The 243,154-nt window shown below is 48.8% G+C and overlaps 3 protein-coding genes, 3 long non-coding RNA genes and 1 other non-coding gene across 13 annotated transcripts in view; 3 read left to right on the top strand and 4 right to left on the bottom strand.

Annotated features, from left to right (window-relative positions):
* Positions 1 to 16,883, bottom strand: part of LOC120247187 (mitochondrial intermediate peptidase) — a 157,401-nt gene extending 140,518 nt beyond the window's left edge. The window contains exons 1-4 of one of the 3 annotated variants that reach the window (XM_039255011.1): positions 16,585 to 16,883; positions 13,429 to 13,602; positions 9,683 to 9,771; positions 7,344 to 7,430 (exon numbers count right to left, since the gene is read on the bottom strand). In XM_039255011.1, coding sequence (XP_039110942.1) covers positions 7,344 to 7,430; positions 9,683 to 9,771; positions 13,429 to 13,602; positions 16,585 to 16,773 — 539 coding nt within the window. In that variant the 5' untranslated portion in view covers positions 16,774 to 16,883. The remainder of the gene's footprint in view (positions 1 to 7,343; positions 7,431 to 9,682; positions 9,772 to 13,428; positions 13,603 to 16,584) is intronic. The other 2 variants (XM_039255006.1, XM_039254997.1) reach the window with 2 other exon arrangements.
* Positions 16,884 to 17,062: 179 nt separating this feature from the next.
* LOC120246854 lies at positions 17,063 to 17,899 on the top strand. The gene is made up of 2 exons (XR_005532170.1): positions 17,063 to 17,181; positions 17,617 to 17,899. It is a non-coding gene; the product is annotated as an uncharacterized LOC120246854 (long non-coding RNA).
* A 3,492-nt stretch (positions 17,900 to 21,391) lies between these two features.
* On the bottom strand, positions 21,392 to 37,112 carry LOC120247445 (complement C1q and tumor necrosis factor-related protein 9A). Of its 4 annotated transcripts, none has more exons than XM_039255359.1 (4): positions 36,892 to 37,109; positions 27,257 to 27,443; positions 23,857 to 23,919; positions 21,392 to 22,333 (listed from the first exon to the last, which is right to left on the bottom strand). In XM_039255359.1, the coding sequence occupies exons 2-4, from the start codon at positions 27,420 to 27,422 to the stop codon at positions 21,564 to 21,566; spliced, it is 999 nt and encodes a 332-aa protein (XP_039111290.1). In that variant the 5' UTR covers positions 27,423 to 27,443; positions 36,892 to 37,109; the 3' UTR covers positions 21,392 to 21,563. The 4 variants fall into 4 exon arrangements, with proteins under 4 accessions (XP_039111290.1, XP_039111302.1, XP_039111296.1 ...); XM_039255371.1 differs by lacking the exon at positions 36,892 to 37,109 and adding an exon at positions 36,204 to 36,223; XM_039255365.1 differs by lacking the exon at positions 36,892 to 37,109 and adding an exon at positions 27,548 to 27,757.
* Positions 37,113 to 46,052: 8,940 nt separating this feature from the next.
* Positions 46,053 to 191,282, bottom strand: SPATA13 (spermatogenesis associated 13). Of its 2 annotated transcripts, XM_039255458.1 has the most exons (13): positions 191,180 to 191,282; positions 124,550 to 126,169; positions 100,807 to 101,172; positions 98,983 to 99,127; positions 64,499 to 64,635; positions 62,951 to 63,130; positions 61,952 to 62,134; positions 59,909 to 60,088; positions 57,564 to 57,796; positions 54,017 to 54,146; positions 51,701 to 52,073; positions 48,883 to 48,957; positions 46,053 to 47,197 (listed from the first exon to the last, which is right to left on the bottom strand). In XM_039255458.1, the coding sequence occupies exons 2-13, from the start codon at positions 126,005 to 126,007 to the stop codon at positions 47,022 to 47,024; spliced, it is 3,636 nt and encodes a 1,211-aa protein (XP_039111389.1). In that variant the 5' UTR covers positions 126,008 to 126,169; positions 191,180 to 191,282; the 3' UTR covers positions 46,053 to 47,021. The 2 variants fall into 2 exon arrangements, with proteins under 2 accessions (XP_039111389.1, XP_039111397.1); XM_039255466.1 differs by lacking the exons at positions 98,983 to 99,127; positions 100,807 to 101,172; positions 124,550 to 126,169; positions 191,180 to 191,282 and adding an exon at positions 77,082 to 77,326.
* LOC120247521 lies at positions 87,299 to 93,919 on the top strand. The gene is made up of 2 exons (XR_005532340.1): positions 87,299 to 87,587; positions 93,552 to 93,919. It is a non-coding gene; the product is annotated as an uncharacterized LOC120247521 (long non-coding RNA).
* On the top strand, positions 108,147 to 110,855 carry LOC120247514. The gene is made up of 3 exons (XR_005532337.1): positions 108,147 to 108,332; positions 109,498 to 109,607; positions 110,409 to 110,855. It is a non-coding gene; the product is annotated as an uncharacterized LOC120247514 (long non-coding RNA).
* Positions 151,197 to 151,281, bottom strand: TRNAR-UCG. The gene has a single exon. It is a non-coding gene; the product is annotated as a tRNA-Arg (tRNA).
* Positions 191,283 to 243,154: the final 51,872 nt, after the last annotated feature.

Here is a 243,154-nt window from a genome sequence, read left to right as displayed (position 1 = left end):
TAAGTCAGGCAGAGAAGGACACATATCATATGTTTGCACGTATAGGAGGATTCGGAGGAACTTAACTGAGGAACAAGGGGGAGAAGAAGGGGGGAAATGGTGGGGGAGGGGGAGGGAGGCAAACCATGAGAGAGTCTTGAATACTGAGAACAAACTGAGGGCTGATGAGGGTGGGGGAGAGGGGAAGGGGGTGATGGGCATGGAAGAGGGCACTTCTTGGGATGAGCACTGGGTGTTATATGGAAACCAACTTGACAAACTATTTAAGGGAAAAAATAAATAAATAAATAAATAAATAAATAAATAAATAAATAAAACCAGGAGCTTCAGGAGCAACTGGGTGGCTCAGTTGGTTACACATCTGACTTCGGCTCAGGTCATGAGTGCACAGTTCGTGGGTTCGAGCTTCACATCAGGCTCTGTGCTGACAGCTCGGAGCTGGAGCCTGCTTCGGATTCTGTGTCTACCTCTCTCTCTGACCCGCCTCCACTCTTTCTCATTCATTCTCTGTCTCTGTCTCTCTCAAAAATAAACATTAAAAAGTTTTTGTTTTAACCAGGAACTTAACATCTTTGAAGTCAGTCCAAACGTCTAGCAGACTGACTGGGCTTTTAAGCTCTCCCACAGGTGATTTAGTATCATACACGTCATGCTAACTGTACAATAAGTCTTAAACTGAACCAAAGGAATGACGATTATCCAATGAGGCCAATTTATTTGCTGCTTTTTTCTAGAAAAGATGGACATCTTTTTGACTGTCCACTGTCTTTTGTTCAAAAAATTGCTTGCTGCATACTTTGTGCAACAACCCACCAAATAAATACATATGTTACCTAACTGCAACTAGGTAAACCTGTATAATATACCTATAATATCCCTAGCATGTATATTTAACAGAACTATATAAACTCCTTGTGGGTAAAGATATGTATGTTCCACAGGGTGCGGTCCCAGAAGGAAACAAATACTTTTTGAATGAATGAATACAAGGTTAAAGACATAATAAGTGTCCTAACAAGGATACAAATGAAGAGCTTAGTGAGTTCAAAGAGAGACCATCAGAAAGATCCATGGACTTGTCAGCAGTATGTGAAACCTCACCTTTCATTCCCGTATCGCTACTAAAAGACAGGTTTCTTACTTATCAGTTCCCATCCACCATGCTCCTCCCTTTGCACTACATTTGCTTCAGACTTGTGACGGAAGGTTCCCTCACAATTTCCAGAATCCATACTAGCATGCACCGCAAAAAGCAAAATTTTTACTATTTTTTTTTTGCATTTTTTAAAATATAACTTATTGTCAAGTTGGCTATATACAGCGCATACGGTGTGCTCTTGGCTTGGGGGGTAGATTCCCATGATTCACTGCTTACATAACAACACCCAGTGAAAGCAACATGTTTAATCATCATCAAATGCATCTTTACTTACAAACAAGCCCTAATTTTCCCAACCTTTCCTTGATGTAATGATTTCATCAGAACACTAAGAAACTGAAACAATGGAACACAAAGTATCTCAAGTAACATCTAAAGTAAAAGGTACCTTTTCATTAATTTTCTCCTGTAATGTTTTCTACTTAGAAGTACATCTTTTCCTTTTTAGCTCTAAGCTAATTTGTTATCATTTACTTCCCCATGAGATACCAAAGTAACCCAAATACTGAATTCATGCATGTACTAAGTGAGAGAAAATGATGCGTGCTATGGAAACAGGACTGGTACACAGAGCTCTTCAAATACACGACAGCGGAAAACATGGTCCCTGATGTCTGGGAGATGATGCTCTAACACCACTCCTTCCTAAGTAAGTATGACTGGTAAATATGTACCAGGGGATCAGGAGACAAGAGTGTATCTCATATGCTAGTACTGCTGACGTGTAAGCAACTAACTGCACATCACTTATTAGCATATGCTAATAAGCATTTTCCTTGAGTGGTAGCTGCTTATTTGGCTGGTGACGGGGAAGAGGATGAGAGACAGGGCAATCACCGAAACCAGCCCCGTCCCTACTACCACTATCCTAAGGCAGCCTGCTCGAACCCCTGCCTGCCACGCTGTCCTTACCCTGCCTCCAGCCCTCCAGGATGACTTTCCTCAAGGTCAGAAGCCCTTAGATGATGTACCCAGCACCTCATCAATCACCCTGTTCTCCGCTGTGACATCTCTGAAGGCTGCCCTCCACTACCAACCAAGTTAGGCTCCTCTGCTAACATCTGGGATTTCTACTTAAACTTGATCTAAAAAACTGCTGGGAGAACACAGGATTTTTGGAAAGGGGTGGGTCGCCATGTGAGGGAAAGTCATGCATTGGGTTGTAAACGCTTTCTATGGATGTTTAAGTATAATAAGCAAAGAGAGAACAAAAAATAGCCGCAACCAAGGTTTTAAAAAGTCAGCAGAGGTGCTGCCAAACATGAAAAAGAGCTATGATTAGCTTTACATGTACAAGCTTATTCCATGAGTCATAGAGCCTGTGAACGGCACCACAATACTTATTTCAACTCCATCCAAACCCCAATAATTAAAAGCATAAAACAGTGTACGCTTGGACAATTTTTCAAAAGCCTCCTGCTTGAGGTTTTCAGTTTTTCTTCCAAAGGGTAGCGGCAGCCACTTAGAACATTAAATTCTTTGATGCTGGGCCGGAAGCAGAGTTTCTTGGCTAATGAGAATTGTTTTCTTTCCTCTTTAACCCTGCTGCACGCTTGGAACCAACCTCACGTGTAACACCTCTTTCTGTCAATAGTAATTCCTCCAGCTCTTTTTTTTCCTGGAATTAAGTTATCCAAATATTTGATCTACGCTCCTGGCCTTTCCCCGACTCTGTAGAAAGCGTGTATTTATCTTCCTGATTATTGCCCACTATACCTTGAAAGGACAGAATTAAAGTTCTTCCAGAATTCTGAAAATTCAATAGACCACATTAATAATTTAGTCCCTTAGCTTCTTTCTTAAATAATGTAAAGGGCTTCACTCAAGCCCCTAAAAGATCCCCATTATCTCTACTTCCTGGTGATCTTCCTTCCTGAACAGTCAACCTAAAATACAGTCCACTTGATCTTTTCTAGCAAGGTATTTTCTGTTTCTCTTAATAAGACAAAAAAAAAAAGTTAACAGGGGTTGATAAACAGGGATAGAAATGTAATGTATAATGTAAGCTTATTATACAATGTAGGTTCATTGTATAACAGCTTTACTATAGAAATGTAGGAAAAAATCACAATCACCAATCTCAACAAAGATAACCACTAGTAAAGTTCTTAGATTTCCCTCCACTCATTTTTTTTAAGATGACGTGAAATTAAGATAAGGTTGGAGAAACTAGCACAGCGCCCAGCTCACAGTAGGTCCTTGACAAATGTTTGCTGAGCTTCTGAACGGACATAAAGGGCCCTTCCTTCCTCGCACGGAAACATCACCCGCCCTGCCTGCTGCGCCGGGGGAGCTGAGCGGGACACCCCACGGGGTGCCCGTCCTGAGCAGCACAGGCAGAGGCAGTGTCCTCGGTCCCATGAAGACGCTGTCTAGGCGGCAAAGGACGTGTGCAGGACACCAACAGCGCAAGACCCTCCCTCGGCTTCTATCCAATCACCTTCAGCATTTAATCTCCTTGTTTACAGGAGGTGGGAGCCAACTAACATAGATGTTTGTATCTTGCTTCTTGTAAAACTGTACAACACTGAATGTGTCTTTAAATGCCACCAAAACCGTGGCTTTTGATGTCTGTAACGTTTGGTCACGTGGACTAAGAATATTTTCATTTTTCCGGCTTCTGTAATCCATGCTACTATGCAATTCCTTGCCACATAAATCTCTTTATGCTGGTTTGTTTCCTCATGATACATTCCAAGAAACTGATCGAAAAGTTGTCCTCCATAAATATTAATTTGGCACTTAGCTAGAGAAGGCCCATTATCCCAAACCATTAAAACGCTATTCTTCCTCTGTTTCAACTCTGTTAAGTGATGGCCGCCCTGTTCTGTCTTCCTTGAAGGATGGAAGGGTCTCATTCTTTGGATAATTACTATGCCCAAGACACTGCCAACGCATTTTACTTTCATTATGTCACTGAAACTTCATAATCATCCTATGAAGTTCTATTTTATTCTTTTCTTCCCGAGGAGAAAACAAGACCTGGAGAGCCAAGGAGCCGACATCCCACCAAAGCTGTCTAATTGCACGGCCACACATGCAGCCGCTAATCGATACAATGTTACACATATCACACTGTTTCAAGTTCAATGGCCGTCTGTCTCTAGTCCTTGTTTTGTGAAAGGAAAGCTTCACAAAAAGAATCTTCTACCCAATTTTCTATAAGGAGATTCACTTTTTTTTGTCTTTTTAGTAAGGCCTCTGAACATAGCAAAGATACTAACCTGTTACATGGAAGTAACATCTGGCCTATTGTGTACTGTGACTTTGAATGTAGAAAAGTCATGTCATACCTAAGTGTGCAGTTTTTATATCATCAAATCAATCTTTTGTGGTCGGACTTTGGTATCATGAGGAGACAGACCTCTCGAATTGCAAGAGTGTCTGTACTTTTACAATTTCTTTTCTTTTTGAAACTTTAGGTCTTTAAGTGATCTATTTGTTTCCCAACATAGTCATCCACTGGCCAAACATCATTTACTGAAACCTTTCCGTGCTGATACAAAATGACACTTCTATCATACACTAAATACAGTCACATATATTCACGACTGTCCGAAGTTCTCTCTTCTTTCATTGATCTAACTGATTATGCTGGTGTAAGTATAATACTCTTTTAAATAAAGAATTTTTATAATATGTCTTCCTATCTGGTACAAATCTCTCTTTAGTAGTTTTCTCACCAGATTTTTCCTGCCTGTTCTGGAACATTTATTGTCTGCGACTTCAAAACTATTTTAAGTAACAACAGAAAACTCTTCTTTACAGACTGGATAGCATTAAGCTTACAGACCAATATAGAACCCTGTTGAGCTTTCTTCTTATCTACGACTACAGTATGTTTCTCCATCTAAGTATAGTTTCATGCTTCCGGTGTGGTGTGGTGTGGTGTGGTGTGGTGTGGTGTGGTGTGGTGTGGTGTGGTGAGGTGTGTGTGTGGTGTGGTGTGTGTGTGTGTGTGTGTGTTTGAGAGAGAGAGAGAGAGAGAGCGAGCGAGCGAGAGAGAGCGAGCGTGCGCGTTTCTGCAGGCTATGAATTGCTGAGTTTATTTCAAGATGTGTTATAACTTCTGTTGCTCCTAAGCCTGGGATTTTCCCTCCATTATATATTCTGAAGACTGTGTTTGTTACATCCTTTGCATACAAGAAAGTTCTTGATGGTTTTGGGAAAACCCAAGTAAAACAGGTTTCTTCATGGCTGGGCTTCTCACAGACTCCAGTAAACTAAAACCCTCCAAGAGGGGACACAACATTAATGTGCCAGATTTCCAGACTCACCGACCAGCAGGACTGGGAACACTCTGGAACAGCTCATACAACTAGTATTTCAAGGAATGCACTAAGAATAAACGATGATCTACTCAATTTAAGTCATTTCTTTTATACGTTAACTTGTTACGATAACATAATTTATTAAATCTGTAATTCTCTGTCTTATGCCCATACTTTATAATCACGGTCTTACACTTTACGATAGGCAGGTGTTCTATGGGTGCCCGCCAACACTCTGGTGATGTACAAAGCCATGATGTTTCAATAATTATAATTTCCAATCCTTGCTTCTTCCCACTTCTAAGTTACCTTTCCTTTCTAGAATATTGATATTCTACCCGGCTCATTTTCCCCAATGCAGTTATCATTTTGTTACTTTAAAAGTCCTGTTGGTGTGGCACCTTGGTGGCTCAGTCGGTTAAGTATCCAACTTCAGCCCAGGTCATGATTTCGCAGTTTGTGAGTTTGAGCCTTGCGTCGACTCTGTGCTGACAGCCCGGAGCCTGTTTCAGATTCTGTGTCTCCCTCTCTCTCTGACCCTCCCGCTCTTGCATTCTCTCTCTCTCTCTCTCTCTAAAATAAAGCATTAAAAAAATTAAAAGGAAAAATATAAAAAATAAAATAAAAATCCTGTTGGCATTTTTAGTAACATCTAGAATTGTGATTACGTATCCTGTTAGAACAAGTCCTCGTCTCTGACGTGGTCTGCTCTTCCACTACAATTTTTATACATTAGATACAGAAAAGTCAATCTTCAGGAAAATCAGATCATGAATAACTTGTTGTCGCTACTCAAAGTCAAGAGCAGCGGCGTATAAATCGGACAACGGCAGGCATTCAGCCTTCACTTGCTTTGCTAATGAAGACAACGTCATGCTCAAGCCTAAGATTACAGACAACCATTCTGATGGTGTCGCCAGCTTTCCTAGCGTCCTCAGCGTGAGGACCGAGGAAGTGAACTATGGACAAACCAGTATCTGCATGCCAGGAAGTCAGGTGGACGTAACCCCCCAAAGACGGCCACACTGTGCAATCCATATGGCAATGGGTACAACACACGATCCCATGATCAACAGATCCGCGCAGAACAGGGCTCCACGCGGGGCTCAGATGCCACGTACGGAGACAGGAAGGAGAGGAGGAAGTGGAGGGCGAGAATCCAGGAGTGCAAAGAAGTCAACAAGCACAAGCAGATAAGAAAAAAATATACCCTCTCTACGAGACAAGGAATATGTAGATGGGTTAATGGCAAACTTACAATTAGAAATACATACATTTAGGCAAAGATATGGGGTATCCAAAATGGTGTATCAAATATTTTCGTGGACTGACTTACAAACTCAGCTTTTTCAGTTCGGAATAAGAAAGGTCATCTAATGAACCGAAGGAAATCATTTCAAGGGTCTGGACATCACGCCAGTAGACAAAATCAATTTGTTTCTATCTTCCAGTGCTATTGATTATGGATGGAACTCCCCACATGAAGCCAAGTGTCGTCACCAGCTGGTTATGGGAATTCCTTCCTCGGCTAAGCACCTGCTACAGGCCAGGAGCTGCTCTAGGAGCCGGACGCAGCCCTCAACAAGAGAGGCCAGGTCCCTGCCCTCCGCGAGTTTCCTGTCTAGGGCAGCAGAGAGCTGTAAACAAACTAGCAAACAGAAGATGCTGGAAATGACTAGGACCAAGAAGAATACACAGCCAGGGTGCGTGGATGCGGCCTGACCTGGTAGAGAGGAGGAGGAGGCCTCATGTGGGTGAAGTCCCTTTGAAGAAAGTGCAGGAGTCATGCAGACACCAGGAAGAAACGTTCCAGACAGAGGGGGCTCTGAGTGCAGAGTCATTGGGCGGGGGGGAGGCGTCATCTGCTCTCACCTCCGTGGTCACAACCATAACGAGTGCAAAGCAACAGGTACCTGGTCTCCGGATCGAGGGAATCCACGAGTGTCTGGTCGGCTAGCAATTTTTGCAAACTTTGATATAATTCCACATTCGTGTTCAACCTAGAAAAATGACAGATGAAAAAAAATTAAATGCCTTTCTAAGAGCTTGTTGTTAAGGTTGCACGAAGACAACGCTGGGACCTCCTAGCATACACGTGCCCAGGGACCAAGGTTTTGGGGACTGGCTTTCTTTCTCCATTTGGGAAAGAAATAGCATAACCACAGATCGTCCGGAAACAGGGAGACTGTTAGGCAGAGGCGTCAGGATATGAGGTGCTCTCAAAGGTAAAAGGATAAATTTAGAGCCGCAGTCAGTAGCTGGGACTAGAAGAGCAGTCGGGGGGGGCAGGGGGAGGGGAGGGGAGAGCATGGTAGCCGGCGGTCTGAGGGACTCGAGTCCGCGGCCACTGAGAACTCATCCCGTTAGCCATATGCCAGTGGCCATTTGTCTTCTGTGTGTTTTATTTTTTGTTTTTTTTTTTTAAAGGAAGGAGTGAGGATGGGAGGTAGGATGGACAAAAAAGATCTTGCAGTTCCGAAGGGAAGACCCTAGAACCTGGGTCCCCGTGCCCGCCCGGGCCAGGGAGGCAGGCCCACACCGCCAGGAGAGTTGGGGGACACGGGCTTCAGGGACACGCGCTCGAGCTCCAACACCAGCCCTACTACAGCTGTGAGCTCGGGCGAGGCATCTGAACCAGCCCTGGCTTGCCTGACGTCGGGTCACCCCGAGGGTTACAGGGCGTGCGTTCTGTGCAGCATGCGCTCCCCACCCCAGTGAACAAATAGTAGCCTGGCCAGCCTGCCCTTGACCCAAGCCGCTGTCCCACGGTCAGGTCCCGAGTCCTTCTTTCCCGGAGGCCCAAAGGTGCTGGCACTCTCGGGGCTAAATCGTGAAGTGGCTCTGGATGCAATCAGCTCCCTGCCCGCCAGGGCCGGTGGGGAGGGCGAGGCTCCGAGAACCAGCTGCCAATTCGGGCACAGGGTCTCCCGGACAGCGGGCTCCCCGGTCAGCGCACTGCTGTGGTTCTCGGGGCCCCCACCCCCCGGGACCGAGGGAGCGGAGGCAGTCACCGCTGGGGGAAAGTTCACTGCCTTCAAGCAAGAATGGCAGGGACATCACGGGGTCAGTCTCAGGAAGCCAGTCCTCCAGGCCGGCCCACCCCTCGGGCCGCCACGGGCCAAAGGGACAGGAATTTAGAGGCAGCCCACGGGGTCCTCTTCAGAAGCCGGAGCGACTTCCCCACGTCACGTTTATGTGCTGAGGTCCGGAGATAAAGCTCCAGCGCGTCAGCTCGGAGCACACACCGCATTTGGGGCTTTTATTTCCAGACTGGAAACAGTAGTGAAACACACTAGGCACCAAAGACCAAGTGAAGCAGTGAAGACAGGGTTCGGTGAAGGGAGCCCGGGGGGCTCAGTGGGCGAAGCGTCTGACTCTGGATGTGGGCTCCAGTCATGATCTCGCGGTTGGGGTGTTTGAGCCCCCACGTCAGGGGAGTTGGGGGGGCGCTGAGAGCACAGAGCCAGCCTGGGATTCTCTTTTTCTCTCTCTGTCCCTCTTTTTCTTTCTCTCCCCCTCAAAATAAATACATGTTTTAAGAAAGAGAAAGCTACAGGGCAGCCAGACTAAAGGCGAAGAGAAGTCACGGTGCTCAGTGAGAACCCAAGCAACGCACAGGGGAAGGCGGGGAGCCCTGTCCCGACCCCCCTTCCAGGCCCTGGGCCTCGGGGCCGCAGCCAGAGTGTGGCTAAGACGGAGGGGCGCACATGCCTCCCCAGGAGGTAGGGAAGACCTTGCCCAGACGCTCGGGACGACCCCGGGCTATCAGTTGTGGCTGCCTTCTGTCCCCCCGCAAGACTCAGACCCCCTCCCCCCCACCTCCCACCCCCCACCCCCATTACAGCAGAACAGTATCTGAATTCTGGCCCGTCCGGCGGTCGGATGAGAGCACAGGACAAGGGCCGCCACCGAGACGTGAAAGACTCCGACCTAACTCAAGAGTAAAGGGACTGAGGTAATAATGCCAGTGCCGGGCGCCTCTCGCCGCGGCAGGGCCACCTCCCTTTCCGCACAGTCAACCCGAGGCCAAGCGCCTACAGGGCAACTAAGTGACCGAGCACGTCAACAAGCGGAGGGACAGGGAGCCACCCTGCGGTGCCGGCTCGCTGCGGGCCCTCCCCCTTCCCCCCTGCCCGGACACTCGCCGGGGGGCAGCACACACTGCCCCTCCCCTGTGGGCCGGGGACACGCCCCGCGGACAGCCGCACAGGGCCCGTCACCCCAGACTGTCACGAAGGGGGACAGAACATACTTCTCCACCGCGGTGCCAATACTTCTACAGGCTTCTTCCGCCGCCTCTCGGAACGCGGGCTTGGGGTGGGCGATTTTCACAAAATCGGCCTAATAAAGAAGAAAGAAAACCGAGAGGGGATGTGATGGAAAGCTGTCTCCCGAGACCAGAGGGGAGAAGGGACACCCTGAGCTGGCGAGGAAGCCACCTGGCCTCACCTCCGCGTTTCCAGGACTGAGCTGGAGGCGAAGCAGCCTCCTTCTCGTCGGGCCTTAACTGCGAGCACTGGGGAGCCCGTGGGGACCGTTCCAAAGGAAACGCTGTCACTCACCTCACTTCAGAAAAGCCGCTCTCCAGTCAAAGAGAAATGCCAAGGAAATCCTTCCTCGTTGCACAGTTCAAAAAAAGCACAATTTCGTCTCAAACCTTCTACAACTTTCTAACTAACATTGTTTACACTACAACTCTCACATGTTAACCTGGCCCCGGAGAGCAGCTCTGACAGGCTTTTCTTTCCTTTTTTAATGTTTTATTTATTTCTGAGAGAGACAGAATCTGAAGCAGGCTCCAGGCTCTGAGCTGTCAGCACAGAGCCCGATGTGGGGCTCGAACCCACGAACTGGGAGATCATGACCTGAGCCGAAGTCGGATGCTCAATCGACTGAGCCACCCAAGGGCCCCTCTTTTTTTCCTTCATAAATTGACGCACAGCATAGTTTCAGGACTGATGTAGCTGCATGCTGGCTTTTGTGCAGAAAACAAAGGCACATTCTCTCTTTTGGGGCCTTTTCATAGCATAGAATCGCTACCCTCAGCGCCCACGGCTCACAGCCCCCAGGGCGGCCGCGGCTGCTGCACCCACCCTGGCAGGACACGGAGTTACGATTCTCTTTACGTTTTTAATGGAATCATGTAAAATTAGACTCAAGTTTTTGTGTTAACTGCAGTTTATTTCAAAAGAAAAACGCCAGCGAACTACAAAAATATCAAGTATGCTCTTCGTTCTCCAAGAACACGGATACTATAATATGAAATAAAATCACAAGGTAAAATTTCCTAATTTTATCATTAGTTTTCAGTGTAAAAACACGTAAGTCCGTAGTTTTACACGTCTTATGTAATATTAGTACCTGAAACATTATCTACGTCGAATTTACAATTTTTATAAATTACTTAACTACAGATTACAGAATTTACAATCAATATTAATTTCAGAACACTGGCACACGTTTTAAAATTCATTTGTAATGGTGATGAAGAGAAAAAAACTGTTACATAGGAAATGTATTAAAAAAGAAAAAGAAAGCAAAACCAAATGACCATTTGGTAGGAAATAATAGTTTATAAAATCCTTGCCCTGTTACAGTATTGGACTTACCGGCAGGTAAAGTCTTAAAACTCACAAGGAAGGAGGTTTCAGGCGCCTGGGGGGCTCAGCCCGTTAAGCGTAAGACGCTTGCTTTCGGCTCAGGTCATGATCTCACGGTTCCTAACTTCGAACCCCACTTCGGGCTCTGGCTGACAGCGTGGAGCCTGCTTGGGATTCTCTCTCTGCCCCTTCCTCCCTCCACCCTCCCTCTCTCTCAAAAATAAACATTCAAAAAAGAAAATGCAGAATGTTCTTTGACTTTTTTTACTCAAAGGTTCCCACCAATAAGTCACATTTAAAACTTTTTTAATGACATACTACTATACCTCATAAATTAAAAAAAAAAAAACTTCAAAAATACGACAAGCTATGGGGCAGAGTTAGAATCTCTTAGCGAGGAGCAAAGGCAAAACCGTGGGGGAAAAAAAATCCCAGGCCAGCACTTGATTAACATGAGGCCAAGACAACAAGTAAACCAAGAGACAGACAAGGCCGGTACTTGACTGCATGGAAGTGAAACTCGCTGACACCGATTTCCCTGCTCAGAGTCCCTGGACACGATGAAGTGGAGAAGGGGGGGGGGGGTGTCCTCAGGCGGCGCTTCTCCCGTCCCCCCACCATCCACAGCGTCTATGCTATGCACACAACGCGGGACAAACCCAAGGCCCTAGGACACCGAGAAGCCACCGCCAGGGCCTGCAAAGCCCTTTGGGACACGCTCTCACTTTCCATACAATGGGGATGCTCACGGTGACTGTGTGACAATCTGAAAGGTATCACTACTCAATGCAGGTGTGTGGACTCGGAAAAGGTTCCAAACAGGACAAAGAGAAAGACGGGGAGGCTATGCCGGTGAGAGAGGTCATTCTCGGAGGGCTAGTGATTCCACTCAGCTGACAGTTTAGACGAGACAAACTGGGGGATGGAGAACAGGTGGCTGGTTGCCAGAGGTACGGGGGGGGGGGGGGGGGGGGTGGGCGTGGCGACACGGCGGCTCCCTGGGGGTGACGAAACAGTCCTGGGTCCGAGCTGTGGCGGTGGCTACGTGAATACGGGAGTTAAACCTCACAGAACTACACCAGCCCCAAAAGAAGGCCATTTTGCCAAAGGATAACTGTAAACATAAATGCTTTTTCAAACGCTAACTGCCTCTCCCACTTCTCCAGGTAAGAGACACCTGTTCGTCTGAGCGAAGCAGCCAGCCAGCCTGGGGAAGGTTCGAGACAGCAGGACGGGAGTCCCACGGCCAGAACGCCCGGCCCCCGAGCCTGGCCCCTCCACTCACTGGGCAGGGACCTGGGGCACATCGCTTGACCCGTGACGGCCTTTCTCTCCTCATCTGAAAATGCTAAGAGGGTCCGGCCTGTCAATCCAGGTCAGCCTCTTACCAGGGCCTGTGCCTCAGGAGAACTACGAGGTCACATCAGAATATAAACGCCTTGAGGCCAGAGACTGCCTCCGTCCTGACCTGCAGCCCCAGTGCCTGGCCCACAGACGTGAAGAGAAAGCACCAGAGGCTCCAGAACCAAGGACACAGCCTCGTGGGGGTCACGGTTTTGGATCACGTGCCCCACGACCATCGCCTTCACTGACATGACCGATGAGGGGGTGGCTCCCTCGGGCAGATAAAAACGTGTGCCTTGAGGGGCGCCTGGGTGGCTTAGTCAGTTGGGCGTCCGACTTTCGCTTAGGTCACGACCTCGCGGTTCGTGGGTTCGATCCCCGCGTTGGGCTCTGTGCTGACTGCCAGTTCAGGGCCTGGGGCCTATTTCAGAGTCTGTGTCTCCCTCTCTCTCTGACCCTCCCCTGCTCGCGCTGTCTCTCTCTCTCTCTCCTAGAAATAAATAAAAGTATTTAAAAAAAAAAGTGTGCCTTCTATCTCAGCAGCGGCTTCTCAGCAAAGGGACCTTGGTGTAGGTCTACTTCAGCTTGGAAACGTGAAAAAAGGAAGCCATTAGTGCAATCAGTTTCGTACCCATATCCTAGCTTTCCCTGGAAAAGGCATTCCTGAAAAGGTGGATAAAAACGGGCTTTGCATTAATTTTATTGTAAACGTACAATGAAATGTCCCATTAAAGTCCTGGGAGCAGCTTGTATGAAGAATCTTTGCATACGCATAATCACGCTCATATTACTCATCAGGGTGTTATTTTGGTAACTACACGTATTAACGCACAGGCCCTACCTATCACCCCCTCTCCGCTTTCCCGTCCTGACGACTTACTGCCACGACCACAGGTCGGCTCTCAGGACGTTCAGAGGTCGTGAGTGTAGCAGCTGCCAGAGCGAGTGTCAGGTGCTTTCAACTTCGTAGTCTAGTATTAAACCCGCTCAGCGTAGCTTAAACTTGCACAGCCTGGCACAGAGGTGGCGTCGAGGCTTACAGCGAGCATCTTACCAAGTCGGCCACCCTGCACAAGGAGTCAGAGAGCTCGTCGAAAATGAGCACGGTCCGGGGCCCGGGGGGCAGGGCACACGCACGTTCCACCAGCAGGTCCGCCGTCCTCAAGGCGCTTTCTTGGGCGATCCGAAACCCTTCCGGGGCACTGAGCTCGGGCACTCCAAAAAGACCCTGCAATCCAGACAATATTTCTGATTGGTAACGAAAGATAAGAATTTTTTTTTCATACTAAGGAGGAGTCCTTTTCTTATAAAAGAAACCCTGGTTTTCATTGGTGGATCACATACCAACTGTGATCTCAGACACCGGGTTCACATTCTCCACGTCGTTCCCACGAATTGAACTACAACTACTCTAAGAATGTTTTTCATTTTCAGTTATTCCATACAACACGAAAAGAGAACGATACAGATTCAACACCCAGCTCAGACCCTACCTCGTCAAGTGGTTACAAGGATTAACTGATGTGTTTTTAAAGCATTCTACCACTGCCTGGCACACAGAAAGCCATTTAACAGATATTAGCTACAATCACCACTAGCTGTGTGAGCGAGCGTGGCCAAGCTCTCCCCATCCTGGGTCTCGGCTCATTAGGCACAATGGGGATGACGAGCCATCCCTGACAGCATGGATACGCGAGCTACTAGATTAGAAAGTCTATGTAAAGTCTCCAGGGACATTGCTGGCCACTGGGTCCAGTCCACAGAACCACGCAGTCCACAACTCTGAGACAGGGAGGAGGGGCTGACTGCTGAGCACACAGATATTTTGATAGATTTAATAAGGTGTTAAAACCAACTCATTGGCTGAAAGCAGAAAATTTTATAGTCTCCTAAAGCATTTCAGATCTTGATAAGGACAGAAATCACTCTTATAATGGGAACGACCACCCTTTTGTACCTGGTCACTCACACGTGTTACAACACTCAGGAAGCCAGGAGGGAAACACAAAGCATTTACTATACGCCAAAAAGAGAATTATGTACTTTATATAGGTTCTGTCATTTATTTTTATTTTTTAATGTTTACTTTTTAAATATTTTTATTTATTTCTAGGAGAGAGAGACAGCGTGAGCAGGGGAGGGTCAGAGAGAGAGGGAGTCACAGACTGAAACAGGCTCCAGGCTCTGAGCTGGCTGTCAGCACAGAGCCCGACGCGGGGCTCGAACCCATGAATGGTGTGATCATGACCTGAGCCGAAGTTGGCTGCTCAACAAACTGAGCCCCCCAGGTGCCCCTAGGTTCCCTCGTCTAAATCACATAATCCTAGTGCAGGCATCATCCTTCTTCTACAAATAAGGGAACACACTTTAAGAAGCTAAAAGAAAAAAAAAAGGGCTGAGGTCATTAACTGTGGGAAAGACCGAACTTGAGCCTGCTCTGTACATCCCTAAAGCGCACACTATTTCTGTACTTCTGTACTGCAATTTATCTGTTTCAAAGTCTCTCCTGAGAAGGCAAAACCCCAGAGGCAGGAGCCGTTTTCATCATGTTAACCAGCTGCCCTGCTCGGCCCCACCAGCTGGGCAAACTCACGAATGAGACAGCAATGGACCAGCGCTTAGCTCTGTAGCTCAACTCTGCAGGTGACTAATAGGTTGATTTTGGAAAACAGCAAGAGACAAAACTTTCAGACCATTTCTGCAAGAAGGGATGCATGAAATTAACCTCCCTCCAAAATGACTAAGAAGTTGAAAAAAATAAAGACAGTTGCAGGCAGACTCCATTGGGACCAAAACCAACTTAGATTTTTTACACTGATTTAATTTGATGCAAGTACAGACTATGTTTCATTTCCCAGCACACCTCTCCGTACTGCTCTTGGGAATTCTAAACCTCGGACTACATAACCCTTTGGGGTTTTGTCTTGTTCTTGTTTCCTCGAAAACCAATTCAGGTATCTGAAAACCTAGAAAACCATGACCTACGAAAGAAAAAAACCAAGCTAAAATTAGTTCTATTTCAGCCACCCAACACCAAACTTACTTTTCCCATCGTTCTACTCAGTGCCTACAGGTGGCTGTTCTCACACCAATTACGCTAATACCTTATTCCGTTACTCACCCATACGGAAGGTGGGGTAGCCAATTTCTTACAAAAACAGGTTTAAAACAAAGGCAATGACAGAGATCGAATAAGAAAACACATCATTAGGCTCACTGTGAACTGCATCCTAAATAAGAAAGGAGTGGTAGAAACGATGAGGACATTACAAAGGCAAAAATAAAAGTAACCACCTGGGGCGGATAAAATCCACAAATGCAAGGGCAACATCCAGCCTGCCTTCCTTTCACCTTTAACCATAATGCCAGACCCCAGGCTGCGCGCGGGGAGACAGAAATAAACAGGAACCCAAGGATGCGGTCAGTGGCTCCCCGGGGGGAGGAAATCAACGGGATCAACGCCATCGCATTACAACAAATTAAGACTGTTCTCAACAGTTTCGTGTTTTATCACAAGAGCCCGAAGCCGGGGCGCCTGGGTGGCTCACTCGGTTAAGCGTCCGACTTTCGCTTAGGTCATGATCTCGCGGTTCGTGGGTTCGTGCCCCGCGTCGGGCTCTGTGCTGACTGCCAGCTCAGAGCCTGGAGCCTGTTTCAGTCTGTGACTCCCTCTCTCTCTGACCCTCCCCTGCTCACGCTGTCCCTCTCTCTCTCTCTCTCCTAGAAATAAATAAAACATTAAAAAACAACAACACCAACAAAAACAAGAGCCCAAAGCCTCGGGAAAAGCTCCCAACGGCGCCTGGAGCGTCGGTGTAATTAGTAACCCCACGACGACGAGACGCCGCCTGCGAGCCGGCAGTGCGAGGGCTGGGCCGCAGCGCACGTGAACTTGAGCGGCGTCGGTCCGCGCGCGCGGCGAGGGCGGGGCCGGCGGGCGGAGCCCACCGCCGGGACGGCCTAGTTTCCCGCGGGGCCAGGGCTCACGCAGCGGCAGGTCCTGGGACCCACTTTCTGGGGGCAGGACCCCTCAAGGCCGCCCCGCCCCCCACACCAGCCCCTCACAGAGGAGGTGACGGGCAAGGTCACCGAGAGCGCACGCTGAGCGAGGCGGGTTCGCCGCCCGGCTGCTCCCTGACCCAGACGCCCCGGCCCGGGTCCCCGCCGGTCACGCGGGGGGGACCCGGGGAGCCCGTCCCGCGCCGCTCACCCGGCGCTCGCCGAACACGTCCAGGCGGCGGCCCTGGGGCTTGACATTGAAGGCGGCGCCCACCGGGGACCAGCTGGTGCTGACCCTCCGGGCCCGGATCCGAGTTCCGAGGCCGCCCAAGCCCGCTCGCCCGGGCCACGTCGTCGCCGCGCGGGCTCCGAGCCCGCCGAGCCTCGGCGCGCACAGCATCCTGACGCGCGAGCGGCCCCTTCCCTCGCCGCGAGACCCCGCCCCTGCACCGCGACCCCCGCCCGGAGCACGCGCGGCGTTTCCAAGGCAGCGGGCCACGCCGCCCCACGTGACGCCAGCGCTTCCGGGTCGGGGCTCCAGACCTGGGGCGGCGAGCACGCCGCAGTCCCGAGAGCAAGAGCGTCCCTCCGCCGCCTGCGTGGCTAACGCCGCGCTCTTGCGCCCCCGTGTGCCTGGAGTGGAGAACGGCCAGGCTTCCTCTTCCCTCCCGCGTGATTAGAGCGAGGCGGGCAAAGTCGCTGCAGGGTTAAGGCCCTCCGGGAGGAGCCCTGAACGCCGCCGCGCCCCCCCCCGGGCGGCAGGACCCGTGATGCTCCTGGACTCCATGGGTCTCCACTCTAAACGCTGGTAGAAATCAAATAGACGGTGCGCCTGCACCGCATGGCTGGGTGGAACGTAGTGGATTTACCGTCGGTGAATCTGCACCTACGTGTTGACTCTAAACTTGTTACAATGATCCGCAATCTGCAGAGGGAGGGTTTAGCTCAGCTTCGCTCAGCCATAGGGCAGTGAGAAGGTTCCAGCGCAGGAGGGGCTGGGAAATGGCCATCTGGGGCTCAGGATGGGGAGTGTGGAAAGGGCGGGGGCCCTGGCCACCTTCGCCCCCTGCGTGGACGGAGGTCACGCGACGGGTGCGGCCGGGCCGGGTTCTTGTGCAGGGTGGGAAGCCTGCCCTCGTGTCGACACCCGCGGCGGCAGAGGGGGAATCGGGCGGGGCGCCTGGCTCCCCTGCCTTCCGGAAGTGCGCGCGGGTTGGGGACAGTGAAGTGTCTTTCTTTCCAGAGGCTTCTCTGAAGTTGGAGAGAGAAACCTGTCCCGAGCGGGAGAAGGGGCCGAGCGGAAGGGAGGCGGCCAAGGCAGCTCACCGTTTGCCCTGCCGCCTCCCTGCGGGCAGCCGCCCCCCGCTGCCTGGTGCTCGTCGGAGCACCCTCTCCGCCTCGGTTTATGCAGGCGCTGGATACCTACCGGCTGGTTCCGGGACGTCCAAACTGCCTTATTTGAAGTCATGCCAGAGCTTTATCTCCCCTGAATGTTTGGGCTCGGAATAAAACTCTGTTCGTTTGAACCTTGCCTGTTGGGTTTGATCAGTCCTGAGAACCTTCTGGAAAGTTCCAGCAAGCCAGAAGATGAGGCCAGGAGCTGTACATGCTTCTAGAACTAGCTGTTAATCCCCCTCCTTCCCTCCTTCACCCCGGGGGGGGAGGGGGCTGGGATGATGGGAAATTTAGTTTCAAATGGAGTTTGTTTTCACTTTAGCTTGGCAGGGAGAAAGGGCCAGTTAATCATGGTAAATAGCAATTAAAATTTAATTATGACGAGCACTGACACGTGCCTGTGCAACTCCCTACAATGTAACTGTACGCTGCGTTTCATTATGTACCGTACGTTGTGATTTCATTTTCTCCTGAGTTTAATCGGGGATTTAAAATGATTTTTTTTTTTGTTTATTCATTTTTGAGACAGAGAGACAGAGCATGAGCAGGGGAGCAGCAGAGAGAGAGAGAAGGACACACAGAATCGGAAGCAGGCTCCAGGCTCTTAGCTGTCAGCACAGAGTCAGACCCGGGGCTCGAACCCATGTACAGTGAGATCATGACCTGAGCCCAAGTTGGACACTCAACCGTCTGAGCCACCGAGGCGCCCCAGAGAAATCCTGTTTTTCCCAGGAAATGAAGACGTCGTCCCAAGTGTGTCGACTTGCTTGGAGTATGGATAGAATGGCCGTACATCCCAATTTCTTGTGGCACACCCTGTCAGATAAACTGGTCCCAGGCTGTGATTCGGGACAGAGTGTACCTTGAACATGCACTGAGCTTGCAGCTTTTGCTTCTTTATTAGTTGCTCTCAAACTCAGGAAAGTATATTGAGGGGCACCTGGGTGGCTCAGTCGGTTAAGCATCCGACTTCGGCTCAGGTTGTGGTCTCAGGGTTTGTGAGTTGGAGCCCTGCCTCAGGCTCTGTGCTGACAGCATACACTGCGCTTCAGATACTGTCTCTCCCTCTCTCTGCCCCTCCCCTGCTCACCCTTTTTCTCCCTCTCAAATAAAAAAACTTAAAAAATCAACCTAGGGATACGTACTCCTTCCAGAATTTTAGAGGCTTGGGCCCGTGTAAAATCATGTAACCCAAGCACGACTGCACAGTGGGAGGCGGGAGCACAGAAGGGCTGAATCGTGCACACACGGCAGGTCCCTTGGTCAGGGCTGAACAGCCACCTGTGCATCTCTGCTCAGTCCTGGGCTGGTCCCGCTGTCATCACGCTGCCCTCCCCTTGGGTCATTGACGACTCAATATTCTTTCAGACAAAAGCCATGGTAACGATGACAATAACACCAAAAAACCTGCCCCGGACTGGTGTAAACAAACGGAGAACCTGGTGTCACACAACGGAACTGTCCAGGGGTATCTCCGCCTTCAGGGGTCTGAACAGTGTCTCCAGAACTGGGTCGTCTCCAGCTCTGTTTGGCTTGGTTCTCAGGCTCTACAGATGAGCTAAATGGCTGCCAAATAAGGCTCTGACGTCACCTGAGGATCCTGCTCTTTTTTTTCCCCAACTGGCCTTCCAAAGTTGCATGTTGCACGTCACTGGGTCCAATGGGTTCAGGCGCCATTTTGGAAAGAGTCACCATGGCCAGAAGGTGCTATTCTTGTTAGCCAGGCCTGAGTCCCATGTCCACCCAGAGTGTAGAGTCTACACCCTTGGAAAGATGTGTGTGAGGACGCACATGAGGACCAGACGAGGGGGAAGTGGATGGTGCCCATCTGAACAAGAAATCGCTGCTATGGCCTAAGACTCAATTTTCCCTTTACCCCATTTCCTTAGTAAACTCACCCCCATCCTCCGCTTTCCACTGTAACTGTTTGGTGTCTCTTCCCAGGAACCTTTTCCTTTTGAGGAGCTCCTTTCAAATTTTTATAAGGTTACGGGGCGCCTGGGTGCCTTGGTTAGTTAAGCATCTGGCTTCAGTTCAGGTCATGATCTCATGGTTCTAAATGCTGAAAACAAATTTTTTTAAATAAAATATTTATAAGGTAAGCAGTGAAAAAAATCACATGGAATTCACCCTGCTGTGTGTTAAACTTGTTTGGGGCACCTGGGTGGCTCAGTCGGTTGAGTGTCGGGCTTCGGCTTAGGTCATGATCTCACGGTTCGTGGGTTCGAACCCCGCATCGGGCTCTGTGCTGACAGCTCAGAGCCTGGAGCCTGCTTCGGATTCTGTGTCTCCCTCTCTCTCTGACCCTCCCCTGTTCATGCTGTCTCTCTCTCTCTCTCTCTCTCTGTCTGTCAAAAAGAAATTAAACTTTTTAAAAAAATTTTTAAAAATAACTGCTTTAAAAATAAATAAAATAAACTTGTTAGAGATCTGCGATCCTTTTTTCCTCCCCTTTGGAACGGGACTGTCCATCCTGTGTCTTTCCCACCACTGTATCCTGGAAGAAAAGGATGCGTCTGGGCTCCCAGGTTCCCAGAGGGAGAGGGATTTTGCCCCAGGATAATCCACGCCTTAGATCTTGCTTCTAAATTATAACTGACTTAAAGGGTTCAGATGATGAAATTGGGGGCTTTGAGCTGGCGATTCTTAGATGAGACTTAGAGTTAGCATTGATGCTGACATTGTTAAGACTTTGGGGGATGTTGGGAGAGGGTGAGCGTACTTGGCATCGGGGAAGGTCATGGCTTTGGGAGGATCAGAACAGCCTATTATACAGTGAATTGTGTCTCCCAAACAGAAACGTTCAAGTTCTGTCCCTAGTATCTGTGAACGTGACCTTATTTGGAAACAGGGTCTGTATGGCTGTAATCAGGTTAAGATAAGGGCATATTAGATTAGGGTGGCCCCTAATCCAAAGGACTGGTGTCCTTATCAGAAAAGGGAGGTGTGCACACAGGCAGACATAGAGGAAAGATGGCCAGGTGAGTTCGGGGGTAGAGCCTGGAGGCTTCCTCAAGCCGGGAAATGCCCGGTCCACCAGAAGCTGGAAGGAGCCAAGTAGAACCTTCCTCAGGGGCTTCAGAGGGATGCTGGCCTGGCTGACACCTTGATTTTAGACTCCTAGCCTCCAGCGTCCTGAGACAGGTACTTTCTGTGGTTTTCAACACCCTCGTTCGTGGTGCCTTGTTACAATAATCGCAGGAAAGATTCAAGTTGAGGAAATGGTTTCCTCAACAACTATTTCTTGACCGGAATGGCGATTAAACCTAAGTTAAATGAGCAATGTTTTCTGCAGCTTTCTGGAATGTCCCGTCAGCAACTTCCAACTTGTGCTCGTTACGAAATGGAATGAACACTTGAACACTTGCCTTTCTCCCGGCTGTTCCCCAGCAATTCAGATGCAGGGTAAGACCTTATGTGGCTCCTTCAAGAACCAAAATGACATCAGGACCCTATTCCCATAAGACACTCAACGTGCAAAGGACTCTTCGGATAGGGGGAACGATGAAAAATCATAAATAAATTATAATAAATGCTGCAGGTATTTTTTTTTTTTTAAGATTGTATCTTTAAGTAATCTCTACGCCCAACACGGGGCTTGAACTCACAACCGCGAGGTCGAGAGCTGTGAGGCGTCCCCGGCTGAGCCAGCCAGGCGCCCTAGGGCGAGCGTTTGGTTGCCCCCCTGCCCCCCACGGTTATTACAATGACGAGAGTAATTCGTAGAGTCGAGTCACCAGGAGGTCTTAACCGAGCCTCCCTGACGGTGGTGAGGCGGAGTCGCAAACGCCTCCGTCACTGGCTGAACAGAAGGAAGCCTGTGAAGGTTGTGTCGTCGTCCTCGTCTGCAAACAAGCCGTTGAACCTGTCCCCACCTGCCACCTGCAGCCACACCTCGTCCCCCAGCTTCAGCGGCAGCACGATGCCGCCGGACGCCTGGTCCTCCGAGCTCGTGTAGCCGTCCTTGGTGTGCAGCATTTTCACCCCGTTTCTGACCAGAGACACCTGGACGTTCCGGGAGAACACGGTGATGTGGTAGGTGAAGTAGTAGACCCCGGCCACGTGGCACGTGAACTTCCCCGTGGCCACGTCGTAATGACTGAATTCGTTGTACAGGATCTTGTCAAACTTGACGGGCGCGTCCGGAGCAGGAAACTTGCTCAGGACCGTGAGCCCCACCGTGAAAGCGCTTTTGGGCAAGACCGGAGTCTCGCCGATTTTCCCTTTTTCGCCTCGGTCCCCTTTCCAGCCTCTCAGTCCCCGGACCCCTGGCTCCCCCTGGGGCCCGAGGGGGCCAGCGTCTCCCTTGGGGCCAGGCCTTCCGATGGGGCCCGCAGGGCCAGGCAAACCCGGGGGGCCTGAAGGCCCGCTGTCGCCCCGTAGCCCGTCTGGACCGGTGGGCCCCACGTCACCTTTCTCCCCCTTTTGTCCTCGAGGGCCAGTCTCCCCCCGGAGACCTTTCTCTCCCATGGGACCCACAAAGCCCTTCGGCCCGTGTTTTCCCGGGGGTCCCTGCGAGCCTTGATCCCCTTTGATGCCTTTGGCTTCAACTCTTCCATCTGCTCCTAGGCGGAAAAAGAGAGAACACAGGAAGCGATGGGTGAGACATCCCCTTGCGCCACCAGCTTTGGCTTCTCCGATACTGAGCATATGAGTGGGATACAGGAGTGCAAGTTCGGCACATGCTCAGGGCGGAACGTTAATTTACTTCCTAAATTGCGTGCGCGGCGTACACACCCGCTCACACTCACAATCACACGCGCGCTTGGGTGCCAAACGCCTTCTTACTCCCGTCCGCTGTGTTAGTGTCGGGGTTCACGTTAGAAATCCCAGCCCCGGACTGTCGCGGTCGACTCGGACCGCCAAACCCTGCCGGTCCTCGAGCCCATGGCGTTGGAATAGAGAAACCAACAAAGGCAGATGGACTCCAACTACTTTCAGCGAACCGCCCCTCAGCTCTAGCTCTGTGACTTCCTGTCAAACACCCCTCCCCGGAGTGAACACCGTACGATGTCTTCCTGAAGCGTGGCAGCCACGGGTCTCGGCTGTCCGGTCCGGCCTGCCCAGGCACCGCTGCGTCCCTCTGTTCATCACCGGGCCCTGTCGCCTCCAGCCCCACCCGGGGGAGTGGTGATGAGCACAGGTCCATCCCTCCCTCCTGCACGCACGCGCAAGGGGACACGCTGCTTGGCCACCTCCACCTGTCTCCTCATCTGTAAGACTGGGATCATCATACTACCTCATGTACAGGCTGCGTAGGGAGTCAATATGTGAACAACCGGGCGCCTGGGTGGCTCAGTCGGTTGGACACTCGTTTTGGGCTCAGGTCATGATTGCACGGTTCAGGAGTTGGAGCCCCACATTGGGTTCTGTGCTGACAGTGCAGGGCCTGCGTAGGATTCTCTCTCTCTCCCTCTCTTTGCCCCTCCTGCACACGTGCGCTCTCTCGCTCTCGCTCCCTCTCAAAATAAATAAATAAGCTAACAAAAAATATGTGAAAAGCACATAGCGTGACCTAGCACAAAGTGTCTGCCACTGAGGCCATTCTCCCTGCCCATCAGTCACAAGTGCCAGCGCCCTCCTCACCCTGCCGGGCCCAACTCCAGTGCCACTTCTCGAGGAAGTGTCGCCGAAGCACAGAGTCAGCGTCCCTCCTCAGGGCTCACCCGCTACAACAGGCCTGTGAGCAAAGCCCGCCTCCCGCCTCCCACCTGCCTGTATCTGGCCCACAGGCTGAGCATGGGTTGCACTTTTAAGTGTCACCAGTAATATTCTGCGATACGTGAACCTTATATGGAATCCGGCTTCGGGTTTTCACGGCGCGTCACAGGAACACAGCCCACGTACTTCCACGGCTGCTTCACCCTGCGGTTGTGGCCGCGTGGCCTGGGAACCTGAGATTGTTTACTATCTGGCCCTTGACAGAAGAAGAATCATGAGCTTCTAGAAAGCAAGAGCTGTGTTGCCCTTATTGCTGGATCATCATCGTCAGAGGCTACGAAGGCTACTTGCCCTTGAGCGCCAAATGCTTAAGCCACCACCGATGGCTCAGAAGTAGAGCGCCGTGAAATGGAACACAATTTCTGACCTCGCTCGCCTTTCTCTCCGTTCACTCCATCCTTCCCTGGACCACCAGGATGTCCTGGTTCTCCTAGGTGGGAGAGAAGAGAATGGACAGGACTTAAAATTCTGATTCCGCATTTCCCGACCACCGGTCTCAACGGGGGGTGTAGACTGAAGAGTCCTGGGAGTGTGCCCCGCCCCCCACGCACACACTGTCTTTTGCAGAAGTGCGGGTGGAGAGAGGCAGATGTGAGTTGTGTAATAGAAGTGAATTATGCTGGGGCGCCTGGGTGGCTTAGTCGGTGAAGCGTCCGACTTTCGCTTAGGTCATGATCTCGCGGTTCGTGGGTTCGAGCCCCGCGTCAGGCTCTGTGCTGACTGCCGGCTCAGAGCCTGGAGCCGGTTTCAGTCTGTGACTCCCTCTCTCTCTGACCCTCCCCTGCTCATGCTGTCTCTCTCTCTCTCCTAGAAATAAATAAAACATTAAAAAATTAAAAAAAAAAAAAGAAGTGAATTATGCACTGAATTGAGTGGACATCCCAAGCCCCCAGCTCCAGGAAATGGGACAGGATGGTCACATGTGCCCAGATGATCACAATTACGTTTTTCTCTTGTGAGGGGCGCTTGGGGAGGGACTGACCGTTGGAGGCACTGGGTGGCTTTCTCACTTCTGCCCTTTTCCTATCACGCTCGTGTAGAGTGGAGTGGAAGGTTCACTAGCCTCCTATGAAAGCACAGATGACTCTGGTTACCTGGCACTATCTGGGATGGAAGGGAGGGTTCTGGAAGGGTCTCTCCGGCACCTTAGAGTGGTGGTAAATGTCACTGATTAAGCCAGCCTGGCCAACCCCAATGAGAACATCAGGTAAGTGAAGTTTAGCTGCCCACACACAAGTTTGGAGCCCAGAACAGGCTATCCTGAGCCCCAGCTTCCCAAGTTAAAAGTCAACATCTCTGGAATCAAAGGGAGTCCTTGCTGTAAGGAAGGAGAGTAGAAGCAAAAGATGAGGGAATCACGAAGACACAAGTGTATCCTGTGTACGTATGCACACACACGCATACACCCATGTACACCCACCTGCATGCACATACATGCATACACACTGTGGTCCCAGTGGGAGGGGGAAGCGAGAAGAATGGATTTCAATAAGATTGAGGTTTTGCCATCTACTTGGACTGGGCTTCTTACTACCCAGAAACGAGACTGGTCTAATGCCAAAGAGTGACATGGATTCTACCAGAGATGTTACCCATTGGAGACCCCACGGAGCCGATTTGCAGGGCGGTGGTAAGAGAGATGGCTGGTGACTCTCTGCTTCTGCCAGCCCACCCAACAAATCCCCTGGATTCCCAAATGCCATGAGCAGAGAAACACCTGAAAACACCTGGGTTTTCATTTCAGCTGTGCAGCCGACTCCCATAGTAAGTAATTCGTTCTAATATTCATTTCTCCAAAACTTAACAAAGTCTTTTTAGAGCCCATATTCTGGGGGTCCTGGGGGGCTCAGTCAGTTAAGCGACCAACTCTTGATTACAGCTCGGGTCACAATCTCACAGTTCGTGAAATCGAGCCTTCCCCCATAAGCGTGGAGCCTGCTTGGGATTCTCTCCCCTCTCTGCCCCTCCCCCCCCACCCTCTAAAATAAAATAAACTTTAAAAAAATCCATATTCCAACAGCATCTGCTGGCAAAGCATTCATTTTAGCCTATCCTGAAGTTGCTTTCTGTGTATCGTTTCAACCATTTTTAATATAGTCAGAGGAATATCTAATCTTCTGACAGGATTCTGAAATAGCAAAAGGGTTCTACATATTCGTCCTTAAATTTGATGAAGTTCGCACTATAATGCATTGCTGCGGAAGGTGATGGTGGTTTGCTTTCAGATTCCACAGAGTCCTGAAGTGTCTCCTTCAATTGGGGTGTTTCTATGATAACTGATATCTCATGGTACAGTTTACAGTTGGGATGAGATTCATTCTAATGAATTTCAATGTATTTCCATAGGTCCCATGTCTTAAAAATTTCTAGGTGTTTGTCAGACATCTTGTCAGACCTGACTAGTTCATCCTCATTTTCTCCTGCTCACGCGCAATTGAAAAGTTCACACTGAGAAGAGAAATGAAAACTCTGCTATTTTTGTGTGATTCTTCAACGTTTGCATTATCAAGTCGACCTTCGATCTTTGAGTTTCTGCGGAAGTATCTGCGGGCACCCTTCTGTTTGTGTGAGTTCGATAGTACAATTTGAAAATCCTGTGGGCTGGGCACACGTAACCTCAATTGGCCACAGTACCCTGATGGACAATGAACGGGTGAGGGCCCCTACTCCTCCCATGGGACATGCTTTAGGCCTCAAATGACATGTCCATCTGCAAAGGGACCAAATAAAGCCACCCAAGTCAATTTATATATTAAATATTTTCAAAGCTCAATTTTTTTCTTCCTCTAAAATTATCTTTTATTTTTTTCAATTTTGCCTAATGTCTTATTTTATATTTGAGAAAGAGAGAGATAGAGACAGAGCGCGAGCGGGGGAGGGGCAGAGAGACGGAGACAGAATCCGAAGCAGGCTCCGGGCTCTGAGCTGTCAGCACAGAGCCTGTCACGGGGCTCGAACCCATGAACTGTGAGATTGTGACCTGAGCTGAAGTCAGATGCTTAACTGACTGAGCCCCCCAGGCGCCCTCTAAACTTATCTTTTAAAATGTTTTGATGTCTTTCCCCTGGACCCAGATAGATCATTCTGCTTACGGTGCAGGTATGTGACCCTGTGGTCAGACCCAGGCTCAAGAACCCGGTTCAAGAACCAAGTCTATCAGTCATTGTTATGGAAACCACTCACATACCCTGCCTTTTGCAAATCTCCTTCCCAGAGGCTGTATCCTGTCCCCAGATCCCCAGACCCTGGGGCGGGACCCAACACCTGAGTACAGCTGTGCGGCTTCACTTACCACCTACTTTCGTGTTCCCTGTCCCTCCAGGTCACCTGCCCTGCTGTGTGGCGAGGCACTAACTCTCTCTGCATGGCAGCAAGGAGCTCTCGGCTAAATATTCAGCGATCAGATTTCCCTGTGTGCTCCACGCGCCGAAGCCCCACCACACCTGCACCTGAGGCAGGAAGATCTATGACATCCTCACCAGATCTACAACATCAGACGGCCTGCAGTAGCAGACATGATGGCCAAAGAGCAGGTGTCCCCCAGGTGAGAACGCCCATGCAGGGGGAAGCCGTGTTGGTCTCATCCTGCGCCGCACCTGGAATCCAGCCTGGAGCAGGCGCTCAGTCACCACTTTCCGAGCAATGGGTACACAAATGAAGGAGGGGGGCGGGCGGGTGGTGACGGCACTGGTGATGAACGAGTGGGGGAGGTAAGAGGAACAGAGGGTAAACGGAAGGGTAGCCGAAGGCTACCACGTGCTGAGTACCTGCGTCTCCCTTGTCGCCCTTTGCTCCGTCGCGTCCGTCTCTCCCAGGCAAGCCATTGTGACCCGGATTCCCGGGGACGCCGGGGTGCCCTTGCCTGCACGTGTCCTGTGGGTTCACGCTTCCCAGGCAGATTCCACTCACAAGCAGAAGCAGCCAGATCCTCATGTTTCAGATGACGGAGCTGAACTGAAAGAGGGGAACACAGACCAAAGACGAAAAGCCTTGGTTCCTGGGGCCACAGACGCAGCCTCTCTTCCTCAGTGTGGGACGTGGACCCGCTCCCGATCAACCTTGGTACGAACGGCCAACACAGGTAAGGGGAGAAGCCACTAGCAGACAAAGCTTCCCACAACCAGAAGGCCACTGTTCTTGAAGAGAACACGTTGACTAGGACCACTCTTCACGGCGAACGGTCAAGGAGAAGGCCGAGTTCCAGGTCGGGTACTTCCATTTACCACTCCGCTCCACTTTGGCCAAACCACGTTTTGGAGCCAGAGAAGAGAATAATACTTACTTCTCGGGGCTGCTGTAAAAAACAAACTTGATTACAAAGTGCATGAAAAGTGCATTTTCAATAGTAAAGCAGAGCCAACATTAGCATTGGACTCAGCAACCCCACTTCTGGGTAGACACGCAAAAGAATTCAAAGTGGAGATACTCAACAGATGCTTGTACACCCACATTCACGGCAGCTTCATTCAAAGCTGCCCCAGGGTGGAGACGACCCACACGCCCACTGACACGCGAATGGACGGCAGAATGTGTTACACATACAACAGGATGCCACTCGGTCTTAAAAAGGAAGGACGTTCCGGCATAGGTTCCACAACACGGCTGAACCTTAATGACATTACGCTAAGTGAAATAAACCAGACAGGACAAATACTATGTGATTCCACTCATATGAGGTCCCTAGGGTAGTCACATTCACAGAGACACAAAGCGGAATGGTGGGTGCCAGCAGCTTGGGGAAGGGGAATGGAGGGCTTATGGGGACACAGTTTCAGTTTGGGAAGATGAAAGAGTACTGGAAGCGGATGGTGGGGACCGTTGAAAAATGTGGATGTACTTAATGCCACTGAACTTGATGCTTGAAAGTGGCTAGAATGGTACCTTCTATATAATGTTTGTTTTACCACGATAAAAATAATAAAACAGAATGAAAAAGAGTAAAGCATTCCAAGCTGTCCTACGATGAATAGAAGTATCCTTTGGTTTAAATTTTTAAAATTTTTTTGTTTTATTTTTTATATTTGAGAGAGATAGAGAGACAGCGCGTGAGCAGGGGAGGGGCAGAGACACAGAGACAGAATCTGAAGCAGGCTCCAGGCTCTGAGCTATCAGCACAGAGCCCAATGTGGGGCTCAAACCCACAAGCAGTGAGATCATGACCTGAGCCGAAGTTGGATGCTCAACCAATTGGACCACCCAGGCACCCCTAGAAACCACCGTGGAGAGCACGCGCACACACCGCAAGAGACAAGCAGTTTGCGAAGTACACTTTCAGGCCCCATGACAAGTTTTGGATTTGCTTTCCAGCCCCATCAGGAGTGAGGCCAACTCTGGGTGGTGAGCTTTGCAATGAGATCGAAAGGAGCAGAGAGGCTAGTTAGGCCAAGTGTTGTGGACAAAGAGAACACACAGGCAAGACCCTAAGGCAACGCGCACCCAGAATTCATGGGACCCTCTCGACTACAGCAAATCTCCCCAGGAAGGGGCCCCACATCGATGCCACTCTTTCACGGCACCATGGTAGGGGGCTGCCCTTATTTCTGTCATTGTATGACTAAAACTCTGACTGTATTTTTCTCCTTCCCGTACTCCTGGTACTCAGCATTAAGCCCACAACAGTGTGTTGGATAAATACGTGTTGAATGAAATGAATGTGTTGTGACAAATAGCTTAGGACATAAAACAAGAAATAACATGAGACTCGTGCCACACAGAGGACGGGTTGTGATGGCAGAGAATAGGGGAAGCCCAAGCTTGCTTGCTTGCTTCCTTGCTTCCTTCTCCTTCCTTTCTCTAGCTTCTTTTAACAAGCAGACCAAAATACACCTAGGTTCTAGCTTCCTTTATTATTTTTTTCAGTTTTTAAATTTTTACGTTCTTATTATTTGTTCTTTCCCCACCCCCCCAAATTGACAAGATGAGAAATTCACCCCAAAAGAAAGAACAGGAAGAAATGACAGCCAGGGACTTAATCAATACGGATATAAGTAAGATGTCTAAACTAGAATTTAAAACAATGATAAGGATACTAGCTAGGCTTGAGAAAAGCATAGAGGACACTAGAGAATCCCTTATTGCGGAAATAAAAGGATTAAAAACTAGTCAGGCTGAAATTAAAATTGCTACAACTGAGATGCAAACCTGATTGGATGCCATGGCAATGAGGATGGACAAATCAGAGGAACAAATCAGTGATAGAGAAGAGAAAATTATGGAAAATCATGTAGCTGGAAAAAAGGGGGAAATAAAGGTATTAGACTTAGAGAACTCAGTAACTCCTTACAGCATAATAACACTTGTTTCATAAGAGTCCTAGAAGAAGAGGACAAAGACAAAGGAAGAGAGGTTTATTTGATCAAATTATAGCTGAAAACCTTCCTGATCTGGGGAAGAAAATAGATATTGAAATCCAAGAAGCACAGAGAAATCCCATTTTAAAAAGTTTATTTATTTTGAGAGAAAGTGCACAGGACCAGGGGAGGCGTAGAGAGAGAGAGAGAGAGGAGAGAGACACAGGGCTTGATCTCACAAACCACAAGATCATGACATGAGCCAAAATCAAGAGTTGGGCACTCAACCAACTGAGCCACCCAGGCGCCCCCCAAGAACTCCCATTACATTCATCAAAACCCAGCCATCATCAAGGTACTTAATAGTCAAATTCAGAAAATACATAGACAAAAAAATAGTCAAATTCCCTTCCTGAAAGCAGCAAGGGAAAAGGGAAGACAGATCAGACTGGCAGCAGATCTGTCCACAAAAACGTGGCAGGCCAGAGGAGTGGCAGGAGATATTCAATGTACTGAATGAACAACATATGCAGCCTAGAACACTGTATCCAGCAAGGTTGTCATTCAGAATAGAAGGAGAGATAAAGAGCTTCCCATACAAACAAAAACTAAAGGAGTTCATGACCCCCAACTAGCCCTGCAGTAAATATTCAAGGGGACACTTTGAGTGGGGAAAAGAAGACCAAAAGCAACAAAGGCTAGAAAGGAACAGAAAACATCAGCAGACACACCAACGTTACAGGTAACATGATGGCACTAAATTCATATCTGTCAATAAATACTCTGAATGTAAATGGCCTAAATGCTCCAATCAAAAGACACAGGGTATCAGAATGGAAAAAAAAAGTAAGACCCATCTATATGCTGCCTATAAGAGACTCATTTTAGACCTAAGGGGACATCTGCACATTCAAAGTGAGGGGATGGAAAAAAACCAAAGCGAGAGGATGGAGAATCATCTATCATGCTAACGGACACCAAAAGAAAGCCATATTTATATCAGACAAAGTAGATTTTAATTTTTTTAATGTCAAGGAAGAGGTCAAACTTTCACTACTTGCAGACGACATGATCCTCTATGTAGGAAACCCAAAAGACTCCGCCAAAAAATTGGTAGAACGAAGACATGAGCTCAGCAAGTCACAGGATATAAAATCAACGTAGAGAAATCTATTGCATTTCTATGCATCAATAAAGAAGCAGCAGAAAATGAAATCAAGGAATCGATTGTGTTTACGATTGCACCAACAACCATAAGATAGCTAGGAATGAACCTAACCAAAGAGGTAAAAGATCTGTACTCTGCACACTATAGAACACTTATGGAAGATACTGAAGAGGACACAAAGAAATGGAAAAATATTCCAGGCACATGCATTGGAAAAGCAAACATTGTTAAAATGTCTATACTACCCAAAGCAATCTACACATTGAATGCAATTCCTATCAAAATACCACCAGCAGTTTTCACAGAGCTAGAACAAACAATCCTAAAGTTTGTATGGAAGCACAAAAGACCCCGAATTGCCAAAGCAATCCTGAAAAAGCAAAGCTAGGGGCATCACTCCAGACTTCTGGCGATATTACAAAGCTGTAGTGATCAGGACAGTACGACACAATCATGAAAACAGACACATAGATCAATGGGGCAGAATAAAAAGCCCAGAAAGGGACACACAACTCTATGGTTAGCTCATCTTTGACAAAGCAGGAAGGAATATCCATTGGAAAAAAGATAGTCTTTTCAACAAATGGTGTTGGGAAAACTGGACAGTGACACAGAGAAGAATGAACCTGGACCACTTTCTTACACCATACACAAACATAAATTCACAGTGTATGCAAGACCTAAATGTGAGACAGGAAACCAACCAACAAACTCTTTGACCTCGGTCGCAGCAACTTCTTACGAGACACATCTCCAGAGGCAAGGGAAACAAAAGCAAACATGAACTATTGGGACTTTATCAAGACAAAAGCTTCTGCACAGGGAAGGAAACAACCAACAATACTGAAAAACAGTGTACGAAATGGGAGAAGATATTTGCAAATGACACATCTGATAAACAGTTAGTATCCAAAATCTATAAAGAAATTATCAAACTCAACACCCAAAAAACAACTAATCTAGTGAAGAAATATGCAGAAGACATGAATCGACATTTTTCCAAAGAAGATATTCGGATGGTAAGAGACACATGAAAAGATGCTCAACATCACTCACCGTCACATAAATATACGTCAAAATCCTGATGAGATATCACCTCACACCTGTCAGAATGGCTGAAGTTAACAGCACAGGAAACAACACATGTTGGCAAGGATGTGGAGAAAGGGTGTAACCCTTTTACACCATTGGTGGGAATGCAAACTGATGCAGCCGCTCTGGAAAACAGTATGGAGGTTCCTCAAAAGGTTACAAATAGAACTACTCTATGATCCAATAACTGCACTACTAGGCATTTACTCAAAGGATACAAAAATACAGATTCAAAGGGACACATGCACCCTGATGTTTTTAGCATTACTATCAACAATAGTCAAATTAATGGAAAGAACCCAAGTGTCCATCGTCTGATGAATGGATAAAGAAGATGTGATACAGGGGTGCCGATGTTGGCTCAGGTCACGATCTCATGGTTCGTGGGTCCAAGCCCCGTATTGGGCTCTGTGCTGACAGCTCGGAGCCTGGAGCCTGCTTCAGATTCTGTAATTCCCTCTCTCTCTCTCTCTCTGCCCCTCCCTTGCTCACATTCTGTGTCTCTCAAAGTAAACAGAAAAAACTTTTTTTAATTAAAAAAAGAAAGAAGTGGTATAGATATACAACGGAATATTACTCAGCCATCAAAAAAGAAATGAAGGGGCGCCTGGGTGGCTTAGTCGGTTAAGCATCTGACTTTTGCTTGGGTCATGATCTCACGATTCGTGGGTTCGAGCCCCGCGTCGGGCTCTGTGCTGACAGCCAGCTCCGAGCCTGGAGGCTATTTCAGAGTCTGTGACTCCCTCTCTCTCTGACCCTCCCCTGCTCACGCTCTTTCTCCTAGAAATAAAAAAAAAAAAAAAAAAAAGAAATGAAATCTTGCCATCTGCAATGACATGAATGGAGTCAGAGGATATTATGCTAAGCCAAGTAAGTCAGAGAAAGACAAATGCCACATGACTTCACTCATATGTGGGAATAGGAAACAAAACAGATGGACATATAGGAGGGGAAAAAGAGAGAGGGACACAAATCATAGAAACACTTAACGACAGAGAACAAACTGAGGAAGGAGGGAGATGGGCTGGTGGGCGGCGGCTACTGGGGACACTTGTTATGACGAGCACTGGGTGTTGTACGTAAGGGATGAATCACCAATATTACGCTATGTGTTAACTCACATAATTTAGATTAAAATTTGGAGGAAAAAAAATAACAACATGAGGCTAGTGAAGCAGGTCACAACCCAGATCCTCATACGGGGCTGAGGGCGACGTCCATTTGCACAACCTTTCAGATAAAGAGAAAAGACATTTGTATCTTAAACCCAGTGATCTCATGCCGGAAATTCTTCTTAGTAACCCAAAACGTGTTTGCCAAAGATATTAACCACAGCATTACCTGTAAAAGGGAGAAAGCGTGTGCTGCGTAATGTGCTACCATCGGTGGTTCTTAAGTAGTTATGTAACTCCTGAAATAATTATGAAGGTCATGTAGAAATATGTGAAAGATATATGTTGTGTTTAATTTAACATTATTTTTAAATGTTTCTTTTTGAGAGAGAGAGAGACAGAGACAGAGCATGAGCAAGGGAGGGGCAGAGAGAGCGAGGAGGACATCAAATCTGAAGCAGCTCCAGGCCCAGAGCTGTCAGCACAGAGCCCAATGCAAGGCTCGAACTCCCAAACTGTGAGATCATGACCTGAGCCAGAGTCAGATGCTTAACCAACTGAGCCCCCCAGGTGCCCTGATGTTGTGTTGAATTTTTAAAAAGCAGACTTAAATGGCGTGCACATCATGAATCACATAGGTACCTATGTAATTATACATGCATATCGACAAAAACCAGGTCCAAATATATCCAAATGAATATGGTTGCTTTAGAAAAGCAGGGCTATGGGAGTTTTTCCTTTTTAAAATAATGCTTTTTTACAGGGTCTATTAAAGTATTTCTAGATAAATATTTTTAAAACCAGCAAGACTTGCCATCCAAAGGATGATATCGCCATCTTATGGAAGCTTCTAAATATCACAGGGTCCGGTTTGATGGCAAAGGAAGTACTTTTAGAAAAGGAAATACAGATGTTTCCCTTTGAAGTCACAAACTTACGCCATTTCAGGAAGTTGAGTTGTTTTCTTAGAGCCAAATTCCATAAACCATGTACACCATCCTCTTCGGTTTAACTCAGAAGCGACTGGTCGTAGTTGAATCTACATGGCGCAAACCAACCTCTGTGAAGGGATCTACATTGTTCCTTTTTAATTTTTTCAAATGTGTTACAGTTATTCCAATAATAAAAGGATCATAAAGTCATAAAGCGGTCACAGTGGGGATAAACTCCATTTTGTCCTCCAGCTAGGGAGGAGGTAACATCTATCTTTCCGTAATTTCTCTTTTAAAAATTATTTTAATGTTTATTTGAGAGAGAGAGAGAGAGAGAAGCAGGGAGGAGGAGACACAGAATTTGAAGCAGGCTCCAGGCTCGGAGCTGTCAGCACAGAGCCTGATGTGGGGCTTGAACCCACGAGCCATGAGATCATGACCTGAGCCGGAGTTGGATGCTTAACAGACCCGGCCACCCAGGCGCCTCTGTCATTTCTTCCTCTAGTTTTGAGCACTTGCTTAGACCTCATGTCGAGCACATAGACAACCTTCAACAAATGATTTTGAATAAGCAAATAAGCTTTGCTCCCAAAGAGCAGTAAAAAAAAGTTATGGCACCATCTCGAATAAGAAAATTCAGAAGGGGGACGCCTGGGTGGCTTAGTCGGTTCAGCGTCCGACTTTCGCTTAGGCCATGATCTCGCGGTTCGTGGGTTCGAGCCCCGTGTCGGGCTCTGTGCTGACTGCCAGGTCAGAGCCTGGAGCCTGTTTCAGAGTCTGTGACTCCCTCTCTCTGTGACCCTCCCCTGCTCACGCTGTCTCTCTCTCCTAGAAATAAATAAAAATATTTAAAAAAAAAAAAAAAAAGAAAATTCAGAAGGAAGTGAGGCCTTGCACAAGGAATGCAGTAGACATTAAGATGTTATCTGTCAAAATAAAAACTTACATTTGTGCTTCTTACAAAGCCATAAACTGGATCCTCAGTTTCATTAGTTCAGCCCACAATTGGTGCACTCAGCTTTTAATTTCTGTTTCTCCAGAATGCACAGAGCTAGGACCCCTCATCTCCGTCTTGCCCTCCCTGTCCCCCTTCCCTTCTCCTAACTGGATCACTGCCACCCCCACCCCAGCTCCACCCTGCTCCTAGGCTAGGGAGCACTTATTAGGCGCCACCCTAGGGTATAAGCGTTCTGAGGACTGCATCTTTCCACTTGCTTATTTTCAGTATGTCACAGGCAATTCTTTGTTGAATGATTAACTTTAGAAACGTACATCCTGGCTCCACATGTGTGGAAAGCATCACTCAGGGACGTGGCTGGGTATTAACTCTAATTCAGGTCGATGCCTTCGGTGCAGATCGCTAGTTTCTCCAACCCCCCTCCCCTCCTCGCTCCTTGTGATAGAGATTTGAGGTGGCTGAGGCTGCCCGCAGCGGACATTTCCCAGCCTCCCTTGCAGCAGCCTGGGAAGCACAAGGAACCTAGATTCCGGCCAGTGGGACGTGGACATAAAGGACCTGTGCAGGGACCTCAGGCCCGAAGCGGGGGGCTGTAGCCGCCTGGGCCCCTCGCCCCTTCCCGCGGCCGGACTGTGTCCCGCAGGGAGGGAGACGTCTCGGACGCCTTGGAAGAGGGCAGCAGTCCAGGGACAGGAAAGCTCTGGTCTCTGAGGCCACACGGACCAGCCCCGCCCTCCAGCCCATCTTTGACACGAGAGAGAAGTGCTCTGCAAACCTGCTGCAGCCACTGTTATTTGGGGGTCTCTTTCCCGACTGCTAAGCCAGGCGTCTGCTGGCAAAGGTGAGAGCCCATCCACGTGAGGGAGGTGTGTGGGCGTGTGGAGTCACCCAGTCGTCAGAGTCGCTGGCACTTGGGTATACAGCCCTTTGGGTCCCGATCTGACCACAGTCGCTGCCTGAGACAGATCGTACAGGCATGTGACCGCGGAGGGAGTGGACGCAATCCTCCTGGAACGCAGAGTTCACGGGGTGAAGGACCCTGGGACTCCGCTGTGGCCCCACAAACCTGATCACCGCCCCGGGGGTGGGGGTGGGGCGCAAAGGAGTTCGGAGTTACTGTCTTTTAGACCCCCCGCCCCCCCACCGCAGGTCCCAACTGAACTTATTTCTGCGTTGTTTCTCCTTTGCTCCACCTGTAGGTCTTCACTGCTGAATTTCTGGAAACCCGGTCGCTCCGTTTAACAACAGACCCGCCCAGAACCCAGCTGAGCACTCGGTACTGGGTCCCCCGCCCCCGAGCTGCTTCGCTGCTTGTCACATGCGAGACATGAAATGACCCCCAAACCCCTCCCGGATTTGACACTTTCAGAATCTCCAGACCAAAAGATTTTTTGCTCATCAAATACGTTTTCTTCCATGTGCCCTGAACATTGTACACGTTACGTATTTCTTCTTTAACATACATCGAGGGGCTTGTCTCCAAGCTGCGCCATGTAGATTAGTAAGGACACCCACACACATAAACATGGGCATGCTGAAATGTGTGCCAAGTAACCCACGAGCTTCTCTAGAAAGCTCTCTAGGAAGGTCTGCTCTCCTTACGCTTCCTCCTCTAGTTTCCCAGCCAGTCCTCAGCGTTCTGGAAGGGGAACATCAAAATCTGCTTTAGTCTCCGGCTCACCGTCGTCCTCGAGAATCAAGTGTGGAGCCAGCCTGCTCCTTTCCCGCCCAAGGCGCGGCAGACAGCTGCCTACTTCGCAAATAACGAAGCCCACGGATTAGGTAAGACGTGTTTTAGGACTCCGATGCCTCAACCTGAACTTAAAGCAATTGTTTCCTACCGCACTTACCTGAAGCCCAGGGCCGCAGGCTGCACCCAGCTGCTGCTTAAAGCAGGAATCGAGGGCTAACTAAATACAATCCCGCCTTCCTGCCATAGAATTCCCTAGTGGGTGTATCTGCAAAACAGCAGGAAGGGGGAGGGAACCGAGTAAGGCACAAGATGTTTTGGAAGAACTTCAAAAATTGCAGCCAGGCTGGAGTCAGGTAGCATCTTCTACGGGTATCAGTTCAGAAAACGTGGCTTCCCTCTATCCCCACCCCCATCCTTTTTAATAAAGGGAGAGCGAGCGAGGCACCCGTCCCAGTCTGGGAGAAGGAATCCCCGCAGCAGGTGTCTTTGCATAAAGTGATATTTGTGTCCTTGCTTGAGCGGCCTCCCCGCTGACCTTGGGCCAGTCACGGGCCAGCAGGACCCAACTGCAGACGAACAGATTATTGGGATCCCAGATCACTGGAATGGGCTTCATTTAATGAGAGCTCTCAAACTTCTGTGTTGGTCTTTGATTTTAGGCACCGTGTGTCCATTGGTATTTAATGGACATTCTCTTCACACGCGCGCACACACACACACACACACGCACATACAATTTCTTTTGCCATGTAATTGTTGGGCCGGCTGAGAGGTGGGGCAGAGACACCACAGAATGGCAGACCTTCTTAAGATGGCTGACCTTCCCGCCACTACATCAGTGGCCGTTACTACATCAGTGGGAAACAGAAATTTAAACCTTCCAACCCTGGGCTTGCCAGTCAAGAGACTGCCCCTGTTATCTGAACCCCCACTAACAGGCTATAAAACCCCACCACCACCCAACCAGGCCGCGACTTCCCCGACTCCCCTCGCTCTGGAGTCGCGGAACCTCGCCCGGGGACACAGGCAATAAAACTGTCCCCGTAAATTCTCTCGCCTTGGCTGAGGGTGCAGGCAATAAAACTCCTTCTGCGGAACCTTTTGCCTTGGAGTCTTTTTTCACTCAAAAACCTTACAGTAATCATTAGCTTTTCATTTCTCCCCATCAGTTTATGAACATGGATTCTAACTTAGAATTAGCATCAGGAGGGGGCACCTGGGTGGCTCAGTCAGTTGAGCGTCTGACTTCGGCTCAGGTCATGATCTCTCAGTTCGTGGGTTCAGGCCCCGCGTCGGGCTCTGTGCTGACAGCTCAGAGCCTGGAGCCTGTTTCAGATTCTGTATCTCCCTCTCTTTCTGACCCTCCCCTGCTCACACTGTCTCTCTCTCTCTCTCTCTCAGAAATAAATAAAACATTAAAAAAAATAAAGTTTAAAGAATTAGCATCAGGAGGACACACGTACACAGCTGCTTTTCAGAGGTGTTGGGAACCCACTGGGAGAACCTAGGTGCACCGCAGAGGCCACCCGGAGAATGGGGAACGCGGGTCGGGCAAGTCCGTTGCACAGAGGTCACACGCTCTCTACTTGCCTCCACTGCCTCATCGGTGCCGCAGGCAAAGCCATACCAGCATCACAGGACAGCGGCACCACTTAATTTGGCAACGTAACTCAGCCCCGCTTCCCTTCCATCACCCATAGCCTGACCTCTGGAGCCCTAAATGCACCCCGACACCTCCCGTCATTCCCTAGTGGCGGCGGGTGGGGGGGGCTCAGCATTTGCCCCGCTGACAGCTCCCCCTCCTTGCGCTGTGGCTGCCCCCAGCCTGCCCCACCCTCTCTCATCAGTACCAGTTCATGCACTGGTCTCTCTAGGTCCACTCTCCACCCTTTCCTTGCTGCTTCCTGCCCAGGGGTCTGAGCNCCCCCCCCCCCCCCCCCCCCCCCCGCCTCCACCCAGGCTTCTCCCGTCCTCTTCCTCTGCCCGTTCGTTCTCTGGGGGTGCTCCCAGGTCGCGCCCCCCCCTTCAGGGCTCTTCTCTCTGCTGCCTCTCACCTCTGGAGCTGCACACGGCACTGCCCTATCCGCCGGGTAGCCCGGAAAGTCACACGGGCCCCGCCAACCCGGCCGTTTTCCGGGTCCGTCGATGGCAGCAGCGCCCAGCCGTCGCCCCAGGGCAGGACTGGGGAACCACATCTCCTCTCGGGGGCTGTGTGACGGTCACGGCTGAACACCCTTCACGTCCAGCCGCCCTCCTTCCCCGCTCTCTCTGCTGGACGCGGTCTCCCCAGTCACCTCCTGCTCTGGCGCGAAATCCGCCCTTTGCCGACACTGGGATGAGCTGAGCAAATTTTTTTTTGTTTGCCTGTTTGCCTACGAAATGAACTCCCAGAACCTCAGGCTGGTTGGCAGGCCCTCCGGGATCCAGCTTCTACCACTTCGGTTTCTCACACGACTCATCAGTTTGATTCACGTGACACGCGCAGGGCCCTCCGCGCTGGGTTGGCCTCCAGGATTCCGCCTGGGCCTTGCCTCCTGGGCCACCTCCCCAACCGGACACTTGCCAGAGGAAAGGACTCCACTCCCTGAAGGCTGTGACCTGAACACCGCCCCCCCCCCCCCACCGGGTGGTCGCATAGTTCATGACCGATGTCAATTACACCTTTAGGAACGGTCTTCCCTCTCGGGCTACACGCTCCTTGGGAGGATTACCGGCCTCAGCTCGCCTCCCCGATGCACGAGGCAGGCTGCACTCCTGCTAGATCATCTGCCCCTCAGCTCTTCTGGAAAGTTCCCTCCGGCTGCCCCCTTCTCACCTCCTCCTACATAGGGCACCAGCCTGCTCCCTGGGAGCCACCCTGGAGACGCCTTTCCGATTCCCGTGTTCACCCTCCCCCATGCTCTGCCCCTAAGCGGTCTCCCCTTCCAGTGCAGCCCCCGGAAAGGGATCAGGTCAGTTTGGGAAGTAGGTGGACGTTAAGGGTAAACAAACAGTGGGGACTGGGCTGCTGGGCAACCCTCATAGGAATACTTTTCTGATTACAGTCGCCCCAGACAATGGGCTATTTACTTAACTCCTCGGAGCTGTTAATCAGAGAAGGAAATTCGCGCAGTTTCCCCGCCCCCAGAGGGCAAGCAAGCAGCGGATCTCCTGGTGCCGCGGCTGATCTCCACCCGGAGTGAAAGGTGTGCAAAGGCACGTGCGGCTCGTCTACCGTCCAGCCGCGAGCTGCTCCTACAAAGGAGAGCTTTTCACTCCGGGTGGAGCTTTCCCGGTCTCATGTCGTGTGGGGCCTTTTTTCAGTCAGGTGGCTCCTCCCTGTTCCCCCGGGGGCCCTTCCTCTCCTACGTGTCCAGTGGTTTAAGCCCGATCACTCGGGGTGAATTCTTACTGAGAGGACATCTATCACTGTCCAGTCAGGAAAGGGCTGTACATCCAGAAACGCTCCTAATGCTCAATTTCCATTAAAAAAAAAAATTACAGGGGCGCCTGGGTGGCTTAGTCGGTTGAGCGTCCGACTTTCGCTTAGGTCATGATCTCGCGGTTCGTGGGTTCGAGCCCCGCGTCAGGCTCTGTGCTGACTGCCAGCTCGGAGCCTGGAGCCTGTTTCAGAGTCTGTGTCTTCCTCTCTCTCTGACCCTCCCCTGCTCACGCTGTCTCTCTCTCTCCTAGAAATAAATTTAAAAAATTTAAGAAAAAAGACAGGTAGATGATAGATGGATGGATAGATACAAATATAGATAGACAGATAGGTAATTTGAGTTTTAATTACTAAAGGCTAACCAGAGAAATCAGGACAGATACAGGGTAGGGATTGGAATCACAACTAAACATTATCCCCACACAAGAGGAATTACCCTCATTGTCATTACTGGATTACTTAATTCCTGCATTCTCATCCCCTGGGCATGCTCTGTGAGCCATTCACTGTGAACACGATCACCACGTTGCGGTGTGCAAGCATCTTGTCACCACTTAAAGGAGGAAGGATCACAGTTTGCTTCTAGAGTCATAACAGAAGCAAGTTTAAAATAAATGCAAAGACCTAAAGGAATCAAAATGCACACAAAGTCAGAGCTTAACAAGCACTTTGTAAAAAGCAAGTTGCTTTGCGCAGAACGTTTGGAACTTGTGAGGGCTTTGAAGGACCCTGTACTCGCACAGTCTTCCTGGACGCTTTTCATCCCGTTCTTCACACTTGGCATAAACCTCGTACTTCTTGATTTAATTTAGGTTTTTAACTTCTGACACTTCCCTTGCAACTGTGAAGGAACTTTTGAGAAAGAAACCAAAACAGCTGTGCAAACATAAGATGTTGGAAAATCAAATGTTTTCTGATAAATATTGATTTAAGTGAGGGGAAAGGTGGTGCAGACTGGCAAAGCAGAAGCTGATGTATTTATAGTAATTAAGTCCACCCTTATCATTACCAGCACTTCCTTCCACATCCAGTAAACAGCCACATGGGGCAATCACACCGTGAAAGTCACGCTTCGTCACACATTCCCGTGTGGGCTTTGTGAGTTTTTAATTCTCTTTCTCTCAAGCCCTTTAGAAGTATACCTCTGAACACCTAACAGTGTTTGATGCTTAATGTTCAACTCCGTTAAGCAGCTGGAAGCTTCCTAAATGAAACACAGGAGGCTTTCTACTTCTGGAACTCTGAGATCTGGTGACAAGTCCTCAAAAGTATAGGACTCCAGTTGGTATGCCTTCCTGCTGAGAACTGAAAGATACACCACGTCAAAAAGCCTCTGAGGGGTGGTCTGTATCTATTGAGAACAGGTCCCCCTCGCCGTGGCCAGGCACAACCTTGCCATCGGGGTAGGTGATAGAATTCAGGCAGAAGCCAAGGCAGGGCATGATCCTGTCTGCGCAGACATGGTGAACACTCAATGACATCACACGCAGCCAGCTGAAAAGTGACACTTTCTACCCCACATTACTGTTCTCCTAAAGAAGTTTTCTTCATGACGGTCTCTGTGCATTCTTCTCAGAGGAAAAGATCTGAAACAGGTCCAGATCAAAGCCTTCGACAAAAATGCATAGGAAGAAAGACATCAAAGCCTCTAGTGGGGCACCGGGGTGGCTCAGCTGGTTAACCATCTGACTCTTCCTGACGTAGGCTCAGGTCATGATCTCATGGTTTGTGAATTCGAGCCCCACGTCAGACTCTGTGCTGACAATGTGGAGCCTACTTGGGATTCTCTCTCTCCCTCTCTCACCGCCCCTCCCCTGCTCGTGCTTGCTTTCTTTCTCTCTCTCTCTCTCTTCTTCTCTTTCAAAATAAGTAAATAAAGTTTGAAAAAAAAAAGAAGAAGTTCTGAGGAAATATATATTACTATAATGAGAAGGAGATCAGAAGACAAAAAAAATTAAAATTCTCTACCAAAGTACACACATTTCTCTCTACACCCACTGGAGTGTGTCCTTCCAAATATATTCAACTAATTGTTAGCTCTTTTATCACTTTTACAGTTTCTGCATCATGAGTATTATTCATTATATCCTATCTAAGTGCTAATTCAATCTGCATGTCCATCCTGGGTCCTGAAGAGTAGTCTAGACCACATTCAAAAGACCCTCCTCTGATAAGGAGCAACTTGGAAACGCTCATGCAATTTCTGTCAGCCTCATGCAATGACAAGAGTCACAATCCCTTTGCTCTCTTATTGGGACTCAGGAATGTTCACTGAAGAGTATACTTATCACAGAAGATCTTATCTCTCCTCCCCTAATTCCCATTCAAGATTCTGCTTTTGTTTCCCTTAAAACAATCTTCCCATTGTACCTGCGCTTAACAACACTCTAAGGTACACTAAAACATTTTTAAGAAAGTAGATCTCATGTTAAGTGTTCTTATGATAATAATAACAATAAATGTCCAGTGCTTTTAGATTAAATTATTTTCTCCATCTGTCCTCCCAACCAACTTCCTTTTGCACATAGTTGGAACTTTAATTTCTTGCTGAGTCCTCAGTTTTTCCCACCTAAGGAATGACATTATTTTTATGGTCTTCCTCCCTGCTTCTGTCCACTTTTTAAACTGTCAAAAAACTATCTATCCTATCTCGAAGTTTTCAACACCAGTAATAAAAAATTAGATAAAGAATATCATCTCTCGATGGTACAATATGCATCGTCATCTAACAAGTTTTTAAAAACGGATTTCTCTTCCTGACTGTCCATTAAATATTCTTCCTGAAAAGCGACCCTAGGCCCCTCCATGGCATCCTCCCCTGAGACCGGCCCTGTGCCCATCACACACACACTGAAATGCTGTAGAAAAGATAACCACCCACCCCTATCACCCAGAAAGAATTTATAGGATATCCAAAAGAAAAAGAAATTCTCAAGATCTAGAATCAAAGACAGAAATTAAAGCAACAGTGGTTAAGTGCTAGCTGAAATCCCAGGAACCCATAGAAATCTGGGTCATACGCGCCGGGCTCTGTGCTGACTGCCGGCTCAGAGCCTGGAGCCTGTTTCAGTCTGTGACTCCCTCTCTCTCTGACCCTCCCCTGCTCACGCTGTCTCTCTCTCTCTCCTAGAAATAAATAAATAAATAAATAAAAAATAAAAAAATAAAAAAAAAAATTACACACACACACACACACACAAGGTCTTATTTACTACTCAAATGCATTACTGGAATCAGTTTGGCAAATGAACTTTAATATACAGATACAAAAAAACAAATACAGATTCATAACATTTACAAGAAATCATTCAAAGAACATTGTCAATATTTTTTTTTACAAAAACTTCATTCAACAGAAATACATATCAAGTTATAGCAGTCTTGTACAACGTCCTTCAGCTGACAACAGCTCATTCATCGGTGTGAAAGCTGTCACTTAACATTGTCTTGATGTTGAATTAAAATTCAAGGAAAACTTGACTCTAAAAGCCTGCAAAATAGGTAAACACAACTGAGGCTAATATTTACAAAAGAGACCAATTATTAAATTACAGGATCAGTTAAAGGAAAGTATTTTCTAAATATGAAGGTTGATGCCTGTGACCTAATCGAGGACAGTGAAGTTAAGTGTGTTGTAGGTAAGTATATTTGCGTCGACTGTTTAAGCTTCAGGGGTTTTTCTTTTCGAGATCAGATAGTCGGACTACGATATTCTTTTCAAAACCGTTGGAACTCTGCTCTCATGGTATGCATCCTGAGAATAACAGCATTAGCCAAGTGGAATCTTAACAAGGACATTTGTAGGTTAAGTTTCTTACAGTGACAACGGTTTTTGAGCCGTCTGACCTAGCTGACTGGTGGCCCGTCCGCATCCCTGGCCCGTCAGTCATCGAAAGGACATCTGTAAACAGGTGTTATCGCTGTCCTGTGAGGGGCACTTCAGCTTTTCCATAAATTAACCATACAGCAAGTTGCTTCTTAACTCCAGGTAATCGGGCTGTTCTCTTCGGGAGAGGGAACTGGGTAGACTTGTACTGAGAACCATCAGCGATCGGGGGCACGTAGAGATTCCCAGCTGATAAACATTGGATCCTGGCTTTTACAAAAAGATTGCTTTTGTGCAACCAAGTTGGAATTAAGTGCACTTTTGCTTTGTGTCTAGACAACAGCCCTGTAGGACTGAGGGGCTTTCTGAACAGGCACAGAGCTGGTCTTCATCTGGATTAGGTATAAAAAGGCACAACAAAGTGCAGAAAGAGCGTGGAGACTGGGGTGAAATGCTTTTGACAACAAAATCGGATGCACCAGGGAAAAGAGGAGCTCTACTGAAATGAAACTACGAAGGAGGGACCCCAGGGAGGCCCTAGCGCATTGCTGCCGGTCTTATTCTCATTTGCTGGCCAAAGGCAAAGAATGGTATTTCTCTAGGATTTGACAAATGTCTGAATTTAGGATGGTTTGCGATTTACAGCAAGCTGGTTGTGCGTTTCAGGGAGGATCAAAATTGAGAAGGTAGCTTTTGACTCAAGGTCATTTGAATGGTCTTCCTAAAGAGTTGGCAAATTCTGACACACAAATAATAGAATAAGTGAAATTCGTCGAAGTGTTTTGCCTCTTTGTGACTGTGTGTGTGTGTGTGTGTGTGTGTGTGTGTGTGTACGGTGTGTATTATGCACTGGGGGGGGGGGGGGGGGGGGGTTAAAATGAGACCAAGAGGGAAAAACAAGACTCCCAACAAAATCCACATAGGAAACTCTTGGTTTCTTTCTCCTTCTTTCCAGGTGGAACATGTAACTTAAATGAAGAAAGTTTGGCAAACCTATGATTAGAATACTTGAGCCACGTATTCTTTATAGAACTCGGACGTTTGGTAAAACAACAACAACAACAACCAAACAAGTGAAGCTAGACAAATAGATTTAAAGTCAAAGGCATTCTACCTTAAAAATAAAAGTCTCTGGTTTTCACAACCACCTGAAGAATTCAAGCGGTATCCACTCAGTGTGGCTATTTGATGGTGGGATTCTTCACACTGTCCCGAGTTCACGGGCACAGCCTCCTACAGGCCCTGGGGTGCGAGCTTCCTTCTGTTAGAGCCCGCGGCCCGACAGGGGCGACCAGAAGTGATCGCTCCGCCGGGAAGTCAACGCCGGGCACGGAACTGAAGCCGTTCCTCGCTGCGCATTAGTGAGTATTAGTCAATGGAAGCCTTTGAGTCGGTTCTTTACTTGGATCCTCATACAAAATGTAACATAAGCAGATGTTTCTCTTCCCCAATTCTCTTAGATTACAAAGAAAAAAAAAAAGCCGTTCAAAACTGTCGTGTACACAGACAACTCCTACGGCTGTTCCTGAGGGGCCCACGCAAAGTTCACAAGTCGATTTCAAAACGGATCATGACGTTTTGTGAGCAGAAAGGTCAGCGAGAGAAACGCAACTAAAATGGAGAGTCCCCTCCCTCAGGGAAGCGGCGCCCGCACGGGCTGCACACGCGGCCCCAGCGGAGCAGCAGCCCCCGGGCACCCGCACAGAGGTCCTGAAGCGGCCCCGGGCGCCGGCCACCACCGCCTGACAGCGGCACCCGGACGCGGCCGGGCGGGTCACGTCGGGTCCGGTTTCCGGGTGAGGCCCCACGGCCCCTCAGACGTTCGGGACTCCGTCTTCTTGCCGCACGACGTCACCTGTTCTGGGACCAGCCCTGAGTGCGGGGGGAGGGGAGAAAGGAGGCACAGGCCACCCTCTGGCTGTGACGTCCCAGGTCCGCTGACCGTCAAGCACGCGCCTGCTGGAACACAGGGCTTCCCGGGAGGAGCGTACAAAAGGGGCTTCTCAAACAGAAACCCACAGGTGTGCTCCGCGGTACCCCTTGCAGCGCGCCCGGCGCACGACGGCGGCGTCTCCGGACCCGCGTGCGACTTACTTTCATCAGCATTTACGACGCAGACAAGACCAGGAGGTTCCGGCCCGCGGGGCTCTGGCCACGCGGCCCCCGCTGGGAAGGGCCGCGGCGGCGGGGTCGAGGGGCCCGCACGGACGGGCGCGGGGCGCGGCGGGTCATCACGGTCGCCGTCGCCTGACTGGCGGGCACGCCGCCAACGACTGACGGGAGGCCCTCACGGCGGTTCCCAGAATGCCTTGCAGCTGGGGGCACGTGCGCGTGTAAGTCACCATAAAATCAAGGCAAACGGGCTTTTATCTTGCGAACAGCCGTGTCTGGTCGGTCTGTGGGGCCACGGGGCGGGGGCCCGTGTGGTCGCCGCGACCCCGCGGGCGGAGGGCCCCGGACTGCGGAAGGGCAGGGAAGGACGGGGCCTCCCCGGGGCGCCCCGGGCGAGGAGCCCTGCGTCACGGAGCTTCTGAGGCCCGGACGCCCGCCCCCTCCCCGTGGGGCAGTCCCCGCGCTCCCCCGCAGCCTGTGGGGGGCGCACCCGGCAGGAGGAAGCCCGCACGACTATTTGGCGACAACTCAGGGGACCCCAGGGGCCGCCGCGGCCACGTGCGCTGCGGAGGGACGTCCCGAATACTGTGGGAGGGAGCGAGGGCTGGCCGGAGCCCCCGTCGCCAGCGTCCCCTCGGAATCCACGTGCAAAAGGGACAGCGTGACCGGCCCGCCCTCAGGACCCGCGGCACCGCGCGGCCGTCACGGCCATGCCCGCGGGGCACACGGGCTCCCGCGGCCCGGCCACCCCCGCACGGTCACCCGGGTCCCCGCGGGCGTCAGGGCCGTGCCTCACGACCTTCGCCGGCCGTCCCGCCCCCGCTTCTGTCGCTCACGGACCCCCGAAGGGGGCCTTCCGCGCGGGGTCGCACGCGAGGGGCGCCGGCTCGGCTCTCCTTCCAGCCGCCGGGCGCAGGGGCGCCGCCGCTCACTTCTTGAAAGGGGTGAGTTTGTTGAACGTGTGCCAGAAGAGCGAGGGCTTCCGCTTGGGCTCCGCCAGCGCGAACACCTGCTGCTGGGGGACGCTGGGGGGCACGGTCACGTGGCGCTGGTGGAGGGGGTGCAGGGCCTGGTGCGGCAGGGCCACCGGGCACGCGCTGCAGCCTGCGCGAGAGGGGCGGGGGCGGGACGGGGACCCCGCGTCACTGGCCAGCCGAAGAGGGAAGCCAGCGCCGTGACTCGAATTCTTAGCCGCCCCTTCACTCACACACCCGAGAGCCACCACCACACTTCCTACGTGCAGACACAAAAACCCGCCAGGGAGGGAAACGGAGACCCAGAGAGGTTGGGACAGCCACCCACGGGCCCAGCGAGAGTAGCAGGGTCAGGGCTGGACGGGCTGCGGCTCGGGAGGAGGGGCGGTGAACCGCTCAGAGCCCGGGGCCCCCCCTGCCCTGGCCCAAATCCCAACCCTGCGGCTTCCTGCCTGAGTATTTGGGACAGTTATTTGGGACCTCGCTTGATTTCTCTGTGTCTCCATCCCCTAAATCTAGAGTACGGATGACAGCACTTCCTGGTCGCTACACAACGGAGCGAGGTGGTATAAAGACTGTGCTTACAACAGGGACCCCGGATCGGAACTGCTTAGTCGAACCCTTTCACCGGGATATAGGGGTTTTCAGTCTGCGCAGAGGTGGTGAAAAAGGCTTCTTGAAATGAGCTACGGGGACACGGGTGACTGTGAAAGTCAGCGTGGCCAGAGGAAGGAGCCGGGCCTCAGGTCCGAAGGTATTGGTGCCCTGATGTGGATCTGGTAGGAGGCTCTCCTGGCCTTCCCAGGTCACGGATCCCCCACGGGTGCTGGTGCCTAGTTACTGAGCTAGTACTTTTGACAGAGGCCCCACCGCCTAACAAATGCTAACAACCAATATTAACAGGTCACCAGCCACAGAAATGGACAGATCTTTCTGTGTCAATGTATTTACAACTCTGTGGGAGGGGGGGTCGATCTGCATTTGAGCTCAGGGAGCAGGGCAATGGGAACCTTAAGTGCTGTTTTGGCGATGGATTCTTCTAGGCCCCAAGCCCATAGCATATGACCACCGGCCCCCGGGCTCAACTGGGGCTTGTTTTTGCAGTTTCAGTTACAAAAATACTGAACAGGACACAATTCACAGGACACATCGTTCTTAGAAAGTCATTCTGAATATGATAAGTATTTTTTGAATAAAAACCCTTATTATTTTATTCCTGTTGGGCAAGATCGTGTGTATTACACACACTGTAAAAATAAATCTTTCAGGGTCAGGACCCCAGGGTGTGACCTGAGCATTGGTCATTTTCCGTGGCTGCTCAGAGTACGTGGAGGGTGGAGGGGCCCTGCTCTAAAGAACCTATTTCTTCCTGTGCCAGACTTTGAGGCCTTTCCTTCTTACCTACACTGGACCGTGGCCTGCACTGCTCAGCAGCTCGGGGCCGGACTCCCTCCGTGCCTGCCCAGAGCACGCAGGGGCTGTAGGCTGGCCTCAGACCCGCCCGCTGGCCTGGAGGAAAACCAGTGCTTCCTCGGGACAGGGGTCTAGAAGCTCTTTGTCACCAATTCAAAACACATCTTACAGGCTCATATTCAAATGGAGGCAAATAGTGAAACACACTCACACTCCAAAGCCAACGCAGATGGTCTCACAGCACCCATTTTGGGTGGGTGGAGGTGGGGGGTCTACCACTTTGACAGACCTATACTACCACGGGCTTGTCAGCGGGCTAACTGCGGGCATTTCCCTTGATCTTCATTCGGATACTGATACACACGGAGGCGATCAGGAGACGGAGCCTTCTTCAAAACTTACCTTTGGACTTTCCGTGTCCTGCCTTCTGAGCATTCAGCATGGCGAGCTTCTTTTGATTTTCTGAAATTTCCATTCCTAGATTTAGGAACAGACATGATACACATTCAAGATGAGTGAAACCCTCGCAGAATAAAGCAAGACCCAAGACCTGTATTAACCCTGAGGTGTTCTCTGTGACCCGGAGCAGAAAACCTCATTCCGTGAGGAACCAACGGACGCCGAGAAGCTGACAAATGGAGAAGAGGCCAGGACTGTCCCATGGATGGACCCCAGGATGACCTTCTCCCTACAAGGACATGTGCAAGGGGGAAATGGGGTGCTCTTAATAACGACACGCAGGGGGCACCTGGGTGGCTCAGTTGGTTAAGTGTCCGACTTCGGCTCAGGTCATGATCTCATGGTTCGTGGGTTCGAGCCCCGCGTTGGGCTCTGTGCTGACAGCTCAGAGCCTGGAGCCTGTTTCAGATTCTGTATCTCCCTCTCTCTCTGACCCTTCCCTGTTCATGCTCTCTCTCTCTCTCTCTCAGAAATAAAACATAAAAAAAAAAAAAATAATAACGACACGCAGGCTACCTGTGTAGACCCAGACGCACGTCCAGGTAGGGTCACCCACGTCACAACCACAAGGGGCGAGGCCCTAGGAGGAGGGCACAAATCCAAGGAGTCCCAGGGCCTGCTCGCCTCCGTGCCGTGAAAGCTGAGCGAGCGATTCCACCGCGAGCAAAGGCAACACCTCGTGATGGGAAGTGGGTTTTGGGGCCTGCTGTAGACAGCATGTGCCTCGACCTCCCCCCGTAAAGTTCCCTAGCAGAGCGATGCTGTGTGAGTGGAGTGGCTGAGGTGGGTAGGCATGGACAGGGAGTAAGGGACAGGGACGGAGGGGGGCCACAGCCGTCACGCTGGCTCTGTGTCCACAAGAAAGCACCTCCGGAGGGGAGGCTCTCCACAAAGCAGAAGAAATCAAGGCTCAGCCTCCCCCTCTGCACTCTGCTCCTGGCCACTCCCTGCACCTCGGCTCCCGACTGGCCTGACATCTGTTGGGCTGGTCCTGACACCCTCCTCAGGTGCCACACGCTGGCTTCCGCTGCTCCCAGGCCCACACGGGCCCTCGGCGCCATTCCCGCCCTCCGGGCCTAGCCTGTTTGTGGCGGGGGCTCCAGGACCACCCCATACGTGATGCAGCAGACGCCCAGACGGACGAGATCCTGGGGCCACCCTAGTTCATTCAACATTCACCCAGTCCAGCGGCTCCCAGAGAGCACCCTCCCTCCCTCCCTCCATTCCCGTCTTCCGAGGGCCAGCTACAAGGGAAGCACTGTACTATAAAGAGGTATAAAATCAAGGCTCTCCTTTCTTTTTCTGTCAAGGGGCAGCATCGACGACGTGTGAGGATGGCCCTAGTAATACTTGGTTCTATCTGAGGGGAAACTGCAACATTCCCACGGCCACTGACGTCAGGGCCGACGCCAGGTGACGCCAGGTGCCGGGTGCTACTGGCATCTATGAACATCTGAAGAATCCTCGGCAGGACAGAGCGAGGGGCCTTATTCCAGCGAGACCCCCAGGCAAGAGGGGCTGCCGGGAAGCCGCTTTCCTCCTGGGAAAGGGCACGTCCACGCAGCAGAAGGAAGGGGTGCCCTGTGAGTACTGAGTGCTGCGGGATCACTGCAGGTTGGGGTTCAGGGTTGCAGACGGGCTTCCTGCTGGAGAATGAGAGCCACACTGACTTCTAACCCCCCTGCTGCCCTAACGGAGGATCCCAGGGCCCTCCTGCGGGTGAGGCCTCGTCTGTGGCCAAGCCCGGGGAGGGTTCTGCCCCACACAGGCGGCCAGAGGAAGGCCCAGGCATCCATCCTAGCTTTCGTCACAGCGGCGGGCGGCTTCTCTGTCCCGCACTACGTAACCTCTGCAGTCCGGGCTCACGTGGGCTGCGGAGATGCGTACCCTCGGCCCACCTCATCTTTAGGGGCCCCTGGTGCCTGCGGCATCCTGATCTCCATTCAACAGCTGGGGCAAAGCCCTAATGTGCCCGGAAGGCCGTGTGCCTTGAGCTGACGGACCGGGCCGGACAGTTCCAGGCTGTTAGGGCCAGTCAAGAGGTGCGCAGACCCTGGGCAGATGCGAGCAAGACGGGGAAGCACTGCCTGAGCCGCAGGGCAGGAGGCACAGTCCTCAGCTTCGTGCTGCGAGCGACAGGGAGATTCGCAGGCCGAGGTGCTGGGTGCCAATCGACCACGGGGGCGAGGTAAACTGAAAGTGCTTTAAAGGCACACCTGCAGAGGCCGCCTCAAGGCCTCTCACGGCCTTGGGTGACAGTCACCAGACTGTGGCCCAGTCTCGGGGAGACACCGAACCGGTTTTAAATACTATGTGGTCAATACTGTATGAGTGGACAAGTGCCTCGGGCCTCAGTTTCCTCACTTGTAGTAATGGGTATAGCAACAGTACCCGCACCTTGGGATGAAAGGGCCCAGTTTCTCCATGTGCGTTAGGCTATGTTATGGGTAAGGCTCCGCAGTGTGGAACAGACTATTGGTAGCTAAGTTTTGGGGAGGTCGAGAGTCGACACGTGGGTTTCTGACCATGTGTGGGGTCAGCGGGCCCAACCCCGTGCTGTCCAGGGGTCAACTGGATTGGGGATTTGCAGATCCCGCTTCTTTTTTTTCAAGGGGGCGCTATGTGACTGGGGGGCGGGGCTGGGGGGCGTGCCCAGGCATGGCTGGGGCCTGGCCGGGCTGGGGGCGGGGCCGGGGCAGGGCGGGGCCGGGGGCGGGCCCGGGTCAGGGGCGGGGCCTGCGGCTTGACCCGCGCGGCTCACCCATCTCACGGTCTTCCTGCACGCGCTGCCGCTCGTCCCTGCAGGCCTGCAGCCACCTGGCCTTGTCCTCCGGCTTCTTGGCGCAGAACAGGTGCGCCTCGTCGGTGCTCGTGCTGACGAGCTTGAACGCGTTCCTGACGCTGACGTTCCAGTCCCTGTCGCGCCCGTCCTCCAGGTCCACGAGCTGCACGTCGTCCATGTCCGTGCGGCCTCGGTAGTAGAGCACGTCGCGGCGCAGCAGGTCCTTCTTGCAGGCCACCAGCTGGTGGTCGAACAGGAAGAAGGTCCGCTGCTGGCTCCGGCCGTGCCTGCTGAGCTGGGTCAGCTCCCCGGAGTGGATCAGCTCCGAGCTGCGCGCCAGCACGTCCGGCCCCTGGAGGGAGGGAAGCAGCGCTCACCGTCCCCCCGCCGGGCCCCGCGCGGCAGGACACGGGAAGACGTCCTGACACGGTGTCTTCTCGGACCTACCGGCTACGGGGGCCCGTGCCCGGGAGCGCTGGGCTCAGGGGGCCACGTGAAATGGCTTTGCTTCCCACTCGGCGGGAAAATGTTACGGCGCGATGGGAAGTGTGTTCCTTAGTGGAAAACGTGCTCCCTCAATAGACTCCAATCGGTCTGAAAGGGCTGCTCCTGGAGAAGAGGGGCCCCACGGAGGCTTTCTACGGGTGGGGACTCCAGACCCTGGGGCTCGGGCTTTCCCGGCGGGTACATAGAGCGGCCCCCAGAATAAAAACTAGCAGAGGATCTGGGAAAACGAAAGGCCACGCGGCTACCTGCCGACAAGAGATGGGTAAACTTCCGACAGTGAATCATGCCCTAAGTGTCACAGTCCAAGAACACAAGGGAAAACACCTTCACAGTATTGGGGTGGGTCGAACCCAACGCAACTTTCTGATACTGGGTACGAACGACCCTGGCCTTTGATCCGTAAGATTTTATCCTCCTTCAGTCCCAGTCACACGCAATGTTTTGTGGAGGCAAAACATCTGGACTCCAAAATAGTTCTTCCACTTACTTGCCTCCAGCAATCTGTGCCCCAGATTCCTCACTTACAAAGGAAGAGTGTTAAATGCAGTGATGTCTGAGGGCCCCTCCACGCTCCGGAAGTTTCTATGGCCCCTGAAACAGAAACCTTTCTTTCCAATATTCATGGCTATAATCTACTTTTATTAAAAACCTAACCCTGCTATCCAAACTGTCTTAATCCTTCTGGACAGTGAGTTCTGACCCATTAACTTGATGGAGGATGAATTCTGTTTGGTCTCAAAATAATCTGGGGGCACCTGGGTGGCTCAGTGTTGAGGGTCTGGCTTCGGCTCAGGTCACGATCTCACGGTTTGGGGGTTTGAGCCCCGCATCAGGCTCTGTGCTGACAGCTAGCTCAGAGCCTGGAGCCTGTTTCGGATTCTGTGTCTCCCTCTCTCTTTGACCCTCCCCTGTTCACACTGTCTCTCTGTCTCTCTCTCAGAAATAAATGACACCGACCAAGAGATCATGACCTGAACCAAAGTCGGATGTTCAACCAACTGAGCCACCCAGGCGCCCCCAACTAGCTAATCATCCTTAATGACAGCCACAGGGTCTAGTGGTCACCAGCACACACTCCGAAGCCAGGCTGTCTGACTAGATCTGAATCCAGCAATGCTGCTCTCTAGCTCTGCGGCCTGGAGCAAGCTACTTAACCTGTATGTTTCCATTTCCTTATCATCTGTTAAGCAACAGTACTTCCTACCTCTTGGGATTATTGAGAAGATTAAATGAGTTCGCATATAAAAATGGCTTAGGCCAGTGCTAGGCACCGTTCATGGTGGTTGTTTTTATAAATAAACAGGTGCGCTGGTCCAATATTACAGGGCGTGCTGAGGACTGCCTTTGCCACTGTCTCAGACGGTTCTCACGACAGCCCTCTGAAGCAGGTAGTACTTCCGACCCCACCTTATGGATGAAAACCTCCATCTTGCTCAGATGATAGCGATTCGAACACAAGCAGTGGGCAGTGAGAGTCCAGAGCCCGCACGCCTACCACACTATAGCGTGTGTTTCACATGTTTCTCCATCTGCCTCATGGAGGGTACTTCCTAGCAGGAGACACAGCGTAAACAGTAGGTGAATGACACGCTCCTCAGAGTTGATGGCTTGGTGCCGGTGAGGAGGACAGTAGCCAACTGTGAAGGTCAAACTCCCGCTTCAAAATACATATACCATTAAAGCCAAGGATGTGTCAAGTGTCAATCACAGGACGTGCAAGGGCGTCATCAAACGAGACCAGAGCGAGGGCACACGTGTGCGGTGCGGCGGGAAGGGGCTGTCACTTACCTCCCAGCCTACAATGGACACCTGCCACCGTGCTATCTTGTCTATGCTTTCCAGCCTGCGCTTGCGCTCATTGATCAAACAGGCGACATTCTTCATGGCTTCATAGGCCGCCTTTATGTTGTTGTAATCGCTGTAAAGCAGGAGGTTCGTTTTAACCGTATAACCTGAAACTTGCCAAGGGGGACTGACAAAGCAATGCCCCCCATCCCTGGTTTTGGGGACCAGAGAGTCTAGACAACATGGCATTTAAGTCACGGCCATTGTTCCCTTTTCATTTTTCCTCTATGAATAGACTACAGTCTCCATAGGTTAAGGGAGCAGACCGAACGCGATCCCGAATTCTTTGGAATAAGAATGTTTTCATTCATTTCCCAGAAATCGCAATGAATGAAAGCGAATGCCACAAGAGTAAGTTTTAGTCACAGTGACAATGGGCTATTTTCGTTAAGAAAGAAAGGCCAGTCTTTATCAGGACTTTGGTCCTCTTACAGCCAGTGCTGCTATACGAAGGACTCTAATAGGCACTGACCGTTCTTAAGACTAATAATTCGCGCTGAGCCTCACCTTCGAGGATATTCAGGCAAGGACACAAAGGGGACATGAGCCACACTGGAGCTTGACGTGGTGAGTTCTGTAAACACTGACACTGTAGTCACCTCACCGACCCACCTTCGTTCCTGGTGCCTCCGTCTGCTGAGCGCAGATCCCACTAAAATGCTCCCCGGAGTGGGTCCCCATCCCGCAGGCCTCTCCCGCTGGAGGCACCGGGAAACTAAAGCACAGCGACCCTGTCCACACAGACTAGGGCAGGGCGTATGTGGCACTGGGAAGTCTTACACGCAGGGTTTGCTCAGCGTTAATAATCTGGGGACATGTAACCCATTCATCCAGCTACTGAGCTGAATTCTTTAATCTCTGGCACGTTCCCGTGTCTTATGGGAGAGACGGGGCTTTCGGACCTCAGCTGCACCGAATTCGGATCCTCCTGCGCCGTCAGGGCAAAAGAGCCTTGGGAGCAGAGTCTACTGTTTAGTTACCAAACGCAGTTCAACTCCATCCGGCGCGGCCCCGGGCACACCCCCCCGCCCCCCACAAGGCCCCGCTGTCCTTACACGGCCCGTCCTCACGCAGAAGCAGGCACGATGGAGAACAAAACAGGTGCAGGGGGGCGGCCAGAACTGTGGGGCCACCACCCACTCCAGACCCCAGCAATGAAGAAACGCACCCAAAATGACTGTATATTTTTTTCCTACAAGATTTCCTGTCAATTCTAGGAAGGAGGCAGAGGGTAAAGGTTTCTGTGAAAAAAAAAAAAGTTTTGTTTTATTGAATGAAGCATGGGAAATGGGCTTTCTGTCCTTTCCTTTAAAGAAGATGTTTCGAGGGGTGAGGATATGCCTAAGTATTAGTGAGAAATGTCCTTAAAAGAAACAAAGAGGGGCTTCTGGGGGCTCAGTTGGGTGTCGGACTTCAGCTCAGGTCATGATCTCATGGTTTGTGGGTTCGAGCCCAGTGTCGGGCTCCGTGCCGACAGCTCAGAGCCTGGGGCCTGCTTTGGATTCTGTGTCTCCCCCTCTCTGAGCCCCTCCCCCACTCATGCTCAGTCTCTGTCTCTCAATAATAAATAAAAACATTAAAAAAAACGCTAAAAAGAAAAGAGAGAAACCAACTGTTGAAAGATGACGTACAGACTTCTGGCCACATCTTTCCCATCTTGGAATGCACCAAGCCGCTGCCCAGGTCTGTCAAGATGTCCCTTTTTATTCCCTGATATATTTTCTCTGGTTCCTCATCAGGGTGTGTTTTTATTCTGTAACATTTCCTTCAAAGGTGTGGCCCTCTTAACTTTGCTATTTTGCTTCCACTCAAGTTTCCTGACTTTTCCATCAGAAACAGAAACAATAATATACATATAGCTCCCTTCCCTCTTATCTATTTCCATGAACGCCTTTCTCCTATTCCTTTAATCTTAATTCTTTAAACTAGCGTCCACATCTATAGGCTCTATTATTTGGCAGCCGGGCTCTTTTTCTCTTTCCACCTTGCAATCTAACTGTGAAAAGATTCCTTGGCACGCCCCATGACTCCCCAGGAGCCCGGCAGCAGACGGGACGAAAGACACTCCATCCTGCACACCCTGCAGGGGCCAGGCACAGCCATGGATAATCTGCCTGCTCGCAGGGCAATAGTTAGCTGTTAAATCCCATCATCGCCGTGCTTTGGCACGGCAGTTTCCCCTGGGGACGATCCTGCCTTCCCCCCATCCTGGAACCTTCCAAGATTGCCCTTTCAAGGGCCACAGGTGCACTGAAAGCTTTTTACAAGTGACATGGACGTCACGAGTGAGGCTTGAGTCTTACCGAAAAGAGCGAGCTGTATCCTAACGCCCTGGATACCACTGGCTTTCCACCTGTCGCCTGGTGGAAACAGCAAAAACCCAACCAGTGCCACCTAAAGGCCCCACGCACAGCGGGGTCCTGCACACCTCGGGGAAAGGCACAGAGCGGCGTGCCGGTTCCCACAGCCGGTCCATGAGCTCTTACGAACAGAAGAGAATAGAATAATCACAGCAGGGCTATGCGTGCAGGAAAACGGGGACGTGCTATGAAGTAACAACTTAAAGAACTTAGGGACAAAGTGAGCCCCACGAGGAAGAGCAGTGTTCAGGTGACCGAGATGAGGAGCCCCGAGCTCCCAAGCGCAAGGGGGCCTGGGGAGGAACAGATCATGGAGACGGAGCGAACACCCAGGCTGGGCAAGACAGGGCTTCGAGCCGGACAGGACGTCGGGGGGATGCTCCTCCAACCTGAGCCTACACGCTACTCCATACCCTTGAGACTCCCCAGTCTTTCAGCGTTTAAACCCTGGCCTTCCTCACCCTTCCCTAAAGTAACTCTTCGCTGCAGCGCGGGACACGGCTCCCAGGGTGAGTTGTGCGGGATGGGAAGCAAACTATTTCCGAAACTGCCTTGACGCTGCTGCAGGTCTTTGAAAACTTGCTCTTATTAACTACTGAGCAGCTGCAGTAGACGGTCTATAAGACATGCGTCAGGCATGAGGACCAACGACATCATACAACACCCCCCACCCCAGGTGCTCATGACACTGTTTAACAATTATTCTTCAATCTTTAGCGTTTCTAGGAGCGGGCGTTCTGGAGCCCCTTCTGTGAGTGACCCTAGTTTGAGATTCCGTAGGAATCCTGAACGTCTGAGCAACGTGACAATTTCTTCCCTAACGCTCACCAAGTGTCAGGAGGACACGAGCCCGCGTGTCACCGCGACTCCACGAAGCACTGAGTGGCCCTGCTCCCGGGAGCTGGGGTGCGGGGCTGGGAGCACAGGCACCTGTGCTCCTGCGTGGTGGATGTGAACCCGCCCCTGTCACCTGTGCTCCCGCGTGGTGGATGTGAACCCGCCCCTGTCACCTGTGCTCCCGCGTGGTGGATGTGAACCCGCCCCTGTCGCCTGTGCGCCCGCGTGGTGGATCTGAACCCGCCCCTCTCGCCTGTGCGCCCACGTGGTGGGTGTGAACCCGCCCCTCTCACCTGTGCTCCTGCGTGGTGTACTTGAGCAGCTCTGCCAGCTGCAGGGGGTACTTGCAGATCTTCTGCACGGGCGTCAGCAGGAAGCCGTCGAGGGCGATGTCGATCATCTGCTGCAGCAGGCGGCAGGCTTCAAAGAAGTGTCGGTACCTGCCCTGCTTCATCAGGTTGGACAGCTCCGCGCAGGCGCCGGGGTGGTTGTTACAGTACTCGGAGTAGATGGCGAAGCCCTCTTGCTGGGAAGGGGAAGGAGAGTGGCGTCAGGGTACACGTCAGGGTACATGTCAGGGCACCAGGCTGGGGGGGGCGGGGCATCCGGAGAGCCCCCGCCCCTCAGTACTCCCGCCTGGGCAACAAGCCAGCAAGTTCCCTGCAGGGAGAGGCCGCTTACAGGGCAGGGGGAGGGGGGCTCCTCTAGGGCCCGTTCCCTGGTCCCACTCGAGGCCCCCTCGTGACGATGTGTCAGGGGCTTCTGCAGGAGAGAGGCCCCGCCACAACCCAGTCCCCACCCCAGCCCTGCTCGAAGGAAAGGCAGGCACTGTGCCCAGGTCCAGCTGTCTCCCTGTCGTCCTCTTTACCTTCACTGATAAGCATGGTTGTGACCGTGACCTAGAGGGGAGGATTCAAGGCCACCACATGCTCCCCACGCGGCAAGCCCTCTCCCTAAGGTCCTTCAGCCTGGTTTCCACACACATGAAGCTTCGGTCCCCCTTCCTCCCCTCTGACCTCTCACGTGGACGCCGCTGCCCGGCCAGGTCTCAGGGCGCCTGCACTGCTCTCCTGGACTCCAGAGCGGCGCCCCGTCGGTCCCCCCATCCATGCATCGTGGGCCCCCCACCCGAACGTCGTGGGCTTCCCCCCTTTCTGGACTCCCAGGGCCTCTGCGCATCCCCCCCCTCCCCGCAGCCACCGGGTCCAGGCTGCCTGCTTGCAGTGATCCGCCCTGCCCAGGCCGTGTGGTGTCCCCCCACAGCTTATACTTAACTGTGTCCAACACAACATGTCTCACCTCCTGTGTCCCTGGAAGTCAGGTTTTCCCAGCCCACCTGTTAATTCTTGGAGACCTGACACCATGCAGGCAGTTCTGTCCCCAAGGCCACTTTCCTCAGCTGGTCCCCTCCCTGGGGCCACCTCTCCAGCCTCCCCAGGAGCAGCAGGGCCTCACCCCTTATGGAGACTGTCCCGTTCTCCAGGCAAGGCCCACACTCCGAGCCTTGGCCTTCATCAGGCCCTGCCCCCTGCAGCCTGACCTTCAGGGACCTCGGAAGCTTCTCTCTTAGAACTTTCTGCTCTGGCCACACAGGCCTTTCACCAAGTCCCAGACAGACCCAGTGCACTCGTGGGGCCGAGACTCCCACCTGTGTGGTCACCATGGCATTATTTTCAGCCACTTAAAAGCCACCCACCCAAGGACCAGCTTCCTGTCTGCTGCCTCTGTATAGCCCCGGGGGTCAGTACCCGGCAAGTGCTACCTGAGGAGGTGGCTGTTACTGCTATTATGACGATGATGACTATGTCCATTCGGGCTGGAAATAAAGTCTCCTTCCCCTGAAACCTGTTAATGTTCCACAGGGCACCCAGCCCTCAGTTAATAAGATCACACCATCATCACAAGACTGATCGGAGGCAGTCACGGCGTTCCACGCAGGGGTGCGAGAGCTGCACGCCTGGGTCTCAATCCACACCTGCTCCTCACTAATGTGTGACCTTGAGGGGAGCCTGGGGGGCTCAGTCGATTGAGTGTCTAACTGTGGCTCAGGTCATGATCTCACAGTTTGTGCATTCGAGCCCCGCGTCGGGCTCTGTGCTGACAGCTCAGCGCCTGGAGCCTGTTTCAGATTCTGTGTCTCCCTCCCTCTCTGCCTCTCCCCTGCTCGTGCTCTGTCTCGCTCTCTCTTTCAAAAATAAAGAAACATTAAAAAGAAAAAAATATTGTGTGACCTTGGGTCACTTACTCTCTGGGCGGGTTTCTGCATATGGAAAATGGGTGAAACAATCAGTCCTACCTATTTCATAATAGTACAGAAGCTAACATAAGAAACCCCTGAAAAGAATGAATATATAATAGTTACTTAATAGGATTATGAGAAATGACTCCAAATACAACCTCCTAACTCCAAACTGCATAAAAGTAGGAAGGTTTTAAAATCTCGAGGTATTTAGATAAAGATTAACCATATAAGCCAAGCAACTGAATTTACACCTGACCTCTCCATTCCATAGGCAATTAATCCAGCAAACAAAACAAGAAACGAAACAGAACAAAAAAAGGACTCCTTTCTAGACTGGAGAAACATTTCAAAATTATTTAACCGGATGTGATTAGTAAGAAGTAACAGGTGACATACATGTTGAAGAAAGCAGGATCCTATTTCGCTTAAGTGAGGTTCCTCTTTATTGTACTGTTTCTCAAGGTCTTTCAGGAACTTTCTTTGGAATTTGTAAATATCTTCAATGTTTCCAAAAATGGTGGCTAGTTGTGCAACAGTGAACATTCCCGTGTGCTTGCGACACTGTCGAATATAGCCCTGCGACACAGAAAAGTAAACTTTTAAACGTTAATTTGGAGATTCACAGAAATTATTTATTGTAGTAAAACAGTGTTTGGGGCCCAAAGCCATTATCTTGGAGTAGATTTTAATTAGAGAAAATTAAGTTAGCCCTACGGGCCCCTGAGGGGATCACCACACTTCCGCAACTACCGTGTGCTGAGTAAGAACAACAGGTGCGTGTGCTTGCATTTATGATGCAAGAAACTATATAAAGTGTTCAGACTGTGCTCAGGAAGCAAAGTTGCTGGTTGGGCTGGGACACTGGGACTGTCATACTTTTTCTAAACTCCTAAGATAACCATTCTCCCATCCCTAATTTCGTCTCACAGGCGAGAAGACCTGTCAAACGCAGGATGCCACGGCCTGCTGAATGGCTCACACAGCCGGCTCACTGTCATGGCAAAGGGCCAAGGACATCCTGCCCGAGGACTCCACCGTTTAGTACTTTCTACATGGAGAGGCCGGCCCTGAGGACAGCCCTCCTCATTCTCAATGTACAGCACCCTCGTTGTACCATGGCTTGCGGAGAAGTCAGCGTGGGAGGAAGGAGAGGCCACTGACACGTGTAATGATCATCCCCAAATCAGCACCGTGTAATTACATAGCCTAAGCTGCCTACATGATAAAATACACACCGCTGCCCACGGGGTCTGAACTTTAACACCAAGCAGTGTAAAGGTTCCAGATGCAGACACGATACCGTCTGGTTCGAATCCCAACCCCACACTTTACTTTCTCTGTGCCTCAGTTTCCTCTTCTGTCACAGGAGGGGTGAGAGGGCCTGACCCGTGAGTGTTTGCAGGAATTCATCCGGTCTAAGGATGGGGCAAAGTTGACGCTCAACAAGGACTAAGCCATGACTCACTTCCCTAAAACGGCACTTTAAACAAACCCCCTTAAGGAGGCACAACCACGGAGCTAGAAGGTTGAGCACAAAGAAGCTAAACATTGCTCAGTCTTTCCCTGGCCAGTTAATCTGATCACTGGGTGCTTGTCGCCCTTGAGCTTGTCTTTGGTGCTGGGCGTTCACAGCTGAGCTGAGAGTGCGGCGCTGAGCACATGGCCAGGCCTGCAGGAACGAGGAGACGGCCCGCGCCACAGGGGCGTCCCGCTTGTACAGGATCCACAAGAACGGAGAGGGGCGTGGGAGCCGCAGACCCTGCCACACGGTAGATACCACGACACTGCAGAATACGGCCTTGGAAACCACTAGATAAGATGCATCTGGGTCTGCATCGTAGACTCGGAAGCCAATCTGTGAGAGGGCGATTAGATGTGGCAGGAGTATAAATAGTGGCAAGTGTTTGTGCAATCGTGTGGGTTTCACTCGGAGGGTGTTGCCGCCTCTGAATGTCATTCGCTCCGAGGGCGCCTGGGTGGCTCAGTCGGTTGAGCCTCCTACTCTGACTCCAGCTCAGGTCCTGATCCCAGAGTTGTGGGATCGAGCCTCCTGTCGGGCTCTGTGCTGAGCAAGGAGCCTGCTTAAGATACTCTCTCTGTGTGCCTCTCCCTGCTTGCTCTTTCTCAAATAAGTAAGTAAGTAAATAAAATGAACAGACAGAAAGTCATTCGCTCTGAATAGCCTCAGGAGGGAAGTCACGCAAGCGGCAGCTGCTCGCGCCCTGGAAAGGGAGCTGGCGATGGCACAGGGCCACTGACGCTCACCAGGGCACACGGGGTGTAGAGAGGGCGTGGTCCGGGCAGGGCGCACAGGGACAGACAGCGTGGAGGGGAGTGAGGGTTACAGAAGAGCCTCTCCCACTGGGGACAGAGGAGAACCCTACGGAAATGTCACACAGACAACCTGGGGGGGGGGCACCACGGGGTCTGGGGTCTCACCTCACAGATGTCCTTGAGGTGCTTGATGTACACCCGCTCGGTGTTCATGATCTCCTGGATGACGTTGGTCCTCATCTGGTGCTTGCTCTCCGAGTGCGTGTGGCGGGTCCCACCGGCGTCTCCCTGCCCCTCGCCCTGGCTGCTGCTGGAATTCTCCGACAGCTCTTCCTGATTGACGCGCAGCTGTGGGCCACACACCGGTGACAAGTGACCTTGGGGGAGGCGGCCCCAGAAGCAGGCAGAAGCCCCCGCCCCGGGCTTCCCCTTCTCCATGCTGGTTAGGAAGGCGGCCTGGCCCCAGGCTGCATCTTCACACACCCAGCAGGGCCCCAGCCATGCCCACGGCTCAGACCACGGCAGCGAGGCCACACAGTCAGAGGACCGGACTTGAGATTTTTCCTTCAATCCATCTCATTTCTGACAGGTTTCATTAAAATGATCACAAACAGGGGTGCCTGGGTGACTCAGTCAGTTAAGCATTCAGACTTCAGCTCAGGTCATGACCTCATGGTTCGTGAGCTCGAGTCCCGCACCAGGCTCTGTGCTGACAGCTGGGAGCCTGGAGCCTGCTTCTGATTCTGTGTCTCCCTCTCTCTCTGCCCCTCCCCTGCTCGCTCTCTTCTCTCTGTCCCAAAAATAAATAAACTAAAAAATAATAACTCTCAATAATAAATAAATTTTTAAAAATTAAAAAATAAACAAAATAAAATGATGACAAAGACTTGAGTCTGAACAGAGCAGGCTTGAGCTGGACACAATTCGAGTGCTCCCCACCCCTCGCCTGCCAGCTGGGAGCAGTGGACACAATTCTAGCGCCCCCGCCACCTCCCCCCCCACAGCTGGGAGTGGTGAACACAATCCTAGTCCCCACCCCCAGGTGGGAGCAGTGGACACAATTCTAGCAGCCCCCCACCCCCACCCCGCCAGCTGGGGGCGGTGGACACAATTCTAATCCCTCCCCCAACCAGCTGGGAGCGGTGGACAGCGCCACACACTTACTCTGACAAAGCTTGCAGGGAACCAGGCTTCCTTGTCTTCGTTGCGGCCCCACCACCATTCCTTGTTGGAGGCTTCCAGAACCTGGATGACGTCTCCAGCCTTGAAGCCCAGTTCCTGGTCATCCATGGTCACGTGGTCCCAGAGGGCTTCAGCCCAGACCACACTGCCATCGCTGATCAGCTGCAACGGGGACACACGGGTGAGTGAGGGCCACACTGCAAGGCGGCACGGACCGCTTCCACTTCCCACCTGTACATACTGTTGGCTTACGGTCAACACTCAGTGTCTGACTGGCACATAAAACGAGTTTCCTCATTAGGGAAAATCGGGTGGGTGTCTCTCATATGCTGTTAAAGGAAACCCCGTACATATCTGCTTTTTGACAGAAAGTATTAAAATGACTCACGAATCTGTACATAAGTTATCTAGCAAATAGGAGCATCTGGAATTTTGCCCCCAAATGGTTTCTTCTGAGCAAAGCAACTCGGTAACACAGACCCAGCCTCTGACGGTTAGGTTTCTACTTTATTGTAAGAGACTCACAGGTGCATCTAGAGATTTCTCTCCATCCTTCATTCATAGCCTGAATAAACCTCTAATCTAACTTTACGGTCTACTGCAACGAAAGGGAACACGTATCTGATCTCCAGATATTTAACAGCAAATTTAAAAAAGGAAGGGACAGACACAGCTCCTCTGACAGTGAGCCCACAGGGGCACGTGACTGTGGGTCCTCTCAGGGACCATGGGACATTGTCATACTCTACAGCCACAACTCGTATAGCTAGTGGAGATGCTAACTCATTGAGAAGTGGCATTCGATGTGCTCTGTTCAAGACCTCCCAAAGCCAGAGGTGTCTTCTAGAAAAGAATTCCATAGAAGGGGCTGAAGATGCCCAGTGGTGGGAAGAACACCGAATTTGTAGTGACAAATACGTGGTTAATCTCAGGTCTGCCACTTGCTAGCAGGCAATGCGGCCTTTTAGTCTCCGGGTGTTTATTAAAATATGGGTGGGGCGTCTGGGTGGCTTAGTCGGTTAAGCGTCCGACTTTCGCTTAGGTCATGATCTCGCGGTTCGTGGGTTCGAGCCCCGCGTCGGGCTCTGTGCTGACTGCCAGCTCAGAGCCTGGAGCCTGTTTCAGTCTGTGACTCCCTCTCTCTCTGACCCTCCCCTGCTCACGCTGTCTCTCTCTCTCTCTCTCTCTCTCTCCTAGAAATAAATAAAACATTTAAAAATAAATAAATAAATAAAATATGGGTAATAATTACAACACTGACCTCTTGGATCGGTTGTGGGGCCTTTCTGAGATAAAAGCTCTATCCAAACACGAATGACTGCGGCTCTTACTAGTTAGGGCAGTGCGTGTGCTTTGCTTATCTAGAAAACTTAGTCACGTACGTTGTCTTTGAAAATGCCAGAACATCAGAGCTCTAGGTCTGGGAATATGTTTAGTAAGAAATAATCGAGACGGCAAAAGTCTGAAGTGACCCTGTACTCTGAGAATCGGGTGTCCGAGATCCGCCCCTGGTGTGTGGGATCCCGGTACCTCGTTGATGGCCAGCTGCTCCCCGCCGGGCTGCAGGTGTCTGGGGTTGGCCTGGCAGATGTCTTCATAGCTGTAGTCTTCCTCACTGCCGTTGTCATCCACTAAGGCACAGGACTCAGGACCGCCATCTGAAGAGACTGAAACAGAAATGGCACGGCTAGTGGTCTCAAAACACAGCGAGGACAAAATAAATGACCTTTGAGAACATTACCCCCAAGGGGAGGTAAGCATTTGTGTCTTCCTCAGAATAAGAAATCATGAGAAAATGCGTACTGAGCTATTAATCCCGAAGCAGTAGTTGTGCTAAGAGCTGGGCTGGGGTTGACGGGACGTGGGTATGAGACGCCTTGGAGGGCACCGCCAGCGCTCACACGCACCAATACTTTGTGGATGAGGACAGCGAGTGAACCGTGTGTCATGTGGCTGGCAACCATTGCTCCAAAGGAGACATAAAAAACGCCACTGCGGATAAAGTGTTCTGCCTCCATCTTTCACCTGCAAGGAGGTGGCGCTACTAAAATCAAAACGTTGTGTTGCTAGTGTCCTCGGTGGGAACCTGTAGTCCTTCTCTCCAAGCGTCTATAGCGTGAAAGGGTTAAGAACTCATGAGATCAGAGTTAGGAACCAGATACAGCCCCTTTGCCAAAAAAGAGAGAAAGACCTTCTAAGGACGGGTATGTCATTGGGACCGCCCCCCTTGGCTTTCAGAATTTTCGTTTCCTGGGGGGTAGCGTACTCTCACCAAGGCTAATGAACCTGTCATCCAGCAGAGGAATCGTAAAAAGAGAATGTCCCTTGTGAAGGGAACGGGGAAAGGCTTCACGGAAAAGGAGCCGCCTCTCCTAGGTGCCTCTTGATCGCGAACAAACTGTGGCTCGATCTGAAGCGCATGGTCTGTCAGTCCATCTAACAGAAGAGGAGACTGGAAAAGCAAGGGAGGGGAGCTTCAAGTGCTGCGGCGGGCAGCGGGCGGCTCTTCCCGGGCTCTGAGGAAGGAAGCGGCAGGTGTCGAAGGGAGGCCCCGATACCGCAGAAAGAGAACAGGCTTTGGAGCCCTAGAGTCCGGTCTGAATTCTAGCCCCGCCCCTCTCGAGGCACGGGCCCCAGCGCGTTCCTCTCCCTGAGCATCACCTCCTTCAGCTGTAGCAAGTGTTTCCTTTCTTTCTGGAGGATGAGGTGAGATGGCGTGTGTCAAGTTCCCTGCACCCGTGATTCATGGTTGGGACTCGCTAGAAGAGGGTTCTGTGGAGATGGCAGGGCTCGAGGTGGCAGCCGGGCTGGGGGACAAGGACTCTGTCACAGGAGCGCGAGGGAGGGGGCAGGGCCGATGCCCCAGGCCCAGGAAACCTGCCCGGGGGGCCGCAACAGGCGGGCAGTGGGGGGACCTGAAGTTCAAGGATGTGTAGTTTGAGCTGATGACAGACAGAGGATCACATCAACAATGATCTGGAAAATCCCAAGTTACTGGCAGAATTAACAAGAAAGCAGAGTCACAGGAGCTGGTGTGGCGGGAAGGCGGAGGGGTCGCTGGAGGCTGCTGTATGGGAGAGCGGGACATGCCAGCACGCGGCCTCAAGGGTGCCCAGATGCAGGAGTGCCCCTGGACCCTACCACATGCCCAGAAGCCTGCGGACCCCAGCGGGCAGGCTGATTCGCTGCGGAAGATAGGGGGCGACCAGCTCACGGTGATGCAGGTGACCCAGTCACAGGGCAGGTGCGTGGCAATGGCCCGCCCCTGGTGAGCAGGTGCACACGCGCACACTCACCCCGCGGGAGGGCCCCCTGCCCCCAGGGCTTCCCTCTGGGGTGCAGTGCTGGCGGTGCTGGGGGGAGGGGGGCACCTGGAGGAGGGCCGCCTTGCCCCAGGAGGCTGTGCCAGCGCGCCCAGGAGCCTGGGTGCCACCTGCCCCCCAGGCTGTGGGCAGAGGGCTCATAGGCAGGGAAGGCCACCCTGTCCAGGTCACCCTTTCCTGGGGTGTGTATTTGTGGGGCGGGGGGAGGGAGAACGTCTTAAGGAAGCAGATAGAAACTTCTCGTACCTGCACGAATCTTTCTTATTAGACGCCCGATGGCATGACACCCGGGCTCCAAGCCGTCTCCACCCGGGACCCCCGGAGCGGCCGCCAGACCGCCGTGCCCCACTGCTACCTCCGCCAGTGGCTGAAGCGTCTTCCCCCGGGAGGGAAGGGGGGAGGGAACGTGCAAGCCCTTGGCCTTCAAGCGGGCCCAACGCAGCTGACTCTGCAGGCTTCGGCAAACACAGACCTGGGACAGCCCGGCCCTGGTGCTATCTCTCCTGATCACGTTTCAGCCTGGCTGTGGAGCCCCAAGGAGTCCATGCAGTCACATAAAGGTGCCTGGGCCTCCTGTCCACAGCCAAGTCCGGGAAGTGACACTGTTCCCCTCAAAGCCCCACTGAAGGCTGTTTCCCAGGGAGAATTCTTCCCATCTGATCTGGCCACTGCTGTGAGAATCAGTACGGGGGGAAGAAACCCAGCAAAAGCCAGTGGTGATACTGTACAAACGCACAATTACAGGAGTCTAGCGAGCAAGGGATTCCATTGAAAACACGCTCAACCTCCACGGCGGGAGGCGGAAGGAGGTGTCTGGACGGAGGTGAGGCCCCTCGTCCACCCAATGCTCTCTGAGCTGCTGTCACAAACACTTAGATGAGAAACCTGTCGGCAGTGGCTGCTGCAACAGCACGCGTCAGTGTCTACGAATCACTATGGAAACAAGACGGCACCAGGGCTAGGATCAGGGTCCGCTCACATCGACCTCCAGTGGGTACGTGGGGTCCGCCAGGGGGCTGCTCAGGAGGGAAAGCCTGAGGGACGCGGAGCAAAAACACCTGGGCAAATGTCGAGCTCAATGGCCTTTGAGCCGCTCGCTCAGCCTCTTCCAACCTCAGTTTGCTCATCTGCACGGTGGGCGGAAGTTTATACAGCTTATCTACTCAGAGGCATCCTCTCTCGCCTGCCTCACACGTCCCCTGTCCAGCTCCTCGCCAACCCCGGCTCTCACCTCGGAACGCGCCCAGAACCGCCTCAGTGCTCGCTGCTGTCCCGCCACTCCGGCCGGGTCACTCCAGCAGCCCCTGGCCACCGGCTGGGATTCTCACCACCGAAGCCGGAACCACGCGGTCACGCCACTGCTCCAGGCCGTCGGGGGAGAAGGCCCAGCTCCCTGAGACGGCCGCCCGCCCCGGTGCCAGGCTCTCCCGCCTCGGGGTCTGCTGTGCCCTGTGCCCGGCATCCTCTCACAGGGACCCGGCCGAGTCCTTCCCTGATGGGTGCCTTCAGACCCCCCCTTCACCCCCATCATCTTTCCTGAGTCACTTTCCCCCACAGTGTGTCGCACCACCTCACAAGTGGTCTGTGTCCCTGACTAAAGTGCAGGCCACACAAAGGCAGGATCATGTCTGCTTTGTTCCTGACGGGATGGCTGGTCCCTGGACCGCTCCCTGCACACACGGGTACTCACTAAGTGTTCGCTGGATGGATGGACGGACGGATGGAAATACAACCAACACACCGTCTAAGAGCAAGGCTGTGGCTCAGACAGACTTGGCTTCAAAGAACAGTACTGCATAAAAACGGTTTGGTGTCTTTTTTAATAGTTTGAATCCTTGCTAAAGTTTCTTTCTCATTTTTTTTCACCCACCCAAACGGTCAGAAACAGACAGTACTGCCCACCTCACAGGGCCGTTTGTAAATCGTCAACAGGTCACGGTTATTGTTACCTTCCCATGAGCCTCAGTGGACTGGTGACGTCCGAAAGCCCTCTGTGGACTGAAAAGCACTGCGGAAGTGCAAGGTCGTTCTCCTCAGCCTCACGATGCGCTGGGCACGGTGCTGTCGCTTTGCGAGACTCGGCTCGTAGAGTCCTCACGGCATCACTGTTAACGTCCCCAGCTTCCAGAGGAGCGAACTCAGGTCCCCGGGCGACACGGCGTGTGCAGGGGGACCAGCTAACGTCATCAGCTCCTACTCACTGGCGTCACCGCCCCGGCCGGGACTACTCTGTTACTAGTGACGAGGCAAAGATACTGGACAGAGGGTAAAAACGGCTTCCTACCCCAATGTGAGCACTTCTCCGTTATTCTGGAGCACAGCAAGGCTCACCCTGTTCCTCTTGACTACCTTTCCTTCCTACTCCTGACCCTGGGTCTGCAGTGATCTCATCTTCTGTTTTACCTCTTCCTTCCCTGACCCGGAAGTCCCTTCCTTCTAAGTAGATGACACCATGTGCTTCTGTCCTGTAACTTATGCACATTTTATGGGGTTGGGTTTTTCAGGGTCTGCCGTCTGCACGGGAGGGATTTTGGTCCCACAGTTTGATACTGTACCTGTGCACATGAATCTTTACATGTGTGTTTCCCTTTGGAGACCATAATTTCCTTTAGCGAAGGGACAGAGTCTATTTTCATATCTCTGGCAGAGGAAAGGCACTCAGAAAATTATTTTTGAACTGAACTGTAAATTGCCGACGAGTAAACTAAGGTCCCAAGGACTTTAACTACTTAACTGGGCCGCATGGAGTCGGGTCTCAGGCAGGATATACACATGCTGGGCTTCCTGCTTCCACCAGGCTCCCCCACCAGGCAGCCTGTGTATCATGTCCAAGGTAAACTTTTTTTTTGTTGTATCTTTTCTTTCTTTTCTCTCTTTCTTTCTCTCTCTATTTTTTTTTTTAATGTTTTATTTATTTTTTGAGAGACCGAGCACAAGCAGGGGAGGAGCAGACAGACAGCAAGATACAGAATCCGAAGCAGGCTCCAGGCTCTGAGCTGTCAGCACAGAGCCTGACGTGGGGCTTGAATCCACGAACCGTGAGACCGTGACCTGAGCGGAAGTTGGACACTTAACCGCCTGAGCCACCCAGGCGCCCCTCTTTCTTTCAAGTATAGCTGACACACGTTACTCAAATTTGAGGTGTGCGACAGTCACTGGACAACACTGTGCTATGCTCACACGTGTGGCTCCCATACAGTGCTATCACAGTACCACTGGCTACAGTCCTTCGGCAGTGCTTTATATTCCCATGACTCATCCCAGGGAAGCTTCTAGAAGCACTGGTTTCATCATGTTCACTAGAAACTACACAGTAGTTGACAACTGCACCCTGACAAAACTTTCCTGTAATCTGACCCCACCCTGCGGAAGCCACCTCATCTCTTACGGGGTCGCCAAAGCCCCCCGCCACCTCGCCGGGGAGGCCAGCGCATAGACACGGGTCTGCACCGCCGCCCAAGTGCATTGCGGGCTTCTTCACGCTGCATGAGCACTTCCTCACCAAGTGAATGCAGTCACATCTAACTTAGTGCTTTCGAAACCTTGAACTATACATGAAGGTTAGTCATAATGGTTGTTTATTTAGGGGAACTTTGCATGATGTGGAGCTGATATAAATTCTCAACATGTACCTCAACACAATTAGGAAAGATAACTATATTCTAGTAATAAGAATACATTCAGGGGCACCTGGGTGGCTCAGTCGGTTAAGCGTCCAATTTCGGCTCAGGTCATGATCTCACTATTTGTGGGTTCAAGCCCTGTGTCAGGCTCTGTGCTGACAGCTCGGAGCCTGAAGCCTGATTCAGATTCTGTATCTCACTCTCTCTCTCTGCCCCTCCCCTGCTCATGCTCTCTCTCTCTCAAAAATAAACATTAAAAAAGGTTTTTTTTTTTTAAAAAGAGTACATTCACTGCCTTTCCTTTCTCCCTCTCTTGTGGTAAAGAAACCATGTAACATTAAATTTAACCATCTTAACCGTTTTTAAGGGTATAGTTCAATACTGTTAAGTGCATTCATTGTTGAAAACAGATCTCCAGAACTTTTTCATCTTGCAAAACTGAAACGTTACACCCACTAATAACTAATTCTCCCTCCTTCCTCCCCCACTACCTTGGCAGTCACCTTTCTATTTTCTGTTTCTATGATTCTGACTACTTTAGATACTTCAGTGTAAGTGGATTCATACAGTATAGGTCCTTTTCTACCTGGCTTAATTTCATTTAGCATAACGTCTGCAGGGTTCATCCATGCAGCTGAATGTCTTGGAATTTCCTTCCTTTTAAAGGGGGGATAATATTCCACTGTACAATACACCGTGTGTTCTACATCCCAGCGCTTGGCTACTGTGAGTAATGCTGCAATGAACGTGGGTGTGCAAATATCTCCTTGAGATGCTGCTCTGAATTCTTCTGGATATACACCCAGGAGCAGGATTGCCGGATTATGTGGTAATTCTATTTTAACCTTTTCTGGAACCTCCATACTGCTTTCCATAATGTACCTTCTCAACAAGAGTGAGAGTGCATAGGGGTTCTCATTTCTCCACATCCTTGCCACCGGTATTTCTTCTATTGCATGTATACGTGTGGAAAAGCCCTTTCTGAAAACAATCTTGTAAACACACAGCAAAGACTGTTGAGAACGAAAATCACTTAAAATTTCTTTAAATGTTTTATTTATTTCTTAGAGAGAGAGACAGAGAGACCGAGAGAAAGACAGTGTGAGCAGGGGAGGGCCAGAGAAAGAGGGAGACACAGAATCTGAAACGGGCTCCAGGCTCTGAGCTGGCTGTCAGCACAGAGCCTGACATGGGCTTGAACCCACAAACCTGATCCGAAGTCGGGCGCTTAACCGACTGAGCCACCCAGGCGCCCTGAAAATCACTTTTAAAACCCCCAAGCCCATGGGGTGCTTGAGTGGCTCAGTTGGTTAAGTGTCTGGCTCTTGGTTTCCACTCAGGTCACGATCTCACAGTTTGTGGGTTCGAGCCCTGCGTTGGGCTCTGTGCTGACAGTGAGGAGAGACTGCTTGGGATTCTCTCTTTCTCTTCTCTCGCACTCTCTTCCCTGCGCCTCTGTTCAGGTTCTCTCTCCTCCTCAAAATAAACATTTAAAACCCCAAAGCCCTTGATAAAATAATAGGAGGGCAGAGACTGTTTCTGTAGCACTTCTCACGTGAGAATAACCTCCTCTATCACCTAAAAGCTCTCACACTGAGTGTGGCACATACGTCTGGGTACGGCCAATTCGGAAACAACAACACACCTGCTCCCATAGAGTAAATATTCTAAATCTGCATAAAATGAATTTTTAATGCTCTTGTTGAATCGTCAGTCAGTCAGCGTCCTTCCGGAAAGGCTGGTGTTATCTAGGGTCACCCAGGAACTGCGTGTGGGTCCCCTCCTTCCTGTGCTTCCCCCTCCTATGTCAGATCTTTGGATTCAGCTCCAAATTCTCTCCCCTCCAAACGCCTGCTTACTACTTCCGGAAGGAAGCGGTCACACTCACACACACACGTAGTTGCCTGAGGAAAACTCCAGGGCCACATCTGCAGTCTGGCCAGATGCAGCTCTTGGAGCCACCAGGAGAGCCACGTAGTCACAGGGCACAGGCTATTTTTAGCTCAGCAGGACCCTCGCAAATACACTTAGAGATGATATAATTAGCCATGACCTAAGATGTTTTGAGAAAAGGCCAGCGATGGACAGCTTCCACATTCCTCAGGGAAACATTCCTCAGGGAAGCAGCACACATTCTTCCCTCCGAACCCAGACTTTAGGCTGCTGAAGGGTGGGAACTGGCCACCGACTCCCAAGGTGAATTTTTTATGACAGGAAACATCGAACATCACCAGCCTTGGAAAACTATCCTGTACCATGTGCCGAGGCGGAGGGCTTCCGAGGGGAGCCTGAGTGACGCACCCGGAAAACAGGCCCGTGTCCTGGTGGGAGGCTTTGTCAGGACCCCCCAACACGTCTGCTTCCTGCTGGGCCTATTTTCCAGGTCGAGGGGCTTGTGAACAGCGTGGCGGAGCCACAGCTGCACGGCTCGGGGTGTCCGAAGGCCGTGGTTCCGTCCCACAAGGCCAGCGGGAGAGACCCTGGGCTGGGGGTGGGGGGGGTGGGGTCCTCGCTCTGAGGGAGACAGCGGCCCCTCGAAGGGCAGCAGGCGGGGACGCGTAGAAGGGTTTTGCTAAATGAAAGGTAAGAACGAGTGTGGCGGGCTTCCTGCCGAGGCACGTGACATGGGGGTCATTTGCGAGGTGGCTGTTGTTATGCCGTCCCGAAGCCAACGCGGGGTGCTCCCCACCTGCGTCCCTCTTCGCTCCCATGCGCTCTCCAGCCCCCCCGAGGTTTTCCCCTCACCTGACCTCAATGCGGGTGACCCCCCCCCCGGCATGCCTCTTCCCGCCCATGTGCCCCCCCCCACCCCTGGAGGTTTCCCCCCACCCAACCCCAACGCAGGGTGGCCCCCCCGCGTCCCTCTTCCCACCCATGTGCCCCCCCCATCCCGGGAGGTTTCCCCTCACCCGACCCCAACGCGGGGTGCCCCTCCCGGGTCCCTCTTCCCGCCTGTGCGGCCCCCACCCCCCCGGGAGGGTGTCCCCTCACCAAACCTGACTGTGGGAACTTCCTGCGCTCGGAACCCTCTGGGACAAATGAACATTCTAGCGAACCTCCCTCCCGCCGGGCGCTCAGCCTCCTCAGGTTTGAGATAAGCCGGTGTCACTTCCCATCTCAGCAACGGAAACGGCAGACACAGGCCCGGCCGTGGCTCGGGCTCAGGACCGGCCATGCTCACAGGCACGGCTGTTGGGGCCAAAGCCCGACCCCCCAGGGCGGCTGTGGAGCCACGAAGAGGCACGCGGAGGGAACGAACCAGGGGCCCGGGGGCCGGCCTCCCGCGCCAAAACGTGGCACACCACTTGCAGGGCCATGCGTCCCCAGTGCGCCCCACAGCCCCACGTGGGTGGCTCACGGTCACACGGGACGTGCAGAAGCAAGACTCCGTCCTACGCCCGACCGCGGAGGCAAGATCCCAAGGAGAGTGGCGATGTGTGCGAGAACCCACGACCGCAAAGCACGCTGAGGGATTCTGTACGGGGCTAAACAGGGGACAAGCCGCGTGCATGGGTCTGCTCTGGGAAGTACGGTTCTGTGGCCTGTCCACGCAGCAAGCCACAGTTTGGAAGGCAACGGGCTCACATCTCATTGGCTGTGAAAACCTCTGCTCTAGCGACTTTGTGCCACTCAATGTGCCCTGTATTAACGAACAGGACAGAATCCCTTTGCCCGAGCTGACCTCTCCGCCCGGAGCGACGTTCCCACCCAAAGCGCCCACTGGATTCTGACTCCTCCTCTGAAGCAGCTTGGCTCCTGCTTCGTGGGTGATGGGTTCCAGGGCGTTTTTCCCATTGTCCCCTGACCCCCCGCTGTAACCGTCTGTGTCTGTAAGAGGTAGCACACTAGCTTACACCATCGCATTCTGGGTTCAGGCTGTTCAGCTGCGATATTCTAGGGTGCTGTGCATGCGTCTCTCTCTTTAGGGATGCCCCACCCCCCATCCCAGGGAAATAACTTTCTTAAGGAAAAGAAACGTGCTTACTGGTCATTGCCACTTGCCTGGATGAAAGCCTTGAAGTATCTTTCGAATCTAGGATCTGGGATGTTGTCACAAAAGTCACCGTTGTGCCTCATCTAGACCTGCAACCCATTTCCCATAAATAGTATTTCTGAGCCTCTTGAACATATCCACAGTAAGCTCAGAGAGGGTCCCAGAAACGGACGTGCTGGCCTTCACTGACAGCCCTTCCTAATGTCTATGGGTCTTTTGAAAATAATTCTCCCGCATACAGCTTTCTGCCTGCATTCACCTTGGGACGGTTGCTGACTTCTGCTCCCCAGGACGTGGTGGGAGCGAGTTACATCACAGCGAGCTTCATTTACACCACAGCCTACAGGGGATTTTGTTGCCACCCGTGGTTGCATGAATTCTGTTGTAAACGACCTACGAATCATCTTCCCCCTTCCCAATTTAAAGTCAAAACCTGCCCTAGAGTTGGGTCATGTGTACACTATGTCATTATGAAAGAAGTCTGCTGGGGCGCCTTGGTGGCTCAGTCAGTTGAGCGACTGACTTCAGCTCAGGTCATGATCTCACGGTTCGGTTTGTGGGTTTGAGCCCCGCGTCGGGCTCTGTGCTGACAGCTCAGAGCCTTGAGCCTGTTTCAGATTCTGTGTCTCCCTCTCTCTCTGCCCCTCCCCTGCTCACGCTCTCTCTCACTCTCTCAGAAATAAATAAAATATTTAAAGAAAGAAAGAAAGAAAGAAGTCTGCATGTGTTCCTCCGTAAAGTGGGCACACAGAGCCCTCAGAGCACAGCGTCCCCAGCGTCTCCCCTCCTCTCTCTCCCGAGAACACGGTGGCTGGAGAGTTGACAGCCTCCTCCCGTGCCAGAAGCTTGCCCTCTGTCCTGCCTCCAGTTCAGACGAGGGCCTCAGGCTGCGCGTTTCTCACCGCCTTGTGCCTCACTGTCCTAGGATGCCGCTGCTCCTCCTGGGGTTTCTGGTTCTGACCAGGGCTCCCCTGTCCCTCAGGCTGCCACCTGTGGGCCTGTCCTGGGCCCCTGTCCCTCACTTGGCTACCCTCTCCCCGCCAGCCCTCTGGGCTAGGTCTCACCACGCGGCCCGGCTTCGGCGGCTGCTCCCTGGCTGGCCGCACAAACCCTGAGCAGGAACCTGCCTGCTTTCGCCACAGCCTTGCAATGAACGGTTGGTGTGTACCAGGCGCTGTACTAAGCACTTAATATAAATCATCTCGGTCAAGCCCCGTAAGCATCTTGGAAGCATTACTGTCGGTTTATAGAGCGGGAAACTGTGGCTCAAGGAGGTTAAGTAACTGCTCCCAAACGGCGGGGCTGAAATTCAAACCCAGGTCTGTCTAGTTCCAAAGCAGTGTTGTTACGCACCTGCCACAGTCCTGGCCTCACTCAGCTCACACAGATGGGACCACAGCCTGGCGGCCCGTGCTCCCCAGCGCCCGCCTTCTCCCTGCCTGTCCCTGGCAGGAGCTTCCTCCGGAGAGGAGAGCCATCAGGCTGTCCCTCGGGGGCCCCCAGCCCTTCCCCTGGCCCCTGCCCAATCAGGGTGCCCAAATAAAATAGAACCCACGATTTAGCAAACTTAGTACTTTATCTTACGCCGGCACATCTTTCCAAGTTGACTCAATACTGTGTTTGCCATCATTCCCGTCATATGTACACATATATTTGTGCTTGGCAGAGTATACAAAGAGGTCTTTGGAACACTGAGCCAGTAAGCGTTCAGAGCAGGAAAAGAGATTTCTACAGCACTGGCCCTCCCGGCTAGAGAGAGGTCCTTCTTTTCTTTGCAGCCAGGCTCGTCGAAGGAACAGAGCCACCTGTGGAGGCAGAGCGGGAGCAAGGGAGCCCAGGGAGCCCCACGCAACGCCGGGAGGGAGGAAGGTGCGAAGCCTTGCACCGAAGAGTCTGCCATGCGGCCTCTCTTTGGCTACACTGAGAGCACTCCACCCGAAGCCAGAGGCTGGGTCAGGCCTTCCCTCGGCCTTTGCATGCGTGTGGGAAGAAGGGCTGGGAACCCTGCCCGGGGAGCGGAGGAATGCTGGGAGGAGCAGCAGCGGACAGCGGAGGCTCCCCTCACCGACTGCCCGGCCGCCTCTGCTCTCCCACGCGCTGGCTCGGCTGGAATAAACACACGGACCCAGGAAGAGCGGGGCGGCCAGCACCCCTCTGTTCTCTACTGCAGCCTCCTCTGGGCCATGTCAGGTACAGGACCGTGGTACCCAGCTGCTCTAGCTGACGAGCACGGCCGGTTGGTAGGCGGGTCTGGGCTCTGAACGCTGTGATCAGGGAGCAGCTTTGGAGTACATGGTTGGTCTTGTTTGTTTGGTTTTTTTTTTTTTTCAGTCTGCCAGACACAGAAGCCATAGCCACGTCCCTGTCTGCTCTCGGCTAACACAGAAAACCCATCACAACGAGGCTGAAGCACAAACTCCAAATGGTCTTGCCCCAGAGATGCCCGAGGCTGAACTCTGAGCTGTCAGCTACAATTCTCATCCATTCCGGTCTTGAGCTCCTGGCACTGATTTGAGGCAAAAACAGAGACCAGACTTTCAAAAAGCATCCTATTGTAACGTGTTGTGGCGGCTGGCTGAAATTCCTGCTGAGGTAGTTTTTTTCCTGACTCCTTTGAAAGACTATAGTCTGTAACTTTCTAGTGTGAGAGCACTGCCGCTCCTTCACAGTTAAGTAGGAACTGCTTTAGTTGACAACATTCACAAAAGCACCAAAAAGTGAGAGAGAGAACAGTGCCGTCACAGGACATGGGGAAATATTGCTTCTGAGGACAGTAAACAGTCTCAGAAACCGATCCGTAGCCTTACATGCCCCAAGTTAGCAAGCAGCACTTTTACAGAGAGCCCAACAATAAACTCCTGTGTCAAAGAATTTCATGTCATCGGGGCAAAAAAACCAGGACAGTAAGAACCAGGTCCAGAACTCAGGCAGGACGCCTGCTTCTTGTCTATTTCACACTAAGCGCTATACCGTAAGCAAAGCTACTTTCTTCAATTTACTGTAGCCACAATCACAAGTGCCCTGAGGACGCTGCACTAGAGCGAATGAGCTTCCACACACACACTCACACGGACAAGCAGCGGCAGCAGGGAGAGCGCACCGGAACCTGGACGGAGACGGAGTGGAATCGGCGACCCGGGCACCACATAACAATCCGTTCTGTGCACACGTACCCATGTGAAGGCTCTCCAGGCTCCAGAATCTTGCTATTTCCCCTCTGGCTACCATCCTCGTCTTTGAAAAGCGGCCACATTCAGAGCAGGACCGGGGTGTGACTGTGCACTGCAGAGGATCACAAAGGCTCTGCGCTACGGAAACCGCAGAAATCGCTTATTCACTGCTTTGACGCTGTGCCTGCCCAGAGGCTGAGGCTCGCTGCTGCTGCTGCTGCTCGGGAAGGTTAGTGGCACCAGAAGGCCCGGAGACGTCGGGGAGGAAATTCTAAACTCAAGCAGAATCTCCACATTCCAACCCCTCCCCCCACCCCACACCCCCGGAGCATATCAGGTGTGGTCAAGGGCCAGCAATGAAGGTGGGGGAAACGCGTTTGCTGCCTTTCATTACAATCCCAAAGCCTGGGTTAAACTTTCAGAGAGCTTTTAAAAAGGTATCTATTTCACAGGGGGAAAGGTAGGAAGGTTGCTAAGTTCAAAACTGCAGTCAGGGTTTTATAACAAAAATCTGAGTTATTTGGGTGCAATATGTTAACTGTAAATTGAGGAAATCACATTAAAGGAAGGAGTTGGCTCAAAAAATATATGTGTAAATATGTGTACACCCTACTATGTGAAAGTAGTGAGTACATCTTTCACTAGATAAAATGTATATCCTGAAGAACGAAGAGAAATTGCTTTTTTAAAGCATCTCTCTGGATGACTGACATACAGGTCATTTATTTCCCAGCACTCTGCTATTTTCCAAGTTATTTACAATGAGCAAGTCTTTCTTTCATATTGTGAAACAATGATCATTAACAAACAGTACACTTCCTTCAATTTCTTCATGACAGGAAGACATCGCTTTTTTAACTTCATGAACAATGAGATACAAGGTATGCAAAGTAGTGATCACATGGTCATTCCCCAATAAATGGTGGTTAAAAACAACAACAGTGCTCATTGGTAAATGCATGTTTTTACACTGCTGGGAGTCGCAGCACCTGAGTTTAAAATCTGTTCTAACCAAACTACCTGAGGAAAAGTTTCTAAGTTTCTAGAGAGCTCAGTTTCTGGTCTGTAGAATGGGTATGACTGGGGGCACTGTTGGGGTTACTGAGAACCGATTACAGAGTCTTGAGAACATGGCTGGCACTTCACTAGGAGTTGGTACATGTCACCAGTCATGCTGCCAGAGCTCCAAAAAGCCCGGGGTCCATCAGAAGGTGCGAGTCCTCACAGAATCCCCAGCACAAACTGACCAGGCAAAACTGCGTGATCGGTGACATTACCCTGTTGGGCACGTGTCCTGCTGTAGCCTGTTATCTGAAGTATTTGTGGCTGCCTCTACCGACTTGAGGCATCCTCCCCTTACATCCAGCTAAAGATAATTTTCTGGGGAGCTCACAGTTTCAATAATCCACAGCAAAGGTGAAAGGCACGTGAACACACACACACACGCACGTACACAATCACACTCACAGCACCAGACTGGCTTCACATATTTCCTTTGCAAGTATTTTTAGAAAATGATTTACGAGTGGGGCGCTGGGGTGGCTCAGAGGGTTGAGCATCTGACTCTTGACTTTGGCTGAGGCTGTGATCTCACGGTTCATGGGTTTGAGCCCCGTGTCTATCAGTGCGGAGCCTACAAGGGAATCTGTCTCCCCCTGGCTCTCGGCCCTTCCCCCACGCATACTCTGTCTGTCTCAAAATAAACATTTTTAAAAAGTGATTTAAGAGAGTCAAATTTTTTAAAGGATTAGTCAAGTAGCTCTTGCAAAAGGGGCCTCTCCGTTCTTTAAAAAGGAGGCACTTCATTAACTTACGGACTCAAGAGACTCTCTGCAACTGTTTTTCAAAACAGACCCCTCTCCAAGTACGTTTCCTATATGCCACATGGAATACTATTGTGTAGTATGGTTCACGAATAAAAGTCCACCTCTTGGAAATGCACAAGCATGCATTAGTAGCCACAAGGCTCCAGAAGTCCAAATAATGACATCCGCATTACCTTGTTTGACACAGAACTTCCTCATCTTACTTGGTCACAAAATTCTCTCTTTAGAGGAACACATATTACTACCCCCCAAAACAGCATGCCAGGGCCTGGCTACCCCGGGTGCGGACCCACACCACTGACATGACCCAAAGGCTGGTGAGATGTGAAGCCTCTCCAGCCCGAGACCTATCTGTGGAACCAGAATCTGCATTGGAACAAGGTCCGGGCCATTCAGATAAACGTCCAGGCTTGAGAGGTATTGTTCTGGGCAATTTAAGAAACTCTTTCCTCTAAGGCAACACCTTGAATGCTAGTGTGCTTTTTAAAAATCGATTCAGGGGCGCCCGGGTAGCTCAGTCGGTTAAGCGTCCGACTTTGGCTCAGGTCATGATCTTGCCGTTCGTGGGTTTGAGCCCCGTGTCAAGCACAGCTCAGAGCCTGAAGCCTGCTTTGGATTCTGTCTCCTTCTCTCTCTGCCTCTCCCCTGCTCATGCTCTGTCTCTCTCAGTCTCTCAAAAATAAATCGATTCAGAAACTGGTGAAACCCCTGGAATGAAGGGGTAGATGTGGTTTTAGTCAGAACAAAGAGGCAAAATGCTGAATACAGAGATACTGAGCAGTGAAAAGTTGGAATTAATTCTGATGGGTATCCGTTCTAACAAAGTTCAAATTCCAGCAGGAGGCAAATAAAATCCAGAATGTTTTTGTTTCCTTAGATTTGGGGTTCGTTTGTCTGGTTGGTTGCTTAAAATTACAAGCCGTCAAAAAGAGAAAAGATTGCTTGGCCACATTTCCTTGGTATTGTCCTGAGGGTCTGTTTGGCCACTATCACTTTTAACGGACACAGGATAGCACTTATATCCCAAGGGCTCTTTCCAAATCCAGAGACAGGGTCAAGCGACTACTCAGATCCTTGGGAGTTTTTGGACCTTAAATTAAGGCATTTACTAAGTAAACTTACTTTACTGTACACGCAAAACTAAATAAAGACAAAAAGAAGGGAAAAAGTAAACAAACAAAACCTGTATTTAAATGAGGCATCACAAAGGACACTGAGTCAACAACCCTTCTAAGATATTTCTGGAAGAAGAAATACAGAGGTTTGACTTTTAGCTTAAAAACTTTTTTTAGTGGTCAAAGCCTATGTTTACAGGATCGATAAGAATACTACAACAGAGACCTTATGTATAGTTGAAAACAATCTTAAACTCCACCCCTGTCCCAACACACAATTTCGTCTCTTCTCCTTGGATACGATTTCACTACATCACGTGGTCAGGACTGAGAAGTTACAAGCACTGATCACCACCAGCCCTATAGAATTCAGCAGGGGATCAGTCCAACAAGACAGTAGAGCCATTCAAACTATAGATTAACATCAAATATTTAGAAATGAAGATGAAATAAAAGTTGAAAACACATGGAATGTTCTGATGATTTTTGTTAGAAAGATACAGAAATAAAGGTGATTTTCAGCGAAGTGGTCTTACACACACACACACACGTGACATGGAAATGCCATAAAACTGTCTGGCTCAGTTAGTAGGGAGACCCCACACTCGCACCAGCGGTCCTCGCTCTACTTCTCAAGGACTGTTTCCCAAGGGCAAGGGCAAGCAGACCCTCAGGACAAGACCAAGGAAATGCGGCCACGAGATCTTTTTCTTTTTTCGAGGGTGGTTAAGGTTCCATTCAGCTCTCAATCTCTGGCACCTTCGTATTGTAAGGACTACATGGTATGGATTTTCTCACGTAACCACCCTCTGATGTGTACAGGAAGGTGACCAGCATTGCTTTCCGCTCAAAGGTCCCCAGCTGTTGCTTCTGCTTCACCAAAGCAGCCACCGCCCTGCATGGCATAACTGTCCCGAAACGAGGGATATCCTTGCAACTTTATGTCCCCCCCAGGTTCAGATACGACCCCACGACCAAGGGCTACAGGACAGGCACAAAATAGCAGGAGGCCCCAGGGAACAGAGTCGCACTCTCCTTCAGCATGACAATACTGTCAATTTTAGAAATGGGCTCACCGATGCGTGCCACAGCAGCCAGGAAGCAAAGAAGTGCCTACATCTGGCTGGACTGAGCCGAGGTCCAAACTCCCATTTGAGCAACGACTGCCCAGATTCAAGGGTAACGTAGCACCGTTCTACGTACGAGCTCACCCGCTCTCCTCCACTGCTGGTGGGGGCCCCGGGTCCTAATGCTGGAATATGGGTTCCTTTACGGGAGCTCATTTGCCCCATTGGCTATCAGCTACTCAAACCAATGCTCCTTTGTCCACTAGCCTATATAACTGAGTATCCAGAGAGATCCCTTTACTCTGAATGCATTAAAAACAAGAAGTGTGATTAATCTACAGCAGTCATGCTATTTTGCAGAGGGAAAAATGTTATTAACAGGCACCCCGTATAACCTGTAACATTTCCAGCACATCCTGAGGTACAGCTGTAGACAGCTGCAGGACGCTGAATGCTCACGTCTGGCTAAGGCAGGGCTGAGCTGGAGCTCACGGAGACCCCATTCAGCAGCCAGACCCCTCAATGCAGAAAGGGAGGACCCAGCCACCCAGAGCACACAGGACACGGAGCCCGGGTTACGAGAACAGGCTGGGTGAGAACCAGCCAGGGCGCGCTTGAAAATGCAGAGGGGGAAATGTGCCTCTCTCTGTGTCTTCAAAGCTGCTGCTTTTTAATCTGTGGTAACGTAGACCTGAACACACAAGATGATGGAAAATGGGTTCTCGGTGGCTTAAATAAACCCTCCCGTGTGCCTCTGCTCCACGCCCCAGCCTCTCCGAGAAAGACGCGGTTTCCCGCATAAATGTTTATTAGAACATCTGGACTCATTGAGAAACAAATAAAATATTGCCCTTTCTTTTCTTTAAGTTTATTTACTTGAGAGAGAGAGAGGGTGAGGACCCACAATGTGAGAGTGAGCAGGGGAGGGGCAGAAAGAGAGGGAGAGAGAGAATCCCAAACAGGCTCTGTGCTCTCTCTCCCATGGACTCGATCTCACAAACCAAGAGATTGTGACCTCAGCCGAAATCAAGAGTCAGCCGTTAAATGGACTGAGCCATCCAGGTGCCCCTAAAAAACTGCCCTTTAAAAGACACGGAAACATCCTAATTTAAAGACCTCTGCTCCTCCTGTCTTCCGGAAGTGGCATGTGGATTTGTCATCCTTCAAGACCTGGTACACGGCTCAGGTCATTTCTGTATTTACGTGTTTAACTTTGCGTCCTTAAGATGGAGCAGGTTTCAAACATTACAAGAGCAAAATAGATACTGGAGGAATTTCACTTTCTTCTTTTATTTTAATAAAAGGCAATTATTGGGGTGTCTGGGTGGCTCAGTTGGTTGAGCGTCTGACTTTGACTCAGATCGTGATCTTATTGTTCATGAGTTCGGGCCCCACATCGAGCTCTGTGTTGATGGCTTGGAGCCTGGAGCCTGCTTCCGATTCTGTTTCCCTCTCTCTGCCCCTCCCCCATTCTCACTCTGTCTCTCTCAAAAATAAACATTTTTTTAAAAAATTGATTTTAAAAAAGGCAATTATTAGGGCATAGTCTTAATTAAGCGCCAACACACAGGTCTACTATGCAGACAAAAGAAATCATTTTTCATTTTGTAATGGAAAAGCACAGCACGAAGGGAACGGGAGTAGAATGGCAGCAATCTGGGCTCCAGTCGACCTGATCTGGTCTGAATGCCAGCTACGCTACTCACAACTTAATCCTGCTTAGCTGCGGGAGGAAAAAGTCCTGGATAGTTTTAAGCCTTGGATTCCTCTGTAAGAACAGGAGCATGAACAGAGTACGGGTACCATGCGGTTGTCTGCTAGATGTTCAGATCTCTTGGCTCTCTTTCTGTGACTTGATATTCTTTCTTTTACTTTTAAAATCCAATTTCTGAAACTCACTATTTTAGACACATGATATTTTAAAAATTGTTCACTTTTTTTAATGCTAGAAAAATGTAAACAAATCCAAGTTTTAGAACGGACAATGGTTTTTTTTTTTTTAACCTGTTAAGACCTTAACAACTTCAAGAGTTTGCTGGAAAAAACGTAAAGAGCTTTACTTTTCTGAGACAGAGACTAGAATACTATGTTCCTTAAAAAAATAATATATTGATCATAGGCAATGATAAGGCATGAAACGCCAGCTCAGATAACTGCTAAGGGAGCTAACGCCATCTCTAAAAACATGCAGGCACCGTGGTTCAGGGCATGGATGTGCGTGTTTGCGATACTTGCTCCTGTAGACGGAATAATTTCTAAATTCCTCTCACTGTGGAGTCCGCACTGTCTCCCAGCGAGGTCCGAAGTGAGTGATCATAGGGTGCTCAGTGTTAGCGAGCAGGGAGACATTTTCACTGTAATTACGTGTGCCTAAAGACTAGTGAGCTGAGCCATCTCGTTTCGCAAATAAGTACCAGCAGAGCCCAGTTTCCCTCGGGGGTAGAGTATCAGAGCCGGGGGGGGAGAGACCAGGCGTCCACACCTGACAGACAACCAGAGCTGTATGTCACCAAGGCTCCAGCCTGCGTTCCCAAAAACTGTTCAAATCACTCTCAGTGGGGGCTAAGCAAGTGAGATCGGATTTTATATTTCCTCTCCGATTTAATAACGAAAGAAAATTTCTGAAAAGCAGATGCAGAAAGAGATAATCCAAACAAGAAGAGATGAGACAGAAACTTTTTACGGTGCGGATTAATAACTCCAAGGCATCACACACATCTTTTTTTTTTTTTTTAATGTTTTATTTATTTCTAGGTGAGAGAGAGAGACAGCGTGAGCAGGGAAGGGTCAGAGAGAGAGGGAGACACAGACTTTGTAACAGGCTCCAGGCCCTGAGCTGGCAGTCAGCACATAGCCCGACACGGGGCTCGAACCCACAAACTGTGAGATCATGACCTAAGCGAAAGTCGGACGCTCAACCAGCTAAGCCACCCAGGCGCCCCGGCATCACACACATCTTAACACCTGCTAGTGTTTTTCTTTTCTCTCCTGCTTTAGCAGCAAGCTCTGTGGAGTTTCTGAGCAATACTTTGGAACATCCTTACACAATGCCTAAACCCGGGTCAAGAGAATCAACAGACACAAACTCACTGGAGTTTTTTCTTTTGCTAATAACCGGAGTGTATGCATTTTAAATTTGCTCGACCCATATTTGGGTAATAATTACACAGAATACTGTTCCATAAAGATGCTTCGTACCCTAGGGCTTCACTCACTTGACTAAGTGACTTGTCTAACATTAAACTGCTGGCCAGTGCAGCTAAATAAGTACCTCAGAAGTCTGGCTCTAGACACAGCCCAACGGTCCTCACGGCCGCTGTCCTGTGTAAGGAACACACCCCTCTAGTTCTTCACAAGAACACTAGCTAATACCTGCTGCACGTCTACTGCGCACCACGTCATTCCCACACATCTATGGAGCACAGAACATTAACACTTCCTGTTACTCATGAGGACAGTAAGACTCTGAGATTAAGGTCACGTAGCTGGTCAACAGAGGACAGGATTCAAATCTCTTTCGACCCAAAGATCTGTCGATGAGAAAATGAACTTTCACAACAATTACTAGAATAACAAATTATAAGTAGGATCAGTACCAACAAATGAAGGCAAAGGAAAAATATATACATCTTCTTTGTTTTGGCCAAATAAAAAAATAAATCAGGGGCGCCTGGGTGGCTCAGTCAGTTAAGCGTCCAACTTCAGCTCAGGTCATGACCTCACGGTTTGTGGGTTCGAGCCCCGCGTTGGGCTCTGTGCTGACAGCTCAGAGCCTGGAGCCTGTTTTGGATTCTGCGTCTCCCTCTCTCTGCCCCTCCCCTGCTCACACTGTCTCTCTCTCCCTCTCAAAAAATAAATAAAACATTTAAAAAAATTTTTTTAAAGAATCAAAGTGTTCTAATAAATTTATTAACTTCATTGCAGACTTTTCCAAAAAAGTGCTTCAGTTAATCTCTTTCGACCTATTTAATTAAAAAACCAAGAGTTAAAATGGCATATACCCTCATGGTTACATTTCCTTCACCTCCTTAGTGTTGGCATGTCAGCCTCATCACCCAAAATCCAGGAATGGGACTCGTGGTGCATATTTAATATTATTATTTCTTTCAAAAACGTAGTAAAAATAAACACGGCTGCATTTGTACCAGGGAGCTTTCAGATACTGTAATGTAAAGCCCAAATCATTTTTTTAATAAGGCAGCAAGACAAAAGTAGTTTGAGTTTGCCCTGGCATTTATGAGAAATGAGAAACCGCACAGAGAAAATCCGTCTGTGCTAAAACCTAAGGTCGTCACGTCCCCCACAGCCTTGCAGCCGCTCTCTCGCTGCACGCCGGCCCTGTCCTCCCAGTGACCTCAAGCTGCCTTTTTCAATCAAGGTCAACTCCATCCTCCTTACTGACCATGCAACGGATAGTTTTCAGGGTGCCCAACTTCACCCTGGATATATGTGGCATCCTTAACCTCTCTGGTCCTGAAGCTGGGCCCCCTTGGACACCTGGGACACCACTTACCTGGCTGGCCCTTCCTTTCCTATCTTTGTGGATTTTCCCCCGACTGCTCCCCAAATGCTGCCGATCCTCTCCTCATTTTTCACACGCCCGTCTTGGATGAGAACTTTGCTGCCCACAGCATTAAGAACAACCGTTCATTTACCGACGACTTTCAAGTCTTCACTTCCCGCCTGGGTCTCCCTCCTCAATATCAGACCCTTATGGTGAAGGGCGCGGGGAGGACATCTCCACTTAGCTGTCCCACCTGCGCCTCCAATTCAACCTGCCTGCGGCGGAGCCCAGCACCCCACGCGCCTGCTTTTCTCCTATACTCCCCATCACCCTATCGGCACCCAAACATCCGAGTGGCTTGCCCTCCGGGTTTTCATTTCTCCAGGACTATGGTCATGTTCTGAAATCGGGGCGAGCCCGGCTGACTTAGTAACCTGCTCTTCCCGCCTCCAGAAAGGACACAATCTAGCCAGCCCGTCTCTAAAACGCAAATCTGATCACCTCGCTCCACTTAAAACCCTACAGTGGCTCCTACTTGGCCCGGGCTGGTCTAATCCCCTCACCCAGGGGCCCTAATGGGCGGGTCCTTACCTCTGACCTCCAGTCTAGACTCTTCTCTCAACACCTCAAGCTTCTCCTGACAGCCGGGACACCTCCCGAGGTGTCAGTCGGACCGCGCGGAAGCCCTAAGTCAAAAACATTACCCGCACGCAGGCCACACACCGCGTGGCTTGAAACCTCTGAAAGGGCAATGTGAATTCATCTTTGCTATCACAACGGACCGGAGGTCTTCGTGTGTGATCATCTGACCGCAACCCTGCGTCCTTTCCTGCATAAGTCACACCACAACGTGTCCACTGTGATTCCCACTGTACAGTAAGAACCCGAGACCCTTCCGAAGCGTTGCGAGTATACAGCGCATCCGCTGTTCCCTCTGCCTGGACTACACCTTCCCCGACAACAAACCGTATCTAACTCCCCTCCCCCTTCACGCGGTTGACTGCGAGTCCCCGAACCCAGGGAAAGTCCTTGAAGCCTCTGTCTCACTATCAATTTTCTCTTTTAGAAACTAGGGGGCTAAGTGTTGGCACAGGAAAAGAACCATCCTGGGTAGGACCCCCGCCCGGCCGGCGCTGCGGCTGCGCAGACGAGTCATAAAAGGCCCCTCAGTTACTTCAGCTTCGTGGCCTTAAAATCCCTCCCTGGGCGGGGCCTAGGCTTCATTAGCATAAGCTACACGGTACGTGTGGGCGTGGCTTCTGAGTGCGCATGTGCAACCTTATGCCCGCCCATTCACGTCGATGTCTCCCCACTTGGGCTCCTCACCCCGAGCCCAGTGGAAGGCGCCTGCTTAGCCCGGCTTTGGAAATTATCCCGTGTTCTCCTTCGCAAAGAGGACCCTGTGAGGCAACTCCGCCCGACATACTCGGCCTGTTACCCCCCAGGGGCCCTCCCGCTGCTGGGGCAACGGAGTCTCGACGTTGGTATCAGTTTGATGCCGTTTTCTTCTCCAGGAAGTCTGGGGCCCCCCGGACCTGCTCTGCGCGCCCCGCTTCACACCTACTTTACCCTTGCAGTGGCTTTTCAGGTCCCCACCCCGGACGTCACCCCTAACGGCAGACACGGACGCACGGAGATAACACGTGACGTCTACATGCGTTTGTGACGTGCACATAGGGAGGTGTGGAAACCACGGGCGGATCGGCTCGCCTCGCCTCGGAACCTTCGGGAGCGCCTGGGGCCCTGCGGAAACAGCGGAGTGACTAGTCTTCACGGCACGACCTCTACCGCTTCTAACACTAGTGTCCACTGCCCGATAAGGCTGAATCATCGTGCTTTCACCTCCCATGCTAGTTCCTCGACGGGGAGAAGTAAATAAGCACACAGGAAATCTGATGAGTGAGTACATTTCACTACAAAATCAGATTGAAGACCCGGGAGCCTAAGACAGAGAGGGAGCGTCCCCCCCGAGCGGCAATCCCCAAGCGTGCATTAAGGTAAGCAAACAGGGTCTTAGTACACGTTTCCTCTCCTTAACGGTGTAGGCAATGCGCTCCACATGGAAGCAAGCAAGGCGTGGGGGCCGTCCTGGGGGCGGCACGCAGGGGGGCACCCGGGCACGGCTGGGAGCAGCCTCTCCAGCCCGCTGGGCTCCGGGGATGTGCCCGCCCGGGTGCTGGGGCCCTGCACGCCCACGTTAGCTTAAGAAGGGCCCCCACTAGGCGCCCCCCCACCCCGTCGTTTCTGCTTGGGCCGTCTGCATTATTGTCGCTTCAGCAAGGAGGAGTCCTCATGTGGCTGCGGGGTTCACCAGGGCAAGGATCTGGTGGGCACCCCGCGCCTCCCGGGACGACTCGCGGGGGACCAGCACCCCTGTCTGCAAGGAGAAGTCACGGATGGGACTGAACCAAGCTTGAAGGCATGGGGCGGAGGCCAGTTAGCAGATGTTCGACCATACTGTGATGGCCAGTGGGGTCCACCCCGAAAGACAGTAACTGAGCTTACTAACTAGGAATCGCTCTTCTTTTCGCCTCCTGACCCGGCACGAGGTCCTGACACGTGTTTCCACGTGGATACACACCGTGCAAACAATAGTAACTGGGGGAAGCAGGGGGCTATTCAGGGGTAGGCACCCATGCCATCCACCCTTTAAGCTAAAATCGTCCTCTATTTATTCCCCAGCAAAATGGAAAATACAGTAGGTTGAACTTCTTAGCACGCACTCGTTTATTTTGGAAATCTCTATGTTACCTTATTCCTCACACTTGCCTTGGGATTCCAGGGCTGGTCCCTGGTAAGACCAGCCAGCGGTCTGACGGCCACGGTGTCTTTTACTTGCTTTCTTAGTGGCACTGGAACCAGGAGGCTTTACACACTCAGAGCAGGTTTTCAAAATACAGCTGACTCTTGAACGACATGGGTTTTGAGCTGTGTGGGTCGACGTATGTGCAGATTGTTTTCTATAAATGCAGTGCAGTACTGTAAATGTATTTTCTCTTTATCATTTTTTTTCTCTTAATTTTTGGCATTTTAAAAGTCAGCCGGCTTGTCTTACAATTTTCTTAACATTTTCTTTAGCTTACGTTAGTATAAGAACACAGTATGCAATACATAAAATAGACAAAATATATGGTAATCAATATGTAGTAATACGACTTCTGGCCAACAGGAGGCTATTAGTAGTTACGTTCTGAAGGAACCAAACGTTATACTTGGGGTTTGGATGACACAGGGTGGGCCTGGACGGGTCCCCAACCCCCCACATTACTCAAGGGCCAACTCTCTTCCCTCCACTAATCATTAGTGCGTTCTAATGTGCTCACAGACAGGTTGGTCAGTGTACAGTTTGGGTCATTCTGCCCTTGGTAGACCAAGATGTTTTTTTTTTTTTTAATTTTTAAATGTTTTATTTATTTCTGAGAGAGAGAGAGACAGCGTGAGCAGGGCCAGAGAGAGAGGGAGACACAGTATTTGAAACAGGCTCCAGGCTCTGACCTAGCTGCCAGCAAAGCCCGATGTGGGGCTTGAACCCACGAACCGTGAGATCATGACCTGAGCCTAAGTCACATGCCCAACCGACTGAGCCACCCAGGCGCCCCTAGACCAAATTGTTTTTGATATACAAACGTGGGTGAGGATGTGGAGAAAAAGGAACCCCTCATGCACTGTTGGTGGGACTGCAAACTGGTGCGGCCACTGTGAGAGACAATATGGAGGTTCCCCCCCCAAAATTGAAAACAGAACTACCATATGATCCAGTAAGCACACTACTGGTTATTTGTACAAAGAGTATGGGAACACTAATTTGAAAGGATATGTGTACCCAATGTTTACTGAAGCATTATTTACAACAGTAAATTTACAGTCAAATTATGGAAACAGCCCAAGTGTGCATCAACAGATGATTGGATAAAGAAGTGGTATACACACACACAGACACAATGGAATAATACTCAGCCATCACAAAGAATGAAATCTTGCCATTTACAATATGGATGGAGCTAACGAGTATTATGTTAAGTAAAACAAGTCAGAGAAAGACAAATGCCACATGATTTCACTCATACATGGAATTTAAGAAACAAAACAAGCAGGGGGAAAAAAAAGAGAGGAAAAACAAGAAATAGACACTTAACTATTGAGAACTGATGGTAACAGAGGGGAGGTGGTGGGGGGATGGGTAAAGTAGGTGAAGGGGATTAAGAGTATATTTACCATGTTAAGAACTGAGTAATTTATAAAAACGCTGAATCACTATATTGAACACCTGAAACTAATCTAACACTGTAGGTTAACGACATTGGATATTAAAAACAAAAAGAAAGAAAAGATGTTCTTTACACATATCTTGCCTTTACAGACTGGAATTTTTGACTGTTTTCCTAAGGCAAAGTGTGGGTGGGGGTTATGAATTAGACTTTCACAAGGTCATTGTAGCAACTTCAGTTAGTACATCATTTTGCTGAAGATTGAATGATTCTGGCCGAGGCCATGTTATAGGGCTACAATGGCTTAATTTAATTCTCTTTCCAAGCTTGCAAAAAATGACTATACTCATAGGAAATTCAGATGTAAATATTTTTTAAAACATCAAGTCAAGCAATAATTTGAGTAATTGAGAAATTTTTCTAAAAGCCATAGAAAGTCTAACATAGTCAGGACACCTGGCTGGCAGACTTGGTAGAGCACGCGTTTAAGCCCACTGTGTGGTGTGGGGTTTACTAAAAAGAAAGAAAAGAAAAAGTCTAATCAGATCAACTTGCCATGTGTGTATCTCCTCAGAAAACCATCTTATTTTTTATTATTTAATCATTACTTAATCCTGTTTTCTCTCCTCAGTTGTGTGGCATTATTACAAAATAATACAGTATTTATTGGTTAATGACAAGGCTTTAAAACTATTACACACATTAAAAAAATTTTATGTCTTTATTTTGAGAGAGAGAGAGACAGAAAGTGAGCAGGGGAGGCACAGAGAGGGAGACACAGAATCGGAAGCAGGCTCCAGGCAATGAGCTGTCAGCACAGAGCCTGGGGCTCAAAACCACAGGAACCGTTGAGATCATGACCTGAGCTAAAGTTGGATGCTTCACCGACTAAGCCACCCAGGTGCCCCACAGACAGACATTTTTAAAAATGGCATCCCCAAATCTACTACTGATCTTCGAGGTCACATTTTAGCTCCTTGCTTGTGACCCATAAAGATTCCACAGAAATATAAGCACTGGGGGAACTGAATGTGGTCCTTTCTGGGAAATGTTTCCTTTCTGGCTAAGACAATCACTTGGTTTATGTCACATGAGCAAGAGAATCTGAACTCGATGGGTGAGACGAGAAGACAGACAAGAAAGAATTTTGAAGTGATCAGATCTGACTTCTGATCGACAAAGGCCTGTTAAGGGGACGCGTGAAGCAGGAACCCAAAGTCAATCTGGGAAAATCAGGAGCGTCGGGAGGTTGTGACGGAATGAGGTGCCTTGGAGGTGAGACAGAAGCTTCACAGAAGAAAGCAAAAGGCAGCACAGATGACTGATCGAGAGGAAGCTGCCACTGCACGGGCAGGCTTGCTAGGACCCGGGGAGTAAGAAGTGCCGTGAACACCATGGGCAGCAAAGCAGTGAGGTTTCCGTGGGCTGGCAGCTCCCATGCGGGAACTTCAGGAAAGGACGCGCAAGTGCCAATGTGATTCCTGACTCGATTCTGTGGTTTCAAGACGTGGCCCATAACGATTGATAAGCATGAGTGAGCACCGCTCCCGGTAACCTTCCTTCACAGGGGCCAGGAAGGAGGCAAGGCCATACTGGGCCCAAAGCAGGGGAGGGCTCGGTGCTAGAACGGAGCACCGCACAGTGCGGGGAATGAGTGCTGCGAAGGGAGGGCTCGCCTCCAGTGGAAGGAGGAGGTCTTTATTTCTTCACAAAAATTAATTTGTGAATATTCAAATTCCTACATTTTGAGAAAAATTTAGTCGTGGCCATTTCTTGATTTGCAGATTTGGGGAGCAAATCCAGGGAGGAGGAAACGTACTTTCATTATTTTTTAAAAACTTTTAGGATATACTTCAAACACACACAAAAGCAGAGAAATCAAAAGATGAACCCGCCATTATCAATTTTTTCCCAACCTCTGTAAGTGACTTTTTGGAGCATTTTAAAGCAAATCTCACATATACTGCTTCGTGCAAAAAAATATTTTAGTAGGTACCCATAACAAGTAAGGGCTTAAAAATAACTACACCATCCGGGCGCCTGGGGGTGCTCAGTCAGTTGAGTATCCAACTTCATCTCGGGTCCTGATCTCACTGTTTGTGGGTTCGAGCCTCACGTTATGCTCTGTGCTGACAGCTCAGAGCCTGGAGCCTGCTATGGATTCTGTGTGTGTCTCTCTCCCAGTCCCTCCCCCCCACCCCACACTCTCTCTCTCTCAAAAATAAACATTAAAAAAATTATAAAAAGATAACTACACTATCATTATTCCTACTAACAAAATGAACAATTCCTTCACTGAATTCTCAGTCCATGTGAAAATTTCCCCACCTGTCTCCTAACGATCCTGTTATAGCTGGTTTGCTGGTATCAGGACCCATATAAGGCACACGCACTGCATTTACTGAATGTGAATTTAGATTAAACCCGATCTGTCCATTTGGGTGACGTTCACCAGAGATCGTGCATGCAACACAGGGGCTCATGGAGTTGGCTGTCACTCTGGCACTTAGGAGGGCCACAGACCTGGACCCAGCACTGGCCCGCTCTTAAGGCAGTGGAGACGCCAGCATTTGGCACAGAGGAAGACAGAAGTGCAAGGACCAGAAAGATAGAAATGCTGTACTTAGTGTACCCCGGACTCATCGTCCCCCAGGCTGGGACTCCCAAGCCAGATGATGGAGGTGACAGTGACTCATAACCACCAGCTGCTACTCTGTCTAGGCTCGGGAAGTCAGTGAGAGACCACTGAAGTCCAGGACCCAAGGAGGTAGGACAGCTGTCACAGGTAAAGCTGTCCTCTACTGGGCCGCACGTCCAGTTCACCTCTAGAATGGCCAGCCCGCGTGATTCCTGGCTGTCCTTAACCTGTCACAGGGTCTGCAGGGACAAAGTGGTAAGTGGCTCCACTCAGGTATCACTTGATTTGCACAGTCAGAAAATTCCAAACCTGGTGACGGAAACCTGACTCGAACCATCGTGATGGAGAATCAGGGGCCCTTCCACAGCTCCCAGATCAGGGGGCTTCCAGACTCAGGGCCTCTTCATCAAGCAGAAGCCAGGTAGCCGTGGGGTAGGTATCCCAGTTACAGCTCCTCCTTCCAGCCTCCCCTAAAGGGATCTTCCGGTAACTGTGCCCCCTGCCCCCCCCCCCCCAAGGGGAAACTCCCAGCAGTAAAATCTAAGCCATAATTCTTCCTAATCCTTTCTGACTGGAGGAGAGAGGGCCTGAGCAGGGACTTAGCTTGTGTGGATATATGGGTGGGATAATGGCTCGGCTGAATCGCTAGGAGGAATTTGGGAAGAGCAAAGTAGGTAATGGACTGGTTCAGGGAAGGAGTGCAATTCAATGTCAGAATCCGCTGAAAGCGCGAGAGATCGTCTGTCCCATAGGAACACCCGATTGTGTCCCATGTGAATCCTATTGCAAAAGAGGCTGTTTAACAACGGTGTGAACACTATGTCTCACTCTACAAATGTCAAATCTTTGTTCCTAGTCATCCTGATGCTTCCTCAGTGGGTTTGGGGTAAAAAAAAAAAAAATGGCCATGGTGGCAGAAATGGATGCCAGGCCGGGGCTAAATCATAGGGTGTCCCTCTCAACAAAGTTAATGACATGGTTCCCTGAAGGGACCAGACAGCTCCTTGTGGCAAGCCGATTACAATGGGCCCTTTTCATAATAGAGGGGTATGTGATCTGTCCCTGGTGGGGAAGACATTTTTTCTAGATTTGTGTTTGCTTTCTTTACCTGCCAGACCTCTGCCAGAATCTCACTGAAGGCCTCGATACCGTCACAGCACCTCCCGTGACCACGCTGCTACCCAGGGGCCCCAGTGAGGGAAGTGCGGTGACAGCCTGTACCCACGAGCTTCATGAGCTTATCTTGCCTACCATCGTCCAGAAGCGTGGACTCAGGGCCTAACGAAAATGATGTTATGGAGACAGCTTGGGGACACGGCTGGAACTTGTGCTAGGGCGTGTATGGCACCGAATCGGTGACTGCTAAGGTGATGCTCACCCCTGGCCAGAACACATGGGTCCAGAAACAAAGGGCCAGCACCGGGATTGCTTCCCGTGATCACTCAATAATATGCGTGCAAAATATTTTCTTCCTATTCAACAACTTTGCCTGTCAAAACTGAGTTTGTTCCCCCAAGAGAGAAGTCCTTCCCTCAGAACTCGCAGGCCCGGCCCCACTGGATTAGAACCAAGGCCGGCCATTTTCGCCGCCCCGTGCACTGGGGGAAATGAGCACCCAAAACAGACAGGGACATCTTTTGTGGTCACTGCCACCACAGTTTCCCAACTGGACTTATGCAATAGTGTCCAAATCAGTCTCCCTTCCTCTGCCTTTTCTCCCCCGCACCATCCTTCCTCTTTAGACCTTAAATCAGTGCCTTTCACTCCCCGCCTGGCAATGGCTTCCCGTTTCACTTAGAGTAAAGCCAAGTCCCACCCAAGATCTGCAATGCCCTCTCTGTCCGGCCACAGCCTCCCCACCAGGCTGCAACGCCCTCTCCTGCCCTTGGGTCTTGAACTCTGGTCACCCCGGCCCTCTCACAGGGCCTCAGACACATCAAGTTCCAGCCTAACTTTGGGCCCCTGATGTTCCTTCCACTGAGACCTCTCCCCCAGCAGATCTTTGGCTCTTGCTCATCTTGAGAGCTTCCACTCCAGCGTCACCTCCTTAGGGACCCTCTGGGACTCTCTGCTGTGCCCGTCCCTACACTCTCTCCTGTATCGCCCACGTTCATTCTCTCGGGAGCCATCATCATGGCCGGAGCCACTGCTATTTACTGACTTACTCAATTGGTGTCAATGCTAGAATGTGACCTTTGCAAGGCTTTATCCTCTGCTCTATTTGCAAACGCGAAGACCGGTGCCCGGCAGGCGCAGGTTGGTGCTCCCTGTGTTTTTATATACATGGACTGCTTTTTGCCTCAGGGAGGGGAATAAATACGACTACTGTGGCTCTAAGCGAGCAGAACCACTGAGAGCCCCATGCTGCGGAGCGGAGTCGGGGCCCCCTCGGCTGGCAAAGAACACGGCCAGGTACGGTCCCGGGCAGGGGCCAGGCCAGCATGTGAGAGCAACTAGACTGGCAAAGTCAAGAAAAGCAGGTATGACCCTGCGACCAGAAGCAGGAGAGGGAAGGTTCCTTTGGTGGGACCATCTAGAGATACATGTATGTAAGTATTTTCTACTCCCTTTCCCCCCGCTCTCACGCCTTTCCTTCCATTATGATAACCAGGTGGTGCTTGACTTTACCTCTGGGTGTACGGGGTGGAAGAGGCGCTGTGACAGACTGGAGAAGAAACGGACAGGGCTCTGTGGGCCCTGCAGGAACTGCCAAGCTTCTGAGTTGTCTCCCTCCAGGGAAAGAGTGACGGGTCTGAATTATGCACGGGACAGGTGCATCATGGGAGAATGACATCTTTAAAAAAATGAACACCCTCCAGTCTTCTTCATTCCTCCTTATGATCCCACCTGCCCCGTTACAGAGCCTCTTGTTAACTCATTATCCCCTCACCAGAGTGTGAGTGATTTAAGGGCTCTGTTCTGTTCACTGCTGTCACCCGACACACGGTAAGCACTCACCAGTTACTGGATATATGAATGAACAAACGAACAAAGGGAGACCCCGTCCAGAATCTATTTCTATTTGTTTTTTTTTTTTAATGTTTATTTATTTATTTTGAAAGAGAGAGAGAGACAGACAGACAGAGGGAATCCCAAGCAGGTGACGTGGGGCTCAATCTCATGAACCGTGAGATCATGAGCTGAGCTGAAATCAAGAGTCGGGTGCTGAACTGACCGAGCCACCCAGGCGCCCCTATTTCTATTCCCAGCACGACTTGGACTTCCTGTAAGGGAATGGCCTCCCTTCCACTGTGCTCAGCTTTGGTGACAGGAAACCCGAGCGCCTGCCCCTCACGTGGAAGGCAAAGCCCTCCATCTCTGGAGGCACCAGCCCTTGTGCCCGTCCCAGTGGCACCAGGTGGCAGACATGTCACCTGAGCTGCAAGAATGGAATTCTTGGGCCACCTGGGGGGCTCAGTCAGTTAAGCATCCAAACTTCAGCTCAGGTCATGATTTCACAGCTCATGGGTTCGAACCCTGTGTCGGGCTCTGTGCAGACAGAGCCTGGAGCCTGATTCGAATTCTGTGTCTCCCTCTCTTTCTGCCCCTCCCCAACTTGTGCTCAGTCTCTCTCTCTCAAAAATAAACATTAAAAAAAAATTTAAAAAAAAAGAATTGATTTCTCTATCCTGGGACTTTGATTCTTGAGTAAGTGACAGAAAGACAGAAGGAACAGCTCTTTGCTCACTCCCAGGAGCAGCCTCACACCTTCTCACTGCACACCTTCCTCAGCTCCTTGCCCGTGGGTCCTTGCTTCCCAGGAGCGACCCTGACTGCCCTCCATTTCCTAGACTGGTTCTCTACCCATTCTTTCAACTCTGGGAACACCTAACACCCTTCCAACATAACCTCTTTTTGCTTAAGCTGGTCGGAGTTAGTTTTTGTTGCTTCTCAACAAAAATCAAAACAAAACACTGTTACATAAACTGATTGTATGTGTAGGGTTGTGCAGGGCTGTGTAGGGCTGTATAGGGTTGGAGAACTCACCTACATTCCTTCCAACTGAATTACACTGCCTTCGTTTTCGCATATTCTTGATAAATCCTTGACCATGTGCATACGTGTTGCAAATTGCTGCAATCATGGTATATGCTATAGGCTGATGTCCCGCATACAAACATGGAAATCCTAACCGCCAGTTCTGTCAAAGTAACCTTATTTGGAAATAAGGTCTTAGTAGATGATCAGGTTGAGATGAGATTATGAGGGTGGGCCTGAATTCAAGGGCATGGAGAAGGCCATAGTGAGATGAAGGCAGAGGCAAAGGCGATACACACACGTGCCCGGGGAACAAGTACCCAAGATGACAGGGAGCCGGGACAGGGGCTGGCAGAGAGCCCCGGCCCTGCCGTCGGAAGGAACCAGCCCGCCCAAACTTTCATTGGACCTTCACCTCTAGTACTGAGACGATGCGTTTCTGCACTGAAGGCACCGGTTCCTGGTACTTTGTTACAGCGGCCTTAGCAGACTCATACAATATACATGATTTGATTCTCTAGTTGTTCTCACTTGAAAATCGCAGCTGTCGCTTTTCATGTTGTTTGCCGCACGGTTTTCCCACTTACGTGGTGAGCTGTTCTGAAGTCGCAGCCTATGCAGCACCCCACCTCCACCTTGCAATTCCAGGGCGACGGGACGTTTACATGGCGTCCACTTCCGCGCCATCACGCGCTGTGAACACTGTGTGCATGTAGCTTTCTTTCTCCTTTTGGGTGACTTTCCCCAAACACATCGCCAGATGTGGGTGCCCGGGCCAGAGGGAACGAACGTGAGGCCGGGGGCCGAGCAGCCTTGCGGAAGGAGGACGGGGGATGCACTCTGTCTCCAAGGGCGCACAAGGGAACGAGTTTTGAATTGTGGATGGGAAAAATGCGGACCCAAGGGAGAGGGAAAGAAGGGAACTCGAGGCAGAGGGCACGCCGTGGGTAGCGCGAAGGGAGTGTGAAAGCCTAGAGCAGGCACAGGAATGCTGGATGGCGAACCCGGCGGGAGAAGGGAGAGACATGGGTGGAAGGGGAGACTCGGGCTGCACAAAAGCCAGTACACTTGTTGAAGGACCTGAGAACCAACGGACAGGACCTCGTGACTCCCCATGGCGGGGAGCGATGAGTGCCAAGTGTCCAGCTGCACCGCTGCGAGGCTGACTAAGGCGTGAGCCGTTCAGCAATTTCCTTGACCTCCACCTGCAAGCCCTGCTCCCCGCAGTGTACCGGACACAAAACCAAGGCAGGACAATCAGGTGCAGCAGCACGTCCTCCCTGTTGCCCCCTCGCTGAGCTCTCCCTGCCCAGTGCGGCCGGTCCTCAACGACGTCTGTGTCGGAACCCGTCAGCGAACTTCCTTCGTGTTTTTGGTCACTGGCCATCATCCCCTTCAACCTGTCCTTGGAAGGGACTCCCTCGCCCAAGGAGTCCACGCCTCCTTGATCTCCCTCCCTCCCCCACCCATCGATGTGTCCTCTCCTCCTCTCCCTGGAAATCCAGTGCCTCAAGGGACACCCTCGGCCTTCTTCACGTCTCTAACCCTGGCCTCTTCGCACGGCCTCAGGCGCATGCCATCCCGTGAAGGGCCTGCCTACGCGGCGAGGCAGTGGCACTGCTCGGGCTTCCAGAAGGCCGTGCCCACCGCGCGACACTGACCTTCTAACAGGAAGCCAGGAAACCATGCCGTGGGAGCTGGGATCCCCCGTGTCCGCTGCACGCGTTTAAAGAGTCAGCAGAGTTCAGTGCTTACACAGGAACCGCTGGGTTTTAAAAGTTCTATTTGTAGATTCAAATCCCATCCCTGCCCCTTCCTGCTGAGTGACTTAGGGCAGGTGATCTGTGGACACCCGGGCTTTTGTACCGGTAAAACGAGGCCACCAATAGCAGCTAACGTGGCAGGTGGTCACGAAGATCCAAGGAGCTAAGGCATCAGAGCGCACGGGACAGGCTGCCCCTGGCAAGTCTTCCCTAAGTGTTAGCGCCCATGCCTCCCTTGCAGGCCCAGCAGGCCGCACCACCGTCCCGCCGGCTGGTCGGCCTTGACGTGAGTGCCAGCATAGGGTGGGATTTTCTTTCTTAGGAATGTGAACATCACTCCAAGAACACGCGGTATTAGTTCGGATCGACAAGGACTGACTGGGAAGTACTGTGACGGCATGTTAACTACTCTCTTGGACTTTTCTTCGCAGTTCAAGACAGTCATCAGTGGATCTCAGACGCCCAGAAAGAGCTTCCAAAGGCTGACGACAAATGCCTGGGGCTCCATCCCTAGCTCCTCCACCTGCAGGGACTCGGGTGGGTGCGCAGAAATGACAGGGGCAACCTTCTCTGCCGGGGTGACTCAGCTCACCCACTCTGGCCAGCCGGTGCCGCCCCCGGGCCTGCGGGGACGGCTGGAGACGAGCCCTCCTTGCTCGCGGGTGAACAACGCCCTGGCCCAGGCAGCGGGGTGGCCCGCCGCCGAGCAGGCACCTTGGCCTCACAGGAAGCGGTCCCACCGAGGACTCCACACACCAGCGTGTGAGAAGGGAGCCCCCAACCGGGGCGGGCCTGGGACACTCACCGTTGGACGCTCGCATCTGCCGCCGGCGTCCCACGCGGTCCAGTCCGATGGGGGTGCTCTGGGAGAAGGTGAAGGGCCGGAACCGGGCCGAAACCGCCTTGTAGGGCAGCACCTGGTGCGCCGGCACGGGAGGCCTGGCTGCAGGCTGCAAAAGGAAAGCAGAAGGCGGTGAGGGGGTGCCAGGAAGTGGCACCTCTCACAAGTGCTTTACACACACAGCTGTGAGCAGCTCAGCGCTGTCACCTCGAGGCCACTCACACACCGGAAGTGCTTTTTCCAAATCGCGGCAAGGGCTGCGGGCTGCAGCGAGAGGTTCGGCTGCAACGAACTGTTCCAAGATTTTCAAAAACCCAGTATCGACTCGATGGCTCTTACCCCAGGGCACACATGGCACCTTATGTGCTCGCAACATGCCAAGGGGTAACAGTAAGAGCAAAGCATCCAAGAGGAAGACAAGCAGATATAGGAAGTGGTGGGTTTCTCACGCAGATGCAGGGTCAGAAGGGAAAGAAGCCTTCCCAGAAGCGGCTGCCAAGGGAAACAGTGCCATTGACCAGGTCCTGGACGGTGGACTCGGACTGGCTCCCCCGGCCACTTCCGCATGCAGGCACTTGGGAAATGCTCGTGGGACACAGATCTTCCTTACCTCAACCATCATTACGATGGAGCTTTGTTTAAAAGAAGGGCTGGGTTTCCGCAAATGTACCCAGGTCTCTTTAGAATGGCCCACATCCCCTGTTGATCTACCGTATGAACCATCCCTATAACTAAGTCGAAAGCCAAGTTGGTTTACGTTGTCCTTGGGTTATCTGAGGATTTTCCCACCCAATTCCCTAAATGAGCCTAGAGTGCATAAAATTATCTCACCACATTCCTTCTTGAGGCTCTGAAGTGAGATAATCTCTAAGTGCTCTAGATTCCCCCTGTCTGGACCGCGTTTCAAGCTACAACAGATTATGGTTTGCTTTGGTTCAGAATTATTTCCTAGCGTAGGACACATCTTACCACAAGAAGTCAAGGTCATGGTATTCTTCCACTTCATTTTTTTTGCCTTAAGAATTCAATTCAGTGTAACTCAATTAAACAAGAGGTATCTGAGTGCTTGCTATAAACAGGGCATCGCGATGGGCTTTATAGGGAGAAGTCAAACATAAAACCCAATACTGACATAGACCTGCCTTTTTAAGAGAATTTTAGGAGTTATTTACGGTATCAGCTAGCAAGCTCAGAAAGTGAAACTGGGCACGGACTCCTATACTGTGCTGGGAGCCCTGGACCAGGTCTCAGCAAATAACACACACTCCTCCTGAATAGGACCTAAATTCATTGAAATGTTTTGCAACCTCAAAGTGCTCTTTGGGTAACTGATAAACACTTGTAATCTATTGGTAAAGAGCACAAAAATGGTGGGAAAAAATTATTTCCTTGGCTCCTAAGAAACCTACCGCTTACTTTCTTCTTATCTTTACATTTTAACACTGGAGGGCACTTTCTCTTTCAAGAACTTCTTCCGCGAAGCTCCCTGAATATGCAGTGCTACGTTCCCCTTATTAAAATCTCTGGTGATTTAGAACAAAGAGCAAAGTAGTTTCACATATCATTGGAGATGCCAAGAGACAGAAGCTTAGTAAAAGGCACCCGCACGTCAGATTGTTAGTGTAATTCCCGCGTGTTTCCACAGTCAGGAGGAAAGGTTGGAGTCTATCGTCCTTGAGCAGAGAGAAGAAAGAGAAGCAGAGGCCCGTCTAGTTAGTCTGCAGCGGAGAACAAAGGCCAGGAAGCTGGAGGCCTCTGGGAGCTGCGGGGAAAGCACCCACATCTTACTTGGGTTAGAAGACTCTCTATTTCCTCCGTCTGGCTGTTCCCATAGAGGCTGACCCCACCTATCACAGAGACGGGGCGTCTTCTCCGGCTTCCTCTGGGGCCGCCCATGGCGGGGTTCTGCTCTGCGGGGTCCACGGGGGCCGTGTTCGGCTGGTGGTCCCCGTCCGCGGCATCCTCTTTCTGGGGGTCCACAGCAACTGAGTCCTCAGGAATAGAGAGACTTCGGTTGGCCAACTGGCCATAGTCGGAGAGCGGCCGGGGCCTTGACCTTCTCCCAGAACCCCATTTCCTCTTGGTGATCCTCTGAGCCTCTGTCTTTTCTTCATCCCGTGATGAGCCCCGCCTCCAGGGTTCCTCGGCCACAACCTTTTCAAAGGCGAACAAGTTAGGTGAGCACCAAGGTCCAGGGAGGGACTGGAAAAGAACAAGCCACATACCCCGCCCCCATCCTCTCTAGCCTTGCCTCAAGGCTTTCTTAAGTGTTCATTTAAAAAGTTATTTGTGTGGGGTGCCTGAGTGGTGCAGTCGGTTAAGCGTCTGACTTCTGCTCAGGTCACGATCTCACGGTTTGTGGGTTTGAGCCCTGCATTGGGCTCTGTGCTGACAGCTCGGAGCCTGGAGCTGCTTCAGATTCTGTGTCTCCCTCTCTCTGACCCTGCCCTGCTCATGTTGTCTCTATCTCTTTCTCAGAAAAAAAAAAAAAAAAAAAAGATTAAAAAAATTTTAGGGGCGCCTGGGTGGCTTAGTCGGTTAAGCGTCCGACTTTCGCTTAGGTCATGATCTCACGGTTCGTGGGTTCGAGCCCCGCGTCGGGCTCTGTGCTGACTGCCAGCTCGGAGCCTGGAGCCTGTTTCAGTCTGTGACTCCCTCTCTCTCTGACCCTCCCCTGCTCACGCTCTCTCTCTCTCTCTCTCTCTCTCCTAGAAATAAATAAAAAATATATTAAAAAATAAAAAAATAAAAAAATTTTAAATAAAAAAAAAATTGTATAACGGAAAGACATAACTGAAACATGCATTAAAATACGCAAATCATCTCTCACTGCAGGCTGAATTAAAACCATAGTTTAAATAGTGATGTAGGGTGACCAATGATGAGCTATGACAAAAGATATTAAGAAACTAAGTACCACTGTGAGTTACTTGAAAGAACTTTTGACTGTAGTGTCACCTAAAATGCACACAACAACGCCATGGGGAAACGCAAGACCCCAGAAGGAGGAATGACTGCAAACACTTCACATTGCTACTCTACGGTATTTTCATGCAACAACCTTCAAACACAGAAGGTGCTTTAATAAGATTATGTCTGGGCTGTTAAGGCCTGACATTCAGTGAGTCAAGTCTGATGGAGAGAGCACAGACCCAGGACCCAAAGAACCAGATCAGGCTACGAACTAGCTGTGTGGCCCGCCACAAACAAGGAGCGACTAACCTTTCAGGACTAGACAGTCCCACAGCGGGAGAGTCTGCGGTCCTATATCAGGCAATACTTTCGAATAGTTCAAATACCTTTCTCAGAGCCAGTGAGGCACCGTGAGCTTGGAAATGGGCAGCCTTCTGTGTGAGTCAGGCCGCGCCACGAGCCAGCTCTGTGAGTGCAGGTCAGGTACTTAATGTCTGGGGACTTGGTCCTGCAACAGTTCACTAGGGAGTGACGGTCCTGGTGTGGATGAAATGCTGTGACAGTGGTAAAGGGGACAGCCCTCATCACCAACGGTTCATTACTGCTGCTAAAGGCGTGTAGAGTAACCATCCCCAGGCCCAGCCCTGCCCGGGCACAACCTCGATCCCAGCAGCAGCCTCCCCACCCCCCAGGCTGGCTCAGAGGAGAGCCCGTGGGAGGGTGCGGCAGACTCCGGTCACTATCTGTGAGCCTGGGCTCCTTCAGTTTTCCTATCCCTGGTCATTATTTCTAAAAGATATAAAAAATAAAAACAGACAAGGGCACTAGAGAGATGTCACTCAAGGGCGGGGCAGATGGGGCAGGCAGCACAGGCCACTGGGGCCTGGAGACCTGAGAAGGGCAGTGGCCCTGCCCCAGGGCGGCCCCGCCCTGGCCTGAGGACGGCCCTGCTCGCTAATCAGTGGCAACTAAGACCTCAAATACAGCTCCTGGCATTTCCAATCCCTGTGGCCAGCCCTTCCCTAAAATCACACACAGCTGACTTCCTTTTTTAAAAGAATAACTTTTTTTAAATGTTTACTTATTTTTGAAAGAGAGACAGAGTGTGAGTGAGGGAGGGGCAGAGAGAGGGAGGGAGGGAGACACAGGATCTGAAGCAGCTCCAGGCTCCCTGCTGTTAGCATAGAGCCCGATGTGGGGCTCGAGCTCACAAACTGAACCGTGAGATCATAACCTGAGCTGGAGTCGGACACTTAACCGACTGAGCCCCCCAGGCGCCCCGTACACAGCTCACTTCTGAGCAACAGAGGGGTTAGAAGTGCCAACCCCCCCACCCAACTACCTACTGTGCAGACAAAAATCTGCATGTAACTTTCTGCTTCCCCAAAACTTATAATAGCCTACTGTTCGCTGGAAGTCTTCCTGATATCAATTAACACACATTTGGTATGCTAGGTGTATTATACACTGTTTTTATAATAATGTATTATAAAAAAAGATATTAAGAAAGTCATGAAGAAAATACATTTGTAATATTATACTGTATTTATTTATTTAGTTGTAAAGCACGTATAAGTGGGTCTGCACAGTTCAAACCTGTGTTGTTCAAGGGGCCGCTGCAGCGTGAAAACCCTGATGGGGCGCCTGGGTGACTCAGTTGTTAAAGGTCCGACTCTTGGTTTCGGCTCGTCATGATATCCCAGTTCGGCTCACGAGTTCAAGCCCTGCATCGGATCCTGTCTCCCTCTCTCTGCTCCTCCCCCAATCCCCAACATAAATAAATGTTACAAAAAAACTTAAAGAAAAATCTGATGAAAAGCAAAGAGAGCAGAAAGAGATTTCTGGACCCTCTACTGCACCACCACCATTTTTCACATCAGGAATACCAAGCCCCAGGGAAGTTAAGTGACTTGCCCCGGGCCACATGGCCAATCAGCAGCAACAGAGACGCTGAGATGTGGGCCTCATAATCTGTGTTCCCACGATACCATGAAACTTTCCTTCGTACCAAGTCACCTCTGCTCAAAAGTCCTGCAGTCACCACTCACCTTGCTATCTGCTGATTCTGACTCCCTGAACTTTATCTTTAAATCCAGTCACCACTGAGGGGGGCCAGAGTATATCTTGTGGCATAAAAACTGTTCTGAGCTGACAGTAGTTAAGAATAGGCTTTTTTCCCCAGAACTCCTTCACCTGCCTGAAAGCAGAGACTCCTAAAAGAACTCAGTGGTCATAAATCCATTATCTTGGGATAGGATTTTTCTTTCTTCTAACCAGGGAAGATATGACTCTTACCAGCTCAGGGGAAAAGCTTGGATATTGCCTCAAAACTATCAGACCTCCCATGGCTGCTCTTCCCCAGGCCCCTTTATCTTTCCTTAATCCCTGGGTTTCCCATAAGTGGCCTTCTCCAGCCCCCCTTCCCCTCGTAAGAGGGGTTCAGTACCTCCACTTCTAACTGCTTCCTGGAGCCGCTTTTTCCTGTGAACTCCCACTTGATCACATGATAAAAACCCATCTTTTCTCTTGCTCCTCTGTCTTTTGTCAGTTTAATTCCCCGCACCCCCACTCAGCAAGCCTAAGTGGGAGGGAAGGCAAGGCTCTCCTCTCTGACACTACCACGGGAAAATATGAGAGATCATGAAAAAGTGAAGGTTACTTTCTGCACCACCTACGAAAAACAGGATATCGCGGAGACTGTAACAACATTATTACACCGAACGGCACAATCTAAGCACAGAGAAATTAAAAGGTGCAGAAACAAGGTGTTAGGAAGGTCCAGAAGCAAACCAAAATCACAGGCAGATGAGTAGTCTGGCCGGTAACAAAATCTATGCGTGGTTTTTTTGGTTTGTTTTTTGGGGGGGAGATTTTTTCTTTTTCTTTTGGCACTTAAGCAACCTGGGGCTGCCTCAATGAAGCCCTGCTAAGGCGGAGAATAAGGAAGTGGGCGGAGGAGAGCCAGAGGGGGTCTTAGCTGTTCAGATACGAAATCCTCCTGAGGCCAAAACACACTGGGGAAGTGAGGAGGTGGACACAGGCAGGTATGCTCAAAGCAGGAAATGAGAGAGCAGGAGCCCGGCAAGGGGTCCCGCCTCGAGTGTGGGCCCCGCCCCCCCACCCATTCTACTGGAACCTTTTCTCCCTTCCCACTGAAGATTCAGGAGGAGAAAGCAGCCTTTCTAAGGGTACTGCACACTCTAGCAAAGGCAAAAGCTAGTGAACAGAACAATGTATACAGCTGAAACAGTCCCCTTTACTCCTGGCAAAGAGGGAGGGACCGTGATCTTTAACCAGAAGAGACTCACGGTCCTTGTAAAGCAAATCTGAGCTTTGACGCATATTTTAAACCTGAATCTTCTTCTGGCCCCATCTGCGTACTTCCGAACCATGCCCGACGTGCACGCCAGGGAGCACAGTGTGACGGCGACCACGCCTGCGGCTACAAACGCCCCCCTCCGCCACAGCCACAGCCACCGCCACAGCCACCATTCCCCGACAAGTCATAACTTACCCCAGACCCCGCGACAGCCAGGGGCGGTCCGCAGACACACTGAAGGAACAGGCAGTTCACCATATCCATGCTCTCCCAGACTCCCTCTCGCCTTTCAAACAGGACTGTGAGGGTGCTAAGGGGCCATGCCAGAGCCTGTCCCGTGCCCGTCCCTGTCTGCTTCTCCCAGTCCAGCAGCCCGAGCTTCAGATCCATCCAGGCCTCTAGGCTTGATTGGCCAATTCACACCCAAGTCATAAACGTTTGTAAACAAACTTTGCAGTGGAGTGGCTGACCTTTTAACTCTTGCTTCTCTGGAGCATTTTCAAGTTTTTTTCCTTAGTCAGGCCTGCATTTTTTTTCTTCCCAAACAAGGTTCCTTCCTAAAGTCAAAAGGCCAGCTAGATCTTATTACTTCCAGCCAGACTCTTCAAAACATTTTTTGAAACCACAGTGAGAGTAAATTATTAATTGAGGAAAAAGACTTGCATAAAAAAACCCCTGATGTCACATATCTCCATTTAGAAGCTAGGTCTAAAGGAAGTATATAGGAGCGAATGGCAAGAGTTGTGGCTTGAATTGTGGCCCCCTCCCTTAATGGGAATGTTGAAGCCCCAATCCCCAGTGCCTGTGAATATGATCTCTTTTATTTTTTATTTTTTTAAGTTTATTTATTTTGAGGGGGAGTACAAGGCGGCGGGGAGGCAGAGAGAGTAGAAAGACAATCCCAAGCAGGCTCCGCACATCAGCACAGAGCCTGACGTGGGGCTCAGTCCCACAAACCGTGAGATGATGACCTGAGCTGAAATCAAGAGTGGGCCGCTCGACCAACTGAGCTACCCAGTCTTTGGAGATGTGATCGAGTTAAAACGAAGTCTGTTAAAATGAAGTACTGGCTGAGGTGAGCCCTAATCCAACTGCTGCCATCCTTAGAAAAAGAGGGAAATTTAGGCACAAAGAAGAAAGGAAAGTCACAGGAGGACAGACGCAGAGATCAGAGTGGGGCATCTATAAGCCAAGCGGCTCCCGCACTGCGGGCAAACACCGAGCTGGGAGAGGCCGGAACGCAACCCAGACTTCCGACCTGTACGACGACGATGGGAATAAACAAACGCCTGCTGCTTTGAGCTGTCTCGTTGGCGGAAACTGGTTACAGTCACCTTAGGAAACTAGGACAGCAAAGTAATTCAGAAGAAACTACTACAATCAGGGAAGTTAAGATGCTTTGGGAAGATGGAAACAAAACTTAACTACAGCAGAGTGTTCACACTGGACCAGCCAAGAGGGTTCTCAAGATGCACACTAATAAGCAAGCCTCCCACGTTTCCGCCGGTGCTCAGCGTCCCGGACACCGTGGGGGCTTCAGGCACCGTCCCAGAGCGGGACGTGGGACGAGAGCACGTCCCGACAACGCGCGAGAGTAACGACAGAAGCGGCTCTCACCCGGCCCTGGTGTGCCACCGGTACCCGGGGCACGCGGCCCCTCACTTGTCCTCGCCAGCACACCGTGGGGGAGAACAGCTCTTCGTGACATTCTTCCCATTTAGACACTGCGCAATTACCTGCTCTGGGAGACAGAGCCGAAGGGGAGAGGCCCCGTTTAACAACTCGGTCTGTTCGACTTCAAAACCTCTGTCCATTCCACTCTGCACCTCTGCGTCCTTGGCATTCACTTGTGCAGAAGGAAAACAGAACTGGGTAGGTCTTCCTACCCTGAGCTGTAGAGCTGCTTGGATGCGGGGGTAGGGGGGATGGGGGGGAGACGACAGGAAGGGAAGCTCGGCAGTTCCCCTGCCGTCCGGGGAAGGCTAGTAAACCCTGCCCCAATGACATGCATAAAATAAAATAAAAATATCAGGTAAGCTCGTTATTTTGAGATCTAATATTAAAATAATTCATATAACAGTATATATAAAACACATGAGTTAAGAGTACTAGCAATAGGGAGGGGCACCTGGGTACCCGGGTGGCTCAGTTCTTTGAGCGTCCCATTCTTGATGTCAGCTCAGGTCACGATCTCACAGGTTTGTGGGATCAAGCCCCGCGTCGGGCTCTGAGCTGACAGCACGGAGACTGCTTGGGATTCTCCCTCTCTCTCTGCACCTCCCCAGGGCGCGCTCTCTTTCTCTGACCCTCTCTCTGTGCCCCTCCCCTGCTTTCACTCACTGTCCCTCTCTCAGAAAATAAGTTGATAAACTTAAAAGAGTAGTAGCAATAGGTCTGATAACTGTCAAACTTTGGAAGTCCTGATGAATTAAGAGGTTTAGGACGGCAGCAATGTGGAAAAGACCTGTGACGTCTTTGGGTGACAAAATCACAGGTGTTGACAAAATCGCTCCGGCTTGAGGCCCACGTTCGTAACCTGAGGAAATGCTACATTTTACCTCCAGGGGTAGTGAAATTAAAGCCCCCGCTCCCCAATTTCTGTTGCTAGAGCCCTTGGATGAACCGAGGTTCAAAAGTCTACATTTACATAGTTTCGCTTCAGACTAGTCTATAGCACCAGCTCTGTGCTCCAACTCCACAAAACTAAAACTTCAGGCCCTTATATATTATAAATTTTAAAAGCAGCATCTCAGGGCTGCCGGGGTGGCTCGGTCCATCAAGCGACCGACTCTTGATGTCAGCTCAGGTCATGATGTCACAACCGTGAGGCAGCTCCTCGCACTGGGTGTAGATCCTGCTTGGGATTCTCCCCCCCTCTGCCCCTCCCTTGCTCACATGTGCGTACCTGTGCACTCTCTCTCTAAAATAAACGAATAGATGGCATCTCAGTATTTAAAGCTATGTCACTAATTTTCCTTAAATGGAAATTAACGTGTCATAACAAAGAGCATTTTTCAATCGGCTTATTTTTCTAGTGCGGGTATTTTATCTGGATTACAGAGCGCCTGGAACAGGATGGGTTGTAAGTATATGCTCTGCGGTTCTAAGCGAGGGTGGGAACTCAGGATCCCAGATCTGCTGCTATTTTTTAAGGAGCTCTAAACAACAAGAAAATCCTTACATGTTTAGAAAGAAGTCTCAGCACTAAAGATATTTTTCTCTTTTTGTTACTTTAACACTAAAGAGACAATGTCTTACTTAGAAATCTTAAATTGTCATCAATTTGCATTTTTAACCTACCTAAAACTATATTTTGAGATAAATAAAGAGGGCATTGTTATATCCCTTTTGGAGAGGAGAACCCAGTTCACAGAGAAGGCAGCGGATTTAATGAAAGGGTGAATGAGAAGAGATCAGGCTCTTCCTTTAATTTCACCTGTGCAAGGGCAGCCCTGGACATGACCCGCCCTCCCCACCCCCACCCCCACTCCCACCTCCCCCATTTACAGACAGAAGTAAGGAAAATGCAATGCGGTTTATTGCAAAAACCCTCAGCAGCAACTTGCACAAATAAGCGGAGCCCAGTTACGCTGCTCCGTAAAAAGCCTTGTGTGCTTATCGCTCTTATATCCGCCCACTTCCGCTCCTGCTTCCCCCCCCCCCCCCCCCCCCCCCCCCCCCCCCCCCCCCCCCCCCCCCCCGACTCCGTCTGTGGGCTGCGCGTGGGCCCCCTTCCCCAGACTCTCCTCTCGGCTGCGTCCTCCCCGGACGCCTCACACCTCCCCTTTCCTCTGCTCTCGCTCCACTCCCTTCTCTCCCTTAAACTGATCCCGGAAGGAATGCAAACACAGTTGGTTTTGTTAGACTTCCTGAATCATGTTTGGTTTCTTCTCAATTTTAAGAACGAGTGGGTGGACTAATCTTTCTTTCTCCAAAGCTTCCTTTTCTTTTACAGACCTGGGTGGTGATGTGTGTGGTGGGGACTGGGCCAGCACTGGGGGGGCGGGAAGGGAATGGGCCAGCACTAATGTGGGGCGGGGGCTGGGCCGGCTCTGGGGAGGGGCGGCGGGGACTGAGCCGGCACTGGGGGGGGGCGGCGGGGACTGAGCCGGCACTGTGGGGGGGGTCGGGGGCTGGGCCGGCACTGGGGGCAGCAGCGGGGACTGGGCCAGCGTTGAGGGGATGCATGCCACACACGGCCCTCCCACCACCTGGGTGCTCTAATCCTCTGTCTCCCTACTTTCCAGGGATGCACACGTCTTTTCCTCACACCTGGGCTCGTTAAGGAATCAGCAGCCGGGCTGGGGGACCTGCCCACGCAGTGAGAGGAGAGAGGGCGCCTCTGACTCGGGGTGAAGTAAGTCAATGGCCAAATACCCCTCACTCGCCTCATGACCACCTTAAAAAATCACACAGGGTCAGGCTGGCTCCGTTCCACCTTTCACAGTCTCCTCTAGTTCAGGGACCATCCTGGGAAGGGACGTCGTCGTACTGAGAACGTGGTGTAGCTGAGCTCACCCTCACTTTATGTAAAATAAAGAAAGGACGTCTGCGTGATTGTGGCGAGCCTGTCCTGGCCCCCTGACCGTGCCCCGTGCGGCTAACCCATCTCCCCTACATCGTGGGAGGGAGGTCACCTCTGACCCTGTGCGAACACAGGCCTGGGGAGGATTTACTTATCACTTAAAATGGGAATTCCATTTCCTGCGCTTATCTAAAAACTCAGACCACACTACCATCTCCAGGTCAACAGCGGCAACGCATGGCGAGTTTCAGAGAGAAAATAATAGAGCAGAGAAAATAACAGAATTTTAAGTCGTAGTCTACTCCTGGGCTCCTTAAGAGTGGAGACACATTTAAAAACCATCCTATTATAAAATAAATGTATATAATGATCCCATCTTAACATCTTGCAATGTATCTTATCTCTGAAACAGGCTGAGGAATAGAGGTCTACGCAAACTTTAATTTATAAAAATCATGACTTTATAAAAATTAACCCACTTTCCTCTTTTCCAATTACTTACTGATGACAAGTAAATATTCCAAAATCATGAACCATGTTTTAGATTTGAATTTATTAGAAATCCATTCTTTCTCTAAACCCTTTTGAACATTAGAGATTTTTCCCTAATCTGTTTTGACTTCTGTTGTACAGAGAAGGCAAAAGGAACCAGGAGAAGATGGTAAAGAAAAATGGGCAGCAGAGGACGAGGTCTTGGCTGATGGTCTAGTGGAAGAAGATGGACAGAAGGATCTGTTCACAGCACTGCTGGCAGGTGTACAAACATTCAAATCAATGGCCCCAAGGGACTTTAGAATCACGAAAACTAAAGATTTCTGGATTAAAATGAAGGACAGCAACTTCACAAATCTTGAGTAATTAAAAATGCTTCCTGCAGGTATAAAGGAGTAAATGGCTGTGGTGAGGGATAGACAAATGAGAGAGTTAATGGACAGTTCTGGGCGGCAGGGAAGCTGGTTCCCTCCCTACATTCAGGTGGGATTTTATTTAAAAATGAGCCTGATGTAAGTTATTGCTTAGTTATAATAACTAAATATTCCAAACTCCATAACCATGTTTTAGATCAGGAAGCAACCATCCATCCAGGTCTCCTTCACAACCTATCTGCACTGTGCCACCTGAAAACAAACTGACTGCAACTGTGCTCCCCGGACTGTCAACAACCCGGGTTTGAAGGCACCCTACGCAGTTTCAGATACGTGGAGTACAAGGTAACGGAATCTTTTCCAACAGGTAAGTGTCCCCCGCTGGCAAGAGAACGCAGAAAGAAAGATTGAGGGCTTAGACAAAAGCTCTTTGCCGTGTTTCCGTGTAAGCCTGCAGTGTTACCGCGTTGGAAGGAGAAACGGACAAGATGCTCAGGACACAAGAACGAAGAGCACATGGCGACGGGAAGTTGCACGAAATAACCCTCAAGAGTCGGAGAAAGTAATGACGTCACGTGGATTCTCTCTTCCAGCAACACTGATGACAGATTGTGTTGCTCGCCATTAAACTTACAACGGTACAGGGGCGCCCGGGTGGCTCAGGTGGCTAAGTGTCCGGCTCCTGACTTCGGCTCAGGTTGTGATCTTATGGTTTCATTAGTTCAAGCCCCGCATCAGGCCCTGCTAGCGCTCTGTCTCTTTCAAAATAGATAAACTGAAAATAAATAAACAAACTTGCAAGGGTTCAGCCAATGAACCTCATCAATAAAACACTGACCCTGAGTTGGATCCGCTGTTCCCCAAGAACACTCTGCTACGAGCGGCTGGGCGTGTCTGCACAGGGACCCTCACTGTGTAAGGGTAAGGCAACACCTACAGCCACCGGTGGCATTTCTTTTTTTTTTTTCCACTGAGGGATCAGAGAACATGCCCTGGTGCAAAATATCTCGAACATGTTCAATTCAAAACTTGGCAGTGAGAGAATTATAGGTGAGTAACTCATACCACAAGAGGAGGAAGCGTAGAAAGCCAAGGAGACGACAGCAGCTCGCTATAAGTAAATATGTAAAAACTTATACTACACACGGAAGGCTGGGGCTGTAACACCTGACCCTCATCATGTCCCCCACCCGTGGGGTGACCCACAAGAAACGGCACACGGCGGACCTGGAGTCACACCAGTTCTCCTGTCCAAGGTGGCTTTCTTCAGCCCGGTGTCGTCAAGTAAACTACCAGAAGACGTTGCCAGAGCTTTGTTGAGTGGCTGAGCCCATCCCCAGTAGCCAAAAAGAAACCCTCGCCTAAAAGAAAATCAGGAAGAAAGGCTCAGATTAGGGCGAGACTAGCTGTGGCAAAGAACTGGCCCAAGATCAGTGGAAAGAACGACCATCATGGAGTCAAAAGAGAAAACAGAAATTTATCAAAGGACAATGACACCAGCGTTGGAAATGGGGCCTTTACCAATCCCATCTCATTTAATTAAAACACTCAATGCAGTCGATACTTACAGGCTGCTGTGTTACAAATAAGAGAGACTAGGAGATTACACCAAAGATCGGGAAGCTAGCAAATGTCTGGAAGTTAAGTCTACAAGCAGGTGGCCAAGCAGACGTGTCTCTGGGCTTTCCTCCCCATTCCTTGACCTGGCTCTAGGCCCAGCTGCCACTCAGGGGCTGTGTGATTCTGGGAAAGGGTCTTACAACCCTCCGATGCCTCAGTTTACCCATCTTTTAAAGCAGAAACAAAAATCTGGCCTACTTCACAGGGCAGCTATGAGAATCAAATCCAACACTGTTCTGTGGAAGACTTTTATTAGCTGAAAAACTTGTCCTATAAATGCAAGAAGTTACTATTGATACTTGTACTTCTATTTTTTCCTGATACTTTTATTTTTAAGAGACAAACACATTTTTTTTAAATGTTTATTTTTGAGAGAGAGACAGAGAGGGATGAACAGAGAGGGAGACACAGAATCCAAAGCAGGATCCAGGATCTGAGCTGTCAGCACAGAGCCCAACACGGAGCTCGAACCCACGAACTGTAAGATCATGACCTGAGCTGAAGTTGGACGCTCAATCGACTGGGCCACCCAGGTGCCCCAACAGACAGTTACAGTTTCATAGTTCCAAATGAGTTGGCAAAATTCCAGTTTCCAGCACTGGGTGGAGCAACTCCTCAATATACATATATATTTTTTAGATTCTTAAAATTGTTTTTTAAGTAATCGCTACACCCAACGTGGGGCTCCAACTCACAACCCCAAGACCAACAGCTGTGTGCTCCCTCGACTGGGCCAGCCGGAACCCCTTCTCAACATGTATTAGAGCAAATTCCTTATTCTGCCATTTCTTGCTTATAAACTTTTTAATTTCACTCTTTTGCCAAAAAGAATTGTTTGTATTCTGTATAAATTCATATCCATTTGATAATATATATTCACATCCAACTGATTAGTAGAGTTCAATGAGGAAAATAGGATTATTAGGCTACCATGTGACTTTCTCAGGAATAACTCTTTCCTAAAGCAAGAGTTAACTGGGGTACATCTCCCAAACCTAAAAAACAGTACACTTAATACCCAGAGGAACCTACATACTTAATACCTAGAGCCTCACCCTGGACAGCAGACCTCAAACTTCAGTGCGGCAGAAATAATTCCCCTGCGTAGCATGTTACAAGTCCAGAGCACCGGATCTGGACTCCAGTGATTCCAATTCAGCAGCTCCAGGTGGGGCTCAAGAACCTGCATTGTTGGCTTGTATCTTCATCCCAAACTTTGAGAAACTCTGGCCAGAAGATCAGAAGTAATCTGTGTCTGTAAGTCTAACTGGTCTGTATCTGACCAAAAGCAGCAATCTTAATGATATCCAAGATTGTGATTATGATAAAGCCAGCATTTACTGAATGTACTACATTCCGGGCATTGGGGAATCTCATAAGCATTATTTCATGTAATCCTGATAAGTACCATTAACTCCATTTTTAAGGAAACTAAGGCTTATGTAGGTCAAGGATACACAGCTGGTTAGCAGAGAAACCAGGATTTGAACTTAGCCGTATGATACTACATAGCCCACGTACTCTGTGTCATAGCACTTCTCCACCACTCAGAAATGTCGGCGTTGGTGGCTGGCAACCACACCAGTGCTGGTTTCTGGGGAATTTACCATCTATGAGTGTTCTTTCCTCTCCAAGCCTCCCCACCTGCTCCCCAGCTGCGCTACTATTATCCTAAGTGAAGGCAACCTTCCAAATTATCATTTTTTTCCCTGGACTGTGAGCGGCAGGAGAAACACGGGTGACATTTAGTTTGTAGAGCACCACGTGGCAGTTTGCTGTGCTGCCCTTTTGCCAATTAAACCTATTCCTTCCAACCGCCATGGCCACTGTGTGCTGCATGAATGTGGGTGTTCAAGCCGACTGGAAAGTGATTCCCAGCCTTGGATGCTCCGTGATCTTAATTTACAGGGAAGCTTAAGAAGAGAAAAATGAACCAGGAGAAAAAGAGGTATACTGGCAATTTAATCGTCAAGCTAAAAATTCCCCCCCAAAATACTGACACTCCTTTTCTGTATTTTGTAACTTTAGTACAGTCGTCTTATGCATTAGTTAGGCACAAATTAAGACGAGGCCCCAAAGAAAAGTAAATATTAAAACCTTAACACATACACGATAATACTGTTTCATATCATTTATGTATTTCTGGGTCGCCTGGGTGGCTCAGTCGGTTAAGCATTCGACTTCGGCTCAGGTCATGATCTCACGGTCCGTGTGTTCAAGCCCCGCGTCGGGCTCTGTGCTGACGGCTCAGAGCCTGGAGCCTGTTTCAGATTTTGTGTCTCCCTCTCTCTCTGCCCCTACCCAGCATGTGCTCTGTCTCTCTCTGTCTCAAAAATAAATAAACGTTAAAAAAAAATTTTTTTAAGTATTTAATTTCTTTAGAAAGTTTAACATACATGGCATTAATATGGTATAATTATGAATGTGATACATTAATATAATTTATACCTGATTACATATTATTTTCATGGTAATTCTATAAAAACTGCACTCTTGCTCAGTATATATAGATATGTACTTCTGTCCCTTTCTTCCCCTCCTGTTTTTTTCATTTTTAAATCAATCTTTTTTTTTTTTAACGCTTATTTATTTTATTTTTGAGAGACAGAAAGAACGAGCATGAGCAGGGGAAGGACAGAGAGAGAGGGAGTCACAGAATTCAAAGCAGGCTCCAGGCTCTGAGCTGTCAGCACAGAGTCCAATGTGGGGCTCGAACTCCCGAACTACAAGATCATGATCTGAGCGGAAGTCGGACACTTAACCGACTGAGCCACCCAGGCGCCCCATCAATCTTTTTTTTTTTTTTAAACTAAGTTCTAAACCCAACATGGGGCATGAAGAGTCACACGCTCTACCGACCGAGCCAGCCAGGTGTCCACTACCCCCTTGTTTTTAATGGAAAAATCCTACTTTATGACATTTCACTAGAGAAAAACTGTTCTAGAAACAAGCCACTTTAAAGGTCAAGGATGACATGAACACATCCATAATATACTGTTCTTTAGATTTTACATCTTTAGAAATAATTTTAGAAGTGCCTTCATAAATTTATAAAGTTCAATAATCTGTCAGAAACTGAGCACTCATTCAGAAACACGTTGAAAACTCCCACTGCAAATGATATACCTGTGTGTGTAATGACGAACAGAAATCTGTTTCAGAGCAAGGGGAAACTTCTTAAAAAGACAGAAAAAGGTATATTTAATTGTTAAAAAGCTACTTTCGGGGCGCCAGGGTGGCTTAGTCGGTTGAGCGTCCGACTTTCGCTTAGGTCATGATCTCGCGGTTTGCGGGTTCGAGCCCCGCGTCGGGCTCTGTGCTGACTGCCAGCTCAGAGCCTGGAGCCTGTTTCGGTCTGTGACTCCCTCTCTCTCTGACCCTCCCCTGCTCATGCTGTCTCTCTCTCTCTCTCCTAGAAATAAATAAAAAAAAAAAAAAAAAAAAAAAAGCTACTTTCACATTTAGGCTCATGACCTGCATTTTATGATCTCATAATTATTTCTGCAAAGAGCTCTTTTTCTCTTTTGTTCTACTGCAAAAAGGAAAATACACACACACACACACACACACACACACACACACACACACCACCTTAGGAGAAACTACACAGAAACTAGCACAAGGACGACTAACAGAAGGCACACCAGTTCTCTTTACAACCTCCCCCGGGGAAATGCTGCACTAATATCTGGCCCAGGGCTGCCAGTCCTTAGGGAAATTACTGATGGTATAGCAGGTGTCCTTGTAACAAAATGTTAACTTCATTAGGAAAATACTTTTAAGAGCACAAATAGGGGTGCCCGGGGGTTCAGTGGGTTGAACATCCAACTCTTGATTTCAGCTCAGGTCATGATCCCAGGGTTATGGGATTGAGCCCTGTTTTGGGCTCAACACTGAGCGTGGAGCCTGCTTGAGATTCCCTCTCTCCCCCTGCCCCTCTCCCCTGCTTGTGTCCTCTCTCCCTCTCTAAGAAGTAAAAAAAATAATTAAAATGTAAATAAACACAAATAATATCATGTTTTCAAATGATCTTTCCAACTGTAATTGTGATTTCTGTGATTCAAGTCCTAGAGTTTCTATGTCAGAGAAAATCGAGAACCCAATGGAGTATGGAAAGGTATATTCTCTGTAACATGAAAACTGTGGATTGTTCAACAGACGGAGGTGGGGTGACTCGATCTCCGCATGCCAAAAAAAAATTGAACCTAGGTCTTTACCTCACATTGTATACAAAAATTAACTAAAAATGGAGCATTTGCCATTTAAGAAACAACAAATGAGCAAAAGAAAAGAAAGAGAGGGAGGGAGGGAGGGAGAGAGAGAGGGAGAGGAAGGGAGAGAGAGAGAGGGACAGGTGGGCAAACCAAGAAACAGATGCTCAACTAAAGAGAACAAATGATTACCAGAGGAGAAATGGGTATGGGAATGGGGGGAATAGGGATTAAGAACGCTGAGAAATGTGTACAATTGCTGAATCACTATATTGTACACCTGAAACTAATATACCACTGTAAGTTACCTACACTGGAATTATACTTTATAATGAAATTAAAAAAAAAAAAAAACAGACCATATACCTAAGTGTAAGGGCTAGAACTGTACCACCTCCAGCAGACAGGAGAAAGTCTTTGTGATTTCCATCAACATAGATATTTTTGCTCTTCAAAAGACATAATTAAGAAATTAAAAAGACAACTCAGAGACTGTGAGAAAACATTTGCAAGTCATGTATCTGGTAAAAATCTTGTACCCAGAATATATAAAGAAATCTTACAGCTCAATAAAACCAAAAACTCAGTGAACTTAGGAGCAAAAGACCTGAAAAGACACTTCACCAAATAAGATAAATGAATGGCTAATATAAGGTGCTCGGCCGGGGTAGTCATTAGGGAAACACGAATTAAAATCAAAGTGAGATGTTGCTGCATACCCACTTGAAGGGCTAGAATCCAAAATACTGACGGTACCAAGCACTGGCAAGGACGGAGGGAGACTGCAACGTGACACACTGCTGGTGGGAATGGACAAAGGGTCCACGGTTTTAGAAAACAACGTGGCTGTTCCTCAAATGGCTAAACACAGAATCACTGTACGACCCAGAAACTCACCTCCTACCCATCCACCAAAGGGGACGGAAAGTTACATCCACACAAGACTTGCACATAAATATTCACTGCACCATTATTCATAACAGCCCCAAAGTGGCCAGAACTGAAAGGTCTAACAACTGATGAATGGAGGAACAAAGAGCGGGATTATCCATACAGCCGATCGGTAGTCAGACAGAACAGAAAGGAAGTCCTGACACATGCTATTACACGAATGAGCTTTGAAAACGATGTGCTTGCTGAAAGAAGCCAACACGAAAGACCACCTAGTACCCAACTGTTTCAATGACAGGTCCAGAAAGGTATAATCTATAGACCCAAAAAGTAGATCCGGTGCCAGGGACAGAAAGGGGATGCCTACAAATGGACGGGAGGTCTCCGTCAGGGGTGACAGAAGTGTTCTAAAATTAGACAGCGGCGATGTGATGCATGACTCCATAAATTCACTACAAATCACTGAACTGTCCACTTAAAAAAAATATTGAGACAGCATGCAGATCGGTCGTTGCCTAGGCCTTCACTGGGAGCAGGAATTGACTGCACAGGGCACGTTTTTCTGGGGTAATGGAAGTGTTCTATCGCTTGACCGTGGCAGGGCCTGCACAACTCCATCAATTTCCTAAAACTTATTAAGCTGAATGCTCACAATTGGGGAGTTTCGTGTTCTGTAAATTACACCTCATAAAACTCCCACAAAGTCTTGGGCGGGCTTTCAAGGGCCATTACCCTTCCTTCCGTATGCGCAACCTCATCTTTCTGATTCTAAGGATGCTTCTGTGAAGGAGCTGTGGATAATTTCTAATCTCTAGAAGAAATGTTTAAATCTGTCAACCAGCTGTCCGAGTAACTCAAAGAATCATGCCTATAAGTAATCTGCAAAGAGTCAAAATTTGGTGCGGTATCTACGTCTCTGATTAAGTCACGCCAAAAACAGACCTGTGCCGCTATCAGCAGGCGTTAAGTAGCCATTGTCATCATAAAACCCCACAATTTGTAATTCACATTGCAAACAAGCCTCACTTTAGCCCCTGCTCACCCACGGAATTATCCCAGTACTCGAAGTCAGAGGGAAGTTTTGGGGTGCCACAAAATACCCTCCTTTATCTGAGGCAGGAACAAAAACGCAAGCGGTGGATCTGGGGTGGGTCCCCCCCGGCCCCCCCCCCCCCCCCGGTGGCTAGGGCGCCTGCAGAGCCTGGAGACCAGGGCGAACTGCAGCCCCACATGGGAACAGCGTGTACACCTCACAACCTCCCAGTTGAGCACTGAAATCGCTTTAACTTTAGAAGATCCGGTCGTATGGTTGGCTTCCAACAATTCTGAACCTACAAATCCCTGAGGCAGAAAATGGTAAAATCCTACAACACTGGAGTGTTCGAGTAAACTGAGGCTTAGAAAAGGAAAGAGACTTTCCACCGAGAGCCCGCAGGTTAGTGGGAGGGCTATGATAATAACCTCCATGCGGCTCTGGTCCGTTGCTTTTGTGGCTCGATCACTGATTCCAACACAAGAGCATCCTCCGAGTTGCTCATCATCTTGGACTTCTCTCTCCCCCCAAACACTCAAATGCTGGTTATAAAAGGAAACTGTGACATCATTCTGAAATGCCACCTCTCCTGTCCGTTACCGTGGTTTTAGTACAGATCTCATCACCTCTGGGCTGGACCACTGAGGACTGCCCTCTCCCAGGACGGCCCCCACGCCCATCCTCTCTTACGTGACTCGTCTCCTGCTGTGGCTCCTGGTAAACACCTCTCTGGCTTTCTGCTGCCTGCAGGGGAAAGTCCGAACCCCAAGCAAGGGCTTCCCTAACTTCATACACACCTATCTTGGCAATCTCCTCTCCCACTTCTCCACCCAACCACCCCGTACAAAAGTGACGGTGCGCAGCGTGCAGCTCCCTTCACAACGCAGATTTATCATCTCTGGGGACACTTATTATGTGCAAAGCTCAGTGCGGAGTTCTCTACCTGCGTCACCTCATTTCGTCTTCACGACGAACCCCACGTGATGGGCAGGTACCCTCGCTACCCCCAGTTTACAGGGGAGGAAAACAGGCTTATATAACTCCTCTGGCTGACTTTCTCCCTAGGTCTACAGTGCCTGTCCCTCTGCCATGCTCTTCTACTTCCCTGCAGCCCCTCAATTGCTGCCCCCTGCATCTTTTTCAAGACCCCACTGAACTGTGTTTCCCCAAGTACTCAATTCTTTATCCAGACTTAATAATCCCAACTTTAGTGCTTTCGTGGGACTTTGTATGCTCCTCACTGGAGACACTCACCACACCACATCCTAATCATTTGTATCCATTCCAATCTACCAATTAGAATATAAATCTATCAGAATAAGAATAGCTTTTTGCTTTAACTCTCCTTTTCCCTTACATTTGCCATACGTAGCAGGCAGGTAAATACCGAATGACAAGAGACATTAGTCCTTATAAGGTCTTGTTTCAGTCACTCCTTTTCCTGCCTTATACATTCTATTTCCACCCCCATACATTAGAGCCCCATTACCTCTGAGTTCTCTGGCAATAAATTCCGGATAGCTTTCTCCCTGGTCCCTTTTCTTTCCAATTCTCTTCTTACCAAGGTAGACTAACTTCCTCAAAACACAGTTCTGAGCTTGGCTCTTCCCTATTCAAAACCATCCTTGAACCTGTGGTGCTCACCAAGTAACATATGGATTCTTTACTCTAAATGCAAGAGCATCTGGGCTTAATGATTTCATGTTCACTTGGATCATTCTTCTACACCAAAAAGAACTGTGTCACTTCCTGCTCTCTCAGATCACGTAAAATCCCTACACCTCTGACCATTCAAACTTTATGTATAGACATTTCATCTTTTTTTTCTTTTTTTAATGTTTTACTTATAGACAGTTCATCTTCAAGTCAGATTCAGTCACCCTTATTCAGCCTTCCTTGATTGGATGCATGCAGAAAAACGACAACTCTTCCGAAATCTCACAGCATTTGGTTTTGCCTCTTCCGTAGGATTTAATCTACACAGTTCTAACGTGTTTTCGATACATCTTAGCTCATTGATAAGGTCCTCGACATCCTTACAGAGCCCTCTGAGCATCCTACCCTTGGTCGGTGCTCACCGGGTTCACTCTGGTGCAGCAGTGAATGAACTTCTAAATGTTAGGTCATCCTGGACCCTCACTAAACTGAGTGAGGCCTAACCAAACTCTCATGCTTTAAAAAAAAAAAAAAAAAAAAAAATTTAGTGAAAACCAACTAACTGACTGAACGTCTATCTTCACAGTCCTCCCCAAGACGAGAACACAGGGGCATGTCAAAAGCTAGCTCTCGGAAAAATCTGACCTTACTGGCTCATGTCTCAAGAAGTCAGGTCAATCTAGGATGGAAAATTCATCTAAGTGGATGGTAATCACCGCACAGTGACAGCCAGTGTTCAACCCTGGGCGAAGCGTTCACTAGGCCCAATGCCCTCATTCCTACTAACAGCCAAGCCAGAGGGAGCCACCCCACACTGTAGCCTTGGGGGACTGAGGTCAAGGGAAGCTCAGCACTTGGCTCCATGTTGGGTATCTGGAACGGCAGAGCCGGGGTTCACACCAAGTGAAAAACATCTACTAAAGGACGAAAGCTCCCTAACCAAGGAGTTACCATAGATTCCCATCATTGAAAAGAGCTTCATTTATGTCATATTTCAACACTACCACACACTTCTGAATCTATACTGCACGGCCAAGGACAGGCTTCCTTTCCTAGGGAGCTATTTCGGCCAATGGAGTTATCCTGTAACTTGGTAGGAAAACCAGCAAAAGAATTCTACATTCTTGTGCCTGTACCTTTATCAGGGATCAGGCAGCACTGGCCTCAAGTATAGATGCTAAACTGCATTTCTGGACCAAGTAACAACTCTAGGGCACCCTTTGAATGTTATGCTTACAACGAAGCTTGCCACTAGGTGGCAGAAGTACAAAGTTAATGGAGCGATTTCTGCTACATAAAAAGGAAGTAGCCTGACATTTTCCCACTCCTTTTCCACAGTAACACAAAATCCTGTGACACTGTTAATAGTTTTTCAAAGATTATTTGGTCACTTTGAGAGTGGCATGTTATACATAAACTGTTCAAAATTAAACTATTCTCCCTTATTGAAAACTGCATTATAATGTTGATTTTGAATATCATAACATACACAGATTTCCACCTTTTACAAATGTTTTTAATGTTTATCTTTCTTGAGAGACAGAGAAAGAAAGATAGAGCATGGGTGGGAAGAGGTAGAGAGAGAGAGGGAAACACAGAATTGAAGGCAGGCTCCAGCTCCGAGCTGTCAACACAGAGCCTGATGCGGGGCTCAAACCCACGAATCGCAGGATCATGACCTGAGCCGAAGTCACATGCTTGACCGACTGAACCACCCAGGCGCCCCTCGACCTTTATTATATTCAACACTAACCACAGCTTCAACTAGCTTTGAGCATATAAGTAGAACCCTACTATCACTGAATTAAATAAAAAATAACACACGATACATTAAAATACATTGAGACTGAAATTTAGTTTTGTGTAATGCTATACTAGGTAGATAACAAGTGCTTTTAAATCACCCTGGTTGCAACACCTATATTTTGCCAAGTTTGTTGTTGTTGTTTATTTGTTTTGTTTCATTTTGCTTGTATTTCGTTTCTAAATGTCAAAATAGAAGGTTTCAGGTTCTATTTTACAAACACTTCTCTGCAAGTAACCCTGAAGACTACCAACATATAAAATGCAAATTAGGCAAAATCATCATTATGTGTTTCTTCATGACATTTACTTCAAAAATACAGAAACAGGGTGACTGGGTGGCTCAGTTAAGCATCTGACTTCAGCTTAGGTCATGATATCGCGGTTCATGGATTCGAGCCCCATGTCAGGCTCTGTGCTGACAGCTCAGAACCTGGAGCCTGCTTGGGATTCTGGGTCTCCCTCTCTCTCTCTGACCCTCCCCCACTCATGCTCTGTCTCTCTTACAAAAATAGACATTAACAGAGACACACACACACACACACACACACACACACACACGAGGAAGCCTGATATGCTCTATAAGAAGTCTGAGGAAATAAATCCAACTTAAAACATGATTAAACATCTTAGGGCATTTAGGTGACTCAGTAGGTTAAGCACTTGACTTTGACTTAGGTCATAATCCTGCAGTTCGTGAGCTCAAGCCCTACGTCGGGCTGTGGGTTGACAGCTCAGGGCCTAGAGCCTGCTTCCGATTCTGTGTTTCCCTTTCTCTCTGCCCCTCCCCCATTTGTGCTCCGTCTCTCAAAAATAAACATTAAAAAAAATTTTTTTAACGCGATAAACATCTCGAGACAAATTTGCAGAATTATCTATCCACACGTGTGCACTTCTGATGACTTGTGCCCTGCTTTGTATCCCTTTGGTACAATTTCTTTGTGGGTGGAAATTAAACTATATATATTATTAAATTATTAACGATGTATAATTAAATTATATTTAGCAAATATATAGGTAAACTATATAATGATCAAAATAATCCCGTAAAGTTAGAAACTATCTCTTGCATGTGTTCATTTAACATGCACCCAGGAAGAAAATATTTTAATGGTGATTTTTACTAAATTTATTAAGCAGAAAATAAAAGCCACACCTTTCACATAAAGAACCTTCCGGAACTATGCAAGTCTTTTATTTTGGAGCAGGGGGCTGAGGGTGAGGGCTCCTCCAAGAGCAATGAAGGGCATTTCTTAACCATCAGTGGGAACAGGGTGGGTATGAATTACACACACAATAAGTATTACGTCTTATCATCCAGCAAAGGAGTCAAGGTAGCCCAGCCTGCTTCCCGCTTGGGTCAATTATGTAGAGCAGAGCCTGCAGGACAGGAACCCGTGCCCTAGGCCGGGAATGCCTCTGTGGTCCTTCCCACAGTTCCACAGGCTTCTTTGGAAATATGCAAATGAGCCAATGGTGCTCAATACCGAAGACCTGCAGAAGACGCCCTGGCCCCGTGGTCCCTGTACACACTCAGATCCACAAAGCCTCACTCCTCTGGCTTCCAAGTTTGCAAAAAGCTGCTGTGTGATCCCTCATCGACAGACATTAAGACAAAACGGAGGTCCTCTCCGGGGATCAGTGGGAAGGAGCCGTTCGTTTCTAGGGCATTCTTTTCCAGGGCAAGCACCAATTTACACCTGTAACAGTCTAGAAACATACGCGAAAAGGAATTTGCAATATAGACACACGGATGCATTTCCTCCTCCGTTAGCTCTATACTGCACTGAATGCATTTCTGAATAAGTGAAAATTACACAGGAAGGTAAAGGTGTCTGGATGCTTCACAGGCTATGAAAAGAACACACTTCCGTAGCCCTGACAGTTATTAGTTGATTCAAAGCATGAAATGCTGATGTTCTACTCTAAAAATAAGGGCAATAACCATCATAAAAATTTCTTGGACCCATCATCCCTCAGGGGTTGACAGGTATCAAACTACACGTCTACTTCATTCCTAGGAAATAAAAGAGATTCAGAACCTATAACGGTGTCTTAACATGAAAAATCTCATTTACACGTCGTCTGTTGGAAAGGATACAGGAACAATTTAAAATATCAAGAGAAGGTGGGGCGCCTGGGTGGCGCAGTCGGTTAAGGGTCCGACTTTGGCTCAGGTCATGATCTCACGGTTCGTGGGTTCCAACCGGGTGTCGGGGTCTGTGCTGACAGCTCAGAGCCCGGAACCTGCTTCGGATTCTGTGTCTCCCTCTCTCTGCCCCTCCCCTGCTCATGCTCTGTCTCTCTCTTAAAAAAAATTTTTTTAACATAAAGAGAAGAAAGCTATGGGAAATTCAAAGTGTCATAAAAATCAAATTTTTGAAGAGTCCCTATTAACTGCTAGAGTGGAAGAGAGGTCTCTATCAACAACCCCCCGCCCCCACCCAGAATCGAGCATGTCCCTGGTGCTCGACAGATAGCTTTTGAATGAATGGTGGCAAGTGCCACGTCAGGGAACTTCACAGGGTAGCAACTTATTACACGAGAGACAACTTGGTGTTAAACAGGACAGGAATAATCCTGACTTCAGTGCTGTCAGCACAGGGCCGCCTCCAGGTCACACGAAGGGTGACACTGTGACGGGGACCCCGTACGTGGCCGGTCACCTCCGAGAGGCCCCTGCTAGGCCCTTACCTCCTCGCCGCTGTCTTCCGGCCCCGACGCCAGGCGGGGGCTCGGCCGCGGCTGGCTGCTGGCGCCGCTGTCGCCACTGCCCTGGTCACACGCGGCTTGCGCCGAATCCCGGGACGACGCGGGCCCGCGCGCGCTCTCTTCACCGTCCACCGAACTCAGGGACAGCGCGCTGAGGCTGCCGGGACACGCGGCATTTCCGGCGCCGGGGCTCTGCGGGCCGGGGGGCTTGGGCGTGACGGGCCTCGTGGGGGTGGGCGGCTGCTCGGGCTCGAAGGTCGACCGGCGTGCGTCCGCGTCCGGGGGGGCCTCCGCCGCCCGGGGCCGAAGCACGGCCGCGTCCGCATCCGCCGCGCCGCAGCCCGGGGCCGCGGGCGCGCCTGCGCACCTCCTCCACTCGCGCTCGGCGCTGCTGGACGCGCGGCGGGAGTAGGCGTCGTGCAGCCGGCTGTGCGCCTGCAGCCTGCGGCCCGCGTCGCCCGGCGGGGACGCCGCGCCCCGGGGGCTCTCTCTCCTCCAGGCGGCGTCGCTCACGAACCTCAGGACCCGGTCCAGGTCCTTGGCCCGCAGGGGGCTCTTCCAGCGTCGGGTCCGCCGCTCGGACGCTCCCCCGCTGAACTTGTCCGAGTCGGCGGACGAGCTGCTGAACGTCCTGCGGGGCGCGGGCTTCTCGGGCGCCCCCGGGAGGTCCGCGAGGTTGGAGGCGGACTTCCGTTTGAAGGAGCTCTTCTTCAGAAAGGCCAAGTTGTCGCTGCTCTTGCTCTTGCGGTAGATGATGCCGTTGTTGCCGGCGTCCTTCACTAGAATCTCACACAGCGCGGGCTCCCGCGAGGCGGGGCCCGGGGCCCGGGCGTGGTTCTGGGGCCCCGGTGGCCTCTCGCAGTCCAGGAAGCTGATGCGGCCCAGGCCGTAGGCGCGGCGGATGCTGCGGGACCGGTGGGTGCTCCTCTGGAAGGCGTCGTCCGCCTCGTCGGGGTCCGAGCAGTCGGACGCGCCCCCCGGCCCCGCCCTGGCCGGCTCGCCCGCGGGGCCCGCGCTGCCCTGCGCTCCGGCCGCCGCGCCCTTCGGCAGGGGTCTCCCCGGGTCGCGTTCGGGGGCGTCCTCCTTGGCCGCGTCTGACCCCTCCCGGTTCTGGATTCCCTGAAGGACGGAGGACTTGAGTTTCTTAAAAGATCCCATTTTCCGAAAGGAGGCAAGGGCGTGCCAGGTGGAGGAGCTGCCCACCAGGACCACGGAGCGGGGCCGCTCGGGGAGGGCGCCGGCCCGCTTCCCGCTCGCCGAGAAGAGGCGGACGAGCCTGGCGGGGCTGAGTCTGGGCTGGGCCGCGTCCGCATCCCCGCGGGGGCCGCCGCAGCCTCCGTTCCGGCACGCGGGCGAGGTCACCATTCTGGGGCCTTTGGCATCCGAGACGGAGCAGGGGATCGCGGCGGGTCGGCCGTGGCCGTTCTGGGCCGTTGTCATGGTCTCGGGGCGGCGAGCCCGTGGCCACGGGGCAGCGGGGTTCAAACCCACACGCACGTCTGTGTCCGCAGGCCCCGGGCGCAGGCCTTCATCTCCGAGGCTGCAGGCGGCCCGGCTCCCGCGCCTGCCGTGCACATCGGGCTCCCGGCTGGGGGCCACGGCCTGCAGCGGAAAACAAAGCAGGGATTTAGTCACGTAACCCCCACAGAAGAACCGCGAGGAACAGCGGCTTCTTAGGCTTGTCTACTGATGGCCGGTACAGAAGAAACACGCCTCATGACAGGGTGATCAGATCAAAACTATTTTAAATTAAGCGCGCCTGGATGTCCCAGTTGGTTAAGTGCCGAATTTGGGTCAGGTCATGATCTCGGGACTGAGGAGTTCAAGTTCAGCGTCTGCTCCGCCCCGACAGCGTGGAGCCTGCTTAAGATTCTCTCTCCCCCTCTTTGCCCCTCCTCCACCTCTCAAAATAAATAAACTTAAAAATTTTTCTAAACCCTTTTAAGTTAAAAAGTTACCTTCCCTAACTCATTTCACAATGAATTAAAAGGAAGAAAGCAAATACACCTTCCTTAACAAAAGAAGGTAATTATGGGTTGTGCATTCAGCGTAAAGGTAAATTCTTGAATCCACTGAAACGTGTTTAAAACTTTTGAAAAACTGCTGGAATGTAAAGGCCAAGATGTTAATACTGGGTCTTCTGTTTGAAATTTTTAATTATTAAATAAAAAAACACCAACAACTATTTTAAAACGTGTCAGAGTGAAATATCAACCTGTGTTAAACTTAACACAGCGACAGGGAGCCTGGGTGTAAGAACCAGAGCAAGGAGCCTTGGTAATGACAAGACGCTGTCACCTGCCCACTGTCTACAAAAATATCCAAAGTGCTACAGGGACATAGGAGACAAGCTGAGGTTGCATGCATGAGGTCGGGCTTGGTAAAGGAAACCGCATCAGTGAGGGGCCTCTATCAACAGGATTCTTTTTTTTTTTTTTTTTAATGTTTATTTATTTTGGACAAACAGAGAGATACAGAGAATGACCAGGGGAGGGACAGAAAGAGAGGGAGACACAGAACCTAAGCAGGCTGCAGGCTCCGAGCTGTTGTAGCACAGAGCCTGACACCGGGCTTGAACTCACAAACTTGGAGATCGTGACCTGAGCCAAAGTCGGATGCCTAACCGACTGAGCAACTCAGCTGCCCCCGTCAACAGGATTCTTACTGGCTGAGAAATGGAGGGAGATAAGGATATTACTTAAACATTAGAAATTCAGACACACAAATTCAATTTAAACAAATGTTACACCTTTTTTTAATAAAGCTTTTTTTTTTTTTATGTCTTTGAGAGTCAGACAGAGAGCGAGTTGGGGAGGGGCAGAGAGAGAGAGATCTCTGAGCTGTCAGCACAGAGCCAGATGTGGGGCTCGAACCCACACACGAACTGTGAGACCATGGCCTAAGCCGAAGTCGGGCGCTTAACCAACTGAGCCGCCCAGGTGCCCCAAGCCCCTTCTTCTTTCCTCCCGCATGCCCTTAAGCCCACCACACCCCTGCAGTGCATGCTCTCTCCCCCAAGTGAAGATGCTGCTCTCCTACCCTTTATGCCCATCTGGCCAGGGCCTGCTCAGCCTTGGTGGGCCAGCTTAAATGTCACAGCTACCCCCTCGTCAACTAATTAGTCAATGACAAAAGGTAGGAAAGATTGTGAGAGTCGCCATAAAAGGTTACCACTCACTAAGTGTTTACTACATGTCAGGCCCCTGTGCTAAGTGCTTCTGAAACGACATGCCCCTGGGGACTCCTATAAACCCGTAAGATCAACAGAATAATTTCCATGTTGCAGATAATCAAGTGCACACTTGGGCACGGGGTGCCGCGGCGTCCCGCACTGGCCCTTCCAAAGCCTCTGCTCTCTCCACGCCTTCACGCTACCGAACAAAGAGAGAGACAGAGCTGGGAGATGAACCCCTATCTTGGTGCCCGACACCACATTCAGGGCCTTGTGACATAATCCCAACTCAAGTCAAATCTCAGAAGTCCATATGCCAGTCAAGGCCACTACTCTGCGGGGCACGTTAAAGGCAGAAGAAGGAAAGGAGGAGAACGTTGCATAAAACCCTTAAGGTTAAATCCCAATGTAGCTCAGTCCCTGCAAGTGCAGAAAAAAACATGACCTCCCGCAAAGAGGTCTCATTTGATTCCACTCTCCACATTCTCTCAGGTTCATTTTTATTTCCCCTACGTGGTACCGCCTGAGGGATTTCCAGGGAGACCCACAGTTCAAGGGCTGATTCTATCTAGGACCAGGGAGGCTACACAGACTGATGTAGCCTGGAGCCTCTGATGTCCAGTTACTCAACTCCAGGACTCAGAAGCCTAACGGGACTAGCACATGTCCTCCCCGGGTTAATGTTCTCGTGGAGAAAACGGGGAGCCTCAAGAGCTGTGGGCTGCATGTGAATGAACCATTCACGAAGCAGAAACTTGAATCATCTCAGCATTGAGGCTGGATGTGAAATTCATAAACAGTTGCAAAACTAGACTGCCAATGAGGTTCCCCTGTCCACCCTCACCTATTCGGAGAGGGACAGGGGGCTGTGGTTGTTTCGGCTTCTCACGGTCTTGAAACGAAGCAGATGGTTTATGCAGACATCAAGTCCAGTCAGGGGCCCTGGCCGATGGCATGTTACGTAACACTTAGTGGCCTTGTTACGACTTGCCCTGGATACAGAGGTGCAGACGTGATTCTTGTCTTGCAGTCTGCCTGGACGGAGACACCTTCCCGACACAACTAGAGGGCGTTATGAGACCTTTGACAACGAAGGATGGAAGTGTGTCAGGCTGCCCCTGGGGTCTCCAGGAGTGCGGGCCGTGATTGGTTTTAATGTTGCATAGGTTCGAGAATGTTCTCTGACAGGCACGGGGGCAGCCTGGGTTTTAACCTCAGTACTGCCACGTGAATCTTGAGTCAAGTCATTCGAGTTTCCTGTGGTTCAGGGCCATCCTTCAAAGAGCAGGTGCCAACAGCTACATCTATAGTAGATCAACCAACCGATTCATTCATGAACCTCTGCTGGTTACGAGGATACGCGTGGGCCCCATGCCAAACTCAGAACAGTGACAAGGTGACCACCCATCCTAGATGGGAACTTGGCATGAGCAAAGGAAGATCCAGGAACCTAATTCTGACTGGGAGACAATAAATTTGGGTGACCAGTTGGCCCAGCTGGCCCGGGGTGAGGTATTTTCCAGGACATGAGACTCTTGGGGCTGAAATCCGAGAAGTTCTTGGCCACTGGGATGTCTGGTCACCCTCCATTAAGTAGGACGGTATAACTGGAAGGATGGCTCAGCGTCCTGTAGTAGTAGCAATCAACGTGACAACAGGTTGAGAAAAGATCACATCCTTTTATCGAACACATTGAGACTGTCTACAAGGCGCCATCATCATTGGGAATCCCTTCCTGATCCTCCTAAAATTAATGGCCCGTACTATGGGTGATGGGCATCTCCCCACATTGCTTTACCATGACATTTAATGATGGGTTTACATGGCTGCCTTCAGAAAGGCCATGAACTCTTCGAGGATAAGAGCAGTGTGCAACATGTACATAATTTACATTTATCTCGATGTAATATTGGATCTATTATCCTGCCTTGTCCAGGTCTGTGCCAACCTAACAATTCATCAATCCCACCTATCTTTCCAATGTGAAGATGTTTCAGTATTCCCAACACTAAAAAGTCTAAGTATGTACTTAAACCTTACGTTTCAAGATACAGATCTAGTAAAATTCACACAGATCGGAGCTGCTGACTGGGGCAACGTGCTTCTTAAAAGACCAGTGACTCTTTCGTTCATGCAGCTGAATAACGCGATTGTTGTGTGCTACTTGGAATGAAACCGAAAATCACAGAAAAAGGCTTTTCCTGGAATTTCCCAGAAACATACCAAGTAGCATTATTTAGAACTAATACTTTGACCTCTATTAGCTAACAAGGGTCGCGATTCAATTGCTGGTTTTGTAGTAAGTCTTGTAAAGTGTGAGGGCTCTGCCAGAGAGATTTAGGAGCAGAGTACAAGGGAGAAGTTTAGATGGGAATATTGTGAAATCCACTGTCTACAGGCTGGATTCTGGGGTGTCTGAACTTTAGAATACACCATTTCTTTTCGCTCGTAATGAGAATTCCCTGAAAACAACTATGGCCAGTAATTTTTGAACACGAATTTAGACTACTTGAATGTGAGGTCCAGAACTCTATACCAGGTTAAATGTACACATGATTTGTCATCTGTTCGTGTAAATTACAGAAAGTGGGACATTGGAGGAAAATACTAGTGGAATCTGAAAGTCTCAATCTTCCCACCAGGGCACAGTAGAAGATTGCCTCTGGGAGCATCGAACGGCCATCTTTAAAGACTGGGCGCTGGGACCCGGCGGGTCTGAGAGATGGACTCCTTGTCAGGCCACAGCTGGTGAAGACACAGTGGACTGGGAATCAGAGGGACCAGGTCTGGGACCAGGTCTGGGCCCAGCACGGCCACATCCTGGCCATACCTGGGTGTGACCTTACAGCTCTTCCTTTCCCTCCGGATCTCACTGGTCACCAAGTTTAAGAGCGTCTAGTCCACATCTTGACAATCCATGCTCCATGTGCCTTCCACCTGGACACCTGCATTAGCCTCCTGAAAATTCTCCTGGCTTCGCACCTGACGCCCCCTCCAAGCTGGCCAGCGTCCTTCCCAAAACCCCGCAAATGGAGTCGTGCCACTTCCTCTAGTGGCCCTGGCTGCCGCCTCTGAACCTTGAGAGGTGTCAGATCTCAGCCTAGCACTCAAGCCCTTTCGCTCCAGCCATGCTGAGTTATGTACGGCGAGGCTGTCTCTTCCCACTGCGCTTTGGGTTATTTCCTTGTTTGCTCTGATTTTCTCCAGCCACTTCTGTCTCTTTCTATCGAATGGAAGCACAGCTCCCGGGCTCCTCTGACAAAGGGCTCCTGGCCAAGCCGGCCAATGGCTACGGGGGGGGGGGGGGGGGGGGGGGGGGGGGGGGGGGGGGCCATGTGTGCGGGAGGAGGGAGGGTAGACACCAGGGTACTGCTCTCGGTGTGGGCTAAGCAGGGGCGTTCCCAGCAGCCGCCGGCCCCTCTGGCTCCGGCCTCTGCTGGCCAGCTCCTCCCTCCCAGGTCGCGGCTCCCACCAGGTGGCCCCGGTGTCCCGGCTCAAGTAGAGGCACCTCTGCCCTGATGCCCCCAACCTCAGGGTCGGTAGCATCCTCCTGCCAGGACAGTTCACCCGAGTTCCTCTCTCCTCTTCTGTTTCTCGGCTGTGTGCGAATAATCCTATTTTAGATCCTCTTTGTTGGGGAAACACCTAGAGACGTTTCTCTTTCCCTGGCTGATAAATACGTGCTCCGCCTAATTCACTTTCATGGATTCAAGTCGACTTTTTCCCTCGAGGAATGCTCTTCCCCCTGTCCAATTTCAGACGCCCTTTCTCTGTGGTCTGTTTTATACGTTGCCCCTTCTCAGCACTTACCACCCTGCCCTGTAACTCCAGTTTCTCAGTCTCCCTTCTCTGCTATACTCTGAAGAGGCTGAAAAGTCAGAAACGAGGTCTTACTGAAGTCTGTCTGTGTTCTCAGCATTCAGTTACTGAATGAATGCCTGAGGTGTGTTAACATGTCATGTGGAGCCGGATAATTCTTAGCCATGAGTGGCTGATTCTATTTTAGGAAGAAGGAATAGAAGACAAAGCTCTGAAAACCATGGAAATGCTATTAATTAGTTCCAGAATGGTGTCTTTGAAATTCACGGAATTTATCATTTTCAATCACAAAACAGAATGTTCTGGGTACTGTTATGGTACTGAGAAAACAATTTTTAAAATAGTAATACTGTTAGCAGCTACAGTTTCCTGTGATGGAAAGCTCAACTTAGCGTTTACCTTCCATTACTTCAAGAGTTATATCTAATTCTGTGGCTGTTTATCATGCATTCAGCAAAAAGGAAACTTTAATATAGAAACGTAAATACTGACATGTTAATAGTTACTCAATTGATCACTTTTTAACTATCAATCCAGGTATTTCATTTCAGTAGGTAATCAAACTTATCCAAAGTTTACTCATTTGAATGCTTACATTACACAAAACATATATCTGAGTTAACAGGACAATTAAGAACTTTATAAACATTTCATAACACAAGTAAAATGTTTTCTAATATTAATGTTGAAATGTAAATATTGATAACATACACTTCAATCTATCTGTCTCAACACTAATCAGCAAAGTTTGAATTAAAAAATGTTCAACGAGGGGCGCCTGGGTGGCTTAGTCGGTTAAGCGTCCGACTTTCGCTTAGGTCATGATCTCGCGGTTCGTGGGTTCGAGCCCCGCGTCGGGCTCTGTGCTGACTGCCAGCTCAGAGCCTGGAGCCTATTTCGGAGTCTGTGTCTCCCTCTCTCTGACCTTCCCCTGCTTACGCTGTCTTTCTCTCTCTCCTAGACATAAGTAAATATATATTTTAAAAAAACTTTAACAATGAAACAGAAAATCAGCAAAGTTGGAGAACTGAACTCCATTAGCCAATAGTTTATAATGGATATTTATAGAATANAAAAAAAAAAAAATGTTCAACGAGGGTCCCAAGGAACTGTGATTATTAAGGAAGTGATTTTCTTCTGTAAAATTATACTTTCTCTTTAAAGTATAAAGGATTTATTCAATAAAATATTTCTTGGAAATACGTAACTCTAATACCTTCTCTGCTCTTAGTTCAAAGAAACTCTTTTAATTTATTAAATGTAAAACAAAAGTGAGTTGGCATATATATTACACTGGTGCAGCTCTTGATAAATCTCTTTATCCAGGAAATTAAATGGTAAATGCATTCATACTTGGGTAGAGAATAAGATGCTCTCTTTCACACCATAAATTATCACAGTAACCTAAGTCAGATATATATATATATATATATACACTGTAATCTGAGTACCCAAATCATTAACTTCTATCATTTAAACCAAGATGGCTGTGAAAAAAGTCACAGGTATGTAGCTAGGACATTCTGATAAATATTAATTTCTAAATATTTGACAGTAATAAGTGTTTTTACTTTATTGCAATTACATGGTATTTTATTTTCAGTAAGTTACGGCTTTGGGATTCATAAACAGAACGCCCCGTGGTCACAAGTCTGTCTCATATGCTAAACTTGCCTATTTTATTCTCCCTCTCTCTCTTCCTGCCAGGTCTCTTCCTTCTGTTTCTCATTCCACTACCTTTCCCAGAACCTCACTGAAATCAGCTCTCTGAGCAGAAGCTGGAAATCCTAGCAGCCCACATCTTATAAAGAGACTGTAGTCTAAAGGTACAACAGGCCACCTGCTTCCCTACAGACTCTGTCCACCAAACTACAGTTAACTAATAATAGTTAATAGTTAACCGTAATTTATAACATTTACATAGCAAAATACATCCAAGATTCAACTGTGGGTTCTAGTTCCAGGGAGGGAGGAAGCCACTTCCCAGCCTCAAACCCTCACGGTCCTTGATGTAAGATACTCTCCCTCTCCTGTCCAACCCCCGCGTGCCCGTAGGTCTGTCAAAGGAAGAGCAGAAGGGGAAGGGCACCCGTGGGTCTGGTACCCTTAAGAGTCTCTTCTGTTGAAGAACTGGGGGAGGAGGCTTCAAAAAGGCCAGAGCTCTGGCTTCATTTAAATATCCAGTCACTTAAGTGTTTAAAAACAGAAAGTGTGCACGGAACGGTAACTCCAGATGAGACTGAATCACTGTATCTATGGGAAAGGTGTCAATTGCATACGAGCCTGTGACTGTGTTGGCCTGCCTTTATCTGGGTTACTGGGCTAAACCACATTCCTGTGGGTGAGATGGGGTTTCCCAGTGGGGAAAGGTGTTTCCTTTGTCAGTTCTGTGGGGCGGAAGGGGTGGAGAAAATGAGGATTTGCCCAGGCGGGCCGTCGACCAAAGAGAGGAAAACCTTCCTCTGATCTCTGATTAGGTCTAGATCTGGGGGGCAGCTGATGTGAGCTTCGCATCCCTGCAATGCTCAGCAGAGTCCCAGCCTCCGAACCTCTCCTTCCCCTTCCTCTGCCCCCACGTGAAACTCCTCGCCACCCTTCAGGAGTCACTGCCGCAGTAGAGGCCTGAAGATGGCTTGTCTTGATTTCCTATACCTCGTCCCCGTCTGCCATCAGCGGCAGCCACCAGAGTTCACGGTGAGGACTGCCTAATGCCTGTAGCCAGCGCCAAAAGGGACGTCACCGCAGGAACTGAGTCTCCCTCACACTTACTGTTCAGAGCAGAGAACCTTCTCCAGACGGGTGGCCCTAATCTTGAAGGCACTTTGAAGGTCACTGGAGCAAAAACAATGTTTCTGCTTGCTAGAGGCAGGCTAGGCAGAATCCGGAGCCGCGTGTCATCAGACTCACGGTCTAAACCGCTTGGTGCAGCTGCAGAGAAAACCCCTTCCAAGGGGCAATGTGGCTGGTAAACACAGCATTTGGTAAAACGCACTTAATAACTATAAGAGTGCACGTTTGTTGGGGCGCCTGGCTGGCTCAGCCGGTTGAGCACCCGACTTCGGCTCAGGCCATGATCTTGCCTTCGTGGGTTCGAGCCCAGCGTCAGACTCTGTGCTGACAGCTCGGAGCCTGCTTCAGATTCTGTGTCTCCCTCTCTCTCTGCCCCTCCCTTGCTTGCATGCGCACGTGTGTGGGCGCACCCTCTCAAAACATTAAAAATATTTTTTTAAAAGAGGAGTGTATATTTGCATTGTATTTTCCCTGAATTTTTTTCTTCTGCTCAAGGTTGTTGTTTTTGTGCTTTGCATGAAATGTGCTTCCAGGCACAGAACCACAGTCTAGGACACTGCATGTTGGGGAAACAAGATCGACTCTGGACTCTGTGTCTATCCAGCAGGCAAAACAGTTCTGAATTGGGGGTCATCTTAGCAGCCCCTTGAGCCATCACCGAGGGCAGAGGTCCAGAAAACACTTTTTCTCGGCTCCGTTCAACCAGGCATCCCATATTCTCATATCGTTTTCCGTATTAAAGCAGTTGCCAAAATGCCTTATATTGCCTACTTTAAATGGTCTTCTAACTGAACTGACATTTGGACCCTGTCCCCGTCGGCCTTTCACGCCTCTTGGCAGACGTCCCCCTTCAGGAGGCTCGCCAGGCAGCAACGTGGCTGCCGCGGCCGGTGAACGAAGCCAGTAGTATGCGGACGATTGTTCCCGAACAGAGGGCCCCCCATGGGACAGTGCGGCCCGGACCTGGCATGGGCCGATCTGTGGCCACCCTGTTCGAGGAAGGGGCTAATAGGGTGCGCCCCCATCCTTGCGGGACACCATGTGTACCTCTGGGGCATGAAGAAGTGACGCTGAGGACTTCAGACATTGTTCTGGAACATAAAGGAAACTTCGTGCTGCGAGTGACGGAACCATATTCTCACACTCCCCGTGGCATAGACACGACAACTGGCCTCAACCACACGGAAAACCTGACAGCGGGGCAGAGGAGAAGATTCGTGGCAAGGAAGGCTCGTGGTGGTAAAAAACAGCACGTTTTTCTCAGCACTTCACTGTCAGTGCCAATTTCTCTGCATATATTTGTCCTCCAAAAGTGGGCTCACTGGCAACTCCGAGGGCTCCTCGATGGCCTCTTTGGAGTTCGCCATTCTTTTCTACACACAAAGAAGTGTGGCCAGAAGCTTCCGTGGGATCACACAGCCTGCTGCCTCGTCACTTGGCTTATTTGTTCAGGGCATGGTTCGTGGTGCTTGCTGGTATCTGTCCTGTGGACGTGGCCTGTTCTGGTGACTGTCCTTACCATCGACTCCCCCCCACTGATCCGCTTCCTACACGAAGGCAGTGAATGTAAGAGACAAACCACGCTAAGCAGCTCTATCCCTTACAATCTTGGCCCCAAACACCTGCCCCCGGAGCATTTTCCTTTCCTTCTATTTTCGGTTCTGACTTCCTTTCCGGTGAGGTCTGTTGTGTCAACCGGTGGGGCCTCACAGCCCATCAAATGCACCCCGGCCTCCAGCGCTGTGCCTACGGGGAGACGTGGCCAGCACCGTGGTCACACCATGTTTCCTCAGTTTTGTTCGCCTGATCTGACGTTCCGGCTCTCCCTAGCCAGAAGTTTCTGGAGGGCTAACGCGGCAGGAGCATGTATCAGACTCGGGAATACCCTGGCATCACATCCTACTGATGTGGTTTCCCCAACACAGAGCTTAGTAACGTTCTAAACACGTCAGATGCAGGTGCTAGCTAGCTCAGTCAGTTTGGCGTCTGAGTCTCAATCTTGGCCCAGGTCATGCTCTCAAGGTTCGTGGGACTGAGCCCCATGTCAGGCTCCACGGTGACAGCACAGAGCCTGCTTGGGATTCTCTCTTTCCCTCTCTCTCTGCCCCTCTCCCCCCTTTCTCAGAATAAAATAAATACATTTCAAAATACATACATCCATACACACTTCAGAGGTTCAGGAGAAATGAAATGAATACTATGTTCTGTTTTTTGTAGAAAGTTTAAAACGAGTTTAGTTAAGGTGCTAAAAACAAAAACAAAAACTGGGGTGCCTGGGTGGCTCAGTCAGTTAAGCATTCAGACTTCAGCTCAGGTCATGATCTCACGGTTCGGGAGTTCGAGCCCCATGTCAGGCTCTGTGCTGACAGCTCAGGGCCTGGAGCCTGCTTATGAGTCTGTGTCTCCCTCTCTCTCTGCCCCTCTCCTGCTCACACTCTGTTTCTCTCTCTCTCAAAAATAAACTAACAATTTTTTTAATAAGAAATACAAAATAAACAAAACAAACAAAAAAACTAAAAAACAAGAAAGACTTAACAGTCTGGAACCTAAAAAAAGGAAAGTGGAATCACATACAAGGTGAAACACGAGTTGCTCTCTGAGTCCAGGCCAGGAGGAAAGGAAATAGACAGATTTGCCTTCTGACAGCAGTTGAAAGAAGCCAGGGCTGACGAGACAAAAGCCGGGAAGCATCCCTCTAGTAAGTCCACACCTCAGAGAGCTACAGCTGAAGGCAGGTTAGGTGAGAAAGGGCATCGAGCCCAGTCCCTGAGTTCCTGGGTTTGGGTTCTTTGCCTTTTACAACCTTTGGGAACCTGGGCCATTTGCATCCCATCCCGACCTCAGATTTCCCAGTGTGGTCCTAACATCTCCCTGGGAGCATTTCACAGGGTTGCTGTAAGAAGTAAATGACATTGTAAGTGGAACATTCTCACTGAAACATTAACCGTACTTCTAGCAGGGCACCCTTCATTGTAAAGCACACAGTTTACAGGTTAGTATAAAAAATAGGAATAGGAAATGGAATTCCAGCTCAAAATTTCTACATCAAAAAGAAGTGAAATACTCTGATGTAAACTGAATGGACTTAAGACTATGATATACACATCTGGACTCAGGCAAAGGTAAGAGATCTCATGCAGCCCTTGTGGGTGCCGAAAAGGTGCCACGTGCATAGGGTCAGTGGTTTGGGACTCACAAATAGAAGCACATCCTGCCGATTCAAAGGTCATTGCCAGATGGGCGTGTGAGGACCAGCCAAAGAAAACCTAAATGTGGATAATTCCCCCCGGATGGATCTGGAACCAAATATATATTAAATCCCATCATTTCATTTTCACGTCGGCTCTAACTTTTTCCCCATACACATGCATGATCTCTACCTTAAGACTCTCCCTTACCCTGACACTGAGATATAAATAAGAGAAGTCTCAAAATTTTGACAAGTCATATGCTAAAGGTCAATTTAGAAGTCAACTGTTCAGAATTTAAAACACATTTTCGTCCAAGATTCGTCTATTATCTGCCCGATCCCCCTCAATTCGTAACATCAACAAACTGTGTTTCCAAAAGTAATGGGGCTGCTATATTAATAACTGAAAGTCCTACTACATTAAACTAAATTAATAATAGCAATTAATGAAAAGATGAGCCCGATTTCTTTGGCTTAGGGACTCAAATGGTAGAAGTGGAAAAAGTAAAGGAAGAAGAGCTTCGCACTCTCCTTCCTACACAAGAAAGACCCTGGTGATATTTGGACATAGGAGCATTTGTCTTCAGGGTTCGACCTTCTTCTCTTTACGCTCATCCTCCGTGAGCTGCTCCCCCCCCCCAACATGTTCCATTACGTAAGAGGTTACTTCTGCCTCTTGGCCACCTTCCTCTGATTTCTCAGTCTAGGAATGTCCTCGATGCCACGGAGACAGGGCAAAGCCACGCAAGCCGGTGCACAGAAATAAACCCTTATTTTGAGAGAGTCAGAGACCGTGCAAATGGGGGGGGTGGGGGACAGAGATAGAAGGAGAGGGGATTCCAAGAAGGCTCTGCGCAGAGCCCGATACCCCGGCTCAATAAAGTCCCGTCGCTGTGGCTGGAACTCGCTACTACACTAAGGTCTGGCCTGCCTTGGGCTCCGTAACCCTACCCTAGCCTGCCGGCCACGCTCCTTGTGTTCACCGCCTCTCGACATCCCAAGCTTGTCTTGTTTGGTGGTTGTTTCCCCGGTGGGCGGCGATTTCAGGGCTCAGGAGTGGTCCAGCCAAGCAGTTACCTCTAAGGAAGAAGGTCTGGGAGCCCGACCCTTCCTGGCCACAAATCGAAGCCTGCCCTCTCGTTGTTTCAGGGTCTGGAGAGGTAGCCGTGCAAGTGTGTGCATCAGTGTGACCAACAAATCGATATCTGCATTTCATTTCACAACAACCCTGCTTCACAGGTCCCCTGCAGGAAAAATAAATAACCTGCCAAAAGTCCGCTGGTGCGTTTCTTTCCGAATTATAATTTCAGAACCGTAACGATACAGCAACCCACTCTACAGCCCCAAAATCGTCGTCCCTGGGCCAACTGTTCTGACGCAACAGTCCGGGGGGGGGTGGGGGGGTGGTGTGGCCAGTCTGCGGCCACACGCAGGTAACACCAGCCGAGGCCATCATCACCGGAGTGCGTGTAAATTAGAAAGAAACACGGATGGCCTCGATGGAAAGGAAGTCCCTGTGGTCAGGTTCAAAGCTTTTGTCTTTTAACAGGAAAGAACCTCTTAGGCATCATTCATTCATTCGTTCGTTCGTTCAGTAAGTGCTTCCTTGGTCCGGCCGGTGTTGGGGGACACACGGGGGTGGAGGGGCGGACAGCACACCCCGTCTCGGCCACCACAGGCCATTCTCCAGCTGAGCAAAGAGCCGCAGCTGAATCTCGAACAACACACATCTGAACTGCGCAGGGCCACTCATGCACGGGCTTTTTTCGAACGATGCAGTACAATAATGTAACTATTTTCTCTTCTTACCATTTGCTTAATAACATATTCTTTTCTCTAGCTTACTTTACTGTAAGAATACAGTACATGACACACATAACATAGCAAATATGTGCTGGCTGACTGCGTATGCTGTCAGTCAGGCTTCTGGTCAAGAGTAGGCTATTAGTGGGGCGCCTGGGGGCTCAGCCGGTTAAGCATCCAGCTTCAGCCCAGGTCATGATCTCATGGTTTATGGGTTCGAGCCCCACATCGGGCTGTCTGCTGTCAGCACAGTGTCCGCTTCAGATCCTCTATCCCCCCTCTCTCTCTGCTCCTTCCCTGCTCACTCTCTCAAAAATGAGAAATTAAAAAAAATTTTTTTTCAAGAGTAGCTGATTAGTAGTTAAGCTTATGGGAATCCAAAGTTACGTGCAGATTTCTGACTGTGTTAGGCGTTGGTTGCCCCTAGACCCCATGTTGTTCAAGGGTCAACTGTATAATTAAATAAGCAACTGTGGGGCGCCCGGGTGGCTCGGTCAGTTGAGCGTCCAGCTCTTGGTTTCGGCTCAGGTCAGGGTTTTGTGGTTTCCTGAGTTTGAGCCGGGGTTTCGGGCTCTGCGCAGAGCCTTCTTGGAATCCCCTCTCCTTCTATCTCTGTCCCCCACCCCCCCCCCATTTGCATGGTCTCTGACTCTCTCAAAATAAGTAAATAAACTTAAAAAAAAAAAAAAAAAAGGAATTGTAATGAGCTCTGCAGTGTTTCGCCGCCTGAACGGGCCTCCTTCAGGAACTGACAGGACACTGGGACCTGGGACCGGACAGATGACTGAAGGTGGAGGCACCGCCCTGGCAGAGGACCAGGGGCGGGGGGGGCGGCGGGGGGAGGCAAGGACAGGCTAGGGCCTTGTGAGCCATGCTGGGGTTTCAGGGTCTACTGTGAGCGTCGGGGGAGCCGTCAGCAGCAGGTGGCCTACAAGGATCCGGGGGCAGCAAGACCAGAGGCCGAGGAGGCAATTACGTGGCGTGGGACCACCGTGGCCTGGGCTCTCAGCGGGGGCTGTGAGCCGGGGACGGGCGCGGAACGCTGGGGCCTGGTGACCGGCTGGGTGTGCGGCGCGAGGGGAGGGAGGCGGGTACGACTAGGTGACGAGCTGGGACACATGCTTGTGCCGTTCACTGAACTGCCCGAGGCCAGCGGGGAGCAGACCCGGAGGGGAGACGAGGGCTTTCCCATCACAATCCGCTGTGCTGGCACCACGCTGGTGGGCACGCTGAGGCCGACTACCCTGGTTACCCTGTCACTCCGCACGGGGAGTCACACGAGGCGGTGCCGGTAAGCACCCCTAAGTGACTGCCGGAGACAAGGGGTCTGGAAGAGGGAACTGAAAAGAAAACGGCAGACGGTATAGAGATTCGTGTCTTCCCTGTTCCGCAGGTCAGCATCCAGACACCGGGACGAGCCCCTTGTGACGAAGACCCTCGCTTTATCTCACTGATCGGCCTTTGGCAAGAACCATGTTTTCACCTTCAATTCGCTCACCCTACAATCCAGTTTCAATCAAAGCACCGACCTTTCGATAGTAAAAGATTAAGTGAAGCGACAAGTCTCATCTCTGTGTCCACTGGAGACTCTCCGACTGTCTAACTACTGCCTACGTGTCCAGCCTCAGAGAGAAGCATGAAAGGGTCCTTTTAAACACCTACTGGTGATACGACTGTGATTACTATGCATTTCCCAGCCGACTTCCTAAAATCCGCTCGATCCTAAGCACGGCTCTCGTCTCCCTAAGGTGGCAATTAGCGACGTTTCTCCCTGCACCAGACCCACACATACGGCCCCGGGGGCCTTCCAACACTGCGCGAGGCCCAAGAAACCACGGTCAGCGTGGGCCTGCTCTGTGGACTTACCATCTTGTCCAGGAAACAGCATGAACATAATGCGAGAGTCCTATTTTCTAGGAATGCTGTGAACTCTAGTTAAAAAAAAACATCATCAGAACCACCCATATGCAGCCTTCTAATCAGTGGAGTGACTGCTCATCTCGAGACCTCCATGTGACTTCAAATTGCACCAGGCACAATCACTTTGGGAGAAGTTGAAGCTTTTCTTCAACGTTCTCCTGCGTTCTCTCTACATTTAGAAACATCCTACTTAGGTAAGTGAAGTTCGGCCCAGGGGGTCTGTAGAAGGCTCACTGAAGACACTAGGGAGCATGGACTGAGAAAGTCTGGGGATCCTCTGAACCACAGAGTTAAACCTATGTGTGGCTAAACATCAATCCGGAATGTGCGCCACCTCCACCCGGCCCCTCGTGACCTAATCGCTGGGAGCAGCCAGTGTGAACCACCGTCTAGACAGGAAGGCAAAATGCCTAAGGGAGAACTCGGGCTCTACTGGTCTCTCCGCCTGGGAGATTATGAAATTATGCTCTTTAACTCCTGTCTTCCTCAGGCATGTTCTCTTCTCTTCCACAGTAGAACAGTCTGGAGTCGAACCCACCACGCATCTAACCCACAGGAATCCGGAGCGTGTGTTATCGATCCCGATGGGCCGCTGAACCTACTATGAGCCATCACGGGAATAAAGGCGCTTCCTCCCAGAAGCCCTCACTCTTCTGAGAGGCCACGGTGTCCTTGATTCTCAACACACTCAGCAACTCTGAGCCTCACTTGACATTAACCGCCTTCCTCCAGCTTGCTGACGGAGGAATTCCAGTCTCAAGATGACTGACAGACAATAAGAACAAGGCGCGCCACTGCCCAGCTGAGAGCTGCTTAAAAGCTCCCCATCAGGGCGTGCTGCTCAAAATCACATGTTTCCTCGAAATCACTCCTGATAATAGAATCAACGAGAAAGTCTACAGGCCAGATGTTGTCAATGCTCACAAGCACCTCCTACCACCTCACCCACGACGCAGGTTGGGCCCTAAGATACACAGGAAAATGTGACGGAGGCAGCCTCTGTGTTAGGTGATCTGGTCACAGCTCAAGCGCCTCTTGGCCAGTTCGCACCTTGGGGAAGGCTGGGGTAAGCAGGCTCCCGAAAGCAGAAAATTTAAAGCTCCGTGATTTGTCTTTCCAAGTCATGTAAAGTTCGCGTTCTTTTTAGGAGGTGTGTTTTTATTTAAAAAAAAATAAACAAAAAACAGTGCTTTCGACTTTATTCCCATTAAGGAGGGCTTTTATCCAAAACACAGAAAACAGCAAGGGTTGGCGAGGAGGTGGAAAAACTGGACCGCGCTGTGCACTGCTCGTTGGGGATGTAAAACAGAAGGGCTGCTGTGGAAAACAGGGTGGAGGCTCCTCACAAAGTTAAATGCAGACTTCCCATAGGATCCAGGAACTCCACGCCTAGGGAGACCCCCAAACGAACCGAAAGCAAGGTATTGAAGAGACCACTGTACACCCGTGTTTGTAGCACCATTATTCAGAGTCACCAAAAGGTGGGAAGCAACCCAAAACCATCAACAGATGAAGGGGTCCACAAAACTTGGTCTGTCCACACCACAGAACATTAGCAGCTGTAAAAAGGAAGGCAGTTCTGCACTGTGACTCAACAGGGATGGCCGCTGAGGACGCTGCGCCCGAGTGAAGAGGGCCAGGCAGAGAAGGTCAAATGCTGTAGAATTCCGATTACACTGAGGTACTCAGAGTAGCCAAGTTCATGGAGACAGAAAACAGAATGGTGGTTACCAGGGCTTTTGCGGGGGTGGAGGAGGAATGGGGAGGTGGTGTTTACAGGGTGGAGAGGCTAAATCTGGGACGATGGAAGTGTTCGGGAGAGGGATGGTAGAGGTGACGGCACACCGATGTGATTATTGTGTGCTTAGTGCCACTGCCCTGTACACTTAACGGTGGTTAAAACGTTAAACTTTAGGACACGTGCATTTTGCTGCGTTAAAAAAAAATGCTCTGGCTTAAAAAAAAAAAAAAAAAGGCAAGGAACAAAAAGCCAATTTTGAATTTACTGTTAAATGAATTAAAATTTTCCAAAATATATCTGAGTCAGGAAAATTCATAATTTTTTTTTAATTTTTATTTATTTCTAGGAGAGAGAGAGATAGACAGCGTGAACAGGGGAGGGTCAGAGAGAGAGGGAGATACAGACTCTGAAACAGGCTCCAGGCTCTGAGCTGTCAGCACAGAGCCCGACGCGGGGCTCGAACCCACGATCCGCGAGATCATGACCTAAGCTAAAGTCGGACGCTTAACCGACTAAGCCACCCAGGCGCCCCGGAAAATTCATAATTATCCTATAAATATCCCTGAGCACAAAGCTTCCTCAGACTTCTCATCTGCGCAGTGGGGGTAACAGTACCAGATACCTGACAGGGTTGTGCAAGGATTAAGTACTATTATTCACGCAGTAGTGCCTGACACGCAACAGGTGCTCCAGGCAGCTGCTGGTTAGTATTCCACACGAGACCCTCGGTGACCTGCCTCCCGCCACTGTCACCTCTGAGAGGCAGCTCAGGAAGTGAAATTTCCCCGACGGCATCTGCAAAGTGACAGGTCCTGGGCAAAACCATGATACAGTGGCAGACTGCACCTAACACACACCATTACATGAAGTTAGGTTTGTGCGTGACACACTCCCCCCCACCACCCCTTGAAGGAGGGGCCTGTCTTAGTCACCCCTGACCGCAGCGTGTACATAGCCCGGTGTTTGGCACCTAATAACAGCTCAATAAATATTTAACGAGATATTCAGAGTCTCTTTGTAGACATTAGGGCTGGATGCCTACAAGGTAAACTTACCCAGCTGTGAGAGAGACTACCAAATTCTTCCCGTGAATTGCCTGCACGTTATAATATCAGAAAAGAGGCTCTGCAGCTTCTTTTCCATGCATCTACCAAGAAAAAGAGAAGTCTGAAAATTGGTGGACCCATCAAATTGAAGCCACAGAAATGAATCCCAATTCCTGACTTCAGGAGTCAGCCATGAGAGGAAGGGAAGGCTCTTCGGAGTCCTACCCTGTCAACACACGTGTGCCTGTCCATCTACGTGTAACACCCAGGGACCCGAACACCACGTCTAATCCTCAGGAGCGATGTGGACGGCAACATGTGAAGGGCCACAGGAGTGTGACCCCGTGTCTTGATCTGACACCTGACGAGCCAGTTACCAAAACAGACTTTATGAAATGAAGGCTTCTTTGTGTGGAATTCGGAGAAAAGATGTGGAAGAAGTTGAAGCGCTGTATTATGGGTATTTCTTCCTTTTCCCTTAAAATATTTTTAATGTTTATTTTTGAAAGAGAGAGACAGAGCATGAGCGGGGGAGGGTCAGAGAGAGAACGGGAGACACAGAATCAGAAGACAGGCTCCAGGCTCCGAGCTAGCTGTCAGCACAGAGCCTGAAGCGGGGCTTGAACCCACAAACTGTGAGATCATGACCTGAGCCCAAGTCGGATGCTTCACTGACCGAGCTACCCAGGTGCCTCTCTTCCTCTTCTCTTAAATGATTACCCAGGCACCGATTTTTATCCTCCATGGGATGGTTCTTTACACTTTGGGGGGGAAGGGCATGGCGTGCGGAAGAGTGGCAACTCCAAATATTAGTTCCTCTGAAACCCTCAAGTAATAAAAATCACAGCCTAATTCTAGGAGCTATTTGTGACCTTGTGAGCTAGGGTTCACCGTTTCCTTGTCAACTCGCAGCACACTGGGCACACGCGTGGCCTGCTTCAGCTTTACATCATCCTTTAGTTTGCAAAATAAACGGCGTTCGTGACATGATTCTGGCCTCTCATGAGTGCTGTGCTACCTTTGCTGAAACGTTTTTATCTCCCCAAAATAGGAAATGTAAAAAAGAGAAGAACAAAAGAAAAAAGAAAAAAGAAAAAAAAAAGACCTTGCCTAATGAGAGACCTGTCATTGTCTTCTACCTACGTCTTCTGAGAAGGAATATTGGACCTATTATCTATTATTTTCCAAGATTCTTCCTCCTACTCCCTGCACCTATTAAATCTTGATCTTCATCTTCTTCCCCAATGTGCACACACACGGAAAGTCGCAGGAGCGTTCCAACACTGAACGTCCAAGAACAGGTAAGGATAAAAATTGGGAACGTGGTCTGTGACCAAGGTCAAGGCCAGCGCTGATTCCAGGGACCGCGCTGGCGGATCGCCCCGCCCGCCCCGGTGCAGAGGAGAAAGCGCTCGAGCAGACATTTGTCCCCAGGCTAGTCTCAAGAATGTACTGTTCTCTGTGGGACCAAGTGCCCTTTATGGTCATGGGCAAAATATTTACAGCCGCCTAGTTAGCGCGCAGCTTTCCAATCACAAGAGGGTTCGGGGGCCCAGTCACAGGAAGATCAAACTCTTTTGGATGATGAGGTTTTGAACGTCCTTCTGAAATTAAATTCCTAGAAGAGTTAGAAACAAATGCACCACCACAGTACAAAAGGATCCTTCCGTGTTATCTTTTAAAAGCAAGAGTAAACTCCGATGTATGGAAGACGTGAGTCACATAGCACAAAGTCACTTATTTTAATTGTAGGAAAAAAACCACTGCTACAAGATGGATCAACCTCAGAGGCTCAGAAAAACCTCAAAGGGCCAAGCAGAAGAAGACGGACGCGAAGCCCACATACCGTTTGCTTCTGGGGACACACACAGATGACCAGAGAGCAAATCCATAGAGGCAAAAAGCAGGTCAGTGGTTGCCGAGGGCCAGGGGAAGAAACACGTGCTGCCTGGAAATGGCCCTGAGGTTTCTTTCGAGGATGCTAGAAGCGGTTCAAAATTAGACTGTTGTGATGGCTGCCCGGCTCTGTAAGTTGACTAAAAATTACCAAATCTTCCGATTAAAATGAGCTCATTAAAAACAGCAATAAAGCTGTTACATGTAAAAAGTAAAAACTGTGAATCATAACAGCCCTGTGGTTGATTAGTCTAATACACATTTGAGGAGGATTTAGACAACACACCACAGGATTCATGGTAAAGTATGTATTTACTCTGAGTATTCAGGTCATGAATTTCAGTCAAAAGAGCCCCAATTTACTTCCCAGATCCCCACCTCAGAAAAGTCTGTAAAACGCCTCACTGCTTTTCCATCCTTATCGCCGAGCTCCCAAAAGTCTTCCCTCTTGATGGTTTTTGTGTCACTCTTTTTAAGTTTTTTTAATGTTTATTATTCAGTCTTGAGAGAGAGAGAGAAAGCGTAGGTGGGGGAGGGTTAGAGAGAGAAGGAGACACCGAATCTGAAGCAGGCTCCAGGCGCAGAGCCTGACGTGGGGCCCGAACTCACGAACCGTGAGATCACGACCCGAGCGGAATTCGGAGGCTTGCTCCACTGAGCCACCGGGCTCCCCACCCTGTCACTCTTCTTGAGGGACTTCAAAACAAGCATCTTGATTTCTTAGTACCTGCCTATTTGAACTTGAGCTTTTCTCCAGGGCACGACCCTAAATCCCACAGGAGAGAAAAGCCTGTCCCCGGGACTCTGTCCGTGACAGCCACAGCGAGAGGCCTGCCACAGCGGAACAGTCAGGAGCTCCCTGAAGAAACCATCTTCGGGATGTGCCCTGGGCGAGATCCCGAAGGCAGAGAGGTGTCTCCTCCAGAAGCGGAAATTAATGATTTCATTGTAATAATACTGAAGCTCCTATCTGTCTCTGGTCCTTCTCTCACCTCACGGCCACCCTTCTCCTTCCTCCTGCGCGTCTTCCCCCCAGAGAACCACTTATGTCTGACCCTTAAAATGTCGCCTGAATTCATCTTCCTGTTCCTGGGAGTCAGATTTCTTCACAGATGGAATTTTGGACTGTTAGGCATGATAAGACTTTTGTTCAGTGTCTCATTTTACAAACGAGGACCCGAGAGATCAAAACTAAATAGCTAAGGTAGTTATAGGAGCTTAATTCACGATTGCCCAAACTTGGAAGCAACCAAGATGTCCTTCAAGAGGTGGATGGATAAATAATCGTACTGCAACCAGACAACAGGACGTCACTACGGATAATGGTTTTTAGCGACTATAAAAAGGAGTGGGTGAACTAGTTAGCCATGAAAAATCTTTTGTTTTATTTATTTCTGAGAGAGAGAGAGAGGCAGTGTGAGCAGGGGAGAGGCAGGGAGAGATGGAGACATAGAATACGATACAGCCTCCAGGCTCTGAGCTGGCAGCACAGAGCCCAACGTGGGGCTCGAACCCATGAACCGTGAGATCATGATGTGAGCTGAAGTCGGACGCTTAACTGACTGAGCCACCCAGGCGCCCCACCATGAAAAATCTTAAAAGCATAATGCTAAGTGAAAGAAGCCAATCGGAAAAGGCTACATTCTGTATGATCACAACTATGACATTCTGGAAAAGGTAAAGCTATGGGAGCAGTAAAACTACCAGAGGGTACCGGGGGCTCGGGGAAAGGACGAATGAAAAGGAGAACAGGGAATGTTTAGGACAATGAAACTACTATGTAGAATACTATAATGGTGGGTACATTTCATCACACAGGAGTCAAAACCCACAGCCTGCACACCAAGGTGAACCGTCACATAAACTATGGACTTCAGTTAACACTAACAGATTTAATACCATTGGCTCATTGTTTCAAGTGTGCCACACTTGAATAAATAAATTCCTAAACAACGTGAATAACAGGAAACTGTGTGCAGGGGATAGGAGTTTTTGGAAACCCTGTACTTGCCAATCAATTTTTCTGTGAACTGAATACATAAAGATCTAAAAAATAAAATGTATTAATTCAAAACATAAATAAAGAGCAGCTGGTGGAGTGGGACAGACAGAGAGCTTCTACTACTTGAGAGCTTTGTACACAGCACAGAGGGTCCTTGTTCACGCAGAGAAGTGCCCAGAAACCTACGGTCAAGGGGGAACCACTACCATTACAGCATCAAGATCCGAAAATGCGTCCCTCCAATCGAAACCCAAACTCTGTATGTACATAACGTCAACCAGCCGATTTTCAAATACACATGAAAGAACAATGGCTTGGGGACGGCCTGCAATACTCCTGATGGTCCGGGGGCAGGGAACAGGGAGGGGAGACAGGCCTTACTAAGGTCAAGGGCCTCAATTCTAAAGCAAGAGTAAAGTTTGATTAGTACATGAAGTCGAGCATTTTAAAATGAGTATTCTGTTTGTGTGGCTTTGTTTTCCTACTTGAAGTGAGATTTTTATGACCCAAAAGGGACAAGATGAGTCATGGGGAATGCCTGTGTCTTCATGGAGGGCATGGCAAGAACTAATCACAGAGCTGATGTAAGGGGGCCACAGGAAGCAAAATAATAAAGTTATTTCATGGCCACATCTTGTGTGTCATGCTTATTCGACTTGGACAGTTATATGAAAATATATTGTTTAGGAATATATTTATACATGGAAAATCAACTTAAAAGGCTAACAAGTGATAGTCCCCAAATTCAGAATTATGGTTATCCCCCTGGGTAGGGGTTGGCAGGCTCTGAGGGACAAGGAGGGAATATTTACAGATGCTGATGGTATTTCATATTTCAGGTTGGGCAATGCATATGTGTTATTTTTCAATCTCTGAATTTATATACGTTACAAATATCCTTTGTATAAGCTAAATATTTAATAAAACAGTTTTTTTAAAAGATAGACAACAGTTAAAAGGATGGGTCAGAAAATACTAATACAGGGGCACCTGGGTGGCTCAGTCGGTTGAGCGTCCAACTTTGGCTGAGGTCATGATCCCGCAGTTCGTGAGTTCGAGCCCCACACTGGGCTCTGTGCTGACAGCTCAGAGCCTGCAGACTGCTTCAGATTTTGTGTGTGTGTGTGTGTGTGTCTCTCTCTCAAAAAATAATACACATTAAAAAAAAAAAGAAAATACTAATACAAAGAACAGATAATAATAATATCATAGAGCTAAGTAGTGTGCCAGTCCCTTGGCATCAGACAGGCCTACGTTCAAATTCCTAACACACCACTCAGCAGCGATATAACCCTGAAAAGTTACATAACTATTCTGAGCTTCAGTTCCTGGATCTGAAAAAAGAAGGAATAATCGTATTCTTCAAGTTGTAGCCAGGTTCAGTAGGGTACTGCCTGTTGAAGAGCTTGGTAGGAGTCTAACAAAGTGGATAAAAAGAGCTCTCATTTGGTGATTACTGGCCACATGCCAAGAGCCATGGGAAGTACCTTACAGGCACGATCACAGTGAATTATCTCAAGGTCATATAGTAAGAAGCAACAGAGACAGGATTTGAACCTATAGGGAGTCTGGTTCAAGAGCTAGGTTCTTAACCACCTTGTGATTCTGATGAAAGTCATCTATCATTATTAACGGTGCTGTTTATTATAAGTGTTCACAGTTAAGGTTTTAAAAATTTGGTTAAAAATTGCCTACACATGGCTAAGACGGGACTTCTTGACACAAAAGCAATTTACTTTAAAAAGAACTCGAAGAGGTGGTGGATCGGAGAGCTGAAGTCATTGGATGATATCACCCAACTATCGGAAATTCCAATACTCCTGGTCTACACAAATGATAGATCTTCTGATCCAAGCAGCCTTTCCCTCCTTCCCCTAAACCCATACGCTGGCCTGTTAATTTGGAGTAATCTATCCAGTTCTAAGCACCACATCTTAAACAAACTGCAAATCGGTTTGGACACTGGTCTGCCACCCGCATCATTCCACGCACAGTAGAAGAATTCTGGGGCTCTAAGTTTTAAAAAGACAACTATTTGGGAAGATATCATGGTGACTTTCCTGTGGAAGAAGGAGTAGAGATTCGGATGTACACCCTTGGGCAGAATCAGTGCACAGAATAAGGTTGCTTTCATTCTGGGACAGAGAATTCATGAACAATCAACGAAACACAACACGCCACCTAGTAAGGCTCACGCTTCCCACAAAGGAGGGCTCAGTAGCTGAAGCCACACACCCCAGACGGTGTGGGTACTGGATTCAGAACCTCTAAGGTCTCCTCCACCTTGACAGTTTCCTGATCCTGAAACATATATATACACTACCTATCCTAAAAACGCAGTCTTTACATAAACAGTGGAAAAATCCTGAAGGAAGGGGCGCCATCCATCTTGGATGCCCTCTGGTTATCCCTTGGGAACCTGCCTTTGCTGGGATTCTTCTAACTTTGCTGAGCCAGTTTCCACGTCCTGAGGATCGCATGTGGGACAGGCTCACACAATACCTGGCCTTTGTAACCAAGGACAAAGAGAAGAGACTATAACACAAAACCCACCTGTTTACCTGCATAAGCCTATGTCCAGTTTTAAATTCCAAACAACGGTTACTTAGGAGACTGATGCAGACCGCCACAAGAATGACAGAGCAGTACTCCCCCAGTAATCCCAAGCGAACAATAACTCAGTGGGAGCCTCCTGTGGGTTTTGTTACCTGAGTCTCAAGGATTTAGTGGCAAAGCTTTTTGGAGACCTCTAGACTTTTTTTTCCCCTTGTTTCTGGAACCGACAGCAAAGCCATGTGTATCTGAAATAGGCCTGGAGCTTTATTACAAAGTGACTTTCTAGGAGTCTGTCTGGGCGTGGGGAAGGGAAGCTGGGACCTGACGTTTTAGTACAGTCAGTTTAGAAACAAAATGAAGTCACCAGAGAGGACAAAGGGGAAGGTAAGTTGTTGGCAGAGCGACGGCTCGGCTTTAAAGAAACCAAACATGTTACTGTAGGACTTGAGCTCAGGACAAAACTCAGCCTCCCGAAGACGCCATGCACAGTGAGAGACTCAGGGATCGCGATGGAAAGTTCCATGCATCCTAGTATTAATGGCCCTCTCTACTGCTTATATACATTTTTATTTATTTTTGTAATATTTTTTATTTCTAAGAGAGAGGGAGAAAGACAGCGTGAGCAAGAGAGGGTCAGAGAGAGAGGGAGACACAGAATCTGAAACAGGCTCCAGGCTCTGAGCTGTCAGCACAGAGCCCGACGCGGGGCTCGAACCCACGAACCGTGAGATCACGACCTGAGCCGAAGTCAGACGCCCAACCGACTGAGCCACCCAGGCACCCCACTTATACACATTTTTACGAGTTGCCCAGGGGAGCCTGGGTGGCTCAGTCGGTTGAGCACCCAAAAGACTCTTGATTTGGGCTCAGGTCATGATCTCACAGTCATGAGATCAAGCCCTACCATCAGGCGCCGTGCTGGGTGCAGAGCCTGCTCGGGATTCTCTTTCTCTCTCCTTCTCTGCACACAAATGTATATGCTCTGTCCCCCAAAAAACAAAACAAAACACACACAAAAAAACAATTACCCAGAAATGAAAATACACTGAAGGACGCCCACCTTTCAGTGCCCGCCCAGAGCAGGTCTAAGGCACCCACCCAGGGTTACTCCGTTCTCTAGGAGCACACACCTTATTCTGACTTGCTGCTTGCTACTGGCTAGGTAAGTTACACGTTAAGCATGTAGAGTATTGTTGTCCAGGAGCGATGCAAATAATTTCTGCCCCACAGAGAGCATACTGCAAAGGTCACTGCCCTGTAGGACTTTAACTACTTTTGCCTCTTAACTTAGCAAACATTCCAGCAGGCCTTTCCTGACAGACTGGACACATCTCTGCTCCTCTCGAAAACTGCCTGATCTATTTAATCTGTATTTAATCGCCATCGTGCCATTTACTCTTTCCATCTTTAGAACTTCTTTCTCTTTTGTCTGTGTCACAGTTTTTGTCCATTTACCTACATCGTATGCGTGTCAGTTAACGTAGCGGTCAGTTACGGGGGGTTCAGAGAACAGAATGGAAGACTTGTTTCCCTCTCAACGGGAGTCTTTTCTAAAGACCGAAACATTAACAAAAAGTAAAACAAAAAAAAAGGTTTTTCACAAAATTAAGATTTCCAAATAACTTAGTGCGGCTTTTCCAATATATCTGATCACTACTCACCCACACCTGGCGGCTGGTTGCTCGTTTCAAACTCCTTCTCAAATTGGGTCTCTTCTTCTAAGCAATCCAACACGCCTGTCTAATTTAGAAATTATGCCTATTATTGTCTCTTGAAACATACTCCTCTCTACTAATCTGCCTATTTCTTTGGAAAGTGGATAATACTTAATGAACACTAAGTACCAGACACTGTAATAGACAGTTCACGGATATGAACAAAGAAGAAACCAGATTCTAAAATGAACTGCAATCTTTACTTGACTTTCTAAAAACATCATAACCCATCTAAGTGCTTACGATCTTTTTTCTACTCTACTCTCGTTCTAGAAGTTGTCAGTATAGATACTGCATTATATTACATGGTCCTACTTAGTTTCTATGGCTCTTAAACATGTTCTCTTTGCTCTACTCATTCTCCAGATGCTGTATCAAATGCCCAGACACGTAAAAAGATCTAGAACAGTTGATTACCCTGGTCTCTGCTCTACAATGCAATTCCAATTACCTTCATTTCACGTGTGAGGACACGGAGACCTAGAGATTTACAGGGAGGTTCAAAGCCACACAGTAGAAGACCTACGTGAACCTTGACGGAGTAACACAATCTGCCCTCTTCTCTACCACACTCCACTGTCTCTCAAAACTGAGCTAGTTCTAGAAATTTCCAATGTGAATCTAACCAGGCATGGCCCCTTGGGGGAAGCAGAGTGATGCTTAGAAAGGGTAGGTCACTTGAGCAAAGTCCTAAGTCAAGTTTAAGCACCGGGACAAAATCTCAGGTTCTTCCAGCTGTAAACTGTCCTCTCAACCCCCTGCCCCAGAATCTCTTTCCACAGCATCCTTGCCTCTTTTTCATTTTATATTGCCTTATACTTGATTTCCTGCCTCACATCTTGATGCTGTTTCCTCAAGTACCCGCAGGATCTTAAAGAGAATGGATAATATCTTTTATATTTATGTCCCTAGTGCAGGGACCAATCAACATTTATTAAATGTATGGATAACACACAAAGGACAGTAAAAAAAAAAAACTATTCTACATAAGTGGTAAATTTTTTTAACACGCTGGGGGAAGGTACAGCTATTTTCTTTGGATGTTACGTAATTGAAGACTTCATTTTATAATACACATTAGTTATCAATTGTGTAAATATTACAAAACAATATAAATTCATGTAAAGGTTAAAGATTGTAGTGAACATTTCAAAGTCACATTCGCTTATAACAGGCTTCTTTATGCGAAGCCTTTGACCCTTTGGGAGATGCCTTCATTCTCAATGTTGTTACGAGGGCTTCACTGGAAACACCAGAGGTATGGATAGTGACACTCCTCACCACATGTGAAGACTGCGGGAAACTCTTAGAAACTTTACCCCAGACCTCCTGACAGGTTCTGAAAACTCTGCATTAAGTGCTGTCACTTCTGCAGAATTTCATGACCCTTTACTCAAACACAAACAAAGGCACGGAAATTGAGTTTCAGTTTTTCCTCTGTGGTGGTCACCCAGGTAATACGGAACAGACTTAGTCTTCAACTATTTTTGCAAATCAACACCTCAAATTTACAAAGTATCCTGGTACCAAGAATACATCCCCGGTCCTATGGAGGCGTACCTGTCATTAACCCACCTCACTGAAGTGGATACATTCAGCCTTTTCCCACCTTTTCTCCCCTTAAACCTTTCTACCCAACGTGTGAACAGGCGTTAATATGAACCTACGTCAACCAATGGAACTTCTCCCATGTTCTCCTCACCCACCTGCCCCCGGGGAAGTGAAACTGGATTTTATTAGAGCGAAACCAACGAATCAGTTACCTGGGAAACAAAGAAAGAGAAACCAAAAGCCTAGAAAACCTACCTTACAGGTCATCGGGCCTGAGTGATTAGGAGTCTGCAGAATTAGGGTAATACTGCATTGTCCCCGACAACAAGCACTGACCAGGATGTGAAGAAATCAGAACCCCCTTAACGTGGCTCATGGGGATGTAAAGGGTGCAGCTCCTTTAGAAAACAGTTTGGCAGCCCCGGAAAATATTAAATATAGGGTTATCATGTGACCCAGCGATTTCACGCCTCGGTGTACTCCCAACGGACTGGAAAACATACGTCCACACAAAAACTTGCACATGAATGTTTATAACAGCATTAGACCTGACCGCTAAAATGTGGAAATAAACCAAGTATCCATCAACTGATGCAGGAAGCAACCAAATACGATATATCCACTGATTTGAATATTATTTGGCCATAGAGTACCGATACGTGCTATACGTGGATGAGCCTTGAAAATATTATCCTAAGTGGAAGAAGCCAGTCACAACCGGCCACGTATTGTAGGCTGCCATTTATATGAAATGTCAAGAACAGACAAATCCATGGAGACTAGCAGACTGGGGGCTGGTAGAGGCTAGGAGAGGGAGACATGGGGAAATGGTTTTATAAAGGTATATTGTCCCCTACTTACGAATTCAGTCATCATTCACCCTTACACGATGTATTGTTTTCCCTCCTGCTTCAAATACACATTTTGCAACTGTTCTTCAGATAAGAAAAGCATTGTGAGCTCCTTGCACAGGTACAGAGGCGATCTCGCACTTACGTCGTGCAGGTGAAGCCAAGATTCCACACACCTTGAAGCAGACGGTATACGAGTGACTCAGCCACGGTATAAACAATAGCGTTAGAAGAGGAAATCCTTGTCCTTCCAACCTAACAGAGACCAACTCAGTTCGTGGTAAAACGCTGACCGTGTGCTTGTGAGGTTCACTGTTCTCACACTGTTCCAAGTTTAGATGTGAACTATTCATCCTTTCAAAGGTCGCTTGAGGGGTAGAGGTTGGATGAAGCGTCAGTAAATCCATTTCCATGGCCCATGAATGACTCAAATGTCCAAAGGAACCAACGATAGCAAGCACCCAGAGCACGGGTCTTACCTCCCCGCCTCCACTTCTCCTCCGTCATAGGCTTGTTCTACCCACGGGTCTCCAGTGCCCCACCGATGCGCACCTCCTCCTGCAGAGCCGGGGAGCCCTCCTCTCGGCTCCTGCCCTGCTCTCGCAGGCCATCAGAAAAGTCTGAGGTGATCTTAGCTACATGGACTTTTCTTTCTTTTTAAAAAAAAAAAAAAAAAACATATGTTTGGGGCACTTGGGTGGTTCAGTCTGTTGAACGTCCGACTTTGGCTCAGGTCATGATCTCGGGGTTCATGAGTTCGAGACCCACATCGGGCTCATTGCTGTCAGCACGGAGCCTGCTTTGGATCCTCTGTCCCCCGCCCCCTCACTCACTGCCCCTCCCCCACTCACACACACACACACACACACACACACACACACACTCTCTCTCTCTCTCTCTCTCTCTCTCTCTCTCAAAAATAAAAAAATAAACCTTAAAAAAAAAAAAAAACCACCATAGTTTTGAATGGTGCAAAGCTCAGGGCACCCGTTAGCATGATGACATCATTTCCTGGACTGGCACTCCTCAGACACCATCTGCACCTCAGACCCGCCATGTACAGCTGCAATGTCACCATCTTAGAATCTCTGGCCCACGAGGCCCCTCGGTGTGCCTGGTGAAGCTCCTACACCTGGAAGGCGGACAAGATCAATGAGGCCCCATCAAGGTCTCTGTTGCAGGAACGGACGCAGAGACGGAAAGACAGGCCTGGGACTTGAACGGCTGACAGTGTAAGTCTCCCCTACAAACTCTCGAATCTCTGCTCCCTGTGTCTCCGGAACCCTCCGTACGTTCTCCCTCCTAGACCTGCCTCAGTGTCTGACAATTCTCCGACAGCGTTTCCTCCTGTGTCCCACCCGGAAGCCAGGAGGATGAGACCACCGTGGCCTTCCTCATCGCTGCAGCTTCATCACCGAGCGTGTCTGTGGGCGTCAACAGCCAGGTTTTCCATCTGGTTGCCGCCTCCTGCTGCTCTTGGCCCAGCTCCTGCTCTCCTCACACTCGGGGGGCCTCTCGCGCGGAGACCCAACCAAGCTGACGTCTTCCTCTGAGCAGTCGCCGACAAAACCTCTTGCCGTCTTCTGTTAACATGACCTCAGTCCTCCCAGCACGCCCCGCCCCCCCCCCCGCCTCCAGAGTACGGCCCTTGCCGTCCCCTCTCTTGCCGCTGAACCGCCGGCCCTTCCACGGGGGACTAATTCTCCGCCCCAGCCCCCTCCTGCCCGCCGGCTTCTCCTGATCATCTACCTGGCTGCAATTCCTACAATTTCCCACTTCTCTTCTCTCCAATCCATTCGGTACCCAAACGTCNCCAAGCTGACGTCTTCCTCTGAGCAGTCGCCGACAAAACCTCTTGCCGTCTTCTGTTAACATGACCTCAGTCCTCCCAGCACGCCCCGCCCCCCCCCCGCCTCCAGAGTACGGGGCTCCTCTGTCTCCCTATCTCCACCCCCACTATCCTTATCTCTGGATTCATTTCCTCGTGTCCACGTGCTCTCAAGTCTCCCATCTCAGAGCCTGATCATCTCTCACCAAGATCTGTTACCAATTTCCCACTTCTCTTCTCTCCAATCCATTCGGTACCCAAACGTCAGATGAAGTTTCCTGAAGCGCATCCCCAGTCTCCATCAACATCTCGCTCAGCAACCTTCGATGGCTCCCTGGATGAAAATGTAATCTCCTCAGTCTAATCTTCGGGGCTCTCGTCATTCAGACCCCTCTCACCTTCAACTATTGTCAAAGACTCTAAGGAGCTGCTATGATGCGCAAGGCACAGCGCGTGGTGTTTGAGAACCGCAGGAAGAATAAAAACTGTTTTGATCCCCTGCTATTCCCATATAAAGGTGCCCTTGGCCTCAGTCACCCTGGACTACCTTCCGGTTTCTGCAACTGCTTCTGCTCCCCTGCCTCTGTTCACACGGTTGCACCCACGCAGAAGGTCTTCTTTGCCATGTTAACCGCTCAAAGTCCCACAAGATCGTCAACATTGGCCTCCTATGACACCTTCTTGTCCAACCTTCATCTTCCCTTTGCTTCGCCACCACGCTGACTCCCATCGCACCCTGGGGGACAAGCTCCGACAAGCTGTGTCCCTCAGAGCTGGCGGCAGGTGCGCCACTGCCGGGGGACTCGGTCCTGGGACGGGAGGGGGGCCGTGCTTTCATTCACCCCCAAGTGCCCACCACGCTGAACACATGCCAACTCCAGAACTTCGGGTCTTGACTCAAAGACACGGGTTAACGAGACACGTGGGGTGGCTGGGGACAGGGTCAGAGGCAGGGCCGTCGGAATGCCGTGGCTGAGAAGGAAGAGGGTGCTTCCTGAAAGCAACATCCTGAAAAACACGCTAGCCCAGGAAGGAGGAAGAGCCGGCACAGAGACCTGGAGGACAGAAGCAGAGCGAGGAGAGCAGGCAGCAGTCACCAAGCAGAGCTTCTAGAAGGAGGCAGAGACTTATGAGGGTCAGGGTTGTAGAGAATCAAGAGGTGCCATGAAAAGGCCATGGGTTTGGCAATTATGAGATGGCCCGTGTAACCTGGAAAGTACTTTCATTACGTGCATGAAGTAATCAAGTGCAAAGGCTTTAGAAATACACTCGCGGTGAAGAAGAGGGGCAGGTGTCTCCCGTGCCCCTGCTGGAAGTGGGGGGGGGGGACACAGGACAAGGACCATTCACAGAGCCGGCTGGGAGCTAGAGCTCACCAGTGTCGCTCAGAGAAGCAGTCACCTGTCGGCTCAGAGCTGTGACTACTTCAAGTCTAGGAGGGACTCACGCGCAACTGAGGCAGGGATGACCCTGCAATAGAAAGGGAGGTCTTACTTCCCCCTCTCTCTGCTCAGTGAAGGAACTCATGGGGGTTAGAAGCCTGGAGGTGCGCCACCAGGGACAGCACAGGTGACAGTGCTCTGAAAAGAGGAGCTTCCTGCCAGAGTATCATAAGGTAGAGCTCGGGATTTGCCGGAACCGCTTCCCACAGCAAAGGGAGTAATAAAAGGCTCCTTGTTGATTCTGCTTCGCTTGCGTAAACCCACACCTACACGTTTGACCCACACTACGGCTCCTTCAACGCAACAGCATAGTAAGTGTGACTTTGCAGAAACGAAATCTCTTTCTTGCTAAATTCGCCAATGAGAACGTCCCAAGGACATACCAAAGCCCCGCGCCCTACCCCTGCCTCGCCTCGCTCTTGGTACTGCTTTCTTTTTCTCTCAGTTTGAGGGACGTTTTCCCAGTGGCTCTGGTGTCCATCTAGGACAAGCTGCTTCGTGGAGGACTTGTCTCCAAAACCCGTACCTCCCATGCAGCGGGTCAACGTGCATGCCACACTGCTCTCCTTTCCGTTTGCCTTCTGAAACGTAAGGCTCAGAAATCCCAGAAGGTGACAGCTCTCCAGCTGTTGGGGCTGGCCCGGTGGCATGACTTAGAACCCGCTGACAACCTGAAAGCATTTCTGCTGGAACCTTCTATCAGAGTGCATGCACTGCTGAAGTTCTATGTGTGTCGCCTGGGACTTTGGGGCAGTCATCGGTTCCGCCTCCCGCACCTGCTTCTGTCTGAAGACTGTTCCCAGCTCCTGCAACCATACGACATGGAGCTTGGCATATCCCTGTCACACCTTGAATTTCTATCCTTAATCACACTATTAATTTCTAACTGCCGGTGTGGCATCTAATTTTTCTGTGGTTACTCCTCAACTTTCTAATCTTCCACTCTTACCTACATTGTAGTTAATTCTGTGTTACGTGAGCAGAGGGGTGAAGGAAGAGGACTTCCTCTCCAGGCCCACAGGTAAATTTTTTTTTAATGTTTATTTAATTTTGAGAGAAAGAGAGCAAGCATGCAAGCGAGCGGGGGAGGGGCAGAGAGGGAGACACAGAATCCGAAGGAGGCTCCAAGCTCCGAGCTGTCAGCACGCAGCCAGGCAGGCAGGCGTGAGGCTCTAACCCATGAACTGAGAGATCATGACCTGAGCCGAAGTCAGAGGCTTATTAACTGATTGAGTCGCCCAGGTGCCCCGCCCACAGGTAGGTTTTAACATCCACATATCCCCATGTGGGTGGTGGTGATGGTTACTTTTATGTGTCAACTTGGCTGGGCCATGGTGCCCAGCTGTTGGGTCAAACACTGGTCTAGACGTTGCTGTGAGGTATTTTTTAGATGTAATTAACAGTTAAGTCAGTAGATTTTGAGTAGAGCAGACTATCCTCCATAGTGTGGGTGGGCCTTATCCAATCAGCAGATGGCCTTAAAAAACCAAAGTCCCTGAAAAGGAAGGCATCTGGTCTCACAGCTGCCTTCGAATTCAAGACCACAACATCAACTCCTGCTGGAATCCCCACGCTGCTGAGCTGGCCTATAGATTTTGGACTGATTCCTTAAAACCAATCACTCACTCATTCATTCATTCATTTTCTCTTTCTATATACATACATACACACATACATATGTACATTTGGCTGTGTTTCTCTAAAGAGCCTTAAATAAATAAATCTAGGCTATTAGATACTTTCAGTAAAATTCATCCTACAATCTTTTAAATAACATGCCTGTTAAGTTAAACCAATGATCTGCTTAAGGTTTCTGAGACCATATTAAAAGACTCAAGTAACTTAATATTAAATATTAAATATGAGACCGTATGAAAAGACTTGATATACAGAATTGCCAATAGTCATGATGCCAAAAATTATAGAAGGCTGCTAATGGATTTTAAATTAAAGGAGCAATTATTTCTAGAGGTAATAAGAAAGTCGTAACTCAATTTCAAATCTCTGACTCTCAATCCTCTACCTTGGTTTATTTCTTAGTGAATGGATCTCCAGGTAGCTTCAGAAAAGTATAGCTTTGAATTAGGAAAATCTAAATTATAGGCCCCTAAAAATCATGCTCATGGCAGAACGTTGCCAATAAATAAAATCCCTTGTGAAAAAAATCCGTGCTAAAGCAACAGAATTTTACTGAGTGCCTATCGCATGTATTGGGAACTATTATACACAAGAGCATTTGTTGTACAGCCTTTTGTAATACAAACCAGCATCCACTCTGTGCCACAAACACATGTCACAGTGAGGTACGTTGGCCCCCATTATTAGGAAAGGCTTATGTTGAGTTACATAAAGAGGGTAAATGCCCACATTGGTAATAAGTACAATTAGAGAACAGGTCTCCTGGAGAATCAAAACATAATGCTACATGGATGCACTTTTCCGAAGGTTGATTCACACCGTCTGCCCTTTAAGGCGTTAGCTATTCTGTGAGGTAACTACTAACATATCTTCTCAAATCCTATTAATGGTAAGCACTGGTCACTTTCTCTAGACTCCACGACTTGACCTTAAACTCAGAACAGTAACCAAACAATGGATTTTCCTTTAACTCTGATCTTTATTAAGATAACTGAAGAACTATTCCATTTTAAAAACAACAGACTGGACTCATTCTACCTTTCCAAGTCTTCAAAAGGCCACTGAACAGGTCACGCCACAGAAGATACGATTTTATTTTAGGCCCCCTTGCTCCGCAGACGCGCTCTGACCACGACATTATCAGAGCTTTGAACTTCGCCCTACACAGAACGCAAAAACCCACCAGTGTGACTTGTAAGTTCGTGCTGTTGCCTGGCATTAAGTTAATATATAACAACAATCACACACCAGAGAGGAAAAAAAAACTCAGCAAGTTAAATATACACTCTAGGAAAACCAAAACTGGGAATGACAAGAAAGTGATCATCTATGCAATCTGGTCGGCCCTATTTGTACGCTTCCCCCCACCACCCACCCCCCGCACTTTCGCATCTACGTGAGGACACTGGCTTGTGCCTTGGCGGTTCTGACTGCTAGGCTCGCCTCTGATCCACGCAATGGGCACAGGTCCTGCTCACCTCAATGGTTGTGGTTTCAGGAGAAAAGGATTCTGACCACTTGGGTTCAGGTAGAACCAAAGACTTCCCAAAGAGAATATTCTGCATGGAATTTCAACATCCAAATGACCTGAACACTAATTTCTCAACATGAGTCTTTCTCTAAGTACTACTACTGGACAGCTACTAGAAATCATTCAAACATGGCAGCTGCACATACCGCAAACAAAGAAGTCCACAGAGCTCTAGCCACTCTTCCTTGAGCACTCAGTTCTATGTTACTTCTCACAACAATCCTGCCCCCCCTCCCCAAAATGAGCGTTTCTGGGTGACTTTTAGCAAGTTCTCTTATGTCCCTGAGCTTTAGTCTCATTTGCACGCTGGGAGGAATTAATGCCTGCTTGGGGTGCTGTGTCCAAGGTGAACACAAAAACCTAGGTAGCACCACTTCATGAGAAGCTCACATGATTTAAAAAAAAAAAAATCACACAGAGCAAAATCAGGACTAGAATGAACTCTCCAAAATCCTCACCCCGGTACAGAAAGGAACACAAGTCACCTCTCTTCCTCTCTCAACCCAGGTGTGCTGATACATGCGGCCACTGTTATCAGCCAGTGGAGAGCATTATAAGGTCATGAAAGCCTTGCTTTGGAGCTCTTTGACAGCTCTGCACAGAGAAGGAGTTCCAACCTCTGGATATTACGCTGTTTTGTGTCCTAATGGAAAGGAGTGATGAACCCTGGTCAAGCGTTTCTAATTCTACCATCAATCCTGTTTTGGTTGGATGGCGGTTTTCCATATGGAAATGGTGAAGAACTAGGTCTATCCTGAAGGAATGCTGTATTCCCTCTCTGCCAAATTTATGTTCAGTTGGTGTGATTTTATAGCTGCAGCCTTCAGCCCTCTGCTCAAACAACCTCTGCGTGCAAATGAAAGAAAACTCGATGGAAAAAATGTAGACTCAGTGAGACACAGTAGCTGGGAGAGTACTAGAAATAATAGTAGTAACTCGAAAAGAAGGCTTGATTAACCCTTACAGCTTTAAAGTCATGCATGTCGGTAGTGATCTTTCTCTACCTTTTCCGGGGAATTATCACGAATAAGGAATATACGTGAGTATATGTCCTTCTTCAGAAGCTTCACGCACTCTGATCCCAAATGTGGCTATAAAGATAATGGTCCCTGCTGTGTGCCACTAACCCTCTTTAAGTGCCAACACCACCACAGAGAACAATGTCATGACGGTCACTGCGGTGACTCTTCTGGGTTTCACTGGGTTTGGTTTAATGGACTAGGCTTTCTTTAATGGGCCTGACTAATGAAGTAGAACAACACAGTGAGTTTTCTTATGCTGATAAAATCTGCAAAGCTCACTGTTTAACCCTGTCAGAAACACGCACAATCACCAGACAGGAAGGTATAAAAAAAAATTAAGAGACACAGCTATAGTGGGATAAATACACAACCACAAAGTCACAGCATTGGAGCCTTGCTAATCTTATCTTTAAAAAGATGCTTTAATGTTTATTTACTTTTGAGAGAGAGAGACACACACACACACACACACGCACAGTGTGAGAGAGGTAGGGACAGAGAGAGGGACACACAGAATCCAAGGCAGGCTCCAGGCTCTGAGCTGTCAGCACAGAGCCCAACGTGGGGCTCGAACTCACCAACTGCGAGATCACGACCTGAGCCGAAGTCAGACGCTCAACCAACTGAGCCACCCAGGCGCCCTGCTAATCTCATCCTTCAAATACAGGTGGTGGAAAGGACCCTTCTCAGCTCAGACTCTCTGCCTTTCTAGAAATAGCTTTGCATCTCACCTAACCATGCCTCCATTCCAATGTAGGATTCTTCTTTCAAAACATCCCCAAAACCCCCTAAGAGAGACTTTCCACAGGGATGTTAATAATTTCAACGAAACTGTCCACTCAAACATTTACTGAGTGCCAGACACCACACCCGGTGCGGATGATGAAAAATACGATGAATACGACTCCTTAGCATTCAGCACTTAACCAAATGCCAGGTCCTGTGCTAAGTGTTTCTCGCTGAGTATCTCTCTGAATCCTCTAAGCGCCCTAAGAAGCAAGTACTCATTCCTGTGTGACAGAGGAGGCAATGGGAGACTGACGTGGCTAGTGAGTGCCTGAACTTGAATCCAAGTTGTCTGACCCCGGAGCCCGTACTTTTAGGCACTTCCTCAGGCACTTCAGTCGAGGAAAAGTTAGGCCCTTATCAACAGCTTCCAGAGACATTCCAAAGAAATAATAGAAAGAAAAAAAAAAATCTCTTTTGTCAAAGTATTTAGTATGGAAAAAATTTAGCTAATCAGCTACTAAAAACAAAACTTAAGGCTTTTAACGAAATCATCTATTATTTCAAATAAATATCAGAACATGATTAATACTAGATAAATATTAAATACAAATATTAAACGATAGCTCATATCAGATTCTTTCTTTAAAAGGAGCTTATGCCATGAGTGATAAGTCATTATGTACTGAGTGCCTACTAGCAGAAAGTACTGAGCTAAATAATTAATATTTTCCTCTAATCCTCACGCCAGTTTCCATTATTACACATGAGACCAAGGACTGTTGGCAAACCGGAGAGTCCAGTATTTATTTCAGAGCCAGAATGGAGACCCAGGAGTGCTGTCCCCCAAATTCTTTTAACCACACTTAGGTCTATGTTTGAAATAACGTACAGAGTCCTATCAAAATGTGTACACAAATACAAAAGAACACATAGACACTCATAAATACGAGGAAATCTTGAAAAAGATGATTTTTCAGAGCCTTTAAATCTAAGTCATTGGATAGAACGTTCCACTTTTACTTGTTACCCCGTGTTGGGTACGTTAGGACCATGTGTAAAGCTGAGAACCCAGTCACCGCCCTCAAGCAGCTCACCATCCGTAGAGTGCACAAAAGGAGCAGGTGTGAAACACCGGGAACTATAACAACCTAGTACATAATTAAGTACACTAATGGCCCTTAAACACTAATGACTGAAGTCCAGGCATGAAACCACCTTCACAGGCAAGAGGAATCAGAGAAAATGTCAGGGAGCAGCTGGGATCCAACCATATGAGCGATGAAAGGTGAAAAAGTGTGACTGGAGGGAAGGATGATGTGAAGGAGGTCCTTTCGTTTAGGAATTAAAAAATAACATAAAGAAAATTACTTCTTCACAACGTCTCCCCAAGAAACAGAACAGGAGGGAACGTTATCAAGCTCATTCTATAAGGCCAGCATCACCCTGGCAACAAAACCAGAAGAAAAAAAAATATCACAAGAGTAGAAAGCACAAACTATTATCTCTTATGAGCACAGATAAAAAAAAGTCCTGAACAAAATACTAGCAAACCAAATCCAGCAACATATAAAAATGATTATAAACCATGACTAAGTGGAGTTTCTCCCAGAAATTCAAGGTTGGTTTAGCCTTCAAAAATCAGTTAATGTACTACACCGTATCAACAAAGGACAAAAAAAACATGATTTTTTTTTTTTAACAAAATCTCTAATGTTTATTTTTGAGAGAGAGAGAAAGAATGAGTACAAGTGTGAGAGGGGCAGAGAGAGGGAGACACAGAATCCATAATAGACTCCAGGCTCTGAGCTGTCAGCACAGAGCCCGATGCGGGGCTCGAACCTACAAACCGTGAGTTTATAACCTGAGCCCAAATTGGACACTTAACCAACTGAGCCACCCAGGTGCCCCCAAAAAAACACATGATTATCTCAACAGAAAAAAATCTTTGAAAAATTAAACTTCCCTTCGCGATAAAGGCACTCAGCAAATGAGAAGAGAACTTCCCCAACTTGACAAAGCACGTCAACATAAAACCCACAAGCTACCCATCATACTTCATGGTGAAAGGCTGGATGCTTTAGCCTCCAAAACCAGGAACGAGGCACGATCCCTGCTGTCACCACTTGTACTCAACAGGGGACTACTTCTACCCATGGCAATGGGTAGAACTTACTTTAGACTGAAAGTAAAGTAAAAGGAATCTAGATTAGCAAGGAAGAAGTAAAATTAATTCTATTTGCAAACAAAAACAAAAACAAAAACAAAAAACCCAACCCATGATCTTATACATACCAAGTGCTAAGGATAACACTAAAAAAACTATGGGACTAATAAACAATTTCAGGAAGGTTGCAGGATAAAAGATAAATATTTTTAAATAATCAATTGCACGACTATACATTTGCAATGAATGATCCAAAACGGAAATTATGAAAGCAACTCTATTTTCAGTAGCATCAAAAAGAATTAAATACTTAGAATTAATTTAACAAAAAGTGTAAAGCTTATACTCTGAAAACTTCAAAACATGATTAAAGGAAATTAAAGGTCTCAGTCAGTGGATTTGTGGATTGGAAACGTAATTTTGTTAAAAGAGCAATAGTCTCCAAATTAATCTACAGACAACGCAACTCCTGGCAAAACTCAGTTGACTACTCGAATAGATTGGCAAGTAGATCCTAAAATTCATATTAAAATCAAGAGACACAGAATAGCCGATACAATCTTGAAAAAGAACAAAGTTAGTGAGCTTCCACTTTATAGTTTCAAAACTTACTATGAAGCTGTGCTGATCAATGCAGTATAGTCCTGCCACAGGACAGACCCACAGATCATTATTATTACTCCAGAAATAAACTTTCATACTCATGGTCAATTCATTTTCAACAAAGGTGTCAAGACCACCGAGTGGGGAAAGAATGGCCTCTTTGATACATGTTGCTGGGATAAAATTGCACATCCACATGCAAAAAAATCCAATTGGATCATCTTTCATACATATACAAATTTAAGTAAAAATGAAGTATAGGTCTAAATTTAATAGCTAAAGCCATAAAACTCTAAGATGAAGATATACGAACATATCTTCATAGCCTTGAATGAGGCAATCATTTTTTTTAAGTTTAGTCATCTATTTTTGAGAGAGAGAGAAAGAGAGAGAGAGAGAGAGAGAGGGAGGAAGCATGTGAGCAGGGGAGGGACAGAGAGAGGGTGAGAGAGAATCCCACGTCAGCAAGGAGGCTGATATGGGACTCGATCCCATACACTGTGAGATCATGACCTGAACTGAAATCAAGAGTTGGACGCTTAACCAACTGAGCCACCCAGGCATCCCTGACAATCACTTTTTAGCTATAACACTTAAAACATAAACAAGAGAAAAAATAGGTAGTTGGACTTTATCAAAATTAAAAACTCTGATGCAAAAGACACTACTAACTAAATGAAAAGACAACCTACAGATTGGGAGAAAGTATTCACAAATCATATCTCTGATAAAAGTCTAGTATCCAGAATATATAAAAACTCTTACAACTCAACAACAAAACAGCAAACAACCCAATTTTTTAAAAAATGGGCAGAGGGCTTAAATATATATTTCTCCAAAGTTATACAAATAGCCAACAACCACATGAAAAGACGTTCAACATCATCATACATCAGGAAAATGCAAATGAAAACCAAGTGAGGAAGAGGATTCTGGGGATATGGTAGACTAGGAAGCAACAGAAATCTGTCTCCCCACATAGACAACAGCTGCACTGGTGGAATGCAGTGTCTGGTGTCTGATCTAGCCATTTTGGAATCCTGGGTACCATGGAAAGCACACAACTTCCGGGGGAAGACTTGGGTGTTAAACTGCCGTTGATTTTGGTAAAGTTCAGCTCTTAGCACAACAGCAGCTACCCATCCCCACTCCCAGCCATGCAGCAGTGTATGTGCTCCTGGTGTGTACGTGTTCCTGCAGCAGCTTGCACGTAGTGGGCAAGTCAGGATGGGCAAAAAGGACTCTGTGCTCCCAATATCAGGGATCTGTGCTCTGATTGCTGTTTCTGATCATGAAGTGCTAACAGACAGGCAGTCATTGTGATTGCACCTCATCCACACTGTCACAAGCCCGCCCCTCAGTCTGAAGTGATTTCCAGGAAATTTAAAAGAGCCTGTATTCCTTTCTCCCCTAGCTTCACTTTCTGTCTTCTACCTTTTAGGGAGCCAGACATTAAAGCCTAGGACATTCAAAAACAACTGCGTATATGGGGGAAATTAGAAAATGACCACGCATGCTCACAGAAAGGCTCAGAAAAGACCTAAGATGTTGTTAAGTTTACACCTTGGGCCTATCCTCGGCACAGAGATAGCCTACGACAATCAAAAAATAACCAAAACAATAACCAAAGAAAAGCAAACCTTTTCTTTGATTATTGAGAAATCTGATTTCCAGAGTCATGACATTATTCCATTCAAATGTCCAGTGTTCATTAAAATTAAAAAAAAATCTCAAGGCATACAAAGAAGCAGTAAAGTATGGTCCATTCAAAGGAAAAAAAAATCAACAGAAAATGTCCTCTAAAAAGATCTGATGGCAGGTCTATCAGACAAAGACTTTAAAGTAACTGTCTTAAGGATGCTCAAAGAAGTAAAGGGAAGATGTGGAAAAAGTAAAGAAAATAATGTGAACAAAATGGAAATATCAGTAAGGAGACAAAAAACCTAAAAAGAAACCAGAAAGAAATTCGGCAGCTGAAAATTAAAAGAACTGAAATGAAAACTTCACTAGAGGGCTTTAAAGGCAGATACGAGCAAGCAGAAGAAAAAACAGCAAACTTGAAGACAGGACAATGGAAACTACAGTCTGAGGAATACAAAGTAAAAAGACTGAGGAAAAGCAAACAGAACCTGAGAGACCTATGGGACACTGTCAAATGGACCAACATATGCATCATGGTAGTGTCAGAAAAAGAGAAAAATAAAGGAGAAAGTATTTGAAGAAAGAAATAGCTCAAAATTTCCCAAATTTGATGAATATAAAATATCCATGAAGCATAGCAAACTCTAAGTAAGATGAACTCAAAGACTTACACGGAGACACATTATAATCAAACAGCAAGAGAGAAGCAAACCGTCAAATAGAAGGGAGATCCTTAACAAAATCATCAGTAGATTTCTCCACAGAAACTGTGGAGGCCAGAAGATAGTGACCAATATACTAGTGTGCTAAAAGAAAACGGTCAACTAAGAATCCCATATCGAAAATATGGGAGAAAATAAGACATTTCCGGGTGAACGTAAACTGAGGGAGTTTGTGATCACTACACCTGCCCTTCAAAAAATGCTCAAGTAATTCCTGCAAGATGAAATGGAAGGACACTTGGCAGTAGGTCAAAACCATACGGAGAAACAAAGATCTCAGTAAAGGTAAATACCAGGGCAATTATGAAAGGTAGTATTACTACCTATATAACTTTGGTTTGTAACTCCAAAGCTTGTTTCCATATAATTTAAGAGGTTAATGCACTTAAAAGAATTATTAGTTTATATTTTGGGGTTCACAGTGTATAATGATGTAATTTTATAACAACCAAAAGGGGTGGGGATAGACCTATAAAGGAGCAGAGATTTTATATGTTATTAAGATGGTATAAATTCAAATTGGAAGGGTGCCTGGGTGGCTCAGTCGGTTAAGCATTCCACTTTAGCTCAGGTCATGATCTCACAGCTCGTAAGTTTGAAACCCATGTCGGGTTCTGTGCTGACAGCTCGGAGTCTGGAGTCTGCTTCAGATTCTGTTTCTCCCTCTCACTCTGCTCCCCCTCCCCACTCATGCTTGCTTGCTCTCTCTCTCTCCCTCTCTTTCTCTCAAAAATAGAAACATTTTTTAAAAATTTAAATTCACATTAGAGTGTTATAACTTCACGATGTTAAATGTAATCCCTATGGTAACCACACACACACAAAAATAGTTACAGAATATACACAAAAGGAAATGTGAAAAGCATTTAAACATTTCACTACAAAAATTCAACTATATTCAAAAGAAGACAATAATCTAGGAAGTGAGGGACCAAAAAAATGCTATAAGGCATATAGAAAACAAACAGCTCAATGCTTAAGTCCCTCCTTAGTAATTATTTCAAATGTAAATGTGTTAAATTCTCCAGTCCAAAGACGGAGATTGGGGCTCCTGGATGATTCAGTAAATTAAGCCTCCAGTTTCAACTCAGGTCATAATCTCATGGTTCATGGGTTTGAACCCCTCATCAGGCTCTCTGCTGTCAGCACAGAGTCCACTTTGGTTCCTCTGTCCCCCTTGCTCTCTGCCCCTCCCTCGTTCATGCTGTCTCACACTCTCTCTCTCAAAAATAAATAAAATATTAAAGAAAAAAGACTGAGATTGGCAGAATAGACAAAACCACATAATCAACTAAGTATATGCTATCTACAAAAGACTCACTTCACATCCAAAAACACAAACAGACTGAAAGTGAAAGAATGGAAGAAGATATTCCATGCAAATAGTAACTAAAAGAGAACAGAGTTGGTTATACTAATATCAGACATACTAGACTTGAAATATATAAATGTCAGGGGCACTGGTGTGGCTCAGTAAGCTTTCAACTCTTGATTTTAGCTCAGGTCATGATCTCACAGTTTGTGAGTTTGAGCCCTACATCAGGCTCCGCACTGACAGTGTGGAGCCTGCCTGGAATTCACTCTCTCTCACTCTCTCTCTGCCCAACTCCTGCTCAGGAGCTCACTCTTGCATCCTCTCTCTCTTAAAATAAATAAACTTTAAAAAAAAAATATATGAAAGTTACAAGAAACAAAGAACATTATATATTGATGAAACATTCAATATAGCAAAAAGATATAACAATTATAAACATTTACACACTTAATGACAGACCATCAAAATGTGCAAAGGAAGCAAACAAACAATTGAGACTACATCAGAACAAAAAGCTTCTATAGAGCAAAGTAAACTATCAAAACTAAAAGACAACTTACTGAATGGCTGAAGCTATTTGTAAATGATATATCCGATCAAGTTAGTATCCAAAATATATAAGAACTTATACAACTCATCAAAAGCACAAATGACCCAATAAAAAAATGGGCAGAAGACACGAACAGACATTTCTCCAAAGACATGCAGACGGCCAACAGACACATGAAAAGAAGCTCAGTATCACTCATCATCAGAGAAATTTACATCAAAAACACAATGACAGATTACCTCACATATGTCAGGAAGGCTAAAATCAAAAACACAAGACACAGTAAGTGTTGGCAAGGAAGTGGAGACAAAGAAACCCTTGTGCACTGCTGGTGGGAATGCAAACTGGAGCAGCCACTGTGGGAAACAGTATGGTCGTTCCTCCAAAAATTAAAAATAGAATGAGCACATGATCCAGCAATTCCACTACTGGATATTTACCCAAAGAATACAAAAATACTAATTCAACAAGACATGTGCACCCCTATGTTTACTCCAGCGTTACTTACAAAAACCAAGTTATGGAAGCAGCCCAAGCATGCACAGATAGATGAGTGGATAAAGAAGAAGTGGTAAATATACACAATGGAATACTACTCAGCCAAAAAAAAAAAAAAAGAAAGAAAGAAAGAAAGAAATCTTGCCATTTGCAACACAGACAGATCTAGAGAGTATAATGCTAAGAGAAAGAAGTCAGAGAAAAACAAATTCCATAGGATTTCACTCATGGGTAATTTAAGAAACCAAACAAAGAAATAAAAGAGACAAACCAAAAAAGAGACCCATAACTACAGAGAACGAATTGATGGTTACCAGGGGGGAGGTGCGTGGGGGGACGGGTGAAATAGGTGAAGGGGACTAAGAGCACACTTACCACGATGAGCGCTGAGTAATATACAGAACTGGTGAATCATTATATTGTACACCTGAAACTAACATAACACTGTGTGTTAACCATACTGGACTTAAAAAAATAACACTGGTAATTTTAAACCACAAACACGCACACATATACACACATACGATACAGTATACATATGAAAGAAAAACTGACAGAATTGGAGAGATACAGCTCCACAAAAATAGTTGGAGACTTTAATACCCCACTCACAGAGACGCACAGACAGAACAACCACAAGTGAGAAAATCAAATCTAAACAACACAGGGAACCAACTAGATCTGACAGACATAAAGCACTTGCTCCAACAACAGCACACACGATCTTCTCAAGGGCGCACAGGTCTTGTTCCAGGACAGATAAATGCTAGGTCATAAATTAAGTCTCAGTAGACTTAAAAGGGTAGCTTTCATACAAAATATCTGCTCTGAACACAACCAGATAAGTTAGAAATTATTCAGCAGTTCCACTCATACACCCACAAGGATTGAAAGCAAGGTTTCAAAGGGATGTTTGTACAGCCCATGCTCGTAGCAGCCTTATTCACCATAGTCACAAGGTGACATTGGAAGTAACCCCAATGTCCATCAACAGAACAACGCGTAAAGAAAACGTGGCAGGTGTGCCCGGGTGGCTCAGTTGGCGAAGCATCGGACTTCGGCTCAGGTCATGATCTCACGGTTTGTGGGTTCGAGCCCCGCGTTGGGCTCTGTGCTGACAGCTCAGGGCCTGGAGCCTGCTTGAGTTCTGTGTCTCCCTCTCTCTCTCTCTGCCTCTCCCCCACTCACGCTCTGTCTCTATCAAGAATGAATAAATGTTTAAAAAAAACAAGAGGAAAATGTGGTATATACATACAATGGCATATCATTCAGTCTTAAAAAGGAAAGAAATTTTAGGGGCGCCTGGGTGGCTCAGTCAGTTAAGCGCCCAATCTCAGCTCAGGTCATGATCTCACGGTTCGTGAGTTCAAGCCCCCCATGGGGCTCCATGATAATGGTGCAGAGCCTGCTTGGGATTCTCTCTCTCTTTCTTTCTCTCTCTCTCTGCCCTTGCCCTGCTTGTGCTCACTCTCTGAAAAAAAAAAAAAAAAACTTAAAAAAAAAAAAAAAAAAAGGAAGGAAATTCTGACAAATGATACAACATGGATGAACCATGAGGACATAATACTAAGTGAAATAATTATTGCCAGTCGCAAAAATATAAATACTAATACCGTATGATTCAACTTACATGAGGCATCTATACAATCAAACCATAAAGACATCTGGGTATAATATATAATGGTTGCCAAGGGCTGGGGACAGGGGGTTACAGCGGGTTAGTGCTTAATGGGTCACAGCGTCAACTCCGTAAGATCAAGAGGTTCTGGGGATGGAAGGGTGGTGGCTGAACAGTGTGAATGTACCGAATACTGCTGAACAGCACAGTTCAACACGGCTGGGACGGAACACTCTGATATGTGACTTGTATCACAATGTGAAAAAATACACACAAGTGGTGGTGAGGAAGTGCAGAAGCTGGATCCTCCTACGTCGCCAGTGGGAACGTAAAATGGTGTGGTCTCTGGGAGATGGTCCGCAGGTCCCCACGAGGTGAAGCACAGAGTCACCACATATCCAAGCAATGTCAGGTGTAGGTATTCGCCCGCGGGAAATAAAAACGTAAGTCTACACAAACACAGGGACACACATGTTCGGAGCAGCACTACCCACCACAGCCAAGAGGTAGAAACCACCCAAACGGGTGTAAGCTAGTGAGTAAATGCAACGTGGTCTCCACGTGCAAGGGCATCTAATCCACCACTAACGAGGAATGAAGTCCTGCTAATGTGCACAAAGCCTGAAACGCTATGCTGAGTGGAAAAAGCCAACACAGAAGGCCAAATAGTGTATGATTCCTTTTATATGAAATGTCAAGAAAAGGCAAATCTGTAGTGACAGAGCGTAGTACATTCTCCCTAGTCCTGGGAATCTGGGGGGACGTGGGGTACAGTGTTCCTTTCCGGGGTGATGAAAATACTCTGAAATGGGCTGTCGCGATGATCGCCATGACTCTGTGACTACATGAAAAGCAACTGGATTTCATACTTGGAATGAACTGCATGGGATGTCAATCATAGTCCGATAAAACTGTTTTTTTTTTTTAAACAGGCTAGTTGCCTTGCTGTGGTGTCAATTCATTCTTCGTCTGGACAAAAGGTGGTAACACAGGAATCATACAGTATGAACCGCTGGGCTATCTTCCTGGCTCAGCCATCGGGCAGAATGTATCTGCCTGGGTCATAATTGAAACTTTCTGATCCTCAATTTGTGCACCTTCTTTATATGGGTAGTAATACCTTCCTAGCAATGCGTGACACATAGTAAGCTCATTTATTACGGCACCTGTTATTAGCAGTACTTTTAATAATTGTGCGTAAGTAACAACATAATCGAATGGTGAAAAAAAAAAGCTCTTACTATAGGAAGATAGATGCATTACCTCACAAGTATCAAAACGATCTCTATCCGTGGCCGCCATATCGCTAACTCAATAAACACTATGGTTCATTGGTGTTAATTCGATTTTTTAAGAGCATGCCCCAGTGGCAAGCATTGGCTTTCGGTTGAATTTTATAGTACCCGTGTCTTGTTTGGCCTACACAGGTTAGTTTTTAAAACGCGAGTTCACGTACAATATTTAAGAATAGAGAGATGTTGCTCAAAAATGCAGATTTCTAGATTCTCTCGGAAAATAGGTGGGTTTGCTAACACTGGGCCATGTTCCTTCATGGACCCTATCGCTGGGACCTAGGAAGTCTCTGTCCAAACTGCATTACTCCTCTGCCACCTGCCTGGCCTCAAAGGGCATAAGCATTTGCAACATCTGGGCTGTCACAAACCGGAGGTACAGAGATAAAATGACCATAGCTATCAATCTTCCAGAGCTCACAGATTAGCATGTTCTTATGAAAACGGCCATACTAAATAGCGAGGGTCACTTATTATCAGCCAGACCCATTTTACAGAAAGGGAAACAGTAAGGCTCAAAGAAGTGACATGATTTACCTAGGGCAAACCAGACCAGCCAGACTGACACATGTCTAAGTTACTATGAAAGTATCTGAACACTTTCTTCTAAATATCTCTAAGAATTTAACGTAACAGTTAAAGATAATGGTGAATCAGGGAAGTAAAGTTCATGACCACCATGCTTTGATTAACTACGAAATAATAAAGAGGTTAAATAGACAAATACCACGTTCAACTTCTTTGTATGAAAGGAGGAAAGGAGGCTCATTAATAACATGATACAGAGGCTCATTAATAAAGTGATACAGAATGAAGCACGAGCTTTATTTCTTACCAACCAATAGCTTATCAACCAGACATCTATCATTTATCCTGATATACGGAGCTTCTTTGGAAAATTACCAGACTTGGAGCGCCTGGGTGGCTCAGTTAGTTGAGTGTCTGACTTCAGCTCAGGTCATGATCTCATGGTTCATGGGTTCAAGCCCCTCATTGGGCTTTGACAGCTCAGAGCCTGGAGCCTGCTTGGGATTCTGTGTCTCCCTCTCTCTCTGCCCCTCCCCTGCTTGTGCTCTCTCTCTCTCTCTCTCCCTCTCTCTCAAAAAGTAAATAAACATTAAAAAGAAATTTAAAAAAGAAAAAGAAAATGACCAGACTCGATTTTCACAGAAAACACAGTAATTAAAGGGCCCCAAGGTGAGAGGAAGGAAGACTGAGGATCATTTCTAGGAATCACGCCAGGTTCCTGTGTGCTTAATCTGTCCTTGGACTCACCTGGCCCCATTAATCAAAGCAACTGGTTTTCTGGGAAAATAACATGTTTTCATGATCTGAAAAACAGATATTAAAGGGAAACTATGATGTCATGGGGGAAAGAAAGCAAAGACTACAATAAATTTAGCTGTATTTTCTCACCTTCTGCGGTGTTACATGAAAAGTCAGAGACCAAGGTCCCCGTTGCCCTCTGTAATCATACCTGGTTAAACAGGTTAAACTAATAGGTGTGTTTACAAAATGACATGAAGGAACTTCAGTATTGACACCGATACTAGATCTGTTTGCATTTAAGTTCAACACGACTTGCCCAGATACTCTTTTTAAAGTTGAGTTATTCAAAAAACGATGCAAGTAAACTTTTCCATTATACACAGAAGCTTCTATTTTTTGTAAGTTTATTTATTTATGGGGGGGGCGGCAGGAAGGGGCAGAGAGAGAGGAAGACAGAATGAATCCCAAGCAGGATGCGCACTGTCAACACAGAGCCTGATGTAGAGCTCAAACCCACAAACCTCGAGATCACGACCTGAGTCAAAGTCAAGAGATCACGACCTGAGTCAAAGTCAAGAGTCGAACGCTCAACCAACTGAGCCACCCAGGTGCCCCCGGAAGCTTCTATTTCTTAAGAAACAAAACGCAAAGGTAAATATAAAGTTCAAGAAATTTATATCTGGCCTCTATCTTTACATCAGGCTTAAGAAAAAAGCACATCAGGGGCTTAACAAACCCAGACCCCCTGTACCCACTTCAGGGTCCGGCGCACAGGTGACATGCAAGAAATATCAGGTTTTCAACTGAAAGGGACTCTATAACCATGGAATGGACCATACTTTTCCTGCAAAGCACTTCTAATATGATTTTTCAAATTTAAGTTGTGGCATGTGAAACTAAGATCATCTTGAAGGCTGAACTTAACTCTTATATTTCCTAGAAATCAGTCTTAGCCATTGGGACTTCTGACTTTTCCTTCTGTAGGAAAATAAAGGCTACTTAAGTCCACCTTTCTCTAATTTATTATTATATCCTCAGGGACTAGCACCATGGCTGGAATAGAGGAATCACCCCATAAATGTTTTAGAATAAATTAGTAATCTAGCTTTTATATCAACAATCCATTTCTCTGCTCTGGATCTAATTAAAGTAATGATTAAATAGGTACTTAGTAAACAAGGAGTTAGTTAACGCATAAACACTTCTCAACAAGAAGCAATCCAAACAAACTTGGAATAAATCCTTTTCTTCCAGGTCTGCCTCTGATTTCGAGATCAAGCTTGGTTTTCTTTAGACTTATTAATTCTCGAACAATGGTGTGATGATATGGCCCTCTGGTACTTACAGTTGCAATAGACCATGTAAACTCTGCTCTCTCCTTGAATGGTGGTCAGAGTTACCTTAAATTGGCAATACAGACTTTGTCTCCTTATTTTTGCCCGACTTTATGACTTTAAATATTCTGCTGTCTAATGCTCGTTTCCCTTACATTACCAGAAAAAAAAAAAGAAAACAAAAACAAATAACAACCACTACCAATATCACTACAACCCTTCATTTCAGGAGTAACAGCATCAATCAACAAGAGGAGACATTTACAGCATCCTCACCCTACAACCACAGAATGTATGTTCTGTTCAAGAGTGGCTGGGGGCGCCTGGGTGACTCAGCTGGTTAAGCGTCCGACTTCGGCTCAGGTCATGATCTCACAGTTCGTGCGTGGGTTTGAGCCCCGCGTCAGGCTCTGTGCTGACAGCTTAGAACCTGGAGCCTGCTTTGGATTCTGTGTCTCCCTCTCTCTACACCCCAACCCCTGTGCTCTGTCTCTCAAAAATAAACATTAAAAAAAAAAAAAAGAGTGGCTGAACATGTATGAAGGCGGACAATATTCTGGGTAGTAAAACAATCCTGAGAGCAATTTTAAAAACCAAAATCATATAGAATGTATTCTCTAATCAAAATGGAATAAAGCACAAATCAGTAACAGAAAGATAACAGGAAAATCTCCAAACATTTGGAAAGTAAACAACACACCTGTAAATAGCCCACAGGTCAAAGAGGAAGTCAAAGGGAAATTTTTAAAAATACATTTAATTGAACAAAAATGAAAATGAAGAGATCATTGTAGGACACACCTAAAGCAGTGCTCTGAGGGAAATTTATAGCATGAAATGAATACATTTAAAAAAAAGAAGAAACTTCTAAAATCAGTAATCTAAACTCCCATCTCAAGAACCTAGAAAAAGGGCAAGTGAAGCCCAAAGGAAGCAGAAGAAAGAAAACAGCAAAGGTAAGTCAGGTAAAAAGAAATTTAAAACAGAAAAACAGAAAAAGCAATTAAATCAAGAGATGGTTCTTTTAGAATATTAGTAAAATTCACAAACCTCTAACAAGACTGAAAAAAGAAGACACAATATAACAACATTAGTAATGAAACAAGATATCACTATAGACACCCTCCCTCCAGACATCAAAAGGACAATAAGGGAGTATTATGAACAACTCTGTACCCATAAATGTAGCAATTTAGACAAAATGGACCATTTGCTCAAAAAATACAAACCAAAATTCACATAATATGAAATAAGTAACTTCACCAGCCCCTACGCATTGAGGAAACTGAATTTGCAATTTCAAAATTACAAAAAAAAAAAAAAAAAATCTCAGGCTCAGAGTCTCACTGACTCTACTAAATGTTTAAAAAGGAATTAACACCAATTCTACATGATTTTTTCCAGGAAATAGAAGAGGAGGAAATATATCTCTACTCTTAGTTTCATGAAACCAAAACCAGATAAAGATAGTGCTCCTCCACACACAAAAACACAACTACAGACCAATATCCCTCATGAATATAGACACAAGGATTATTAACAAAACAGAACTCAGCAATATATAAAAATATATAAAAATAATTATGCACATGAACAAGTGGGGCTTTTATGCATTTGGGTTTATTCCAGGAATCCAGGAGTTTTTCAATATTTGAAAATTAATCAACATAATTCACCACATTAGCAGACTTTTTAAAAAGTCACATGATCACATCAACTGGCACAGAAAAAGCATATGGTAAAATTCAATACCCATTATCATTTTTAAAAATCCCAAAAAACAGGAATAGAGAGGAACTTCTTCAACCTGATAAAGAGCATCAAACAGAAACCTACAGCCAACAGTGAAAGACAGAATGCTTTTCTCCTGGGATCAGAAACAAGAGGCAAGTGCTCCAACCATTCTCTTATTCAACACAGTACTAGAAGTTCTACCCAGCGCAATAAGGTGAAAAGGAAATAAATGGCATGTACGTGGACTGGAAATGCAGAAATTAAACCATCCCTGTTTGCAGATGATGTAACTGTCTTCACAGACATATTCCCAACAATTCCTTGGGAGTCCAAGGAATCTACAAAAAATTCCTAGAACTAATGAATGAGTTCTTCAAAGTTGCAGGATACCATACACCAGAGGTTGCAGGATAAACATCCCAACATACCAAACCTATATACCAACAATGAACACATTGACATCAAAAGAAAAAAATACAATACCACAATATACCTTGATGATACGTATTAGGCTAAGTGAAATAAGTCAGAGAAAGACAAACATGATTTCACTCATATGTGATGTCTAACAACAACAAAATAAACAAAACAAAAACAAACACATAGAAACAGAGAATAGTTTGGTGGGTACCACAAGGGAAGGGGGTTGAGGTGTGCAAAATGGGCCAAGGAGGTCAAATGTATGGTGATGGATGGTAACTAGACTTTAAGCAGTGATCACTTCAAACTATAACATTGTATACTTGAAACGTATGGAATATTATACACTAATTTTATCTCAATAAAAAACACAATACTATTTACAATCACTCAAAAAATGAAATACTTAGGTATAAACCTAAATCATGAATAGGAATTACAGGCTGAAGACTAGATATGAGGATGAAATTAATGGAAAGACACACTGTGTTTATTGATCAGAAGACTCAACACTAAAGACGCTGATTCTCCCAAAATTCCAGCAAGATTTTTCTGTAGATATGAGATTACTCTAAAATTTATATAGAAAGGGAAAAGAGCTAGGAGCGCTGAAACAATTTTGAAAAAGAATAAAGTGAGAAGAATCAGTCCATCCAATTTCAAATCTCATAGCTATCTATACAAATCAAGACTGATATCGGCTGAGATACAGACACACAGCTCAGCGGACAGAAATGAGAACTCAGAGAAGGACCAACATAAATATGCCCAATGATTTTTGATACAGCTGCAAAGCAAGTAAATGGAAGAGAAGTAGTCTTTTCAACAAAAAAGTGCCGGAGTGATTAGACATCCACAGACGGGGAGAAAAAATAGAAAAGAAACAAAACAAAAAAACACCAACATCATGACCTAAATCTCATACCCTATACAAAAACTCAAAAGGATCATAAACTTAAATTTAATATGTAAAACCATAAAACTTTAAAAAAAAAAAAAAAAGAGAGAGAGAAGAAAATCTTCAAGATCTAGGGCCAGGCAAAGAGTTGTTATTCTTAGACTTGACAGGAAAAGCATGATCCATAAAAGGGAAAACAAATCAAGAAATTGGACCTCATCAAAAAAACAACCAAAAAACTTTTGTTCTGCAAAGGACCTGTTCTAAACCTAAAAGGACAAACAAGTCAGGGAACATATGTGTAAGCCACAGTCTAAAGGAAGACTGATATCTTCAGAGAATTACACTGAGAAAAGCAAACCCAAATATACTCCGTCCCAATTTTATAACATTTTTTAAATGACAGAATTATATGGAGGATAAACCAGTGGCTGCTAGAGGTAACAGCTGAGTGGGGACAGGAGGGAAGCGGGTGTGGCCACGGGAGGACCTGAGGGAATGTCTGTATCTTGACTGTGTCAATATCAATATCCTCGTCGTGAAGCTGCTCAGCAGTATGTAAATATCACTGTACTACATCGTGCCTGTGATTCTACAATCACCTCAAAATGGAAAGTTCCATTGAAAACGTTAATAAACAGGAATTCAAAACTTCACGAATGCAATCATGTAGTGCCTTCACTCTCAAATCCCCGCTCTCTTCTTCACCAAACGCGTGCCTCTTCTGTGTCAGACGTTCACTTTCAGGAACGTCTCCGGCTAACAAAAACAGTCTATACGCCGCCGTCTTCCACACAACAAACCACCAGGATTTCGGGCTGCCCTTTTCTCGAATGTTCCCTGATGGATGTAGACAGGTTCGGCAGGAGAGCCGAGGGCCGATACCACGGGTCTGTGTGAAGTCCAGGAGAGCCCACCCAGGCGTGCACCCGCAGGCAGGTGTGGCCGCCCGCCGGGTGGGCTGTGGGGGATGCTCGGCCCTCCCTAAACCACTTCCTTTGAAACCACTCACCTAAGCCTTGTAGCATTTCCACTGTTACCTGCATGCCGCTGTGGAGGAAGGAAGGTGCACCGGGGTCAGAAGCCCACACACATCAGACCCCTCGGTGAGAGCCAGCCTTCCCGACACCCGTCCGCCACCCGTCCGCCACGTGGAAGGTGTAGATGCTATCAGATCTGCCCTGAGGGTTCAGAGACGAGGGTCACTAACGTCACATCCTGCTTCAACCTCTGGCCAAATGGCGGCGCTGAAAACATGAGGCGGCCGATGAGCAATGCTTCCCAAGTGCGGCTGCACGCGGGTGACACAAGCAGCACTTCCCTGGGGCTCTGAAGCCATCCCGATCTCCGGGTGAGCAGTTAGTGAGCGGGCGGTCCTGACAACAAATCCGGATTTCTCGCTCCTCTGAGGGGACAGCTACTGGATGCTCCCGACGGGGAAACAGCCTCCCAACTAAAAACCCACGCGGAGTGTGTTCCAAAGCGAACTGTGTCCGAATCCTGCAGTGATGAGTTTAGACAAGGAGAGAAAGATCCATAACCAGGCATGTGTTCCCTGCGTGACCCAGTTTTCTTTGTATCCTTTTAGTTTATTTATTTTGAGAGAGCGAGCACGTGCATGTGTGCTCCCACGCAGGGGAGGAGCTGAGCGAGGGAGAGAGAATCCCAAGCAGGCACTGCGCTCAGAGGGGAGCCCGATGACCAGAGCGGACATCTGAAGTCCGACACTTACCTGACGGAGCCCCCAGGTTCTCTCTAAATAATCGCATAAAAAACAACAACAACAACAAAAAAAACCCAAAAACACCACTCTTCTGTTTGGAAGGAAACAGTATTAAAAACACATGCTCTCAAGAGTCTTGCAGGTTTTTTATATCTTCTCTCACTACCGACTAAAGTGTTTTCCAGGTCTTTCCAGGTCTTTCCAGGTGACCTGGAAGTACACACAGAGAAGGTGGCTGTCCCAGTTCAGCCTGACAAGGGGCTGGGAACCATCCTGCCGACCCAGGTCCCCTTTCACAAGGTTCTTTACCCCAGACTGATCTGCACAGATACGCACTATCTTGGTCTCAGAGGAAAAAGTGTTCCAAGTGACACAAAGCATTCTTAAAACTCTGCACCGCGTACAGGGTGAGCCCTGGCCTCCACAGAGACAGCTTTCCAGGAAAGCCTAGAAAACAGTACAGGCCTGCAGACAGTAGGCCACTTCCTTCTTCCCTTACAGATGCTCCACCCCAGAGGGAAGGAAAAACGAAGAGCTTGCTAGTGTCTGCCCATAAAAATGAAAAAAGGGTACTAAGCTCCTACAGCACGAAAAACGCAATCATCTACTTGAACAATTCCAATTCGGTAGTCCAGCATGCCCTGAAATTTAATAAACCACCCTGCCTTAGAATAATGGTCGCATGGGGTTTGATTTAATTAATCTCAGCAGGCTTGAACACAGCCCCCAGGAAGTCAATGTGATAAACTCCCTTCCGATGTGCTAGAATGAAACTGTGAGTTAGCCACGCTGTCAGTCCGACGTAGATTTAGGTTGTGGTGGGAATTTTATTTATAAGCTTTGACCTATCCACCTTACCATGAGCACTGACCTTGTAAAGCTAGATTGTTCTTGCTTCTGGGTACCACCTGAAGGCTTCCGGGTCAGCATCCATTCAGGGTGAGCACCACGGATGAGGAGTCAGATCAGAAATAGAGATTAGGAGGGGAACCTGGGCTCAGTTGAGCGTCCAAGTCTTGGCTTGGGTTCAGGTCATGATCTCACAGTTCACGGGTTTGAGACCCATGTTGGGCTCTGCGCTAACAGCACGAGGCCTGCTTGGGATTCTCAGGAGGGAAGGGGAAGGGGAAGGGGAAGGGGAAGGGGAAGGGGAAGGGGAGGGGAGGGGAGGGGAGGGGAGGGAGATCAATCGATCAGGAAAAGCAGAAAGAGTTCTTGCTTCCTCCTATGAGGGGATTCTGCTCTGTTAGAAAGCAGGCAGACAGCATTCTCTGAGCCCTGGGTATTTTATCTCATTTTGAGTGGAGTTAAGAGAAGCACGGCTGATCTTCCTTGCGGAAACCCAGAGAGCAGAAGCAAGCACGCATACCCTCTCCCTCTTCCTGAGCCCCACTGCCCTGGATGAAGATTCTAGCTCAGAAAGAAAATCCCAGAGGAAGGTGACCTTCATCATTCTCCTCCCATCCAAGAGTGAGATCCAATGAGGAAAGGAGAGACCCAGGGGGAAGGAGGCGAAGCCCCGCCCATATTACAACTGACAGCTGTTGTGGGTGTACGTACACTCAGCCCAGTGCCTCACCGTGGCCTCAACTGCATCTACGTGTATGCGTGAATGGTCCCTATGTCATGGAGCAGAACATTGTCATGATCCACAAGCCAGGCAGACGCACAGACCCTTGGCCAGGTGCATGGCATTTCAAAAGCTGGGTCTGGGGACCCTGTCGGCCTCCACACGGCTCAACAATGAACACGGCTGTTTATACTGATGCCGGCTGGTATGACCTAACCCAGTCAGCCGATTCCACAGGCTGCAGGTTTATACATCACTCTTCTTGCCCGCACCTTGCCATGACCTATGGCTGGTCGCGAAAAAGGCCAAGAGTCTAAGACTGGAACTTTATGTAATTAGAAGCTCACTGCATGTCACATGGGCACATGAGAGACATCATTGTGGTTCCATCATGCACAGCCCCTACACACACACACACACACACACACACACACACACACACATGCACACCATGGATCGTGGCCAGGGACTAGAGCTGGCCCATACGGTAACATACTGGAGCCTTCTCTAGAAAGCATAGGATGTGACAGTTCTGGAAGAGTGGCCTGAGGACACAGAGAGAGTCGAAATGGATTTGGTGAAACAAGTAGGATCTTTGGTAAGATGAGCCAAGCAACCGCTGGGGAGTTTAGGTTTGTTTTAGAAAAGTCAAAGGTAGCAAAGAGGAGAAAAGAGGGCCCACGGATTTTAAAAACGTGCCATTTTAAAGAATATTCTGCCTACTTTTCCTGGTGTATTTTGGAGTGTTACCCTACACTGTCTGAAACCTAAATGTACTTCTGACTGTCCTCCTTTTAAATACATAATTCTTTTGACTATAACTAAAGCTGGCGATATTAATATATCCCCACCTTCTTTACTGTTTTCAATGAGGGCTTGGGGGATGTTATTTCAGAAGGATCCATGAAACATTTAAGCAAGGGTGAGTCCTTTGAAGGCCTGTATTTCTAAAGCCTATTCAGTCCGTGGGCCACTGGAGTAATAATGTTAAGACCACACAATGGAGACTAGTCTTTACCATAATACTGAGCTACTTGTGTGCTGGCCATACAAAAGTCTCCCCGGTGGTAGATTTTCACTTAGTAATCAGGCAGCAGAACAATTATAGTGAATCAATTATTTCCATCTGCAACACACGCTTCAATGTCCCAGGGCCGATTTACCAGTAAATACTGATTACTTGCATGTCCTGCTCAGAAAACAAAACCAAACCCACAATCTCACTCCTCCGTAGAAACAGAACAAATATCTACACTCGAGATTAGGAATTCACCCACTTCTCCTTTCTTTATTTAGTGTGGCCATCCTACTGGGAGTGATTCTGGACTAAAAGATATTGCAGGGGTGCCCGGGTGGCTCAGTCAGTTAAGCAACCGACTTCAGCTCAGATCATGGTCTCACGGTTGGTAGGTTCGAGCCCCGCTTGGGGCTCTGTGCTGACAGCTCAGAGCCTGGAACCTGCTTCAGATTCTGTGTCTCCCCCTCTCTCTGCCCCACCCCCACTCACACTCTGTCTCTCAAAAAATGACTAAACATTAAAAAAATTTTTTTTAAAAAAAAGGTATTACAAACCCACAAACTTGAGCCACATCACAGATTTCATTTGGAGGGTACTAACTGTGGACCGCTTACTCAACCTCCAGGTCTCCAGCAAACTACATTTTAATAACTTGTCGGGATATATTAGAATAATTGTTGCATGGGGTTTGGCTTAATTAATCTCAGCAGGGCTCAAGGAAGGCCCATGAAGTCAACATGAAAAATGTCCTTCAGATATTCTATTATTGAAAGCTAAGGCGCTATGTGGCCAAAAAAGACAGGTAGAGAGAAGGCTGCAGCTATAAATCAAAACCGAAATACTTTACACACCCTGATAGAGAGAGAAAGACATGTTTGTCCCGCCACAGTAGGAAAAGAAGGAACAGACACATTTGCTAGCTTGGGGGGTTTGGTGCAAAGCAGATGTTCATCAATAGTTGTAGAATTAGGGGCTCCTGGGTGGCTTAGTCGGTTGGGCGTCCGACTTTCACTTAGGTCATGATCTCGCGATTCGTGGGTTCAAGCCCCGCGTCGGGCTCTGTGCTGACTGCCAGCTCAGAGCCTGGAGCCTGTTTCTGTCTGTGACTCCCTCTCTCTCTGACCCTCCCCTGCTCACGCTGTCTCTCTCTCTCTCCTGGAAATAAATAAAACATTTAAAAAAAAAATAGTTGTAGAATTAATAAAACAACCAATGAAGGCTGAATTAATATGTGTGATAAGACAAGGAATACAAGCAATTATACAACCTTTCAAGCAAGGGTTAGAAACACATCATTTGTAACATAATGGCATTTGGATCCTAGAAAACAGATCAGGAGCCCAAAAGAGACCAAGTCTGCAGATTGACTGCAGCTTTGAAAACTGGCATTTGGGTACAAATGATATATTAGAGCGGATACAGAATAAACTGGGTTCAGATCCCAACCCAGTGGCTTGCCACCTTGGGAAGGCATCACCTCGGTGTGTTTCAGTCGCTGTATCTGAAAAACATAGACAATAATGGTGCCCGACCCTTAAGTAATTCCCATCCGTGTTGTAAAGCATCGCTACTTCATGATTGTAGAATCTGGATGGATTCCAAAAATTCAACTTTTTCCAGACAGAGATGGGAAAATGGTGCCCGGTGCTGGGAAGGCTGGGGGGGGAGGGCGTGCTGTGTTTACAGCATGACCCCTGTATCCTTACAAAGAGGGGGGTTTAGAGAATTCGATGTGGAGATCCGCAGCACTGGGCTGTCACCTCTCAACTCTGAGAACAAAAGACAGGACCGCCAAGAGATCGCCAAACCAACACGCGTTCAACAACAAATGAGTATGCATCATCCAACAACTCCAACCACTCCCCTTCTCCCCTGCCATGAAACGTCAGAGCCTCGATCAGCGGGTGTATACCAAGCACGTCCCACGCGCAGACACTCTGCTAAGCAAGAATGGACCCACTTTATCCTCACAGCAGCCCGTCAACCGTGGCTCCCACACGTCACTGCACAAGGGAAGCTTCTAAGAATTCCAATGCCTAGATCACACCCAAGACCAATCACAATAGTTGGGGGTGGGAAGAGGCATGACTTTTTTTAAAAGGCCCCAGGGTAATTCCAAGGTGCATCAAGGTTTGAAATGCTCACCTAAGGGCCTAAGGGCCGGGTACTGCTACTGCCTACATTTGTCAGATAAGGCAACTGAGGCACCGACATTTTAATGTCTTCCCAAGGTCACACAGCAGGCAAGCAGCAGAGTTGGGATCTCAACTCCGTTGATCTGACTATTGCCAAACACTTAAGAAATCATGTCAGGTAGAGAGGTATTAAAGAAATAATATAAATGACTAGTGTGCAATGAAATGAAGTGGGGGGGAGGGGCGAAGAAATTGCGAGGACGTACACACACTGGGCAAAGAAATGCAGGATATGAGGATGGCTGTTGACTTGACGAAAACCCTATGCGGTCCGGCCAGGCCCAGAGCTACCTTCTTCTGAAACAACTATTGTGGAGCCGTGAAGATTCACAACTTAGGACCTCTAGAAAGCACGTGTTCTAGAACAATCGTTCTCAAACTCTGGCCTTCTCAGTAGGTCCGACTGACAGCCCTAGAATCTGCTCTTCTAACAAATCCCCAAGTGAGGCAGAATCCCTGTTTATTTTTTTTTTAATATTTTTATTTATTTCTAGGAGAGAGAGAGAGACAGCGTGAGCAGGGGAGGGTCAGAGAGAGAGGGAGTCACAGACTGAAATAGGCTCCAGGCTCTGAGCTGGCAGTCAGCACAGAGCCCGACGCGGGGCTCGAACCCACGAACCGCGAGATCATGACCTAAGCGAAAGTCGGACGCTTAACCAACAAAGCCACCCAGGCGCGCCCATAATCCATGTTTAGATGCACCATCACAGTCACAACTGAGCAGCTGGGGGCCACAGCCAAGCAGAGGGTTTGAGAGTTCCCAGGGCCGCTGAGCTGAGCTGAGGTCTGTCGCCCCACATCCGCTTATTCAGTCTGGCTGAATCTATCTTAATGCCTCCTTCCGTCAGGTCCATCCCCAGCTGTTCACCCCATTCACCCCAGGCTGTAGTGAACTCCTCCTCCAGGAAGCCTCCCTGGATCCTAGACCTTTCATGCGCTCCCTGAAAACTCTGCACATAAAGTGGTCACGACACCTGCTATGAGTTTTAAGACCTTCCTTTCACCCATCTACCTCTCCCACTGGACAGGAGGGTGAGCGCCCTCGAGGACAGGGGCCGTTTCCCAGGACCCTTGCCATCTTCGGCATCCAGCCCAAGTCCTGGAACATAAAAGGTGCCCATAAGTGCGCACCTGTGAGCACACCATCCCACCAGGAAGGCTGGAAACGGAGCAAAGTTCTGAAGTAGAAGCTGGTTTTCTCGTAGCTACAGACGGTCCCAATGTCTACACCGGCGTGTGTCAAAGTACACGGGTAAGCTGTTCTTAGGACTGAGGGCTCATTCATTTCCCTATCGTAGGTGGTGGGTAAGGACTAGAGCCTGACCTCAGAAATCCATTTAATGTGACCGAACTGTACTTTTAACACTCCAGTACGAGACGCCTCACCGCTTAGATCATACGGAACGATCATCTCTATGAACGACTGTGATCAAAGTTCCGGTGCCAGGAACACGTCTCCTTCCTGGCCTCCTGCCCTTCTGTTTTAAGACAATAAGATCTTGGACGCGCCGCCCCCCCCCAATGCACCTGTTCCCAGGTTCCCACTTCCTCCCCCACCAGCACGGCCCAGGCTGCCCATTTCATACCCACATTCCCCAAGGTTGGCCTGCTGGTCTCAGGGAGCCATCTCTCGCATGACGGGATGTTAATGGGGGCCGGGGGGTTGGGGGGGGAGGCTGGCTGCCCCCTTCTTCCAGATCAGCCGTGCCGAGTCCTCCCAGGTCTCCCCAAGCTGGCTGACCCCAGAGAGTGAGGACAGGCGCAGGGGAAGGGTCCGGCCCAGAGCTGCCAGGCAAGCGCGGGAGAGATCTTCAGCCAGGCACACGGTCCCCGAAATTACAATGTTGAGTTCTCCTTGCTCCCACAATGTCACAGAGCGGTCCTCCTGCGGGGAAACTGACCAAGAAGTCAGGTCCCTTAAGGTCCTGGTGAGATGAGGGGACAGTCCCATGTCTGGGCCACTTGAACACTGCGGCCACAGAAGGGGGCGTCACCTGTGTCCACAACTGCGGGTGCTCTGACCGCAGCAGACCGCCACCGCCAGGTATTAGAGACATTCGCGATTCTCTTCTCCTTGCTGACGACGCCACAGCTCCCGGTGCCTCTCATGCGGTGAGAAAGCACCGTGTGCACCCGACGAGAGGCAGAGAAGTTCCGGGGCCTTCCACTCTCGTGTTACATCTGCAGCTCAGCAAGCGGGAACCATTAGCGTGTAAAAGCGTCTGCGACACCGTGGACACCGTGCTGCCCGAGGGAGTGACAGGCCGCAGAGCACATGGCAACAGACGGCTGTATTTCCTGAGCCAGGCGGCCCTGTGCTCCGGTCTCACTCTTGTCACTTACTACGGGGTTCGGGCCACGACAACATCCCTGACCTCCGTTTTCTCAACCGTGAAAGGGGAGCCGGAGAACCCAACATGCTCTTCAGCTGTGACGGGCCTCACGTGAACCACAGAACATGGACGGCAACTGGGGGGACCATTCCCTTGATTCTCCCCAGGATGGACCTAACCACCCTTCTCATTCGAGAAGCATCAGAGGGAAGTTAATTACATACAACGTGCACCTTAGGGCATGAGGGCTTAATTCCAGCAAGAGAGACTGACATGGAATGAGCTGAGCTGAGCACTATGGGTAAACAATCCCCTCCAGGTTTCCTGTAGGTTCCTGGGGAAGACAGGAAGGAGCTGGGAACCGGGAGGGCATGGGTGCAAGTCCCAGTCCAAGGGATGGGGGGTAGGGGGCGGCGGTGTCAGAGCTGACACAGAAACAGAAACTAACCGTTCCCACAGGCTCTCCCCCTTGGCTTCTGTTTCATTCGAGGGGCAGGGATGAAGGAAATCATGTGAGCACTTTGCACCTAATGCATTTCTCTCTGCAAATGGAAAATACAATTAAGCATTACAGTTACTGATCTTCAAACTGCCATGTATTACATGCTTGCCTCTAGAAAGCGGTGTACATTTGATGTTCCCCCTCAGTGTTTTGAAAAGAACAAAATTACTTCTTTCTAAAACATCTGAATTTATACTTCCGTGATTTTATGATCCCACGTATGCCATTACATATCTCAAAAGCAAACATGTTTGAGGGTTTAGCTTTCAGACCACACACACACACACGCACGCACACACAACCCCTGACAATTTCTATTCTAAATGAGTCTTTCCAAAGCCTCTTAGCTCAGGAAAGGAAGAGGAAAGAAGGTTCATTGTTTTCAGTAGCAAGCGGAGAGGTCAGCCCACCAAGCTGCAGGGCCAGGCACGGAGAGCCTTGGACCAGAGGTCAACTGATCTGCCATCTGAAGCCCGTGCTACTGTCCTGCTGCTGTCCCTGGACGCGTCACTTTATTCCTCTGGGCCCCAGTCTCCTCACCTGTGGAATGTAAGTTCCCTTCCTGCCACCGAAGGATAAAACTTTACCTCCAACGCTGCGTAACTGAGGAACTAGAAATGTTTGCCTCCAACCCTCAGGAAGGCGGAGACCAGCAAGACAATATTTGAACAAGGCTTTAAGGTTATATAATGAAATCGAAATAAACAAGACTCAAAATCACAGAGCTGTCAGCCACTCTAGAGGCCTGGCCAGCCAGGTGAAGTGAAACTGAACTCTCCATGCACAGGAGACGGTTGGCAACGGTCCCTTCTTTCTTCTAGCGTTCCTATGGCTAAGGGGCTAGGGTGTTCTCAGGAGGCAGGCTGAAAGCGAGCTTGAACCGACAGTCAGCCTGGGCAGTGTCCCCACTCTTTCGGAAGGACATTAGGCATCAGGTTTACCCCACACACTGCTCTGCAGGTAGAGAGATTAAGCCCTCACCTGTTATAAATTACAGACTAAATAAAAAGTGCACATAATAACCTCATTTCCAAAGCCAAATCCCAGCCCATGTCTGAGTTCAAAGGTTCCTGCCGCACAGAGGCTGGTGAGAAGGGCTGCACCACCACCTGGCCATGAGAAATTGGGCCTGTTACTTCTCTCTGCCTCTCTTGTCTCATCTGTAAAATGGGGATAGTAATAATATCTATGTTCCAAGGATGAGAGGGGGATTTATGAGTTACTACTGCATGTAAATCCCTCAGAAGAGTTCCTGGCTCATGTTAAATGTTTGATAAGTGCTACCTAACATGCTCACTGATAGCAATGTTAACACAATTCCAGAACTATGCCTATGATACCAGAGCAGATGGGAAGGTCCCGGGGAGATACAGCTGCTCCCTACCTCCACCTCCTGACCCTTTCAGGGGGTCTGAAAGAAAGAGGTCTGGGAGGTAACAGACGGCTGATTGGAAAAGAGGAAAAGGAACCTGCGGACGGTGATGGCGTAGAAAAATCACAACCAAAGGCACTGAAAGGAGGTGAGCTGTGAAAGCAACAGCAGGCCGTGCTGGGAAAGCACTTGCCAAGGCGAAGCAGGTAAAAGGCAAGAAAGCACCATGTGGGAGACACTCGTGATACCGAATCAAGACGCCCGCACATGCGTAGCACAAATAAAAAAGTGGAGAATCCAACTGGGTGGATGGAAGATGGCAAATGGGGGAGGGGGGGCGGGGGAGGTAGATGAAAATCACAATATGGTATAAGAAACAGTCGCATAAAACTCTTAAGGGTGTGGGGGTAGAGAACAAGGCTCAGGAGCACAAGATGTGCATAATTAACAGACGCCAGAACAATGGGGTGAGGAGGTTTGCAAACTGGGGGACCTGAAGAAAAAAGGTGCATTTGTTAAGAAAGGTGGAAAAATAAAATGGAGTGAGATTTCTGTGCCCGTTGGCAAAGGAGAGAGCAGAGAACAGGGAACACTTGAAGGGGGGGGTTGTAGGGAAGAAAACACCAGGCAACACCGAAAACGAGGTGAGGTGCAGAGAAAACCGGGGCGTGGGGCGTTGGTTTTGATTTTGGATAGCCTTGGCCATAAATGCTAAGTAACTTCAAATTGCCGTTCTATTATTCACACTACCATCCAATGCTGGGAAGCAATTAGCCCGGAGAGTTCTTGTTTGCTTTGGTTTGGTTTGCTTTTTCGCGCTTGGAGGGAGGGGAAATTTGCTCAGGCTCTGCAACTTTGCACAGTCGGACGGGTGGCCCGCCAGCACAGGTCACCCGGGTTCCCCCCGCCGCGGGCAGCGGCGCCCGCCGGGTTCTACCTTCCTGGGGCTGGTATGCAAATTCCCGCACCGCGTCAGCCGCAAACGCAACCGCACCGACGCGAGCAACTGCCTCCGATTCAGAGATCGCCGACGCCGGGTCCCACCGGCCCTACTAGTGAAATGAGACCCAGCTGCGACCCAGGGAGAACCCTGCCTTCAAAACCAAGTTCTCCGACCGCATCCCCGGCGGGGCCGCCGCTGCAGCAGCGCTGGGCAGGGGGCTCGCCGCACCGGTCACGGGCCGGAGGGAGCGGAGCCGAGCAGGGAGTGCCGGCCGCCCCGGGCTCCCCGAACCTTCGTCCGCCCTCCGCGCGCAACCCCGCAGGCCAGGCCCGGCGGGTCCGCAGCGCGAGGTAAAGTTTCGGGGGGGGTCCCCGAAAGGGTCGTGCAGGAGACGGCCTCTCCCAGGAGCACCGCCTGCACGCGCTCGCCCCGGGCCAACGCCGCCGGCGAGCCCGGGGAGCGCCGAGCAGCCGCTGCAGGGCACCCAACAGGTGGGCAGCCCGGGCGGCCCCGCGGACGGAGCGGGGCGGCCGCGGGCTACGGAAGCCGTCGCCTGGGGCTACCTCCTCTCCCGAGGCTCCCAGCTAACAGCCCCGGCCGCCCGCCCCGCGCCCCGCGCCCACCCCGCGGAGCCGCACGCCCGGGTGCAGCCTCACCTCGCGTCCCCGCGGACACAGGGCCGGTCCCGGTCCCGCCGAGCTGCGAGCACGCCGGGCTCTCCGGGAGCCTCTGCACCCGTGCGCTGCCTCCGGGCTGGCGGCGGGCGGGGCTGCCCCGGGAGAAAGCGCGCTGCCGAATCCCGCCCGCGCCGCGGCCGCCCGGCTCCCCGGGCCACGCCCCCAGCGCGCCCGGCCACGCCCCCAGCCCGGCTCTCCCTCTACGCGCGCGCGGCCCGGCGTTCGCCCCAACCCAAGCCACGCCCCCGGCCGGCCCTGAGCACGCCTCCCCCGCCGCGCTCCGTCCACTCTCAGGCCACGCCCCCGAGCTGGCTCTCCGTCCACGCCTCCGGCCCTGCCACGCCCCCGCCCCACAACTCCACCCTCCCAGGCCACGCCCCCCTCCCAGCGCCCCGGGCAAAAGCCACCGTTGCCTACCGCCCGGCTGCCCCCACCATCCTCCCAGCCATTCCCAACCCCCCACCGCATCCCCCCTCCCCCCATCAGGGTATGCCCCGCCCAGACACGCCCCCGGCCCTGCTACACTTCTCCGCGACCCCAGCTCTTCTTGCTCTCAGCTACACACCCCCAGCCCGGCTCCTTTCCAGCCACCCCCAGCGACTCCCCCAAATCACTGCCCCAGCCTTTCCCAGGGCCCGAGGGGCCGCCGCGTCGCCTGGGCAACCTCCCCTCCCCCGCCCCCGGCCCCCTCGCCCCACCTCTGCCTGGGCGCGGAGTTCACTGTAGGCGCAGGCATCGTGGCCGCGGGCGTTCCGAGCCCGGGAAACACTAGGTGAGGATGTTTAAACCTACTCTCTCCCCCAGGAACCAGGGCAAGACTTGGGTGAACCGTTCGGTGAACCCACTCGGAGCAATACCCCCTTTGTCCGCGCGGCTCACGGGCTGATCGTTAATTCGCAGGAAGACCACAGAGGCGAAGCCGACCCTCCGGTGCTCGGATGTGGACCCCAAACATTCTGGGCATGTTTCCATGCCACTGATGAAACTTGGGTAAACATACTCTTCTGAAAACTGCCAGTCTTTAGGTGATTCATCTGAATGGTTACTATGAGCCAGCCCTACTGTAAACATGGATTACTTTTATAATCAAACAACAAGGACAACTATTTTTAAAGAACATAAAATGATGAGACTACCGAATGAAGAGTCAAAATTAACTTTATATATGTTTTTTTAAGTAATGAAAAAAATTCTGTATAATATCGAGTAGTGGATACACGACATTAGACATTTGTCAAAACCCACACAAAGAGCGAACTCGAATGTAAACTCATTCGTCATAATAGATCAATATTGACTCATCAGTTGCAAGAGATGGACCGCACTGATGGAAGATATCAATGATAGGAGACATTGGGGGGCAGTATATGGGAACTTTCTGCTCGGTTTTCTGTAAACCTAAAACTGCTCTAAAAAAGTCTATTAATTTAAAGCACACACATCAAAATATTAATGGCAGTTAACGCTCAGTGTTGAACATGTGGACAAATTTTAATTTTTTGTTTGAATCTTTATTGAAACCCTCCAAATTTTCAGCAATGAGCACGTGTTTTTTAGAGGAGAAAAAAATTATATAAATTAACTATGGAAAATTCTAGAGACCGCATGAGAGGTTAATATCAAATATTCCACTTATTTCTGTTTCACATAACTTTTAAAAAGATCTGCCTGAAGCTCTTATGAATGTTAAAAATAACATCTATTTTAGTATTGTTTAGAAAAGAATCTCAAGAGCTAATCTTTTTTATTTATTTTTTTTAATTTTTTTAAATTTATTTTTGAGAGAGAGACAGAGACAGCGTGAGCAGGGGAGGGTCAGAGAGGGAGACCCAGAATCTGGAGACAGGCTCCAGGCTCTGAGCTAGCTTTCAGCACAGAGCCCGACATGGGGCTCGAACCCACAAACTGCAAGATCATGACCTGAGCCGAAGTCGGACGCTCAACCGACTGAGCCACCCAGGCGCCCTTGCGCTAATCTTTTTTAATGATCTCTTTAGAATTAGCACAAATCTGGGGAGAAAATTTTTTGTGTTGTTTAGAAAAAAATCTGGGCCTCGAAGGACCACTTCTGCCTGCTTGGAAATCATTAGTAATATGTACACGCAACACTTTCTATTGAAGAAAAACACTATACTGGAAACCAAGTTCTTGGGGGAAAAGAGCCCCCAGATATACGGATCTCTGTAGAGTTAGAGGTATCTGCTTCTCTGATCCCTGTGATCTTAGGCAAGCCTTTTGCCTGAGTTTTAAAAAGTTTCCTTCTCAGGGAAAAGGAAACCAAACCTCTCTGGATTGGTTGGAAAATACCCAGCTTTAGCCCATAGAAGAATCCTGGTATCTTAGCACAAACAGGTGCTTGATAATTATGAGTTCCTGTCCTTTAAAAAATACACTTTTCAGTATTTTAATGAGAGTCTTGAGATATCAAGACTTTGATACCTGATATCGGAGATACTGATTTATTGGAGCAAGGCTGGAAGGTTCACGAGAAACCTCACCGTTGGGAGGGAAGGAGAAGCCCTTGACACTCAGCACTGTCACTAGGTAGAAGTATTAAGTGGATAAATCACCAAACTTCTCTGCATCTCACTTTTCTAACCGGTTAAATGAGAGGTTTGGACCAGCGATTCCTAAGCTTCCTTCAGCTTCCATCGCTGCATGGGGAATGTCAGTGTGGCTTCCGAGTAAAAAGGCCTAAATCTCCTCCGGTGACCTTTCTCTCTGCCTGCGGGACCAGCCATCACTCAACCGCCCTGCAAACAAAGCTGACATCTGCGTTCTACCCTCCTCCCCACAAAAGCCGGTGTCCCAAGGTTTCTTTGAATTGTTTTCCTCTCTGTGATCTGCTCTGTACCAGACTGACTCGCAGCTTAGGTCCTAACAGTAGCCAATCTGTAGCTTTGACCGAAGATTCGTGGTATGCAGGATCATGTCCAGGGACCATTTCCGTTAATATTTACGGAGCGCTTAATAATGCTGTGTCGTTTACATTCCCTATCTCCTTAAAGCCTCAAAGCAGCCCCAAGGTACTGTTATCATTCTTGTTTTATAGATGGGAAAACGAAGTTCAGAGAAGGGGAATGAATTGCTTATTGGAGGTTCCCCAGCCAAGTAAATGATGCGGCCAGGATCGAGCTCATGCTCCCGCTTTTCAACGCCCGGAGGGAGGCTGTCCTGTGCCTTCCTACAGGGTTCTGAAGAATTGCGGTCTTCGGTCTGCTGGAAGTCCCCACTGCTCAGGGGTCTTTCAGGAGAAGGGACAAGGGAGCAAAGCGTTCCGGGCTGAATGTTTCTCTCCTGCCCCGTCCCCCTTGCCCCTCACCCCCCACCCCCGCAGTCTCATATGTTGAAGCCCCAGTTCCTAGTGAGATGGTTTGGGGAGGCAGGACCTTTGGAAGGTAAGCAGGTTTAGATGGAGTTATGAGGGCGGGGCCCCATGATGGGGTTAGTGCCTTAATAAGAAAATTCTGGTTCTTTCCTACTCCCTCTCCCTCTCTCTTGGGAGGACACAGCAGGAAAGTGGTCAGCTGCAAGCCAGGAAGTGGGCCTCAGCAGACACCAAATCTGGTGGCTTGATCTTGGACCTCCCAGCCTCCAGAAATGTAAAAAATAAATTCCTGTTGTTGAAGCCACCCGGGCAGCCAAGCTGACTAATACAGGAAGGAAACTCCTCTCTCCTTGTTTTAGATATTTTTTTCTTCAAGGACCTTCCAAAAAGTAACTCTTCTGGCCTGGGGCCCCACCCTCTACTGCTGAAAGAGTTACCTAACTGGTGGGAAAAATCCACTGGTCCACCTAACTTATTAATCCTTTACTAAAAGCACAGGATTCACTGTTTTCAAACCTCTCCACCCAGACTACTCCAGAGCCAGACTGTCACCTGGACGGGATACCTGATGGATGACATCTGACTGCCGGGGGTGGGGGGAGGGGGGAGTAGGAAGAACATGTAGAGAATATTAGCAAGAACTTTTCACACAGACCCAAAGCCACAGTCTTTAACAGACTTTATCCGAAACATCACTGACATTTTTATCCTCATTTGTCAGTCTCCAGCATCTTGTTTCTTGATTGGTTGTGAAGGTGGAAAGGGAAGGACAGAGGGCTTGGCTGGCCCACAGTTGCCCCTGAAGTGGGAGGTAAAAGCCTCGTCTACGCCAACCCTGAGGCTTCGGGGAAAACTGTTTAACCTCTCTGTGACTTCCTCCGTCTCCGTGACATACTCTGGTAAAGGGTAAGCGTGATGTGTGTTAGGTCCTAGCTTTCTGTCTGGCACATGGTAAAATGCTCAGTAAATGATGGCTGTCATCATTGATCAGAATGGATAAGAAGCATTTGCTGTCCTTTATTCTACAGTTTATCAGAGCAGACAGCTCTCTAAGTTGAGCTTTCTAGGATGGAAGAATAATGTTTGGCATTTGCCACATTCTTTGGGCACATAAGTACCTATTTGGTGCCTAGTCGATTTGGGCGGAGAGAGAAAAGCGTTTTCCCAGTTTTTTGCCCAGGAGCCAGCTCCAGCATGGTCTGCGGTGCCCTCCCTATGTCTGAGCCAAAGGGATGCTGGAGGGAAGCTGATGGATTTGGAGGGGGTGGGATGGGCCAGGCAGCCATGAGGAAGAGAGGAGAGTGAAGGGGAAAACCACATTCCAGCTTTCTCACTGGCCGACCAGAGTCCACACACACAGCCATTAGTGTGAGGGGTAAGTAGCTGTCGGCAACAGCCTGATTCCCACATGGTTCCGAAAGCTCTTTAAGACCCTCTGCTCCTCTCTGAACCGTGAATCTGGGTTTCCAGGGTGTGCATGGGCTGGACTGAGAAGGACGCTTTTCGCGAGTGGTCCTCCCCAAACACAGTCTTTCCCTTTGCCTCAATCAAGCAGCTCTTGAAATCCTGTCTTCTTTATTAAACCGCCATGATTGATGCCCTCCTCTGTCGATTTTTGCTTTATCGCTCTGACCCCTTCACTGTGACACAGCGTGCCCTTGATCTTCTACACGATGTAATCTCTATGCTGGTGATGGGGCACTGGCTTTGGGGGCAGGCAGAGCTGCTGGTGGTCCCCTTTCACCTTTCGCTACTGGGTGGCCTTGGATAAGCTCTTCGGAACCCTAGTTTCTTCATCTGTCATGTAGAAATAATAATGTGTGCCCTGTTGCGGTAGGCATCGAATGAGACAGTCGCTGTGAAGACTTTAGAATCTACAGAGAGAATGTAATATGAATGACTGCTAAGAGTACGTACACAGGCGGGGTGCCTGGGTGGCCCAGTCAGTTGAGTGTCCACCTTCGACTTCAGCTCAGGTCATGATCTCACGGTTTGTGGGTTCAAGCCCCCTGTCGGGCTCTGTGCTGACAGCTCAGAGCCTGGAGCCTGCTTCAGATTCTGTGTCTCCTTCTCTCTGCTCCTCCCCTGCTCATGCTCTCTCTCTCTCTTAGAAATAAACAAATATTTAAAAAAAAAAAAAAGAAAGAAAAAGAAACTTAAAAAAAGGAAAAGAGTACGTACATAGGCGAACCCAGACCTGCCTGGTGAACTCCAGTCTTTCTCAAGGCTCACCTCAAGTTCATGTCTCTGAAGTCTTCCCTGACTTCCCTAGGTGGGACTCATTACTTTCTACTCCGTGGGACCCTCAGACCTTAGACACTCTGCTGTTTTAGTGCTAACCAAAGACATTATGAGCTCCTTGAGGCAGTAAATACATACATATATGTATATATATTAATAGACTTTATTTTTTAGAGCAGTTTTTGGTTTATAGAAAAATTAAACAGCAAGTTCAGAAAGTCCCCACATACCTCCTTATTCTTACCCCAGACACTTTCCCTCCTTGTTAATGAACATGTGGTATCAGTGTGAGGCATGTGTTACAATCGATGGGTCTGTATTGATACATTGTTATCAACTAAAGGGCTAGTTAATAGCAGGGTTCACCCTTCCTCTTAGGCGGTTCTGTGGGGCGTAATAAGGCAGGAGGTCATGTCTCTATCACCACAGTATCACACAGAGTCATTTCACTGCCCTAAAAATCTCCTGTGTTCCACCTGTTTGTTCCGCCCTTCTAAATGGCAAACACTGCGCTCTCTGTTTCGCCTTTTCCAAAATGTCATGTATTTGGAGTCATACAGTATATAGCCTTAGCTAGCATTAATTACCTCTATCGTGGCACCCTGAGATTTCGACACAAATTTATTTTAGCACTGATCAAAGACACGGCCTCAAGGGCAGACATTTATTTTTACTTTGATTTTGATTTATTCATTTCCTTTGGGATCTTGGGATCTCCCACATTACTAGGTACATAGTAGGTACTAGGTCTTCAATAGTCTAATAACGATACACTATTAGATGTTATTATCTGCTTTAAAGCATATTACAAACATGAAGGATGAAATTTTTTTGAAAAAAACTAGTTTCTAAATTCAGGGTTCTGACAGCCTAGGCAGGCTGCCAAGTCTTTTGGGCCGATTTTTATAAGTCCCATTAAAACAATAATTCTTTTCAACTCCAAAATTCTAAGCAAACTCCTAATAACTTCCATAGCCCACAACTATAATTTGAGATGAGTCATGTGACCAGTTTTGAGTTTCAGCTCTGACCAAACACTTCCATTTTAAAACCCCAGTTAATTCTTTTTTTCTTCCCCCACTGACTTCAAAAGTAAAAGAGAACAAATGAGAAAGAACACGATGACTCACTGTTCACTTAGAAGTAGCCTTGGAATAACGAGGAACAAGTTAGGGAGACAGTTATAGGAAATGTTAAAACAGCGGGTTACTTGCCAGATCAGAATATTAACTAAGGATTATCCAGAGTAAGTCTCTAGATCTGGGTAGCGAGAGAAAATGAATAAATGGAGGTACCAGGGAAAGGAACTATAATAATAGAATCCTATTCGTGGAGGTTTAAGACAATAGCGGTACAGGCGTATACTGATCAATCAATTAGACTCCAGGGTTCTGGTACCTTCCTGGACTTACTGCATTGCTTGAGACATACACACTGCCCCTGAACACTTTGCAGAATTAAACTGGTAATGTTTACAAGTAATAGAACTGAAATGTCTCCCCATCACTGTGATAGCCGCAGGTCCCTGAGTCAGGGGATACCTCGCGCTTTGCCTACATCTTTTCATTCAGTCTTCAGAGTGAGAGCACGAGGTTGGTAGAAGACAGTTGAATTTGAATCCCACCCCTCCCACTTAGCAGCTAAGTAACTTAGAACCAGTTACTTAATATCTCTGAGCCTCAGATATTTTAAAAATTGAGGTATAACTTAGATACTGTGCAGTACATAAATCTTACGTGTACAGCTGGATGTGTGTATGTGCGTGTGTGTGTGTGTGTGTGTGTGTGTGTGTGTGTGTTGGACAGACCCCAAGATGACCCATTATGATGCCTGCCTCTTGATGTTTCTGTCTTTACATAAGCCACTCCACCACTACAGATAGACTCTGTGCTTTTCACCCAACCAATGGAATATGTATGGCACAAGTGATAAATTATTTCATTACATAAAGACCTCGTTCTAACAGACCCTTGTTGTTGGCTTTGTGAAGTAAGTGGCCCTGTCGGAGAGGCCCATGTGGCAAGGAATTGTGAGCAACCTCTCGGACCTGGGTGGGGACGAGCATTCTCCAGCCAATTGCCATAACAAAGCTGGAGCTGTCCTTCATTCTGTTGCATGGAAGTAAGTTCTGCCAACAGCCTGAATGAGCTTGGGGTGCAGCTCTTCTCCACTCAGTCTTCTAGACCGCAATGCAGCCCAGCCACACCTCGATTGCAGCTCAGAGCCAAGGGCCTAGCCAAGCTGCTCCCAGACTATTGATTAATGGAAACTGAGAGAAAATACCAATGTGTCGTCTTCATTCACTTAAGTTTGTCGTGATTTGTTTTCATATCACAAGAAACGAGTGCAATATCAGTGTAACCACAAGGCTGATCAAGAGATAGAACATCCCTAGCACCTCATGTGCCCTCCCAGTTCGCAATGCCTGCTACCCCAAGGACAAAGGTGATTCCAACCACCATCACCATAATTACTTCTCTTTGTTCTTGAACTACACATAAACGGGATTGTGCAGTGTGTTTTCTTTTGTGTCCGATTTCTTTTACTTAACGTTGTGTCTGTGAGCTTTATCCATGGTCCATGTAATAGTTCATTCTTTTCCATTGCTGTGTACTATTCCACTGTTTGAATACACCAAGTCCTATTCAATTCATGATGAACAAGTAGGTTGTTTCTATTGCTGGTTAGTGCGCTTTCAGGAACATTGTTGAACATGCTTGTACTAGAAAAACAATTATACCCAGGAGCAGAATTGCTAGGGCACAGAGCTTGCATATGTTTACCTTTTTTTGGTACTGCCAAACTTTTTTTTTAAGATTTATTTATTTTTGAGAGAGTGTGAACGGGGGAGGGACGAGACAGAAGGGGACAGAGAATCCAAAGTGGGCTCCGTGCTGGCAGTGGTGAGCTTGATGTTGGGGTCGAACTCATGAACCATGAGATCATGACCTGAGCTAAAGTCAGATGCTCAACCAACTGAGCCCCCCAGGTGCCCACAAACAATTTTTCAGAAAGGTTGTAGCAGTTTACATTCCCACGAGTGATGTAACAGACTTCCGGGTGCCCCACCCCCCTCATTAATACTTGGTATTGTCTTGGCCCCAGAAAAATAGGGATAAAAAGAACATACACCACCTAGAGTTGTTGTGAACACCAAGTGAGAACATAGACAAATGTCCTCATAAAATAGAACTTGTTTGATTCATAGTAGATATTTATTTCTATTTTGTCTTCCAGATCACACAGGTAGAAGCGGCTGGGCTGGGATTTGAACCTCCAAGGAGAAATTCCAAGCCCCACCCTCTTTCCACCATACCTTCTTCCATGAGGCCACTTCCCAGACATTTAAAGGGGCATCAATCTCCACAAATATTTCAAAACTGTCTCTTTTTCTTAGACTCCATCCTCCTCCACAGATCCCCAGGAAGAATGTGTTCTTTCTACGGGACCTAAGAGACAAATAGAATTGCATGCCCACCATACGGAGGGTATTTGCGATTTCTTTTACAGAAGATTCTCATGCTCCTTATTGCCGTTTTCTGTGGCGCGTTCCCTCCACCAAATATCTTCTGTTGAAAGTGGCCTTGGCCGGCTTGGCTGGTTTCTTTATGTAAAGAGCTTACTTTAAGGTTAGTCCTAAATCGTCGACACCTTCACGATCCTGCCACACGCTGACAGACCTCTTGCTCTATCACTTCCTCCTGGTCTACGTGACAAGAACAAGTTCTATCCATAAAGGAAGGCTGTGAAATGGAACGTAAGGAATGTGTGGGTGGCAGCGAGGGAGACGCTGGTGCGGTGGGCCGTGTAGCCCAAACACAGGACAGGAGATGGACGATGTGGGTGCCACGCCAGACTTTCCAGGGCCACGCAAGAGCCTGTTGGGAAATCCCAAGCTGGTCTAGCATCAAGGCTCATTTGCCAAAGGGCCAATGTGTTTGTAATGCGCTGGAATGTTCTGATGTTGATTTCACGTGTGTGGAAGAAAAAATGCAGATGGAATAAAATTGGATTGAGGACAATGTCTAGGGAGGGGCCCAGGTCTCAACTCAGAACATCATTAGACGTGAGAACAGATGTAGCACAGATTTTTCTTCTCACGCACATGTTCAGGATGGCTTTTTGATTTGCACATTGCCTCTATCACGTTCAACTACACTGTGTGTGGAAATTCGGAAAAGTCAGCAATGAAATACAAAAATGACAAAGACAGGGGCGCCGGGCTTGCCCAGTTAGTTGAGCGTCTGACTCTTGACTTCAGCTCTGGTCATGATCCCGGGTCACGGGATCGAGCCCCACACCGGGCTCAGTGCTGAGTATGGAATCTGTTTAAGATTCTCTCTCTCTCTCTCCCTCTCTCTCTCTCTCTCTCTCTCTCTCCCTCTCTCTCTCTCTCCCCCCCCGCCCCTCTTCTCCTCTTGCACTCTCTCTCTCCCTAAAATAATTTTTTTAAGTTCTTTAAAAAAAAAAAAGTATGGGGGGGCCTGGGCAGCTCAGTTGGTTGAGCTTCCTACTCTTGATTTCAGCTCCGGTCATGATGTCATGGTTTCATGAGTTTAAATCCTTCATCGTGCTCTGCGCCTGCTTGGGAGTATCTCCCTCTCCCTCTCTGCCCCTTCCCCACTTGTTCTCTCTCTCAAATAAATAAATAAACATTTAAAAACATGACAAAGACATGGCCACCCTCATGGTCCAGGGGACGCAGAGGAAGACGTGACTGAGCCGCTGGAGGGGTGAGGGTGCAGGAGAGGCGCGGGGGCAGCAGAGTCCTAACCGCATCCTCACCAGGGTCCCACAGCGTCGCCTGTGCCTTTTGACGGCAGGCTCTGCTCTTTGCCCGTGTTTGCTCCTTCTGACAGGCTCACAACAGTACAGAACTGCGCCTCCCCCGCGAGGTGACTCAGGGCTCGCCAGCAACACACCCTTTCCTTCCCTCTACTGCCCCCCTGCCGACCACCTATACTATCAGTTCATTAAGAGCTACTGACTTAGTCAAGCATATATACGTGATGCTTATACTATTAAACACTGTAAGGACGGAAACAACAATAAGGTCTGTTAACGTCCATTTGATACTTAATATGGGCCACGTTCGGTTTGAAGCATTTTACATGTATTTACTCATTTGATTCTCAGCATAAACCCTAGGGGGTAGGAGCTGCTGATAGTCCCACTTTACAGATGAGGAAACCGAGGTCTCGCCAGGCAGGCTGGAGACTTACCCGGGAAGACACATAGCTGGAAGGTGAGATCAGACAGTTGACCTCCAGGCCCCACCTTCTTACAACAATGTGCCTCAGTAATGGACATTAACTTCTAGGAAGACAAACAGAACAAAAAACGCAGAATCAAAGACTAAATGTGAAAAAAAAATCATCAAAGGAAATGCTACGTTCAGCAAACTACCAGAACACAAACATTCGGTGCTCACTAAAGAAGAACCTACTAAAGAATAAATAAGTAGAGGGGCACCTGTGTGGCTCAGTCGGGTAAGTGTCCGACTCTTGATTTCAGCTCAGGTCATGATCTCTTGATTGTGGGATCGAGTCCTGCCTCAGGTTCTGTGCTGGCACCACGGAGCCTGCCTGGGATTCTCTCTATCTTCCCTTCCCCTGCTAGTGTGCTCTCTCTCTCTCTCTCTCTCACAATTAAAAAAAAAAAAGAATAAATAACTAGAAAGATACGTGGGAATAAGTGAAGGTATATTAGGAATGGTAAGATAAATAATAAGCAGATGTGTGATAAAGTTTTTTAAAATTATGGAATAATCTGGGATTCTATGTATATGCATGCACAACTGGAAACTTTTTTTTTTTTTGCAAAGGAAAGGACAAAACAAGTTTTGTTTCTATATAACATGATCTCTTATTTAGAAAATCTGGTCTATTCTACAAAAATAAAAATCTCTAAACTAATCAATAAATTTAGGAAGGTTGAGTACTGTGGATCAATAGACAATTAACAGGTATATTTCCATATACTACCAATGAATCAGATTAAAATTTAAATTTAAAACATCTATATAATTTCTTTTTTTTAATTCCAGTGTAGTTAATGTACAGTGTTATAATAGTTTGAGGCGTACAATACAGTGACTCAACAGTTCTGTACATTACTCAGTGCTCATCATGATAACTGTGCTCTTTAATCCCCATCATGTATTTCACCCATCCCCCCACCCACCTCCCCTCTGGTAACCATCTGTTTGTTCTCTATAATTAAAAGTCTATTTTTTGGTTCATCTCTCTTTTTTTTCCCCTTGCTCATTTGTTTTTCTTCTTAAATTCCACATATGAGTGAAATCATATGGTACTTGTCTTTCTCTAACTGATTCGTTTCGCTTAGCACTCGGCTCTAGATCCATCCATATTGTTACAAATGGCAAGATTTCATTCTTTTTTATGGCTGAGTAATATTCCATTTACATATACATCTTCTTTATCCATTCATCTATCAATGGATACTTGGGCTGCTTCCAAAATTTGGCTACTGTAAATAATGCTGCAATAAACACAGGGGTGCATATTACCTTTCAAATTAATGTTTTCATATTCTCTGGGTAAGTATCCAGTAGTGGTGTGATTACTGGGTCATATGGCAGTTCTATTTTCAATTTTTTGAGGAACATTGTAGTGTTTTCCACAGTGGTTGCACCAGTTTGCATTCCCACCAACGGTGCACAAGTGTTCTCTCTCCTCCACATCCTCACAAATACTTGTTTCTTATGTTCTTTATCTTAGCCATTCTGACAGGTTTGAGGTGATATCTCATTTGGTTTCAATTTGCATCTCTCTGATGATGAGTGATATTGAGCATCTTTCCATGTGTCTTCAGTCATCTGTATGTCTCCTTTGGAGAAATGTCTGTTCATGTCCTTTCCCCATTTTTAATTGGATTGTTTGTTTTTTTTGCCGTTGAACTGTGTAAGTTCTTTACATATTTTGGATACTAACCCTTTACCAGATACGTCCTCTTCTGCCATTCGGTAGGTTTCCTTTTACTTTTGTTGATAGTTTCCTTTGCTGTGAAGAAGCTTTTTATTTTGACGTAGTCCCAATAATTTATTTTTTAGTTTGTTTCCCTTGCCTCGGGAGACATCTTTAAAAAGATGTCATTATGGCTGATATTAGAGAAATCACTGCCTGTGCTCTCTTCTAGGATTTTTATGGTTTCAGCTCTCCCATTTAGATCCTTAATCCATTTTGAGTTTATTTTTGTGTATTTCTTACAGAAAGTGGTCCGGTTTCATTCTTTTGCATGAAGCTGTCTAGTTTTCCCAACACCATTTGTTGTTGAAGGGACCATCTCTTCCCGTTCCATATTCTTGCCTCCTTTGTTGAAGATTAATTGACCATATAATTGTGAGTTTATTTCTGGGCATTTTATTCCGCTCCATTGATCCATGTGTTTATTTTTTGTGCCAGTACCATTCTGTTTTGACTACTACAGCTTTGTAATATAACTTGAAATCTAGAATTGTGATACCTCCAGACTTGTTTTTCTTTTTCAAAGTTGGTTTTGCTATTCAAGGTCTTTTGTGGTTCCAAACAAATTTTAGGATTGTTTGTTCCAGTCTGTGACAAATGCTATTGGTATTTTGATAGGGACTGCATTAATGTGTAGATTGCTTTGGGTAGTATGGACATTTTTACAGTATTTGTTCTTCCAATCCATGAGCATTGAATGTCTTTTCATTTGTTTGTATCGTCTTGAATTTCCTTCACCAGCATTTTATAGTTTAAAGAGTACAGGTCTTTTATCTCCTTGGTTAAGTTTATTCCTAGATATTTTTTTGGTGTAATTATAAATGGGTTTGTTTTAATTTCCCTTTCTGCTGCCTCATTATTAGTGTATAGAAATGCAGTGGATTTCTGCACATTGATTTTTGTATCCTGCAACCTTACTGAATTCAGTTATCAGTTCTAGTAGTTTCTTGGTGGAGTCTTTAGAGTTTTCTATATATAGTGTCATGTCATCTGCAAATAGTGAAAGTTTTACTTCTTCCTTACCAATTTGAATGCCTTTTGTTCATTTTTCTTTTCTGATTGCTGTGTCTGGGACTTCTAGTACTATATTAAATAAAAGTAGTGAGAATGGACATTCTTGTCTTCTTCCTCATCTTCAGGGGAAATCTCTCAGTTTTTCACCATTGAGTATGATGTTAGCTGTCAGTTTTTCATATATGGCCTTTGTTATGTTGAGAATTGTTCCCTCTAAACCTACTTTGTTGAAGGCTTTTATCATAAATGGATGTTTTACTTGGTCAAATATTTTTTTTAATCTGTCAAAATGGTCATATACTTTTTATCATTTCTCATACTGATGTGATGTATCCTGTTGAGTGATTTGCAAATACTGAACCATCTTTACATAAGTTCCACTTGATCATAGTGAATGACTTTTTTAATGTATTGTTAGATTCGGTTTGGTAATACTTGGTTGACGACTTATGCGTCTATGTTCACCAGAGATATTGACCTGCAGTTTTCTTTTTTGTAGTGTCTTTATCTGGTTTTGGTATCAGGATAATTCAGGCCTCATAGAATGAATTTGGAAGCTTACTATCCTCTTTTTTGGAATAGTGTAAGAAGAATAGGTATAAACTCTTCTTTAAATGGTAAAATTCAGCCATCTGGTCCTAGAGTTTTGTTGGTTGGGATTTTTTTTTTATTACTGATTCAATTTCATTTCTGGTAATTGGTTTGTTTCTCCATTCCCTCATTTTCAACTTGCATGTGTCTTTAAGTCTGAAATGAGTCTTTTATATGCAGCATGTAGATGGGTCTTGTTTTGTTTTTGTTTTTGTTTTTTAATCCATCTCTATCACCCTATGTATTTTGATTGGAGAATTTAGTCCATTTACATTCAATGTAATTATCATTAGGTATGTATTTGTTGCTATTTTGTTACTTGTTTTATGGTGGTTTTTATAGTTCTTCTCTATTCTTTCTTTGATCTCTTCTCACAATAAGCTGGCTTTCTTTAGTGATATACTTTGATTCCCTTCTCTTTATTTTTTGCATATCTATTACTGGTTTTTGATTTGTTGTTACCATTAGATTTATGTGCAACACTTTTTGCTTATAGTAGATTATATTAAGTTGATAGTGGCTTACATTTGAACCCATTCTTTACTCCCCTCCCCACCATGATTTAGGTATATGGTTTCATACTATACATACTATACATCTTTTTATTTTGTGAGTCTCTTGACTGATTTCTACAGATATGCATATTTTTGCAGCTTTTGTGCTTCTTACTTTTCTTACTCTTTCCACTCAAAGAGTCCCCTGTAACATTTCTCGTAAAGCTGGTTTCATGGCCATCAATGCTTTTAACTTTTGTTTGTCTGGGAAGCTCTTTATCTCTCTTTCAATTTTGAATAGTCCCCTTGCTGGATAGAGTATTCTTGGCTATAGATTTTTCCTTTTCATCACTTTGAATATATCATGCTCCTCCCTCCGTCCTGCAAAGTTTTGCTGAAAAATCAGCTGATAGGCTTATGAGGTTTCCCTTGTATGTAACTGTTTTCTTTCTCTTGTTGCTTTTAAAATTCTCTCTTTATTACTACCTTTTGCCGTTTTAATTACTATGTGTCTTGGTCTGGACCTCCTTGGGTTAATTTTGTTGGGGGATCTCTGTGCCTCTGAGATAGACCTGAATTTCTGTTTCCTTCCCCAGATTCAGGAAATTTTCAGCCATTATTTCTTCAAATGGATTTTTCCTCCTGTTCTTTGTCTTCTCCTTTTGGGATTCCTATAATGGGAATGTAATTATGCCTGATGGTGTTGCTGAGTTCCCTAAGTCTATTCTCATTTTGCATAATGTTTTTCTCTCTCAGCTGGTCAGCTTGATTACTTTTCATTACTCTGTCCACCAGGTTGCTCATTCATTCTCCTGTTTCCTCTAGTCTCCCATTTATTCCATCTGGTCTATTTTCAATTTCATTTAATGTAGTCTTTTATCTCCCTACTAAGGGTCTCACTGATGTCCTCCACTCTTTTCTCAAGTCCAATGAGTATCTTTCTGATCATTACTTTAAATTCTCTATCAGGCATATTACTTACCTCTGTTTGCTTAGGTCTCTTGCTATGATTTTGTCCTATTCTTTCATCTGGGACATATCCCTCTGTCTCTTCATTTTGTCTAACTCTCTGTGTCTGTTTCTGTGTGTTAGGAAAGTCAGCTGCCTCTTCTGCTCTTGAAAGTAGTGGCCTCATGAAGAAGAGGTCCTGCAGTGCCCTGCACACAGTGTCCCCTGTTCTCCAGAACCTGGCGCTTCAGGGATGTCCCCTAGGCATGTTGCTCGTGTGCACTCTGGTGTTGTGGCTGAGCTGCTTTTTCCTTTAGTCCAGTCATCCACAGTGGCTCTATGTGTCTGTTGTGGACAGTGTTTGCTCCCCGGGGCGTAGTGGACCAGTCTGGGGTCATCCTGAGCTTGAGTTGAGTCAGACCAGGCATTTGTCAGAGAGGCAGTAGCACCAGGCTGCAGGCGCTTTCCCTGTGTTGGTGGGTGGGGCTGGTAATCAGACCAGCTGTCTGCCCCCAGCCCACTGCTGGGCCTCCATCCGACTCATGTGTCTGGTAATCTTCTCTCCCTGGGGCAGGCGTCACTTTGGAGTGGTGCTGGCCCCTATCAGGGCTGCTTGCATGCTGCCAGGCCTGTGGCCCTGATTTCAGTGGGCTCTGGCCGAGAGCATAGTGGAGGCAGCATATTCACCACATGTGCAGGGGCAGGGTGAGCAGCTTCAGCTGGGCAGGGACTGAGGCCGGCCTGGCTGGAGGGACCAAATCTAGGAAGTGCAGTGGGGGTGGGGGGCAGGGTGTAAGCAAGGCTGTGTTGGTTTCAGCAGGTGGCCACAGTGTGTTCTGCTGAGGGGCAGGGGAGGGAAGTGGTGCCTGCCAGCTTTTTTGCTCCTGGAGAAGTCCCAGAGCAACTCTGAGATCAGTAAATAACTCTTCCTCCTGTAAGCCCTAGGTGTTTTTCTAACTGCTGCCTCTACACTGTCTCTGGGGGCTGTTTCTTGCACTGTCTCTTTAATGGTGGGGACTCAGTTTCCTCTTGCCCTCCCAGGTCTCCCAGAGCCTAGCCCCGTGAGTTTTAAAATCCCAGGTTTTAAGCCCCATTGGTTCTAAGAACTCACAAAATTCAACCCCTCTGGTTTTCAAAGCCAAATGCTATAGGGCTTCATCCTCCCCAAGCAGGCTGCCCAGTGCGAGGGGATTTCTTCTCCCTCTCTGTGCCCGCCGCTCTGTCCCTCCTATGGATGGTTCTACAAGTCTGTTTTGTACCGTGTGCCTCCGGCCTTCCTACCCTCTTCTTTTTTTTTTTTTTTAATATATTTTTATTTATTTCTAGGAGAGAGACAGCGTGAGCAGGGGAGGGTCAGAGAGAGAGGGAGTCACAGACCGAAACAGGCTCCAGGCTCTGAGCTGGCAGTCAGCACACAGCCCGACGCGGGGCCCGAACCCATGAACCGCAAGATCATGACCTAAGCGAAAGTCAGACGCTTAACCGACTAAGCCACCCAGGCGCCCCCTTCCTACCCTCTTCGATGTGGCCTCTTCTTGACCTTTAGTTCTGGAGTTAGGGTCCAGGTCATTGTCTGGGTTATTTACATTTGTGTGAGTGTCATCTAGTTGTATATGTGAGCTGAGGGCCCTCCTCTTCCAGCAGCTTCCCACGCCTTGAAATGCTTTTCATGAAACCTTGGCAGAGACAGAACTCTCAGATATACGGGTGGATATTTACATCCTCTCCAAATATATTGGTTGTGATTGATGATTAACTGTTCTTGTTATTCCTGCCGTTATTATTGTCTGCTGCCTGATTACTTCACGCCAGGCGCTGTGTTGCCTATTTCATCATTAAAACCACACTAGGTAAAGTTTATTGTTGTCGTCTTCATTTTATAAATGGGAAAACCAAGGCACAGAGAGGTTACATAAATGCCCCCAGGTCCTCTGCCGCGTGTGTTTAGCAGAGCGAGGATTCGAGTCACGGTGTGTTTCATTTTCAGAGCCCCAGCATCCCCAGTCTGCGCCCCCTGCAGTCCCCTCTCCGCTGAAGGTCCCCTCACCACATTCACAGCATAGACATTGCTGCACCACAGCAGCGGGCACCCAGAATCGGGAGGCCATGACCTGGCTTCCATTTCCAGAACTGTGGGGACTTGGGGTGAGCCTCTTAACCTGTGTGAACTGCAATGTCACCATCTGTAAAATAATGAGAATTCCCTCTCTTCCCAGAATTACTGACAGAACAGATTAAAGTATGTGAAGGCCGAGACAAGAGCTTGTCAATTCTTTCGTGTATATGTGGTGGCTATGGGGGGGGGGGGGGGGGGTGTGAGGTCAACATGGTTAATTTTACGTGTCGATTTGGCTGGGCCATGGTGTCCAGCTGTTTGATTGGACACCAGTCTCCATGTGGCCCTGATGGTCTTTTTAAGATACGGCTAACATTTAAATCAGTAGACTTTGAGTAAAGCAGAGCATTCATATGTGGGTGGGCCTCATCCAATCAAGAGTATTAAGAGCAAAGATGAACGTTTCCCAAGGAAGAAGGAATTGGGTCTCAAGACTGTAACTTAGAAACCTGGCCCGAGTTGCAGGCCTGCCCGACACACCTTGGACTTGCCAGTCCCCACCGCCACCTGAGCATCTCTCTCTCTCCCTCTCTCTCTCTGTGTGTGTGTGTGTGTGTGTGTGTGTGTGTGTGTGTGTCTTTTTCTATCTCTATATCTTATTCTGTTTCTCTGGAGAATCCCAATGAATACAGGGGTGGGAGGCAAGTCTGGAAAGGCTTCAGAAAGGAAGTCCTGCCTGAACCGAGTCCCACGGAAGACTATGCTCGCACCAGAGACACCAGGTAGAGTTTGAATGCTCCGGACGCTACATGAAGAGAGCCAGAGTGGAGCGAAGGCTACGATCTGCCCTCTAGCCGATGGGCAGGAAGTAAGTTCTGTGGCGAACCAACCAAGGGGTGTGCGGGAGCCAGCGGGTGTGCCTGGGGCTGGGGAGGCGAGGGAACCGGGCTGTGCCGTGATAGGAAAGAGAGGAGGAGACGGAAGCCATCTTAGAGCTGAGGCACCTCAGCAAAGGAAGGGCCGGGCCCTTCTCACAGCCTGTGCTCCTGTTCCCTCGCCGTTTTCTGACCTGACCTTCTGGCCATTCATCCAGCCTGAAATCTCAGCATTACCCGGGGCCACACTGCTCCTCGTCAGGGCCCATGCCGGGAGCGTTCCCCAGGCCCGTGACCTACTTCCGGTGGTCCCTCTGCAGGGAAAGCCAGCTCTGCGGTTCTCCGCTCGGCAGTTCAAAGCTAGTCTTTCCTCATGGCTCAGTTCACACACTACATCCCGCCCTTCCTACATACTTAATTCCTGCAGAGTTAAGTATCCCCTCATCTCTCTCCCAGTTATTTTTTTATTTTTTTAAGTTTTTATTTGCTTATTTTGAGAGAGCACATGCATGTGCATGAGTGGCGGGGGGGGGGGAGAGAGGGAGAGAGAGAGAATCCCAAGCAGCCTCCATGGCCAGCAGGGAGCCTGACTCAGGATTCGATCCCATGACTGTGAGATCATGACCTGAGCCAAAACCAAGAGTCAGAGGCTTGGGTCAGAGCCACCCAGGTGCCCCTCCATAGTTCTTTTAGAATTATGTGTTTATCGGGGCGCCTGGGTGGCTTAGTCGGTTAAGCGTCCGACTTTCGCTTAGGTCGTGATCTCGCGGTTCGTGGGTTCGGGCCCCGCGTCGGGCTCTGTGCTGACTGCCAGCTCAGAGCCTGGAGCCTGTTTCAGTCTGTGACTCCCTCTCTCTCTGGCCATCCCCTGCTCTCGCTGTCTCTCTCTCTCTCTCTCCTAGAAATAAATGAAACATAAAAAAAAAAAAAAAGAATAGACTTTAAAAAAAAAAAAAAAAGAATTATGTGTTTATCTTCACCATTAGCCTGAAAGTTTCTTCAGCTCCCGGTGCCTAGTATTATACCCCGTATTTAGTAGGTATTCAATAAGCATTCATTGGGTTAAATTGGGCTCAAAAAGATTGCCTTGGACTGGGGAGATTTTGAAGCAACAGTATCCATGATCACTTGACTGATAAATGGCGGAACTGAGATTCAAATCCAAGTCTTTAGCTTTATTTCAGGAGGCTTCCCCATACCACGGCTGACAGACTGGCCAGCAGTGTGGGGCACCCACGGGACGATCCCTGATCCCTGAGTAGTGACGGTGGTAGGACATTAACAAACATCCGAGGCAAACGGCAACCATCTATTTCGAATCTAACAGTAGACAAATTTAGATGCAAAGCTTTGACTGAGAAAGAAGGTCCAGGAGCAGCAGACAGGCGAGATGTCAGACTGTTTCTCAAACTCCTACCACAACCGAGTGAGAAAGGTATTTTACATTATAGTCCAGGAAGCACCTGGACACGGGGACGTGTCCAGGTATAGTTCAGGAGCACAGACGCGGGGACGATATTTACAAACGAAGCGACCCATGGCATGGGCGACGTACTCACTATTCTTTCTTTACTCCATCCGATGCTGTTTTCTTGGGTTCTGGCAGACTCACCGAGGGTGACTCCTCTAGCTGTGAAAACTGTCACAGGGCACACCTGTGACATCCCCCTCCTCTGTTCCTTGTCTTTCTTCTCCCTTTCCAGCCCACTCTCTTCCCCCTCGGGTGCAAAGATGGTTGGTTTCGGCTAGCGATCGTCTCTCGCCTGCCTTCCTACAATTAGGTATTGTCCCCCTTTCTCTGGCAAGTTCTCCTTGTACCTTTAAGTCACAGGATGTATTATTTATACAATAACACCGACATTGTATGTTCTATGTTATATAATTAAAAAACCAAATAGGGAGCTCTTTTTTTCTTCTGTTTTAATATTTCCACAAAGCAGAAAGCCCAAGAACTCAATTTGGGTGATTGTTCTGGCCTACCGATGAGGGGGCCGGACTGATATCTTTACTCGGCCCACAGGATTGTGAGCGTTAACCTAAATCCTGGAGTCCTGTGTGGGTCTCTGAGCCCCTTACTTCCCGAGTCACAAATAACTTTACCGAGTGGTCAAATACAACATTTAAATCCTTCTTGGTAGACTGAGTTTACGTTCAGTCAGCCTCACTGGATCACACACGGCCCTCGGCAGTGCACTGAGAAGGACTTTCTTTATGGTAGAAACGCTCATGGAAACCATGAATAATAAACCAGCAGCTCTGCCCAAGTTGACAGCGACTCCTGTGACCCTCCTTCCCGCCATCCACCCCTCCCTGGCCTCCACAAGCTTTCCAGATCTCTCTGTACGCACACGCACGCGAGAACAGAGCATCACGTTCGTGGTTCCTACTTACCTAATTTGTTTGGTCTCTCACGCCCTTGTACAACGTAAACAGGTGTGGGCACCGAGAAGGGCTGAGTCAACTGCCCACAGGGCTCAACTCTGCAGCCACGCGCCTGCTCTGGGTTTCAGCCTCTGTTCGGTCCTGTGACAGGTGATGGCGTCTTGCCCTCCTGTGAGGTGAGGACCAGGTGCTTGGATTTGGTGGCTCATGGCGGCCACTCCTCCAGGTGCCCTGGCAGGCAGTGTCGCCGAGGAGAAAGCCGGGCTTGGTGACAATCCTAAGGTTGCCCGGTGGTTGAGCAGCGCAGCTCGACCCTGCTTACTTTCTTCCGACCCTGAAGCACTCGTGCCGTGGTGTGACACACGCACGCATTTCCAAACACCTCCCTTGTTCGCTTCAGCTGTGCACAGAAGACAGCAGGGTTCCAAGGAGAAGCAGGGCTGAGGCAGACCACTCCCCCGCTTACAACTTTATTACCAGAGCCCTAACGGAAGACCGATAGCCCTAATGAAAAGAGTTCCAAAGTGAAAAAGGCAAAGTAGATTCCTAGTAAAGAAAACAGAGGACTCCCCACCTTCACGGGGGAGAAGGAAAACATATCTTACATCCATGTTCATTAATCACAGTAGCCAAGAGGTGGAGGCACCCCGAGTGTCCCCCGTGACGTAGTCATGCAACGGAGTGTCATTGAGCCGTACAAAAGTGAGAACATTCTGACACGGCCTACAACCTGGAGGAGCATCGAGGCCGTTTCGCTAAGTGCAACAGCTGGTCACCAGAGGACAAGCACCGTATGATTCCCACTTACGTGGGCTACAGTAGTCAAAACCATTTTTTGATTATTTTTAAAAATTTTATGTTTATTTTTGAGAGAGACACACACACACAGAGCTTGAGCAGGGGAGGAGCCAAGAGAAAGGGAGACACAGAATCTGAAGCAGGCTCTGGGCTCTGAGCTGTCAGCACAGAGCCCGACGGGGGGCTTGAACTCATGAGCCACGAGATCATGACCTGAGCCGAAGTGGGACGCTTAACTGACTGAGCCACCCAGACGCCTCGACTCCTGCATTATATTAACCTGTTTGCCAGTCGCACGAGCTACACCACTTTACAGAAATGAAACCTCACCCGTATTCCGCTGTCATGACCAAGTTACTCAATCAAGTCATCATTCCACCCCCGTCTACCCTCCCTGCCTTGGGCTCTGTCTAAATTATTGAAATGCCATGCATTGAGGCATCAATCCCATGCCCCTTTAGCAGACCAGTCGTCTTGAAGCACAGTTTGTACTTCACGTGGGAAAACATTCTACTCTTCATGGTAAAAACATCCTCTTACGCATCTTACCACCTTGTCCCCGACACGTATGTGGTATTACAGCCTCTAGGAAATAACACACTTGCCTAGAGGCCTCGAGGGAAAACAGTCTCTTGGGAGAGATCAAGACCCACCAAAGCTCCCCTCTCTTTATTTCCATGAGGAACACATGGTTTTTCTAGGAAGAAAACATTTTATGTCTGAACAAGGTCTCTTAAAGGAGGAATGAGCACAAATGGTCAAAATTGGGGGGAATGTGAAGCAGACCCCAGCCCATCGGTGGGATGGCTGTGCTACGGTGTGGAGGGCACGGGGACCAGCAGCACATTGCCAGCCACAGTGGAAAAAGGCTCTAGATACAAGGGGATATCTAACTGAATGTATAGCACGATCGGGACGTTTAAAAAATGCTCATGTAAAGAAAATTCCTCATAATTTAAAGAAAATTATTGGCAATTTAAACAATTTCTGTACTTTCTATGATGACATCTATAAGAATATCTTACAGCCTACATTCCTCTCTGTTCACCTACACCAGCTTACATGTTATTTCTTCTCTTATTAAAGCTGTATAGATAAAAGCTATAGACTACTTGACCACGCATCTCCTTGGCAATTTTAGTTATCAGTTCTCATCTTTAAATTAAAACCAACGCTAACAAGCACAGGATGCTTGATCACATGAAGACAAGGGAGTTGGTGGAATTGGACGATTCACTGTGTTGGGCTTAACGAGCCTGATGCTTCTGTCCACAATAGCCTCGCCCTTGATGCTGGGGCTGGAAAGCTCATACCTAATTGGCTGGAATCCCTAGCAGTCATTTGTGAATTAGGACACGCTTTGCCAATGGGATCAGGGTAACCAAAGTCGGCTGCCTGAGGCTCCCTCTCTCCTCAACCCGGTGTGGATAGGTACTGCCTCAAATACCATTAACCCACATGCCGCCCTCCTGACCAGTCTGCCAAGATTCCCAAATCCATGTTTTGCCCCTGGCTCCCAAAGTGACCCCACACCACCTGTTTAGACTGCTTCCTCCCATCCGGAATAGCCTCTCCCTCTCCTCCGCCAGCCTGCGTAAAACCCTCTCTCCTCCAGGACCTGGTAGTGTCCTCTCTCGTCTGTGAGGTCTTGGCCAATGCCGTCTAACAAGGACTTTCCCTTCTTAGTCTTCCTCACACCTTCCTGGCCGGCACCACCACTTGACATTTAGTGACATTTGACTCTCTGTTTTTTGTTCATGCACATGTTTCTCCACCTGGATTATGAGTGGAGCCTTCCTGCACCAGACAAGGATCTTCTGGAAACACGGATTAAGTCATCTGTCTCTACTCTCACTGTGTCAACCACTTTTCTTTTTGTATTTTTGACTGTGTCACATAAAAGGCAAAGCCACATTCTATTGGTCTTTGAAAGCACACGGTCTTCTAACGCCCTTTTCCTCAGCATCCTCTGGCTTTCTTTCCAGTTCACTCAGTGGCTCCTCCGCAAAGTCTAACAAATCCCATCTAGGCTATTAATGCCTTTCTTCTCCGACCTGTAAATTAAGGATTATAGGAAGTATTTCCCAGTCTTTCTCTGTTCCTAGCACAAAGCTAGCTATACAAATGCTGTTTATTGTTCAGGTGCTGGTCTCTATCCCCTGACTCTTCTTCCTGGGCCCTGGAATTACTTTCTCTACATCCGTTAACATTTCACTGGGTTTGCGTCCTCTCTGTATTCAAATTAACCAAGAACACAGTAAGAGGAATGCTATCGTCACCTTCTTCAGATATTAGTCTTTCCCTCTGAAGGGACACACTTTGAACACTGACCGAAGACTGCAAAGTCAGTGCTGGGCTGGGATCCTCCAGAGATTTTACAATGCCATGGCTGTTATAAAAAAACAGCCCTAATTAGTGCCTTTAAGAGAAAAGATGAAATTTGATCATCACCTATTGTCCAGTTAACTGTGATTTTGTGACCATTGTAACAAATCAAATTCCCCTAAGGCAGTAGGATTTGGACATTTTAACCAAGTAACCTGTTCCCTCCTTTCTACACTCTCTCTTCTCGGGGATCACCGATACCCAAATTCGAAGTGATATCAGCCTTGCCGGGAGTTGAGAAGAAGGTGGTTGACACAGGTTTCCTTTGACTTGCCTGGTTTTGAATAGTGGCTCATTGTGGTGAACAGAGGCACTTAATGCTGCCTCTGTTCACATTGCTGCTTTCCCCTCCACTTTCTAAAATTATTTTTTTTTAAATGTTTTTTATTTATTTCTAGGAGAGAGAGAGAGAGACAGCATTAGAGGGGAGGGTCAGAGAGAGAGGGAGTCACAGACTGAAACAGGCTCCAGGCTCTGAGCTGGCAGCACAGAGCCCGACGCGGGGCTCGAACCCACGAACCGCGAGATCATGACCTGAGCGAAAGTCGGATGCTTAACCGACTAAGCCACCCAGGCGCCCCTCCCCTCCACTTTCTGCCGCCTCATCCCAAACCAAAGGACATCCGTTCCTCGTCCTCCATGAGGTCACAGCTCTATTAAAATGTTAGTCTAAATGATGGAAGGAATGAAGCATATCTCAGGAGAGGGGCCAGCACCAGAAGTCTGAAAGCGAGCTCTTTTTTTTTTTTTTTTTTAATATTTTTTAATTTATTTCTAGGAGAGAGAGAGAGACAGCGTGAGCAGGGGAGGGTCAGAGAGAGAGGGAGACACAGACTCTGAAATAGGCTCCAGGCTCTGAGCTGGCAGTCAGCACAGAGCCCGACGCGGGGCTCGAACCCGCGAACCGCGAGATCATGACCTAAGCGAAAGTCGGATGCCCAACCGACTAAGCCACCCAGGCGCCCCAATTTTTTTTTTAACATTTTTTCAATGATTTGTTTATTTCTGAGAGAGAGAGAGAGGCAGCGTGAGCAGGGGAGGGTCAGAGAGAGAGGGAGACACAGAATCTGAAGCAGGCTCCAGGCTCTGAGCTGTCAGCACAGAGCCTGACGCGGGGCTCGAACCCACAAACCGTGAGGTCATGACCTGAGCCAAAGTCGGACGCTGAGACAGCGTGAGCAGGGGAGGGTCAGAGAGAGAGGGAGACACAGAATCTGAAGCAGGCTCCAGGCTCTGAGCTGTCAGCACAGAGCCTGACGCGGGGCTCGAACCCACAAACCGTGAGGTCATGACCTGAGCCAAAGTCGGACGCTTAACCGACTGAGCCATCCAGGTGCCCCCGTTTTTTTTTTTTTTCTCATTTGAGGGAACTCTAATTTTCATGCTTATCAATATTTTTCATTGGGTAAGGTGTCAGAGAATTTTTCATTAAGTGAGAAATCTGCGAGGGAACTTTAAAATGCATAAATAAGGCAAAAATCTGGATGACAAAGGCACGGAGTCCAAGCACCAGAATTCAGCTTGTCATCCGTGTTCTAAACGCTGCCACCATGGGAACCTGGGACCGTGGTCTCTGGCTCCTTGCTCAGGGCTGGCCTGGGAATGGGGACGGGATCTCAGTGGCTGTGGCCGGTGCGCTACACACAGGTGCCAAAGAGAGGCAGGATGACAGCAACCTGCAGGGACCGAGCACCCCGCCAGCGACTCGGCCATGCTGGGACAAAGCCCTCCTGGGCCAGCAGCATGGCACGGCTGGGGCCGTGGAGCAGCCCAAAGAGAACGCTTGCCTTGCTGTGCCCCAGCCCTTCTCGAGCCAGATGCCTTCCGTGGAGCACCCAGCAGCGAGCCTGGCACCCAGAGCCGAGTCACGCGGCTCACTCTCTATTCTCTTGTCCTCTGTCTTAGGGCGTAGAGCTCACAGGGATTCTTTATTTGCCCTTTTTAAAAAAAATTTTTTTTAATGTTATATTTATTCCTGAGAGAGAGAGAGAGACAGCATGAGCAGAGGAGGGTCAGAGAGAGGGAGACACAGAATCTGAAACAGGCTCCAGGCTCTGAGCTGTCAGCACAGAGCCTGACGCGGGGCTCGAACCCGCGAACCACAAGATCATGACCTGAGCCAAAGTTGGACACTTAACTGACTGAGCCACCCAGGCACTCCTTTATTGGCCCATTTTGATGTGGGAAGATGAGGTTGGAGGAAGGCAAGTACCTGCTCTCCTCACTTTGATATGATGTTCCCTAACAGATGGAAAATGGGTGGTAAAGTGGATCACGGAATCAGATCAATGTGGGTTCAGATCCTAACTTGCCCATGGACAGTTGTGTGACCAGAAGCAGGGGGCTCAATGTCTCTGGGAACCGAGTTTCTACTCCACAAGGTGAGGATAATAATAATGGCCTCACAAGGTCACCTGGGACAGAGCACATGGCTCATGAATGATAAAATCTGAGATTCAGTGAGAAGCTGCCTATCCACCCCCATTCCAGACTAAGAGCCTTTTCTGGCTGAGCCTGAATCAGGCACCTCTCACGGACGTGACCTTATGTAATTTCAGGGCCCCCACACAAAATAGGTATGATTGGGATGCCTGGTGGCTTAGTCAGTTGAGTGTCCAACTCTTGATCTCAGATTCATGAGATTGAGCCCCACTTCAGGCTCTGTGCTGACAGTACGGAGCCTGCTTTGGGCTCTCTCTCTTCCTCTCTCTCCGTCCCTCCCCCCCGCGACACATTAATTAATAAAAAAAAAAAGAAATAGGTATGATTATTCCCATCTTACGGGTGAGGAAATCAGGTAAACAGCTTTTACTTAAAGACATCTGGCCGGAGAGCAAAGCACTGAAGCTCCATGTCTCCAACTCCCATTATAAAGCCCTTCCCTCACTTTTGGGGGCCACTTTGGAACTTCTGGGACTATCCCACTGCAAGATGTGGCATCAAGTTGCCAGAACATTTCCGAAAAGGGTAAAGGGTGTCCTATGCTTTATTTGCTGGGGGGTTTTGAGTGAAGTGTGGGGGCTCCCGTGACACCCCCAAGCTTAGGAAATACATCTCTTTTTATAACTGACCTCGCTATTCGAAAGCCTGGGGAGAAAGACCACAACTTGGAAAACCATGGCTTCATAACTTTAGAAAATATGTCTTTCCTTCTGCCTTGGGTCATTCATTCATCTTTTAGAAATAGAACTCAGCATTTGGGCACCTGGGTGGCTCAGTCGGTTGAGCGTCCAGCTTCGTCTCAGGCCATGAGCTTGCAGGTCGTGGTTTGAGCCCTGTGTGGGGCCCTGTGCTGACAGCTCAGAGCCTGGAGCCCACTTCGGATTCTCCCTCTCTCTCTGCCCCTACCGCGATCATGCTCTTTGTCTCTCTCTCAAAAATGAAATAAACATTAAAAAAAATTTTTTTTAATTAAAAACAAAAAAAAGAACCCAGCCTCAACTGATCCCTAAACGTAAGAGTATATTAATGACAGCACTGCCAGGCACTGAGGGTTTTTACCTACACAAGACTTCCATTCTGATGCCCTCCCCTTCTCTCCTCACTCTGTCTACCACCTACATGTTTTTTTGTTGTGTTTTGTTTTTTAAATACTGGAGAAGGCTAAGAGAGAAAATAGAGAAAGAAGCAAGGGGAAGGCAGAAGGGGTCTTTACACACTGCAACCGCCTTAAACATGCTACTGCGGGCCCCTGGAGGTAGTCTCGACCTAGAGGTGTTCTTGGGTTTGGAATGGGCCGGAACACCAGAATAAAAGTGCCCTGGGGGCAGCCCTCATGCGATGGCAGCTGGGGGCTGCAGATTAAACGTCCCAGACTTCCTCCGTCTCTCACCTGCTCTCCCACCAGATAAGTGACCTAGACTCACATCGTGGTCTCAGCACCGGCTTCCAGCTGCGCCCAACCTAAGAAGCAGTTTGGAATCAGCCGAAGGCTGGAAACGGATCGCAGCTGTCTCAGCAGCAAAAGCCGCCTGGTTGACGATGATTCTAACAGGATGAAGAGAAGGCTTCCTGCTCTGTGTCTCCTCAAATGCCCCAGAGGTAGGGGAACGAACCCTCTTCTAAGGGGGCCTTTCCATAAGTCATGATTCCGAACTCTAAGTCATTGAGGGATCTGCCCAATTCCTAAGAAATACAGAGGAGGGGGAAAATATGTATGTATATATTAAAGGAGTAATTCTCTTTTAAGGAGCAAATTCCCACACTCACACAAAATGTGAATATGAAAAATTTTTTACATCATTTTCTAGGGCACAGTATCTTCTGGAGTATTTCTGCCCCAGAACGCATACCCTCCGCCTAACATGAGAAAACATCAGAGAAATCCAAACTGAGGGAGTAACTGGCTGGTGCACTTTGAAAGTGTCAGGGTCACGAAAGCCACAGAAAGACTGAAGAAGGGTAACAGCGTGGAGACAATTTAGTTGGACAACTGGTGGTAACACGAGGCGCTGGATTGTATCCTGAACCAGGAAAAGGCCACACGTGGGGAAAATGGTGGTCGGAATAGAGCCTGCAGGTTAGTGAAAATAGGGCTGAGTCAATGTCAATATCCCGGATTTGGGCCATTGCGCTGCAGTTGTATGAGGTGTTACCGTTCGGGGAAGCCGCTGAAGGATATAAGGGAACTCTGTCCTGTTTTTACCACATCTTTCTAAGTGTAAAATTTGATTTGATTTTCACATCACGGCTAAAAAAACCTTCCCCTACAGATGATTAACACGGTCCAATACTGCCCGAATACCAGGACTGTGAATCATAACTGGGAAAAACTTGCTGGATTGTTACTGGTAAAAAGAGGGGAAACAAAGCACTGCCTGGTCTACCTTTTATGATCACACACAAGCCGAAACATCTGCGGTAGAATTTCTAAGTCATGTTTAGCGCATTCTTGGAAACAGTGTTTTTAAGGGGTTCTTTCTACCAAGTTCCCCTGAGCCAGGGGGGTAAATAGCTACATGAAGACCCAACACCCCCCCCGCCCGTGGGCCAGCCCAAGTTAGATGGCAGTTTTGAAGACAAGGAAAATACCAGACTTCCCCAAAGTGGTGGTTAGTTGGTTCTGACAGAACACATTTTTGTCCTTGACGTGATACAAGATTTAGAAACACAAAATGACAGTGTTCACTTAATAATGTATCTCTTTTTTCGTATCCAACTGAGGTTCCATGGTTGGTGAGATAAAACTTTGATAGGTTGCCCTATTTCTAACCTGCTTAACGAACATCCATTAAATACCGGCTGAATACAAGGCACGAAGGCTGCAAAAAAAAAAAAAAACTCAGACCATTTCCTCATGAAGTATTCATGTTTTTTTGTTTTTGCTTTTTGTAAAGTAATCTCTATACCCAACACGGGGCTCAAACTCACGACCCCAAGATCAAGAGTCACATGCTCCACTGACTGAGCCGGCCGGGCACCTCTGAAGTATTCATGTTCTGAGACTACCTTCATTATGTTGTATAGATAAACTCTTGAATAGAGGAACATGCCCAGTATTTTGGAACTTAGGAGAGAGAAGGATTAGCTTAGTTAGAAGGTGGAGGAGGGCTGTGAGGAGAAAGTAGGAGTTTGTCAGGTCCAGAAAAGAGCATGGACTGGGGACATGTTCAGGGGAACAGGGTGACTAGAATGGCCAGGCAAACAGGAAGCGGTGGAAGATTCAGAAGCGTTGCCACGGCCCCAAGTAGCAAAGTGACCTTCATCACATCTCCTTGGAACAATAAATGAATTCACTTTTAAAAGAGTTACCAAGCCTCTTCAAGATTACGTAAAACAGAGACGCTTTCGTGATCATAGTTAAAAATGTGGCAGAGACTCATCAGAGAAGTGAATCCTGCTGCTTACCGGTAAAAAACTTAGAAAATTAACCCAGATTTTGCGGGCCCAACCCCCCCCCCCCCATTATATTATCATTTTTGGCTTTTTCACTCCAGGGAACTGCAGAGATCCACAAACAATACCTAGCTTAATTTTAGTCCTGAAGGTTTGATAAACCACAGACAGTCATTTCCGAAGGAAATACACAAACAGAAATACACACAAAACGAAAGTTTTCAACAAGCACATGTGACCTCGGCAGAGAGGCTGACTCTGGATCTTTTGACATCTGACCCTATTTGTATTGGGTTCCGGAACCTCTTACCCCAGGCCCCACCAACTCTCTTGTTTAGAAAGTGCTTTGAAGATGAAAATTCTAGAGTTGAATCACTAGTTTCACTTCCAACATCAATGAGCCCTTTATATTTGGAAAATATCCTCTCTTCCTGTAGAAAGAACAAAGTGTGGATTGGTTATCTGAGCATCAGAGCGTCTGACAGAGTTCTAGACCTTCCCCCAAGCCCAACACAGCGTTCAAGGATAACAGTGCTTTAAATATGAACTAACTTTAACCTAAACTACCAGGCTCACGTGTATTAACCGTAAAGTTGAAGAGCAATTTACCCTACAAATATAGATGTGAAAACGGAAGCAGTTGGATTTAACTCATTATGGCCTTTGCAGTCATAAGTTATGAGTCTCTGGTTAGAATTAAAAGCCCAAGGGGCACCTGGGGGGCTCAGTCGGTTAAGTGTCTGACTTCATCTCAGGTTCTGATCTCACAGTTTGTGAGTTCGAGCCCTACATTGGGCTCTGTGCTGACAGCACAGAACCTGCTTAGGATCCTCTGTCTCCCTCTCTCTGCTCCTCCCCTGCCTCACACATGCGAGGTCTCTCCCTCAAAAGTAAATCAACATCAAAAAAGTTTTTTAAGGGGCACCCAGGTTAAGCTGGGCGACTTCAGCTCAGGTCATTATCCCACGGTCCCTGAGTTTGAGCCCCATGTCGGGTTCTGTGCTGACAGCTCAGAGCCTGGAGCCTGTTTTGAATTCTGGGTCTCCTTCTCTCTCTGCCCCATCCCCCACTCATGCTCGCTCTCTCTCTCTCTCTCAAAATTAAATAAACATTAAAAAAAATTTTAATAAAAAAAATTACCAGCCTTAAAAGTGGTCTATACCCAGCATGTTACAGACTTCAGAACAAGAATAGATAATGTCAATTAAGCAAATGATTCCAAGGCACACAGCTAAGCAGTCCGGAACCGGGAACCCCCTCCCCTAGCACCTGACCCTATGTAGCATCCGCTCTGTACTTTACTAGATTGCCAGAGTTGATATTTACAATTCCATGGTTAGTAAGCACTATTCAGAAATCTTAAGACCTACTTTATATGTTTTTCAAATTCAAATAGTTTAAAATTTCGAAAGCCTGACTTTCTCCATTACCTTGAGGTAACAGATGGTAATAAACCTACACAATTTTCCTCAGATTCTATCACTCACCTGCCAGTTCTCTGCTCTTTCCCCATCAGGAGAACCTTCCGCCCATATTTTCTTTTCCAGGATTGTTGTGGGCTGAAAGGTGCCGCCCCTCAAAAGAAAATGGGTGTAAGCCTTAGACCTTGTTTAAAAATAGGGTCCTTACATTATTATGCTAAGTGAAAAAAGTCAGTCACAGGAAGACAAATAACGTATGATTTCCCTCATATGCGGAATTTGAGAAGCTCAACAGATGATCCGAGGGGAAGGGAAGCAAAAATAAGATAAAAACAGAGAGGGAGGCAAACCATAAGAGACGCTTAAATAAGAACAAACTGAGGGCTGCTGGAAGGGAGGTGGGTGGGGGGATGGGCTAAATGGGTGACAGGCATTAGGGAGGGCACTTTTTTGACATGAGCACTGGGTGTCCCACGGAGGAGATGAGTCACCGGATTCTGCTGCCGAAGCCAAGATGACACGGTATGTAAACTAACTTGAATTTCAATTTTAAAAATATAGGAAAGAAAATAGAGTCCTTACCGATGTAGGAACATTAAGATGAGGTCATCCTGGAGGGGGTGGGTCCTAATATGACTGGTGTCTTCTAAGGAGACAGGAACTTTTACACAGAGACACACAGGAGAAGGCTGCGTGAAGACGGAAGCAGGTGTGGGGTGAGGGATCTACCAGCCAACGGACACCAGAGATGCTGGTAACAAGCAGAAGCTGGGAGAGGCAGGAAGGAATGTCCACTGGAGCCTTGAGCGACAGCGACAGCGTGGCTCTGCTGAGACCTTCATTCAGCCTTCCAGCCTCTGGGACTGTGAGAGAATAAACTGACGGCGCCTTCAGACACCCAGTCCATGGCAATGTATTATGCCACCCCTGGGAAACGAATACAGGCACGTTATTAAGTAAGATGCTAAAATCCATCAATACCCCAAGAGAGAAGGTAAAAAGATATTTTATGACCCAAACAACTATTAAACAACCATTGAAAAAAATTATATTCAACCTTGCCATTTATTGAAGGGAATGCCCATTAAAAGACCCGCGTGGTAGCTCTTTTATTCAAGTAGCAAAACTCAGCCTGATGTCAAGAGTCAATGCAGGGCCAGTGGTGGGGAAATTGACAAGCTCCCACCGGCTTAAAGGAAGAATTGGTACAACCCTACCGAGAAACAATTTGTTTCAGGGATACTTCCATCAGCGCCTCTGAGCATCTGATCAGGTCCAAAAGGAAGAGAGTAAAATTTCAAGAATACACAGTAACAAGAGGCGGACGGACACATCACCAAGGAAGTATCAGGCTTCATAAAAGGGAACGGTTCAGCTACCCGCCTCTGAGACCTTTCTGAGTCTGATGACCCATTCTCCGATGAGGTACATAAAATGCTCCAATAAAAGGCTGAGAGCACAGGCACTTCTTGATAGTACGTAATATGACTTCTTGAGAATATTATTATCATTTACCATCCCTTCCTGATAATACTTAAGCTGAATTTAAGGAGGTCTTATTCCAAAATCTCGCGAGTCTTAAAACTGGGAATACAGATACCATTCTATCAGCCTTTAGAGAAGAAGAGATTTCCTCTGCTACAGATTTAACTTCTCACAGAAGTCCTCCCCGTTTTACCAAAGAGGAAACTGAGGCACCAGAACACTTTGCAGCTTGAAGGAGCTCCCGGGCCCTCTCCGCATTTCTGGTCCTACTGGGTGCCAGCCTGTGCTGGAGGCTACTGTCCGAGCCCAGTGGGCCCAGAGGTCAATGACACTGGTGGACACTGTGGTCCCTAAAGCCGAGCCCATCCATTTAGCTTCGGGAGGTCTAGGATTAGAATTGACCTGATGCATTTTCTGAGTATTCTAGTTATTTCTGCCCACAACGATCGTTTATTCAAAATAAAGGCATTTTTGTGGCCTTGCAGCAAAAGACCATTTGGAACCCCAGACAAATAATTTCCTGTTAATAATCTGCTTAGGGAAACTTCTCTCCCACACACCAGCCCAGCTGAGCTTCACCCTCCCTGGACAACTTCGGAGGTGGGACGGACTGCTGTTTAAACTCAACCAAGAACTTCTTAATTCGGCTCAGGAAAGTGAACACATTGTTTTCCGGAGATCAAACGATTTATCTAAAAAGAAGTACCCCTGCCCCCCATTGTCTTTCAGATTCTGCCAGGGTTTGCAAACTTTTGTGAGAGAAATAGGCTTGTCTCAGTCAAGCAAATGAATCACCCCGGAGGCTCCTAAGCCTGTGGTGTTTACCCTCAGTAAATACCATTAGCGTTTCATTATGTTCCCCTTTATCCCGCAGTAATTCTCAGGATCAAGCAAAAAGCTCCCGGGTGGGGAAAATGGTCTCTGTCTTAACTTTACTGGGCAAGTGGGAAAGTGAAGCATCTGAAATGATGGTCTTTTGTAAGAGGAATTGAACTCCTCATTGAGGAGGTTATTTTTTTTTTAATTTTTAAAAATGTTTTATTTATTTCTGAGAGAGAGACAGCGTGAGCAGGGGAGGGTCAGAGAGAGAGGGAGACAGAATCTGAAACAGGCTCCAGGCTCTGGGCTGTCAGCACAGAGCCCGACGCGGGGCTCAAACCCATGAACCGTGAGATCATGACCTAAGCCGAAGTCAGATGCTTAACCAACTGAGCCCCCCAGGTGCCCCTTGAGGAGGTTATTTTAACTTTGGACAAATACGACTTTAGAGGACACGCAGAATCTATTTTTTTTTTAATTTTTAAAATATTTTTAATGTTTTATTTATTTCTGAGAGAGAGAGAGAGAGAGAGAGAGAGCGTGAGCAGGGGAGGGTCAGAGAGAGAGGGAGACACAGAATCTGAAACAGGCTCCAGGCTCTGAGCTGTCAGCACAGAGCCCGACGTGGGGCTCGAACCCACGAACCGTGAGATCATGACCTGAGCCGAAGTCGGACGCTTAACCGACTGAGCCACCCAGGCGCCCCGAGGACACATAGAATTTAAACCTCCATTAACAATACCTATTTGTTTAAGTTTGATGTGCAGCTTCCTGGCCAATTATTGCAAATCTGTAGGACAGAAAGGAGAGAAAGGAAAGTAGCTGGCTTGGGTTTGGGTTTTGTTGTTTTGTTTTGTTTTCCATTTTTGGGTTTGTGTGTGTGTGTGTGTGTGTGTGTGTGTGTGTTTTGGGTTTTTGGGGTAGTAGTTTGCTAAAGCTGCCACAACAAAGTACCACAAACTGAGTGGCTAAAATTTTGAGCAGTTTTGTCTTCTCACAGTCTGGAGGCCCGAAGTCCAAGATCAAGGTGTTGGCAGAAAATCCCCTCCGAGGGCCATGAGTGGAGCATTTGTTCCTGGTCTCTCTCCTTGGTCTTGTCCCTGTGTGTGTGTGTATCACCTTCCCTCTGTATGTGTCTGTCTCTTTGTCCACATGTCCCCTTCCTATAAGGACACCCATCATACTGGACCTGGGCCCACCCTAATGACCTCATCTTAACTAACTACATCTGCGAGGACCCGATTTCCAAACAAGGCCATATTTTGAGGTACTGGAGGCTGGGGCTTCCATATGAGGTTTTAGGGGACACAATTCAACCATAACAATGAGTAAAGCGATCCTGAGGCTCATAAAAGCAGTGAACCCGGGCTTTGTATTTTTCAGGCCCAGGAGGCAGTGTTGGTGTTACTAATGGCAGGGACGGTAAGTTTCAGTGAGGGAAGCCGTGGTTTCTTTTCCAGGCTGTTGGAGGAACAAGGTGGGGGAGGGGTCTGAGGGAAACACTTCGGGGCTCAGAAGGACCCCGTCCTGTCCTGTGGGCCACAAGCTGGCAGGTGACTTGGTGACATAATTCACACTTCCCACAGAACATTCTCTTTCGCCAAGGGTTTCGCTGTCATCTGTCATCTCAGTGAACCCGTACAAGGACCCAGTACATCGGAGAGCAGCCCCCTCTTGCAGATGCGAAAGCTGAGACCCAGAGAGGCTGAGTGACCAGCTAAGGTCTTAGCGTGATAACTGCCAGGGCTAAGGCTGTGACCCACAGCTTCCGACACCCAAGGCCACATCCCGGGTTTACTTCTCCAAATCGAAGACCCAAGTTTCCTGCAGACGCCAAAGGTCGCTTTCAGCTGGAAATATAATGTCACATGTAACTTCCCACGAGTCTTGGGGGAAGATGTGAGCTACTCTGCTGGCCCTTGGTCTGCAATATGGCAACACGAGGCTGGAAAGTTTGGACTCACTCGCTGCCTTGCTGAAGAACTCTGTCTCCTGGGGAGTGAAGATCCTTCACAGAATGTTCCCGGCCCCACCGAAGTTCACGCACACGAGCGAGTGTGCTTGCTTTTCTGGGCAAAGGTCTTTAAGTGTTCCATCAGCTTCCTCTAGAGGCCAGTGGCCCTTAAACCAGGAAGAACCTGCACTCTACCAGACTGGCATATCCAGGGTCCACTGATGTCCCCTGTTCTTCTCCCCCCTAACAACTGTCTCGTCCCCCCTCTCCTGGAGGCATTTCCCAGTGGGATCCCCTTGCTGGTCTAGGCCAGGCCTAAACTGCCACTCTGGGGGCGCCTGGGTGGCTCAGTCGGTTAAGCATCCGACTTCAGCTCAGGTCATGATCTCACGGTTCGTGGGTTCGAGCCCCGCATCGGGCTCTGTGCTGACAGCTCAGAGCCTGGAACCTGCTTCAGATTCTGTGTCTCCCTCTCTCTCTGACCCTCCCCTGCTCATGCTGCCTCTCTCTCTCTCAGAAATAAAAATTTAAAAAAAAAAAAAAAAACTGCCACTCTGGGCATTGGTTCAACATCCAGGCAATAGGTGTTTCCCCACCTGCCTCTGTAACAAACCACAGGGAGAAGTTAGCCCCAGGGCTTCTCTGCCCCCCACCCCCCCCCGCCTACCAGGCCTCTGGGGGTCCCGGGACTACTCACTGGCAAGGCGGCTGGGCACCTGGGTATTCATGATTTGGACAGGCCCCTGAGACCAACATAACAACTCGAGCAGGCACTGCCTACCTGCTCAGTCCTCGGAAAAAGGCCCAGACATCCTCAGGTAGGGGAGGGGAATGCATCGGGCCTGAAGCCACAGCCAATCGCCGGCTTCTGAAGTTCTCGTCGCTTATTTTGCCTCCCAGGCACCGCTCTCTCTCTTCACTTTGGACCATTTGCTACCCGTCCCTGCCCAGCCTCGATGCTCTGCCGGCAACTGCAAATCCCACGTGCCCCCGAAAGTCTGCGCGGTCGGTCTTACACCGGGATATGGGGCCAGCTGTCTCCTGGACCAGGAAAACCAAGAAGCTCCAGTGAAACAGCCAGTCCATGTGCTCTCCGTCGGGTCCAAGACTGGGCCGCACCGCCTTCTGGAAGCCACATCCGCACTAGATGTAGTTCTCGCACTTATGTCCCTGGTGTGATAACCCGTCCCGTCCCCCTGCCCCTCCAGGCCCAAACTCTGGTTTCTTTTGCCATTTTCCTTTGTAAGGCCCGGGAACTATTGTCTGCCCTCTGCCCCAGTTCCGTGGGCGGGGCCAGAGCTCAGCCCCGCCATCTGTAAAGTTTCTGGAGCTTTCTGCTCGGCCTCTCCACCCGCCCACCTGTTACGGAAGCTTAGCACACCTTTTGGCCTACCTACCACCTGTTGCTTACCCCTGGCTGTTGTATGGACCTGCGTGGCCTGCTTTTCGTCCCTGACCTTCTAGCACCTGGCCCGCCTCTGTAGGAGCATCTGCTTCCATTTCTAACTCTGTCCGTCTTCCCTTCCCTTCCTGTGCCTCTGAAATGAGCCCTTCTGAAGCTGTGGGTGCTGGTGTTGAAATTTACATGCAATGTTGCAGACGTGCAGGCAGGTAACTTGAGTTCCTAAAATTGATCTCAAATATCCTAAGAGTGCAATCTCCATTCAGGGGGAGAAAGGCGTAGCACAGTTATTGTGCTTTTAATTGGCTCCACCACACTGACTCAGCCTCTCTGGGGCAAATCCTCCCTGTTACACGTTTCTCCTTCCCATTCCCTGGCAGCATCTGGGCCCAGGGCACGTTCCGGGGGGCGGGACGAGGGGTGGTTGATCTCTGTGCTACCATCTGGTCCACACAGGCCTCACAGTCTCCTCCCCTGGGTCTCTGGGTCCCCGCGTCTCTCGGTTACACCTGCTGCGAGACCCCCCCACCCACTGGGATGTGCGGGTCCAGCAGTGATGCCGGCTTCCCTCCCCCACTCGGGGCAACACCCACATGTGCTGTGTCTTCTTGGCAAATACCAAGTCTCTCATGGTCCCACCAGCTCTCGCTGCTTATCTGAAGGCCTTGATGTAGCAATGCCACCTCTGTTTACAAGCCATGGGAACCTGAGTGTGACAAGAGGGAAGCCACCACCTACCATCTGTACGAATGAGAATCAGGACTGGAGCCCTCCCTGCCTAAAGGTGCCCTTCCAATCTCCTCGGAGCTTCTCGTGCCTGCCCCCCGCACTGAGGGTGACCTCGTCGCCTGCATGCTGCCTGGGCAGAGGGACGAGGCAGCGGACCCCGTGAGGGGCCTCCTGGAGCGGAGAGCATTCTCGGGTTCAGACAGACCGGCAGGCAGTGGACCTCAGGGGACTCGGCCAGGCTAGCCCGGCACCTGCCACCGGACCGGGCATCAGACTCAAGGTTTCCGACTCCAGTGCCTGGCTCATTACCGAACGAGGGGCCCAGACACAGGGGTTGTTTGATAAAACGGGTCTAGTGCAAATCCTAGACCTCAAGATGAAGACACAGGCCTCTACTAGAACGGAGGCCCAAGAACAGGGCCAGAAGAGGGGCGCCCGGGCGGCTCAGTCGGTTAAGCAACGGACTTCCGCTCAGGTCACGATCTTATGGCTCGTGGTTTCGAGCCCCCCGTCGGGCTCTGTGCTGACAGCTCGGAGCCTGGAGCCTGCTTCAGATTCTGTGTCTACCCCTCTCTCTGCCCCTCCCCTGCTCACACTCTGTCTCTCTCTCTCTAAAAAATAAACAAACATTTAAAAAAAAAAAAAGAATAGGACCAAAAGAACACAGAACAATTTGGGTCCATCAGTGATTTTTCTCTAGATCTCGGCATCAAAACCAAGCCCCCGTATGTCCAGCCATAAGATTCCCCCCCATGTAACAGTTTCCCTTTCGTCTAACACAGTTTTGTGAGCTGTGAATCCACAGGCAAATCTACACTGTTCACCTTCTGCCGTCTCCCCGCTCTGCTCTCTCTAGGAAGCGGTTTCCCTTTGCCAGACTGCAGCTCTAGGACATCGTTCCCTTCGCGTCCCTTTTCTGGCTCAAGAACCCACAGGGGCAGGCGACTTAGCAGCTGGCCTCCCTTCCCGGGACTTCCTGCCCGGCCTTCCCTCCCCTGGGCACCTCCTCGGTCTCTCCCGCTTTCCCCCAGGGGCAAGGATCCACTGCTGCCTCTGCTTTCCAAGGAAACAAAATGTTTAGGGCCTACTTTGGGAGCTTGGCACACAGTCCTAACAGAAGGACTGAAAATACAAGAATCGGGCCCTGACTTCTAAGAAGTTTCCCTCTATGGGTGTCCCTTGAAGTTTCCTTTCCTAGACTTTGCATTCCAGATGCTGCGCTTCCCTAATGTCTTCTCTGAAGCCGCCCTCATATTCGCCCCTTTGCGTGGCTTATTCGTAAAGGTGTTAATAATACTTTATATAGAACTTTCTATGCTTTTGAATAACTGCAAGTAAGTTTTGGACTTTGAAACAGCCTGTGGGGCATCATGATGGTGATTTCTCCCCCCCCCAGGTCCCCCCCAGTTTCGCATCTGGGGCAAGGGCGGACGGAGGTAGCAGACTCGGCAGCAAAGGCCCGGAGGCGGGGCTGGGACCCGGGCCCCCTGTCCTGGCTGCACAGCCCCGCGGAAATCGGGAGTGCGTGCAGCCAGCCCTGGGGGACCGAAGCCCGGGTCAGGTGGCCTCACCAGCGGCCCACTCCCCATCCACTCTGCGCAATCTGGAGACGAGCCCTCAGGTGAGTTGGGGTGGACACTCGCATGCGCAGGAATCCAGGAAGCACGAAGGGGACAAGCGAGAGGCCTGGCTGAGCCAACACAGACGGGCTATGCCCAGAGCGTGGTATCAGCGCGTCTCTTTTTTTGCCAGTAAACAAATGCACGAAAACTCAAAACCTCAAGTAAACGATGGCTTTTTTCAAAGCAGCCACTGAGTGGACTTGACTAATGCGGCCTTCGTTCAAAGCATTCCTTTCCAAACGCAGTTGCTTTCCTGGATTGCTTTCAAGCGTATATGAAAATCTTTTGAACTTGCTCACTGAAAAATCCTTGTCCTTGGGGCGCCTGGGTGGGTCCGTCGATTAAGCATCTGACTTTTGATGTCAGCTCAGGGCGTGATCCCAGGGTCGTGGGACTGAGCCCCTCACCAGGCTCTCCGCTGGGCATGAGGCCTGCTTCAGATTCGCCCCCTCGCCCTCTGCCCTCCCCCACTCAGACACGCACTGGCTCTTGCACTCTTCTCTCTCTCTCTCTCAAAAATAAAAAATCCTTGTCCTTTAGGACGGGTGTTATTTCTTTCCGAATACATGTGCACTCATATGGAGACAAACAGGTGAATCAGGATGAAACATTGCTCCAGGGCTGCCCACAGCTTTCTTTCTAGCAGGTTCACCTGCTGAGAGTCCTGGCTCCTTAATTACAGAAGTAAAGCCTATAGAGAGGAAAGTCCTTACCTGCCTACGGAACGTGGCTTTGGGATGACGGCTCCTACAAAGTGGCCTCCTTGAAGCTTCTCATCCTGTCTCAGAAACATGTCTTGCTCTCCTGACACTTACTCTTCCTTCCACGTGCTTCTAGGATTCCCAGCTGTGCTTTTGCCTTTGTCCCTGACCTTTTCGCATCTTCTCTCTCCTCTGTTCATGCTTTCTCTCCTCCCGGCTGGACCCTGGGACAGTGTCTCGATTCATGTTTGCTAAGCAGTCTCGTTTTTGATCCAGTTATAGGGAGGTGTCCATATTGGCTTGTACTGGGCACTGCCTGGACTCTTCCTTCTAATGTTTTTTATTTCATTTTTATTTTTGAGAGAGAGAGACAGCATGAGCAGGGGAGGGTCAGAGAGAGAGGGAGATACAGAATCTGAAACAGGCTCCGGGCTCTGAGCTGTCAGCACAGAGCCCGACGCGGGGCTTGAACCCATGAACTGCGAGATCATGACCTGAGCTGAAGTCAGACGCTTAACCGACTGAGCCCCCCAGGCACCCCCCAGGCTCCCCCCAGGCCTCTTTCTTCTGACCACTAAGGTCTGGGCCCTGTTCACTCGGTCACCAGAACCACGTGTGCAAAGCCATGCTCTGTTGCATCAGCCAGTGGCTCTCCGGTGTGGACTCCTGGGTCTTATGGGCACTCGGTTCCCTGGCGTGATTCCCTCACACAAGGCGCCGGACACGCGTGGAGCTCAGTCATGCCCCCAGCAATGACAGGCCCTGAGACTGGGGACGCGGTCAGTCCAAGGGTTCGCTGCCAGCACTGGACAGAAAGGGAACATCCTGAAGGAAAGGGTTGGGTAGGGCAGCCTCCAGGCCACCTCGCCCACCTCAGTGAACTTCCCCAAAATGCTGGGGGGCCCGAGGTGACTTTCTGCATCAGATCATCAGGAAGTCGCACAGGGAACCACCGGCTAGGACTCAAGGGCCTTCTCCGGCCCTGACCTTTTGGCTCAGGTTCACGGGAGTGTGAATCCACCACTTTGGTCCCACAGCCACCGATGGTCTTTAGTCCCCAGGAGGGGGGCACGGACGGTACCACTCCCCAGACAGGAGTTGGGTGGCACTGGCTCAATTCCTAGGAGGCGAGGCGTTCTGCCTGACGGAAGTTTGCTGAGTCCTGAAGGATAAATACGTGTCCAGCACACAGGCTCTGGGCACACTGAGTACATATATGTGTATACATGAGCAGAACTAGCCAGAGATCCTTGCAGGGATCAGAAGCTACTTGCTCTTCCTTCTGCCCCAGACACAGAGCACCGTTCATGTCATCCGAGGTCAGCAAGGAGCATCAGGGGAATCAAACAGGCGGCTATTGAGCAGAACAAACCAGGGCCTTCTAATTAAACTCTCATTGGGTTTAAACACATCGGGTCTTCCGTCCGAGCTCGGAGGTGCTTCTGACACTGCCATACACACCACAGACCCTAAGCTGCGTTTTTGTTGTTGTTGTTTTTAATTTTAAATCCTGAAACACAAAGTTAACGTTAAAAGGGTAGACCGTGGGAATTTCAGGATTAAAGTCAGGCTGGATTCTTGCTCCCTCCCTCCCACGCGGGACAGATTTCCCACTAAGCTCTTTGATCACTGGATGTTCTTCTGACCCTCGGCATTTTAGCGTGGGCCGTGCCAAGTGGATGCTGGCACCAAAGTCCAGACGGTCTCTCTTTTCAGCGGGCACCCCCAGGGCTTTGGATGTAAGGCCTGCCTTGCAGAAGTCACCTTTTAAAATAACATAAATGGTCATGAGAGGGTCTCAGTACACGGATGGCTAGGGGCCTCAGGGTGACACAAAAGGGGCTTGTTCCCTGGTGTTGGGTTAGCCCGGCATCTGCGGCCATCACATTAGATCGTGGCTCCACCGAAACTTCCCCGTAACCGCTTATTTATTATCCTAAATAAAGAACATAGCTTAGTTTTGGATGGCAGAAAAAATAAAAAAGGTTTTAGATCACTTGTTTTCTGACCAAGTTTTAAAGATCCACGTGTCGTAAAAATGCCATCGTATTGGAAAGGTAAGCACAAAAGTAATCATTCACTTCATATTTTTAGTGGAAAGTCAGCAGTTTCTTCGAAGGTAGGAAATTTTGATGCTTAAATCCTCCTTGAATATACTTTTTTGCTCTCTCACTCCAAGGCGTCCTGTTTCCAAAACACAAGGCTGTACGTCCGCATCAATGGGCAGCTTTACAAATGCCGATTCCTGGGCCTGGGACGGGCTAGGTTGTAAACCCTTAATTTAGGACAAGGAAGAACAGGCTAATTGGTAGTAAGCTTCACGAGGCCTGGGCAACACCCAAGGGACCCTCCCGCTTGCTCTGTCCCCCTACTGATTACCTCTCTTTATTCCTCTCTGCTATCGGCTAATCAGAAGCCAGAAAAATCTGCCGGAGCACTGGGCTTAGAATAAACTTAGCATTGGGCTTAGAATAAACGTAAGTCGATGCTTCAGAATGTTTTGAAATCTTTACAGAGCAGGTTAGGTAAGTTCCCCACAGAGCAGGCAGAGGTCAGAGCAGGCCCCGGATGTCATTTCCTCCCCAGGGCCTGACCAGTGCACGCATCAGATCGCCCCACAGAGCGTGGGAAAGCGCCTGGTTGGCCAGCGCGGAGTCCAGTTCTATGGGCAAGGGTACCAGTCTGGAATGGACCCCTCCGGCGTCGCCTGTGGGAAGGCACCTTATTCTCGTGACACCAGGACCCTAAGGTTTACAACTATACGTTGGAGTGTCATCCATCCAGAGCCTCCCCCACAACTTCAAAGGGACCCGCAGACACCAGAGACCCTCTGATTGCAAAGCAATTTACAGGCATTTATCTGTAAGTGCTGTTAGTTAATTACGCTGTCATTTTGCCAATAGAGGAAGAAGTGCTTGGATGCAGACTCAACTCAGAGCGAAAAGTAAGGAAAGAGTAAAGTCCTAACAGACTTGATGCTTTTTTCCATCTGTGATGTGCAATTTAAATGTATAACATCATCATCCTTTAACATTACTTTCAGTGCAAATGTTATGCTCGCGCACGGGTCAATATTTTATGCCCTTTCCGGAGGCCGATTACTGTTCAGCAAACAATGGCTGGCACATCCTCAATGTGCGGGGATTGACTCAAGCTCTGTGGGAAAACGGGTTTAGAGGGATCTAAACTGAACTTGAAGTGACTTGTCACAATGGCATTCATTTCTTGAAGGCTTCCTGCGCTGGGTACCTCTGTGTCCTTCCCAGGGTGATCCTTCTCCGGGCCGCTGGGTCCTCAGGTGTGGAGTACACCCAGGGGCCCCGTGCCCTCAGGCTTCCGGTTGGGTTTGCACAATGGGGACACAGCCCAGCCCGGAAGGGGGGAGGGAGGGAAGGAAGAGGTGAAGATGGAGGCTCTCTGGGCTGGCTGTCCTTGACTCAAGGTCACGGCTCCTTCTGGCAGTGACCCTTAAGGTCCCTTCTCTGGCCTGGAGGTGCTGTCCCTCCACCTTCGTAAATAAGTCCTTTATGAAACATTCTTCACGTGCCCCCCCTTTCCTGCCATGACTGACTGGCATTTCTACTGCCGCTTTGGGTGTTAGTTAAATCCTCAAACAACACGATGAGGATTTAAGTAACTTTACGGACCCTGAAGCCGCGTCTCAGGGGAGTTGGAGATCTCCGCAAGGCCACAGGGAAGCCCAGGGAAGTGCTGGCTTCCCAACCCAATTTCTGTTTGGCTTCAGAATCTCTGGTCTTCCTATCACAATCTCAGGGCGAGGGCGGGGTGGGGTGGGGGAGAGAGGGAGAGAGAGAAGGTTCGCGGTACAGATTTGCAAAAAGCTGCCAAGTTAACAATGAGAGGAGTATGCCTGGTTTTGCCCTCTTCCCTCTGTCCCTGTCCAGGGAAACTCCAGAAGGAACACTGCCTGTCCCCAGCTCTAGAAAGTGACTCCGGTTCACTGGGGGGTGATCTGTTAGCTACCCCAGCCGGTAAGAGCACGGCGGTAATAAGACCAAGATCTGACCTGGGCCCCTCTGTTTCTAGTTAATTTAATGCTGTGACAAAGTGTTTCCTAGGCCCCCGGCCACACCCACCTCTGGATGCGTCTCCCAGACTCACATCGTGGTGGAGAAGGCTCCGGACAGCCCCACCCCCACTCATCCCTCAGGCCCCGCCCCCACTACATCATCCCTCTAGCCCCGCCCCCACTGCGCCATCCCTCAAGCCCCGCCCCCTAAGGTAGCCCTCGCAGCACCAGAAGGCCAAGAGGGAACAGAGCTGCAGCAGAATCTCACCGCAGACCTGGAGGGGGAGGGGAGGATGCCTCGTGTCATTTTTTTTTTAATTTTTTCAATATTTTATTTATTTCTGAGAGAGAGAGAGAGAGAGAGAGACAGACAGCGTGAGCAGGGGAGGGTCAGAGAGAGGGAGATACAGAATCTGAAACAGGCTCCAGGCTCTGAGCTGTCAGCACAGAGCCCAACGTGGGGCTCGAACCCAAGAACCGCAAGATCATGACCTGAGCCGCAGTCGGACGCTCAACCGACTGAGCCACCCAGGTGCCCCCTTGTGTCATTTCTAGGTGGGGTCAGCGGGGAAGGTGCAAGGCTCCCACCTGCCGGAGACACACCTGCCTTGCCTGCTCTGTCCCCGCCCCTCAGGAGCCGCAGGGTGAGCCCGAAGCAGACACTTGCTCCCACCTGTAGGGACAATCATCTCTGGGAAAAGGGAGCATCTGAACCCCACCTTCCAGGGTGGGCTCCCTTTCACCTCTTATTCGTCCTTTATTGCCTCGCCAACTAACTGACCAGATGTTTATTTAGCATCTATTATTTTTCCAGAAGAGTGCTGGGCTTCCTGTGTGTCCTTTCCTCCTGCCTCTGGTACCTTTCCCTTGGGTGGCCCAGAGTACTTCTGCCTTCTTCCTTGTTCCTCACTTCCAAAATGACCTCTCTCCTCCTTCCCACCCCCAGCAAGAGAAACTTCCATCCCTTGAATCATGAAGATCCTGGCCACGAATGAGGAAGACAGTTCCCCGTGATTAATTCAGCCGGAGGACTGACAACTCTCCTTAACCCCCGCTGGGCCCTTAAACCTACGGGATCTCTCTCTAACGGGATCTCTCTCTAACGGGTGACTCCCGCAGAGTGGGGGTGGGAAGTCGCTGCTCCCTGTCTCCCGCAAGGGCTCTGCATTCTGTATCCCTGCGGAAGGAGAGACTTGCGGTACAGCCCCCTCCCCACTTCCCGACCTGATCACTCCCCGGCCTCTGTTAAAGAGGCAGATCACTCTTCCTCTCACCCTCGTCTCCCCTCTGCCCCTTCCCTGCACCCTGAGGCTCCACATGTCCTTTCCAATTTTCTTTTCCCAGCGTGGTTAGGAGACTCCGGTTAGGAACGAGAGGATCTTCCCTCCTCTGCACCCAGGGTCCTCTCTCCCCACTTCCGTCAGAGGGGGCAGCTCCCTCTCCCTCGTGTGGAGCCTGGAGCCCCCTCTTGAAAAATGCAGAAGAGGTGGGTTCCAGCCATCACACGCCAGCGCCCCCCCCCCCCCCCCCCCCCCCCCCCCCCCCCCCCCCCCCCCCCCCCCCCCCCCCCCCCCCCCCCCCCCCCCCCCCGCCCCCCCCCCCCCCCCCCCCCCCGCCACCTCTACCTGCTGTCAGTGCAAGCTTCAGTTATGGGGGAGCAGGAAATGGGAGCCCACAGCGCACACGCGAAGGGAGGAGGAGACGATGGAGCCACGCGGGGCATCGGGCAGAGAGGTCCTGCTTTGCCACTACCTTCTCTACGACCCCTCCTTCGCCTCTGCCCTTCCTTGCCCTTGGGTCCCTTTTCCAGATCCTTGACCCCAGTGAAGGACTTGCTCTTACAAATCTGAGCAGACAGGCTGGGATGAAGAAGGGGGAAAAAGCTGATAACATTCTAGCAACATCTGGGCCCACTGCAGACATTTGGACAAGTCTGTACAGAACATTAGAAATCAGCAAAATGGGCCCACCGGTGATTATATAAAGATGCGTCTAAAAAAGGCAAACATTGGCGTACACCCCTCTTGTTTGTTTCAGGGGACAAAAGTGGGATCTATACAATCTAAAACAACCAGCTGAAACTTGGAAAGTTTAGTCAGATGGCTCGTTTAGCTTTTGAGGAGGTTGAGTGCCCGATACTCAGTTAGGCTTGTTTGATGACCTTTGAACAAACCCCCTCCCAGGACTACCTTTTCCACCAGTCTTTGAAAGAGCACAGCCTTCTGAGAGGGTCCCCCCTTTGTTTGAGAAGATGGGGTATTCTGTTCCTGCACTGGAAAGGCAAGGCCAGCAACTCCTACCCACCGCGTCTTTCTGTTATTTCAGAACTAAGCAGGGGCTGCGGGTCTAGACCGTAGCCGCGCAGGGCTCTCCACAGCCTGCCCCCTGGCAGTCTGTGACTTAGAGAAAGTGAATGCTCATGGTTCTCCTAAGCTTCTAGATAGAAAATGAGGGAGCTCCTGCCATAGCGTAGATATCCCAAACACCCAAAACACAAAATCTAACCCCAGCCCCCCCGCCATTTCTTAAAAACCAAAGACCAGTTTATCATAGGCTATTTCGTCTCTAAGAACTCAGATAACTGCTTTCTTTGGTGAATTTACATGTAATTTGATGCTTGGAAGACTCCGCCTCAACCAGGCGTGCTCGGCAAAGGAGCCAGGTTATAGTGGGTTATAATCCGGATCGATGCCAGGGCTCCGTGCAGGCACACTGGTGTGCGGTGGGGGGGGGGGGGGGGAAGTAGCCCAGCCCGACAGGCATCCGAGCCTTCCTTTCCCATAACCAGTGTGCCCTGGTGATCTCAAATCCCTGAAACAGGAAATTCGTTAAGGAATTAACAATGGTTATCCCTGGGTGGAGGGCTGTTAAGTGACTTATCTTCTGTTTGAAACATTCCCCAGGGGGCCCTCACTGCTTTTGTAATTTTTTAAAAATAAAAAATAAAATAAAATAAATTTAAAAAGCAGACCAGCGGGGGGACAGCTCCTACTTCCTCTTCTTCATTTGTTATCTTGCAGTTTTCTGCCCTGGGAAGGTTCCCACAGTCAGTGTCACTCGTTCCTTCACGGCGGTGAGGCACCTAATTCCCAAGTGGAAGTAGAACTCAGTGAACTTCATTCATTCATTCATTCATTCATTCAGAGACAGACAGTGTACGTGGGGGAGGGGTAGAGAGCTAGAGCAAGACAGAGAATCCCAGCAGGCTCCGCATTGCCAGCCTGGAGCCGGGCGTGGGGCTCAAACCCAAGAAACTGTGAGATCGGGACCCGAGCTGAAACCGAGAATCAGACGCTTACCTGAATGCGTCCCCCAGATGCCCCCACCCCGGCTCTCCTTTAGACTCTAAGTGCCCGGTGGGCGAGGATTCCAGAACACTGGGCGGTCCCTTCAGCTCCTACACACGCACACTATTTTTTTATTCAGCTGATACTTTGATTTTGCTTTTCAGCCTTTATAGTAATAATGACAACAAGCACTGAAGGAGTATTTATGCCACAATCTGGCTAAGCACTCCACAGGCATTAGCACTTAATTCCCGTGGAAGCCTAGGACCTGGGTACCAGTACAGTCCTCACCTTACAGCCGAGAGAACTGAGGCAGAGAACAACCTAGTATAACCAGGGAGAGGCAGAGCCTGAGTCTGAATGCAATCTGACCACACTCTGCTTGTAGAAAAGGCACATCAACTTCATTTACTTTCCTTGAGGCTCCTGTCGCTGCTCTGCATGGTCGGGACAAAGGCAAGGGAAGACCACTCGCGCCATAAATCTTCCCAGAGTCCAAATAACAACAGGGCCAAGGCGAGTAGCCTAGGCGACTCGCCCAGGGAGCCTCACTCGCAAAGGCAAAAAGCCCTTCGCATTCTGCAACGTTTCCGCGTGGCCACATGCCCATTTCTTGGCAATCGTTAACTAGGGGATGAAACCGTGGATGCAGAATCCTGACTTTTATAAAGGAGGCACAGGCAGGGCCGCAGGAGTTTGCGGGATGGGAGGGACAGACGGAGGCTGGCGTCCAGGACTCCTCGTGCCAGATACAGATCACAGCACGGATGGCTCTGATCAGTTTCCCACCAATGACAGCTGGAATAAACAAATCAACAGAACGAGGACCATTTGGTGATTCTTCCGCCTTGCTGTTTGCGGGAGAGGGGGGGAGGGGGGATAAGTAAGAGACTACAAGCTGTTTGAACAGAATTGGATCTTCGCTTGCAATGCCAGTGGGGACTCTGTCTAAAGCACCGTGGTAATTTCCCAGCAGGGCGTTTTCTCAGTCCTTCTTGCAGTTACACAGAGAGGCCGTTTATCTGCCCTGCAAGCTCTCCAGTTTGTCTTGGGCTTCTAAGGTCGCCGTCCCGGGGGTTCGACCAGTTGGTTGGCGGTTCAGCACTCAGGAGGACTGTTTTATTTTTTTTTTAATTTTTTTTTATTTTATTTTTTTTTAGGAGAGAGAGAGAGAGAGACAGCGTGAGCAGGGGAGGGTCAGAGAGAGAGGGAGTCACAGACTCTGAAACAGGCTCCAGGCTCTGAGCTGGCAGTCAGCACAGAGCCCGACGCGGGGCTCGAANGGGGAGGGTCAGAGAGAGAGGGAGTCACAGACTCTGAAACAGGCTCCAGGCTCTGAGCTGGCAGTCAGCACAGAGCCCGACGCGGGGCTCGAACCCACGAACCGTGAGATCATGACCCAAGCGAAAGTCGGACGCTTAACCGACTAAGCCACCCAGGCGCCCCAGGAGGACTGTTTTATAATGAAGACAGGAGATAAGACTCCGCATAGCGACCAGTTCAGATCTGGGGCTGATTTAGAAGGCACAGACGGGGAAAACCTTGCAAAGAGGTTCTGTTTTTCCCAGTGACTCATCGGCGGCTTTTGAGGACCTTTTTGCTAGTGACAGCTGCTTACACCAAGCAGAGGTTATCAAGATGTTCATTCACCTCAGTTGGTGCAAAAGGAGCCTTTACAAGAGGTTCTGATAAATGCCCCGCGGAGGTGATTTCCTGGACGTCTGGGTCCATGGGAAAATGTCTAGCAGCTGCGGTGGGAAAAAAAAATAGTACTTGCAAAGGCAAGTTTGGTCAGTATTTTTCTTCCCCTCTCAATATCAGTTTTAAAGCTTTTCTGTTGGATTTGTGTAGAATTTTCTTCTTTTAAAAGAGTTCTGGGTTTATTCTTGGCAAGGATTGGATAAGAACTTGAAAATGATCACAAAAGAGAGAGAGAGAGAGAGAAGGTTGTCTAAGGATCTTAGTGTTTCAATTCAACTCCCAAAACATCTTTCCTGGCCCCGCTACATACTGGCCATGTGACTGTGGGTTTTCTTAGCCTTTCCAAGGCTCCATGGTTCTCTGTGTAAAGCGGGACTATAGGTTGGTGTCTCCCTGATAGAGGGGTGAGATTAGAGGATCTTCGTAATGTTCTTAAACAGGGACTAGCACACAGTAAGTGCCAAATAACTGTGCTGGGCGCTCTCCCGGGGGGCCGGGCTAGAGATGGTTCCTCCTCAAAAAACAGGCAAATACACTTGCTTCTCAAGGTCTGGTCCTCAAGGCGGCAGCAGCAGCTGCTGACAATGCAGATCCCCACAGACACCCACTGACTCTTAGCCCCTGGGGGCCGGGCCCTGCTATCTGCAATGTCCCAGTCCCCCGGTGCCGCTGGGGCCGCCCAAGGCTGAGGTGACATTGGGGCCGCCCAAGGCTGAGAGGCAGGAAGGAGTGAATGGGACACAGCAGATGCATCTTCGGTGAGGATTCTAAATTTCAGGGAACTTAGCTCACTGTCCCCACCGCCATGGCCGCCACTATGACAGGTACTGGATAGACTGAGTTCATATTCGAAATCAAGCTGGTTTGCTCCAGGAAGCTTTCCTGGCGAGGAAAACCCTCGAGGGTCTCTGAAAAATGTATTGCTTGGTTTTTACCACACCCAAAGCGCAGACCAAGAGAACCTTTCACGATCGTTCCTTTTCTGTGGCCTCACATGGCACAATTCCTTATCTTCTCTGCTGGTGGGACGTCTCGGGAAGCTTCTCGGGCGGCTCCAGGACCCCATCTGGACTGGGGTCAAAAGCAAACCAAGGCGAGTTTGACTAATCGTGAGCTGCTTCTCCAAAAGCAAAACTGGGAGAAACTGTGTGAATCTAAGAAATAAAAAAAATGCGACTGACGGAGCAGTTCTTGAAGCAATGTTGCAGCCAGTCCAGGGCCCGCCGAGCCAGGAGAGGCGCCCGGAGGGAGGCCCAGGCCCCGTGTGCGCTCTTCTTTCTTTTCGGTTCACTAGACAGTGTTCTGAGGTAATAGCACTCTCTTCCTTTGCTTGAGGTAAAGCACTGACTTCCCACCCACACACACACACACACACACACACACACACACGCACACACACGCACACACACGCACACACTCACACTGACTTGCCTTCCATATCCTCATGTACTGGTTTCCAGTCAGTTCCAGCACTCAGGGAGCAATGAGGAAAATTCACAATCAGATTTGACAGAGCACCAGAAAGAGGGGCAACAATGGTCCTTTTGTAGACTGCAAGGCACTGCCTCGCAAGCGGTCCAAAGGCTGTTTCTGGAGAGCCATGGAAGCCTCACAGCACGTCCCAATCAGGAAACCCAACCCAAGTCTCCACTGGCTGCATATGAGCCGCTCACTCCTCGAGGAAGCGCCGTGAGAAGCTACGTTCTTCTTCCACACTCAGACTTGTAGAAAGCGTTTTCGTGACTCAAGCAATCTGCATGCAAGTCCGACCCATGACCGTGGAGAACGCGCTGCAAACCTACAGCACATCCTGAGGCCCCCAGCTGTTTATATAACTCGCTTTATTGTCTTGTTTTATTGAAAAAGATAACAGAGTTACGTCACAGAAGGAACTTATGAGACAGTCGCTCGAAATAAAGAGTTGGCATCACTGTTACCAATGGTTTGAACCAGAATAACGTTTGCCTAAAACATTAAATAACTGAGGTAAAATGTTTTGGCCCACGCACACACGGGCTCACAGGACCAAAGCAGAGGACGGCTGTTGTCCAGACGACCTCCGCGGTGGCCTTCTGGGAACACATTAGGGAAGAGAGGCAGCAAGGACCTCGGCCACAGGATCCGTCCTGCTTCCCGGGAGATGCTGGCCCCGGGCACCCAGGCCTCCGGAAGTCAGGCTTCCCTGTCCCCATGTCATCACAGTAAGCAGCCCATCCGGTTAAGCGGCGTCTGTCCGCATGAACTATCAGACAGCCGAAGTCTAGAAAGCATCAAGGATACAGTGACAGAGCACCAGGAACAGGCAGAGAGTAACCGCAAGGGTGGGAATCCGCAGCGAGACCAGGAAAGACGAATCACCGCCGCCAGACGCTAGAGGACTCGCAGAGAGAGACGGAGCGCCCCCCCACCCCCGGCCCAGCTGGTGAGGCAGGAAACAGGGAGACTGCTAATCAATAGCGAAGAAACAGAGGGGCGCCTGGGTGGCTCCAGCCGTTAAGCTTCGGACTGCAGCTCAGGTCACGATCTCACGATTCAGCAGTTCGAGCCCCGCGTCGGGCTCTGTGCTGACAGCTCGGAGCCTGGAGCCTGCTCTGGATTCTGTGTCTCCCTCTCGCTCTCTCTGCCCCTCCCCTGCTCATGCTCTGTCTCACTCTCTCAAAAATGAATAAGACATTAAAAAAGAGTGGGGAAACAGAGTGCAGGGCTGCGATTGTAATAATGCTGCAGTCATTAAAACAGTACGGTAACAAAAACAGAGACAATCATCCCAACGGGATAAATAAGGGAACCAACATGGACCCTTGTTTATGCGATACATGAGGACGCGGCCCGGGGGCAGGATTCCGCCTCAAGGACGCGGCCGCGGGGGG

The sequence above is a fragment of the Hyaena hyaena genome, unplaced genomic scaffold (assembly GCF_003009895.1).
Source record: "Hyaena hyaena isolate Hyena2069 unplaced genomic scaffold, ASM300989v1 scaffold_11, whole genome shotgun sequence".
Lineage (NCBI taxonomy): Eukaryota > Metazoa > Chordata > Mammalia > Carnivora > Hyaenidae > Hyaena > Hyaena hyaena.
Note: the sequence above shows the minus strand (reverse complement) of the source record. Positions and strands in the feature narration are given on the sequence as shown.

Excerpts from the sequence above, each read along its gene's own strand:
- LOC120247445 (XM_039255359.1), bottom strand. The coding sequence starts at position 27,422 with ATGAGGATCTGGCTGCTTCTGCTTGTGAGTGGAATCTGCCTGGGAAGC. Across the intron at positions 23,920-27,256 it reads GGGCGACAAGGGAGACGCAG|GAGAACCAGGACATCCTGGT; the intron begins GTACTCAGCACG and ends TCTCCCACCTAG. Across the intron at positions 22,334-23,856 it reads CGGAGAGAAAGGCGAGCGAG|GAGCAGATGGAAGAGTTGAA; the intron begins GTCAGAAATTGT and ends TTTTCCGCCTAG.
- SPATA13 (XM_039255458.1), bottom strand. The coding sequence starts at position 126,007 with ATGACAACGGCCCAGAACGGCCACGGCCGACCCGCCGCGATCCCCTGC. Across the intron at positions 57,797-59,908 it reads GATCCTGCTTTCTTCAACAT|CAAGAGGGCTTCGCCATCTA; the intron begins GTATGTCACCTG and ends TCCCCTTCCCAG. Across the intron at positions 47,198-48,882 it reads AGGACACGGAAAGTCCAAAG|GCTGCAGCGCGTGCCCGGTG; the intron begins GTAAGTTTTGAA and ends CCTCTCGCGCAG.